The 240,577-nt window shown below is 38.8% G+C and overlaps 1 protein-coding gene across 1 annotated transcript; it reads left to right on the forward strand.

Annotated features, from left to right (window-relative positions):
• Window positions 1-8,094: 8,094 nt before the first annotated feature.
• LOC136879048 (proton-coupled amino acid transporter-like protein CG1139) lies at window positions 8,095-178,437 on the forward strand. Its single transcript, XM_067152786.2, has 10 exons — window positions 8,095-8,172; window positions 50,468-50,544; window positions 60,385-60,471; window positions 60,707-60,857; window positions 87,204-87,325; window positions 97,710-97,794; window positions 102,097-102,375; window positions 128,075-128,253; window positions 161,798-161,967; window positions 177,680-178,437. The coding sequence occupies exons 1-10, from the start codon at window positions 8,134-8,136 to the stop codon at window positions 177,925-177,927; spliced, it is 1,437 nt and encodes a 478-aa protein (XP_067008887.2). The 5' UTR covers window positions 8,095-8,133; the 3' UTR covers window positions 177,928-178,437.
• The last annotated feature ends 62,140 nt before the right edge of the window (window positions 178,438-240,577 follow it).

A 240,577-nucleotide genomic window follows, 5' to 3' on the forward strand; every position in this document is an offset into this window, starting at 1 on the left:
GCATCCCAACGAACGTCGACTTCAATGAATATCATATAGACCGACATACGAAAGTATATGCATGTTTACATATTGCAGACCTTCATTTACAGATTAACTACTGTTAAATGGTACGTTATATCCACAAACGGATTACACCATAAGACGCCCCTTTTAGCCGCCTAATGGTTGACCTTATGACATTTTCTCGTATCTCCAATGTTTATGGGTTAGATTGCGTTAGAAACCTTGAATAGGGAGAAATTCAAGTAAGGTTTCCACACACTGCATTGCATTTCGGATATTTACGTGGCAGCTAGATATATTGAAACTGGCTCACATATGGCTACTGGGAGGGCCAATGTTCGTGCCGAATTTGATGATTCTACAGTATCTTGACTATAAGTGTGTCAAACTATGAAGTATACGTATAAAAAGTACAAAATTGACGTAAATCGAGAAATACAGCCACATCTAACGTATAAGGGAGAGAGATACGACAAAAAGTCATAGGATCGAAGTTGTAGATCACTCCAAATTGAACTGAGATTGTGCCATCCGTTTTGTGAAATGATTTACCGTTTAGCCACGAAATACATCGAAACGAACGTCTACACCGTCATTAAAATTGCCTACATATTTCGATATTTTCCGGGAATAAGAAGTGAAAATTAAATCATCTTCGAACTTTCCGTCGGTTATAGGCTAAAACCTGTAATTTTTGCCAAATTTCAATATTCTAGCTCGTCTGGCAGATTGTGCCGCCATCTTGATTTGGGGTAGAGGGGTAAACATGAGGACTTTCAGGAAACGAAAGCTAAAATATATGCAGATGGTAATTATTACACCTGAAACGGATAACTGTACGAGAATTTCCCCAAAATAGTCAATGTACAGACACACGGTCGTTACGATTTTATTTATAGAGATAGGTAGGTAAGGGTTATTCTGCCCGAAGGCAGGTCCGAACCTCCGCAGAGGTGTTCCTGAGCCGGAGTTTACGTGCGGTAGGGTGGCCAGTTCCTTTCCGCTGCTCCATTCCTTTACCCCCCACCAACAGTGCGTGGCAACCCATCCAACTCCTTACCACGCCCAATGTTGCTTAACTTCTGAGATCTCACGGGATCCGGTGTTTCAACACGGCTACGGCCGTTGGCAATAGAGATAAGTATCATAATAAAAGTACTTCAATCCCTACATCACTTCTTTTCAAACCCCACTTAAGTGAATTTTCCAAAAAAAATATATACATGTTTCTTTATTTTTAATGACGATTCCAAATACCAATTTTCACGTCTATAGCATCTCCAGTTTTTGAGATATCAGTATCCCAATAAAAATAATTCAACCCCTTTCACAATCCTTAAGTGTATTTTCCGGAAACAAAAAATACGTGTTTCTTTATTTTTAAAAGTGATGAATAATACCAATTTTCACGTCTGTAATCTGTTAAGTATTTGAGATACCGGTATATTCTTCTCAATTATTAGCAGAAAACCCTGAGTGTTTTCGAAACCTCTTTACAGGAACACATACTGTAGGTCCTGCTCCTCCGATCATGCTACGAGATACTACAATGCTCCTCAAGTGGCGTGCTCAAATGTGCATAATTTCACGTCTATAGCATCTCCAGCTTTTGAGATATCAGTATCCCAATAAAAATAATTCAACCCCTTTCACAATCCTTTCACACTTTCATTCCATTAGTGAACTGATGCTCGAGTACCTTTATGCCATTATACCGTCACCTAATTCTGGTTAACCTACGGCCCTTTCCAGTCAATGTGAAAGTTTATTTTGGAAAATATTCCTTCGAAATTGTGAGAGATAAGCACTAATGCAGAAACGGTGTTGTTGTTGTTGCTAGTTGCTTTACGTCGCACCGACACAGATAGGTCTTATGGCGACGATGGGACAGGGAAGGGCTGGGAGTGGGAAGGAAGCGGCCGTGGCCTTAATTAAGTTACAGTCGCAGCATTTGCCTGGTGTGAAAATGGGAAACCACGGAAAACCATTTTCAGGGCTGCCGACAGTGGGGTTCGAACCTACTATCTCCCGAATACGGGATACTGGCCGCACTTAGGCGACTGCAGCTATCGATATCGGCAATGCAGAAACGAAACAAACCCATCTGACTTATGTTAGAGTTAATATAAGAACTTAGTCTTTTCATGCTGTATATTTTTTTGGCTAGTGGCTTTACGTCGCACCGACACAGATAGGTCTTATGACGACGGTGAGATAGGATAGGCCTAGGAGTTGGAAGGAAGCGGCCGTGGCCTTAATTAAGGTACAGTCCCAGAATTTGCCTGGTGTGAAAATGGGAAACCACGGAAAAACATCTTCAAGGCTGCCGACAGTGGGGTTCGAACCCACTATCTCCCGGATGCAAGCTCACAGCCGCGTGCCCCTAACTGCACAGCCAACTCGCCCGGTTTTCATTCTCTAATCGCGTTATAAGTTTCCAAATGGATTTTAGGTGAGTGTTCGATTTGGGACTCAAAGTACACAGCATGTTTGCGATCCCCAGTCGGAAGATAGACTTGTCGACTTAGGGTCACTGGGTACAGATTAAGCTGGAAGGGCGGTAATTAAAAAAATCTGCGGTCACAGATGACTGATACACGGAAGACGCACGATGTTATTGTCGCCACACTAATGCACCTCGTCAACATATTTGTGTTCTCCATTTCTTCTAAACGCCTGAATGTCGGAGACTAAGGAAGACTGACCTACGCCATAGCGATTCCTTCAAAATGTTCTGTTGAATGAGAATGCTGAGAACCCCGTGGACTGCCAGGAGAGCTAATGTCAATATTAAATCAGCTGAAGGTCAAAGTTGGACTGAGATCCACAGCAAAATTGTCAGATTCTTTGGTCACATCGTCAGAAGATGGGATTGAGGTTTAGAGAGGCTGCGGGAGAGATCCAACACGATATGTGGATCTCATTAAACAAACAACCGACGCACCTCAGTACCAGTGCGTGAGAATGACTGAAGATGGAAAATTGGTGGAACAAAATAACGGCTGCTGTTACAATTTAGTCCATAATTTTGCGATATCCGACTGGAATCATCAGCGAAGATTTTTAAGAATAAGAGCAACAACAAGAAGAAAGAAGCACTCGTTAGATATAAATAAAACATAAAATGAATGACGCGGGTAATTTAGATAACTGAAAATAAACTGAAAATGAAGACATAAGAGGTTGTGAGAGATAAAAGAATTTGCTAAAAATTGTAGCCGCCTGGAAGGAAAAGATAATAACGGATACACACTGCAATCATACGTTAAAGAGAGAAAGAGGAGGCGTTACATGTTTCTATTTTCAAGCAACCATCGTAAAAACGACAGGAATGCATTTTAATATCTATATAAATAAAGTTATATTTTTCCGTACACTTCAGATTTTAGCCTTTTATTTCGTCTTTGTCTCGAATTACGGGCACAAAAGTAGAAAGTGGGTTCAGTTCAGTTTTGTCTACCTGTCTGTCTCTCTGTCTGGATATTTGTGTGGATATCACGGGGAAACGAACTGGCATAATTTGTTGAAACACTGCATTTGAATTGAGAGATATGCGGAGAGTGCACTAGGCTGTATGTTAGTTTATTAACTGTGGCGTAGCAATATTAAGGTAACGAAAACTGGAATCTGCAAATATTTCCGGTAGTATTAGATGTAGCGAAAAACCGTGTGCAGTAGAAAAGTTGTATAAAATGTAATTTCTGATCGTTTTCGTCTTGGACACTTTTACCTTGCAAATAATGAAGGAATAATAGCGATTATTAATTTTTTAACAAATATCCAAACATATCCAGAAATAGTATTTCTAACTAAAAAGTGTACATAATGAGTATAGAAAATCGTTTTCCAATCTTTTACGTCTGATACATTTTTATATTAGGAGCTATATTAACTGAAATATTCGCAAATTTAGGTTTTTATTGCTAAGTAACCATCAACAGGCATATTTTGAGTTGCTGGGCTGAGTGGCTCAGACGGTAGAGGCACTGGCCTTCTAACCCCAACTTGGTAATTTTGATCCTGGCTCAGACCGATGGTTGAAGGTGCTCAAATATGTCAGCCTCGGTTCGGTAGATTCACTGGCGTGTAAAAGAACTCCTGCGGGACTAAAGTCCAGCACCTTGGCGTCTCTGAAAACCATAAAAGTAGTTAGTGGGTTGTAAAGCAAATAACATCACCATATTTTCAGTTACCATAAAAGTGGGTGTAGAACTTGAGCGTTTCATTATCACTGTGCTAGAAGAAAACAAATTGTGATGGCGTACGATGTCTTACGAGCACTAACTGGCTGATTTGTTAGCCGAGGTGTGCTCTGTCTCTTCTGATACCACTCCTTTTCGCTAGGTTTCATTACTGTTGCAATTGTACAAAAACTACTTGTTTAAAACAGAAATCTACAGTTCGGTAATCCCTTGGCCGTAATAACTGAGCTAAGGAATTCGCGGACTAGCTGAACACTACAACATAAACAATACACTGTGTACAGATCTTCCTCTTGTACATTTGGTTCACGCTTGCGACGGTTAGTAAATTGAGGAGAACCGTTATTTCACCCAGTAGTGCGGATTGAGAGAGTCGAGCTTTGCATTCGGGAGGCAAATGAGCAAGCCTCACCGTCGGCTGTCCTGAGAATGGATTTTTGTGGTTTCCCATTTTCATTCTTCAGGCAAATCCAGGACAGTTCTTTATTCAGGCCACAGCTGATACTTTCTCATCCTTCGTCGCATCGAAAATCACCGTCACACATCTCCTAGCCAGAGAGAGGGCGTTACCCTATAAAAGCCGTAATTTCACTGTCTCTTGCACTCTGCGTCCTCCTGACTGCTGAAGATTATGAGCAATGATATCCCTATTGCAGCAGTTGCGTATTTCGGAGATCAATGTTATCTGGGTACCTATAAAATATGGGTGGCCGAAAACTACAAAATATGGAGCAAGAATATTGCCCAGTATATGCCATAAAATGAAGATTATGAATTATGAGTAGAATGTTTCAAGTACAATAATAAAAAACACTTATTGAAGATTATTTCAATTTTCAATATTTATGTGACGATGAATAGAACACGGCTGAAGGAGAGCGGAGCGACGGAAGTTTGAACCTATCATTTTCACGATGGGTCCATTATGTCAATATAGCTACTTGTGCATTGCAGAAATTCTATACTGGTATACATCTTCAGCTAAACAGTCGAATAGCAGTCATTTGGTCGTAAGTGACCTTAAACGACAGGTATTAATGAAGGATTTTAAGTGAAATCCAAAAAAGGATCGTGCATCATTGTGCTTGTGAAAAATGCTACCATCTATAAGTTACTCTCGTAGAACTCTCCGAATCAGAGGACTTGAGACTCAACAAAGACATAGTCTAACAATGTGTGTATTGTGTTACTGACATTTTTCCAGAAGTATTTGCTACCTCACTCTGCACTGCACTACACCTAAACATTAAACCACACTTTAAAAGATTACTTTGAAAAATTAAACCCTTAAAAATATACTGTTTAGAACTAGTTGGTGTTAGTTTCTCAGACTCAAACAACGCACATGCATGCAAACTGATCAGTTACGGCAGACCTGCTTACGATCAAATGTTTTGCGGCTAGGACTCGCAAATAGCGCCATCATCTTCTGTAGTTTCATTGTTACTGTAACCAATTTCATAATGAGTAGATATGGGCTTAAATAAGCAACACATGATCATTATTAATATTTAACAATTATTTTTCATGCTCATTATTTGTACTCAGTACCATGTTCATATGAAGGTAATTTGTACATTTTCTGGCTTGACGAGGTATGTATTTCAACAGCAATCACTTTTCGGCGAAGGGGGGATGCAAAGTTTAAATTTACATCGTATCTAGCACCTTCATTTCATTTTGAGTCAGACATAAAAATAATATTCATTTGCTAAATATACGATTTGAATACCGAATAATCGATTATTATTATTATTTCCAACAGTATCAGGGATACATCATTTTGATCTCTTTCAAATGCAATATATTCTAATACTAGCCATTTTACCTTTGCAACTATCGTCAGAGTAAAAGGCACTGCGATGTATTTAATTAACACAAATACGGTAATCAATTATTCCTAATAATATATGGTGTAAATTCAAATCACCTTGATCTTCAAATAGTTAAAAGATTCATCTTCGTTTTCAGAGCGATTCTCATGTACAAGGAACCTCGATTTTAAACCTAAGTATCCACCATCGTTTCACATCATATTTCGATACATGCATAAACCGAGTTACTAATTACCCTTCTCCAGAACTCATTACATCAAGATAACCTTTGGGGGATGATATTCCTTTACACTAAATGAAGTGCTACATGCTAGTGGCTTTATGTCGCACCGACACAGATAAGTCTTATGGCCGTGTCGTCTCAAAACTCACGAGTCTCAAAACTCACGAGTCCCAAAACTCACGAATTCCAGGAAGAGGATTAGTAAGAACAGGTTTCTCTACCTGGGCCAGTTTCAAAACTCACGAGCAAGGCGAGTTCTTGTTTGAATGGATAAATGTCCACCTTATTAGTGATGGGATAATGGAATACTTTTAATAATCGAAAAACTTCCATCCAATTATTTAAATAATCGAGCGAATAATCAATTTAAATAATCGAATGAGTTTCAAATATCATTCAGTTATTCCGCGCAGAATAAACGGATGCATCGTGAATAATATTTTTTGGTTAAAGTGTGTTGGGTAGATGATCTATTGAAATAAGCGAATAGATGAACTCTTACGAAAAATAGAAATACGCTTTTTTTTTTCAAGTGAATCTCCAAGTATTGAAACTAAATGAGTGAATTAACTGTCTTGATCTTAAATATCTCTAAATGAAATTCCTTATTCAAGTAATTGCCGTCTTCTGGCCGCATAATGGAACTAAGTCGCAGTATTATCAACTGGCCGTTTCTTTTAACTTGCAGCGGGCAATACTGTATACCTACTTTAATTTTGTGTCGTCCGGCTGCATGCATAAATGGTTAGCATGCTGGCCTTTGGTCCATGGGGTCAAGGGGTTCCCGGGTTCGGTTTCTGGTCGGGTCATTTTAACTTTCATTAGTCAATTCCTATGGCTCGGGGACTGGGTGTTCGTGTCGCCTTCAGCGTTAGACTTTATTTTAGGTAGGGCCTCATCCTCACAGACGTGCAGGTCGCCTGTACGGCGTCAACTCTAAAGACCTGCACCAGACCTCCCGGTGAAAGGTAAAAATAATATCAGCTTTAAGACAACAGCAAAATATTTTAATAATAATAATAATAATAATAATAATAATAATAATAATAATAATAATAATAATAATAATAATAATACACATCGGTCTCTTTAATTCATCAGCCATTATTCTTCCCCTGTGGGTCGGAATGGCAGAATAACTTCCACAGTATCCCCTGCCTGTCGTAGGGGAAGCGTGTGTCACCGCGCACCCAGCCCTCCTGCGGTCATCGCAAGCATCTGCTGTCCGGAGTCGTGAATTTTGAGACTCATTAGAATGTTTACTTTAGCAACCAGTTTGTAGTCGTGAGTTTTGATACTATTTGTAACTAATTTTAGCCCGTGAGTTTTGAAACTCGTGAGTTTTGAGACATAACCCTTATGGCGACGATGGGGGAGGAAAGGCCTACGAGTTGGATGGAAGCGGCCATGGCCTTAATTAAGGTACAGCCTGGTGTGAAAATGGGAAACCAAGCAGAACCATCTTCAGGGCTGCCGACAGAGGGATTCGAACCCGCTATCTCCCGGATTCAAGCTCACAGCCACGCGCCCCTAACCACACGGCCAACTCGCCCGGTAGTACGTATATGGGCCGATGACCTGGATGTTAGGCCCTTTAAACAACAAGCATAATCATCAAGAATTGCGTATTAATTCAAAAGTTAGTATTTATACCTGAATGTATCGTAGTTTCTTTGACAATTTCAAATAGCACATGAGCTGTCAAGTTGTCTGACGGATGAGTCAGTTCTGACACAAGGACAAGTTGAAATAGGTGACGGGCAGCGCAGCAGGTGACAGATAAAAGGTTTGCTCGTCATAGGACCTTAACTTAGTCCACAAAGTTTTGTTAAGTTCACGACTGTGCAGCAAGAGTGAAACTTTCAACATGCGTGGAGAATCGACCACTGGCACATTCGCTTTATCGGTGAGTGTATTTTCATCTCTATATTCTCAGCATTTTCGGTTTATTCAGGTCATACCTGTGTGACAACAACTCGAATAATAATCCATCATAATACTTTCTTTACTTCTCTTTGTTTATTCTTTCCAACAGAGATAATGGAACGTGGGGTGTATGAAATTTTAAAGTGAAGTAGTTTGACATATTATACTCAAAATCTAATTTTGTTTTAACCCTAGGCATTTAATGATTGATCAGTGTAACCAAAGCATTTTAGGTCCACCTACCTCCAATAATCTTAAGAATTCGTAAATGAAATCAGGATGACGGCATTAATGCATACTCTCTTTTACATTACACATTTTTTAAAGTTCCAGCATTAAATTTGACTTTGTCTTCTCAATCATTTCAGACGAGGGGCTTACAACTACGTGTCATCACCATAATGTTTTAGCTCACCATTTTAGTTCCAGGATTTAGATTCCAGGCAGAATAAGATAATATTCTTCTTGACCTTTTGCCCAATTCTCGGGGTCAGCACATTGTGTAAATTTGGCCCTGTTTTACGGCCGGATGCCCTTCCCGCTGACAACCCTATATATTTACTCTTGTGTGTTTCTGTGGTGGTTGGTAGAGCGGTGCGTTGTATAGATGAAGATATGTATTAAGACGAACACAAATACCGAGTCCCCGAGCCAGAGGAATTAATCCTATGCATTTAAAATCACCGACGCAGTGGCAATCAAACCCGGACCTCTCACTGACCCACACGTAAAAATTGCAATAAGTTTCCAGAAAAGAACTTTTACGGTGAATGATCATTACCAAAAGCTGGCGTGTTACGTGATAGTATTAATAAATAGGTGAATCAGTTCCTTAGTAAGGACTAAAATGCATTCACTGAAATGAAAACCTACAACCTGTTATCCAGTCATTGACCGGGTAGGGATGTAATGAACGAATGAATGAATGAAGCATATATAGGCTATTAGTACGATGGGGTCGCCACTCCCAAACTGATTTAGTAATGACATACATGCGATGAAATGAGAATGGAGAGTGTTGCTGGAATGAAAGATGGCAGGGAAAACCTCAGTACCCGGAGTAAAAGCTCTCCCGCCTCCGCTTTGTGCAGCACAAATCTCACATGGAATAACCGGGATTTGAACCGCGGTATCCAACGGTGAGAGGCCGACGCGCTGCCGTCTGAGCCACTCAGTCTCTCGCATTCACTGATATATGATCACAAATTATTTCTTTCCTATAAATAAATTGAATATTTTTATTACGGTAAGTGTCGATAAGCGTATTCTCTTTAGAACCCAGACCAGACCCTTTTTGAACACATAATGGTGTATATAACTGCCCGCCTGGTGGCCATGATCGTTAAGGCGCTGAAGTCTAAAAACGGTCTAACACCGAGGTTAGCTGGTTCGAGTCCCGTTGGTCGAAAAAATTTTCACCATCAGAATGTTGGCCGGCAGGGTAGGGGAGGTGGTGGTATACAATTTCTAATCACTAGATTGCGTGCCAAAAGCCTGGATTAAATTCCAAACCTCTCCGCAGTGCTCATATGGAGTGAGGGCATATGACGCTGTTGATGGTGATTCGTCCGTCGGATGGGGACGTTAAGCCTTGAGCAGACCCCTTGGTGCTATTCGACAGGAGTAGGCTATGTGCCGGCACCGGGTTTCACCCGCTCCCTACTATCATATATCACGTCATTCATTTCATCTCTCATTAACTCCTCTGATGAGGTTGACGTCAGGAAGGGCATCCGGTCATAAAAAAACCGCCACGACAAATTCATCTCACCTCATACCCGACCCCGTAGGGAAACGGGACAAGGGTTGGACAAACAATGGTGTATATAACTCAGGTTGAGCATTAAAATGGTTATTCATTTCATGGGGCCATTGTTAACAAAGTGGCACATAAGAGTACCCAATACTCAACTTTGAATTAAAATATTTGTGGGTGTTCTATTGAATCATTTGCGTAATGAATGCAGCCGTTAAGGAAGAAAGTAAGAATACAAACATATTTGAAGTTCATAATAACCAAAAAACATAAAACTGTGAACACAAGCAGGGGCATATTTTGTCTGCCTGTTAATGTTACTGAATATTTCCTTCCAGCATCGTTTTGCTTTGGTGTGAATTGCCATTGCTTAAGATTTCATGAAAGGAGTTCACAGATGTATTCCTATAGTCACATTTCGTATAAAATAGGCATGTACTAAACAAATAATTAAGTAGAGCTCGTCTTTTCTGTACCAATGAAGCGAGAGGTTGTGGTTGTTACGTACCTTATACCATTTAATGAGTGCTGATTTTTATAGTTCCGGGCAATAACGATATTAAGTTTCAGTCAAGACTGTTGATGCTTTGCTGTATACTATATTTTTGGTATGCCCCTCGCCTACTGCCAACCAAAGGAATCACCCCAATGAATCACAAGATAATATTAATTTGCTAAATGTACGATTTGAATACCGAATAATCGACTATTATTGTTATTTCCAACAGTATCAGGGATGTATGTTTTTTGTCTCTTCTAAATGCAATATATACTAATACCAGCCATTTATCATGGCAACTAGCGCCAGAGTAAAAGACACGAATACGGTAAGAAATTTCTAAAATCAAATCCTTAGAATAAAAGCCATCCAAAAAAGGTATACCACGTAATGCAAGATTAGAAATGTTAAAACACACAGCCGTCAATGGTATTTGATTACAAATATTCCCCCATAAACCGAATGTTATATATATATACCTCCTCCATACCTCGAATATTTCCCTCAATAATTTCTCAGGGTTTGATATTAAAAATTAATTTTGATTTTCAGAAAACTGTTCAGATCTTGAAAATTAGAGTCCATCGCTTTGTAGAAAGTGTATTCCTTAGAGTGAAATATGTTCACGCTTGCGTATTTTGGCTGTTTTTCTTTTGATCCCTGCAGCTCAGGCTCCTCCGGGAGTCTTCAAAAATGTTCTATTTTTCTAGGGATTTTCTGGGTGTCAAGTTCTCTGGAGCCAACATTTAAGGCTGTGTAGTAGATTCTCGTTAATTCGTGTCTATTTTTCGTTTTGATAATCACGGTATCATCATACATCACTACAATCGATATCTAATTAGTACAGTATGGTTAAATACCAAAGTTAACCGACTCTATCTTATAGTGTGTATGTAAACGATACAACGAATGTAAATAAGAGCTCAAATCGGGATATAAGAGTATTGATCAAATATGGAAAGTAAAGTGGCACTTCCTTGTCTTCTACAGCAAGGGAACCCAAAACTGAGGTTGAATTAAACAGTGCGATTCGGTCGATTTGAGCGTTGCTCTTCGTCTCTATTTTGATGTGTATATTATAACTTGGCAGTGGGACTTTTACTGTATACTTTAAATAAGAATTGTAAAATACTTTGTGCTTAGTAACTTTCTTCCACTTTATGGTATAAAAGTGTGCGCTAAATATTGATTAGACAACGGAGCTGAGGTATACGAAGAGAGAAATAAGCAACAATCTTCGCTCTTTTGACAAACACTTTGAATTCGAATAAAGTCTACCATATTCTCAACAAAGAATCTTCTATTGGTTCATAATTCCCCGACTTTTCTCGAATATGTAAAAATAAATACTCTTAAAGCTAGAGTTTGTATATTACATACTTGAAGTAAGTGAAAAGGTTGTTGCTACACAACTGGCGGTCATTGAATTATATTTTATAAATCACTAGCAAATGTACCCGTGCTTCGCTACGGTACTCTACATTGGTTTTTTTTTGCTAGGGGCTTTACGTCGTACCGACACAGATAGGTCTTATGGCGACGACTCTACATTGTATACGGATATCGAAGTAAATTACTGCACATGAAGTGAATAGGATTTTAAAATTGGGTGCGTCTTAGCTTTATCCGAGAAACAGCATTGTGAAATCCACAGACGTTGTTTCCAATGAAAGTGTGACTTGCGGAATTGCGATGATACCGGCAAGTCCACTTGTCTACTGCAATTCACAAAGAAGTTGATAATTTTTATTTAACGCCAGGCCCCATTGCCTAGTGCGCAGCCAAAATCGATTTGGGGAGGTTTCATTACAATGGCAGACCCCATTTCCTACTTTCAGGTAGATTACAGTTGAGGAACTTTTATTATATTTGCACGGACCTTCATTACTGCCAGTCAAAAGTGAGTTGCGTTCTTATCATTATAATGGCAGACGCATTTTCTAATGGCAGTCAGCTTACTGCCAGTCACACCGAGTTGGTGAGTTTCTATTATAATAGCAGGCCACTATGCCTAACGTCAGTCACATTTTAGATGGGTAAATTTGTTTATAATGGAAGACACCCTTGCCTACTGACAAACAGGATCGGGTAAAAGAGTTTTGAAAAAAATGCACGCTCCCGTGTCTTCTACCAGTCGAATCGAGAAGGGAATTATCCATTAAAATAGTGCACAGGAGCTGGAGGACGACCCCATTCTTACTGCCTGTCAAAGTCGATGTGGGGAGGACTTAATACAATAGCAGATGCCCTCCTTCTGGCAGTCACTATCGATTGGAAAGGTATTTAACATCAATGGTAGACAAACTCTTTCTAGATCGCTACAAATCGACGCCAATGAAAGAATATAGTCGTCATACAGAAGTATATGGATGTTTACCTTCATTTACAGAATAACTGCTGCTAAACGGTACATCAAATCGAAAAACGGATTGTACGACAAGACGCACTTTCTGGCCACATTTAGCGATATAAATAGGTGGTCCGATGATATGTTCAAGTATCTCATTTATTTAAAGGTAAAATTGTTTTAGAAACGTTGAATAGGGTGAAATTGGTGTAAGCTTTCCACATATAGAATTACTTTTCAGATATGTAACAGCTTAAAACATACAAATTTGCACAAATACGGCCACTGGGTGGGCCAATATTCGTGTAGAATTAGATGATCCTATCTTTCCTATAAGTGTGTCAAACAATGAAATATACCTGTAAAAGTCACCAAATTTACGAACAATACAGAAGTACGGCCATGTCTAACGTATAAGGGAGAGAGATACGACAAAATCTCATAGGACCAAAGATGTAGATCACTCATAATTGATGGGAGATTGTGCCAACCGTTTTGTGATACGACTTACCGTTTAGCCAACAAATAGCTCAAAAGGAATGTCTGCACAGTCATTAAAATTGCCTACATATTTCGATATCTTTGGGGGTAAAAAGAGAAAAATTAGAACATCTTGGATTTTTTCCGTCGGTTAGGCACCAAAAGCTATAATTTCACCAAATTTCAATTTTCTACCTCGTCTGGCAGGTTGTGCCGCCATGGGGGAACGGGGGATAAAAATTAGGAAATTCCCGAAAATTTTTAAGCCCACGAAACCTATAGGTTGTCGTTTTGGATAAATTATACGACTGCGTTCTTATGCTGTGCCCAAAATTTGATGCCCCCAGCGTGCCCCCTCCAGGGAATTTTGAGAATTTTCGATTTTTCTAGGGATCCTGGGGTCATCAGCTTCTCCCGTACCAAGTTTCAAATTTCTGAGATTTCTGGAAATGCCTCATTAATTCACGTCTTTTTTCATTTTTAAATATTTATATATACATCGCTCCAGACCGACTTGCTTTTATATATATGGATTCAAACTGGCATAGGATTATTATTATTAACAAATGAACTACAGTTGGTGGCAATGTTTATGACAACATAAACAAGAAATTACATGAAAATAAATATTACAATAAATTATGTCATAGTGAAAAATAATAAATCTATATGAAAAATCAACAACACATGAAAACTAAAAATGAGTTACAAAATGGTGTTACATAATTATTATAATTAATGTAATTTAATTCCTGTCTACACTCGATTAAGAAGCGATAAGTCTGAAGCTGATGTAAATATGTACACTGAAGAAGACATACAAACAACTACCTCATTTTAGCTCTTACTAAGGAAACTAGAGAATTCTACGCTACAGTTCCCATTACTCCTTAAATACCTTCTTCCGTAAAATTGTCCTAAATGTAGCCGTTCCTCTAAATAACGAAATCCTTTAGGATTAGTGCATTAAAAACGAATTTGTGGTATCCTTCGTTCTTTGGAAGAATGGCTATGGGTGAATTAAGGCTGTATAGTAGATTTTCATCAATTCGTGTCTATTTTTCGTTTTGATAATCACGGTATCATTATACATCACTACAATCGATATCTAATTATTAGTACAGTATGGATAAATACCAAAGTTAACCGACTCTTTCTTATAGTGTGTATGTAAACGATACAACGAATGTAAATTCTTCGCTTACTTTTAACAAGAATCATGCTTACAACAATAAGTATTTCGAAACATATTATTTTAAAATATGGTATGAAATTAAATTTGTGTTTGTAAAATATTTTTCGAAGTACCCCGGAGCTTTTTCCATTTATTTCAAGTATTGAATTCTATTTGTGTTCATAAAATATTTATTGAATTGATGTGGAACCGCTTATTTCATTTATTTTACAGATGAAATAAAAGATAAGGACCATTTTTATGAATAATTTTGTCTTAGTTAATTTATATGTCAATGAACCTAAAGTATAAAACTAAACGTTTGTTCGGAATGATTGAACTCTATATACTTATCTATGTAAGAACCCATAAACTCTCCTGTCATATTTAATTGGAAATGAAAAGAAAGAAAACAATTAATTGGCGTCATTCTCTGTAACGTTGTTTTTACGTTTGTCGCTCATTCAATTTGTAACTGATATCGAGAAAAGCAAACTGTGACTTTCCTGTTATTTAAATTTAACATATGAGATAAACCTCTTAAACTGGAAAGATGTACTAGGTTGATATTATAATACTGTAAGTAAGATTGAATCAAGGTGCAGCAAAATTAAGGCATTGAGCTCGGAGTTGCGATCCGCTATATTGTTTTTTTTTAAAAGAAGTCAGCTCCCGGAGGAAACTATCTTTACATCGATCGGTTTTTCAGACCTAAGTTGCTGTACGGGAGTGAAATCTGTGTGGACTCTAGATATCTTATTACCGAGCTCGATAGCTGCAGTCACTTAAGTGCGGCCAGTATCCAGTATTCGGGAGATAGTGGGTTCAAACCCCACTGTCGGCAGGCCTGAAGATGGTTTTCCGTGGTTTCCCATTTTCACACCAAGCATCCTGGGGCTCTCTGGTCTTAGAGGAGCCATATTCGATTTCCGGTCTAGTCTGGGATTTTAACCGCGTCAGGCTAATTCATGTAAATCAAGCGTTGGTATATTTCTAAAAACACACATATTTACACACTCATAACTCACCACATTACCAATACATCCCTCTGCAAAGGGTTGGCGTCAGAAAGGGCATCCGGTCGTGAAACCGTGTCAAATCAATATGTGCGTCCCCATTAGACTGTGGAAAGAGCGGTGGGAGAAGAACATATACAAGCACACCAATGGAACAACTCTGAAGAGGATAGCTAGTACTAATGAATACAGATCGCAAAGGGGAAAGAAACCATAGGGGGTACGAGAAACCGAAGCTTCTGGACCGACACATTTCAAAGAACGACCTTTTTGTTTTTACAAAGAACACACATTCGATGTCGTATGGAACTAAGTTCATATCCTAGTACGAAGTTGTGTACTTTTCATATTTTAAATATTTTCGTATTTTTCAGTGAAAATTGTTCAAATCCTGGTTGACTAATTTACCGCAAAACTGCACCGAGAGCTTTTGTGGAATAGATTTTTTACTTGCTTTTATTTACGAAGGTTAATTAAAGTTACCTAAATAATTGAATTGTCCCACACAATAATCTTAAATTTTTATATCCACGTCACAAAATTTCTCATTTTCAAACACTGTCAGTTACGTCAGAAGTATCATAAAATAAAAACCAGTTCCTGGTTTCACATTCACGTGGTTAAAATGGAAATGCTGTGTCATTTGTGATAAGCGTTATCTTGAGGAAACTACAAAATACGAATATCGGAATTACCTTCATATTCTAAACATGTCAGTAGATATCCTAAGTCAGTTTTGGTATTATTACTACATTAATCCAAAATCAAAATTCTATGCTTACTTCAGTATTGACATCGTGATTACGCACACATCGATTTCAGCTATAGCTCACAGTGCTTTCTATATTCAATGCGTAAAGCCCCAAAGCCGCCATGAAGACCTTTCTCAAGCTTAAATGTCCATCCGAGGACACCAGCATTTCTATTTGACTATAACAACAACAACTCGAGTAGACCTTTGAATGACAACAACGAAACTAATAATAATAATAATAATAATAATAATAATAATAATAATAATAATATCAATAGCCTGATCATTAGATCTACAAAAATGGCAAAAGTGACATCTTATTCTAGGTCTCCAGAAACCAGCATAGTGCAGGATGATCATTTAAAACGCATGGTTCTCATCTTCGCTTACTTTTAACAAGAATCATGCTTACAACAATAAGTATTTCGAAACGTATTATTTTTAAATATGGTATGTAATTAAATTTGTGTTTGTAAAATATGTTCCGAAGTACCCTGGAGCACTTTCAATTTATTTCAAATATTACATTCTATTCGTGTTCATAAAATATTTATTGAATTGATGTGGAACCACTTGTTTCATTTCTTTTACGAATGAAATAAAAGATAAGAACCATTTTTATGAAGTTTAATTTTGTCTTAGTTAATTTATATATGCAATGAACCTAAAGTAAACTAAACGTTTGTTCGGAATGATTGAACTCTGTATAACTATCTACATAAGAACATCTCAACTCTCTTGTCATACGTTACTTAATTGGAAAGGAAAAGAGAGAAAACAATTAATAGGCGTCATTACTTTCTCTGTAACTTTATTTTTAAGTTTGTCACTAATTTTGGAGTCATAACATGCCTCTGTATAACATATGTTTGTAACTTAAAACTGTAATAGTCATATTTTCAGGGTTAAAGGAATAGATTCTCAATCAGTCTATCTATACTGATCTGCATTTAGGGCAGCCGCGCAGGTGGCAGATTCCCTATCTGTTGTTTTCCTAGCCTTTTCTTAAATGATTGTAAAGAAATTAGAATTTTATTGAACATCTCCCTTGGTAAGTTATTCCAATCCCTATCTCCCCTTCCTATAAACGAACATTTCCTCCAATTTGTCCTCTTGAATTCCAACTTTATCTTCATATTGTGATCTTTCCTACTTTTAAAGACACTATCCAAACTTATTCGTCTACTGATGTCGTCCCACGCCATCTCTCCACTGACAGCTCGGAACATACCACTTAGTCGAGCAGCTCGTCTCCTTTCTCCCAAGTCCTCCCAGCCCAAATTTTGCAACATTTTTGTAACGCTACTCTTTTGTCGGAAATCGCCCAGAAGAAATCGAGCTGCTTTTCTTTGGATTTTTTCCAGTTCCTGAATCAAGTAATTCTGGTAAGGGTCCATACATTGGAACCATACTCCAGCTGGGGTCTCACCAGAGACAAATATGCTCTCTCCTTTACATCCTTACTACAACCCCTATATATTCTCATAACCATGTGCAGAGATCTGTACCCTTATTTATAATTCCATTTATGTGATTGCCCCAATGAAGATCTTTCCTTATATTAATACCTAGGTATTTACAATGATCCCCAAAGGGAACTTTCACCCCATCAACGCAGTAATTAAAACTTAAAGTACTTTACATATTTGTGAAAATCAGAACCTGACTTTTATCCCCATTTATCATCATACCATTGCCTACTGTCCATCTCACAACATTATCGATGTCATGTTGCAGTTGTACACAATCTTGTAACTTATTTATTACTCTGTACAGAATAACATCATCTGCGAAAAGCCTTATCTCTGATACAACTTCTTTACACATATCATTGATATATATATATAAGAAAACATAAAGGTCCAATAATACTGCCTTGAGGAATTCCCCTCTTAATTTTTACAGGGACAGATAAAGCTTCACCTACTCTAATTCTCTGAGTTCTATTTTCAAGAAACAGAGCCGCCCGTTAAGTCACTCTTTTGTCTAGTCCAATTTCACTCATTTTTGCCAGTAGTCTCCCATGATCTACCCTATCAAATGCCTTAGAAGGTCAATCGCGATACAGTCCAATTGACCTCCTGAATCCAGGATATCTGCTATACCTTGCTGGAATCCTACAAGTTGGGCTTCAGCGGAATAACCTTTCCTAAACCGAAACTGCCTTATATCACACCAGTTATTAATTTTGCAAATATATCTAATATAATCAGAAAGAATGCTTTCCCAAAGCTTACATACAATGCATGTCAAACTGACTGGCCTGTAATTTTCAGCTTTATGTCTATCACCCTTTCCTTTATATACAGCGGTTACTATAGCAACTATCATTCATTTGGTAAAGTTCCTTCATGCAAACAATAATCAAATATATACTTTAGATATGGTACTATGTCCCAACCCATTGCCTTTAGTATATCCCCGAAACCGTATCAATTCCAGCTGCTTTTCTAGTTTTCAACTTTTGTATCTTACTGTAAATGTCATTGCTGTCATAGGTAAATTTTAATACTTCTATAATATTAGTCACCTCCTCTATCTAGACATTATCCTTGCAACCAACAATCTTTACATACTGCTGGCTGAATACTTCTGCCTTTTGAAGATCCTAGAATGTCCTTTTTGGAACCTGTTTCTGCCTTAAAGTACCTATACATACTCTTCCATTTTTCACTAAGATTAGTATGGCCACCAATTATGCCTGCCATCATGTTATCATTAGCTGACTTCTTTGCTAGATTCAATTTCCTAGTAAGTTCCTTCAATTTCTCCTTACTTCCACAGCCATTTCCTACTATATTTCTTTCCAACCTGCACCTCCTTCTTATTTTCTCTACTTCCCTGTTATAATGCAATGGACCTTTACCATTCCTCACCACCTTTAAAGGTACAAACCTATTTTCACTTTCCTCAGCAGTTGCTTTAAACCCATCCCAGAGTCTGTTGACATTTTTATTTACCGTTTTCCACCGATCATATTTACTTATTAAAAACTCCCTCATGCCTGTTTTATCAGCCATAGGGTACTGCCTAACAGTACTAATTTTAATCTCTTCCTTTCTTTCACATTTATTTTTAATTACCATAAAAACAGCTTCGTGATCACTAATACCGTCTATTACTTCGGTTTTTCTATAGAGCTCATCTGGTTTTACCAACACCACATCCAGAATATTCTTCCCTCTAGTTGGTTCCATCACTTTCTGAATCAGGTGCCCTTCCCATATTAACTTATTTGCCATTTGTTGGCCATGCTTACTGTCGTTCGCATTACCTTCCCAATTGACATTTGGAGAATTGAAATCACCCGCTACAATCACGTTCCTTTCCTTATCGTTTCCAACATAGCTCATTATCTCATCAAATAATTCTGAATCGGCATCTGCGCTACCATTTCCTGGTCTGTACACTCCAAAGACATCAAGTTGTCTATTATCTTTAGAGATAAGCCTTCTTGCAGACCACTCCCGAATTGTTTAACGCCCGTTGAATTGTTAACAGTCTTAGGAGACCTCGCGTTGTCGAAGGTTTGTGCTACAGAAATTCTTAAAAACACGGAATATCAACGATATGGAGCCGTCGCATTTAGGAAACTGGTGACTTTCGCGATAAAATTCACTGCTTTGGTAACAAAGGACTGACTGATCATGTCACTGAACTTGGTGAATTAATACTTCTATAAGTTACATGTATATACTGAGCACGTAAGGCCATACACTAAGGGTGCAACCTTACTCTTTCTCCCCCGTAATGTTAAGGTTGTGATTTATAGTTACTTTTGTTACTGTTGGTTTCCTTTCAGTCTCACTAACATGCAGTTTAGGGACCCTATTTGCCGATTCGACCTCTTACAGTTACCGTTAATCTGGTAAGACCCCAACTAGAGTATGGTTCCAGTGTATGGGACCCTCACCAGGATTACCTGATTCAAGAACTGGAAAAAATCCAAAGAAAAGCAGCTCGATTTGTTCTGGGTGATTTCCGACAAAAGAGTAGCGTTACAAAAATGTTGCAATGTTTGGGTTGGGAAGAATTGAGAGAAAGAAGAAGAGCTGCTAGACTAAGTGGTATGTTCCGAGCTGTCAGCGGAGAGATGGCGTGGAATGACATTAGTAGACGAATAGGTTTGAATGGCGTCTATAAAAGTAGGAAAGATCACAATATGAAGATAAAGTTGGAATTCAAGAGGACAAACTGGGGCAAATATTCATTTATAGGAAGGGGAGTTAGGGATTGGAATAACTTACCAAGGGAGATGTTCAATAAATTACCAATTTCTTTGAAATCATTTCGGATAAGGCTAGGAAAACAACAGATAGGGAATCTGCCACCTGGGCGACTGCCCTAAATGCAGATCAGTATTGACTGACTGATGATTCAGTTATGGTTGTTGCCTGAATTACGTATTGCCACTGCAGTACTGTTAAAGTCACTAGTGATACATTAGTGAGTACATTTAAAGCATATTTTCTTTTTCTGAAGGATTATAAATCTATTTGGCTAATACCAGGTAAGTATGGAATTGTCGCATGTTCGAATAATGCATTTTTTAATTTTTTTTTTTGCAATTTGCTTTACGTCGCACTGACACAGATAGGTCTTATGGCGGCGATGGGACAGGAAGGGGCTAGGAGTGGGAAGGAAGCGGCCGTGGCCTTAATTAAGGTACAGTCCCACAATTTTTATGGTGTGGAAATGGGAAACCACGGAAAATCATTTTCAGGACTGCCGTCAGTGGGGTTCGAACCCACTATCTCCCGAATACTTGATACTGGCCGCACTTAAGCGACTGCAGCTATCGAGCTCGGTAATAATGCGTTTAATAACAGTTTGTGTGAAATGATGAACACAGCCTTTTATTAATTACGGTCCTATTTCGTCCAATACTTACGTACAGAATTCGATTGGGATGTCTAAGAAGCAAGAAAATTCTGCAAGAACCCCTTCTAAAAGGAAAGCAGCATTACATCCTTTTCAAAAATCAGGTCAAGAAATGCTTATACTTTGCTACTAACAATTGAACATGAAGACGAGAAAGAAGTCGGACCTAATGACAAAGTTTCACAATTAACTGGGGTAAGTGTTTATTTTAATCTTGTTTTTATGATGTCTCTGACATTATGACAATCAGTTGAAATGGAGGAATATTTCACTACGAACCCAACCTAACCTAGTCATGTCTCGACTTTGATATGGTTTGCAGACTTACCACTTCAACGGGTTCTAGATGTGGGTCTTGATTTTGGCTTCTCCACTATTATTAAAAAGACCTGCAGGTATTCACTTTATGCCAACGATTAACTTTAGAGAGATATATCAATCAAAACTTCTCTAGAGTATTTTCATATAATATTACTGGATATTTGTATCAGTAAATTACTTGTGTTGTAGGCCTATTTATTAGGTTTGTTCTGTATTCGACAATCTCCACCTGGATCACTGCATGATAGCTAACTGTTCGACACCTTACACTTCCTATTACTTAGTGCCTGATAAAGGTTCAGAGTTCGCAGCAATTACATTTGTTCAAGGCATTAAAATTAGGCGTAGTTATTATAGTTATATCATTAATACAAGTGATCGTGGACTTGAAGTCTAGATATAGGCCTACCAATGGAAATACATTCAAGACAGATGTTAGGATAAAGTAGTGTAAGTAATTCATTGCGACATCTGGGAGGTAACTGCGGGTTATTGAGGTGGAGGATAGTGTTATGTGTGGTGTGCGAATTGCAGGGATTTTGGGGACAGCACAAACACCCAGCCCACGGGCTATTGGAATTAACCATTGAAGGTTAAGATCCCCGACCCGGCTGGGAATCGAACCCGGGCCCCTCTGAATCGAAGGCCAGTACGCTGAACAACCAACCAACGAGTCGGACTGTGCGTTTCACTTAAAATCAGACATCTTTTTCTATCATTCAACAGAAATCACAATGTTTGTCAATTAATATCCCTGAAGAGGGTGATCTCATATTTTTAGGCGATACTTTTTTACAAGAAATAACTTATTCTAAAACTTGAAATACTTACAGGTGCTGATTTCATATTCGCCACAAACTTGAAGAGAAATCAGGATTATCATGGTGCTATGAACAGTGAGAAATTTCAGATGTGGGTGGAAATACAATTAACCGTAGGATTAAGAAATATAGGACCCTGTGTTATTGTAATGGATAATCCAGTATATAACTGTGAGCTTGTAGAGCGTCAACCAACAACGGAATGGAGAAAGGAGTGGTAATTATACTACATTCCATATTTTCTTCCACTGAATGCTATTTAATGATGTTACAGAATTTAATTTTAATAAATGCATGCATTATCATTATAGACTGTTATGCCTTTCAACGTTCAGTCTGCAAGCCTCTGAGAATTTACTAAACGTCGCCACAATCCTCGATTTGCAACTAGTGTTGTGGCTTCACTTAATTCTATACCTCTTATCTTTAAATCGTTAGATACCGAGTCTAACCATCGTCGTCTTGGTCTCCCTCTACTTCTCTTACCCTCCACAACAAAGTCCATTATTCTCCTAGGTAACCTATCCTCCTCCATTCGCCTCACATCACCCCACCACCGAAGCCGGTTTATGCGTACAGCTTCATCCATCGAGTTCATTCCTAAATTAGCCTTTATCTCCTCTTTCCGAGTACCCTCCTGCCAATGTTCCCACCTGTTTGTACCAGCAATTATTCTTGCTACTTTCATGTCTGTTACTTCTAACTTATGAATAAGATATCCTGAGTCCACCCAGCTTTCGCTCCCGTAAAGCAAAATTGGTCCGAAAACAGACCGATGTAAAGATAGTTTCGTCTGGGAGCTGACTTCCTTCTTACAGAATACTACTGATCGCAACTGTGAGCTCACTGCATTAGCTTTACTACAACTTGATTCAATCTCACTTACTATATTACCATCCTGGGAGAACACACAACCTAAATACTTGGAATTATCGACCTGTTCTAGCTTTGTATCACCAATCCTACATTCAATTCTGTTGACTTTCTTACCTACTGACATCAATTTAGTCTTCGAGAGGCTAATTTTCATACCATACTCATTGCACCTATTTTCAAGTTCCAAGATATTAGACTGCAGGCCTTCGGCACAGTCTGCCATTAAGACCAAGTCGTCAGCATAGGCCAAACTGCTTACTACATTTCCACCCAAGTGAATCCCTCCCTGCCATTTTATAGCTTTCAGCAGATGATCCATGTAAACTACGAACAGCAAAGGTGAAAGATTACAGCCTTGTCTAACCCCTGTAAGTACCCTGAACCAAGAACTCATTCTACCATCAATTCTCACCGAACCCCAATTGTCAACATAAATGCCTTTGATTGATTTTAATAATCTACCTTTAACTCCATAGACCCCCAGTATAGTGAACATCTTTTCCCTCGGTACCCTGTCATATGCTTTCTCTAGATCTACGAAACATAAACACAACTGCCTATTCCTCTCGTAGCATTTTTCAATTACCTGGCGCATACTGAAAATCTGATCCTGACAGCCTCTCTGTGGTCTGAAAACACACTGGTTTTCATCCTACTTCCTCTCAACGACTGATCGCACCCTCCCTTCCAAGATGCCAGGGAATACTTGCCTGGTATACTAATCAATGAGATACCTCGATAGTTGTTGGAATCCTTCCTGTTCCCTTGCTTATAGATAGGTGCAATTACCGCTTTTGTCCAATCTGAAGGTACCTTACCAACACTCCACGTTAATTTTACTACTCTATGAAGCCATTTCATCTCTGCCTTTCCACTATACTTCACCAATTCAGGTCTAATTTCATCTATTATTGCTGCCTTATGACAACGGAGTTTATTTACCATCCTTTCCATTTCCTCAAGCATAATTTCACCAACATCATTTTCCTCCTCCCCATGAGCTTGGCTGTTTGCAACACCACCAGAATGATTTCCTTTTACATTCAGAAGATGTTCAAAATATTCCCTCCACCTCTCCATCACCTGAATTACTCAAAACACTGTTCATTTCCTTTTTCCCTTCCTTCCTAAGATTCTTTATTGCTCTCCAGAAAGGTTTCCCTGCTGCTTGACCTAGTCTTTCTAGGTTATTACCAAAATCTTCCCATGACTTCTTTTTGGATTCAACAACTATTTGCTTCGCTCTGTTTCTTTCATCTACGTATAAATTCCTGTCTGCCTCAGCCCTTGTTTGGAGCCATTTCGGATAAGCCTTCTTTTTACGTTTACAGGCTGCTCTCACTTCATCATTCCACCAAGATGTTCGCCTTTTCCCATCTTTACACAGAGTTGTTCCTAGGCATTCCCTTGCTGTTTCTACTACAGCATCCCTGTATGCCACCCATTCACTTTCTATATCCTGAACCTGCTCACTGTCTACTGTTCGAAACTTCTCACTAATCATATACATGTACTTCTGTCTAATTTCCTCGTCCTGGAGATTTTCTACCCTTATTCGTTTGGAGACAGATTTCACTTTCTCTACCCTAGGCCTAGAGATACTTAGTTCACTACTGTGATAGTACATATATCACACCCCAGAATTATATGTAGAAGTTAGAGATATTATGGTCAGTATTCGATTTTTTATTATTATTATTATTATTATTATTATTATTATTATTATTATTATTATTATTATTATCAGTATTTCATTTGTATATTTTGCCATTTATATTGGTAAGCTGGAAGATATCCACATATGTAGGTATGAGTAATTTGTTTTGCACGAGTGGGAAAACATTGCTTTAATAACCCTGGTAATTTGAATGAGTCATATGGCTACCCCAGTGTTTGTTGTGATGTACTTGTGTCGGGAAATTCATGAGTCATGTATATATTCCAGCCTGATGAGATGAGCTTGTTGTTGTATTAGGAAAATTCGGTGACTCATGGAATATACCCCAGAGTTTGTTATTGTCTTGGGAGGAAGAAGTAGTTCAGGGCTTGGGCTTGAGAAGAGGATCACTCATGATTGGCTGGCAAGCACCAATCCAGACGTATCATCTGAGAGGAGGGGGATGTTTATGTCTATAAAGGTTGATCATACGGCGGCAACCAGGAACATTGTAAGGGTGATTGTAGAGGTGATTGTAAAGGAACGAGAAGGAAGATAACTACAACTACAACTACAACTGACGCAATGTACGGGAAGGAAGTGGTGACACGGTACTGGTGTGACACGGCTGCAATGGACTGGACTTCAAACGTTCGTGGAGCGTAGTCTTGTTATGTTCGTGGAAAGTGGCTGATTGTGGAGAGTGCTTGCGCATTAAGTATTGTAGCACTTGTGGCGGCCTAGCATTATATGTTGGTGAAAGCTATCTCAGACTTTCCATAAATTTATGTTGAGGATCGACAGACGTGTGTGTATATATCTTTACAACAAGTGTTAAAATGTGTGAACACAGTAGTACAAGGTACAGTATCTGTGTGATGTGATAACTGCCGATTATGAGAGTCGAATTGATATAGAGACAGTGAAGGGTATTTATCTTCATACATGTACATTGTTCATCGGACTATCTACAAATGGTAGCTTAGTTCTCGCTTTCGTTTTCCCATGGTTTTCATTAATGTTGTTGTTGTAAATATGGAGTCTTCCAGCAATATTTTTTGTGTGTATTATATGTATAATGTTGTATGTTGATGAGGTGCTCATGCACGGAATTTGTTAAGAATATAGTTACCTATTTTAGAATCAGTGTTATTGATGAACCTAGGTGCAGTTCCTACCTAATTAGTCGTTTTCAGGAGGTTAGGTAAGGCCTTCAGCAGATGTACCAGTACGCAGCATTTTGTACACGCCCTGGGATATACAGTTTATCATGCTCTTATCTAAATTCGAGGGATCCATTCTGGTGAACTCTATCGCCCATACTACGGATATTTCGGTTAATTATGCTTATTAATTTCATTAAGATTTTTAGTAATTTTATTTATATATTTTTATTCATTATATTTATTTATTATTATCATCAAAAAGTTACACTACAGAACAGATAGTGGTCTGTATCACCGAAAAATCTGCGAAAATCTCGTACATTCCTAACCGATTTCCTGAATTCCAAGTCTGTTAAGATATAGTCTATTATGGATCTGGTACCCCTAGCCTCCCATGTGTAGCGGTGAATAGCCTCATGCTTGAAGAATGTATTCGTAACAGCTAAACCCATACTAGCACAGAAGTCCAGCAAACGCTTCCCATTCCCATTAGCTTCCATATCTTCCCCTCATTTATCAATCACCCTTTCGTATCCTTCAGTTCTATTCCCAACTCTCGCATTAAAATCGCCCATTAGCACTATTCTCTCCTTGCTGTTAACCCTGACCACGATGTCACTCAATGCTTCATAAAACTTGTCAACTTCATCCTCATCTGCACCCTCACATGGTGATTACACGGACACAGTTCTAGTGCTAATTCCTCCAAATGACAAATCTACCCACATCGTTCGGTTATTTACGTGCCTAACAGAAACGATGTTGCATGCAATGGTATTCCTGACAAAGAGCCCTACCCCAGACTCTGCCCTTCCTTTTCTAACACCCGTCAAGTACACTTTATAATCTCCTATCCCTTCCTCGTTATCTCCCCTTACCCTAATATCACTTACTCCTAGCACATCCAGATGCATTCTCTTTGCTGACTCAGCCTGTTCTACCTTCTTTCTTCCATAAGCCCCATTAATATTGATAGCTCCCCATCGAATTTCATTTCGTTCGCCAAGTTGTTTCCAAGGAGTCCCTCGCCTGTCAAAGGGGAGTGGGACCCCATTACTCCCATAGGTCCGAGGCTTGCTTAAAATGTTCTGAGCTCGGTAAATTCATGAAGCAGGATGCTACCCTACTTGCACATAGTCCAAGTGAGGATCTCTCCTCTAACGGGTTATGGACCACCGGTGAATTGTATAGTCCCGGTCGCCTGAGCACAAGGAGAGCCATGACTCAGAATATGTCCGAGATGCCCACTCCTATTCCATAGCAACTGGTATCCCGACTCTCAGGACCACTTACTAGGCCACTCAGCCGTTGCCTATGGTTCACGAACTAGGACGTGACTACAGTAACCCACAAACATGAACCATTTAATTTTTCCTTTAATTTATGGTGATGGTTGAGGCAGAATGGGGTGTCTCCAGCAGAAAATGCAACAAAAGTTGTGTCATATGAATAAAATATGAATAACAAAAGAGTGGCTTCAAGACATGGCCATCGATTGGACCGAGCTAGAGCTGTGTGGAAAGAATCTTTTGATCAGGTAGGCCAAGTGGAAATGTTATTTATTCGATATAGGCAAGTGGAGTTTATCATATACTTGTCAGGTTGTGATACTTCAATATATCCTACAGGTGACAGCAGAGACGTGGAGAAATGAATTGAAACACACTGAGAAGAAGATTGTTGAGTTCTACAATAATGAGGTGAGAGGTGTTCCTGAAGTGGAAGAACTAGTCCTTCATCATGGAAGCAATGAATCAGAGGAGGAAGAAGAAGAGAAACTGAGGAGTTAGCTATACCAATGTAAGAGCCATTCCTTGAGATTAAGGGTTTTCTAACATTGTTGGGAATGATACATTTCTAATTGCCCTGCCTTTTCTGTTATAACGAAGTAACATTTGGATATTGTAGGGAAATGCTACATTTTTTCTAAACATAGCTATTGTATGCTGGTACCACAGTCTATGTGTACTAACAAGGGACCATCTATCTATGTTAAGAAAACCTGAAACCAATTTACACACCATCTGAAAGAGCACACTGAAATACGTAAAACCATCGAATATTACATCCTATCTTGCATGTATTTACGAGTTATAGGGTGGTGTAGATGTGCGGGTGGGAGTCGTCAGTGTCCAATCGGAGTGAAGTTATTTTGAATTGCTGTGGCGCAATGTAAGGAGAAGCGGGCGAGGCAGAGAGAGAGAGAGAGAGAGAGAGAGAAGGAGACAGCATTGTGACGGCAATGCACGATGTAAACATTGTATGCCTGTTAAAGTACGTATGCATTTCTTTTAAATCATAACGCAGTAATCACAAAACTTGGAATTAATTTATACATGTTTCAAATACACTATTACATACTAACCTGCGGTTGTGTTGTTATCACATGAGGGATAAAAATATTCAAGGTAAAGATTTAAACACTGTATGTCTGAGTATGTACTGATTAAACAATTACATACTCACCAATGACGTGGCCGTCGTGTTTAATCCCCTTCAACATATTCAATTTCCTGTTAATTATAATGGGAATAAAGAAAAAATGTTTAAAAAACAATAGCTTCTTGCACCACCTACATTTGAGTAAAAAAGGCTGATAACAAATAATATTGTCATCCATAAGGAATTCGCAAGTACCAGTTCCTATCCTAATACAGTAGTCTTTGCTATTTCCAAAATTTCATTCTTGCTAATTAGGTCTGCTAATTTCCATTCATGCCTAGTGTATGTGACAAACGGAAGCGCAGTGAACATTCTTGATTGTAGATCAATGACATGCGTTTGATAATATTGTTACGCTGTTGCAAGCTCACATCGACATTATTTAACACAAAGAAATCACAGGTACGTCAGTCCATTGTTTTGAACGTTCGAAAAAATGCCTGTCTAACGGTTGTAAGTCAGAAGTTGTTTTGCTACAATGATTTGCACTTTTAACATTTCAGGTTCATAATTATCTAATGAGCCTCCGTGGCTCAGACGGCAGCGCGTCGGCCTCTCACCGCTGGATACCGTGGTTCAAATCCCGGTCACTCCATGTGAGATTTGTGCCGGACAAAGCGGAGGCGGGACAGGTTTTTCTCCCGGTACTCCGAATTCCCTGTCTTCTTTCATTCCAGCAACACTCTCCATTATCACTTCATAGCATTTATCAGTCATTAATAATCCCCTTGGGAATGGCGACCCCATTGTAATAATTGCCTATATATGGTTCATTCATTACATCCCTGACCCGGTCAAAGACTGGAAAACAGGTTGTAGGTTTTCAATTATCTAATGAAAGTACGAAGTACTTCATGCATTAAATTATCTTTGCGAGGCCCCCAGGAATCCAACAGTACACAGTTCTATGGACCAGGGTAAGGTAAATATGTCAACTCCAGAAACATACGGAAAAGTTCTTTTGTCATTTTTACAGATTTTGACCACTGAACAATGAAATTTGGGGCTTTAAGCAGACACTGCTGGTCAGCTTGACTTGGTGGCTTTGATTCCTGCAATACGATAAACAGACAGGGATGGAGACGTCCCATGCATATACAATTACCATCATTGTGATTGAATGTGTCTGTGCGTTTTATGATTGTGTAACACCACATACTACCTTCTTACCACAGCGATCAAGTGTTCTCCCGGAATGCGATTCGTTATTGATGCCTGATTGATCTGCATTATACACATTATCAGCACCATACTGCTCTTTAAGCAATATTGTCTCTTCTCTCCAGGAATGCAGTATGTTAATAGTAGTTTCATTTTCTTCTTTTAGTGTCACAAGCTGCATAATTTCTCATGATCCTATGTGTAAATGCTGCTTGAAATTTCATACCCATGGTGCACTTGCTGGCAAGGTAAATCAAGTGATTGGGCTTCTTCACGGGCCCAGTTTTGTAAGTCCATATCGTGCACTATCAAGTTGTTTTGCGCGAGCTTCCATAAATTTCGTAAACACTAACTCGTACAACTGCTTATATTTATCGGTGACTGTAAAACTACAATATAGCTTGCCAATAGAATCAGCTTTTGCAATATCTTCTTTAAAACGGTACAACTGCGTCTGGTGCTTCAATCGAGGATATCTGTTTCTCATAGAGTTCCGTGATAAGTGAGGAAATGTTTGCTTTGGCTTCCGCTTCTTTGCACTCAACCATGTGTTTATAATCTTTATTTTTTCTTTCAATGACCATTCTACTCTATGTTTTTCTGAGTTCTGTGGACCTTCTGATGTTTATTCCTGTTTTGATGAAGCTGAAGTTGATTCTTCTGATGGAGATTCGTAATCGTCGGGCACTAACAATGTTTCAGATACTGGTTCGTATTCATTAATATCTAAAGTCTGTGTACATTATTTCTGTATCAGACTCTAATATATCTACTAAATACTGTAACATTGTCTCATCTTCTTTGGTTAAAACGGAGAGCTGGAAATTATTTCCTTTAAAGTGATTATATAACGCGTTCACTACGTTAAGAGGGTTGATTTTTTGTAGGTAAAAGCTTACTTTGGAACGACCAATACACAACTCACGATGCCTCACTGCACTTCCAGTGCTGTCTCACCACTCTCTTGCTCGCTCGCTTCTCCTTACATCACTCCAGCAGTTCAAAATAACTTCACTCCTATTGGAAACTGACGATCCCCACCCGAACATCTTTACCGCCCTGTAACTCCTAGATGCATGCACGATAGGATGTAAAATTGGAGGATTTTACATATTTCAATATGCTCTTTCGGATGGTGTATAAATAGGTTTAACGTTTTCTTAACATTGATTGATGGTCCCTTGTAAATCTGGTTCTTATCAAGTGTTACGTTACTTCTAGGAGATTTCCACCGTTACAATACAAATTAACTTTATTCCTTTCAGAATAACATTAAATGTTTCGTCTTCATTGTAGAACATCTTCAGCCATCAAAGTTCATAAAAAGAAAAAGAGAACAAGGATATATATTTAAACTTTGAAAGACACTGGATATTCTTGGTATCTGGTCCTGTCTATGTGCTCTGATCAAAATTTGTCACATTAAATGTTATCACATTATTACTCATGCATCCGGTTTTTTTTTTTTTTTTGTACAAGTTGCTTTACGTCACACCGACACAGATAGGTCTTATGGTACGATGGAACAGGAAAGGGCTAGGAGTGGGAAGGAAGTAACCGTGGCCTTAATTTAAGGCCTGGTATGAAAGAGGTAAACCACGGAAAGCTAGCTTCAGGGCTGCCGACAGTGGGGTTCAACCCACTATCTCCCAAGTACTGTATAATGGCCGCACTTAAGCGACTGCAGCTATCGAGCTCGGTGCATCTAGAAATTAAAACATTAGGGTCTAGTAAAAAAAAAGATCACCATTATCAAAATATACAACGACTATAACAAACATTTTTCACGTATGAAAGTACATTGTGGTGTTAAATGAGATCAGTAATTTATGGACTATAGTTGAAAAATCTTAATGTTGTATGTAGTAACACATAAAATATAGGTTAGTGTTTGTTAAAATTTGAGGTGTTTTTATACAATTATCTGAAAACAAGTCTTTAAAAAAATAGGTTCAGTACTTTCAGTGTAGGCTGTGGTTTCTATTGGAATGGACTATTTTCGAGGGGGAACCTCTCTTAAACGTTTTGCAAGCTGAATGCCGGGGTTGGCTTCATAAAGACATTAAAAATGAAGAAGTATCCTCGCTGGTCTCGCATCAGCCTCGTCAGCCTGTGTGCCACCTTGAAATGAACTGCATGTTGAACAAAACATGCACCATGTGCGTGTACCATGATGTAATATTGTTCTAAAAGGAATAAATTTAATTAGTATTGTAAAACTGGAATTCTCTTAAAAGTACCATAACACTTCTTAAGGTCAGCAATACACGCTAACAATGAATTTCATTTCTTGTGAAGTCTCGTTCTTACCGGGAGGATCTCCGTTCAATTCCTACGCAGGTTTGCGATTTTAACCTGGATATCTGGATAGAGCTTTCGTGAGAAAAACACAACAGAGGAGCAATGAGGGAAAAAGCCAGAATGTGCCGGCACATCTACGATGTCACACTTGTAGGACCTGCCTGGGTAGTAGGGCTTTTAGATGGGGAGGAACTAAAATTAGTGAATAACCGATTTACTTTTCTTTTATCTCTTCTCTCTCATTCTCCTGCGTAGCCTTCAACTCATCTATCTTCTCTTATTTTGTCTTACATTTATATTTACACCATATATATTTGCACCTTACGCGAATTTAACTTACCGGTTATAAATTCCTGGCGGCGGGTCGACTTGAACCACCAATCTCGAAGTCCATAGTCTTTTTAGCGTTGTCAGCTAAAATGTCACATGAGAGGTCTTATGTATAAGGTGTACAGATACATAGTACATTACCAATGCCATCTCGATAGCTACGAGACGCACACTGCGTAGCGGTCTCGCTCTATAAATAAACCATATTATAGTGAAAAAATGTTTTCAAACAAAACATCTGACCTGCATGAAGGTCCAGAAGGAAATTACTTTCATGGGCATTCGTATTCATGTGTTCACCACCCTGGTAGGCTTAACATGAGGGACAGGGGTTTAACGTAATTTGGAAGGAATGTTTTGCGTATGATAGATGAGTACCAGGTTAACTCCTGGTGGGGGGGGGGGAAGACGGTAGTGCGTAGAGCTAACCACTCTCCCCCACCAAGTGCCAATATTATGGACAGTGGAAGCCTTTACCTTCCACCCTTCCAATGGGCTTCACGGTTTGTACGGAGATGACTTTCCTTTTTGCTTTTTTAAATACTAGTACTCATGTTTATTATGTTTGTTTATTCACACCCCTGCTTTGTAATTCAGTGACCATGGAATGGCTCTTGATGTTGTAAATTATATTTAATTACAATATATATTTTCTTTTCCCTTTTCTTCTTTTCTTTTTGCTAGTTACTTTACGTCGCACCGACACAGATAGGTCTTATGGCCACGATGGGACAGGAAAGGGCTATGGGTGGGAAGGAAGCGGCCGTGGCCTTAATTAAGGTACAGCCCCAGCATTTGCCAGGTACGAAAATGGGGAAACCACGGAAAACCATTTTCAGGGCTGCCGACAGTGGGATTCGAACCTACTATCTTCCGAATACTGGATACAGACCGCACTTAAGCAACTGCAGCTATCGAGGCTCGGTTTTCCTTTTCCTTATTGCATACTTTTGTTGTTATTATTATTACTACATATCCCTTAAAATGTAAAGAAACTAACATTTAATGTAATAAATTATGCTAATCTCTTTGGTTTAATTTATTTCATTGCATATTGTTATTGCTATGGCAACATGACTTATTTATGATGTAAATAAATAAAATAAAAGAGTTTCTTCCAAAATATATTTGTTATACCTGCACCAATCAGACAACCTTTTACGTGCCAGTAAATCTATGGACATGAGCTGATGTATTTGAGTACCTTCAAATACCACCGGACCTAGGCAGGATTGGACCTCCGAAGTTGAGGTCAGAAGGCCAGCGCCTCAGCCGTACATAACGTTCTTACATACATGTATACTTGAAGAACTGAAGATCCATATACAGGCAAGTGGGTCGCCCTATGGTAGAAATCCAAACTGTGTAATTTGGAAGAGAGCAAGCCCATGCGGTAGGCCTACTACGCGTCATAAGAAACTGAGTGAACTAGCTATGCAGTTCGATCACATTGCTGTGAGCTTGCTTTCAGGAGATGGTGGATTCGAACCCCACAGTCTGCAGGTTTGAAGTTCTATTTTTGTGGACTCCTCATTTTCATTTCAGGCTAATGCTGTGGCTGTACCTTTATAAAGGCCACGACCGCTTATCTTCATTTTAAGTCCTAGCCCTCTTTCCTATCCCATTCTTGCCTTACAACCTGTCTTCATGTGATTTAAGGCAATATATATATATATATAAATCTGGTAATGTTGTTTGACTTATTAGTGCCCCTGTACAATTTCTGGGTTTCCCTAATGTTGTAAGCTTGAGATAAACCAACTTGCAAGATAAAAATATTTTTAAAATGCCTCCCATCCCCTACTGCTTATTGAAGAAAGCAGAAGACAGCATCCAAGCAAAAGGAAGGACACCAGGCTGAGCAGCTCAGACGGCTGAGGCGCTGGCCTTCTGATCTCAACTTCGCAGGTTTGATCCTGGCTCAGTCCAGTGGTATTTGAAGGTACTCAAATACATCATCCTCATGTCCATAGATTTACTGGCAAGTAAAAAGAACTCCTGCAGGACAAAATTCCGGCACCGCGGAGTCTCAGAAAACCGAAAGTACTTAGTGGGATGTAAGGCTATTAGCATTATTATTAAATGGAAGGACAGATGTGTCCCATATGGTAAGTCCTTGAACTTATAGAAATTGCAATAAATTATACGATCTAGATTCTCCCTCTTCCTCCCCCTCCCTTTAAGAATACAGTTATAGTAATTCGTACATCAGAATAAAGGCAGGAAATGTTTAAAATTAATTTAATCGACTGAAGGAGAGAATGTATGACTAGCTCAGGTAGGTGGGTTCAATCCGGCGGTATTTGAAAATGCTCAAATACGCCAGTCTCATGTCTAGATCTATCGGTACATAAAGAAACTCTTGCGGCACGGAATTCTGGCACCTCGGCGTATATGAAAACCATAGAAGTAGTTAGTAGAACTAATAACATTACTATTCTCAATTCCGCAGTGGGCTTAAAAGCTGACCTCATTTCCGTTCACGTAGCTTGGCGCGTTAGTGCTCTTATATGTTTCCTGGATAAGCTTGAAGATATAACCAGCCTGCAAGCTGAAAATAAGCCCAATAATCTCTCTCCTTTACTGGTTATTGAAGAGAGAAGGAAACGTTCGCGCAAAAGAAAGGAAAGGCATTAAGTACTGTCTGAAACTTTCGAAAATCACACTGCAAAGACTTATTAAATAAATTACATCTTTTAAAACGTCCCTCTTTTCAAGAATATGGTCGTAGTACTGTATAGAAAAATAAAGGCAGAAATATGTAACATTAATTTGAATGAGTAAGTGGAAACCGACTTAATTATGAATATCTTGATTTACTTCATGTTAACTTTTATCATTTACTAGGGTAGGGGAACATTCATTATCGATGCTTATATTGAAGTTACTTTGTTATGGTTATGTCTGATGATTTTAATATGTAACTAGTAAGGTTGGCAGCAGTGATCAACCATTACAAAAAGAAGAAAAAAAGAGAATCGAGCGGCGATATTTACTTTCTAGTCTATGGCCTTACGTGGCAATAACTATACTGCAAGTGCAGAGTCATCCAATTACTTGATATCCGGGCAGTCACGCGAACTGCATCGCCTGATAAGTCTACGGTCATGGTCATCCGTGTTTTGCGGTAATCGGTGCTACCAACGATAGGGTATTCCTATGCCCTCCACAAGTTATGACATGCAAGAAGATTATTGAACTACTTGCATTTACTTTTCAATAACTTCGTAATTCTCTGTACAGAACAGAATGATATTCCTATTTACTGAAGAAGAAATCTAAAAGATTATTTGGGGGAATTTTCGATGCAATTCGTAATAACATTAAGATTTTTTCTGTATTTTTCTTCTGTTCCTATACTCAACACTTGTAGCAGCGCAAAATGTATTAACTATTTATGAATCGAATTAAAACGTGGAACACGAACACCTGAGAATTTCATTTCATAGTATCTCCTGACCGCTGAAGTGGACAATGTACGAACATACAAGTTGTAAATGAACACTCGCTAAAGGATAAACTATTTATTTACATATCATTTGTACTCTCAGAAGACTCAATTCTGTGATTAGACATATATAATTCAAACAACACTGAGTGAGTGGCATGAGTCTCAAACTCAAAGTAGTACTTACTGTAGATAGGCCAATCCCCTCGCTGGCGGCTAGCCTTGAGCGAAGTTCCCGCGGAGACCGAACATCAGGTAATTGGATAACCCTGTAATTAGTTAACACCTGTATCCATCTTTATTTACACGTTTGTAATATTGCTGTAATACGTCGCTCTGGGCAAAAAATATAAGACGTGAAAGACGAGGTTATGTGTTCAAGTAGAGGCATTGATGTGACCTGGAGGATGGTCTTAATGTAAGACCATGGATACATTGGCCATTGTATGAATTTGAGATATAAGAATTGGAATCAAAAGTAACCTTAGTGCTAGCCCTGCATTCATATTGCTGAAAAGACTTTCAGGCCACTTAGCCATCCTTTCACTCTGAATGCCAAAAGATATAACAGCGTATGAATGAATGAACGAATGAATGAATGAATGAATGAATGAATTAACCAACCAACCAACCAACCAACCAACCAACCAACCAACCAACCAACCAACCAACCAACCAACCAACCAACCAACCAACCAACCAACCAACCAACCAACCAACCAACCAACCAACCAACCAACCAACCAACCAACCAACCAACCAACCAACCAACCAACCAACCAACCAACCAACCAACCAACCAACCAACCAACCAACCAACCAACCAACCAACCAACCAACCAACCAACCAACCAACCAACCAACCAACCAACCAAAACCAACCAACCAACCAACCAACCAACCAACCAACCAACCAACCAACCAACCAAGCAAGCAAGCAAGCAAGCAAGCAAGCAACCAACCAACCAACCAACCAACCAACCAACCAACCAACCAACCGACCGACCGACCGACCGACCGACCGACCGACCGACCGACCGACCGACCGACCGACCGACCGACCGACCGACCGACCGACCGACCGACCGACCGACCGACCGACCGACCGACCGACCGACCGACCGACCGACCGACCGACCGACCGACCGACCGACCAACCAACCAACCAACCAACCAACCAACCAACCAACCAACCAACCAACCAACCAACCAACCAACATAGTTTCGCTTACTCTTCAAATGACGGAGAAAATTATTATTTTCTACGGGCTTCATGTTCTGCAACCAGTGACGGACACCCTCGCAGACGTACAGTTATTTGAAGAATCCATAACAGGAGAAAATTAGAGGATGCATGATATTTCTCTCGGCTTTAAAATTACCCGGACGTAATGTATCTGAACACCGAGGTAACGTGAGGTAAACACTTTTCCCTCTGGTGTCAGTGTGTGTGCGTGTCTGGTTACCTATCTGTTTGTATGTTCCTAAAAGTGGAAAACTGCTGGGCTTATCTACTCACTTACGATTGTGTTATCAGGTGCACATGATGTCACAGTATTCGCATGGAGTTTGTATTTGTAGGAAGATTATTTTCAAACATTTTTGTTAACATTAGGTCTTTCAAAATACTGTGTACAACGAACGTTTAAGAATATGTTATTTTCGTTCCTTTATGCCATGTACGTATTTATCGTACGACGAATAATACCGCAGATGATTACGAACAATTGGATTTTTACTCCAAGTTCCGTGTCCGAGTCCCAAGTGTCGTGCGTATCACTTCAAGATGAGCAAGGAGAAACGCTAAAGAGCCATTTTACTCTTTTCGATAGGGCAGATGTTAAGGGAGGAATCATGAAGGTCAGAGCGCCACACCAGTGATCAGAGATACAAAATGCAACCTGAGAAACATGGAGAATTTCGCACAATTTCGGACAAGGAACTGTACTGTACAAAAAATTTGGAAATTGTCATCATTGTCTCTCGACCTTGTTCACCTTCATATTTCACGTTACTGCCACGCGCATTCGTACGAACAGGTTAAGTAAACGGCCCGAAACACAAACTGAATGGAGGCGAACACTGCCTGAAGTATTAACACCTATAGGGCTCTCGGCCGATGAAACAGGGGCTATTCCCAAACTACTGAGGTGGGTCGCATGGAAATCACTTTAACACATTACAGGAAGAAAACCGTTAAAACAGGTCACATTTTAACATGTCGCATTAAACGTGTGAAATTAGCCGTGTTACTTCGTATAAATTTCTGAAGGTAACATGTAATCCACTGTAAATTCCAGTGCGAAAAACGGGTGCAAATGCCAGTAGACAATATATGTGCCGATCGAAACATTTGTGACATGTTGGTACTAATAATCCGTGACCACAACAGATCGATATTTACCACAGAGTGTTAAATTGTACAGGGTGCTCTCTGTTCAAGGTGGTAGAAGCTTGCTTGGTTTTCCCACGAGGACATGGTTTTGATTCACCGTCAGGAAGTCAAGAAACTTAGAAACGATCCTATAACTTCTGGAGAAGAATATCACCCCGCAATTTACTCAGCCTAAAACAGAAATGAGTATAATTTTCATTCCTGGGAACAAAAGCGGCCGGACATACAGATGATAACTCTGTTCGAGTTCTCAGGTAATAGATACCTCCCACTCTTCCAGGGCCTTCTCAAGCCACGTGGAGAAAACATTGTTTCCGACTTGCCTTCTTTTTACGTTGCCCGGACACTGATAGGTTTTATGGCGACGATGGCATAGCCTCAGCATTTGCCTGGTGTGAAAATGGAAAACCACGGAAATGATTTAATCGTTATTTGGTTGAGGCGCCGGCCTTCTGACCCCAACTTGGCAGGTTCGATCCTGGTGCAGTCCGGTGGTACTTGAATGTGCTCAAATACATCACCCTCGTGTCAGTAGATTTACTGGCACGTAAAAGAACTCGTGCGGGACAATACTCCGGGATCTCGGCGTCTCCGAAAACCGTAAGTGTAGTTAGTGAGATGTAAAGCAATTATTATTATTATTATTATTATTATTATTATTATTATTATTATTATTATTATTATTATTATTATTATTATTATTATTATTATTATTATTATTGATACGGGGTTACCCGTTGAATGCAGAGGTGAAAGAAGGCGCGGGCTGGAATGGGTCTAACTACAAAGCTGAGACATTAATTAAAATTGAATTAAAGGTTATATTTAGCAAAACTTAACAATTTTGACATAGAATTTGAACATACAACAAACAACAACAAGTTAACAAATCAGGTACAAGAGCAGGAAAGCCAAGATTTAGAGATACTTTAACGATCTGGGCTTCGAGCCACACTTTTTACAATTCCTGAGCTCTCAGCTCACAACTACATATTACCAAAGAGCAGAAATCCCCTTATTGCATGGAGCACTTGCTCCCACCTTTCAACCTCAAGCCTGCTAGAGGCACTTTCAAACACAAGAAAGAGCTGACCCGCTCTCAATTTTCCAAGCCTATTAAAGGCAAGACCAGAGTTTTACACTAAATTGCCATCAAGGCACTGCTTACATCAAATGAAACGGGGGTATCTCGTACCCAACCTACTGGGCCTCAGTGGAAAGGAACAGATTAAGTAAATGGCCCAAAATACCAAGATGAATGGAGGCGTTGCTTGCACTCCTACATGAGACCGTTTAAAACCTAAGGGGCACTAGGCCGAAGAAACAGGGGCTAATCCCAAACTATGGAGGTGACTCGTATGAGAAAACTTTAAGACATTACAGAAGGGAAGAAACAGTTACAAAACGTAGTCACCTCAAACCAAAAATGAAGGGGAGCTCAAGAGGCTAAAGCACTCTCTATCCCCGTTTTACAGTTAAAGATATGTGAAGTTTTACAAAAGCGACGGAAAATTACATGTTTCAAGATAGGTTACATAGTAAAGGTTTCGGACCTTCCCCGCGGTTTAGACTGCTGAGCTAGCGAGAAATAAAGATGTTAAGTAGCCATTACCTTGTTGAAGAGCTGCTGCCGGATGAAAGAGGCGCTTCCCGCCTCCTGCTACACTTCCTTACAATAGGCTAGATGTTGTTCGAGTGGCCGAGAGACAAGAAAATCAGCAGTTTTTATACTCTCGGGGAAGATTCGAGACCTTTCATGAGTAATTAAGACACACCCACAGTCGTTTATTGGCTGGCTAAAAGTTACACATCAAAATTGAAGAAGAAAGACACGATTGGTCAAAAATTAATTACAGAAATTCTGGATTGGCTAAGTTCAAAGCTGGCGGAAAGAAAAGATGTATATTGCCAACCCACAAATGAAAGAACGAAATTTAGTAAAGAACAAACTTATGAATACAAAATTTCTTCAAATAAAGTTCTTCCACTTCCCACCACGGTGCATGATTATAGTTTTTAGGCGGTGACATCTATGAGAGAATGACCACACTTCTTGATTAATGGAAAACAAAACAAGTTGAAATCCACACAGTATTTATAACTTTGTAATCACAAAATTTATGGTAATGACATCTTCTGAGAAACTAATGAGTTGATCCAGTTTTTAAAGTTCAGAGTTTCTCCTGTAGAGGAGTACTTATTGGCGGAAGATTCAAATGTGCGGCGTATAGGTGTACCAGCCGGTACAGCCCTCCCCCCCCCCCCAAATGTCCTTCCATGGGGTGACACGGAAGTTTTTTAACAAAATTTAATCATCAAAAGAAGAAAATTTCTGCTTCTTTGCAAATAGATGGTGGTAGTATATGGAGGAGACATTAAGAATTTCCAAAGTTTGTAGGAGATTTTTTAAAAACCATTTAAATCATCAAAACATTTTTTAAGTCTCCTTTGTTTTGAAGTAGATAGTTAGGAGTTGTTTGAACTCCGGCTTGAGAGTGTCTTTGTTGCCGCAGAATGCCAACCACACGATGACAATTTTGACGACAAGACCAGCCGCCGCTGCAGATGCCCAGCCGAGGTCCTCCGGACCCCTCAAGTACCCGGAGATACCTCTCTCCCGCACTATGAGAGGGGTAGTCGTGGTGAAAGACGCCGCAGATGCGAAGTTTGTTTATAGTCCCCAGATAAGCTTGCGGTAGGTGCGCCGCACTTCAGCCTGTGCCGGGAGATAGCCTCCGGCGCGCCGTACACAGAAGGTAATCACGGGAGTGGAGTGGGCCCTTACCGCACCACGGTGGCGGTAAGGCAACGAACGGCTGAGGGGCACTGAAACAGTAACATCTCGGCGGCAGAATTGTTGTTGACAACTGATTTAAGGGTACGATCTTTGTTGAAGAGGCAGAGGGGTCAGCGGCATGGAAAATTTTTCTTTTTGCCACTGATATGGTTTTGGCAGGAGACTGGAGCTTGGTAATGGCCGCGAGGAAAGGACAGCAGAATAACCAGAGAGGAAGATCGTACAATTAACACATAGGCACAAGGAAAATAATCCAAGGGCAGAAGGCCTTAAAATAAAACAAAAATGTAACCTTCACGGGTCTTACAAAATGTTCATGACTAAGTTATTAAGGATATTACACAGGTTTCACCTGAGACAGGTGAACCCTAAAGATCCTCTCGGTGGCTGGATTGCTCACTAATAAAGTTACTGGAGTTAGAAAATCTAAAATGATACACGGCCCATGAAATCTGGGGGCAAGATTGCCCGCGGGAACAAAGTTCTTGATCATTACTGGGTCGCCGACTTTAAATTGGTGGGCCTCCGTCCACGATCATATCTTTCCCTAACCTTTTGATGAGAAACTTTAAGATTGGCCTTAGCCTTCTTCCAAAAGTCTCTAATATTATTGTCTAAGGTAGAATATCACTAAGAGACCAAAGGTTAGAGAGCGGCGTGTTGGGTACAAACTTAAACATCAATGACGCTGGAGTGAATTTATGAGATTCATGAACCGCCGAATTCAAAGCGAAGGCCAACCAATGCAGGGATGTGTCCCACCTGAAGTGATCGTCATGATGATAGGCAATTAGAGCCGACCTCAGATTACAGTTGACCCGTTCAGCCAGAGAAGGTTGAGGATAGTACGCTGATGTGGTTACTGTTGTTACATGTGAGATGGATAGATCAAAACAGAATTTACGGAAGAGATTGGAGGTAAAGGCTTTAGCATTATCAGAAACAATATATTGACACGGACCAAAAGAAGCAAAGATGGAATTTAAACATAAATGGTGGACTGTGCGGTAGCGAGCTTAGTCGGAAACAACTAGGAAAACCTTATGAAACAATCTACACACACAAGGATGAATTTGTTGGCACTCCCCTTTGATTGGAGGAAGGGTCATACGTAGTCGATATAGAGGCGTTCCATCGGGCGCGACGCTTGATGAGAAGACAAGAGCCCTTGCTTAGTGGACATGGTAGGTTTACTAAGCCAACAAGATTTACTGGCTTTTACCAATTCAAGAATTTCGCCGTCCATACCTTTCCAAATGAACATTTCTCGGATCTTTTCCCGGGTTTTGTAGATGCCTAAATGCCCCCCTAATGAGGTCTCATGGTAGTACTTGAAGATCATAGGTACAAGAACGGCTGGAACCACTCATTTTATTATCATGCCGCCACGGGCAACATAAAACACCATTCCTCAATACATAAGGGACGACATGTTCCCCAGAAGAAAGGGTTTCCATAATAGGGGCCAGCGTCGGATCTTCACGTTGATATTTTTCAATATCCCTAAACAACATGGGGGCATCAGTTAGAATAGCATTTATGTCAGGAGGTATGGACTCGGGAAGTGAAGCACTATCTTCCCGTTCAGAGGTCTCTACATCATTAGAAAACATACGGTTTAGTCCGTCCGCTACAACATTTTCAGACCCTCTTATATGCCTAACATCAAACTGGAAGGCAGAAATCCTGTTGGCCCAGCGGGCTATACGACCAGTACGACGCGGCCTAGCTAAGACCCAACTTAAGGCTTGGATATCTGTCTTCAAGTCGAACTTGACGCGTTCCAGATAGAGGCGGAACTTCTCTAGCGCAAATAAGACAGCCAAACCCTCAAGTTCATAGATGGAATACTTAGCTTCTTGAGCCAATAGAGTCCTAGATGCATAGGCGATGGGTCGCTTCCCTAGTTCAGTCACCTGAAGAAGGACTGCAGCCACCGCCGACGACGACGCGTCAGTTTGGACGATGCATTTCTTCGAGAAATCAGGCATGGCAAGGACAGGGGCGTTACAAAGAGCTAATTTGATGTCTTCGAAAGCGGCTTGTTGAGAAGGCCCCGACTCGAATTTGACGCCTTTCCTACGGAGTAAGTTCAAGGGCGCCGCTCTGTTAGCGAAGTTAGGAATAATTTTCCTGAAGAAATTCACCATTCCAATGAATCTGGCAATACCTTTGATGTCCTTGGGAGGTTTAAAATCACGGATGGCCTGTGTTCTTGAATGATCCACTGCGACACCATCGGGCTACACAGTATGCCCTAGAATTGACATGCAAGGTTTAGCGAAAGCAACCTTGGACAACTTCACAGTTAACCCTGCCTTACGAAGGCGATTAAGGACCTCTTTGAGGTGATCTAGTTGTTCTTCAAAGGTCTCCGAAAATACGACGACATCATCGAGATAATGGTATAAGTACTCGAATTTGATGTCGGAGAAGACCCTATCTAGCAGTCGCGTAAGCACAGCTGCTCCCGTGGGGAGCCCGAAAGGCACGCGGTTGTACTCATACAAGTTCCAATCCGTTGCGAAAGCTGTAAGATGTTTGGATTCTTCTGCTAGATGAATCTGGTTATACGCCTGATTGAGGTCTAAAATCGTGAAAAAATTAGATTTCCGAAACCATGAGAAACAAGAGTGAAGGTCTGGAAGGGCACAGATTGTAACACCGCCTTTCGATTTAAAGCTCTATAGTCAATCACAGGCCTGAAGCCACCTTGGGGTTTCGGGACTAAGAAAATAGATGATGAGTATGCCGACTTAGAGGGCCGAATTTGACCGTCCTTCAGCATCTGATCTATGATCTCCTTCAGAGCCTTCATTTTAGGTGGAGATAACCTATAAGGTGGAAATCGGACTGGAATCGAATCCGTAACCTCGATCTTGTATTCGATAAGGTCAGTAACACCAAGAGTTTCAGAGAAAACATCTGGAAATGACTGACACAACTTACGAATACTCTCAGTCTGCTCCTCAGGTCTCATCCGGGGTAGGCGAAACAGATGAACATGATACAGAATTACATTTCAACAAAGGGATTTTGAAATTACTAGCAAATTTGAAACTCCACGACTTGCTCTGAATGTCGAGCACAAGACCGGTGTGAGACATGAAATCAGCTCCCAATATAATAGGGCAAGACAAATGCTTGGCCAAAACCAGTTTCACTTTCCAAGTGAACTTCGAAATGCGAATTTTGGCATGTAGGGAACCTAAAATTTTTAATGGAGAGGAGTTTGCCGAAACGCATTGAACCGAAGACGAACAATAACCAGGAAATTTACAGGCAGACTTTAATTTAGAGTACCATTCAGCCGACATAATTGAACAAATACTGCCTGAGTCTAATAGAGCAGTGACGAGTTCATTATTTAATTCAATTTTGAGAAATGGTACAGGTGCGGGGGAATCCGCCGCAATCCTAAGACATTCTTTTGGGGATTCAAAGGTGGGGTTGGAAGACCATGTTCCGAGCCTGAGATTTCGGCTGGTTTACTTGGGGCTGAGCCTTGGAAAGATGAGTTAACCGACTCAGCCGAAGCCACTAGTCACTTTTGATTATTGGTGGAAGTTGCACCAGAAGTTGAGCAGGAGGGGGTGCCATTAGTATTAGGGCAATTATTGACAATATGGGAAAAAGCACCGCATTTAAAACAGCCTCGAGATGACCCTGCTCCATTCTTTGCCCTGTTGGATTTGATCAAAGGGCACTTGTTCCGGAGATGATCTGCGGACCCACAAGCATAACATTTGTGGGCTGCGATGGTTCGACGAGGCCATTCTCCTTATAACCCTTCTCCATACCCATTCTTTCCTCTCTCCCCATCTCTCATACCCTATATCTCCTAACCCTAGTTTTCGTAATTTATTTTTGCACTTATTCACCCAATACTTCTCGTTCTCCATATTTTCCTGGAATCTATACGTCTCTTGTACTAAATCCCCTCACTTCCCTTCTTCCAATCTCATCCAATATTTCATCACCCTCTTAGCTATAGTAATGTCTATCGATTCTTTACATACTACTCTAGCCCCCACATTTGCAGTACAGTTTGGGACCCCCATAATAATCTTACTAAATTTATCCACCACCTGGTTTAGTTCTTTTCTACTTTCTTCCAATCCCCATATTTCTACCCCATATAACATTTTTCCTTTAACTATTGACTGGAACACCATTCTCCGGATTTTGTACTTTATAAAAGGGTAATTCCCAATTATGTTTCATAATATGTTAGTTATCCTTTTAGTGATTTATTTACTTATTTAATTTAATATATGTCTTGTAAAAACATTTAACTGCACGTTTCGTGGTTGTATTTTGCAAAAATATCAAAAATACATTTTTAAGTATTTCGATAATACCTAACATTACTTGTAAAAATATATAATAAGCTCCCATTGTAACACACCTCCTCATCAAATATTATTAGATATAACAATTAAAATGCTAATATTGCTAATGAACTTCGAGTGAAATATCGTTCTCACATTTAGTACCCATGTTATTTATATTAGGTTCATAGCTTCTTGTCTTCAGTAACACACAAGAAGCACATAGGTCTGAACCAAGACGGATTCTAACTGTTGACTTCACAACGTTCATTGTAGGGTGTTTAACGTTTCCTTTAAGAAACTGCACAAACCCATTACGAATACCCACCATACTTGAGGCTATTCTGTAAGTCATAGCCCATTTTAATACAAGTTCTTGCTTCACATCCTTCATTATATCCTTACCTATTGTCATATTTTGTAAACTTAACAATTTTACTAATTCCTCCCTCCCCTCATCATATTTTCACAAGGAAATGAGACATAACAGCAATGCTTTCTTGTAAGATGACATACGTGTTTTCATCAAGACATACTGAATACATCTGGGAGTTATCCGAATCAGCTTTCAAATGCTCCGAAACATCTTCACTCATTCTTATTATTCTACCCTTGACAGTATTTCGGCTGGCTGGCATTTCTTTAATTCATGTACGATGTCGGCATTTAAAAGATCTCTGGTGATACATTTGGTGTTTACCCGACAAAATTCATCAAATCTCAGCCATAGACGCCCAAGAGAGTTTTGGTTTACACGGTCTGCCATCTAGTGGGCCTGGAGTAAAACGGAACATCGAAATTGACGAGCAGACAGCCAGATGGCGTCAAATTGAAATGTCTGCACACGGTAGCTGAGGCCATACGATTATTATTATTTTTATTTTGTTAGGAAAGTCTTCAATTAATGTATCGGACGTCGATAAGAAAGTCTCTTTCAAGAACTCACCGTCAAAAATCGGCTTCCCATGCTCTAATATGCAGTGAGACAGATGGAAACATCCGCACTGATATTATTCTTTGGCCTGAAAGATGATGCAAAACAAATAGTTTGCTTTCTGTATTCTTCGATTTTCTGTGAAACGAGCTCTCTTCTTTCTTCATTTGACATGGAACGAATATTTAAATGATTCGTCCGGAAATGGTGCTTTTGGCCTACATTAAATGTGCGGGACACGACGGTTTTCAGTCACAGGCAACACAAAGGGTTATTGCTTATTTGTATCACTCTGAATTCCGTTGTCCACCGTCCTTGAAGAATCCGGTTACTACTTTTGTTAAATTTCTGTTTTTTCGGCACCGAAAACATGTTTGTGAGGTCCGTATACAAATGACATTCAATAAACAGTAACACACAACGAATAATTACGCGCTACTAGCTACCACACACTCGTCAAAATTCACTCACCGACTAACTGACGGCCAGGTTTTCGATATTTATTTCTTACACGTGAAACACTATGACTATACGAACCATGTGATATTGTATAGTCTGTAGCACAAGACGTATATAAAATATTTAATATGTTCATGTAGCGTGCCACCGAAATCCACACGCGTGGCATAGGTTCGCCATCCCTGGTTTAGCCTGTACTCTCTTAAGTTGATTTGTGGATTAATCACCTACTTCAAAAAATTAACTACGGATGCTAGCTCAGTAGTATTGTCAGTGATAGTGGAGAGGGCCTCATCAATATCTTTCTCTCCCAATGTTGGGATACAAATTGATAACTCTAATGACCCCTTCAGTTTGTTTGTGTCTACCGCAACCGTGCCTCCAGATTGAACATTTCTAATGGTTAATTCATAAATCAATTCCTCCTTGCGCAAATAGCCGGGATGGAGGACTTCGCGAGGGCCGGACATGATGACCAAAACTTGACAAATTTAGAAATTTGGAAAAGAAAATTCCAGCAACTGAGAAAATTGTTAGAGTTCAAATTAAATTTAATCTTTAGCCGTCAAAAAGGGCTAAATTGAGACCCATTCAACCATGCTCTGCTACCACTTGATACGGGGTTACCCGTGGAATGCAGAGGTGAAAGAAGGTGCGGGCTGGAATGGGTCTAACTACAAAGCTGAGACATTAATTAAAATTGAATTAAAGGTTATATTTAGCAAAACTTAACAATTTTGACATAGAATTTGAACATACAACAAACAACAACAAGTTAACAAATGAGGTACAAGAGCAGGAAAGCCAAGATTTAGAGATACTTTAACGATCTGGGCTTCGAGCTCCACTTTTTACAATTCTTGAGCTCTCAGCTCACAACCACATATTACCAAAGGGCAGAAATCCCCTTATTGCATGGAGCACTTGCTCCCACCTTTCAACCTCAAGCCTCCTAGAGGTACTTTTCAAACACAAGAAAGAGCTGACCCGCTCTCAATTTTTCAAGCCTATTAAAGGCAAGACCAGAGTTTTACACTAAATTGCCATCAAGGCACTGCTTACATCAAATGAAACGGGGGTATCTCGTACCCAACCTACTGGGCCTCAGTGGAAAGGAACAGATTAAGTAAATGGCCCAAAATACCAAGATGAATGGAGGCGTTGCTTGCACTTCTACATGAGACCGTTTAAAACCTAAGGGGCACTAGGCCGAAGAAACAGGGGCTAATCCCAAACTATGGAGGTGAGTCGTGTGAGAAAACTTTAAGACATTACAGAAGGAAAGAAACAGTTACAAAACGTAGTCACCTCAAACCAAAAATGAAGGGGAGCTCAAGAGGGTAAAGCACTCTCTATCCCCGTTTTACAGTTAAAGATATGTGAAGTTTTAGAAAAGCGACGGAAAATTACATGTTTCAAGATATGTTACATAGTAAAGGTTTCGGACCTTCCCCGCAGTTTAGACTGCTGAGCTAGTGAGAAATAAAGATGTTAAGTGGCCATTACCTTGTTGAAGAGCTGCTGCCGGATAAAAGAGGCGCTTCCCGCCTCCTGCTACACTTCCTTACAATAGGCTAGATGTTGTTCGAGTGGCCGAGAGACAAGAAAATCAGCAGTTTTTATACTCTCGGGGAAGATTCGAGACCTTTCATGAGTAATTAAGACACACCCACAGTCGTTTATTGGCTGGCAAAAAGTTACACATCAAAATTGAAGAAGAAAGACACGATTGGTCAAACATTAATTACAGAAATTCTGGATTGGCTAAGTTCAAAACTGGCGGAAAGAAAAGATTTATATTGCCAACCCACAAATGAAAGAACGAAATTTAGTAAAGAACAAACTTATGAATACAAAATTTCTTCAAATAAAGTTCTTCCACTTCGCACCACGGTGCATGATTATAGATTTTAGGCGGTGACATCTATGAGAGAATGACCACACTTCTTGATTAATGGAAAACAAAACAAGTTGAAATCCACATAGTATTTTTGACTTTGTAATCACAAAATTTATGGTAATGACATCTTCTGAGAAACTAATGAGTTGATCCAGTTTTTAAAGTTCAGGGTTTCTCCTGCAGAGGAGTACTTATTGGCGGTAGATTCAAATGTGCGGCGTTTAGGTGGACCAGCTGGTACTATTATTATTATTATTATTATTATTATTGTTATTATTATTATTATTATTATTATTATTATTATTATTATTATTATTATTATTATTATTATTATTACGGGGATAACCGTGGAACAGAAAGAGGTTAAAGAAGGTACCGGGGTGAATGGGTCTATCTACAATATCAAAGTTGAGTTATAACTTTTAAAAATTATATTTCTTTTCCAAAAACAATCTTAACAATATTTTTCACTGAGTGAACATAACAATACATCAGGTACAAAAGCTATCTTGAAACAAGGCTAAGAAAATCCAAGATTCAAAACTTTAACAATTTTGGGCTTCAAGCCCCTATTTTACAATGTCAGAGATACCTGATTCAGATTACCAAAACTTTTCAAACTAAGGAATCATTTTTCCAAGGGCAGAAATCCCCTTAATTCAAGAGCACTTGCTCCCTCAATTACAATGTCAAGACTTCCAGAGGCACCCTTCGCAATTACAGAACTTTGAAAAAGCAGGCTCTCAGCTTATTACGGCCCACTCAAGGCAATCATCAAACTTTTACACTCTCTATCCTTCCATGGCCCAACTATAATTTGAAACAGGCGTATCTAGTACCCAACATATAGGGCCTTTGTGAAAAAGAACAGGTTAAGTAAACGGCTCGAAACACAAACTGAATGAAGGCGAACACTGCGCTCCAGATAATGAAATATTAAAACCTATAGGGCTCTCGGCCCATGAAACAGGGTCTATTCCCAAACTACTGAGGTAGCTCGCATGGAAATCACTTTAACACATTACAGGAAGAAAACCGTTACAAAACGAAGTCACCTCAAACCAAGATGAATGGGAGCTCGAGAGGGTAACTCACTCTCTATCCTCGATTTACAATTAAAGATTTTATGTTCTTACATTAGTCGAGATAAAGGTTACATTTTAGAAAAGTAGATTCCCCTCGGAATAATTTGCGGCTACAGCAAGAAAGATGGAATTATGTGGCCATTACCTTGTAGATGTTCTAGTTGCCGACGAAAGAGGCCGACCGCCTCCTACTTAAACACACACACTCAGATAGACGACGATCAATTGTCCAGGAAACATGAAAAGCCGCTGTTTATAAACCCTCAGAGAAGGTTCGAGATCATTCACGATTAATCAGGACACACCCTCTTAAATTTTATTGGCTAACACAGAGTGAACAAGAAATGCGGAATTGGTTGAAAATTAATTACCAAAATTCCTGACTGGCTAGATTCAAAACTGGCGGAAAGAAGAGGAAGTATTGCCAGCCCAAAAATAAATTAACATAGATCAGTTACGAAAAACCTAGGAATACAAAACTTCTTTATATTATAAGTTCTTACACCTTGCACCAGGGTGCATGATCATAGTTTTTTGGTAGTGTCATCTGTGGAAGAATGTCCAAACTTCTTGATGAATGGCAAACAAAACAAGGAAAAATTCACTCAGTTTAGGAAACTTCACAACAAAACAATTACTTAGTTTTTCAGTGGTGACATCTTCTGATTAAAGTTCTAAGTTCCTGTTGTAGTAGTTTCCACTTTTGTTCGATAGAACAGAGACATTGCGCTTATTTTTAATGCGCGGCGTTGAGGTGTACGTCCCGGTACAATTATTATTATTATTATTATTATTATTATTATTATTATTATTATTATTATTATTTACTATTTTTATTAAATTGTTCATGAGGTTGCTGTTTTAAGGAACAAGTTTAATTACATTTCAATAAAGGAATTATTTTCACTGTTCCATATTGTCATGATGGTTTTTTTTGTTCACAGGAAAAAAATAGTATTCCAAACAACCTTCATGATTCATCTATTAGTATGGCTAGCGCTGATCTCTTCAAAACGCCCTCGTAAGTAATGCTTTTAATTTTAATCGTACAGTTTATCACTCTTGTCTCAGACTTGGCAAACCAGTTTTGCTACTCATTATTTTTCTTCATTTCCGGGGGGCTATATAGTTTTTACCTTGTAATCTTGTACCGTTCTAAAAACTAAATCGATAAAATATAATGAAGTTTGTTATAAGTATATAACATACAATATATAAATATAAATTGAAATACATCTTCGTTGTAGACTGTTATGCCTTTCAAACTAATTTGTGGTGATATAAGACTATTCCTTTATGAAATTGGATTACAAAAGGAATAACAAATACCCTCATGTCAGCCTTACAGTAGTGTAGGCAGAGTTGCATAAATAGTAGGGATTAAATTAGGCTTTCTCGCATGCAAATCTCATAGCAAGACCGCCGTGCGGGCATTGTAGCTACGAGAAACTGATTTGAAAAATTTCTTAGCGCATACAAGTTCATATACCGACCGATTTCATTACACGGTACCGACTGTGTAGTTGTAAGTTTGTTTGGGATACTGAATGCTTGAGATCTATTGTAGCAGGCCTGAAGTTTTTCTTGGTTTCCTATTTTCCATTTTTTTATTTTCATGTACAATAATTATTTTTGGACTTTTTATAAGGTGTATACAAGGGGCAAAATATTTTAAAATATTATGTTAGTAAGTCTTCAAATAAAGCAGCATTATTTAACGTTACATATATGCTACATCATGAGTAAACATACGGTTACCATTCAAACTAGTTATTACATAAAATATATATAAGTATGTGTTCTTTCTCTTTTATTTCAGTCACATTTGTCAATAAGACTTAGTTTTACATTCTCTCACTGATATGGTAAAATATATGGTATCACACCCTTCTTTCAGTCTACTTTCTTTCCCCCAATTTCTGTGTTTCCTTCCCTACAACAGCACTGTCCTGAAACACTTATGCTCAATTCAAACTACTGGCGGAAAGCCTTGTAGCAATCCCTGTCTTTGTTGAAACAAAGAAAAACATCACACTTTACGAACGTGAACCCGTTGCATCCAGGAAATTTGCAACAGTTTCGAGTGGTGATCCACTTGGGCCAGTGATCCGTGGCGTCTTGTCGCAGATCCTTTGATGGAACAACAGCTCTAGGACACTTCTTCTTTCTGGTTTCAAGCTGCTGCTGAATTTCATGGCTTGGTCTGCCCCTCTTTTGGCTACTTCTTCCCATAGAACAGAGACGTTGTGCTACCTCAGTTCTGAAGTACTTCTGATTCAGGATTTTCCTCCTAGGATCCTTCTTCAGCAGTATTTCCTTATATAAAATCCAGGCATTTATGACTGCCAGATCAAGTAAATGGTAAGACAGTCTGAAATACCACTTTTTAGATCTCAGTGTATGGCGGTCCAGGTGACTGTCCATCAAATCTACACCTCCCATGTGTCTGTTGTACACTATTACAATTTGAGGACAATTTACTTTTTTGTGAGTTTTTGAGCTTCGTTCATAGCGTTCCACTATTGTTTCTGGAAATTTCCCCGAGAATGTTGACAGAAATATCACACATTTATTGTCTTTCCAAATCAAAGATACCTCAACACCACTCACATTCGCTACAAACTCTACTGATGTACCTCTTGGAAGCTTATTTAGTTCTTGCTCCGTTGGTAATTTACAGTCAGGAATCCTGTTTCTGCGTGCTGTTTGCAATGATGGTATGCCCTGTTTGTGTGGATAGACCAGAAGAGGAACTGATGTATAATAGTTGTCGAAGTAAAGATTATGATTCACGTGTTTAGGAATACCTCGAGCTAACCTCACCACGACATTTGAACTTGCACCTAGATCTGGTTCTATAGGTAATCGAGAGGCAGGATCATTCTCTTGTCCACTGTAGATCTCGAATTGATAAGCAAATCCTGATGTAGAACAGAGAACGAATAGCCTATAACCCCAGTTATGTGGTTTGTTCTGGACGTATTGCCGCAGATGATGTCGAACTTTAGTAGGACACATTTGCTCATCTATTGACAAACATTCGTCCATACGAACTGATGAAAAAGTTCCCAGCAAAGAATCAATAACCGGCCTGAGTTTATGCAGTTTATCATGACCTGGCTCACCTCTGGGTATTTGTTTTTCATTGTCATTAAAATGGAGACTTGTTCGAGTTCTCTCAAACGTATTTACAGACATTGTATTCTTCACAAGATCAAGGCCAATTGTATCACTCCATAAATCACGTACACTGTCGTTATGGGTGACAGATGTTAGTAAACATATCCCAAGGTACTTTTGCACGTCACTTTTAGTTAATTGGAAGGCTTTAGCAGGGTCCTTTTGAGAGGCGTAAAGTATACTCTCATCTGCAATTCTCTGGATCAGTTCATCTGTGAAAAAATACTTGAAATATTGATATGGAGTCTACAAGTTCATAATTCTATCGGGGTAATCTAAATTTTCTTTGAATTTCTTCTCGTCATCACTGTTGGAAAGATTCTTCCTTTTTCCAGGTACAATGAAGGCGTTTTATTATTGATTTGACATTTTTAGTTTTGTGACTCTCCTGATGAGTTAGCTGAGCACCGTCAAATGGTTTTATTGTCATCATGCTCATTTTGTGGTATCACATGGCGAGTGGAATGTTCAGTATTATCCACCTGCGAGGTACTTGTAGTAGCAGGTCGTTCATCAGCTGATGTGTCACTCTCGGAACTCGTGAAGGCATATAATTCATTTGGATATAGTGTAGGATCATCATCACTGTCATCAAAGTCACTGAGATCATCGTCACTTCCAGAAGCTAATTCTAGAAGTTGTAGAACCTCTTCTCCACTGGCATTTTTCTTCAACAATCCACGACGATCAAATAGTCAATCCATAACTTGAAATTCAATGAAGAACAATAGAATTAGTCTAATTGATAAATATACCACCCAGTCAACACTATCTATTACCAATAATGTGAATAATATGGGATTATTTACTTCAGAAATCTAAATTACGCAACATAACCTAACAATTATGAAGTATCAATATTTACATGATGTTGCATATATGCAACAAGCACAAATTTCCGTATAACACCGGATATATTGTATGCATTGTGATATAATTCAGGAAATATGTCTATACGTACCTTATTTTGTTCATATGATTTTTATCTTCTTCAAAAAATACCTTTTAATAATGCAGATTCAATTTCATCCTTCAAGTCAAAGACAAAATGGTGTAGCTTCTCCCACCTCATAACATATGCTATTCTAAGCCCACAGTACAGGCAACCTATGGGTAACTAATGTCAAAGATAATCTATGAACATCTTGGAAAACATTTAGAACATGCATTGGTTCATGAAATGCTCACCAGAGGTGTGCAAATCAATTTGTTAATCTATGTTGCATATATGCTACACCATGCAATAAAGGGCTAGCCTTGACTTTTCCCTACGTCGCCGTAAACTTGTATGCTTTAGTGCGACGTTAAACCGTTAGTGCGTGTTCGAGCACATTTCGAACAAATATAATTAATCATCTACATTTTATAATTATTTCACTGAACTTCTTGAAATGAACAGTTGTTCATATAGAACTGTATGAATTCAGAAGAGAAACAAACATGAATAACTCTCTTTTGCGGCCCTCAAAGTGGCAGCCTTTAGGGAGGATATTGCTTCTTCGATATGAAATGTTCGGTTGAGAAATACATAGCGCAGTTTTCTACTTTACAATGCAACAATCATACACATTGTGCCCAATAAGATATCTCAAATACCTTCCAGTACATCAAGGAATACCTATTTCGTCAGATTTCCTTATGTCTGTCCGAAAGTATTTCGTGAATGGGTAAATGAAAGACTTTGATGAAGTCCAGGAATTTAGAGGATGGTAAGTGTTATTTTATCCGGTAAAGTCAAAGAGATGATCTATCCTCGTAGCATTAACTGAAGAAATAATCACTGTAAAACCCTTCCCTAAGATTGTTAAGAACATGAACCACAATCGGAGATACACTGATTTAAAGCCAGGAACCAGGAAACATAAAACAGCTAAAAGGCAATTTTCAAAAGCCAAATGCTTTGGTAATTTCAGTTAACGTTCAGGACCTGTCAAAAGAAAAGAAAATGTTGTCAGATGTGTGCAAGCAAATTACTAGATATGGAAGTCGTTCTAGGAACACATACGGGAGCAAATGATGAAATATATAAATTGGAGGCAATAAAATTGGTCATAGATAGACGCCATGAGCAGTACGACAGTGTGAATTTATCCCAACCAAGATGTTAGAGTGAAGTCTACAACAACTTTGAAATCTTGGCCGATCATTTAAGTCCTCTTATCACATCCAAATACCAACCACCAAATGAGAAACTCATGTTTCAGAGGCTTAATAATTTTAAAGCGCACAGAAAGAAGATTATTTTAGAGGAATCAGCTGCGTTTGCCACACTGCGGATAAGAGCAGTGAATAATTAAAAGTGTGGAGCTCAAATAGATCTGTGAATTAGAAGTAACCGACGTGAACGTGGCGGGAATGATTGCTGATAAAACCAGCTAGGAACAATGGCAGGAGGGTTATCGAAATGAGGAGATAAAGGTAGGAGTAAACTTCATGTATGATGATGTTCCTATTAAACGGCTTCGGTAGGGGGTCATGTGAGGTGAAGAGAGGAGGATAGGTTACTTAGAAGAATAATGGGCTCTGCTATAAAGGGTAAGATAATAGAAGTAGATGGTTAAAACTTACTGTTGTAATGTTAAAGGGTGCGGACTAAATGAGACCACGGAGTTAGTTGCAAACAGAGGGTTGTAGAAAGAACGTTGAAGGAATTCTGTAATGAGGAAGTATGTATGTATGTATGTATGTATGTATGTATGTATGTATGTATGTATGTATGTATGTATGTATGTATGTATGTATGTATGTATGTATGTATGTATGTATGTATGTATGTATGTATGTATGTATGTATTGCAGCCGCCCCCTCCCTAAATGGCACCGGCATAGAATCTACAGGGTCGCACACGGGTCAAGAAAAATTAAAATAAGTAGGCGCTGAATTAGAGTAATCTTAAAGGCGTACGGGGGAGGAGAAGCGGGGCATACTTAACTAAAATGAGAACACATCCAAATTAAGAATTTAACTCACAAACCGGTTTATTCAACCTTAATGATGATGGGAAATGGCGCATTAAAATACACTAATGAACGAGTAATATACATAAATGTTTGTTGTGAATTATTATATGGACATTTGTCCATTATGCTTGATAGAAATGAGTACGTTTATCGCAAAGCGATGTCTCGTGACATGAAGCGAATGAAAATTTTACCATAACACTGAGGCTATATTATCACTAACACATAAAACTAACATGCACCGACAACGTGTCTGAGCAATCTCTACTCTAATGAAAACCTAAATTTCCCAATGAAATGACGTAAAAGTAAAATGCACTCATATGAAACAACGCCTGGGTTCGAACCGACCCTCGCTAGTATACACATTGCCAGGCTGATGGACAGAACCACCACTGACCTTATTTACAACCACACATGACACAAAGAACATATAAAATCATACATGATATGCAGCAAAATGCGCAAGGCACTTTGATCTTCCTTCGGACGCCGTAAACCTCCAATGTCCACGTTGAGCATCGAACTGACAACCTCTTGCGATGAAGACGGGGTCCTGTAATGCCTATCTATATTATACTCGAACAATTAACAACTATTCACTAGCAAACATTAGCATTATCGGCCGGGCCACTTGTTAATAAATACAGTACTCTGGCGTGTTGATTGAATCACATATTCAGCCGTCAAACAGGCCTCTTTCTCACTTTAAAATCCCTTGCCTTTTCATTGGGAAACACACAAAAAAAACACGACCGGTGGCAGGGGCAGACGAAATGCTCCCTCCTCCACATGCGGTCAACAGCCCCGCCATTAACAGGCGTAACATTCCCTTTCATAAAGACACAAGACCACTCCACTCGGAAGTACGTCTACAATAAACTGAGGTCTCAAACACTCGCGCAAATCACCTCGAATTCAACACATATTTTCCCAACAGTATCACGTCACTTTCACAACGCGGCTCCGGTATTACAATGCTAATATTTGCCCGATCATTATTATTATTATTATTATTATTATTATTATTATTATTATTATTATTATTATTATTATTATTATTATTATTATTATTATTATTCCTGCCGTTCTGCATAACGTACCCGCTACATTAATCATACATGGTCATCGTGCGGAATCTATTCAGCAATTACAACACAATTGACGTGCTCGCACGGCAATTAACATCTGATTATTGACAGCTAATTAATCGATGATCAGCACTTGGTTACCTTACCGTCACACGGCAATACCTTAATTAATTAATTAATATTCACACGGATTGATATTTGACACTCGCACTGTGATCACATCCTGGTAAGCTTAATCACATAATCAGTTTAACTCATAACGCTCCCTATCTAAGTATTACAAAGGGGGTTTTTTGGCTGTCAGTTCGGCCGCTGGGCCTCGTAGTTACGTGCCTTACACACTATAGTACTTACCGTTTTTACTTGCCATGCACTTATCAAAATAATAATTACTCTAATTAATAACTATTCTCACTGCACTCTCCTAAACTGATTACTTCCGGTCTTCTGACGCAAATAATCAAACAAAATCTCCTAAGAAAAATAATTGAATAAATCTCTACCACATGCAAACTAAAGTATTATATTCCCTAAATTATTTACAATCAATTACTCAGACCTGTCGTCGGTTTCCTAAACTAGGAATTAACAACTACGCGCCCATTTCGGCGCTCTATTTCAACTGGACTACATCTTTAATCCTTTATAGCGTCAGCCTACGATAAACATTTCCCATCCCCTCTAGGCATGCCAGATATTAAAAATTAGTACTCATCTCTATCACATGATGACACCTTCGTCAGCTCAGGAGGTCCATCCTGGGCTTACTCCTGGTCCATGGGCACCGCGGTGATTACTTGCATTTCCATACCATCTTGAAGTTGAGGGTCCATGGTTCGTTGCTGGTGGAGCCGCTGGCAGTTAATCCTGTACACATAGAACGTCACTGTTTAATTTCACACTCCGGTTAACAGCGTTCAATATGAACGTCCGGTCACGATCTCGGATACGACTACGTAGTCCGCGGTTCAGTACCGAATCCCGTCTATCTCTCAGCCACTATTCAGTCTGCTGCTACGTAAGATTATTATGCTATAGTAATGATAATAATATTACTTTACACTTCACGGTTTTATAAAAAGTTAACACTGATGTCACGGAGACCAAACTATACATTATTTTTGCGAATTCTATTATTTCACTTGAAATGGAAGTTAACTTCACTTGAACAAAGAACTAACGAGGGCTTAACCAAGCATAGCTTCGCCGTCGATGAGCCGCGAGTCCCGAGTGACGCTTGTCCCTTAGTGCAGTGGTTTTTACAAGGGAGCGATACCCCTTCCACTAATTTGCGTATTGCCTATTCACGGCATACTCGAGGTGTAATAGTACGGCTAATTGGTGACCAATATTTAGTTGATGCGATTGAGACATAACCACTCAATGATCCTTCGGTGGATCTCCTTCAATTAATTAAAATCTGTCCGGCTTCCCCTACCACGCGGGGTGAAGTCCCTCCGTCGAGGACGTGTCATGAGAATAAACAGATGGCCCCAGTACTTTTACACGCGGAAACAACACAGTATTCTTTCTTCTTCTGAAAGTTATCAAGAAAGGGGACATTAGACACTCTAAATAAATGTCCCAGTGACATTTATCCCTTTTAAATCGGGAGACGACTCCATAATTCGAGTTTCATTAATTTTCTAGATCGTAGGTAATTAAGTTGGCTAGTCCGGATCCAAGATGGCTCCTATATTTCGTTTCGAAAAAGTTGGTTTCCCCTCATTCTGTGAGTCTTGAGGAGGGATGTCTTCTCTCGAGTGATGTCACGGGGAATCCCCATTCATAACCCCTCCCGGGTCTAAATGAGCTTGCGTTCCGCTGCGGGCCCCCGCTGCACAAAGGATAATATGGCGCAAACAAAGAAATCTCGTAAAATAACTTTCAAAGACTCAATTTATCTATCTTAATGATATGAATATTAATTAGTTTCGGTGTCACCTGTATTAATGTTATGAATATTAATCAATTTCAGCATTGTTTTCCTTAAATAGCATTGCGTGCGTAATTACGAAGATCAATATCAACCAAAGGTCCTTGGATCATGCCCCTGTCGGGTTCAGTATGTATGTATGTATGTATGTATGTATGTATGTATGTATGTATGTATGTATGTATGTATGTATGTATGTATGTATGTATGTATGTATGTATGTATGTATGTATGTATGTATGTATGTATGTATGTATGTATGTATGTATGTGCAATATGAATCGCCATAGTGTACCTCATCTGAATCTTAGATAACTCTGCAAAGAAAACCTTTCCTGACAGTTGATCGCGAACCAGGCATCCCATTAAACTAGGCGTGCTATTACGAAAAGAACATAATTTTAGCGCGGGGTTCATGATATTCGACGCAGGAAGCAGTACCAGAAGTAATGTTAGAGAATCGGGGAACGTTCAGTTGATGACCAAGCCTTTGTTCCTCTTGCAACATCCCGCGATTTGAGAACATGTATTGATTATTTGCAAAAATTAAAATGTTTCCCAAAAGGACTTTCAACCTTCTTAAGATGACTTGCTATTGGTCACCTTGTCGAGCTTCATACTTGAGTGGTCAGTGCCTTGGCCTTTGGGCCTCAGGTTCCTTGGTTTGAATCCCGATTGGGTCGTGAGAATTAGGTCGTTGATTAAGTTCATTGGTTCGGGCACATTCTTGCAAGTAACACATCACACATGAAACTTCTTTTTGCTACTGGATTTACGTCGCGCCGACACAGATAGGTCTTGTGGCGACGATGGGGTAGGAAAGGCCTAGGAGTTGGAAGGAAGCGGCCGTGGCCTTAATTAAGGTACAGCCCTAGCATTTTCCTGGTGTGAAAATGGGAAACTACGGAAAACCATCTTCAGAGCTGCCGAAAGTGGGATTCGAATCCACTGTCTCCCGGATGGAAGCTCACAGCCGCGCGTCTCTGATCTCACGGTCAACTCACCCGGTTCACACACAAAACTATCCTCTACCATACTAACACAGATTCCTCAATTCAGCAGACGCTGTCCATCCTCATCGGAGGGTCTTCCCAACATGGGTTGTAATAGCTACACGAAGTTATTTAATAATAACACCAGTGAATGATTGGTTACCACTTCTACCTCAAATTTTGGGTTCGATTTCTGTCCAGATCGGTGGATTATTAAAGTAGAAATGTGTGGTACGCCAATACCGTTCATATCGATGTTTTGAAAAACTTGTCGTATTAAATGCAGTTAACTACAATGACTTGACCTGTCTCTGAGAACGGAAAATATAAATGGACACACGAGTCACTCAGATTCTTATATTTAGAAGCCAACTAAGTGTTTTGAACAAACGTTTCAAGCAATTCATCCATTAAAGTAATTATAGCTCATTCGCTCATTCCCGGTATAGAAAGCCAAGAATAACGGCCGAGAGGATTCGTCGTGCTGACCACACGACACCTCGTAATCTGCAGGCCTTCGGGCTGAGCATCGGTCGCTTGGCAGGCCAAGGCCCTTCAGGGGTTGTAGTGCCATGGGGTTTGGTTTGGTTTCATTCGCTCATTAAAGGATCTGTATAAGGAAAACAAAACGTCTGAATAGCTTCCAGTCGTGTAATTGAAACTCTAAAACTCTTAAAATTATATGGTATCTTTTTCAACAGGTTGCAGCTCACAGACCCCCAGGCACAATCACAGTCTTCAGCCGAGTCGCATGTGCCTTTCGCCAATCGCAAGAATACATCTGTAACGTAAGTTTAATTCATATTTAACCATTCATTAGAAAACAAAGAATTTGTATACATATGCAACATTCAATTAAATAACATTATCCATTAGACATTTGCTATGATGAACATACCATGTCGCAAAACAATTTTACGTGACATCGTCTGTTGTTTATATTTATTTATTTATTTATTTATTTCATTTGTTTCACAATATACAATTGTTGATAATATTTTGTTCTAAAACTATTTGTTGTAGAGACGCCGGTGCTATGGCTCACCTGCTCAAAGGTTGTCTTGGGACAGGTATTCTGGCCATGCCAAACGCTTTTAAGAATGGCGGCTTGGCATTCGGCTTGGTGGGCACTCTGGTTCTGGGAACAATATGTGCTCACTGTATGAACATTCTGGTAAGAAAATAATAAGATTTCCACTTCATCTGCTCCAACTTAAATGAATGTACAAGTTGAGTTTATGTGCATATTATTGTGTGTAAAACATTTCACTAAAATATGACAATAGTTTGGACAATCTTTATACTGTCTTGATTTATTACGAATATACATATATTTATAAGCAGTGCAGTAGTAGAAATATTTGATTGATGAAAATCTTATGATCACGAACTCATTCTCTAATATTTTACTAGCCTTCCACTTTGATTTACTTTGAACTTGTTGTGTGTTTGTGTGCGTGTGTGTTTCTTCTACTGCTTCGTCGACCAGTGACTGAACAATCGGCTTGAGCCGTGGAATTGTCATTGACAATATCGCCGAAGAAGCAATGCAGTTGAAGGATGGGATACTATGTTCAACAGTTTGATGAAAAGACATCGTCGCTTCAAGGAGTCGGTATCGTGTTTGAAAAAAAGAAAAGGAAACTAAGCATCTGATGTTCATATAGCAAGGATAGATATGAATCTCGAAGGTTTGAAGATAATTGCATTTTAGATTAAAGACCCGAAAGCCTATGACGAAACTGAATACATCGAAAAAAGTTTGAGAAAAATGTATTACGTCACTAAAATGGACTGAAACCTGTGGCAACATTCTAACAAAGATATTGTAAATATTTTCATAATAAAATTTTTAAATAATCAAGATTGAACGTATATGACAAAGTAATAGACGCATTTAAAACGGGACTTGGTCTAACTTTGCGCTGGTTCATGGCATCCGTGCGTCTACTTACCCCTGTCGTATATGTTTGTTCAAGTTTATACGGCAGGCCCACCTAACCATCGAGGTACCACTTTTAGATGAGGGCACGCAGTCCGGCTGGGGATAACATTGAACCTTTTAGCGCCTTTTTTGTATTTCTTTGTGTTTATTATAATAATATTGTAACGGTGTTTAAAACAGTACCACGCTTGGAAATTCGGATATTTTGAGATTCATCGTCCAGGTAGCAAACTTATTAGTTAAACCGTTTTCCGGAATTCGGATATTTTGGAACTCAGATATTTTTAAACGACACCCGTACAACTCCTCACCCATTTCTACTCCTCGGGATTACCCCTCCCTCAGTCTCATTCCGCTTACCGAATATTTTACCCCGAATGATCCTATAACTTCTCACTCAGTCTCACTCCTCGGGATTACCCCTAGCTTAAGCCCATTCTGATTATCTCTAATTTTACCTCCTCCAATCATCCTATAACTCCTTAATCGGTCTCACTATTGGGGATTACCCCTAGCTCAGTATCATTCTGTTTAACTCTAATTTTACCTCGAATCGTCCTATAACTCCTCATCTGGTCTCACTCCTCGGGATTACCCCACACTCATTCTCATTCTGATTAAAACCCACTTTCCCCCGAATGGTCCCATAGCTGCTCACCCACTCTCACTTCTCGGGATTATCCCCCACTCATTCTCATTTTGCTTACCGCCCATTTTCTCTCGAATATTGCCGTCTCACCCAGTCTTACTGCTCGGGATTATCCCTCATTATGCCTTACTCATTCTGCTTATCGCCCATTTGCCCCCGAATGGTTCCATTTCTGCTCACTTGGTGTCATTCCTCGGTATTACCCCTCACTTATTCTCACTCTGCTTACCACCCATCCAGAGTTCCTAAACAGTGAATAGCCATTTAATGGCTAAACAAGACACTGCTCATAGACGATACAAACACTGCCTAACGGAAGTGAACCACCAGACTTATAGATACTTCGGCCAAAATACTTCATAGATTTCCACATCGTATCAGGGCGTACGTCAGGTCTAATCAAGTTTTGGGCGTAACGTAATCTAGCGTAATAAAACGACCTCTAAAATTCGAAGCGCTAGATTACGTTACGCCCAAAACTTGATTAGACCTGACGCACGCCCTGATACGATGTGGAAATCTATGAAATATTTTGGCATCAATAACCAGAAATATATCAAAGAAATACATGTAGATGAATTAAATGACCACTTCATCTCGCCAACGGGAATGAATCCGGTCGTGAAAGAGAAAACAATTAATACATATGATAATACACCATCTCCACACAGAGATAAATTTTACTTCAGTCACGTCACACCGCAAGAAGTGATTGACTCAATAAAATGCATCAAGACCAAGGCTAGGGGCGTAGATAATATAGGCCACGAAATGCTCATAAAAATTCTCCACCACATCATTTATCCATTGGTGAATATATTTAATTATTCACTGCAACAGTGGACTTAACCAGAAATATGGAAAGGGCCATAGATCGCCCGCTTCCAAAAATCAGACTGGCAAAGGACGTCAGTGACTATCGGCCGATTAGCATCTTATGCATATTGTTAAAAGCTTTAAAATTCATTGTTCACAAGCAGATTACCAACTATCTTACTAAAACAATCTCCTCGATATCCAGCAGTCCGGCTTTAGACCGAGACACAGCACATGCAGTGCATTAACACATGTGACTATTGACATAAAGCAAGCTATGGACAACAAAGAACTGACAGTTCTAGCGTTATTGGGCTTTAGAAAAGCTTTCGACACTGTTGACAGAGACATACTTATATCCAAATTATATAGTTTAAATTTCTCCGCGAGTGCACTCCAGTGGATCTGTTCCTATCTCACCGATCGTCGGCGGTGTGTACTTAATAACAACAATCAATATTCAAATTGGCGTTACGGTTGACGTAGGAATACAACAAGGATCTGTACTGCGCACCCTATTTTTCTCTTTGTATATAAATGGCATAGCTTCCGGATTAAAACACTGTAAATGCCACTAATACCCGAAAACCTACACTCAGAAACACTTCACCTGAATGAAGACTTGATGACCATAGATATATGGAACAAAAATCACGGATTAAAATTACTGTAAACCCATCAAAATCCCAGGCAATAATTATTAGTTACTTTAAAGTACTTTGCAAACTCAATCGAACAGCGTTACCACATTTGTCCTTAGGTGGTATTCCCATACAGTATAGCCAAAATGTAAGAAATCTTGGTGCGTAGCAGGGGGAGAGGTGATACTCCCACGTGGCGCGTCCCAGGTGGCGGATAGGAGGGTCCTAACCGGCTTGCCGGCGGACTTGAGGGAAATGCAACACCTCTCGGGGACCAAACACACACTCCCTCTGGGTGGGGGATGCAGACAAAGAAAATACACCCGGTATCTCCTGCCTGTCGTAATAGGCGAGTAAAAGGGGCGACCTAGGCGCGGATATGGATTGCGGTTTGGTATAATGCGTTGGACCTCCGGTGGATGGGAAGGGTTGAATACATTCACGGGTAATCCCTGCCTGTTGTAGAAGGCGACTTAAAGGGTCATGTGGCCATGGTCCCATCTTTATTTTTTATTATTTTTCCGAGGATCATTTGTAGACCATTTCAAAATTTTTGATGTGCTTGCTGCTCGGAGATGGGCCTCTTACGTCTGCGATCACGCCCAAAAGTCCGCAATTGAGCACCCAGGAATCTTGCGGGTGGGACCGCCATGTACCTTGGCAGTAGTATCCGCCTGACAACACAGGTCCCCGCACAGCCGAATGCCACAAGGACATATTATTTTTTTCTTTTTTCTCTATATTTAGTGTTCTGTACACGCTATGGGGTACATGCTATTGCGGGTGACTGGAGGAAGGGAGTCCTAGTGCTCATTGCCTCAGTCATCCCGTATTAGGTATCGTCCAACATCGGACCCCGGGCAGTACCTGCTACGACCAGGTGGGTATTGCCTTGGCTGCTTGGTTCGGCTACAGAGATCCCTGATCGGAGTGGGTGGCATTCGGGGAGGATGATTTCGGGCATGGCTTCGAAACGAAGTCGCCTCTCTCAAGGTGGTCCCCCAATGAAGTCTTTAACATTTGCTTCCCTCAGAGGTTCAACTCCCTGGGAACATGCGCAGCGTGAAGGAATGGGATCCAGCTTCCCTAGGTTTCGGGTCGCTATCAGAACCTATGGGCATGATTTTAAGCTGGTAAAGTCGATCCTTTTTAGTAGACACATTGAAGGCGTCTACGGCGAACTTGAGGACCTCAAGAAAATGCGCAACGGTAATTTGCTTTTGAAGACTCGTACAGCACTGCAAGCTGATCAGTTGCTTAAGTGCGACCACTTTGGCGAAATCCCCGTCAAAGTGGAGGAGCACAAGTCCTTGAATCTGGTTCGCTGAGTCATCTTTCACCGCGACCTTATTTTGAACACTGACGACGAGTTGATGGAAGATGGCGTGACACACGTCCGGCGCATTACGCGCAAGGTCAACGGTGAAGACGTTGCCACTGGTGCCTTCATTGTCTCTTTCAAGTTGTCAGTATTAGCAGAGAAAGTCAAGGTAACAACTTACCTTTGCGATGTGAGGCCGTACATCCGGCCTCCTCCTATGCGATGCTATCAATGCCAGCTCCTCCGAGCAACGTCGCAAAGAGTAAAAGTTTGAAGGGGAGACCACCCCACCTTCGACCAATCAGAAGTCTGTGGGAAAGCTAAGTCCCCCCCTAAGAGGTCGGCGAAAGCCGTGCCCCAGCCGGCGGAGGCGGCATCGTCGACCAGGGCTGGAAAACAATCTCCCAGCCCGTCTAAACCAGAAAAGAAGGCGGCGAAGAAGAGCGCCATTGCTGAGCGCTCTCGCACTTCCCCTGCGAGGGAGAAATTATGCCCCCATCTGGAGGGTATGAGTCTGCGCCAGGAGGTACTCCTGCTCCAAAACCTGCGCGCTCTCCTCGTAGGGGAACTGCCCGCCCCCGAAAAGCGTCGATGTTCTGGGCGGCATCCCCGCCGTCTGTTGATGACGGGATGGATGTCGCGCTGTCATCTACAACTACGGATGTAGATGTTAGTGTTTAAACTTGCGAACATTTTGTCGCTCATAAGCTAACACTCCTTTTATAGTCCACATTATGGCACTGTTACAGTGGAATTGTAACGGTTATGACAGGCATCTTGCTGAGTTACGTAAGCTCATTAGTGAGTACACAGCGAGTATAGTCTGTATTCAGGAGACCAACTTCAGACCTGGTCATCATACGGTTTGAGAAATTACAGACTATACTCGACAGAATTATATTATGCCCACCGGTTCCTGTAAGGACCCCACTGGAAGCAATTGCGCTAAGGGTACCTCTGCCTGTCATAGCAACATTGTGTAACGTTTATTTTCCACCAGGCCAGCCTCTGAACATAAATGATGTCACTGATCTTACAGATCACCTTCCACCTCCTTTCATCTTGTTGGCAGATTTTAACGCCCATCACCCCATACGGGGCTCTGAGACTCCTTGCCTCTGGAGACGAGAGCTGGAAAGATTAGTAACAGAGCTGGATTTACGTATTTTGAACACAGGGGAACCAACTCACTTTAGTGTACATTACGGCACATATTCTCGCATAGACGTAAGTCTATGCAGCCGAACGTTGGTTCCGCTGTTTCGGTGGAATACACACGATGATCTCTGTGACAATGACCATTTTCCCATCACCCTTACTTTGTTGAAACATAAATCCGTCGAGGCTCCTCCTCGATGGATTCTGAAACATTCTGATTGGCCAAAGTACACATCACTAGCTGTCTCTAATGACGATATCAGTCGGACCGTTGGCGAGGAAATAACTTGCATCACCCAAGTTATTCTTGCTGCTGTTGATGAGTCCACTGCGTCATTCTCGGGGACTCCTCGTTGAAAACTCGTTCCTTGGTGGAACGAAGCAATAGCAGCAGCTATCAAAGACCGCCGTCGAGCTCATAAATGTTACCGTAGACAGCCTATTGTGGCCAACCTGATAACATTTAAACAACTCCGCGCAAAGGCGCGAGTCCTTGTTTGCCAAAGTAAGAAAGCTTCGTGGGAGAGGTATGTGTCGTCTATGACGTCATAAACTCCATCATATCAAGCGTGGACTAAACTTCGACGTATTTCGGGTGTCCATGGATCATCTTCGGTACCGAGAATTTCCATTGCAGGCAATATCGTCACTGAACCACTCGCGATTGCTAACCATCTAGCTCGCCATTTCGCGGATGTGTCTGGCTCTGGGAATTACCACCGTGATTTCCTCACTCTGAAGCGGGAGGCAGAACGTCATCACCTCAGTTTTGCCACTCAGACTCCAGAGGACCATAACGTGCCCTTTACGGAGTGGGAACTACGCAGCGCATTAGCGCTTTGCAAGGATACGTCTCCTGGACCAGACAACATCCATAACCAGATGTTGAAACACCTTAGTGAGGACAGTCTTCTATATCTCCTTCGTGTGTTCAACCGAATCTGCATGGAGGGTGATTATCCGTCTCAGTGGCGAGAGGGCATCGTCATTCCTGTCCTCAAGACTGACAAAGATCCTAAATATGCAGGAGATTACAGACTTGTTTGTCTTACAAGCTGCCTGTGTAAGCTATTTGAGAGGATGGTAAATCGTCGACTTGTGTGGTGTCTGGAGAAACAAGGACTCTTGTCCGAGTATCAGTGTGGTTTTCGAGCTGCTCGATCCACCACTGACTACTTGGTACGCCTCTATCCAGGATGCGTTTTTCCGCAAACAGCATTTGGTAGCAGTTTTCTTTAACTTAGAGAAGGCCTACGACACCACATGGCGATATGGTATCCTTTCAGTCCTGCATCAGTGGAGATTCCGAGGTTACTTGCCAGTATTTATTGCGAAGTTTTTGTCCCTCCGTCTATTCCGTGTCCGAGTAGGGAGTACATATTCGCAATACCACGTTCAAGAAAATGGAGTCCCACAGGAATCGGCTCTTAGTGTCACTCTGTTCGCGATTGCCATAAACGGTATTGTCACTGCTGCAGGTTCATGTGTGGACGATTTTGCTCCGAACTATAGCTCGCGCAGTATGGCAGTCGCAGAGCGACAATTACAGCAAGTTATTAGGAGGGTGGAGCAGTGGACCTTAGAACATGGACTTCGGTTTTCTACCGCAAAGACCTCTGTTGTCCACAGACAAGGACCCTTCGGTTTATCGGAGGCTCTTCCTGTCCGTTGTTGGCCGATATCCAGGTTCAGTCGTTATCTACACGGATGGTTCAAGGACAGAAACGAAGGTGGGCTGTGCGTTCGTTGTCGGCTATGATAGGTTTATTTTTGCTCTCCTGGAAACCTGTAGTGTATACACAGCAGAGCTCTATGCTATCTGCGAAGCTCTGCGGTACGCACTGTCCAATGAGCGCCGACACTTTCTTCCGTGTACTGACTCCTTGAGTTCGGTCCAGTCTATTGATACTTGTTTCCCTCGGCACCCTCTGATTCAGCGGGTCCAGCTGAGACATCTGGTTATGTCCCATTGGGAGATGGAGTGGCAGGCCATTCCCCTTCCCAATAAGCTGAGAGCGATAAAAGGAACAACGAAGGTATGGAGGACTTCCCTTCGGACTTCGCGGAGGGAAGCCGTGGTATTATGTCGTCTTCGGATCGGCCATGGTATCCTGACTCACTCGCATCTTTTGAAAGAAGAATCCCCTCCGGTGTGTACCTGCGGCGACCATCTTACCGTGGTACACATCCTTACGGAGTGTATGGACCTGGTCGATCTTCACCGTAGTCTTAACCTCTCGGGTACTATCTCCCTTATCTTGCGAGATGACGATCAGTCAGCAGACCTCGTCATCCGCTTTATGAGGGATAGTGGACTGTTTAATCGCTTCTAATGATGTCCTCTCTCCTAGTGTATTTGTGTCAATGGCGCTTTTATCCCATTGACTTAATTTTAGTTTGTGTTGCGTATTTTAATGCGTTATTTCAACTTCTAATGTAAATTATGTATATATATCTGTACTACCAGGCAATGCCTTATTCCTTTTTCTCCTGTATTTTTCTTATTTTATTAGAAAATAAGGCATTGCGAATTAGATCCACTGATTGTTTTAATCTCATACTCATTTTCTCATCACCATTATTTAATTCTTGTCTTCTTCTTTTCTAGCCTATTTAAATTCACTGCTGGATATAGGCCTCTTCCGTATGCTTCCATCGTCTTCGGTCTTGAGCCACTTGGAACCAGCGTGTTCCAGCCAACCGCTTTATGTCATCAAGCCATCACTTCTGGGGTCTTCCAATGCCTCTCTTGTGTTCCCATGGTCTCCAGTGAACAATCCTAGAGGTCCACCTGTTGTAGTCTTGTCGAGCTACGTGTCCTACCCATTGCCATTTTAGTCTTGCTACTCTCTCTAGGATGCCTATTACATTCGTTCTTCTCCTGATGTCCTCTGAACGGATTTTATCCCTAAGGCTGATCCCTAGCATCTGTCGTTCCATGGCTCGTTGTGTTTGCTGAAGCTTGCGAGCACTTTCCTTCGTCAGAGTCATAGTTTCCAGACCGTAAATAGTAACTGGCAGCATGCACTTATTCAGGTTAATTGGAACATCCTTGTTGGTCAGGATGAATCTTACTTTTCGGAATGCTATCCAACTCATACCTATTCTGCGAGGAATTTCTGCACGTTGGTTGTCTTTTCCAAGTTTTATCTTGTGTCCAAGATAGATGTACTCATCGACAGCTTCTATATATTGGTTTCCCATTTTAAGTGGTTGACTGTCTAGGCTTAGTATTTACGTTTTATTAATGTTCATTTTCAAACCAATCTTAGCAGAGGCAGTTTTTAATTCTTGGATCATGCTTTCTAGCTCATCTAGATTTTCACTTATGAGCACAATGTCATCGGCAAAATGCAGGTGGTTCAAATATAACCCGTTGATTTTTATTCCTTTATTATCCCAATGAAGGGTTTTGAATACATCTTCCAAGGCAAGGGTAAACAGCTTTGGAGAGATTGTGTCACCTTGTCGAACTCCTTTGCCAACTGGGATTTTACTGGTGATGAGGTCTTCGTCCACTCTGACTACCATTGTTGCTTGATGATAAATGTTTTCCAGGAGCTTTATATAACTTGAGTTTGTCATGGCATTTTGAAGTGCCTTCATGATTGCCCAAATCTCTACTCTTGTCGTGGATACATTTTAAAATTTTAAATATCATATATCATGTCGTCCATCTCGTTCCATTAGGGGCCGATGACCTTCCATGTTAGGCCCCTTAAAACAACAAGCATCATGATCATCGGCAGCAAGAAATCTTGGTATAAGTATTTGACGAACGTCTGTCCTGGACTGCCCAAGCTATATCTGTGTGTAGAAAAATATCCGGAACGCTACACTGTCTCAGTAAATTCACATTCACTTTCCCTTTTAAGCTAAAGAAAATTCTTCTTGAATCACTGGCATTACTTCATTTTGATTATTGCGATAGAAATTACAACAACCTAGGAGTAGACTTGGGAAGGAAATTCCAGTGTGCTCAGAATGCTTGTGTAAGGTTTATCTCTGGACTTCGTTACGCTGACCATGTCACACCATCTTACACACGCCTCGGGTGGCTTCGCCTGCAAAAACGACGCACACTTCATACTCTTTGCTTTTTGCATAATATTCTTAAAACTTCTCAACCAGCCTATCTCCGTGATCGCATCAAGCTCCTCTCCACAGACGATCACAAAAATACCCGATCCTGCAGCACCATGTGTTTATCCCTTCCTGTACAGACGTGCACATTAATGGTGTCCCGACATAAACAATCAACACTGCCCCACTCCAGTACTGAAAAGAAGGGGAGAGAGTGAAGGGGTATTGTTGAAGGCCAATCCAGTACAAAACATTGGGGAAGGGAGTGAAGGGGTAGTGTCGAAGGCACAATGACTCACCTTCTCGCTTAACACATTGCTGCATGGACTGCATGCAGACAGCCCGCTACAAGACTTCGTTGTGATCGAAATGGGCACAGTGGCGGATGTATTGAAGTACAGCATTAGGTTACCTACTCGTCCGGCCCCGCGGTGTACGGGGCAACGCGTCCGGCCGCCCCGGGTTCGATTAATTGTAAATGATTATATCCCTGGCCTGGGGACTGCGTGTTTGTGTCGTCCTTAACGTTTCTCACATTCAACACTCAACACTTCCGCAATTCCAATTACATGCAAGTTCATATATTGTGCAAGTAGGGGCAAAATAACTCTATAGGTCGACGCCCCGAACAAATAGCATTTTAACATTAAAAAAATTAAAAGTAACCTACTCTGATAATTACAGTATTAAGAGGTAAAGGAGGTTTTTAACCGAAAAGTATTTTATACTAGTTAGGAATATTTTGTAGCTGCGTTATATCGGGTTTACCAATCCTTCTTCACCTTGTTCTTGCCATATTTCTTTCCATCTCCAAACTGTCTTTAAGACTCCATGGTATTGCTTGTACTATTGCTTGGGGGACCATGTGAGACTCCCACATGCCATAATACGTCCTCGATTCACCTGTGATAGGAAAGGAGCCATCTTATAACAGTGTTACAGTATAACGCCGGAATACACACACTGTGTATTCAGCACTACCTGTTCACTCCCTTCCCCTCCCTTTCAGTACTGGAGTGGCCTTCAACACTATCCCTTTACTCTCTCCCCTCCTTTTCAGTACTGGAGTGGGGGAGTGTTGATTGTTTATGTCGGGACACCATTAATGTGCGTGCGTGTACACAGAACAGCAATCTACACGAAATCATTCACCGTTACCGCAGCCCGACAATGGAATCTCTTACCAGTGGACGTCAGAAGCATGTCCAGCAGCTCAGCTTTTAAACATGCCTGCGTCGAAATGTATGAATCACAAAGTTTTGACCTGAAAACACCTCCTGCTACCTCCTCTTCATCATTTTTTACATCTTCCTTTCACAGATATTCTTATTCTTCTTACTAACCCTTCTCTCAATTGAAGGCGATATCTTGGTATACTGTAGAAATGTATACATTTTTTATACTTTCTCTTAAGTAGTAGTACTCATTACTCGTATATTTTTCATGTACTCTACATACGATGTGTATTATATAGATGATATGATTTGAATTTTTACGTGTGATTAATTATATTAATGCTGTTACTGTTATTGTTAATGTTATCATATTATTGTCATCAGTAGTTATTATGAACAGTTTTCTAGGTTGACTGGTTAAGTGTAATAAAGGGCGTACATCCCTAACTTTACCAGAATCAATAAAACATATTATTATTATTATTATTATTATTATTATTATTATTATTATTATTATTATTATTATTATTATTATTATTATTATTATTATTATTATTATTATTATTATTATTATTATTATTACTCCAAATGGTCCCTTAACCCACATCCACCCTTACTCCTCGAAAACACATTTGACCGCCAATCGACGCTTATACTAGCAAAGTTAACGTCTTAGCCCTTTCCTGGTACCCCACTACCTTATTTTAAATTAATACAATCAATAAATAAATAGCAAGTCTTCGCAATATAAAAAAAAATGATTTGTCAACAAGTGGTAGGAGGCGATGTGTAAAGTCGTGAGCTGTGTTACAGGGCACGCGTTCGCTCATTTGCGAGCTCTACGTGTTTATTAATTACGTGTGTTTAAAGTATAATTTATTGTCTTCAAATACCATATCCTTAAGCAGACGAATAACAGTTCTACTGGAGCTCTTAAAGAATTTAAACACAGATTTCCCGTTAGTGCGAGACGAGCAGGTCACTCTGCATTTGCTATTCATATTTTGTAAATGGTACGGTTTCACAGCTGACATATCAACAAGTGATGAAATTCAGACTCTATAGATCGTGATGGAGAAGCACCACGGTATATATTACTTAAGGAACTCCACGTGGTTTTCATTGACCCCGAGAAAGCCTTTGACCGTGTTCCTAGGCAGATCGTCTAGACGGTGTTGTGACATCCAAAACATCCCTGAGGGTTATGTAAGGCCGATTCTGGACATGCATGTCCATCCCTCTCCCAAACTGAAAGCCAGTTCTGGTATGTGAAAGCTTTCCTCTTGAAGTCGGTGTGCGTCGCAGTTCGGCACGTAGTCAAATTCTGTTCAACATAATCATGAACTACTTGAGAAAGCGGCTGATGTCAGAACTACAATTTTTTGTTATTTGCATTACGTCCCACTAACTACTATTTTTTTACAGCTTTCGGAGACGCCGAGGTACCGAAATTTAGTCCCGCCGGAGTTCTTTTACATGCCAGAACTACAATAAAAGCGTGATATCGCGTAATGCGAAAAAAACGTCATTACACGACAGGTTTTCTTTTTTTTGCCGGAAGCATTATACATCTCAGAAACTACATCTCTCGGAGGCCACTCTATAATTGGTGAAATTGGAAATTCACAGGAAAATATATGGTTCCACTCATGTGAATGGCATATGATTTAAAAGAAAAACTACGACCACATACACAGGAACAGATAGTTTATTCATGCCGTTCGTAGGAGACGTTTGAAATTCTATGGTAACATCAGTAAAATGGACAATAATAGATTGACTAAAAATCTATTTACTATAATCTATTCGAAGAAGGTAAAAATCAACTGGTTGGAAGAAATTAAGCAGGATTTACAAGAAATAAACGCTATAGATGATACGATAAAAAAATCGTAAAGCATTTGGAACTCTGGTTGAAAATTACACATTCGTAGAAAAATCTAAGAAGACCACCGGGAAAGAGTGGACAGAATAACGCAAAAAGCAACACAGCGAATCCATGAAGAGATTTTGGGAGGAGAAGAATAAGAACAAGAAGGGGAAGCCGCCAGACCAGACTAATAAGTTCAAATACGGTCTTTAATTTGGCATAACGAAGAAATAATAATAATAATAATAATAAAATAATAATAATAATATATTTATTTGTCAGGCTTCCTGGCTGAATGGTCAGCGTACTGAGTGGCCTTCCGTTTTGTTTATGTCATACCGACGCAGACAGATCTTATGGTGACGATGGGATAGGAAAGAGCTAGGAATGAGGAGGAAGTGACCATGAAAATGGAATACCACTGAAAACCATAGTCAATGGTGCCATTAATGGGGTTCGAACCCACTGTTTCCTGAATGCAAGCTGATATCTACGTGTTCCGAGCCATACAGCTATGTTACAGGTGTTTAAGTGATCATAATTAAGGCCACACCGCTTCCTCCCCACTCCCAGCCCTTTCCTATCTTATCGCCGCCGTAAGACCTGTGTCTATGCGACGAAAAAACAGCTCTCACACTGAAATACCCCACAAAGAACTTTGCAATAATTGTTTATATGTATGTTTTAGTTGGTCAGAGCACGTAACAAAATTTTGTCAACGTCTATTCGGTTCATTACACACAACATAAGAATAAGGGACTTGCTACTAGTCAGTACTAGGAAACGGCTCGTTCCAGGGCTAATAATACCAATATTTGACTATGGTGTTGTAGTCTACAATAACTTAAGTTGTTCTCTTAGTTCTAAACTTCAACGAGCACATAATGGCTGCATTTGATTCATTCTGAATGTTTTATTCCATTCCTACATCAACTCATTTCTCCATCAGCTATCTCAGTTAAGATTAGTTGACAGACGTAAATACCATGCCGTTTCGGTTTTTCATAAAATACTTCAAACAGGCAAACCATATTACCTCAGAGTAGATTAAATCTACCTCTCATGTTGAGGTAGAGCACCCTAAAGGTCATCATTACGATCCTTCCTGTCCATTTCCACTCATCGTAGCAGTACGTAAAACAACGCATTTGTATCGGGGACCATACGTTCGACGAATTCTATCCTCGCTGAAATTAGAGACATAATGTAAGTAACCTAAAGCTATTCAGGATAAAGTGCTGGAAGAAGTACCGCATTGATTATAATGAAACTACGATACATCTTCAAAAGTTAGATTATTATATAAATATTTAACCCTTGGGCCATAATGAAGGATACCTACCTTCCTTACCTATTAGCAATTTTCATGAGATCTGTACTTGGATAACCATATGCGGTACTCAATTAAACAAATTAGTAGTATCTAATAACCTACACGTTATTCCCGGATGAACATTTCAACTAGTTCACGCACGTTTAATGATCCATTCTAAAGAATACAACCTCATTTCAACACGTAACAGGCAGCACACTCCCGTTATTTCTGAGCGGCGACTCAATCAGCTGGCGGTATCGGAAACAAGCAACGCTCCTTGACAGCTCTTTGAAACCAAACGCCTGTCCTACTGTATGTTCACGCTCAGCTGGTCACAAGAATGAAATCTTCGACTTAGCAAATAGAATTAAAATACGATATTCCTGACCAAACAGATATGCAGATAGATGTACCGTACTTTTAAAATGTCATTCAATAATTTTACACGTCCCAAATTAACACTTACGTGGATTATCTCACACTTCCCCATCCCAAACACTATACAAATATCTTCATCGGGCTCACATAAAATCCCGGCATCATTACAGGCTTCCAATCACCTGACTGGCAAATCCTATTGCAACTCATACGACAAAATCTAACCTCTTGCCTTCAACTCGACGACTCTCATTGGCAAAAAAGAATGGAATAAAAATCCTTAGAATCTACGACGCATAAATTACGCACAATACTTTAATAATGAACAACTTCTCACAACATGAACACGTAATTTAAAAATTCGATTTTCACAAAAATGACTGACAAACTTTAAAGTTATTTATTTGCCAATCAAACACAGTTTAAACGGACGTAGAATAGCATTCCCCTTCGTGACAAATATTCACTGATCTACATTACTCAACACTACAGCGCGCTTCCACCCGACTGAAACTGGGTAACCACGGATGTCTTGCACCAATTCCATTTTATCAAACAGAAAATGTTTACGTCAAATAAAACATCTTAACTTTACATCACCAAAATATAGGCAATAAATTCACGGAAATGACGATCTACTTTGGACGTGATATCTCTTCGTAACCCTCATTAATAACTTTTTACAACAAGTTACACGGGACAAGGAATGCTTTAATTTTATCAAAGCATAAAATAAAAAAATGACCTCTCGCCATATTTCTGACATTTATGAAACATATGGGTGACAAACTGCGTCATAAATACCCATTACAAATACATATAACTGTGATATCATAAAACAGGTACAAAAAGGCGTTGAGATGGCATACCACCTAACTTAACTGCACGTCAGCACCCATTTTTGGGTTCACCAGCAACCCTGAGATTTTTATTTAGCCATTTTAGTACTTCTGGCTTCACATTTGGTTTTATTCATGTTTTCCTGGAACATAAAGCATTAAAAAATGCTCTTCACTCGGTGTCTTCGCTGATCGCACTCAACTGATTGTATTTGTTACCCACACACGAATTACTTTTTTTACAACACAATATTTACAACTTCACAAATACTACTTCGGTATTCTGACCGTTTTTTATCAGATTACTTCTCCACTTGGAGTCAAGACTCCGGCCACGTCGGCCAAAATCTATGTTTGCTGGACTTAGTCTACTTCTTGACGATCGATTTACTGAACAGTTCAACCCCCTCTCTCGAGCTTCAATAATACAAATGCAGCGGCTTTCAAGATGGCGTCCCCTCTTATTTTATAGATTGTATTCCGTCTCTCAGGCATTTTTCCTTGCCGCCAAGAAAATTTGCGTAATTTTTTCGACTTATTGGAACTGTATTTAAAAGAGTTTTTGCTGTAACCAAGTATTTGCTAACTTGCTATCGACAGTGTTCACGAACATTTATAATTATTCCTTACCAAATTAACTGGTTAAATGACCTTATTTTATAGGCACTATTTTCTGACGACTCGGCGTGTGTAAAATAGACACGCGCGTCCTTCCTGACATATCCACGGAAATGGCTTAACACTCCCAAATCTGTCTTACTAAAGACCAGTTGTCTTACTTATAATTACAGGACCCTCATTATACTGCGTTCACTGCTAATTCTTTTATTTAAATATACTTATTCAACCAAAATTTTCTTCTGTATCCATCCACCTTTGACACGTGCGGATGACGTCACAACTCATAGCGTGAGAAACACAGTAGCCACCTTCTCACCTCGTGTCGCCTCTGCGATATAAATATATATTCAAACTTCTCATTACGACTGACATGGGTCCTCATGTGGTAACTTTAAGATTTAAAATTCTTAGGGCACAAAGGTCATGGGTTCAATATTATATAAATGTAAGATTAGTATCATTACAGTTTAAATATATCAGAATTTAGTTTGTAATCATAGCAAATAATTCATATAATAATTTTAAAACGAGATTTAGCGTTAATCTGAATTGCAATTAAACTATATTTTATGTTAATTTTAAGTGATATTAGAATTACGTTTAATTTTAAATAGTTATAACGTACAATATATTTAGTTTATGCACGTGTATTATTATACGGTTGTCCGACTCGTTGGCTGAATAGTCAGCGTACTGGCCTTCGGTTCAGAGGGTCCCGGGTTCGATTCCTGGCCGGGTTGGGAATTTTAATCTTCATTGGTTAATTCCAGTGGTCTGAGGGCTGGGTGTTTGTGTTGTCCCCAACATTCCTGCAACTCACACACCACACATAATACTATCCTTCACCACAATAACAACCAATTACCTACAAATGGCAGATACCGCCCACCCTCCTCGGAGGGTCTGACTTACAAGGGCTGCACTCGGCTAGAAATAGCCACACGAAATTATTATTATTATTATTATTATTATTATTATTATTATTATTATTATTATTATTATTATTATTATTATTATTATTATTATTATTATTATTATTATTATTATTATTATTATTATTATTATTATTATTATTATTATTATTATTATTATATGGTTTGGCATAATAGCAGGCTTCATTGCCTGAGCCCCGCCATGTACAGAAATGTATAAATAAATAAATACAACCACTACAGCAACACCCAATAGTGAATACACTCCGCCACATAGAGTTGGCGTCAGGAAGGGCATTCGTCGTAAAATCCACATGAAGTGCTGACCTCAATAAATTAGTAAAAAGCTCAGGATTACGGTAGAAAAAGTCACTTTTGGTACTGTGAATTTTTTTACTGTACAACATATGATCATATCCAAATATAGACCCCATAATGAGTTACCACAAACTTTGTGTACAGGACGACGCGCGCTGGTGCGTAAAGACGTCTATGGTATGTCCCGTAATATGAACGAACTTCAAACTTATACCAACTAAAGAGCAACACATATATGTATAGAGAATAACGTATATGTTATAACTTAATAGATGTTCCCTATCCCTAATACATATTTCTTCCATGACTGTGGCGGGGCTCTGTACTCATCGCAACAATATTTCTGTTTCTCGAGACGCGCAAACGCATTTACGTCTAGATGATACTCTTTATAGCCCATGAAACGAAAACATTTGATGTTTCGCGAAGACTGTTCGAATAACGCCAGAAGGTTATTAAATTTCACCATCGTTCTATTGATGAAAATATATCTTAATCGGTCGTCATTACAGAAGTGTGGTGTTACCTCAGCAGTAAACTAGGCAATACGAGTTGAAAATAATTGGACAAATGAAATAATGGTTTACTGTTGAATTCATGTCCTTACAAGCCAAGAATGCCCTCGTACATGTAGACGATAGAGGCTTCCATTTACAGTAACCTCTATAGCGGGCCGTCTTTATCGCGAGGAATTAACCTGGTCCTCATTTCTGATGTAGCGTAAATGAACCTCAAGGTCATGTTTCTTTCCAGTAGTGAAGGTATAATTTCTAAATTGTTCGTCTTACATACTGACGGGAATCGAATCTACGCCCTTGCGGGTGAACTGAGCAAGTCTTTCTTGCCAGTTCGCCAATTCGAATCAGACCAATGCAGGGAGAGACGATTTCATGAAAAATAAAATTAAGACGAGTGAAATACAGACGAATAAAAATAATTATATCGAGGATGGAATGAAAAAACAAGAAAATAAGGCAGAGAAAGGAGGGGACGCAGAGTTAATAAGGAAAAAAAAAGAAACAGAGCGTTTGTGCAATAAAGCTTATCGAACTGCTGCTTATTTCAATGTAATAATACACACAGACACACTGAGTCAGTCATACAGACCGAGCAAGTTGGCTACGCGGTACGAGTCGTATAGCTGTAAACTTGCATTCGCGAGATACTAGGATCGAATCCCAACGTCGCCAGTTCTCAAATGGCTTCCTGTAGTTTCCGATTTCCGCAACAGGCAAATGTCATTGCTGTACCATTAAAGAACAAATTATTTTACTAATGTGTTTCACTTTGGTGAAAACGTACCATTATCGTTAAAAATACGAAAATATGAACAATTTTATGTAACAATGTGCTTAATTCGATTGATGTAGGTTGTACCCTAAATAGAACGCTAGAACATTAGAGGACAAATATATATATAATTCGCTGGGGCCATCAAGGACCACGTTAAGTCTTGTTGCATTTGACACTGAACTTGGCCTTCTTTAGAGCCCAAATTTCCCTCATTCTTTGTGAGTGGGCCTGCTTACGCTCCTCTGTCCAAGGGGCACCGTGTCTTCTCTTCGGTTGCCCGTCTCGGTTTAGCCCGTTCGTCAATATTTTCTTGCGGAAGAGATCTCTGTTAAGGGCGTCTTCAGCTGAGATATGTAGTATTTGCAAGTCTTCTTTGGTATTTCTAAACCAGGGAATTGTGGTTTTGGGGTTTGAATCAAAAAGTGAAAGATTTCTTTAGTTAAATTTCTTCCGTCCATTCTTTTCAGATGACCGTAAAATCGTGCCCGTCTTTTTCTGATTGTGTCGGTAATTTTCTCTATTTTGCTGTAGACTTCCTTGTTGGATCTCTTTTGATGGATTCCATTTCTGTACTTTGCTCCCAAGATTCCTCTCACAATTTTGCGTTCTCTTTTATCCAGTTCTTCAAGGAGTCCTTTGATGGCATTTAGAGACAGGGTTTCGGCTGCATATAGAACTACTGGCTTCAGAACTGTTTCATAGTGACGTATCTTGGTGTTTTGGGAAAGGCATTTTTTGTTGTAGATTGTGCGGTATGTTTGGTAGGCTATTTCAAGTTTGCGTACTCGCTCCTGAAGTGCTTCTTTGTCCAGTCAATTTTTCATTATGATCTCACCCAGGTATTTGAATTTGTCTACTCGGGAGATTTCCCCGTATTTTGTATGGAGTTTTGGTGGAGCCTCTTCGATGTTAGTCATTACTTCTGTTTTCTCAAACAATATCTGCAAACCAGTTTGTTCGGCAATTTCCTTTAAAATTTCAACTTGAGCTATGTCGTTTGAGAGAACAGCAATATCATCGGCAAATGCTAAGCAGTCTGTTGCGATCCCCTTGGATTTGGTTCCTATTCTCAATGGACTGTAGTTGGTTTCCTGCAATCTCACCCGCCAGGTTCTGATGATCTTTTCAAGAACACTGTTGAAGAGTATCGGGGATAGCCCATCACCTTGTCGGACTCCTGTTTTGATGTCAAAGGAATGCGAGAGACATCCGTGGTACTTCACCTTGGATTTTGTATCGGTCAGGGTGGCTCTAATTAGTGCCAGCAGTTTCAAATCAACTCCAAATTTATTTAAGATGTTTAGCAGGACTTCCCGGTCAATAGAGTCGTACGCTTTCTTAAAGTCCACAAAGACAGACACATACTGCTTGGACCTTAGTGTACAATATCTGATGATCGTTTTGAGATTTTGGATCTGTTCAGCTGTTGAGCGACCTTTTCTGAACCCTCCTTGGTATTCACCTATTTGATGTTCGACTTGTACTTACAAACGCTCCAGGATGGCAAGTGATAGAATTCTGTAAGTCTCGGGTAGCAAAGATATTTCTCTGTAGTTGTTGATGTTCTTCATGCTGCCTTTTTTGTGTAATGGATGGATCAAAGCTATTTTCCAATCTTCGGGTAGGGTCTCCTTGTTGGAAATTTCTTCTATTTGCTTTTGCAAGATATCAAGTGATTCCTCTGGGGCATATTTCCATAGTTCTGCTACTACTGAGTCTTCCCCCGGCGCTTTGTTATTTTTGAGACGGACAATGTGGCGCTTGATTTCATCTCTCTCGGGTGGTCTGGAATCTGGGTACCTGAGTAAGGGTTCCTTGGTCTGAATGGCGCTTTGCGGTTTAGAGCAATTAAGTAGATTCTTGAAGTAATCTGCCAGAATGCTGCAATTTTCTTCATTTGACGTCGCCAGTGTGCCGTCCTTTCGCTCAAAGCATAGAGATGGTGGTTTATAGCCAGTGAGTTTGCATTTGAAGGCTCTGTAGTACTCTCTGCTTTCATTCTTCCTAAAGTTTTGTTCTATCTTTTCAATGAGAGATTTTTCGTATTTACGTTTCTCAGTTCTGAACACCCTAGCTGCTTGGGCACGTTAGGTTTTGTAGGTTTCCCAATCATTTTCTGATTTCGTAGAGTATTATTGTTTCCATGCATTGAGTCTTTCTTGGAGGACTGAATCGCAGGTACCATTCCACCAGGCTTGCTTTTTGCTTCTCTTGATTTCTGCAACGTCTTTGGCGGCCTCAACAAGGAGACTTTTGGCGTTCTTAAAGTCACAGTCATTTGGTCTAGCCTTCTTCTGGAACTCCTCGACCCTTTGCCGAAGTTTATCATTGTCGAAGCGTGTGATGTGTTTGGCTGTCTTCCTTGTGTTTGCGGGAATTGGTATGAATTTGATAAGAGACATATAATGATCTGAGGCCACATTGATGCCTTTCTTTACCTTGACATTCATAATCTCAGGGCTGTTTCTCCTGAAGATTGCAACATGATCAATTTGGATCTCTCCGAGAGCTTGGACGGGAGAACGCCAAGTCATTTGCTTTCTAGGTAGATGGCGAAAGTGGGTCGACATGACCTGCAGGTTGTGATTTTCGCAAATGGACACCAGTCTTTTGCCGTTGGGATTGGTTCTTTTGTGAGCATGGTAATTTCCTATAACTTTCTTGTACTCCTGTTCACGACCTAGTTGGGCATTGAAGTCACCCAAAAGAAGCTTGACATGGTGTTTGGGGATTTTGTTTAATTTTTCGTCCAGTAGGTCCCAGAAATTATCAACTTCGTCTGGATCAGACTTGTTCTTATCGTTTGTAGGAGCATGTGCATTAACTAGGGCGTAGGTTTTGTTCGCGCATTTAATTGTGAGTATAGACAATCTGTCATTCACAGGTTCGAAATTTGCAACCGATTTAAGGATCTTGGTTCTAACAGCAAACGCAGTTCCAAGCATCACAGCTCCATTGAGGATTCCTCTTCGCGCTTTGCTCTTGAAAAATCGGTAGCCTTCGGATTCAAAAATCTCTTCATCTGGGTACCTTGTTTCCTGTAGGGCCATTATGGATATCTGTTTGTCGTGAAGAGCTTTGGTGAGGGTTTTCAGCTTGCCAGTTTGTGTAAGTGAATTTATGTTGAAAGTTGCTAGAAAGGTTTTAGATTTTGGCCTGAGTTTTTGACTCTTCGGGGTACACCGAGACGCTCCGACTCGTCTCTTGCATGATGTCGAGTCTCCCCCAGAATCCGAACGGGACTCGTGCGCCGTGGCGTTCACGACGAGGGATTTATCCGAAGATTTACCCCCTGGGGTATGTTTCTTGAAATGTTGTGCCATCATGCTTTTTGACTTGACTTTGCTTCGGACGGGTACCCATCCTTTTACAACTAGGGTTGTTAGCCCTAGAGGTTGCCTCAAGATGTTTTCTGGCTTCTGATCATTTACCAGTCTTCGCCGTAACCCTGGCAAGGGACCAGTTTTTTTTCGCGGTGGTATTATATTTCCCTACTACCCTCTGACTCTGCTGGCGGCAGAGCCAGCGAGCTTCCCCAATTTCAATGGGATGCGCCCGATGGAGGTAGCCGGTAAATCCCCACACGGGCAAATATATATTTTAATTAATATAGAAATCTTTAACAATGTATTATCATAATATATATATTTTGAGAACACTACTATTATCGATGTAGGAGGCACAAGTCCGTTTTGTGATGAAAAAAGTTGACACGGTACTTTGAAGGATAAACAATAAAATATACCTGAACACAACGACTCAATTTGCTCTGTTAAGTATGTGGAAGAATGGAGTGGATAGTAGAGTATAATAAACTGGGCGAGTTGGCCGTGCGCGTAGAGGCGCGCGGCTGTGAGCTTGCATCCGGGTGATAGTAGGTTCGAATCCCACTGTCGGTAGCCCTGAATATGGTTTTCCGTGGTTTCCCATTTTCACACCAGGCAAATGCTGGGGCTGTACCTTAATTAAGACCACGGCCGCTTCCTTCCAACTCCTAGGCCTTTCCTATCCCATCGTCGCCATAAGACCTATCTGTGTCGGTATGACGTAAAGCCCCTAGCAAAAAAAAGAAAAGTGTATAATAATACTGAAAGCTCTTCGTGAATTGACGAACTATTTACGCATACTGCTCATGTTATTTACAAATGAACACCTTCAGCACTACAAACAGTACCTACTAGAAATCTCACTTTATATAGCTCAGTAATAATTTCATTAGCCAAGACTTTGAAAATATTTTTAAAATATAATTAAAACGTAGTACACTCGGCCTCGATTACGTCCTACCCAGTCCCAGCGCTTTCCTATGACATCATCGCCGAAAATCTGTCAGAGTTCGCCCGACGTTAAACCACTACAAAACAAAAACAGAAGAGCGACAGAACACCTATGGACTGAAAGTTTCGGAGTTTAAAATTTGGAAAAGAAAGGGGACCGATTCCAGTATTTCTTTCTCGTTTCACACGCCATAGAGCCTAAAGATTAACGTGTTTACTGTTCTGGGATGAGATAGCATAATACTGACATCATGAATCAAATCATATTTTTAATATTTTCCCGTACTCTACTTGTTCACAGTACACTCTTGTACTATTCCCGTGTGAAGCGTTTCCCAGTAAACGTCATTTATTTTTTATACATAACTTATATTATCTTTATTACTGACTATTTCAAGGTCATATTTTTACGAGTTGCCTCTTGCCACGTGCAACACATCGCTATTTGCACGTAATAAAAAAAAAGAGACTGGCTGTCTAGATCCTCACACCACTGCTTGATGTTATGATCCATGCGTGTTTAATCTGTAGATGAGCAACTGCCATCAAAATTCTCTTTTACATTAGAAATCCGTCGTATCAGTAGTCACTCCCTGATACGCTGTCTTATGGTGAACAAACAATTATTTCTCTATATTATCCAGCACATTTAGACCATAATTCATTTAGGGCAGCGCACCATTTCACCCCATAATCTGCATTTTAATGCTCGCAAGAGGTGGCTCCAGGGTCGCGTAGCTGTTATCTTGCATTCGGGAGGTGGTGGGTGCGAATCCCACTGTCGGTAACCTTGAAGATGGTTTCGTGTGGTTTCCTATTTGAAACCAGGCTGTATCCGAAATAAGGTCGTTTCTCTCCCACTCCTAACCATTTTCTATCCTGTCGTCACCATAAGAACTTCCTGCGTCAGTGCGACGAAGAAAGAAGGAAATTGGCTAGAACCGGCATTTATCTACTCGAAGGTGCACCACCTCCACATGTTGAGGTGTTATTCCTCTTTCGTTCTGGCCTTGTCATGTGTTTCTCCTCTCCCATTATCGCCTTCACTGACCTTGTAGATTACATCTTCCCATCGTCCATTGTTCCTGCATACACTATTCAGACAGATCGTCTCTTTTAACTTCAGTGGAGTCCAAGATCGATATCAGTTTTCATCATCCATTATACGGCTTTGGACCACGAATTCAAATCCATTTCTAAATTGAAACGTAGCCCCTTCGTTTCAATCTTATTGAAAACTACACTCGGGATATATTTTACTTTCATTCGCATCTTCCCTCTAACTTAACCAAATCTGCATACATCAGCTCCTAACGTCCCTCTGCTTGCCTACATTGAGTTCTTCGACACAAATCGGATTTCTACAAGTTCATTTACGTCATCCGCACGAAAAAAGTTTCTGATTTCCTGGCTGTTCAAATTCCCCTATTATTTTAATCGGCATAACCATTCTTCTAAAAACCAAATAAACCCAATGGCGCTACAGCCCTAATGAGTCTTGGCTTACCAAGTGACCGCCGCTCGTCCTGACGGCCTGAAGATTACGAGTGCGAGTGCGACGTATCCTCTCGGCCGTTATTCTTGGCTATCTAGACCAGGGTCGCCATCTCACTGCCAGGTAGCTCCTCATTTGTAATCACTTAGCCTAAATGGAACTGGAACCACCCCTCAGGTCCAGGAAATAAATCCTTCACCCGGATGGAAATCGAAGCCGGAGCTTCCGGATAAGAGGAAGGCATACTACACTTAAACCGCGAGCCAGCTAACTTTTCTGAATTTTTCTCATCGCATTTCTATATCTTCATTTGAGATCATTCATAGTTTTACGTTGACTCTGTCTTCTATTGTTTTTACATTGTGACGAATCATTTCCTTCATTTACTCAGCCTGTCCAGCTCCTTACAGTTTCCTACCAACCTTTTGGCCTTACTTGGTCAACACATATATCTTCAATAACAAGTAATATTTCGACCACTACTGCCGTCATCACGACAACCTGTAACCCAAACTGCACTTGCATTGCAAACACACACACTTCGCGGAGCTGTACCATTGACTAATAGGTGGAGTCCTGCGCGGAAATACGAAATAATATCCGCATCCGCAAAATGGTTATCCGCGGATATTGTAAATATTTAACTACAATATATTACACCAAAGATATTGAAACGGATAAATCTGTTAACATAATACAACAAACGTGACAACTGGCATCAGAACCCCTACAGTCACAGGTTCATGAGGGACTTCCTCTTGCGAAAACTACCGACGTATTGACCTTTGTTCCCTTTTTAAAATGATATTTGTTCGTGGCGTCGACCCCTGTGGATCTTTTGCCACTACTTGCACCATATGATATGAACCTGCGCGTAATTGGAATTGCGGAAGTGTAGAGTGTTTTATATGAGGAAAAGAGCATTAAGGACGACACAATCACCCAGTCTCCAGGCCAGGGGTATTAAACATTTACAATTAAAAGCCCCTGACCCAGCCGGGAATCGAACCTGGGCCCGCCAGGTGACAGGCAGACGCGTTGCCCCCTACACCGCGTGGCCGGACACCTTTGTTCCTTACTTCCATTAAATGAGGACAGGAGTCAGCTAGACTTAAGTCAGATTTATGGTCTCAAGGCTCTTTAAATGGGCCTATCACTATTCTCTCATACCTGTGTCAAGGGTCGCCTAACCACAAGCAAAAATAAGAGTAAATCTGAGTCAAAATCAATAAACGTCATTATTAAGAAATTATCGTCCGCCTCTGTGGTGTAGTGGTTAGTGTGATTAGCTGCCACCCCAGAGGCCCGGGTTCGATTCCCGGCTCTGTCACGAAATTTGAAAAAAAATGTGGTACGAGGGCTGGAACGGGGTCCACTCAGCCTCGGGAGGTCAACTGAGTGGAGGTGGGTTCGATTCCCACCTCAGCCATGCTGGAAGTGGTTTTCTGTGGTTTCCCACTTCTCCTCCAGGCAAATTACGGGATGGTACCTAACTTCAGGCCACGGCCGCTTCCTTCCCTCTTCCTTGCCTATCCTTTCCAATCTTCCCATCCCCCACCAACGCCCCTGTTCAGCTTAGCAGGTGAGGCCGCCTGGGCGAGGTACTGGTCATTCTTCCCAGTTGTATCCCCCGACCCAATGTCTCACGCTCCAGGACACTGCCCTTGAGGCTGAGTCCGAGGGAAAAGCCAACCCTGGAGGGTAAGCAGATTAAGAAAGAAAGATTAAGAAATTATCAACAAGATTATTCGCACTGCCATACAGTTTGTATCGGCCAAGACATTAACTTCGCGGATATCCGTGCAGGGCTCAGCCGCATGTAGTTGCTGCACGCACTATTCAGACAGATCATTTCTCTTAACTTCACTGGAGTCCAAGATCGACGTCATCATCCATTATACAGCTTTGAACCTTGAATTTCAATTCATTTCAAAATGGAATTGTAGCACTCGGGACATAACCCCTATCTCTTCTTCTTTTTTGTTTTTCTGTCATTTTTTCCACACCTGTGGGGTCGCGGGTGCGAACTGTGCCACACATGGGGATTTTTCTCTGTTTTACGGGCTGGATGTCCTTCCTGACGCCAACCCTCCAATCATTTTTGCGTGTTTCTGTGGTGGTTGGAAGTGTCATGTGTTGTCTGAATATGAAGAGGAAAGTGTTGAAACAAACACAAACGCCCAGTCCCGAGCCAGAAGAATTAATAAGAGGCGATGAAAGTCCCCGACCTGGCCAGGAATCGAACCCGAGACCCTCTGAACCGAAGGCCTCAACGCTGACCATTCAGCCAACGAGTAGGACAAATGACCCCTTCGTTTATAACTCAATATTCATTAATATTTTATCATTCTTCCACGAAATTTGGTCTTAAGTATCTATGGTTTTCTGTTTCAGGTGAGCAGTTCACAGTTCCTTTGTCGACGCACTAAAACTCCCGCGCTTGACTACTCTAATACAGCTCTTGTGGCATTCGAAACGGGGCCCAAAGCTGTGCAACCTTATTCAAGCTTTGCAAAGTAAGTACTGTCTCATGTTTTGTCTAAGAATAGATTATTTATGGCGCAGACATCAGTATTCAATCGATTTTTGATCCAGAGACTTAAAAAATATACACGAGAACATTTTAGAACTCACAGCTTTGGGTCTATGGTCGTGAACGTCTATTATTTACCTTTGCTCAAGTTGTTAGACTGAAGAATAAAATACTCACGTGGTATGGACAAGCAGGTGTTAATAGAATACGCAAGAATCTGGAAGATCGAAGAACAAGAAGAGGGACAGGTTTCTTTTTTAAGGCGTGTTGCCTCCGAAGAGGCCTGGTGCAGGTCTTGCGAGCTGTAGCCTATAGGCAACCTGCACGTATATGAGAATGGGGTCCTACCTGTGATAAATTCTAATGCTGATGACGGCACATCGGAATTAACCAATGAAGTTTAAAATCCCCGACCCGGCCGGAAATCGTATCCGGGACCGTCTGGACCAAAGGCCAGTATGCTAACCATTTAGCTATGGAGACGGGCAGAGGGGCAGGTGTAAGCCATAGGGACAAAGTAAGAGCCAGCAACCTAGAGAACTAAATAATAGAAGTACAAAGACAGAACTTAATAGAAATACTTCATCTGCCGATTCACTGAAGGAACGACATCGGGTAAGTATTGTATGCACGAAAACAATTCTTGCTCTCGGAATGTTCCGACATTTTATAATAACGCATAACAAGGAAAGCTATTAGCTTGCATTCGGGAGATAGTGGGTTCGAACCCCCCTGTCGGCAGCCCTGAAAATGATTTTCCGTGGTTTCCCATTTTCAAGCCAGTCAAATGCTGGGGCTGTACCTTAAAAATTAACGTCACGGTCATTTCCTTCCCACTCCTAGCCTTTTCCTAACACATCGTCACGATAAGACCTATCTCTATCGGTGTGACGTAAAGCGACTGTAAAAAGAAATGCAATCTCCACACAGGCCATGAAGGATCCTAGACAACACTAGGTTAGTCGTATACTAATTTTCACTTTAGGAAGAGTGAATCACAGGTGGATGTGCCTCTTCAACAGTACAAGTGGCGTTTCTGAATATCTCGAATCTCTAACGGGCAAGGGAACCCATGCCCTTCCAGATAAACCGTGCACTCTCCTTTACCCCCTCAGCTAGGCAGCTTCTAAAACCTATATATATACTGTAATGTAACTTGTCTTGACTGACTGACTGACTGACTGACTGACTGACTGACTGACTGACTGACTGACTGACTGATTGACTGACTGATTCATCATCGCCGAACTAAAACTACTGGACATAAAGAAATGAAATTTTGAGGATACATTTATATTACAATGTAGGTGCTCGCTAAGGGAGGATTTTCGGATATACCGTCGCTAAAGGGGTGAACAGGGGGGGGGGGGTGAATTTTTGAAATGAGTGTATCTATATCTCAAAACTTTAAAAGTTTACAGATATAAAAATTGGTTTTTAGAATCCTCTTTAAAAATAAGGAAACACGTACTTTTTTGTTTTCAGAACGCAATAAGAGGGGTGAAAAAGTGGTTGAATGCCTTTAATCAGGAAACCGGTACTTATATCTCAGAAACTGAATATATTACAGACCTGAAAATTGGTACTTTTAATCTCTTTTAAAAATATAGAAACACGTATTTTTTGTTTTTTGAAAATCCAATTAACGGGAGGGTGAAAAGGGGGGTGAATTTTTAAAATGAGTGTATCTACATCTTAAAACTTTAAAAGTTTACAGATGTAAAAATTGGTATTTAGAATCTCCTTTTAAAATAAAGAAACACGTATTTTTTGTTTTCGGAAAATCCCAATAGGAGGGGTGAAAAAGGGGTTGAAGGCCTTTAATGAGGATACTTCTATCTCAGAAACTGAAGATATTACAGAACTGAAAATTTGTATATGGGATCTCCTTTAAAAATAAAGAAACACGTATCTTTTTGTTTTTGGAAAATCCAATTAATGGCGGTTAAACAGGAGTGACAATTTGCGGTGAAGTTTTTGAAAGACTATATCTACAGAATATCTGAGAAACGTAAAATGTTACTGACGTAAAGAGTGGTATTTAGAATCTCCTGTAAATGTAAAGAAACATAGGTGATTTGTTTTTGGAAACTCCACTTAAGGCGAACTAAAAAGGGGGTGACATTTTAAAATGAGAATTTCTACAGTATATCTCAAAAAACTTAACAAGTTACAGAAGTGAAAAAGGGTATTTTTTATCTCTGTTAAAAATAAAGAAACATGAATTTTTAGTTTTTGGAAATACCATAGTGTTGAATTATTTTAATTAGACTACTGATATCTCACAAATGAAGACGTTACAGACGTGAAATTTGATATTTGTAATCTGCTTTAAAAGTAAAGAAACACGTATTCTCGGAAAATCCAATGAAGAGGGGGTGAAAAATAAATTGACTTAATTGTATGAAAATACTTACATCTTATAAAAACTAAAGTCGTTACAGACATGAAAATTGGTATTTGGACCTCCTTTAAAAACAAATAAAAACGCGTTTTGGGGGGAAATCATCTTGGGGATGGGAGTGAAAAGGAGTTGAATTCCTTCATGAGGACACATAAATCAACAACTGAAGAAGTTAGAGTCGTGATAATTGGTATTTAGAAGATCCTTTACTATTAAAGAAACAAGTACTTTTTTGCCGGAAAATTCACTTAGGATTGGGAGAGGAGTGTGAAAGAAGTGAAAAAAATGTGAATTATTTTTATGGGGATACTTGTATCTCAAAACTGAAGGTAATAGACGTGAACATTGGTGTTTGGAATCTCCTTTAAACATAAAGAAACATGCCTTCTTTTAATTTTTTTTGGGAGGTCGTAAATAAACTTAACGGCGGTGGGGTGTAAAAGGAGGTGAGACCAATTGATTTTACTGGTCAAAATGTACTTATAAGGAGCCTCCGTTGCTCAGGCGGCATCACGCCGGCCTCTCACAGCTGGGTTCCGTGATTCAAGTCCCGGTCACTCCATGTGACATTCGTGCTGGACAAAACGGAGGCGGGACAGGTTTTTCTCCGGATACTCCGGTTTTCCCTGTCATCATTCATTCCAGCAAGACTGTCCAATATCATTTCACTTCATTTGTCATTCATTAATCATTGCCCAAGAGGAATGCGACAGACTTCGGCAGCGGGCACAATTCCTAATGTCGCCGCTAGATGGGGGCTTTATTCATTCCATTGCTGACCCTGTCGAATGACAGGGTTCGTTTTCAAGAGCCATCTTTTCCTTCGGAGAACGTTCTTAGATTACAGTAGATTCTCCTGGCATATAAATAAAAATTAAGCATATTTGAAATAAACGGTAGGAATGAGATTGACTGTCCAATTGTTCACCTTTATAATAAGGTCAATAATGCACGGAATTATTCATTTGTATCGCCAGAAATTCCGCACACTTGCCTACGCGCGACAATGGTGCTGGTCCCATTACGAACAATGACAATGGCAGCAGATGTAATTTACCGCCAAGTAGCGGTCTTGCATCTTGCTGTGGGGTCCAGAACATCTATAATAATAATAATAATAATAATAATAATAATAATAATAATAATAATAATGGCCTTCATGGTACATAAAAGTATTGTAGACTCAATAAAAGAAGTTACTCCCATAGGTAACCGGCTCATGACAATGCGAATCCAATGTGCTAACAAGAAATATACAATAGTGAATGTGCATGCACCCACTAACGCGGACAATAAAAAAGAACCGCAAAAAACTGATGCATTCTGGGCTAAACTTGAGAAAATCATGGCGAAGATTCCAAAAGAGGATACAAAAATTTTGCTGGGCGACTTTAACGCACAAATTGGTAAAGAAAAAGAACATCAGAAAACTGTTGGCAAATTCCCTGCTCACAAATTCACTAACAAAAACGGGTTGAGACTCGTTGAACTGTGTCAACAAAACAATCTTAAAATCATGTCAACTTCTCTGAGCAAATCTCCACGGAAACAGAAGACCTGGAGGTCTCCCGTTCCAGGGATCGGTGAATTTCAAATCGATCACATTGCCATCTCTCATTCCATGCAGAGAGGGGTACACGATGTACAGGTACGCCGAGGAGCAAACGTCGATTCCGATCACTACCTAGTGAGAATAAAAGTAAAATTCACCCCGAAGAAAATTCATCATAAGAGGTCACAAATACCGAAGTTTGATACGACACAGATTGGAAATACTAATCTGCAAGAAGTGTGGGAAAGGGAACATGCAGGCACCTGGGAGAAATTCCGCAACAAAATCATCCAGAAAGCTCGAGAGCAAATTCCCCTGAAAAAGAATACTAAACACCCTTGGTGGAATTCTGAATGTGAACGTGCCTTGAAGGAACGAAAAGAAGCATTCCAGAAATACAACAGCAAGAAATCACCAGAAAACCAAACATATTTCAATGAAACTAGAAAACGAGTAGCCAAAATCATCAGGCAGGTCAAGAGAAAACACTTGAAGCAACAACTGGACTCGATTGAAGACAACTTTCGTAACTACAATGTACGAGATTTCTACAGGGAATTCGGAGGACAAGTCCGTGGGTATGCTCCTCAAAACCTGGCTTTCAAAAGATCAGATGGAAAACTTGCATTCAGTAATCAAGATAATTGTCAGGAATTAGCACTTTACTTCGCTGATCTCCTCAACTGTCCAGAGCCCCTCACAAGATTCCCTCAAGAACCCCCAAGTCACACTTTCCCAGAATCTCCACCACCGACAGAGGAAGAAATCCGCGGCCACATCCTCAAACTTAAAAACAATAGGACCTCCGGAGAAGATGGCATCATTGCGGAACTTCTGAAAAATCTTGGACCTAACTCCCTCAAGGAGCTCACTCAAATCATCACAGATATCTGGCAATCGGAAGAATTACCTCAGGACTGGAAATGCGCCCTCATCCACCCATTACACAAAAAGGGAGATAAGACCGACGTAAACAATTACAGGGGCATTTCTCTTCTCCAAGTGACTTACAAAATTCTTTCAGCTTGCCTTTTGAAGAGAACGCAAGAACAACTTGAACAAAGTATTGGCGAATATCAAGCAGGCTTCCGCCCTGGTCGCTCGTGTGCAGAACAAATATTCAACTTGAAGGCAACACTTAAATACAAAGCACTGAGGAACAAACCGGTCATCTGCATTTTTGTTGACTTCAGGAAAGCGTATGACTCGGTTGATCGACAGTCTCTCTTCGTTATTCTTGAGGAACTGGGGCTTGATTCCAAGACCCTCAACCTCATCAAGGCAACACTCACTGACACTATCTCCAAAGTTAAATTCATGGGGGAGATCTCTGAACCATTCCCGATTAAAACTGGCGTCCGACAAGGTGACGGCTTATCTCCGCTTCTTTTCAACCTCGTCCTAGACAAAGTCATCCGCGAGTGGGAAAAGGTATTGAAAGACATGGGATACTGGCGCCCCATACGACTAGGACGACCCAAAGACGGTATTGAGATATCATGCCTCGCTTTTGCAGATGACCTGGCCATACTTACAGATGATGTATTCACAGCCGTTAAACAAATTGAAACCCTTAGCGAATGTGCTGGAAAGGTTGGCCTACAAATTTCCTTTGAAAAGACCAAGTTCTTCTGCTCAAAATTTGACATCCAAAATTTGAACACGACACATGGGCAGATCAACCGAGTACCACACTTCAAGTACTTGGGAGAAATACTTGAACCAACGGGAGGCGAGAAGGCTGCCCAGAAAATTCGCCTACAAAAATTTCGGAAAGCCTACGGTAGGGTTCACAACATATACAATAAAAAGTGCTTGTCCCGCCATGCAAAGATCAGACACTATAATACAGTAATAAAGCCCGAAGTCTTATATGCCAGCGAGACCCTTACACTAAACGGGAAAGGTGACCTAGAAAACATTTTAAAAGAAGAAAGGAGAATCCTGAGGAAAATTCTCGGTCCCCGAAAAACAGAAGATGGATATAGACTGAGGTTACGCAGAGAGACAGAAGAGCATTCCAACATTGCAGCAGACATCCGCAAAAGACGTCTGAAATTCTATGGGCACGTCCACAGATTGCCGGCAAGTAGACTGACACACAAGATTCTCACCTACATAGAACATCTAAAAAATATTCCATGGGTACTAGAAGTGAAGAAGGATCTGGAAAAAGCCCAGATAAACCCAAATGACACCGCGGACAGAAACCTTTATAGGAAAAAAATTAATGGATGGAAAGTGCAACCAGAGAACGAAGTGAAAAAGAAGACTGGAGCAAAGTGGACAGAAGAACGAAAAAGGATCCACGGAGAAAGGATGAGAGCTGTTTGGCAACTCAGAAAACAGAATCGTTAGAGCTTTGCGTGATCCATTGGGTCCATACGCACATAATAATAATAATAATAATAATAATAATAATAATAATAATAATAATAATTTAACATGATGAGTCCTCCTGTATGTCTTAGATTCTCAATAAAACGTGCTCTCAAAATAATACACCCGTAAGAGTTTTAGACTGACGTGGGTGCTGACAAAAAATAATTAATTTATCTCCAACCGTTTGATATATGGACTTGATATATCACATGATGGTTGTCCTATATGTCTTAGATTTTGAGTAAGAAGTGTTCTTAAACAATACACCCCTAGGAGGCGGGGGGGGGGTAGGGTTACTACGGGGTGAGGTCTTGACATAAATATTCATTTCTCTCAAATCATTTGGCATACGAGTTTGAAATTTCACATAACGGTTGCTACAATATACCTTGGATTTTAAACAAAAAGTGGTCTTAAAATAATACACCCCTATGGGGATTTTCAACCGTGAGGGTGAGGCCTAAACTCACAAATATTCATATCTCTGGAATCGACTGACATATGAGGCTAAAATTTCACATGATGTTTTCCCCTTTAAGTAATAGATTTTAAATAAGAATTTGTATTAAATCAGTACATCCTTAAGGGTGTTTGACTGGGGGTAGTGTGTAGCTGACGACATAAATATTCATTTCTCTCAAACTGTTTGACATACGAGCTTGATATTTCACATGATGATTGTCCTATATATCTTAGATTTTAAATAAAATGTGGTCTTAAAGTAATACGCATCTAAAGTGTTTTGACCGGGAGGGAAAGGTCTGAAAAAATAAATATTCGCATCTTTGAAACTGTTCGACTTACTGAAGATGTTGAAAATTCACATGATGGTCGCTCCTACATGTAATAGATTTTTTTTTAAAAAGTGGTCTTGAAGCAATACACCCGTGGGAGGTGTTGACTGGGGGTGATGTCCGATGAGAAACATGTTCATTTCTCTGAAACTTTTTGACATACTAGGTTGAAATTTTATATGATTGTTGCTCCTATATATCTTAGATTTTAAATGAGAAGTGAACTTGAATAAATATATTCCTAAGGGGTTTTGACTGGAGTTTGGTGCCCGATGACAAACACATTCATTTCTCTAAAACCATATGACATACGAGGTGGAAACTTCACATAATGATTGCTCCTATATGCATTACCGTACATTTTAAGTAAGAAGTGGTCTTAAACAAACACTTCTTTAAGGAGTTTTGACTGGGAGTGAGTTCTTATGACATAATATTCATTTCTCTGAAAGCGTCTGGCATACAAGGTTAAAATATCACATGATGCTTGCTCCTTCATGTTTTAGATTTTAAGTAAGGAAAGGTATTAAAACAATACAGCTCCAAGTGGTTTTGGCTGGAGAGTGACTTACGACAAAATTATTCATCCCACCAAACCGTTTGACGTATGAATTTGAAATCTTACAAGAACTGTGGATGTCGTAGCTGACAAGTATGATATAATTAGAAGTATTTCAAGTATACGGATTGGGATTATGTTGAAGTTGTTGAAGTTGTAAAATTAAGACTCCACGACAGCCAAGGTACTGGACCGAATTTCCGACTCCTTTCCTTCATTGCCAAAAAAAGTTACTTGTAAAACTCAGGGTTTTAACTGAAATAATCTTGAATTTGATACACAATCGAAGGAACATTTTTTGAGATTGTTATACCAATTGTGGTACCTACGAATTCTTGCGGAGGTTGAATGTCTAATATTTAAATATTTAAACCTCTCAAATTACAAATCACTTTCCACAAGCTTAATACACATTAATAGGCTCTGCCACGAAATTTGAAAAGTGGTACGAGGGCTGGAACGGGGTCCAATCCGCCTCGGGAGGTCTACTGAGTAGAGGTGGGTTCGATTCCCACCTCAGCCATCCTGGAAGTGTTTTTCCGTAGTTTCCCACTTCTCCTCCAGGCGAATGGCGGGATGGTACCTAACTTAAGGCCACGGCCGCTTCCTTCCCTCTTCCTTGCCTATCCCTTCCAATCTTCCCATCCCTCCACAAGGCCCCTGTTCAGCATAGCAGGTGAGGCCGCCTGGGCGAGGTACTGGTCATACTCCCCAGTTGTATCCCCAGACCAAGAGTCTGAAGCTCCAGGACACTGCCCTTGCGGCGGTAGAGGTGGGATCCCTCACTAAGTCCGAGGGAAAAACCGAACCTGGAGGGTAAACAGATGATGATGATGATGATGATGATGATGATGATGATGATTAGTGAAGATAGGTTCATCTCGATTTTTATCAGAGATCGGTGCTGCGCTTTACACACAATAAAATCTGTCTTCGATTTTATTTAAAAGTGGTCTTAATAATAATAATGTTATTGGCTTTACGTCCCACTAACTACTTTGACGGTTTTTGGAGACGTCGAGGTGACTGAATTTAGTCCCGCATGAGTTACTTTACATGCCAGTAAATATACCGACACAAGGCTGACGTATTTGAGCACCTTCAAATACCACCGGACTGAGCCAGGATCGAACCTGCCAAGTTGGGGTCAGAAGGCCAGCGTCTCAACCGTCTGAGCCACTCAGCCTGGCCAGAAAGTGGTCTTCAAACAGTACGCCCCTAAGGGGTTTTGACCTGGGAAGGGGGAGGGGGTGAGAAATGATAACAGAAATATTCACTTCTATGAATTACGAGGTGAACATTTCAAATCGTATCCTAGGTATTAAATAACAGAAAGTTTGAAACAAATTTAACCCCTCAGAGAGTTGAATGGGGGTTAGACCCGAAAACAGATAGGTCTACATTCATTCCTTCCTCCGAAATCGTTTAACGTACGAAGACAAAATTCCAAATATGTATTTTACAAGTTGCATTACGTCGCATCGACGCAGATAGGTCTTACGGCGACGATGGGACAGGAAAGAGCTAGGAGTGGGAAGAAAGCGTCCGTGGCCTTAATTAAGGTGCAGCCCCAGCATTTTCCTGGTATGAAAATGGGAAACCACGGAAAACCATCTTCAGGGCTGCCGACAGTGGGGTTCGAACCCACTATCTCCCGAATACTGGATACTGGCCGTACTTAAGCGACTGCAGCTATCGAGCTCGGTGGTATATATTTTAAATCGTAGGTGTGTAGGCCTATTAGGAAATATTTTTAAACATTCCACCCCTAAGGTGTTCAATGGGGGTTATCTCCGCAAAACGAAGTTATTAATCCGTCCAAAACCGTTTGACGTACAAATTTGTCATTTTACGAGAAGGTTCTTCGTTTATGTCCCAGATGTAAAATATCATATACTTCAAAATATTTTCCCCTAAGGGATTTAGATTTAGATGGTGATTGACTCTCAAAAAACAATATCCATTCTTCCGAAACTGTTTCAGGCACTTTACATGACCGGGCGAGTTGGCCGTGCGGTTAGGAGCGCGGTTGTAAGCTTGCATCCGGGAGATAGTGGGTTCGAATCCCACTGTCGGTAGCCCTGAAGATGGTTTTCCGTGGTTTCCCATTTTCACACCAGGCAAATGCTGGGGCTGTACTTTAATTAAGACCACGGCCTCTTCCTTTCAACTCCTAGGCCTTTCCTATTCCATCGTCGCCATAAGACCTATCTGTGTCGGTGCGGCGTAAAGCCACTAGCAAAAAAAAAAAAAAAAAAAGAAAAAAAGAACTGTACATGAAGGGAGATCTTCTATGTCCTAAGTGTTAAGAAATATTTGTTGTAAAATATTCCCCACCTAAAGAACATTCAATTATCCATTACTGTTCGACGTACATCTAAATTTCAAAGGCTGATCGCTTTTACATCCTAGATGTTGAATATGATAGGATTTAAAATCATTCTAGTTCTTCTAAACAGGGTTCAGATGCGTAGTAGAAAAGAAAATTAATAATCATTGCTCCAAAACAGTTTAACGTACGAACTGAGGGTGTATTCTACGGGCTCATTCGACAGTAGACTAAATATGCTAAAATATCATTGAGGACATTTTCTAGGGTTCCATTTGTCCCCCAGCTTCGCAGAAGGCAAAACAAATGATGAAAAATAGTCAGTGATATAAATTATCTTCTTGCAGGTGGTTTGTGAACGCTGCTCTATGTACCACATTGTACAGTACGGGTGCAGTGTACATTGTGTTCATCGCACAGTCAGTGAAGCAGGTAAGACACTTCTGAGTACTTGTTTATAGCAGACAGCTAGACAACATTTTAAATTTTTTTCTTTGAATTAGAAGTCATAGTGCTCGTTCTTGCCCCACAGCTTCATACAGGGCGTAACAATTAGGTAGGCCGAACTTTTAGCACACATTCCTCACACGTAGGACAAGAACATATGTTATATGGACCTATCTTGTTTCCATGCTAGAGCACATTTTCTACAACTCTGCACAGTACGTTAACCATGGGAAACACACGGGAACAAAAAGTACCAGAATCATTGTAGTCTATTTTGTACCTGCAGTAGCTGTAAAAATATCATTCAAATTACATGGGTACTTTCCGAGTTTACCATTCCGACAGCTTGGAGTGAATTTGTAGCCTTAAAAACCATTGCAAGGAATAAACTGTCAAAAAAATTAACCATGAAGTATAGCCAGTAAGTATTAAAATAATAATCTACAATATTCATTCATTGTACATGACAATTTTTGTCCACCTGAAATACGTATTTCTGTCCAAACTATGATGGCAAAAATAGTGATTATCTACCACTTTACTGTGGTCTTCACAGACATGTGCCCTTAATAGCATGCACAGTGTTCAGTTTCTAACCTTGCTATAGGCGCCGCTGAAAGTGATGTCTTTCTGCAGTGACACATTCCTGGCATCTATAGATGAAAATATCACTCGCACGCATGAGTTTTTCTTCGGCAATGTTCCTCATTTCTGCAGTAATATTTCCTGTAGTTACTCTAGAGTGTGAGAATTATTCCTTCAAACTTTAGTTTTTAGAGTTCCCGACAAAAAGAGATACGTGGTAAGATCGCGGGACTGAAGGAGCCATAATATTTTAGAAATAACCCTGCCATTAAAAGTATGTTTATGTCGTCCAAGGAATCATTGACGGTATGGACAGTAGCAGAAACTTTTAAAACCCGCTGATCTCTTATCATCTGACAACATTTGAAAAAAGCGGTACGAGTATGTTTGTACATTCTCTGTGTCCATTTCCTGTATCATTGAAGAAGATGGTCCCCATTACTCGCCTTGCAATACAGTACACCATACGCCTACATTTTTGTCATATAACGCTGCTTCTTTGCCCACCAATAATTAGTGTTATGTCAAGCTACGTGACCGTTAAAAGGAAACTTTGCCTCATTAAAAACAAAAACAAAAAATAACAATAAAGCTGTCAACAATGTTTTGTACCAGGCGAGTTGGCCGTGCGGTTAGGGGCGCGCAGCTGTGAGCTTGCATCCGGGATATAGTGGGTTCGAATCCCACTGTCGGCAGCCCTGAGGATGGTTTTCCATGGTTTCCCATTTTCACACCTTAACTAATGCCACGGTCACTTCCTTCCCATTCCTAGGCCTTTCCTGTCCCATCGTCGCCATAAGACCTATCTGTGTCGGTGCGACGTAAAACAAATAGCAAAATAGTAGCAAAAAACAATGTTTTGTAAAATCTAATTGAAGGTATAGTTTCCAAAACTAAGTCATTTTTGTATTACATTGAGAAATCCGTTTATATCTTGTTCGTAATGTGTAGACATATCTACCGTATGTCGATAATATTTTACTTCAGCATTGACGTAAAGTGTGGGGTAGGAAATCGTATATATTTCCAAAATAATAATAATAATATTTCTATTGCAGCCAAATGGCCAGAAAAAAGAGGTAAATTATATGCAGATATAAATTATTCAAGTAATATTAAGTTTGCGCTCTGGAGCCTTGGTTTGCATAGTTAATTGATTTAGTTCTTTTCCTGCACAGTTCTATGTGGTAACGTCACATGTTTTTCCGCATAGGTTGCACTCACACGTCTCAGATGGCTGATGGTATGATGTGTTCATACAGATGAGATGATGAAAACTGTGTACCGGTAGTCTAGTAAATACGTGCCTCATCTCAAAATTCGATGTTGTCCATGTCCAATCTGTCATGGCCCGCGAGTCAGGTGTGATGATTTCCAAACTCCAAACTAGAGTATGTATGGTTCCTGTGTATGGGCCCCTCAACAGGATTACTTGATTCGAGAGGTGGAAAAAATACAAAGAAAAGCAACTCGATTTGTTTAGAGTGATTTCTGGCAATGTTGCAAAGTTGGGCTGTGGAAGACTTGGGTGAAAGGAGACGAGCTGCTCGACTAAGTGGTATGTTCTGAGCTGTCAGTGGAGAGGTGGCGTGGAATGACATTTGTAGACGTATAAATTTGAGTGGTGTTTTTAAAAGTGGGAAAGATCATATTATGAAGATAAAGTCGGAATTCAAGGGGACAAATTGAGGCAAATATTCATTTATCCATGAAGTCTTGGCTGTTAAATTTGGACGTCTGAAATCAAGATCTCCTTCCGTTCAAACTGCCAGAGAGCTCATCAGTAGGTCCTATAATGGATTTCGTGAGTCACAACTGGAGTGGAAAAAACACAGCTCCAATTGAGTGTCTGGCCTTATATTGTGTTAAGCATCCGCCAGCTCTCTATAATCTCCCAAGAAAAACCTAGGTTGCCCTCAATAGAGTTCGCAGCAACCATGGACGGCGTGGCTAATTTTTACATAAGTGGAGTATGAGATCCACCCTTGAGTGCGACTGCGGTGAATCAAGAACAGATCATCCGGCATATCGCCACCGAATGCCCAAAGAGGTCATACTTGGGGCCACTGGAAGATTTTATGTGCGATAAAAATGAGACTATTCAATAATGACAATTTAGATTTAAATTTACGAACTCTCCATTAGTTTGGTTGATTGTTTAGCGGCTTTTTTTCAATTCTTGAATATTTCGTTTATTGTGTGTAACTTATAACACTGTGTACTAGCCATAGGCTAAATAAATAACCACTAAGTAGCTCAGTTGTTTGCCCATTGTGGGGGCTATAACAAGTTTGTTACTTTCATCAGCCTGCCTCAGACTCATCTCTGAGTTTAATTTGAAAGTAATAGACGTATGAGCGATTGCAATAACTTATTATTATTTTAACATACATTAAAGTATACCAAGTGGGTTAGCTGCGTGGTTCGGATCTCGTAGCTGTAAGCTTACATTCGGGAGATGGTAGGTTGGAACCCTATTGTCGGTAGCTCTAAAGATGGTTTTCCATGGTTTCCCATTTTCACAATTGCAAATCCTGGGGTTGTACTTTAATTGAAGACACGGTCACTGCCTTCTCAGTCTCAGATCTATCTTCTCGTCATCATAAGATCTATGTGAGTCGGTGGAAGTAAAACAAGCAGCATCGAAATAATTTACATACACATTTGCAATATTTACAGCTATAGCAACAAAATATGGTTAGGCTGAGATGACGTCGCAGGACTTAATCAGAACAACCATCCCGTACGATGCTTCATAGAGACCGCATAGTCTTCCAGGGAATCATCTTTTAGGACACTCCTCCAAGACATAGCACATTGTCTGGACTACGCCACAATCGCATAGTTTTTGGTTGTTTCGCAAACAGCACTTGGTGTGCTATAATTGTACACGCCGTGTCTAGTATGGAAGCGATTTAGCTGAACCCTCACCCAGCTAGGTTGATTAAAGCGTGGCACTTTCAAGGACGGGTTGCAAACAATTTCGTTGTTCCTAGAATTTGATTTACGCCGTACACGCTTTCATTCTTTCTCCTCGTCTTACTCACTGGTTAGTAGTCGAGTAGCGTCCTGATATGAAACTTAAAAGGTGTTGAAATTCTGAAATAATTTTAAATATCTCTTTTAAACCTATTAATAACTGTCTACCCCACACCTCCACCCCGATTTTGCAGGACAAATGATGTGAATCATCCTTCTGTTTTACTTTTAGGCGCTGTCTTTCTTTCCAAAGGAGCATTATATTAAGGGATGATCTAGGTGTTCCTTTTACAGTCACTCCAAGTTGCCTAATAATATTTCGTACTAGAAATTATACTCCTTGTATAGAAGAATAAAATGAAACTAAGAAGGACCAGATTGATTCAAGATGATCGTTGTGAAATGTTGAATAGGAAATTAAATTAATTCAGCGTCAGGAAACGTTATACGAAATGAAAAGAAAGCACATCCATGATCTACTAGCAGAACTTATTTTTTTAAAAATTGTTATTTTAGTTTCTACACAGTATTACATATGTGACAGATATAGAGAATTATGAACCTTCTGGCATTAATATACGAGTTCTAGAATATTAATGAACAGTTTAGAGTCATTAAGTTAAATAATTCTTATCATTAAAACATAGCATATATGTTTTAGAACAATTGGTGCGTTACATACTATCAAGAACTAATGGATGTTTTTTTTTTTTTCACTTCCAGGTTGGCGATTTCCATTTCGAAGAAATGAAGATTGATGTTCGGATATATATGCTTATATTCGCAATCCCTCTCTGCCTGATGTGCCTAATTCGCAACCTTAAGTACCTTGTGCCATTCTCCATGCTCTCCAATGCCTTCATCTTGATAAGCTTCGCTATAACGCTGTCTTACATATTCAAAGACCTTCCAGCGCTTTCAGAGAGAAGAAACCTCGCTGATCCCGGCCAGATCCCTCTATTCCTCAGCACCGTAACCTTCGCCTTAGAAGGTATCGGTGTGGTATGTAGTCTGCCTTGATGGATATTTTATTATATTATTATTATTATTATTATTGTTGTTTTTGTTGTTGTTGTTGTTGTATTAGCAATAGTTTACAACGAGACGAGAGCAACCTTAGTGAATAGCATGGAACAGCGAAAATACTCTTCTCTATGAATAGTCGCTCAAAAGTAAAGAAGAATGAGTGCATGGTATTGTATGTTCCTTGGATTTAATGTTTTATCGCAATTAAATTATTATCAACATATGATTCACCTCCCATTTAGAAAAAACCCTGTGGACACCCACAATAAACACTACAACTATAGGTCTGAGGAAAGTGTACCTGGGAGGAAGTTACACAATAACATGCGTTCATTCTTTCTTTTCTTCTTTTTTTTTCTTTTGAGTAACGTACAACTAATGCCATGAAGGAGTCACAACTAACATAGTCACATTACTGCTAACACATCCTGCATTGAACTTATGCTACATTAGAACTACAGGCAAAGGTCCATAGTCAGTCTTATGGTTCAGTGGGTGCGGCATTGGGTAAACTATTTTTCAGAAGGAACATCAACATATCCACCTGGTCCCACTTGATGACAAAGTCGTATACAGTTCGAACATTAACATATCTGTATTTTTCAGAATGACTAGTTTCTTGCAATCAAAATTAAAATACTTATTCTTTTTGTGTGTTTAAAATGGATACCATTAAATAAAGGTAATTATGTTTATTATGGATGCACGTTTCTATAATTGAACCAGTCAGTAGATGGTTCAGTTGGAAGTTAGAGGATATATAAAAGAATGGCATTATGCAATAAAAGATATAAGGCTTCGCTGGTTTATCATTCGAGAAGAGCATTATTTCAAGTAAGAAAAAATCAAAACTAAGGAGGTGAGGATACTCGCGATGGCAGCGTAAAAGAGAAGCGAAAGGGAGAGGGGATGATAGGAAAAGTAAGGAGACTCACAATGAGCCCTTCGTAATTTTGTATAAAGCTATAATTACATGCAAACACACAGTATGTTCCCATACCCACGTTATTATATTTTAATATTTAGCTAATTGCATTTGAGTTCGATAAGGTCAAAATAAGACCTGTAATACAGCTGTTCTGGCTCCGCCCTGCCTACGGGCCTGTCATACTGTAACTGTAGGATATCTCAGTGCAGTATAGACTTTACCTTCAAGTGGGTCCACGTTTGAACGGATACAAGTTTTCATTTTCTAGAAAGACAGGTGAAAACAACGAAAAAGTACCTTGTTCAATAAAATCTCTGCATGTCGGTACATAAAACTTAATATATGTTATGTATGTATGTATGTATGTATTTATGTATGTATGTATGTATGTATGCATGTATGTATATATGTATTTACTGAACCCTTTTGGTCCATACTGAAGGATACCTACCTTCCTTACCTATCAGCAAAAGTTCATGAGATCTGTCTCTTGGGTCGTATTGGGTTCCTCGTCACTTCCTGAGGTAAAGGTAGGGTTGAGTAATTCTAATCTATCTACTCAAATGAAAGGTTTGTTTTAAAAACATGTTCCTATTTATTCAAGTAATTCCTGAAGCATTTATGATTATTAACGGTATCATTGAACTCAATCGTGTCCACTGGACACCACAATCATTTTTACATAGAAGGTCAGATTACTGGTGTGAGCCTTTGACGTAACTGCCTGAGATGGGCATCCTTACTAGAAACTACTGTCTCAATTATTAATTAAAGAAAGGAAAGTCTGGAAATCCTTAAATTCGGCTTCCCTGTGAGACTACATGTACCATCATAGTGATTCTTTATGGTCCAGCCCTCGTAACACGAACTCTGGACTCTGGGTATAATTAAGGCAGTCCAATCGGTGTGTGCCACACAGTAGTTATACAGCATGGACCCTTAATTGAATCGATGTGACCTGCGACTATGTCATGGACCGACATCTAAACTTCTAAGTTACTTTAAAGTCATTGTGGATGATGACCGCAAGGAAAATGATGCTACAGTGGCATATGGCCCTAATCTAAGTCACTGAGGTTGATGACCCCATAACCATCCAAGTTTCTAAGCTGAAGGCTAAACACAATTAAGTTACATCGGTTGGTGACCAAAGTTTCCACTTTACTATCCCCAGCACATTCACTGCTCAATCAGTCAAAGTCAAATAATGCAACAACAACAAGGCTCACGACACTTTGTGGCAGTAAAATCCATTACCTTCGGATATGTCCCCTTAATCGTTACGTTAACATTTAAATATACCCCAGAAAATAAACTACGATTTCCAGAATGCATCTTCAAGTTATTCGCTTGATTTATAAAGTTATTTCAAAGGTTTTCACTTTTTAATGATTAAATAAATTTAAATGATTTAATGAAATCTTAAAGGACAATAAATTATATTTCCACGGACGAATGGTTTCTTCACAAGTCCCTACACAATTCTCGATGTACTTCATTTTAATCATGTTTGATGTTTATCTGTTGATTCCTGTATCTGGAAAAGAACTATTACATCATTCATGTCCAGTTTATATCTTGTTTCATGACCTCACACTTTAAATCCAATCTAACTCTAGCCATTATTAACACTTGGATAACCCTAATAATTAAGTACAAACCAAAAGTAATTCGCCGTATAATGTAAGCCAATTACGATGTCATATCTCGTCATAACATTTCAAAAAGTTTGCGCACCCCTCACAGACAAAACAATCAACACTACCACCGCTCTATATTTTGAACAACCCTGAATTTGGCTAACCTTACTCATTATACTCTAAGCTCGTGTTCTCAAATGTTCATTACGATCTCAATTTAAAAAATTCCCAGTATCCAACAACTCGCACGTTATCCCCGAATGGAAATTTCAACTAGATTCCGTAATTATTTATCTCCGTTACCAAGAATGCAATCTCCATCCTACACCCAAACCACTACACGTTCCGTTATAAAACTATCCCCCCTCGATCAGCTGGCGGTCTCGATACAAACGACCTTTCTCTGTCTGTCAGTCTCGATATGAAACATCTGTTCATCTTGCCTGACTGACCTCAAAGAGTAAAACATTTAACTTCGCAAAAAGACTAATTACAAAATACGATATATTCTGACCAACCAAATATGCACATAGATTTACTTTTAAAAGTCTCACAATAATTGTACCCGTCGCAAATTAATACCGGCGCGGTTTCTCTTATTCTTCTTTCCATTCCCAACATTATAAAATCTTCCTCGGGCTCCCACAAGTCCCGGCTTCATTGACAGTTTTCCAAACACCTGATTCACAAATCCTATCTCGACTCACACTACAAAACTAACCCCTGTTTCCCAAACTCAACGACTATCACTGACAAAGAACTGGAATAAAAATCCGTTCTAGAATCCACGACGTCTAATAACGTACAGTGCTTTAATAATGAATAAGTTCGCATAAAATGATATCGTATTTTAATAACTGGATTTTCACGAAAATGATTTACAAATTTCCTGATATTATTGTCACTCAGACAAGGTTTAAACGGACATAGAATACATTACACTCATGACAAATTCACCGACATGCGTTACTACGTACAGGGCTTCCATCCGATTGAAAATGGGTAACCACGGATCCCTTTTGCACCAACTCCATCTAAATTCCAACTGAAAATTTTACGTCAAATGAACAACTTAATTTGACATCACAAAATATAGGCAATAAACACACGGAAATGACGATCGACATTGGACGTGATATCACTTCGAAACCCTATTTAATAACTTTTTACATCATACGGCACTCGCAATACTTCAAAAATTTATCCAAGTGAAAAATAAAACAAATGACCCTTTTTCGTCGTATTCTGACATTTACAAAAACCACATAGGGGCGGCAAACTGCGTCGTATATACCCTCTTCAAATACGTATAAGTTAAACATCATGAAAGAAGATATAGTAGGTGGTAAAATGGTAAGTCACATACCTTAAATCAGCCAGCATTCATCTTAGGGCTCACCTGCGACCCTGGCATTTTTATTTAGCCATTTCTAGCTGTACAGATCATTTTATTTTCCGGTTTTCTGGAAATAAAGCATATAAAAAAAGAAAATTCCCTTCACTTGTCGTTCTTGTTGATCGCACACGACGGACTGCAATTATTTCCCGCACACGAATTACTTTCTTTACCACACACAATTTATACAAATTTCTTCGATACCTTGACCGTCCTTTTTGTAAAATTATTTCCACTCAAGAAAAACTGTCTCCACATGGAGTCAAGACCCCAGCCGCATCGGCTAAAATTTGTTGGTTGGACTTAGTCTACTTTTGCCGTTCGATTTTACAGAGCAGTTCAACCCTCTGTCTTCAGCCTGGTGATACAAAATGCAGGGGCTTCATCATGGCGTCCCTTCTTATTTATAAAAACTACCCTCTCTCTCCAGGCATTTTTCTTTGCCGTCAAGAAAATTTCCGTTACTTTTCTGACTTAACTGAACTGTAATTAAAAGAGTTTTGAAGGTAATCACATACTTGCTACATTGCTGGCGGTAGTGTTCATGGACATTTAAAATTTATACATATTCAATTACCTGGATAAATGACCTTATTTGATAGGCACTATATTTTTGTCGACTTGGCGTGGGTACGCCATACACAAGCGCTCTTTTGAAAAAACACACCAAAATGGCTTAGCAGTCTCAAACTTTCTTCGGTATCCTTCCTCTACGACACGTGTGGATGACGTTACGTATCCCAGAGCGTGGGACGGAAAGTAGCTATCCCCTCGCCACGCGTCAACTCCGTGCTATCAAGAAATCGAACTTCTTATTCCAATTGACAATTTAATACATAATATTTTTAGGGCACAAATGTCATGGGTTCAGTATGTATGTATTTATGTCCGATTATAACTCGAGGACCACTGGACGTATTCTTATGCGGTTTTCAATGTTATCTAGAACATATCCAGAGGAAGGTTTTAGTGCATATGACATTGAATTGTGATGAAATAAATCCGATCAGTATCGATTTTAGTATAACAACTCAAAGAAAAGTGTGCTGGACGACTGTATCGACTTACACTGCTTAAACCCTTGAATACATTCACAAACTACATGCGTACGATTTTTAGAGAATAAGAAGTACTCCAAGAAATTCCGCAGGCCATATATCTAATCTTTAAAAGTTTGGTTAAAAAAGCCGTTTTTAAGATTCTTACCAGAAGAAATTCTGCGTTTGGTGTGGGGAATAGTATTTCATAACTAGAGAACCGCTGAACAGATCTTTATGCGACTTTCGCTGATGCATAGAGAATCTGGTGGGGAAGGTGTCTATGTATTAAAGATTGAAACCAAGCATTAATGGTTTCTGAAGAACAATTGGAAAGATGTACCACGCGGTAGAGTTTCTAGGCGTATGCTTTTTAACCCGTTAAAGATATCCACAGACTACATGCGTAAGAACTAAGACCATAAAAATATCTGAAAAAGTCTCGGAGACCACGTATGTATCTTTACAATGTCACCCACAATGAGAGTCTTTTAATTAGTAGAAACCCCGTGGTAGGTACGGAAAGATCATTCATGTGAGTCGACTTAACGATACGTGAACACCTCAAGAACCACTGGATTTGAATTTTACTGTTACCTAGGGGATCTTCCGACGAAGTTTTCGTGTGCTAAATATTAAACTTAGGTGAGAGGCAACCGAGTAACAATGGTTTTTGCGAAACAACTCGAAGAAAGTGACGGTACATTAACACCTTGGCTTACGTTGCGTAAACCATTAGAGGTCACAAATTATGTGCGTAAGTACTGTTTGTGGTTGAACAGAGCACCACTGAATTGGCGCTGCCCCACTTCCTGGGGTAGCCTGTCTCGGGAGTGGTCGGGCACCTTCGCGTGCAATCGTGTGAGCGAGTCAGTTAAAAACAAGCACCATAGCTGCCTGAAAGGAACTGTGGTGAAGTGTGTTGCGCTGATAAACTCTGTGAATATCGAATTCATCTCGTGAGCGACATGTTAATACGAGTAAACTAGTATATGTGTAATTAAACACCTTTCGTATTTTTGTATGTATGAAACAGCATGTGGTTCCTAGCACCACGTGTTCTCAGGGACCTGTCCGAACGACGTCGGAACAAGCACTGTAGAGCATAAACTGTTTCTACAAAAAGTCCCTGGAACCACAAATATATCTTTGAAAGTTCGACCACAATTACAGATTGTTTGTTAGCAGTAGAAATCCTGCACTATAATAATTTCGTATTGCTATTTCTAGCCGAGTGCAGCCCTTGTAAGGCAGACCTTCCGATGAGGGTGGGTGGCATCTGCCATGTGTAGGTAACTGCGTGTTATTGTGGTGGAGGGTAGTGTTATGTGTAGTGTGTTAGTTGCAGGGATGTTGGGGACAGCACAAACACCCATCCCCCGACATTGGAATTAGCCAATGAAGGTTAAAATCCCCTATCCGGCCGGGAATCGAACCCTGGATCCTCTGAACTGAAGGCCAGTACGCTGACCATTCAGCCAAAGGGTCGGACAATCCTGCACTAAGCACAGGCAAAGCATTCTATAACTTGAGAACCGCTTGAGGGTTTTTACTATTGTCTAGGGGATTTCCAAAGGAAGATTATAGTATATATAATACTGGACTATGATGAAAGTAAACCAACGCAGAATCCGTGGGATCAATTCAAAATGCCTCGTAAATAATTTCTCTGTTTACGTTGCGAAATCTGTCGAAAATATCCATAAAGAGTATGGATAAGAATTGTAAAGCATAAAGAGTTATTCACAAACATTCCAGGGACCACTGTTTTTTCATTAAAATATCGCCCACTATAACCTCTTTTATGTTTGTCAGCTTTATTTATTTATTCATTGAGTCTTTACAGAGTTTCCTCCCTTTTGATTCTAAATTATAAGGAGTGAACGAAAAAAACAGGTAAAAAGTAAATAATTGGCGAAGTTGCCAAATGAAACGAAACATTTCATTTAGATTATGTAACGAAATAACCTAGAATAGGGCAATAATTGGCAAAGTCGGCAAAATAAGGCAATCTACATTTGCAAGCACACACCTAGCTTTGATCCACATCCTCACTGCATAAGTCGGCTAGTGTGGTATTACGATATACCACTCCCAACCGACTCTGACAACACAATGCATTCTGCTGAGTGCGCTGTCCCTCCTACTGCTGGTTCTAAGCTGTCCTCATTGCCATTTAAACATCTGTCCTCTTGTGCACTTACACAACCACTTCTTACCTCTACACCACATGCTAATCTCGCTTTCCTTTACATATTTTTCACAGCACTTAAGAATATATTCAAATTACTACCGTTGTTCCATTCTTAAAAGATCTGCACAATAATTTTATGATAATCACTGATTCTACACATTTATTGCTGCTAGTCACTTACGAACTTTTTCCTCAACTTTTCCGTTTCCACACAAGCACCTACCAAATGTAAGTCATCCGTCTTTACTCCGCATAAAATACATAATGTGTTATCTTTTCTCCTGATCCAACCCTTATTTTTGTATATCCCAAGAGCCACCAAATTAATCCCCTCTCGGCTTTCTACCCCAAACCTTATGTTAATATTGGAGACTTGGACAACCTCATAAAATAAACTAAGAGAAGCTCTTTTCCTACGTTCTTCTACCATTCCTTGCCTTTGTATATCCTTAATTCTAGCTGTCAGAGCTGTCCGCCTACTACTTCCTTTCCCCTTCCATGTCTCAGACCAAATATGACCCATTTCTACACTCTCAACATAGTTTTTAATTTTATACAACAAACCTTCTGTGTACATAGCATTTACTTGCTGTTTGTACGCTTCCTGCATTACTGGGCCACCCTCCCCTCGTTTCAGCCGCATCCAGTAGTTCAGAACCCTTCTGACACAATCTACTTATATATATTCTCCGCATAATAATAACGCCCCCACATTCGCTGTACACTGAGGCAATCTCATAATTATATTATTCAATTTATATATTATTTGGTTTAATGTATCCCATTTCTTTTCAAGTCCCCGCAGTTCTGCCCCATATAATGCTCTGCTTAGCACTAACGTTTGTAATACTAATCTCAAAATCTTATAATTAATCCTCGGAAATTTTGTCACTAAAATGTTAACCACCGACAGTGCTGCCACCCCTCTCCACTTTACCCTTTTAATGTGATCTTCCCGTCCTCTTCTTATATTTAACAGCACTCATAATTACTCTATCTTATCTACTTCTTCTATGCTCTCTCCCTGTAATGCCCAATTCCTTTCCTTTTTCCTCCTCCTATTCTTTCGCACAACTAGCACCTTCCATTTATTACTATTAATTTTAATGCCCACTTCCTTGCAAACTCCGACAACTCCTTTAAACCCCCTTTTAATCCCCCTCCTGTTAAGGCCATTAGGATGATATCATCTGCGAAAATCAGTCCTGGAATCTCTAACTTTTGTACTAACGGCACTGCCCATTTTCCACCCCGTGTCCTTCCAGAATATCATTAATGAATAGCAGGAATAACAACGGCGAGAGTTCACATCCTTGTTTTAACCCGAATTTACAATCAATACGCTCACTAATTAAATTATCTTCTACCTAAATGCAACAATATGCCTTATGGTATATCGCCTCGATCGCCCGTACCATCTTCCTTGAGACTCCCAACCTGCTTAATTTTTCTATCAGTGATATTCTATTCACCGTGTCAAACGCTCTTTCAAAGTCTATGGCTGCTAGGTACAAACAGCCTCGTTCCCTACTTAAGTATTTATCTATTATCATTTTAACTGTCGTAATGTTATCTATTATCCACTTTCCTTTTCGAAATACTCCCTGCAGCATTGATATTATTGAATACTCTTCTGTCAAAATCGTTAACCTATTTGCCAAAACTCCTGTATAAATCTGGTGGCGTTATTTCTCGATAGTTACCCGGCAAATTTTTATTCCCTTTCATTTTGTATATCGACAAATGATCCCACATTCCCACTCTTTATGTATTTTACCACTATTGAAGATCCCGTTGAATTAGTTCGTTATTCCCTCTCTCATCTGTCTACATTTACATATTTCTTTCCAAAAAATTATTTATGCCATTCCTTCTTCCCGCCGATCTACTCTTCAGTTTGCCTAACACATCCTGTACTTCCTCTATAGAGATAACTATGTCAAGTTCATAGATACTAACTTCCATATTTCTCCAAGAACCCCTTATCCCATCCCCCAACTTCCAATTGTCCTTGCCCCCTAATAAACCGCTGAAATATATCACCCACTGGTCATAATCAACCCAAGCTTTATCGACCCTTTTCCCTCGTTTATTAATTCTGTTTATTCTCTCCCATACCCTCTCCGCTTGATTTAACCTGCATTCTCTATTAATTAACTCCGTTTGTTTCATAGTCCATAGCTTCTTCCTCACGACGATTTTCTTTTTGTACTCCGTCCTTAATCTACAGAAAGTTTCTCTTTCTTCATTACCTCCACTTAATGTATATTTATTCAGAGCCTTCATAGCTGAGCACCTTAATACTTCGCATTCATTACTGTACCATCCAACCCCTCTCCTCTTCCTTCTTTTCTGTCCTTGCTCTGCCCGTGTAACTCTCCTTATAGGATATTCAATTAGGTCTAAGGCTCTATCGACTTTTTTTCTTTCAAGGCTACTTCCCATCCGCATCTGATTAACTCTATTTCATTCTTCATGAGGTCATCTAGTTCTCTTCATGAATTCTCATCCCATTCATATTTAGAGTAGCTCTTACCCCTCTCTACCACCCTCTTTTTGAACCCTTCCCTTCCTTCCCCTCCACGATTTTCTAACCACATCCCTACAGGCGCAAGGTGTCATTCGACCCAATCTTCATTCTCTATCCTTAAGATTTTCCCTAGCATATCTACCGAACACATCACCAAGTCAATCACACTTCCCCCCTGTGCTGTAATATACCTTCTCGATTCCCCTCCCAGAAGCCATTTAGAATATAGAATTTACTTGCCTCACAAAAATACATTAGCCTTCCATCGTAGCTGTTTTTATCCTTGTCTTTACTTCTTCTTTCTACCCTGAGGTCTGTCCCTTCTCCTTTACTGAACATTGGAATTTTTTCCCCAATCCTAGCATTCCAGTCACCAAGTAGTAATATTCCGTCCTCTTCATACTTCCCCCTAATAACGCTGGTTTCTAAAAGTAACTACTCAAAAACTTATCATTAGCATAAAGAGATCCCTTGGGGCGACAGTGAACACATGCCACACATACATTTCTTTCTCGTCTCATCTCCCCTCCTATGTCCAATCTTAACCAAACTATTTCATCCAAATCGTTCTCAATTTCCTCTAATTCACTGATCTCTTCTTCAATTAACACTACTACTCCCCCTGGCGTTCGCCACTTACTGCTCTTCTTATTTATTAACTTGCATTTAACAGTAAACCCATCCCAAGTTATCTCCTTCTCTGGTGATATCCAAGTCTCCAACAGTGCAACAATATCGAAACTTTCGATCACCTTTATCACCTCCTAATTACTTATTTTACAAAGTAAGCCTTCAATATTCACAAATCCTATCATCAGATCTAGTTATAACTTGCCTTTTCTTCCTTCTCCATTACCTTCTTTATTTTCACTTCTCGTCACCATCGATCGCACTCTCCCCTTCTATCTCCATCCCTTCATATTTTGACAATTTCTGACTTCTTTCCTGCCTTTCTCCTCTGTACCCTTATTTTTCTTTCCCCACAGATCTTTTTTAGACTACTGCCTCTCTCCTTCAACATAGTGAGTTTTCCATTCTTATCATTCCTCGACCCACTTCCTCCTTTATTATACCCCTATCCTCTGGACTCTGCATTAGGTTTTCCTTGGGCATCACACACCACCTCCACCTTCTGAACCCTTGAGCTTAGCCCCACACTACCTTGCTCACTTGTCTCTTCATTCGTTTCAGTTCTTACCTCGGCCTCTTGTTCCTCTTGATCTGCAGCCTGCCTTCTATCTTTTCCTTGAACCCAGGTCCTCTTCATTCTTGAGCTTCTCTTCCATAACATTCAGATCTTTTACTCTCCAAAAACACCTCCATTTTCTGTTGGAAACAAACAGCTGTTGCCCACTTAAATGCACCTTCAGCCCCTGAGATCTTGCTCTCCCTTGATGTCTCTTCAGTATCTTCAGATTCTCGCTACCTTCTTTACCCATCTCTCTCTTAACCCAACTTTTTTCCTTGTAGGTTGCTCGAATTTATTATGTCTGTCATTAGGGTAGATATCAGTTGGACTTTTATTGGTCATTGACCCTTCACTTTAGCTACTCTTACCACGTCGTTAATGTCCACCTCACTAAAATTAATTTTCATTTTATTTTGTACAACGTCCACGACGATGTATACAATATTAATATCAACCTTCATCTCTGGACCTTCTTCCTGCACCCCATATATGAAAAAACATTTCTTCATCCTATCCTGGCTGATAGCTACTGCCTTTCTCTTCAATATAACCACGTTTTCTTCTAGACCTTTAACTTTCTCTAACACCTGAACCTCTTCCTCGTGACTTTCTATCTTTGACTCCATCGTAAACTTTTTCATCCAATCTCTCAGTTCCTCTTGGCGCTTGCTCACAATCTCCAACTTCCCTAATACCCTATCAGAAGGGCATTGTACCTTAGTCACGTCTTTCAGCACATCCAGAATATTCTCCATATCTTCCTAACTCATGTTTCCGCAGGTGTTCGGGCCGGGGTTCAATTCCAACCCCCGATCACCAGCAGCACATCTTTCACCGCCACCACCAATAACACCTCGCCAATCTTCATCGTAAAATTAATCTTTATCTTCGTCGCTCTTCTCTTCAGTTGGAGCATGTGCACAGATACGACTGCAATTGAAGTACTTCCCTCCAATTCTAAGTCTGAACAATCTATGCAATTTGGCCCGAAAATCCATCTGCTTATTGACAATAAAACCAGTGCCAAGCATGTGATCCTTCGTGTGGCAACTATAGAATACTATGTGTTTTTTGTCTCTTTATCACTCCTTCACCAATCCAACTCACTTCTTGAATAGCAGTAATATTTAGTTGATACTCATCCAACTGATCAAGCAACTTTCTAAGGTTCCCAGCTTGGTAAAGAGTTCAAACCTGCCACGAACCAATTCTCAAGTCCTTTACACGTTTGCGAGGTCGTCGTAAAAAGGTCAGGCCGGCTATTCCTTCTTCAGATTTTGTAACGAGAGTTTTTTTTTTTACAGATTGGGTTGTCAGCCCAACGCCAACCCCCAGCAATCCTGGAGGGACAATGTTTTGTTTCTTGGTTGTCTCCCATAGCTGTTGGCTCCCCATTTTGAAGCGTCGGGAACTCGCTTTTTCGCCCTTACATGACTTAGCCGTGTACACGCAGTGCATCCGTTGCCCAGAGGCCATGGCGTGGAAGTGCATGTATCGGACTTGGTAGGAATAAATGGCATTTCCTGTGCTTTATTAGTACACTTCCACCAGCAAGAAGTGAACCCACAGGACCACATACTACCCCTTCGACCCCCAACTTCTGCTATATGGTGCCTAGAAAATAGTGTGACACAGAAGTTGTAAGAATTTTTTCATTCATATATGAGGTATGATTGAGGCGTTTGGATACCTTGCAGAGATGTATCTAGAAAACAATCGAAGATTTCATGGCTATGTACTTATTAATTACAGACATTTATTCCAATATATTAAGTCTAACGTTAGAAATAGCTTCGATCTTATATGATGACTTCTCTAATTTGACATGGCAGTAAGCAAGTCTTCGCCAATTCTTATTTCATTAAATAACTTACTTTTAACTGTCAATATTTCCCTGCTGCCTTTATTCATTTAACACGTCCATCTTCATGAGACCTGAGTAATCTCTTTTTTTTTAAATTACGAACACAAATACCAGTGTATTCCATGCACTGACTGACTCCTTATGTAGCCTAGTTCAGTCCATCGCTACAGAATTTGTACTAAATCCTTGTATACAGTTCATAGAATACGCACATTCTGAATTATTAAAACTAGGACACTAACCATTTCATAGAACAAGGCTGACAATAAGCTCCATCGTCAAAACACCCTTTCCTAATTGAAGGTTAATCTTTTGACATGACAACGTCTCACTTGGCAGGCCTGCATGCACGAAATTTTCGCGTTACGAAAATCAGTCTGTTTACCACAGGCTGTTTCTGGCAAACTATAAGTACTATATTCAATATTCCGATACCGGTAGGTAAACCAAAGCCTCAGCTAAATGTCACAATCATAAATTTAGCACGATGATGGTTCGGATGCTTCGTGTTCTGAACGCTCGACTACGCGCACTCAGTTCACATTAGAGCGCCGTAGCGAGTGAACGTAGAGACTCCATCACCCGGGCGACAGCCTTAAATGCACAAATGAAATTAATTGAAATACATCGAGTGATTTAAAATATCGTGGTCTCATTTTGTTCCCAAATAGACAAATTAACAAATACAAGGGACATTATAGCGAATAAAAGTACAGTTTGTGAACAAGCGACTGTGAACTTTGAAAATTTGCAACAAAGTTTATTTTCTCGAATTCTATGTCGGTAACGATTCTAAAATCGCCAATAAAATGATTTGCTGTGAAGAGACCTTGGCGAGCCAAACATAGTGGTTGACGAATCGCGAAGATATTTCCATTCGATCAAAAGTCAGGAGACGATTTAGTAGTGGTTCGCCGGTATGTCAATCCGACGACATCGCGGCGTCATCTTCGCTTTGAAGGCCGCGGGAGAGGGCCTCTGATGTATACTATCTAACGTGCAAGGAGGATGTAGAATATAGATGACGTTTTTTATGTACAATATTTGCCTCGAAGGGTGCTAAACATGTGTAACTGTAAGGTTCTTCAGTCTACCGAAATTAATTTAGAAAATGCCTGAAAAGAAAATATTTCATTCAAAACAAAATGACACGTTTCATTCTTGAGTGAACATCATCAGATTATATCATAATAGAATACTTCCATACCCTATTTCCGGATCACGTGAAACTAGGGGGAGAGAGTATTTATGCTTTGTTTTTTTTTTTTTGATACATGCATTTGCTTTTAAATTCTGTCTGTTGCATTACACTTAAACCCAATAGCGTTCATACTCATTTTACAAATGATTATTTTTCATTTTTTGTCCTAGACGATATACAAGGTTATATATTCTTGGACAAACAAGTAACCTAACATTCACTGGCTAAGTTAATGCTTATTTTATTTTATCTTATTTTCTTATGTTATTAATTTTAAGTTTAGCGGTTCTTCGCGGTGCAATCTACTCTTCATTTAATAATTTGTACTGCTGTATGTAATTATTCATCGCTTTCTACTTTTTCTTTATATTCACTACCCAATCAGTCCTCTGATGAGGTTGACATAAAGAGGAGCATCCGGTCGTAAAACTCGCTACGAAGACTCATCTCACTTCATACCCGAAGAAATGGGACAAAGTTTGAGCAAACAAACATTCTCTACCCAATCCGATTCTATCAAATCACACTTTTCATTATTTTTTAAAATTGTTATAGTGAACTGATGATATTCTTGAGAAAAATAACAATATTTATTTTAAATCATGTAAAGCGTATTGTCTTGTTGTCTCTCCGATTGCATTGTAAATCTAGTTTCATTTTTTTGTCGCGGTCACGCCCCTATAGGGGCAAAAGATCTTTCTAGGTCGACGCCCCGAACCGAACAAATAGCATTTTTTTAAAGGGACCTATGGCCGTGTAGATGACACATCCTACCTAATTTTTTCCATATATTTCACTGAATTGGGGTATCCTCACGTAGTCAAACAACCGTTATACGGTATTAATTTAATGTGGCTATCGCTAGCCGAGTGCAGCCCTTGTAAGGCAGACCCTCCGATGAGGGTGGGCGGCATCTACCATGTGTAGGTAACTGCGTGTTATTGTGGTGGAGGGTAGTGTTAGTTATACACTATACGTATTGCACACGAGATCTCCGGAAGACTTTTTCTTTCAGAGCGAGTACGACATATGAGTCGCAGGGTGAAAACTATACTCTTCTTACTCATCTGTTTCCGCGACGTGCCGATGCGTTGGAATATCTCCATCACGTACACTGGCGCGGAAAAAGCGATCTGTCATGAAGAAGAAAAAATATTCCTCACGGCAGGAAAGAACCCCCATCTTTGCTACTCTAATAAAAATCTAATCATGAGTTTGGAGTGAATTTAGTAAAGAAGAATTTAGAGGGGGTGGAAAGCTTCCCTTCTTAACAAACAGGCCTTTTCAGGGGCATTAATCTGGATTCTTACTAATTCAGATTATTACATCAAATTAGGCCGAAATATGGGGAGGTAACCTGTTAAAACAGGTCGTAAGTTAGCCAAGTGTCGCGATGTTTGAAACGGGTGTTCGGCTTCTTAGTCCTTACTACCAGTTTTAAGAGTAGGATGCCAGGGTCGGTTGAATGCTTAAGGAGAATTCTAGACTTGGCCATCTTGACTATTTTATTTACCTCAGATCTAATAAGCGGAAAAGTAGTTCGGTTCGTATCCTTGTATTAGATCTCAGAATTGGAGCTTTAGTCATTCGTCGGAGGGTTTTGTTTTGGAAAGTCTGTAGTTTTAGCATGTGAGTTTTCGGAATATAGCACCAGGCCCCACTGCCGCACAGCTAGATGGACCTGACATATGCTAAACATAGGTTTCTCTTTATACTATTAGAGATGTACCTATTATAAAGCAGAGGTATCAGGGCTGCCACCCGTGCCGCGACTCCCTGTAAGGCCTGTTCCATATATTCTGTTTCCATGTTAAATCACGGTCCATAGTAAGACCTAGATATTTAACTTTATTAGACCAGGACAACAGGACATGTTAATAGTCAGATGACCAAGTTTCGGCCGGCGCTTGGTGAAAACAATTGCCCGTGTTTTAGCAGGGTTTATTTTCAACTTGTTCCGGACGCACCACTTCCAGAAAAGTGATATCCATTTTTGCAGCGCTCTGACGGCATAGTCATTTCTCCTGTGAGAGGTATAAATGGCTATGCCATCAGCGTACTGTTGGACTTCTACACCTTGGTAGGCGGGAAGATCGTTCACATGTAGGCCATATAAAACCGGGGAGAGAACTCCCCCTTGGGGTACTCCGGCTCGGGGGCCCTTGGGGTCGATTTCTCTCCCTCACAGGAGACATAAAGCCTCCTATTGGTTAAATATTATTGGATAATTTTGACTAAATAGGCTGGAATTTAATATGTTTCCAGTAGTTTGACAATTACATTTTCTTGCCAGACAGTGTCAAAGGCTTCTTCTACGTCGAAAAATACTGGTGGCACGTTACGGCGTATATTGAGCGATCTTGTGATACATTGGACCAGGCAAGGCCAAACTGTTCCGGTCGTAAAATTCTGTGCGGGCCCAGGTAGCCGTTGAGGGGTATCAGAAGAAGTCTCCCGAATATTTTAGAAATGTGCGATAACAAGGTGATCGAGCGATAATTTTTTGGGAAAAGTCTGGCCTTCCCTGGTTGCTGAATGACGACCATTTTTCCCGTCTTCCAAGCACCAGGGAAGTATCCCATTTTCAAACAGGCCGAAAAAAATAGTTGCTAAAAAACTATTGTATTGCCTTATGAGACAGTAATTTCATTTTTTAATTGTATACCTTGCCATTGCCGGGAAAATTCTTCTCACGTAAGTCCTTTATGACCCTTGGGACCTCTGCAGGCTTTATGTCTTGTATGTCTTTGTCAGGTCCCCATTGTCGTTTGAAATTTGACGCTTTCCTGTGTATCTCACACGTCAGTCGTTCGTTCGTTTTCGTCGTCGTCATCGTCAGAGATATCATGAGTTACACATTGACTCTCAATTGAGTCTGCGAGTAATCCGCAAAAATTTGCGATCTGATTCAGTTTCTGAGAGGTTACGGCAAAGTTCCTTCCGTTTTTCATTCTTTCCAGCAATCGGTTGCGTACTTCAGCTGGGTCCCGAAATATTTGCCATATTTTCCTAAAAGTATTTGTAATATAGATCAAATCCATATCTGCTGTATTTAGCGGAACCTTTGGGGGTAAATAGGCCACAAAAAGTCGACAGTGATATTGTTGGTGTCTAAGCTCGATACTGAGAGACTTAATAACGCCAAGAAGAAGGGATCAATGACGTGATGAGTAAGCTTTGACTTAGTCAGGAAAGCCACACCCCGCCCTCTTTATCGGCTCTATCTAAAGTTCTAAATTTTGAAGGACTTATGTGGTTTAAGCCACTTCTCTCCCAGCATCAGGTTGTCGAATTTATAGCCAGAAATAAACGACTCAAGTTCGTATTTATGACTAGAAAGTCCCTGACAATTCGAAACACAAATTGTAAGGTCCATTGTCAGGACGTAGAAAACAGATTACGGTTCTGTAAAGTACTGCATAGCAGCATTTAGCAGAATACCAAATTTATCTATCGTGCTCTGACACTTTTTAAGCTGAATAGCGGTCTCATTTAAAACAGGCAAGAGCTTGGATAAATTGATTTACCCTAAGAGGTCCAAGATGTCTCCCATGCCCGAGAGAGCGGATATAGGAGATGTCGTACCCACCGGCTCAGGGTTCGATTGGGAGAGGGGCGCGGGGGCACCTCCTATCGCTTGTGCGTAGGAGAAGTTGAGGTCCACTTCCCTGGGGGCGGGAGAGTCCTCTTTTCCTGCGTTTTAAGGTACTCGTTTACCATCTTAGCCTCCATGATGTTGGGTAACGTATCACATGCGCGCCAGGAGGCTGGATGTGTGCCCTTACAGTTAACACACTTGGTCGGTGCTGTCGGCTCTAATGGTCAGGCAGCAGCCGCGTGGTTCTCCCCGCACTTTACGCACCTTAATGGCATGGCACAGTAGTTAGCCGTGTGATCCCACCTCTGGCATTGGGTGGGGCCTCACGACCACTATAGGCCTCTATTGTCACTCTGGATCCGCACAGATATTTTACATCGTAGATTGTTTTTGAAAGATCACTGTTCGGCAGGGTGAAACTCATGACGCTCAGGGGGATGAGCTTTTTGGACTGCTGTCCCGTCTGGTGAATTGGAAGACGTCCTGTGACGCATACCCCAGAGCCATGAGCTCCTCCTTTACCCAGTCCACATCAACAGTGGAAACAATATTTCGAATGATAACCTTCAAGAGTCTCTGACTCGGCGTCTGGTGAGCGTAGAATCTCTTTCCGGACTCTTGGAAATATTGCCTCAACAGCAGGTAGTCCTGTTCGTTGCTGGTGTGGAACTTAAGGGCATACCTGTTGTTGATGGCCCTTATGTCGCCAGTGCACTTTGATCTCAAGTATTTGTAGTGCCGCTGATACTCCGATTTATCAGCGACAACAATCGGTGGGATGGAGATTTTCTTTGCGAGATTCGTGTCCATGGCCTCGCTCAACCCCCTCTCGGGGGCGGGACCACTCTCTGCTGGTTTCTGAGTAGCCTCAAAGGTAGCACGTGTAGGCTGAGGAGCCTAAGTGACGGTAGCAGTGGTGCCCCCAGGAGTCCGAACCTCGGTCTCTTTACTGATTTCCGACCGGGCAGGAACTGAAACAAACGCAGTTGGGTACGTTGACCCGGAAGTAGGCAAGGAGGAGAGTATCTCATACCAGCTCTTAACCAGAACAGATTTTTCCGTGGATTTTACCTGTTTCCTCTTAAGCACCATCTTAGTTATAACTTTCCTCTTTGCCTTGATCGGGTGCCACGGGGGGTACTGAGCTACTAATTTAGCAGGGACTTGTCCATGACTCAGCATCAAGGCCAACGTATCAGCGTTAAATTCAGGAGTAACGGTGTTTTACTCCGGCTAGAAGTTAAAACGCGATTTTGGTAGCGCAGAAGAAACCTCCGAGGAGCTGGACGAAGCACAAGAGGAGGTTAGATCCCCGCCCCCTGGCAGCGGGGTGCTTGCTTTCGCAATCAACAACCAGCACTTAAACTATATAGACACAACTTTACCAGCCCTGACGAGTAATAACTAATAATAGTTACTGCTCTCATGCCGACTGCCAACCAATCGCCAGAATTTCGGAGACCAACTGCACAGAACAAGCATCAATTTGTGGATGTCCCGAAGACACCCGCAGCTTGAAAGTCTTTAGTTGCTTGCTGCTCAGTAGCTTACACGGCTGCCAATCACCTCCGACTGTTGATCAAATGCATCTGAGTGCTCTTCACGCAGACATTCCGTTGGTCTAAATCATCAGGGATGACACTGCCTGGTGATTGGATGGGGCGCGGCCTGCTTGTACGCAACATCGTTGTAACAAAAGCCTAGACCACGTCATTTGTCGCAGTTATTATTATTATTATTATTATTATTATTATTATTATTATTATTATTATTATTATTATTATTATTATTATTATTATTATTGGCCTTTTCCCAACTTTTGAGGTAGGCACTTAGTGTGGATTTGGCCCAGTTTTACGACCGGATGCGTTTTCTGACTTCTGACGCCAATGCTATGAGGATGGATGCACTCACTATTGCGTGTTTTTTTGTTACCGTATGTTTGATTGTGTTGTAGGTAGGTGAAGTTATTGTACCCCTTTCGTGGTATCAGTACATCATTAGGTTAAGATAGTCCTGTAACATGACATTAGAATGGAGTACCTTGGATGAGACCTTCAATAAAGCCCGGCATCGAAGTTCCATCTCCTCTACTAGAATAATACGGCACTAGCTAAGTCGATAGAGCACACGGGTTCGTGATTTGACCTTATGGGGCAATAATCTAATAATCTCCGTAGTAGGGGAATCTTCAATAATGAAAGGAATACTAACAAGCTAAACAATAAGGAAAATAATTTAATTTTTTCAAATTACAATTTAATTACTAATAGAACACTTGATTTAATCTCTGCATAGATATGCCACAACATTAAACACATGAATAATATACACTATACTTTTCTTGATGCATTAATGTATGTATAGTCTTATTTTGCTCAGAAATATGCAAGAATTGAGAAGGCGTCCCTTCTCGGACCAACTAATCATTTAAACACTTATCACTTCACACGCATCCCTATACACACAAATAATTAGATGAAGGCATATCTTGCGTATTCTTATGTGGTTCAAACTATTAATTTCCATAATCAAATAACAAAACGTGTCGTTACGCTCTCAAGTTAACTGAGGTTTATGACAAATTAATTTATGAGCACATTTTAAAGTATATGAAAGTCGCGTCGTCTTATTCATTTAAAAACTCTATCTAACCATCTTATGAATGAATAAATATTTACATAACGCATATTCCATTGGAATGTCACCTAAACACTGCTGTACAATCGGACATTCAAACAACGTCGTTCCCGAACAACGATACATTATAGTGAACCAAGGACCCTTGCAATACATGAGAAATATCACTGCTGAGAAATAAATGACAAGAATATATTACACTTCACATTCGTATAACAGATGACAGACAGTATAATCCATCCACAATAGGTAACAGCGGGTATAGCTTCCACTGATATTGCCTGGTAAAGAACCCAGGTTACCTTTGACAGAATGGGCGTGTGACGTTCCAACTGAAACCCCTGAATGGTATACTTTACGTGAAAGAATGGTGGGAATTCTCTCATCTATAATAACTGCAAATCTACCCAACGATCTTACTCTATGAATGATTGCAAGTAAAAGCTGTTATCAGAGAGAGAAAAGCGAGCCTTGGAGATGAGCCCTTTAAATGCAGTAGCAAACATTGCCTTGCATTGCCTTCCTTAGGCGCCCCGGCCTCGTTATGAATAGCTTTCGCAGGCCAGCTGAGAGTTTGGCCAAACCACTCTCGCTTTCAGGCTAACGTAACACACTGTCCGGTTTGCTATCAATATCTTCGCTGCTTCATTCATCCCCATTTATTGTCCAATATACCATTAGCATAATTAACGAGAATCGGCCATTATCCAGCCCTATTCATATTCACTGCGCGGAATTTGTCCATCGCGAATATTATTAAAACCACTGGGGGAAAAATCACACCTTCGTAAATCACGTACTTATTTCGGTCATCTACTCAAAGCTCCGCCGCAAGTTAAAGAAGAAGGTATTGTATCAATTGGGGCAAAATACGCATCGACGCTCGCGGTCTAAATAAAACACATTTACAGTCACACTCCGCTGCCATCTCGTCCTCTTCTTGTTTCAGCAACCTTAATTTACATAGGAGGGATATCTGACACTGATGTGAAGCGAAAATTAAAATCTTAGAAATTTCCTGAAGACTCATACTGGATATAACTGATAGTAAACTGGAGTGAGTCTGCTTGAATCATGAATACCTTTTTTACAATTGCCCTGTTTCACATTCAATTTAATTAAGGGGTCTTTAACATAGCATGCAATCTATCCCAAAAAATGAAAATTGTAACTATTTGTGACTACCAATAAATAAAATCATGAATAAAAATATGTAAATAATTAACATTACTCAAAAACATAAAATACTTGAAATAAATTAATAAAAATATTTAATCTAAATGTCCGTAGTATGGGCGCCAGAGTTCACCAGAATGGATCCCTCGAATTTAGATAAAGCATGATAATTCTTTATATCCCATGGCGTGTACATAATGCTGCGTACTGGTACATCTGCTTCAGGCCTTACCTAACCTTCTGAAAACGACTAAATAGGTAGGAACTGACCTAGGTTCATCAATAACTCCACTGATTCTAAAATATCTAACTATATTATCAATCAAATCCGTTCATGAGCACCTCATCAACACACCAAAATACACTTATAATACACAAACAAAAGACTGCTGGAAGACTCCATATTTACAACAAAGAAAACAGTGGGAAAACGAAAGCGAGAACTATGCCACCATTTGCAGTTAGTCCGTTGAACTATGCACATATATGTAGATAAATACCCGTCACTGTCTCTGTATCAACACGACTTGCCGATTCTCATAATCGGCACTTATAATATCACATAGATACTGTACCTCAGAATACTGTGTTCACTGATCTTAACACTTGTTGTAAAGATATATACATTTGACCAACACACGCTTGTCGATCCTGAACATAAATTATGGAAAGTCTGAGATAGCTTTCGCCAAACATATAATACCAGGCCGCCACAAGTGCTACAATACCTAATGCGTAAGCACTCCACAATTTGTCGATCAGCCACTTTCCACGAACATAACAAGACTACGTTCCACGAACGTTTTAAGTCCAGTCCAGTATAGTGCAGCAGTCTCACTCCAGTACCGTGTATCAGCACCACTTCATATCCGTACCGTGTCTCCGCACTACTTCCTTCTCGTACAGTGTCAGCACTCCTTCTTGTCTGTACCGAGTGTCCGCGTTTCCCGCCGTTTGATGAACCTTTATAAACATCAGCATTCCCCTTCCTCTCACATGATACGTCGAGATCGATCCTTTCCAGCCAATCATGAGTGATCCTCTTGTCAAGACCATGCCCTGAACTACTCCTTGGTCCCAAGACATAAACAAACTCTCCGGGGTGCTTCACATGAGTCATAGAACTTTCCTAGTATAACATCAACAAGCTCATGTGATTCGGGCTATTCACATGATTCATCGAACTTACCTACAACAACAAGTACATCACATAAGACACTGGGATGTCCACATGAGTCATACAAATTACCAGAGTCCAATATAGCAATGTTTTCCACTCGTTGTTCAAAATAAATTACTCATGCAACATATATGGAGATCTCCCAGCTTACAAATAGAAATGACAAAATATACAAATAAAATACTGATAATAATAATAATAATAATAATAATCGAATACTGACAATAACATCTCTCACTTCTACATATAGTGCGAGGGTGTGATATATGTACTATCACAAAATAAAATACGGCCATACAACCGTGAAGAAAATCAATGTAAAATCCTAATAGGTAACTATTTCATCCCTTTGAAACTGAAAAAATCCTACTCTACATTCTACATCAGTTGCGTGCAATTTATTATATTTTAATGGAAACTGCGCCCTTCAAATACTTTAAAATGGGTACTCATCACATGTCTTGTTCACGCCAACGGCTTTCCCCGGCAGGCACTACATGGGGTCCTTAGTTGAATATCACGGCAGCGTCAACAGCGTAGTGTCCGGGGTTCGCTCGTAGATGCGCTGCTCGCACGATGGATGGAATCACGTTCATGTTGAAAGGATATTTGCAGATCTGCTGCACGTCGGTCTTCTCCCAAGGGACGATGACGTCGCTGGTACACAAACAAATGAGGGGATTTAACCTAGTATAACTGTGTTAATTTGCGACACATTATACTACTTTCCGAGCAGGAAACAAACTCAAATGCTCGAGTTTCCTGACCAAGCAATGGTATTGTTCCTGCAGCCAAAGTAACAAATAATCGAGATTTCACTGTCACTGGCTACTTGATAATGTCACAAGTATAATTTCAGCTCGGCCTATTTTAAAACTAGTCTCCATGGGATACAGAATTAATTACTGCAATGGGGTTATTTAGCTGATACTGTCCTTTCTAAATTCACTATCAGCGAGCCGCTTGTTCGTCTCCCAATTTATCATTCGAACTTACACAGTTAATGCAGCTCCTATACGATTTAATTGATCTTACTAATTTCACATATTGAATTTTACGAAGGCGTATCCTACTACCCTTTGAGTCACTTTTAAATCACTCCCGTGTAGTTTAATATATGGTTTCACATGTTACCTGAATATTCATTCATCGTCACAGCTTTATTCCGTCGTCTGAGAGTATGACTAATTCCACACATTTATGTACAGTAATTTCACTGTCAATATTATTATTATGAGATTCGTATACACTGACGAATAGTTACTGAATCATCAATCATTTCACAACATTGGAACAAAGACTACTGTTGAAGAGTCACTCACAAAATATACATCACACTGCAACTGAAAATATCGAAGTACTGTGGCTTGTTCTGAGTCACACTTCTTAAATAGGGAAACCGTGTTAGACCTGGTGGAGAGGGCTAACTCCTCCCCTTTATGAAAATTCGCTCCACTAATCGTCGGCTCCCAATATTGGCTGAGGTATCAATTTGAAGCTCGTTCACTCCAGTTTTCACTGATCGATTCTCATTACCATCGCGTCGTACGTTTTGACGTAATCTCCATAGAGTTCTTTGGTAACTCCGTGAGGGAGGGTTTTAAGCTCGGGGAACGTCTGACTTCGCTCCCGCTATCTGCTTTCACCATCTGGTCCGCACCTGGCTGGGTGTATTTTTGCTGCGTACTTGGTTACATTTCAGGTATATACAACACTTCTTAGCGTGATAAATCTGCATAAAGTTAGTCGATTCTTATGAGCCTTGAGTCACGAAAATCTATCACATATTACGCGATTTTTGTAATTAATCTTTCTGAAACAGTTAAAGTCTTTGAATTGGTACTGGTGCTTTTGTGGGAAAAAGAGCGATGAAATAATGTTTTCCAGGGTAGAATGCATTATCTGTGACCTACTTCGCTCTCTCAACTTCGCGTGGGTATGCTCTTTTCTGCCACACAAAAGTGAGAACGCTTTTACTTGCAGGCGAAAGTATGACTCTTTTACAGTGAGTACGCGTAACTAGAGGGAAGCCCACTGGACTAGTGGCGCACAACTCACATCCCGGGAAGGGTAAATGTGGGCTAACTTGGCCGCTGATTAATCTAGAATAGCGCGGAAAACGGCATATTTGAACTGTAGAATGCCATAATATACTCCTGATGATGTGATGAACGGTCACAATATGTGCATTAAGAGGAACACAAACACCTAGGCCCCGAACCAAAGAAATCAACTATACGTAAGTAAAACCCCTGGTCTGGCCGACAATCGAACATAGGGCCCTCTGAACCTAAGGGCGTGACGCTGACTATTTAGTCAAGGAGCCGGACGATTATCAATCATTCCTACCTGTTTTGAATTCTGGGAGTGCTGCGATTCCATTATGAATGTCATCCAATGATAGTGACGGTTGACACCGATGGAATCACATCACACATATTTTATTATACTTTGTTATATGTAAATTTACCTTTGTTGGCACTTCGGTGGATCCCTAGCCTTGGCAATAAGTACATCGCTCGACATCAAGTAATATGAGGTCATATTAATATCATTTGCTTGTCAAAATTACATTATGTATAGTCCAGTGTTGCACAGTTTCCCCTTATACAACAACATACACTAACGTAGAGCATCGAAAATTATTATGATTTTTATGATTATTATTATTATTATTATTATTATTATTATTATTATTATTATTATTATTATTATTACAAGTCACCGCATGTATATTATGCTTCACAGAACGAAAAATCGCAAACACGTTGCTGTACTCTGCAGCCACATAAGAAGAGAGGGCACTAGATAAATAGCAGTGATCTTGAAATCACAATCAGTATTGCACACATCAAGTATTAACGTTACTAGTCACCGGTGAGGATCAATTGAACCTCTCCACGGTAATCTAAACTGCTGAAATGGTGTGCACCCTTTAAAAATAAACCAAATTTATCATTTTAATATTTTTCTCACCATCTAGCCGCGACAGTAATTTTGACCCTTAAAATTTCAGGTATGTATTGAAAACCCAAAAATGAGGAGTTGGTCTAGTTGTATGATACGTGTACAGTAACAATACGTTTTGCTCTATGTATGCAGGTTATGCCCATAGAGAACAGTATGAAGAATCCTGGACACTTCCTTGGCTGCCCTGGAGTCCTTAACATTTCCATGGGGATTGTAGTGGTACTTTACGCCGTCATGGGATTCTTTGGTTACTTGAAGTATGGAGAATCTGCACTAGGCAGTGTCACCATAAACTTGCCTACAGGAGAAATGTAAGCGCTATTTCGCTGTTGGCTTGTAACAGGTGGTGGATAAGAAACACTCGAATTGAATTGATCTCCACTTTTTTTAAAATATTTAAATATTTTTAAATATTGGTAATGAATGTTTGGCTGTTATTCCTGTGTATAACGTATAGATAGTGTTTATTTTCTGTATTCTGTTTAAGCAAAGCCACTAATTCAAAGGCAAGGTAATTATACAGGGAGCATCGAACTGGAAACAGGCAGAAATAAATTATGCAGAAAGCATATCAAATTTGGTTTCATCAAGCTGCATCCAACCATTGTGTGCTTTTTTATTGGTTGTTATTGTCATTTTTCCAACAATGCCATTATTAAGCATGTCACTAACAGTAGACGTCACATTATTAGTGACAAAAACAACACAGAATTCAGGTGGGGGCGGTAGAACACATCCACTGTGTACCCTGCCTGTGTCTGATAGGGAAACCGTAAGGGAGTGTGTATTGGTGACCACAGGGCCATAGCTGATTCCGCAATATTATTTTCACTTGTAGTAGTCTCCTCACTTCCATCTTTCCTGTCCGACCCTCCTTGATGAACCTTTCTCCCTTGCGACCTCGAAGGTACAAGGTTGGAGAGGCCTATGGTGGTGTCTTTCAAGTTCGCACCCTAAGTTGCCCTTGATGTACTCGTATGTCTCAAGTAGAAACTGAGAAATATAGGCCTGATCTCATCAACACGGTACGGAATTTCTGTCCGTAGATTACCTTTACCAAACTCTTTCATCATATTAACAATTGTTCGCCATGATTCTAAGAACTTGGAACCCAATTTATTCTTTCTTAGTCAGAGCATAAAGTGGAGAGGTAGTTAATTGGTGCATGAAACAAAAGGCAATAGGTGTGCGAAATACAACTGTCAGCCCTGGGGACAAGAAACATGGAAGCCTGATTGCAACTCTATCGTTGCTACCAGTCTCTTCAGGCTTAATTTCGGATTAGTCAAGGAACTGATCGATATTACGATCACACAATACTCTCGGCTTTAGCCATCTCGTCAATTATCAAAAGTCTGCGATAGAACAATTGTGTCAAATGTAATCGGTGATATGTATAGCATTTTCGACGCTGATTACGGAATTTTCTTTTAATCCATCACATACAGTTTGGTCACAAACCACACACCTATATACATTTAATTCATTTGACAGCACGTTGGTTTGTCATATTCCAACACACGTTTTTCGACGGATTTTCCGTTCATAGGACCCCAACGAACCATTCGCTGTCGCTAGGCAACGCACATAAGATAAATAATAAAAGACAAGGACCCATTTTAAGTCCAATGCATAGAAGGCCATTTTTTGTCCCCGGCACGAGGAGCCATATTCAGTCTGTGATATCCGGAAGTCTGTGCGACGCCCAGTCAATACCACCGCAATTAAAGATCTGAAATTTTTAACATAAGCGTATTCTTAGATGATTTTTTTATGCCGGATATCGGTAAAGACATGCTTTCATTATTTGTTGATTTATTATGCTTTTGTAGGTGGCCTTCTCTTACAATTAACCACTGTAATGATACATCAATGAGAGTAGAGCTTAGATTATATAATAAATAATCTACACAATAATATAACACACTTTTAAAAATCACAACCATTCACTCATCCAGTTATTCAAATTAGCTGCATTCATCTGCCGGCCTCGGCAACTGGTATTAAATTCAGGTGAAGAAATTGTATCTCTGACACGGACAGGCAGCGAATTCCGAAGTCTGGAACCCGTCACAACAATAGAATTCTCATACACAGAAGATCGGTGAACAGGAACAGAAAGCACGAGAACAAAGCGGTTATCACTCTTGTGAAAGGAGGACTATAGGTTTTAATTATATTATTTATTTATTTATTTATTTATTTATTTATTTATTTATTTATTTATTTATGTATGTATTTATTTATTTATTTATTTATTTAATTAAAGAGTTTAGGAACGCTAGGATTTCTTTATACCAGCAATGAAACGTGAACCATATTTTCATTCAACTAACTGTCTTATATTTTACTAGCAAATGCCCACATGCTTCGCTACGGCAGTAGTAAGAGCAAGGGGGATTCTGGATACTGGTTTCAGCATTTTCTTGCTGAGTCAATGCGGGGTCAATGACCTCATGACGTCATGACCGCGTGACCGCGACGTCACATTGTTTGTTAAGAAAGCCACGTGCTTGGTCACGTGCTTTTTGACAGCTCTCAACTTGACAGCTGTCATCTTGACGGACGTTAACTTCACTTTTTCGGACAAGTGAGCATCGCTAACCTCAGTGCTGTCATCTTAACATACCCTAACCTCATTGTTGCCAACTTATGCACGTGGTGGCGCGCAATTTAAAAATCCACGTGCTTTTGACAGCTGCCAAAACCACATGAGCGTGGATTTTGAACAAGTGAACGTGGCTAACCTCAGTGTTACCACCTTAACATGGCGAAACCTCATTGATGCCACCTTATGTATGTAGAGGCGCGGAATTCAAAATCGACGTGCTTTTGACAGCTATCAAGATGACAGGTCCAAACCACGTGGGCGCGGAATTTAAACAGGTTAACTTGGCTAACTTCAGTGCTGCCATCTTAACAGGGCCTAACGTTACTTTTGACATCCTAACCAGGTGGATGGCGTGGAATTTAAAATCCACGTGCTTTTAGACAGCTGACAGTTTCTAACCACGTGCACTTGGTTTGAACGTGGCTAACCTCACTGCTGTCATCTTGACAGGATCTGTCCTTACTTCAACTACCTAGGAGCGCAAAATTTAAATTTATCTTGACGGGAGTTAGCCACGCCGCGAAATCGCTTGAACGAAGACATAGCCAGGGGGCCTAACCATACTGGATTAATGCAAGCTGCCCTTCTCGACTTATTCCTGCCCGACATAGATTTAATGCAAGCTGCCCTTCTCGACAAGACCCTTCCTGACATGACCATTCCCGTTATAGTTTTAAAGCAAGCTGCCTTCTCGACAAGACCCTTCACGACGTAGTTTTTATGCAAGCTGCCCTCCTCGACAAGACACTACCCGACATAGTTTTTATGGAAGCTGCCTTTCTCGACATGGTCCTTTCCCGACACCATTTTGGAGAGAGGATTATAGTTTAAAAGCAAGCTGCCCTTCTCGACATGGTTCCTTCCCCGACAATATTTTAGAGGGAGAAGTGAACGATCCCTACAACCTGACTGCTATTATCTTAACAGGACTTAGCCACGTGCAAGCATGGAACTTTTAAAAAAGGAAACCACAGTGGATTAAGGCTAGCTGCCCTTCTCGACATTACACTATCTTGCTAGAAATCATAATGTTGTTATTAAAGAGCTGACTGATGTTGATCTCGCAGTCTAGTTTGCAAAGAGAGTATTAGACGAATATTACCTTTTACCAGATATACTTACGTTATTAAACTGGAAAGCATGGTGTAGCGATGTCCTCTTGTTCTTTTTACTTCGTCGCGTAAGTTTTTACTTACCCCTTTTTACTCTGTTCGATTGAGGAGGGGTTTTCTGCTATTGGTTTTACGTCGCACCGACACAGATAGGTCTTATGGCGGTGATGGGATCGGAAAGTGCTGGAAGGGGAAAGGAAGTGGCCATGGCTTTAAGTAAGGTACAGCCCCTGCAATTGCCTGGTGTGAAAATGGGAAACCACGGAAAACCATCTGTAGGGCTGCCGACAGCGGGGCTCGAACCCACTATTTCCCGGGTGCAAGCTAACAGCTGCTCGCCCAAAACAGCACGGCGGGAGGGAGTGGTAGGACGAGTGACAAGCAAATGCTGTATGTCTCCATCCGACAACACAAAACATGTTGACAAGTTCAGTCCTGTTACAAAGGACAGTTGTTAACTTACATTAAAGATTAGGATTCGAACTCTGTTCCTTTCTATTAGAAAAAATCACTTAATGGGATTATGGGATTTGAACACTATCTTTGTTTAAAATAGGATGCACTTCTTTAAGTTATATATATACGCAATCAGCGCATGCGCAAATATATAGATTTGATTGTAGGACAAGCAAATGCTCTATGTCTAAATCCGACAAGAAAACATGAAGACGGGTTCAATCCTGCTACAGAGGGCAGTTGTAATCTTACAGTAAAGATTTGAATAGACGTTATTCATTTCCTATCGTGTTCTGAACAGAAAAACTTACCTCGATTATAACGAAAACATAATAGTTATTGTAACAATGACAATACAATGAGATTCGAATTATATTCCCTTTCTATTAGAAAAATCTCTAATACATGCATTATGGGATTCGAACACTAATTTCTCTGTTGAAAACAGGATACACTTCTTTGAGTTATATATGCAATCAGCGCACACACACAAAATATGGAATTGATTGTAGGACATGAAAATTCTGTATGTCTCCATCCGATGTACAGTTGTACTTCCTCTTAAATCAATAATCACTATTACTGTGCATATAAAATGATTTTACGTCAGCTGTGAGAGGAGGAGAGAGATCGGAAAAGTATTGTTAACTTACCTTCTTTACAAAATGATTTTATTTACTACTTACGTCAGGCAAGGTGATACTACAATCTAATCAAGCTATAAAAAGAACATAGTTACAAAAAAATATCTGTGACTCTGAATAGCTCGGACGGCTACTCAGGCGACACCCTTTTTAGTCGACACCTACAACAGATGTTTTGTGTTTAGAACACTGAATTTTTGATTGTAACATTTTAATCTTATAGAATTAAACACTAGAAACATTTAATTGTCTACTGTAATGTTGACATTACCTGATGAAAAATAGGAAACCACGTAAATCAATTATCATAGCTGTCGAACCACATAAACCTGTTATCTTGGCTGACGACATAGGTGATTATAAAGGTTCTTCCCCCTCTCTTACTTTCAACGAAGCAGCTTTCGCATGCCCTAACCGCGTAGCCAATTCGCTCGGTATAGTTGTGTTGCAATGGCATTAACACGTAATGCTACTTTACTGTATAAAAATATGATTAGCAGCTACGCTAAGGTACAGCCCCCAGCATTTACCTGGTGTGAAAATGAGAAACCACAGAAACCCATACCCTGTTATCCCTGAATGCATGCTGATAATTATGTGACCCAACCCGCGAAGTAGAAGCGACCGTGGTCTTAATTAAGGCACAGCCTGATGTGAAAATTAGAAACCATGGAAACCCATCTTCAGGGTTGTCAACAGTGGGGTTCGAGCACGCTATCCCCGAATGCATGCTAATAGCTACGTGTCCAAAACCGCCCCTCCCCAGCATTTGCCTGATGTAAAAATGAGAAACCAACTAGACCCATCTTTATGACTGCTGACGGTGGGGTTCGACCCCGCTCTCTCCGAATGCATGCTGATAGCTACGTGATCCAAACCGTGCAGTAGAAGCGACCGTGATCTTAATTAAGGTACAGCGGCAGTATTTGCCTGATGTGTAAATAATAAACCACGGAAACCTATCTACAGGTCTGTCTATAGTGGGGTTCGACCCCGCTATCGCCGAATGCATGCTAATAGCTACGTGACTCAATCCGCGCTGCTAACGACCGCATCATCGCACGCACAGGTGTTTAGAACACAGAATGTTTGATTGTAAAATCTGCAACACACATACATAGCTTTCTGCGGTTTTACATTCTTAAAATCAGTAATCACTACCACTAATATCCTGATTAGTATTTAAATGAACGTTGTAGAAATAAACTGTATGTTAAATGGCATGGTTGGAGGGCTGTGTTGCTAGGAATTGTACCTGGTCCTTCTCGCACACGCACATCTTTTATGGACAGAGATATTGTAATCACACACATACATACACATTTATTGGCTTCCCTGAGATTATCAATACTTTATGTGACCCAAACTGTGCAGCTAGCGACCGCATTATCACACGCACAGGTGTTTAGAAAACAGAATGTTTGACTGTAAAGTCTGCAGCACACATACAATGGCTTTCTGCGGTTTTATATTCTTAAAATCAATAATCGCTACCTACCACTAATATCCTGATTACTATTTAAACGAGCGTTGTAGAAATACACTGTATGTTAAATGGCTTAGTTGGAGAGCTGTGTGGCTAGGAATCGAACCCGGCCCTTCCTCGCACACGCACAATTATTATGCACATAGCTATAAAAACAATAATCGCTACCACTAATATCCTGATTACTATTTAAATGAACGTTGTGGAAATAAACTGTATGTTAAATCGGTTGGTTGTAGGGCTGTGTGGCTAGGAATCGAACCCGGCCCTTCCTCGCGCACACACACATATTTATGCACATAGATATTGTAATTACACACACATACACATTTATTAGCTTACATGAGATTATCAATACTTAAATAGAAAGGGAAATTGAATTGCATTTACTGTATAAAGGAGAGAGCTTTGTGTGATGGAGTAGTCTGCTGAAAGAGCAAAGTCTGCTTTCTGCAGCAGGAACTTGGTTGTTGACTCAGCGTCCTTGGGTGTTCTCTGCTACATGTATCCCAAGCCTTGCATCTTGTTAAAGTGAGTTCCACTGCACTGTTTACCGTAGAACACATTTATTTATTTATTAGAAAGAGGATTTAATAAATAATGTTCTAACGGTGTTGGGATTATCTGGAGGTGCTGCAGGACAAAACCACAACGTTATCTGTCTACAACTCGATCCTGGCGTATTCAAAATGTATTTTTCTACTTTGACTGCCTAGGGAGTAATGCGCAACATGGCAGCCCATCGGAACCGGCAAATGCTGGCGCTGTACCCTAATCAAGGCCACGGCCGCTTCCTTCCTAGCCCTTTCCTGTCCTATCGTCGCTATAAGACCTATCTGTTTCGGATTGAATCTGCTGAGTTGTAGATAACGTCGCGGTAACGGAATTTTGTCCCTGAAGGAGTTCTTTAACATAATAGTGGTAGCAGTAGAGGGCTACGTTCGATTTCCCCTGGCTCTGTACGAGCGGTAACGCGGATTTTGCCTACCAAGTGTCTGCTGCTCTGCCCCTCTAAAGACCTGCAGATTACGAGGTAATGTGTGTGGTCAGCATAATAAATCCTCCTCATCCAAGAGATAGTGGGTTTAAATTTCGTGGTTTCCTTATCACACCAGGAAAATGCAGTGAAGAAGCTTAACTGTGGCTACTGCCATTACCTTCATAGTCTAAGCCCTTTCCCAACCTTGCATCGCTGAAACGTTTTAAGGCTAGCGTCTAAGCTACACAGCCTAGCAGGGCAAATGCTAGGGGCTATATATTATTTGTAAATCTCTTAGCTCGGAGACTGGTTATTTTTTAACTCATCTTGAAGGTAGTTTAGGTAGTTTCCCAGCAAATGCTTCGCTGTATCTTAAATATGGCCATGGCTACTACCTTCCTAGTATAAGCCCTTTCCCATCCTTGCACCGCTGAAAACTTTAAGGCCAGCGTCTAATCCACGCTGGGGGCTATATCTCACTTGAATCATATTTTTATACATACCGTATACTTACATATCCATGTTTTAAATGTAATCTCTAATGCGTAAGTGATGGTCTGTATTCAGTAAAAGAATGGAATATTTTTGCTACACTGCATAGTAACTGCTTCTTATGCTAGCGACGTGTACACAGAATCTTGCAGTGTAGTAAAATGCTGACAGATATTGAACTTTGATTGATACTCCGGTATGTAAGCAGACAAGCAATTCTTCCTCCTCTCTTACTTTCAACGAAGCAACTTTCGCTACAAGGTAAGCATGCATGTGTACTATTTGTAAAAATAAAATGTATTTAAACAGTATAATAATGTATATACTTAAGATTTTTCTCTTTTTAGAAATCGTCATTAACAGTGATTTTGTCCTATCCACAACGCAGGAAGGAATAGGGAGGTGGTTTGCTGCTACATATCAGAGGGAGCTGATATCTGTTGTCTACTCTATTATCGGTGATTGTTATCTGCTAAAAATCTTGCGACTTGATTTTCAACATTAATCTGAAAAAGTTTGATTTCTTTTTTTTAAATTATTATTATTATTTGATTTTATCTTTCTTTTTACATATTATCTTCAGCCATATCGACAACACACAGAAAGGACTAGGGAGGTGGTTTGCTATTATACCTCAGAGGGAGTAATTATTTGGTGTTTTGAGAAAGGACTTGGACATTCAACGCATACATTATTTAAAGGTATGTATTTATCTTTTATTAATGAATTATGTAAATGTTTAAAACATTCTAAAAATAGTATTTTAATATTTTTGTAGAAAAAATGGAAAGGATTAACCAACTAGGACACTTTACGGGGCCAATTACAAGACGACTAAGTGATCTTCCAGTTACAATTTAAAGTAATTTCACTTCGGAAAATAACTGCAAGATTTGGCGTTAGAATATTGTGCGTCTGTGAGGAACTCAAGTTATTTTTACCCAGTAGATTGAATGTGTTCTCATATTCAGAATTAGATAATATAAATCAACTATCATTTGCCTTAATGTACCATGGAATAGCAAACAAAACCTGTATTATTACTTTCGTTGATATTTAATTTTTAATGTCATGGCATCTAATTGGGAGACTATTCATACATGTTTTTCATCACGTACACTATGTGGTATTATAAGAAATTCATTGATTATTTTAGATCCAAATTCTTTTTTTTATTTTGCTATAATGTATTTGAAAAAGTAATTTCAAGGCTAACTACGCATACTGCGGTTAAGCTAAATGCCTCACTTGCTTGTTCATTTATTCTTTTCAAAGATAATGATGAAACTCATGAAACATTTTACATATCTTCGAAAATGACAAAACTGTTATGTTCAGATAATATTTCAGAATGGCTTCGTGAACACATTGTTGACGAATTGGTTGTCAAATTTCAAAAGTTTGAAGAGGGTGCAAGCAATAAAGCACTCAAAAGTATTTCTCATCTTCAGATTAATGTCTATAAATTTGATCCATTAAATTCAGGTAGACAATATATTGAACTTACGCAAGCCATTACAGATTAAAAAAACTGTTCACAATATTCAAAATAAGGATGACTGTTGCTTTCTATGGTGTATCGCAATGACGTTAAAACCAGCAACATATAATCGTACAAAAACTTCACAGTATAAAGATATGTTTACTAAGTTGCAACAGACGTTAAATTTTGATAATGTTACTTTTCCAATGGACTTAACAAACATTTCGAAATTTGAGAAAAACAAAGCTAATTTTTCATTTTTTGTGTACGATGTAAATGGAAAGAGTATTGTTAAACCACTTTATACAGCTTCTTCATGAAAACAACACCATATTCATCATTTGTATGTTTGCGATGAAAACACAAGCCACTACTCTCCTATAATCAATCATTCACGATTGTTAAGCTCTCAACTTTCATCGTACAGAGAAAAGAAGTGTAAATGTGACAGATGCTTGCAATACTTTTCAACAGAAAGCATGTTAGCTACACACATAGTTGATTGCACAACACACCCATCCGTAAAACTTGTTCTTCCAAATAGCAAACATGCCGAAATGAAATTTAGAATTATTATCGTCAGGAACCTGTTCCGTTTACTGTTTATGCAGATTTCGAATATTTTACAGTACCTTTTCTTCCTTGCCAACCACACGACTGAACCTTTACTGATTATATACAGAAGCATACACCGTTTTCCGTACCATACAAAGTTGTTTGTTGATACGACTCGTCATTATCATTTTTAAGATGTATCGCAGAGAAAACTGTATTGAATGGCTGTTAAATGAATTAAAAGAGTTAGCACATCGTGTTCATTTTCTTATATCACATCCAGTTCCAATTCAAATTACATCGGATGATATGATTATGCATGATGAAACTGATAAATGTCACATCTGTAAACAGACAATGACATTACCAGAGATTAAAGTTAGAGATCAGTGGAAAATATCGTGGACCTGAAACCTTTTATATCGTGTTCCTAAATTTATTCGTTGCTTTTATCATAAGTTGTCAGGCTATGACAGCCACTTCATTGTTCGTGAGTTTGCAAGATTAAATTGCACATGGTTCGCTGTAATTGCACAAAATCTTAAACGCTTTATTTCATTCAGTCAGTAAGCGATATTAACATGCGCTTTCTAGATTCCTATAAATTTATGAACATTTCTCTTGATACGGTTGAAAATGGACTTTCAAGCGACGACTTGAAATACATTCATGAGTATTATCCAGATCCTGAGCTATTTCAACTTTGTGTAAGGAAAGGTATTCTGCCATATGACTATATTCAAAGCTTTGAAACATTACAAGAAACAAAATTACCTCCTCAGTCTGCGTTTACTAGTGTATTAAGTGAATGTAGTACACCGTCATTAAGCTCGTCCTCATACGATAAGCATACAGTATCGATTTCAGATTAAGACTATTTGCTTGCATGTACAGTAATGTATGGTCAACATTTCATGTACAGACATTAGCTGAATATGCAGACTTATATTTAAAGGTAGAGATACTTTCACCCTGGGACGTGTTTGAAAAGTTCCGTAAAATGTGTTTATTTATGGATTAGACCCTTGCTATTACTCCCGGTCTGTCGTGGGATGCCATGTTTAAGTATACATGTGTTAAACTTGATCTTCAACTGATGTCAATATGCTTTTGTTCCTTGAACGCGGAATTCGCCGTGGACTTGTGGACTTGTTTCGCTTGTTAACAGGCATGCCATTGCAAATAATCCTTATATCAAGAATTACGATTCAAAGAAAGAAGATTCTTATCTTATGTATTTCGATGTTAATAATCTGTATGGGTGGGCAATGTCACAGCCATTACCATGTAAAGATTTTGTATGCCTGACAGAAACTGAAATTGAACACTTGGATACTTTTCAAGCTGCTAAAGATCCTAATCGCGGTTTTGTGTTTGAGGTTACATTTGCATAACCTCCTAATCTACATAATTCACATTCTGACCTTCCTTTTTGTGTTGAAAAATTATTCCTACTGATAATACATCAAAGCATAGTAAACTGCTAGCTACTCTTTTTACGAAAAAGCGGCATGTTATTCATATAAAATATCTTCTTCAATGTCTCGAATACGGTTTACAATTAGAGTGTATTTACCGTATTATCGCGTTTACGCAGGAAGCATGGCTTAAACCGTATATGGATTTAAATATAGAGCATCGACAACGTACTACAACAACAACATTTGAGAGTACGTTTTTCAACCTCATGAATAACTATCTATGGAAAATATACGCAAACATCGCGACATTCATTTAATTAATGAATGGGATGGACGGTATGGGGCACGCAAGTACATCTCGAACCCGAAATTTAAACTCTATCATGCCATTGATCGTGACCATGAAAAACAGATCGTTTATGCGAAGCCAATTTATTTAGGAATGGCCATATTAGATTTTTCAAAACAAAAAATGGATAATTTTCATTGTGGATTTGCAAAGCGGAAGTTTTCAGTTCTTACATTTTGTATATGGATGCAGATAGTTTTATTTATCATATTCAGAATACAGACGTCTACGATGTCATGCGAAATCATTCTGAATACTTTGACACTTCTTCCTTTTCACCTTGTAATCAATTTCACATTAAGCCACTTAACAAAAAATCATAGGGCTTATGAAAGATGAATATCATAAAATATTTTATTGGTTTAGCACCAAAAATGTATGCCTATGGAACTGAATCACAATCTGTAAAAAAAGCAAAAGGCGTACGTTCAAGCCTAGTTAGCCATTTACATGTTCAACACTATCATAATGTGCTATTATCTAAAAATGCCGCTCTTGTACGCAGAAAAGAATACAATCACGCAGACATCATGTTTGTTTTTAAATTGAGCAGAAAAATTCCTCATTAATTCCATTTGATGATAAACGTGTGTGGAATAGTGATGCCCTTACGAATTTACCATGGGGGTACAACATGTTATAACTGTGTTTGTTATGCCACGTGTAAATAATGTATGTATAATAATTATGTGTAAGAAGGGGAAATTTCTATTTTTCTATATTCAAAATGTAAAATATCAATCAAAAATTATAAATATGTAATCCATTTTCAACAATGTACAAAATCACTAATAATACAAGAATGGTATAATAGATTAACTTGAAAATATTCAAAAAATCAGTAATAATAATGTCAATAATAATGATGATGATAATAATAAATATTACAGAAATGGTATATTGTTTTATTTTACTAAAGTAGATTATCGTAACACATCTCTTCCTCTTCCTTTGTCCATATACCTTAATTTTTAGAACAACAAAAACCTGTAATTCAAAAGGGTAAAAAAGGATTACCTTCTCCTTAGCGCATCCTCCTCCTTACCGCTCCCTCCTCTTCTTTTCAATCGAAAAGGAAAAATATGAAAATTTAAAGGGGTAAAAAAATTGTCATAGCTCATGTCCTGAAGTACAGCTTGCTTTACAACTATAATCCTCTCTGTAAAATAGTGTCGGGGAAGGGTTATGATAAGAAGGGCAGCCTGCTTTAAAACTAAAATCCGGTCTCCAAAATGGTGCCGGGAAGGAACCATGTCCAGAAGGGCACCTTGATTTAAAACTTTTACCCTCTCTCCAAAATAGTGTCGCGGGAAAGGTCTTATCGAGAAGAGCACCTTCCTTTAGACTATATTCCTTCGGCCCCTCCAAGATGGTAACGGGAAGGGGCATGTCGAGAAGGGCAGCTTGCCTTAATCCACTATGGTCAGGCGTGGCTAAGTCCCGTCAAGATAAATTTAAATTCCGTGATCGTAGGTAGCAGCACGGAGGATAGTCCTATCAAGATGGGATCAGGGAAGTCAGCCACGTTCAAAACAAATGCACGTGGTTAGAACCTCTCAGCTGTCAAAAAGCACGTGGATTTTAAATTCCGCAAACATCCACGTAGTTAAGATGGCAACAGTAAGGTTAGGCCGTGTTAAGATGGTAGCACTGAGGTTAGGCACGTTCACTTGTTCAAAATCCGCGCCCACGTGGTTTAGACGTGCCATCTTGATAGCTGTCAAAAGCACCTGGATTTGAAATTCCGCGCCACAACGTGCATAAGGTGGCATCAATGAGGAATAGCCCTGTTAAGATTGTAGCACTGAGGTTAGTCACGTTCACTTGTTCAAAATCCATGCCCACGTGGTTTTGGCAGCTGTCAAAAGCACGTGGATTTATAAATTGCGCGTCACCACGTGCATAAGGTGGCAACAATGAGTTTAGGGTCTGTTAATATGACAGCACTGTGGTTAGCGATGCTCACTTGTCCGTAAAAGTAAGGTTAGCGTCCGTCAAGATGACATCTAGCAAGTTGAGAGCTGTCAAAAAGTACGTGGCCAAGCACGTGGCTTTGTTTATAAACAATGTGACGTCACGGTCAAGTGGTCATGACGTCATGGGATCAATGGTCTCGGGTGCTGACTTAGCAGAAAAAATGCTGACGCCAGTATCCAGATTTCCCCTTGCTCTTACTACTTACGGTATTCTACATTGTATACGGATATCGAAGTAAATACTGTACGTGCAGTAAATAAGATTGTTTTAAAATTCATGTCTCTTAGCGTTATCCGAAAAATAGCATGGGGAGGTCCCCATACGTTGTTTCCAATGTAAAGTGTAGGTTGCGGAGTTGTGATAACAGCAGGCTCACTTGCCTACTGCCATTCACAATGGAATTGGAAAGTTTACATTATAATTGCAGTCCCCATTGCCTACTGCGCTGTCACAATCGATCTGGGGAGTTTTCGTTACAATGGCAGGCCCCCTTTCCTACTTACAGACAGATTACAGTTGAGGAGTTTTATTACAATGGCAGGCAACTTCCCTACTACCAGTCAACATTGAGTTGTGCAGTTTTCTTTAAAATGGCAGGCCCCTTTTCCTGCTGCCAGCCAGCTTACTGCCAGTCACACAGAGGTGGTGAGTTTCCATTAAAATAGCAGGCACTATGCCTAATGCTAGTCACATTTTAGATTGAAACATTTGTTTATAATGACAGGCACGCTAGCCTACAGCCAAACACAATCGGGTAGGTGATTTTGAACAAAATTGCATGCTCCCTTGCCTTCTGCAAGTCAAATCGAGAAGTGAATTATTCATTACAATGGTAGGCCCTCCTTAATAATGCCAGTTACACAAGAGTTGGAGAAGGACCCCATTCCTACTGCCAGTCAAAGTCGGTGTGGGGAGTACTGATTACAATAGCAGACGAACCCCTTCTCGATCGCTACAAATCGACATCAATGAATATAATATATAGATTGACATATGCGTGTTTACAATATTTCAGACTTTCATTTACAGATTAACTGCTGCTAAACGGTACGTCATATAGACAAAGGATTGTACCATAAGACGCTGTATTTAGCGGCCTAAATGGCTGGTCGTATGATATTTTCTCGCATTTCATCTATTCATGGGTCAGATTGATTTAGAAACATTGAATAGGGTGAAATTTGTGTAAGATTATCTTACATTGCATTACTTTTACGGAAAATTATGTGACATAGCATTTGACTCACATATGGGCACTGAGTGGGCCCATGTTCGTATAGAGTTTGATGATTCTATCTTTCCCGTAAGTGATTGAAAGTATGAATTTTATGCAGGTAAAAAGTCCAAATTTACTTAAAATCGGGAAATAGAGACGAATCTATCGTATAAGGGATACAGATACGACAAAAAGTCATAAGACCAAGGTTGAAGATCACTCCAAATTGAACGGAGATTATGCCATCCGTTATGTGATAGGACTTCCCGTTTATCCCACGAACACCTCGAAAGGGAGGTCTGCACCATAATTAAAACTGCCTCCACATTTCGATATTCTTCCGCGATAAAAAGTGAAAAATTGAAAGATCTTGGAAGTTTTCCGTCCGTTACAGGCTAAGATGAATTTTGCCAAATTTCAATTTTCTTACTTGTCTGTCAGATTATGCCGCATTCTGGATTTTGGATGAGGGGAGTTAAAATGAGGACTTTCAGGAAACTACACCAGCAAGTGTGCAGATGGTCATTAACCCCTCAAACGGGTACCTGTACGAACATTTCACCAAAATAGTCAATGTACAGACACGCACAGTCGTTACGATTTTATTTCTGTAGATACATAAAGAATCTGCTCCACGTACAACACATTTTGGTCTATGCCCACTGGTCTTAGCCTAAGAAACCGACCTTTCAGGATATATCTATTATTAATTCTCCTGTCGTAAAAATGCACATGAGAAAAGAAACAGAAATGGATTTCCGTCAAGTTTGGTCGATTTCCAGTCAGGTTCGTCTTGTACTGTATGTATTTTTTTTTTTGCTATTTGCTTTACGTCGCACTGACACAGATAGGTCTTATGGCGACGATGGGATAGAAAAGGCCTAGGAGTTGGAAGGAAGCGGCCGTGGCCTTAATTATGGTACAGCCCCGGCATTTGCCTGGTGTGAAAATGGGAAACCACGGAAAACCATCTTCAAGGCTGTCGACAGTGGGACTCGAACCCACTATCTCCCGATTACTAGATACTGGCCGCACTTAAGCGAGAGTAAAATCACCATTTCGGTTCCCTATAAAACCCCAGTCCATTCCGGGAATTGGAAATGGTATTGACCTTAAAATCTACCCTTGGACAGGTGGATGCTAAATACAACACCTTTTGGGCTATGTCCGCTGGACTTAACCTGAATAACCTCCCGTTCATGATATCTCACTTATTAAGTCTCCTGTCGATAAATGCACATGAGAAAAAAATTTGAAATGGATTTCCATTACGGATTGAATATTTCCATTAATTTCGGTTGTGCATATTTTGAGGGGGTGCAAAATCATGGTTTCGGTTTCGGATAAACCCCCAGTAAATTTAGGTATTCAGAAATAACACTGCCCCTGAAACCTACTCAAGGATAGGTGAATTCTAAATATCAAGTTTGGTAGAAATATATCCAGTAGTTTTCAAGTTATAAGAACTCATACAATCAAACAAACAGACGGACACCAAAGATAATAAATATGCAGATGGTCATTATTACACCTTAAATTGATAACTGTACGGAAATTCCGCCAAAATAGTCAATGCAAAGACACACAGTCGTTACGAATATACTTTATATAGATGACAGATAAGCATGGGCACGTTTGTAAGTGCAAACCTTCATTTCGAGATTTACTGCTCCTAAACGGTAAATCATATCAACAAACGGTTTGCACCCTTAGTCGTCATTTTTATCGCTCTACATGTTTGGTCTTAAAATAATGTCCCATATTTATGGGTTTGATTGAGTTATGATATTTGAATGGGGTGAAATTTGGGTACATTTTTAACATTTTACATTATTTTTCACATAATTACGTGGAAGCTATAATCATGAAATTTGGTTCGCATATAGCCATTGGTCGTGTCAATGTGCGTGCCAAATTCGAAGACTCTGTCATTCCTATAAGTGTATCAAACTATGTAACATTCGTGTAAAAACCACAAACTTTACGAACAATCTAAATATACACCCAAATCTACCCTATAAGCGAGAGAAAGACGTCAGAAAGTCACAGAGCCAAAGTTGTAGATCACTCCAAATTGAAACGAGATTGTGCCATCCGTTTTGTGATAGGACTTACCGTTTATCCGCGAAATACCTTGAAACGAAGGTCGGCACCGTCATTAAATTGCCTCCATATTTCGATTTTTTCGGCATGAAGAGTGAAAATTTAAAGATCTTGGTAGTTTTCTGTAGGTTACCGGCTAAAACGTAAAATTTTGCTTAATTTCAATTCTCCAGCTCGTGTGGCAGATTTTGAGGCAATCTTCATTTTGGGCGAGGGGGGTAAAATTTAGCACTTTGAGGAAACTATAGCTAAAAATATGCAGATGGTCATTATTAGCCCTTGAACGTAAAGCTGCACGAAAATTTCGCCAAAATAGTCAATGCACAGACACACGGTCGTTACGATTTTATATATATATATATATATATAGATAGATAGATAGATAGATAGATAGATAGATAAGTAATCTGCTCCACGCACAACACATTTTGGGCTATGTCCACTGGACTTAACCTGAGAAACCGACCTTTCATAATATATCCCTTTTTAATCCTCCTGTCGAAAAATGCACATGTGAAAAAAATGGATTTCCATCAAGTTTGGTCGATTTCCAATCAGGTTGGTCTTGTACTGTATATATTGTGGGAGAGTAAAATCACCATTTCGATTCCCTATAAAACCCCAGTCCGCTCCGGGAATTTGAAATGGTATTGACCTTAAAACCTACCCTTGGACAGGTGGATGCTAAATATAAAGTTTGGTTCAAATATCTTCAGTAGTTTTCAAGTTGTAAGAAATACGCTTTACACGCACCCGCTCTTGCGTTAAGCCCGGCGGGATTTGTACCGAAAAACGGTCCGTTGATGATATCCCCCTTATTAATCCTGGTATCGAAATGATGCACATGTGAAAAAGGTTTAGCAATTAATTTCCATTAAGGCAAGTAGATTTCCATTAAGTTTGGTTGTGTATATATTGAGGGAGTACAAAAATCACGGTTTCGGTTTCGTATAAACCCCCAGTCAGTTCAGGGATTTAGAAACAATATTTACCCTATAACCTACCGAAGGATAGGTGGATTCTAAATATGAAGTTTGGTGGAAATATATCCAATAGTTTTCAAGTTACAGAAAGACAGACAGACAAACAGACACCAAATCTAAAAATTATGCAGATGGTCATTATTATGCCTGAAACGGTTAACTGTACAGATATTTCGCCAAAATAATCAATGTACAGACACACGGTCGTTACGATTTTATTTATATTGTGACCTTTCTCGCATCTCTAAATTCTGGGTTCTCGTTAAAAAATGTTATGCCTCGGCTGGTATCATGCGGAAATGCAAAAGATTTCACTCTAGGGACGTGAAAGTTCATCGAGTTGGGTCACAGAATCGTATCGTTGGCTCTACATTGATCTGACTGATATATGAGGACGTTTATTAATCAATATCTTGACTTAAAGCATCGCGATATACCTTACTATATTAAATAAGACGACCGAAGATATTACTTTTCATGGAAGGATATTCCGTTTAATGACTAACATTCAAGATGACAACTGCAATATTAATAACATAAACGCAACACAAATGGATGTTAGGAGTGACTGAATATAACATTAATCAAAAGAAAAGAATATTAATCTTTGACTCTTGTTAAAAGTTCGTTTCACATCATCGTTATCTTATCATTATAGGTTTGTCACCACATCAAACAATAAACTTTAAAATTAATCTCTAAACTCAAAAGGAAAACCAACCTCGCATTGCTGAAGGCTTTATTTATAATAAGTCCATCATTTGTCATACCTGTCTTTTAACTGATGGTTGAAATTATAAATCTTGTCGACTTGACACACCTATTCTGTGATCTCCAATATGTCTTAACATCCCGTTATTATTTTTAAATCATCGCTTAAGTCATCAAGAATCTATCTAAACAACTTGAACGCACCGATAACCTATGCATATTACTACCGTTCATGTCACATAATGATAAAAAAACACAGGGCAACTTTTATAACCTTTCAAAAATTAACATTGAACAAATGAAATGAAATTGATATCTTCTGAGCTCCTCCGGCATCTGCACCTAAGCAACAATATCTGAAAATGCAATCATCATCAACTACAATGATTCAAGATATACGATGGCTCTGCAGCTCTGGTGTCCGTCGTGAAATAAATCTAAAATACTACTTCAGCTCTAAGCGTCAATTCAATGATCTATAAGAAGAAATTCAGCTAGCAAGAACATCAATCTACACACTACACATCAGTGAAGGTTACATATTCCATTTATGACACGGTTCTCGACTATATAGTGTCATTAACTAATGAAGACAGATGATCTTATGTAATGCGCAATTACCTATACTGTATTTAATTAAGATATCTTTGACGATCATCCTACAGGTGTCATCGATACGCATCAAAAACATCGTCGCAAATATCGCATCTACGCCCACGTTATCACCATTCATACGCATGACGAAATCAATCTTCACCACAATAAGTATCACCAGGACCTCTACATCGCATTATTCCATTAAATGCTTAATCCCAATGAAACATTCTTCGACGATCCATATAACATTAATCAGCCACATTATTCAACGACCCTATCACAATAAACCTTTCACCATTACTTTATACACTTGTCATGCTTAACGAATTTTCTTTCCATTTATAATATATTCACGCACTTTATATTACGAAGACTTTTCATCTTAACACAATTATCAATACAATATCATCGCGACAATATCACAATCACACTCGCGAATATTACGCCTAACATAAAATACGATCGAAGATGACTCTAAATCACGAACATATTACTTCCCAATTCCTTCAAAACACATATCTGAACCATAAATTAACTTAAGATTCCTTATAATGACACTATCTCATCACATGCGTTATCCATGCCTAAATGTTACCTGTGTAACACTTACTAGCGATCGCTTAGATTCACATAATTCATAGTACCATCTATCGTAATTTTCAGGATTATTCACATTTTCACATTGCTACCCATCGTAAAGTATGATTGACGATTAAACGGTTACCTTCAAGTTGAATAACTGAACATGTCATATTTTTGACATTGTAAAATATGCTACTCTCTTTTAAGCATCTACATAGCGGGATAGTAAAACATTGATTTTGAGAACTTATCGGTCGTTGGCTTCAAGACAAAGACTCCTCTCACCCTCTGGCATTGGTATTTTATCCGTCGGTATTCATCCCAGTACTCCCAAAACTATTAAGACCGCATCATAACTTAGCAAATCATGCTGGGGTTTACGAACATCTTGTAAATATCTCCATTGGTACTTGACTTCACGTTACACATGAATATTTTTTTACAATATTTTCATACCACACATGCCTTAATATTTTAGAGAACCAGATACGTATCTCGCCTCTTTACAAAAGCTGTTCTTATTTAAAGTGATTATATCGTAATACAATTCAACTTTATATCTGATTTCTTTCTGAACTGTCTGCAACCCTTTCTAGAGCTTTAGAATCTTTCAACAAACTATAATCTTCTCTTATTATGAAAACAATAATAAAAGTCGGTTTGCTTTCACAGACTTTTCCATGTTCTGTAGCTCCCATATGTTTTTGACGTTAAACACCTGACTTCTTGATACAGAGTACTCCTACATAATCATTAACACTGGCAAAGGAATTCATGTAACAATCCGTCACATATTTTGGTTTACCAATCGACTATTTCATTATCAGTTTCCATTCTCGAACTATATCGGACTAGATAGGCAAGGTATGGCCATCATATATAAATTAAACTTGGCCCATTTAATCCAACTCATTCCATGGCCTCCGATACATTCTGTCATTGATATTTCTCGACATTTATTTACACTTATTAATATTTTCTTGAAGGAACTGGGATATTTATTTAATTCTGCATTTCGTTCTACGACGTACTATTATCAATCGTAATTTTACGAGATACCACGGGGTTCTGAACTTATCATTCTTGCCGGTACCTACAATCCGTTGCCTGTTATTCATGTAGTTGAGCGAGTTATCTGAGCTTCCGACATGCTCGGACGTGTAATAACTGGACGTACGATTTCATTAATCTTCATCTTACCATAAATTTCCAATGTCTCCACCGACACTAACCGACATGCATTGGAAGGTTATAATATAGATTTACAGGAAGAGTATAGCACATAAGATAGATAATAATAAACAAGGGATTGCAATACGTACATTAGCCAAGGTTCCATTTTAAGTCCATGGCATAGGAAGTCGTTTTAGGTCCTCGACACTGGGAGTCTTATTCAGTTCGTGGTATCCGGAGGGGTTTTGTCTGTGTGTGTGCTCCGCCAAGTCTACGGCACGCAGAGATTTGAAACTTTTAACATATATTGGCACAGCATTTCACCGATCATGTATGGCTGTGTCAAACATCAATTGTTGCTCCAACAAATGAAGTAATCAACTGTACGTGGAAAGGCAAACACACTACACAACATACCTCAAAATGAAAGGATCTTTAATATAGTAATAAATTTCATCCGAAGGCTCTATAAGTAGGTATAAAGTCCGGGTTCTGGACCAAGCCAGATCATACCCCTCCACGCCGGCCTGGACCAGCATCAACTTCCATTCACACATAATTTTGCGTATTTTTTCTCAGGATTTCATATTTTTTGCCTAAAAATCACCCATTTCAGGGCAAAATATCGAAATTAATATTTCCATAAAATACAAAATCATCAATAATTTTGTAAAAACCATAATACGTTACCTATTTTAATAAAAAATCACAAATGTTAATATTTCTATCAAATAAAAAAAATATAAATCAGTTTTCCCAAAGGTAGTTGAAACCTTGGTATTTGATAGCATAGCAAGGTGCTTTTCGTACCTATGTGACTCATTTATACACATAAAAATTCTATTCAATTTATTTTATTTTATAATGGCCCCAAGGTAATGAACCAATTCCGTTTTCACATATATATCTTTTATCATCATCAGGGCTTACAATTATTGTATTACATTCAACAGAATATAATTCGTGTTTATAAGATCTAATTAAATTCATTGTTCTATGTTGTTTTATTTTTTCGTTTAAACATTTTTTATAATCATCAAAAGTAATTTCATTTTAAACTACTGATTTTAACACATTTTTAATGTTTATATTCTTTGTCTTCTACTACTGATTTTAACTCCTTTTTAATTTTTATATTCTTTGTCTTCTACTCTATAAGCGTACATCTTTTATTACAAACTAACGTGTTCTGCCATTATTTTCCCACAATTTTCATCTTGAAATTTTCCCAATAATATTTTATTTACTTGTGGTATTCCAAGTTTATTATCATTTCAATATTTGGTTGTTTCTAATTCATTTAACATTGTTTTAATACCGCTATAAAAATCATCAGTTCTTATATCATACTGTATATAAATGTATCGGTATACATATAACAAAAATCAATATTTTTTCCATACTTTGGTTTCATTATATTATAGTGAATATCATACATTTTTGTCTTTGTTGAAATATCTAAAATATTCATTCCTATATAAATTCGTTTATAAAATTTCATTTTTATTTTTTCATATGAACAGCAACTAAATTTTCAGAACATATTGTTGTGTGATTATAATTTGGTTTTGAAACATATTTTATATACTTTTCTGGATCAGTTATTATTTTAATATTGTGTCTATTTCTAATGTTTTCCATTGTTTCACCGAAGACGGAATTATTCATTAATTTATAGAAATCTTTTTCAAAATCCTTAGTTGCCTTCGTTCTTATTTCTGAGTTCAAGTCTATATACTTTTATAACCAATTTTATTGTTTAAAGGCTAAAACTCTATGAATTTTTGTTACTTTTTATCCGAGATTTAGATACTGTTTTAAATTCCTATAAAGTAAAACATACTTTTCTTTATTATTTAAAATTTTTAATAGTTTGTTTCCTCCTTCTGGTCCTAACCTTTATGCAAATCATGTAATTTTTCAGGATATTCTATTCCAACTTCAAATATAAAACCATATCAGGTATTTCACATATGTTTTTACTATTAAATAAAACGATTCTATCCATTCAAAACCGCCATAGGGTAAATATTGTAACATAGCCCAAACATAAATTATTATCATCTAAATAGGCTAAATAATTTGATTCTTCTTTGGATTATAATTTTCTAAATATTTATTATTAGCTTTTGCATATCGTTGTATACTTTACGATATACCGCTTCTAATTCATTTTTCAACCATTAATACCATATCATAATCGTTTAATAAATCTAGTTCGACTTTAGCACCCCAAGCTATACCAAGAGCAGTAAAATACCAAGCAGGATCTAATGTATGTGCTTTAATACAAGTATCTCTAAAATTTTCAAATATATCTGCTTATATTAATACATCAGATTTATTATATAATCTCGTATATTACTCCATGTTTCTAATATTAAATTTCTTCCAAAATAGTTTTGCATGTTTTTCTTCAGTATTTATCTGAGATTTATAAAGTTTGGAATAAAAACATTATTTGTTAGGCAATTCTGTTTTTTCTTCACCATTCATATAATCATAAGGATAAACACATTTTTTAATCATTAAGTCTAATTCTTCACCTTTAAAGTATTTTCCTGTTTCTCTAAATAGTTCCTTTGTTAGATTAGATGATAATTTATCTAGACTAGAAGCCATAAATTTAAATGTATGTAAGAATCGTAATGTTAATCCAATTTCTACTTTTTCACCAAATGATATATATTCTCCTTCATTATTTGGTAATGCATCAATATTATTTTTATCAATTTCCAATTCTTTTATGAATAAATGAACATCATGATTGGCTAAGTTATGTAAATAAACAGGTAGAAAAATGGATTTTTATAATTAATATTACAACTTTCATGGGCCGCTCCTCTAAATTTTACTGTTAAATCATCATGGTCTCTTACTTTCTTTTCTCAACTTCGAATTTTTCTTCGTAGATAAAACAAGTGATAGAATTTTTAAAATTCATTTCATCCTCTTTTGTCATTATTATTGGTTTATTTTGTTTATATAATTTACAAATGTCTTTTGATTCTCTTATAAGCATTTCTACAAATTTTTAGGAGCATATTTACCAACATATTCAGTTGGGGGTTTATAATCACCAGTAGCATATTTGTATAATAACTAAAAAAATAGGCTTATGTTCTTGATATTTATTAGTATACGATTTTTGAGGATTTGGTTGACAAATATTAATATCTCTTTTAATAAACACTCAAAATCAGCACTAATTACAAATGGTACGCTAAGCGAGTGATTAACATTTTTAAAACTTATTTTTTCATCTTTCTTAGGCATATCTATTTTTTTACTTCTTGTTGTTCTTTGCAATCGTTTTCATGTTCATCTAGTCTTTCTTGCGAATAATAAAATCTTAAACATCTATCTCAAGTATAAATTTTAGATTTATATTTATTTGTTTGATTTGAAAGTAATCCAGATAAATCTTTGATCCAACAATAATGTGAGTTGTTTTCACTTTTAATCAAAAGCAAATTAACATGTTTTTCTTCTTTATTTTTAGTATAATAAAGCGTTATATACAACATATTTACCATTTACATTGATTGATATTTTGATTGATAGATTTCTTCACAATGTTTTCTATATTTGTTATTTCTACAGGAAACTCAACTTTTCTTTTTCAAAAATTGCATCTAATTCTGGAAATTTATTTATATAATTACTATGTCTATCTACATGATCTTTTGGTTGATATAGATATGATTTTATTGCTAGTAGAAAATATTTTTGATCATTATTGTTAACATTAATAATATTTTTATTATCCTTAATTTGTGTAGGTAAATCAATATATGAAGAACCATAATTGGGTTATGTTTATTAATACATAATACTAAATCTTTTATAGAATGTAAAGCCCATCCAGATTGTCTTCCTTGAAATTCTTGCATATCCATTAATAATGTATCCGCAGATCTATGATAATATTCTTCTAAATCAGTTGACCGTAATATAACTTTGTTTCCTGTTTCAAACTTAAAATCTTGTATTTCTTCATGACTTATAAAACTATAATGAAGTCTAAGGTTAACTTTTACTAATCTTTCTGATATTAACAAATTTTTAATTTTATTAATAACAATATCTTAATTTGATTTAAAAATTATCCTGGTTCTACAATATTATAGACATTATTAATTGCAAATGTTTGTTTTCTTGATTCGAATGCTGTTGCTTTTCTATTAATTTTTGTATTCCTATTACTGAAATCATAATCCTCAAAATTTTTAAGAAATCTATCTTGTTATTTATTAGCTTTTAAATTATGCTGTTCATTATTAATTTTCAAAAATGAAGGTTTTCTTTCAATTTTATCTAAAATGTATTCGATCAAATCAGCTTTCGTAAATGTAAGTTATCCTTTTATATTTTTTTCATGATTTTTTAAGATTTGGTTGACAAGTACTAATATCTTTTAATAAACACTAATTTTCAGCACTAAATGGTACTCTAAGCGAGTGATTAACATTTTTAAATATTATTTTTTCATCTTCCTTAGGCACATCTATTTTACTTCTTTTTGTTCCTTGCAATCGTTTTCAGGTTCATCTAGTTTCTTTTGCGAATGATAAAAATCTTAAACATTTAACACACGTATAAATTTTAGATTTATTTATTTGTTTGATTTGAAACTAATCTAGATAAATCTTTGATCTAACAACAATGTGAGTTTTATCATTTTCAAAAATGATTTTAATCAAACCTACTTTCCTAAGTTTAGAGTACATTTACGCCGACTTGGAGGGTCGAATGATACCATCCCTCAGCATTTGGTCTATACGTTTCTTGAGGGCCTTCATTTTAGGTGGAGATAGCCTATAAGGAGGAAATTTTACGGGAACCGAATCCGTAACCTCGATCTTGCATTCAGTTAAGTCAGTCACATCAAGGTTTTCCAAAAACACGTTGGAAAATGACTGGCATAATTTACGAATGCTATTAGCCTGATCCTCAGGTAGATGACTAAGGTCTAAGGAGATCTCACTCTGGGTAGACGAAATCATAGAAGACGATACAGAATTACATTTTAAGAGAGGCACATGGAAATTACTCTTAAATTTTAATGTGCAGGATTTGATTTGAAGATCGAGCACGATACTGGAATGTGACATGAAATCTACCCCTAATATCACAGGGCATGGCAAATGTTTAGCAACAAATAACTTAAACTTTGATGTATATTTTGGCCTAGATAAATCCTAAAATTTATAGGGGAGAAGAATTAGCCGAAACACATTTTACGAAAGAAGAAACATATTCAGAAAATGTATAACAAAACTTTAATTTGGAGTGCCATTCTTCTGAAATAATAGATACAATACTTCCTGAATCTAAAAGGGCCGTGTTCTGTTCGTTACTTATTTCAATTTTGAGAAAGGGCACGAGTACTGGAGTATCGGAAGCAATTTTTAGGCATTACTTAGGACCTTCAAAATATGTTTTGGAGGGTCTTCCCTCCTCAGAAAATGCAATGCTGTAGTTAAACTGGGTTTAGCCTTGAGAAGCAGATAGTGACGAGGACTCAGCCGGGCACCCTAGTCATTTCAGATTGCTTTGGTTAGCAGAGGTAGAACCAGAAGTAGAGCAAGAAGTTGTACTATTTAATGAGTTACAGTTCTTAGCGAGGTGTGTGAATGACCTGCTCTTGAAACATCCCTAAGAAGACGACGCACCCTTTTTAGATCCGTTAGTTTTAATAGAGGACACTCATTTCTTAGATGATCCGCCGAAACACACGCATAACATTTCCGGGGATAGAAGGTTCGGCAAGGTGGTGGCCGAGAAATATTATAAGAAGGTGGTGGTTTCCGAGCGACTCGCAGCGTATCTGCATATCTTACTCCTTCCGCGGACACGGACATGGCCTCAAGTTCAGCAAACGTTTGCGGGCGGGAAGCAAAGCATCAATATGATCCTTAAGATGGCGAAATCCCTTCAATGATTGTACAATTTGACATTAGGAATAATCCAAGGCAAAAACTCTAACGTAAATATTAATGACCTGTACAAAGTCTGCTAGATTTTCGTCTATCCTTTGGAATCGGAAGCAATATTTCTGAATCAGAGTTGACAAGCCTCTTGCAGGGATAAAATTTGCCAACAAGTGGGCTTGGAATGTTTCGACGGAACTCCTTTCCGATATCTCCTTAAAAGTTGTATCTGATAGACTCCAACAATGTAAGGGTAAATGATCTGTAAGATTTGTGAATGTGAGAGGGAAAACACCAAGGCATAGTCTTGAAATTCTACTAGAAATCGTAGGAAGGTTATGACCTCGTTTGTTGAATTCAAAGAAAATTTCGGAATCCCCTGAAGCAACGTGACTAAAGAATGGGGTAAGCTGCTAAAGCCCAGTGATGTGACCGAAGGGGGCGTCGGAGGTTGTGGAAGTTTGAAAGCGGCATTACTAAGAAAAAAGGAGGAAGATGTTGTGGATTACCAATGGGGTTCAAAACTTGTTCGGATGGTGCAGAAGCTTGTTGTTGCACAAACGATTCTCCACTATTAGAGCCCTCTTCTGTATGGACATTTAATGGGGCAGCATAGTTAATCTTCCCAATCGCAGCTCCGGGAAACAACTGATTAACTTTATTAGATAGTTCGGAAATATGCTCAGCCAGGTCTTTGTCCATACTAGAAAGTCCATCACTGAGTTTCGGAGACATTAGCTACCCCACTCTATTGTAAAAGTGAAATAACCTAGCTTGAATACATTTATGTTGGTTACCGGAGGGTTCACCTCCTTCAAGAAAACTCAGAACAGAAGCGAGGTCAGCAATGTTAGTGGTGATCGTGATTAAAGCGTCACCAACTTCCTTCTCCACTCACACAGGAATACTAATAGGCAACTCCAAAGAATCTTTAGTCTAGATGCATCTGTTGCAACCGTGCCACCAGACTGGACCTTTATAATAGCTAGTTCATAAATGAGAACATCCTTGCGCAAATACCAAGGGGCAAAAACCCATCTAGGACTAGACATAATGAACGAAAATTTTCCCAACATTTTGAAATATCAGAAAACAGAAAAATTTCAAGTGTTCAATTTCAAATATTAAGGACAGCCGTCAAAAGGGGGCTTTGTTGAGGCACATTCAATCACTTTCTGCTACCACTTGTTCCGGGAATATCGTGGAATGCAGAGGTATAAGAAGGAGCCGCGGTGAATAGACGGACAAGGAAATAACCAGAACATAAGTTAAAGTACTAAATTTTGAAATTTTATTTCTTTCCTTCTTTTTTATTTTAACTTGACAGCTAGAAGATTTGGAACAAAATAACAGTTAAATAGCTCGTCAGCTCTGACAAAAACAGCGGACTATAAGTCCAAAAATCAGGTACAAGAACTAGAGAGATTATCAACACGACAATATACAAAGGATGAGCGATATAGCTCAGAACAAGTACACTAATTTACAAGAGCGTTTTTGCTCCACTTACATCGTCTAGAAGTCTAGCCTCCCAAAGGCACAAGTTTCCTACAAGGCAATGCCTGACAAACTTTACAGTCACTTCTGCTCAACAGTTTATTACACATTGGTCTATAAATAATTACAATTGAAAATGGGGCAATGAGTGCCCATTCTAAATGGCCTTAATCTTATAAATAAAGTTGTAGGGAATCCGCTGTCCGTAATTCCTTTTGTTTTGCCAAAATTTCAAATATTTATCTGTTTTAGGTCAACTCAAGACCGAATCGGTGGTTTTTACTTTTCGTGTCTGTTTGTCTGTTTGTCTGTTTGTCTATCTGTTTGTTTGTCTGTTTGTCTGTTCCACCATCACGTCGAAACGGCTGGATAGATCTCAACCAAGCTTCATATTTAGAGTATACTCATCCCGGGGAAGGTTTCGATATGCATATCATTTTAAAATCTTTGAAAAGACGGGGGTTTTATAGGAAAACCACAACGGTTTTCCTCCATTTTCTCTTATACTATTGATTTTCTGTAAACTCTGTGGACCTTATGTGAAAGGTCTCTTCATTATAAACGACTTTCGTTATGTTAATAATTTACCTTACTCTTCAAATGACGGAGAAATTTACTACTTTCTGCCGATACCATGCTCTGCATTGAGTGACCCACAAACCGACAACGAATATATGGGTTACCATGGCAACGTCTCTGACTGCTTCCCAGCAGGGAAGTAACGTATTGCCATTTTCGTCATCATTCCTTTAAATTCGTGGTTGTTCCTTGGGTAGAAAGCAAGAGAGTCGTCAATCGGCCATTCTGCGGGTTATTGGCGGAATATCATTGGAGGTTATAACCGTCCTCGAATAGCTTAAGTAATAACACAAATATTCATCTTCTTATCTGATTACCTAAGAATCCCTGCGCCTAAATTTCTCTCCGATTACCGCTTTCTTATATCCATAACTCACACCGGCATAATTTATTGAGGAGCATTTGATTTTCCAATACATTCACTTGGTATTTACATATTTGTCGTCATCCGGATGTCCTCAGTTATAATCCATTTTCTATTAATTTCAACTTACTAAACTGTATTATTTTCTTCATTAATTACCACGTATGTATGCGAGTGCTAATCCCTAATGCTGGACACTCTTTTCTTTGAGGAAATATTATAAGCTATGCAAATGTATAACTTTTAGCCCAGGAAAATTCCGAAATATGGATGCAATTTTAACGACGGTGCAGACCTTATTTTCGGGGTAATTGGTGGCTAATCAGTAAGTGGTATCACAAGTCAGAAAGCAAATGGTGTTTCATTTTGGAGAGATCTACAACATTTGTCCTATGACTTTTCGTCGTATTTCTATCACTAATACGTTAAATACAGCTGTATTTCCCGATTTCAAGTTGATTATGTACTTTTACACGTATATGTTATCATTTGGCAAACTTATAGGCAAGGTAGAATCATGACATTCGGCACGCACATTGACATGACAATTGGCCATGTTATAGCCAAATTTTGTCATTCTAGCTGTCACATGAGTTTCAAAAATAAAAAGTAGTATGTGAAAACTGTACAAAATTTCACCTTATTCAATGATTCTAACTCAATCTAACCCATAAATATAGGAGATACGAGAAGATGTCATAGGACAAACCATGTAGAGCACTGAAAGGTGCGTCTGATGATGAAGTCCGTTTGTAGATACGTCGTACAGTTTCAAAGCAGTAACTATCGAAATAAAGGTCTGCACTTCTAGAGTGTGTCTGTACATTGAAAATTTTGGCGAAATTTCCGTACAATTATCCGTTTCAGGTGTAATAATGACCACCTGGATATATTTAGTTTTGGTGTCTGTCTGTCTGTCTGTTTGTTTGTCTGTTTGTCTACAACTTAAAAACTACTGGATATATTTCCACCAAACTTGATATTTAGAATCCACCTGTCCTTTGTAGGTTTTAGGGCAAATATTGTTTCTAAATCCCTGAACTGACTGGGGGATTATACGAAACCGAAACCGTGATTTTGGATTCCCTACAAAATATACACAACCAAACTTAATGTAAATTTACCTGCCTTAATGGAAATTAATTTCTAAGCCTTTTTCCTCATGTGCATCATTTCAATACGAGGATTAATAAGGGAGATATCATTAACGGACCGTTTACCGGTACAAGTCCCACCGGACTTAACTCAAGAGCGGGTGCGTGTAAAGCGTATTTTTTACAACTTGTAAACTACTGATGATATTTGAGTCAAACCTTACATTAACATCTACATGTCCAACGGTAGGTGTTAATCGTCAATAACATTTCCTGCTCCTGGAATGGACTGGCGGTTTATAGGGAACCGAAATGGTGATTTTACTCTTACACAATATATCCAGTACAAGACCAACCTGACTGGATATCGACCAAACTTGATGGAATTCCACGTCTAAAACTTTTTTTTCATGTGCATTTTTTCGACAGGAGGATTAATACGGGAGATATCACAAACGGTCCGTTTTTCAGGTTAAGTCCAGCGGATACAGCTCAAAAGGTGTTGTACGTGGAGCAGCTTCCTTATCTATCTATGTAAATAAAATCGTAACGCCTGTGTGCCTGTACATTGACTATTTTGGCGAAATTTTCGTACAGCAACACGTTTAAGGGGTAATAATGACCATCTGCATATTTTTTGGTTTAGTTTCTTGAATGTCCTAATTTTTACACTCCTCGCCGAAAACCCAGATTGCAGCATAATCTGCCAGTCGAAGTAGGATATTGAAATTTGGCAAAATTATACGTTTTAACCTGTAATGGACGGAAAACTTCCAAGATCTTTAAATTTTCCCTTCTTATCCCGAAGAATATCGAAATATGGAGGCAATTTTAATGACGGTTCAGACCTTCGGGAAGTATTATCACATAACGGATGGCACAATCCCCGTTCAATTTGGAGTGATCTACAACCTTGGTCTTACGACTTTTTGACGTATTTCTATCCCTTTTACGTTTGATTTTTCTCTATTTCTCGATGTTAAGTAAATTTGGACTTTTCATATACATAATTCATACCTTCCATCACTTATAGGAAAGATAGAATCATCAAACTCTACACGAAAATTGGTCCACCCAGCAGCCATATGTGAGCCAAATGCTATGTATGTAGCTGCCACTTAATTATCCGAAAAGCAATGCAATGTGAGATAATCTTACACAAATTTTACCCTATTCCACGTTTGTAACTCAATCTGACCCATGAATAGATGAGATATCATAAGACCAGCAATTTAGGCCGCTAAATCCGGTGTCTTATGGTACAATCCTTTCTCGATACGATGTACCGTTTAGCAGCAGTTAATCTGTAAATGAAGGTCTGCAATATTGTAAACAAGCACATACTTTCGTATGTCCAACTATATATATTCACTGATGTCGATTTATAGCGATCTAGAAAGTGTGTGTCTGCTATTGTAATCAGTACTCTCCACACCGACTTTGACTGGCAGTAGGAATGGGGTCCTTCTCCAATTCCTGTGTAACTGGCATTAATAAGGCAGGCCTACCATTGTAATGAATGATTCACTTCTCGATTTGACTTGCAGCAGGCAAGGGAGCGTGCAGTTTTGTTCAAAACTCCCCTTACCCGATTGTGTTTGGCTGTAGGCAAGCGTTCCCGCAGTTATAAACAGATGTACCCATCTAAAATATGACTGACATTAGGCATACTGGCCTGCTATTTTGATGGAAACTCACCAACTTGGTGTGACTGGCAGTAAGCTGGCTGGCAGTAGGAAAAGGGGCCTGTCATTATAATGATAACTGCACAACTCAAATTTGACTGGTTGTAGGGTAGTTTCCTGCCATTATAATAAATAATATAATATTATAATAAAAACTCATCAATTTGTAATATGTCTGGAAGTAGGAAAGGAGGGCTGCCATTGTAACGGAAACTCCCCAAATCGATTGTGACCCCGCAGTAGGCAATGGGGCCTGCAATTATAATGTAAACTTCCCAACTCGATTGTGAATGGCAGTAGGCAGGTGAGCCTGCCGTTATCATCACAAACCCGTAACAAGCACTTTACATTGGAAACAACGTATGGGGACCTCTCCATGCTGTTTCTCGGATAACGGTATGAGACATGCTATTTTAAAACAATCTTATTTACTGCATGTACAGTGTTTACTTCAATATTCGTATACAATGCAGAATACCGTAGCGAAGCACGGGTACATTCGCTAGTATTTTTAAAAAAAGGGGGTTTAACATGATCGGCCATGAACAAAAGGCTAGGAGGCGAAACTCTTGTACTCCTTTCAGAAAATCTCTTAAAACTCTAAGTGGGCTTATGGCTCGAAGTTGCAGAGGCTAAGCCTATTTTACAGAGGGGAGAATAAATGAGAAATATTAAATGCCAAAACTGTGTTAAGAATTTAGAAGTTTCAAAAATTGTAGTCACCCCATACCAAGTTGAATGAGAATCAACAGAGGGTAATCACACTTTGTTCCCTTAGTTTACATGTTTCTCAGCCAGGATTTCAACACAGTCCTCAGACTTGCCGAAAATCTACATTTAGAACGTGCAATAAAATTAAAGGGGTTTGAAACCTTCCTCTCAAGTTATCTGCCGGAGCTATCACAAGCTTAAGAAAATTATGCCATTACCTTGTGTCGCTGGGCCTTCCGAACGCCGACCTGCGCCCCCTGCCTCCGAATAACACGCCGCACTCAAAGAACTGGAGCGATGAAGATGACAATACGGCCTTAAAGCGCCCAGTTATTATAGCATTTCGAGGGAAATTTCCAGAACTCTTTACAGATAGGTTGGATGCCTGTATACACCTCCAAATCTAATTGGCTAGAGACAATATTCACAAAATTTCATGATTGGTTGGTAGTTACGGGAGTTTGAATAATAATAATGTTATTTGTTTTACGTCCCACTAACTACTCTTTTACGGTATTCGTAGACGCCGAGGTGCCGGAATTTAGTCCCGCAGGAGTTCTTTTACGTGCCAGTAAATCTACCGACACGAGGCTGACGTATTTGAGCACCTTCAAATACCACCGGACTGAGCCAGGATCGAACCTGCCAAGTTGGGGTCAGAAGGCCAGCGCCTTAACCGTCTGAGCCACTCAGCCCGGCACGGGAGTTTGAGGGGGTCAGAAGTGATGATAACCTTGACGTAATAACAAGACAATCTTCACAAACTAAGGTTAACCAACATTGAAAATTGAAATTTCCTTAAGAATTAACTGTCCTTAATCCCACTTAGGCCGATGGTACAGACATAACATTTGCAAACTCGAATATTCTGCGTTACATTAGTTCAAATTCCATAATACAAATGGCCTATAGTAAGCGCGCAGTTTAATAGGACGGAGTATGTGTACCCGCGGTAAAATTATTATTATTATTATTATTATTATTATTATTATTATTATTATTATTATTATTATTATTATTATTATTATTATTATTATTATTACAGTATCTTTATTTTTTCAGACTGTGTCAAGTGGTGAAGATTCTGATTGCAGCAGCCGTTCTCTTCACATATGCTCTGCAAATGTACGTGCCTAATAAGATAGTGTGGGAGGGTCTAGAATGTTATGTGAAGAAAGGATGGCAGAATACAGCCCAGAATACATACAGAATAGGAGTCGTCATAATCGCAAGTAGGTATATTAATGTACTTAGGTTTGTATGCAGTGCCCTCATTTGTAAGTCCTAGTGTTTACAATGCACTATATATTCTAGTATAGGCTAGAACAAATCTCTTAGGCTCTTTGATCTGTGTCAATCTAAACCTTGGATTTGACAACATGGAAGTGACTGGTGTGAGCGACGCTAGTGATGCCATTCCTTATGCAGCTACTCACTGTTATGAATGATCGATAAATAAATAAATAAATAAATAAATAAATAAATAAATAAATAAATAAATAAATAAATAAATAAATAAATAAATAATCTGAATTTAAGGTTATTGGCCAGGTGGCAAATTCTTTATCCTTTCCTTAAACGTTTTCAAAGAACTTGGAAATTTGGAAATTGTTAAATTATCATCATCATCATCATCATCATCATCATCATCATCTGTTTACCCTCCAGGTTCGGTTTTTCCCTCGGACACAGCGAGGGATCCCACCTCTACCGCATCAAGGGCAGTGTCCTGGAGCTTCAGACTCTTGGTCGGGGGATACAACTGGGGAGAATGAGCAGTACCTCGCCCAGGCGGCCTCACCTGCTAAGCTGAACAGGGGCCTTGTGGAGGGATGGGAAGATTGGAAGGGATAGGCAAGGAGGAGGGAAGGAAGCGGCCGTGGCCTTAAGTTAGATACCATCCCGGCATTCGCCTGGAGGAGAAGTGGGAAACCACGGAAAACCACTTCCAGGATGGCTGAGGTGGGAATCGAACCCACCTCTACTCAGTTGACCTCACGAGGCTGAGTGGACCCCGTTCCAGCCCTCGTACCACTTTTCAAATTTCGTGGCAGAGCCGGGAATCGAACCCGGACCTCCGGGGGTGGCAACTAATCACGCGAACCACTACACCACAGAGGCGGACAATTGTTAAATTATTCTAATCCAATACTCCTCATCCTATAAATGAACATTTGTTCCCAATTTGTACCCTTGAATTTAAACTTTATTTTCGTATGATGATATTCCCTGCTTTTAAAAACTCCAACTCATGTTTATTCGTCCGCTAATATCATTCCACGCCATCTCTCAACTGACGGCTCGGAATACATCACATTTTTTAAAATAAAAAGTGGTATTTGTTTGGGGCGTTGACCAATAGAGATCTTTTGCCCCTACTTGTACCATGTGATACGAACCTGCGTGTAATTGGAATGGAGGAGGTGTAGTGTGTTTAATATGACGAAAGGAACGTTAAGGACGACACAAACGCCCAGTCCCCAGGCCAGGGATAATAATAATATACCATTAAAAAACCCTGACCCAGCCGGGAATCGATCCCGGGGCCGCCGAGTAACAGGCGGACGCGTTTCCCCCTACAGCGCGAGGCCGGACACAGACAGCGGATGCCATGGATGCGATTCTACCACCCCCATCCAGAAGGTGCATGAAACATAATACATTATGCATTCCTGTTACGGTTGATTTTAAACGAAACTAGATCATGGCAACATTTATTTATAATTTTAATTCCATAATACTTCAGATTGTCCGCCTCTGTGGTGTAGTGGTTAGCGTGATTAGCTGCCACCCCCGGAGGTCCGGGTTCGATTCCCGGCTCTGCCAAGAAATTTGAAAAGTGGTGCGAGGGCTGGAACGGGGTCCACTCAGCCTCGGGAGGTCAACTGAGTAGAGGTGGGTTCGATTCCCACCTCAGCCATCCTCGAAGTGGTTTTCCGTGGTTTTCCACTTCACCTCCAGGCGAATGCCGGGATGGTACCTAACTTAAGGCCACGGCCGCTTCCTTCCCTCATCCTTGCCTATCCCTTCCAATCTTCCCATCCCCCTACAAGGCCCCTGTTCACCATAGCAGGTGAGGCCGCCTGGGCGAGGTACTGGTCATACTCCCCAGTTGTATCCCCCGACCACGAGTCTGAAGCTCCAGGACACTGGCCTTGAGGCGGTAGAGGTGGGATCCCTCGCTGCGTCCGAGGGAAAAGCCGAACCTGGAGGGTAAACAGATGATGATGAATACTTCAGATTACTAAACTCTATGGGGAGAGTGTTTAAAACGACACGAAACCTTTGCAGATAAGTTTTACGCGATTTAACATCTCCAAAATTATTTATTTCCTGACAAAGAGTTAAGCACCCGGAAGGAGTGGTTGAAAGTGAATGAAACTAAATATGCTGAAAGACCATGCGCCTTTATTGGACTGATTACAATATGGGATGAAAGAGACAAGGGCGTTGGCAGTTGCAGGTGGAATGTTGGCGACAGGTCAGTACGGTGTCGCACCCCCGCTGGCCTTAATGCGATTCGTATCCCCTCCTGAGGCAAGTTCGTCCACATTTATTGCAGCTGCCGCAGGTTGTTACTGGGACGGAGTCCCCTTCCAATGTCATCCCACACGTGTTCAATGATGGAGAGGTCAGGGGATCTTGCTGGCCACGAGAGGATCTCAACATGCTCTAGGCAGTCCATAGACACACGTGCTGTGTGTCGACGTGCATTATTTTGGTGGAACACTGTCCCAGGGTGATGTGCCATAAGGGTCTGTGACGTATCGCTGTGCCGTCAAAGTCTGCCGAAACACTATTCAAGGTGACCAGAACGCATAGCCTACGGTTCCCCATACGATGATGCCAGGGATTACGTCTAGGTGTCTTTCCACAATATGGACAGGATCTGCCCTCTGCCCTCGATGTCGCCAAACCGGCACATGATGGTCATCGGAAGTTATGGAGAAGCGGGACTCATCACTGAACATGATGCGACGCCAGTCGTCCTCTTCGCATGCCTACTAGGCAAGGCACCACACCAAACGCAGGCGTTGGTGTTCTGGTGTCAATGGCAGCCAACCCATGGAGCGGTAGGACCCCAATACGGCGGGTACGAGTCGTCGAGATACTGTGAGGGAACTCACAGAATGTTTTAAAGCCTCCAGTACATGTTCACGGATGGCGGGTGCCGAAGTTACGGGATCCCACAATGCTTGGCGCACCATACCACGGTCCTGCCTCGGGGTGGTGTTTCTTGGTCGACCCGAACACTCACGACATGATTGGGTGCGATCACGTACCCATTGAGTCGAACATCTGGCCACATCTGAATGGGCCACATGCCTGGCAATTGCACGATACGACCAACCAACCTCAAGCAGTCCCACAATGCGGCCTCTGACAAATGCTGTCAGTTGGTGGATAGGATGTCTAACGTGTCTGCAAGGCATCGCGGGTGCTTGGTACTGTACGTAGTCCTCTCTGCACGTCTTGTTTAACTGTCTGACTCACAACAGTTGTCTGGTAACAACTTATCAACAACAGGACGGTGCCATCACGAATGCACTCTGGTGGGCGTTCTTGCACATAACAGATCCTTGTCAATCTAATCATTTACTCACACATCAATGGTATGCATGTCTACGGAAATAGTATAATAATGGACCACTCCTGTGTGCTTAACCTTGTTGTCATGCAGTGTATATTATCATATCACTAGCTGATGTACCCGTGCTTCGCTACGGAATGCTACATTGTATACAGAATTGTAGGTTAAGTAGTGTACACGTTGTGAGTAAGATTGTATTAAATTGCATAGCACTTACCGTTGTCCCAGAAACGCGATAGAGAAGTCACCAACGTCTTTTCTCATGTAAAGACTGGGTTAGGGAATTTTCATTATAAAGGCAGACACTCACTCTTCACTTGCCATTTTACATCCTCAGAAAGACTGTCTTGATGGTTTTCCCAACTGAAATCAACATAGGTCATTACAATGACGTCAGTAGGAATGTCACGCTTAGAAGCAATTCTATCATATGGAATACTCGATCAAATGAAAAACCACACATTTTCTCACTTTTAACGAACACTACTACGCTGACGATCTAACAGTCCAAAGTTCCAGAGCTGGAATGATCTGGCCGCAGAGAGCTGTGAACACTCCTAGTATCGGTACTCAATGTTTTCATTCCTTCCATGAAGTGGGAGGCTCTCCCTTATTTGCATACTGCTCATTCAAATGAGCGCGTCAGAGTAGGAATCGAATTGCTGGAATACTATAATGAACCAGTGCGTTACGTACCAGTTGTATCAGAAAATTTATGAATCAGAGGAAGGGCATGGTAAGGAAGGAAGTTATCTAACTCCCCGGCTATTTCCCATCAATATTCAGGCAGGCTGTTATATTCGATGCGCAGCAGTAATCCAATCTATCGGAGATGGCGGGCAGCAGAAGAGACAAAGAACATCACAACAAACAATGGTCAATGTAATGTCATTGTTGATCAATTTCATGAGCTTTCGATATTGTAGGCCTCCACATTTAGTTTTCTTCCGGCTCTGAAATACCACTCTTACCATAGTCGGTACGGTAAAACTGAATAAAACATAAATGATCGGAAATTACATTCTCTATAATTTTGTTGTATAGTACTTTTCGATAGGACCAATAACATAGGTACTTAAAAATAGATTTTAGGCACCTTCACATAAGCTACCATTTCATCCAGGATGAATAAAATTATTTGTAGCCTAGACTGTAGTTTCTTATTCCCCGTCTCTGCATACCGAGTTTCATTAAATACTGTTTACCCATTTGCTCATGAATCGGCGTTAATATGGACTTAGCAACAAAAATCCAAATTCATGAATATCTCTATCATAGCCGATACGGTAAAAGTGTATGATACATAAATAATCGGAAATGTAATTCTATATAACTTCAGTTATGTAATATTTATCGATAGGACCACTAATAACGTAAATACCGGGCGAGTTGGCCGTGCGCGTAGAGGCGCGCGGCTGTGAGCTTGCATCCGGGAGATAGTAGGTTCGAATCCCACTATCGGCAGCCCTGAAGATGGTTTTCCGTGGTTTCCCATTTTCACACCAGGCAAATGCTGGGGCTGTACCTTAATTAAGGCCACGGCCGCTTCCTTCCAACTCCTAGGCCTTTCCTATCCCATCGTCGCCATAAGACCTATCTGTGTCGGTGCGATGTAAAGCCCCTAGCAAAAAAAAAATAACGTAAATATTTGAGAATTACATTTTAGACCTTCCCCTAAACCACCATTTCACTCAGCGTGAATAAAATTATTTATATCCTAGATTATAGTGGCTCATTCCCTGACTTTAGATACCGAATTTCGTGAAATTCTCTTCAGCCGTTTTCACGTGATGTGCATACATACATACATATATACATACATACATACATACATACATACATGCATACATACATACATACAGACAGACAGATAGACAGGCAGACAGACAGACAGAAATTACGGAAAATTAAAAAGTGCATTTCCTTTTTACTGTGGAGACGTCCATTACAAAAATGTCATTCTTTTTAAATCCTGAGCATTATACTTTATTCACTGGACAATGTCATCAATAATTTCGATAATTGATATGTATCAATCTATCTATCTATATACCTATCTATGTAGACAAGAGAATGTCCAGCTCCTTGGCTGAACGTAAAATGAAATGGAGTTTGGCTTTTATGCCGGGAGTGTCCGAGGACAAGTTCGTCTCGCCAGATGCAGGTCTTTTGATTTGACGCCCGAAGGCGCCCTGCACGTTGTGATGAGAATGAAATGGTGATGAAAACGACATACACACCAGCCTCCGTGCCAGTGAAATTAACCAATTAAGGTTAAAATTCCCGACCCTGCCGGGAATCGAACCCGGGACCCCTGTGACCAAAGGCCAGCACGCTAACCATTTAGATATGGAGCCGGACGGGCTGAACGTAACGTAGTGGCCTTCGTTTCACAGGGTCCGTGAGTCGATTCCCGGCCGCGTCGGGATGGTTAATACCTCTGGCTCAGGGCGTCAGTATTCGTCTTCGTCTTAATACACATTTGTTCATTAACATACATCACATCACACTTCCAACTACGTCATACACACGCAATTGTGAACACATCCCTCGTAGGATTGGCGTTAGGAATGTCTGGCTGTAAAACTGAGCCAAATCCACATGAAGTGCCAATACTCTGGGACGTAATCCAGAAAAAGAAAAAGAAGACGCAAACGTTTCATTGGCAAGGGACCTCGTATAGTTACACCAGGCCAATTGAAGTGAAACTTCGTATTCTCATACAATCAGTTATGGTGAATCTAGTGGTTATGCTCATTTTGTCATCAAGTAAATGGAAGTGACTACAGTTAACTATTCTTTTTTTTTTCGCCTAATACCGAGGTTATTGATTCCGTATTATCCGCTCTCCCAGAGACTTCCTTGGACTATAACAAACTTATATTTCTTATTATACGAAACTGTAAAATTAATTTTATTTATGTAACTACAAGTTTGTTTATACAACATAAAGCAGTTGCATGTGTGAAGATGCCAAGACATGAATCGATTTTCTCTCGTGGGGCTGAAATCGGCCTGGGGTCGCAGCACATGGAACAAGGCGTGGACATTACGTCGATGCTCAAAGGGGCACAGCCTCCATTTGCAAGTTGAGACAGAAGGTTATCGTTCATACTGTTCGGATTGTAAAATTCAAGCATTAAAAGTTCTTAGCAATTCATGCATGATAAGTTGTTTCTAGTCTGAAGTATTAAGAGTTTTAATCGAAATATTTGTTTGTCAACAGGAATTATGTCTGGCTTCCTGGATAAATCGTTAGCACGCTAGCCTTTGGTCCGAAGGGTCCTGGGTTCGACTCCCGACCGGGTCGGGATTTTTAACCTTAACTGGCTAATTCTTCCGGCTTGGGGGATGGATGTCTGTGCCTCTTTACCATTGAAATTGATCGTAGGCAGAGCCCGGTCGTCATAAACGTACAGATCGTCCATAGAGCATCAATTCAAAAGACTTCCACCAGGCCTCTGCGGAGGCCAAGTGCATTATTACGAACAGGAATGATGAATTTCTTGGTGAAATGCGCGTAAATAAAGGGCGTAATAACGATTCTTAAGTTGGCTATAATGCCGCTATATTGCAGCGTAGTACATTTGTACTGTGGGAATGTTGGATTTGCACCTTAACTGAGAGCTCCGGGTACTTGCTTAGTATATACTCTGAATGACCTGAGACAACCTGAGGCATAGAAATTACTAAAATGCTTCACCAGAAATGTTAACAAAAATTAACCATTCTATGTTACTGAGATTGAATCACACACAACAGAGAAAGATGTTCAAACCTTTCATTGTGTCATAATTTAAGTCCGACAAGATAGCTGACATTTTAAAAATAGTGAAATGTAATTATTGTATTTACCAAACTTCCCTAAGATGAAAGTTGCCACAATGGACAAAGCATAACGAAATAATGAAATTATAATTTTGGTTTACAATAATTTTGTTGATTAAATTATTCTCATAATGTCTTTAAACTACACGAGTAATAACTCGTAGCAATGAGTTTTCAGTAATGATGGCAGAAAAAATATGGTTAAAAGAAAGCATTACAGTAACCTAACTAGAAATGGGATAGGAGTACAACTGTCAATTCATGTTTCTTGTTCTTGTTATTTTTTTTTTTTGAAGAAAATATATTGTTATTATAATAAAAGAAAGATTGAACACAGGCAGATGAAAGAAGTTGGCGGCACGGATAGATATCATTAATTGAAGAAAACAAATCTATAAAAAGTAATACTGGTCCTCTACTGGGTCAGAATAGAGGAAGATAAAGTACATAACCCACAAAGTAAGAGTTAAATTTTCGGAAAGTTCATTAAATACAGCAAATTGAATATGTTATCTACGATTGCCCAAATTATTAATGTTACGGGGATACCCGTGGAGCAGAAAGAGGTTAAAGAAGGTGCGGGCTTGAATGGGTCTAACTACTTTAACTAATTTAAAACTTTAAGAAAGGTTATATTTCTTTAGAATTTCAAAAATCAACAAATAACAATATAACAGGTACAGTTAGCAATTTTGGAACAAGTCAAGGAAAATACAATATTAGTGAATTCGATAGGTTCTGGGCTTCAAGCCCCTCCCTTTATAATGCTTGAGCTCCCAGCTCAAATTTACAATTCAAAAAAGGACAACTTTAGTAAAGGGCAGAAATCCCCTAATTCAAAGAGCATTTGCTCTTAAATTTGCAATATTATCCTCCCAGAAGCACACTTTACAATTACAAAATTTGAGAAAGAGCTAACCGGTTCTCCGTTTCCTTTTAGCCTCCTCGAGGCAATATCAAAATTCGTACACTATCTGGCTTTCCATGGCCCAACTTACAATTTGAAACAGGGGTATCTTGTACCCAACCTACAGGGCCTTTGCCTGAAAAGAACAGGTTAAGTAAATGGCCCGAAACACAAACTGAATGGAGGCGTATACTTGCACTCCTAGATATGAACACTAAAACAACCTAAGGGGCTCTAGGTCGATGAAACAGGGGCTATTCCCAAACTACGGAGGTGACTCGTACAGAAATTACTTTACCATATTACAGAATGAAAAACAGTTATAAAAACGTAGTCACCTCAAACCAAGATGAAGGGGAGCTCGAGAGGGTAATTCACTCTCTATCCCCGATTTACAGTTAAAGACTTTATGAAGTTTTTACACTAGCCGGAAGACGTTACATTTTAGAAAAGCTGGTTACCTAACTAAAGAGTCGGACCTGTCCCTCGGGTTAAAGAGCGGATGGTAGCAAGAAAGAAAGAAGTTAAGTGGCCATTACCCTGTAGATATTCTGTTGACTGATTAAGAAGGCCTCCTGCTTTGACACACACACACTCAGTAAGATGACAATCAATTAGCCAAGAGACGTGAAAATCCGCAGTTTATAAACCCTCAGGGAAGGTTCGACATCATTCAAGATTAAACTAGCCACACCCTCTCGATTTTATTGGATAAATTCAAAAGTTACACTTAGAATCGAACAAGAAGCCTGTAATAGTTTGAAAATTAAATACAGAAATTAGGGATTGGCTAGATTCAAAACTGGCAGAAAGAAACAGGAAATATTGCCAACCCAAAAATAAATGAACATCATTCAGTTACAAAAACCTAGAAATACAAAACTTCTTTAAATTATAAGTTATTTCCCTTTGCACCAGGGTTCATGATCATATTTTTTTAGTGGTGTCATCTGTGGAAAAATGTCCAAACTTCTTGATGAATGGCAAACAAAACAAGGATAAATTCACTCAGTTTAGGCAACTGCACAATAACAAAATTATATCATATTTCTGTGGTGAAATCTTCTGTGTAAAGTTCTAAGTTGGTGTAGTTTCAGTTTCACTGTTTTACCAATAGAGGAGTTCATTTAGGCGCTGAATTTGAATGCGCGGCTTTGGGGTGTACCTCCCTGTACAATTAATATTGTTTTTCTAAGTTTCAAGAAACAGATTTATGAACTTCTCTAATGGATACTTGCATGTGACCAAACAACATAAGGAAGATCATGGAAGAGTAAAACGGATAGAGTTTTAAGGCCATGGATATGTAATCCTCATCTGATGTCATAAAAGGACTCCATCCTATGTCGGATGAGTGGAATCTGTAATACTTTTCTTTTGTTTATATTGTTGTAATGTAGTTTCCTTATGCTAGCTTAGATGATTTAAAATGATGTACATCAACACCTCCTAGGTAATAAGGCCTCACAACAGCGGGAGACGTCACGCTAAGGAGGCGACCCAATGCAAGGAAGTGCGGAGAATTGTCAAACAAAAGTATTACTTTAATTTTTTGCCTATCGAACAATTTATTTACCAAGAAATAACGGTTACATTTTATAGGGCATTGAATTATATTGTCGTTATTACTTATTATTATTTGAGTTACTCTGTCGTTAAAAATAAACAGCACACGGTTTTATATCACGACAGTATTTTACAATGTTAACTTTATGCCGAATTGCTAACAAACACAATAGAAATTCTTAAGTGTATTTCAGCTTAAAGATTGGTAATGTTGTCTACATATTATTAGAAAATGTATACTGTAATAAAACCCCTTTAGAATAAACTTTTGAGGTCATGTCCTCTTCAGTGATTGCATATGCTATGCAGTGTGGTTGTTTTGATGCGTCCATGTACAGAAAATTATTTGCGTTTCTTTCGTCACAGTGCACCAAACATCAGGTAACATCAACATGTTTATTTTAATTTTAAGTTGTATAACATTGTGGACTGAAATTTTGTCTGTGTGCGAAGCATGGCTGTTGAAACTATCTTAAATTGCTCCGTTTATTGTTTCTCTCTCTAATCTACTTTTTTGCCTGGCTTTTGCCAGAATTTGACGATGAACATAAGGGGTAATTGGGAGAAATACAGGACACTGCATTATCTAACAGTCGTGGTCTTGGAAGAGGAGCAGTTATAGTTCTTCTTGTCCTTGAATCAGTACAATTTACTTCCTATAAAATATCACCGACTTTGGAATGTCTGTGGCGTACCTATAAAATAATATACCACAGTGAGCCAGTTTCATGCATTTGCAGAGTAAATAGGCCTACATAGCAACAGCTGTTGCATGTGGTTTAATGCGTATAATACGTTTAATAATAATAATAATAATAATAATAATAATAATAATAATAATAATAATAATAATAATAATAATACTAATAATAATAATAATAATAATAATAATAATAATAATAATAATAATAATAATAATAATTCTTTCGTTCGTTCTTTCTTTCTTTCTTCCTTCCTTTCTTCCTTTTTTCTTTCTTGCGAACCGGCCAAACTTAGGACCACGCAATAACCACTTCTTGTCCTTGAATCAGTACAATTTACTTCCTATAAAATATCACTGACTTTGAAATGTCTGTGGCGTACCTTATCATCCTTTCTTCCTTCCTCTTTCTCTACAGTGCCTTCATTCTTTCAGAATGTTGCACTCTTCTCTCTTCAGTTCATCTTCTCTCTCTGCGCTCTTTCTTTTCTTCCACAACAACTTGTATGTTGGAAAGTCTTTTCCTGAATTGGTCTCTATCATGGCATTCTTCATCTGCAATTCCTAACCTCCTGAGTTCTTCCTTCATCTGCTTGGTATATCCCCCCCTGGCAAGTAGTATGTTTTATTAAAAATTTGTTTATTTCACCTTGCTGGATCCATTCTGACTATGTGTCCATAGAATCGCAGCCGTCTTTTTCTTATTGTTGTTTCAAGGTCTTCTGTTCTTCCGTATATCTCCTTATTTGATCGTAATCTGTAATTTCCCTCTACCACCCTTGACTCGTAAATCCTTCTTAATATTCTCCTTTCAATCTTTAGTAGTTTTTCCAGGTTCGTTAGTGTTACTTGCTTGCTAGTTGCTAGTGTAGATTCTTTTTGTTGTAAATGTCTTTGGTGGTAGTGTTTAGCCTTTCCAACTTAAGTCTCCTATTTTCCATGGCCTCTTTATCCGTCCCGTTGCTGCTGATAATCTCTCCCAGGTATTTAAACTGCTTTGTGACCTTCACTTCCCATATTTCGTCTTCATTGTTCCTTTCACATAATTCCTGTCCGTGCTCATCATCTCTGTTTTTGTGAAGGAGATTTTTAAATCTGTTTTCTCGGCTATCTCCTGTAGTTCATTTATCTGTGTTATTGCTTCCTGTTCTGTCTCAGTGAAGAGTGTCAAATCTACAGCAAAGGCCAAACACTTGGGTTTGACGTGTTTATTTTTACTACCTATTATAGCACCTGAGTCATTATGTTTCCATAGTGTTTTCATGACCTTGTCTAGAACCACGTTGAACAGTGTTGGTGATTAGCTGTCACCCTGTCTCAGACCTGTTTTTATCTGGAAGGGTTTGCCGATCTCTCCTCGAAATTTCACTTTGGATGTGGTGTTTGTTAGTGTTAACCTAAGTAAGTTGAGTGTTTTTTGATCGATGCCATATTATCTCAAAATGTCCATCAATGTGTCTCTATCTATTGAATCGTATGTTTTTTGAAAGTCAACTAAAGATATGCAGATGTTCTTTGGTCGCGCATTGTAATATTTGATTATCATTTTTAGACTCAAGATTTGATCCTGGTAAGAGCGCCCTCTTCTGAAGCCACCCTGATACTCTCCCAACTTGTGGTCAATTTGCGGTGTCAGTCTGTTCAATAGGAGTTTAGAAAAAATTATTTTACGTAACAGATAAAAGTGATATTCCTCGGTAGTTGTTGACGTCTGTTTTCGGACTCTTTTTATGTAGCGGGTGTATTAATGCCAATAGCCAGTCTTCTGGTATTTTTTCATCTCTCCAAATATTCCGAAACAGTTCTGTCGCTTCAGTGGTAAAGGCGTCATTGGCTATCTTCCACAGTCCTGCTATTACTCCATCTTCACCAGATGCTTTGTTGTTCTTTAAGGAGTTTGTTACTTCTCGTACTTCTTCTTCGTCTGGTGGTTTGGAATCTCGGTTCTGGATTGTGTCCTTCTCAATCTCCAATAATTCCCGTAGCGATTCACAGTTAAGGAGGTCTTCAAAGTTCTTTGCAAGGATCTCACAGTTATCTTTATTGTTCAGGGCAAAAGTTCCATCTGTTTTCTTGAAATGCAGGCTCCGTGAATAATAATAATAATAATAATAATAATAATAATAATAATAATAATAATAATAATAATAATAATAATAATAATAATAATAATAATAATAATAATAATAATAATAATAATAATAACTGATTTATTTCACACGAATGTGTATAAACAAGTTCTCTCGAAAAGTCAACACAAAATTATGTTATGGATTCAACTCGTACTTTCCATGTAAATATATGATCTTTCACAAATTGATCGCACCTTTTACATCTACAGTCCGTACTTGGCTCGTGAAAGTTCACCATTTGACACAAACGATGGTGGAAACCATGAACCGCAAGTCTTATCAAAACGTGCCTCACCTCATCTCCCCCTTTAGGTTAATCACTGCATCGCATACGTAAAAACTTTCCCACATATTATCCATTTTGTACTGATGCTCATGTAGAAGTTATTTATATGCTGGAGTTGCTGGAAGTAGTAGGTTCAACAGCAACTCTTTTATGAAAAGTAGTTTGCTATACAGATTATATAATAGTTACTCACCACTGAGTAATTGGCAACTCGGTAGACTTGTCGTGGAATCGCACGTAAACATCTTTGCTGCATAAACTCTTATTTCGGAAATTTAAATACATGCACTTTGTTATCAACGTCGTAATTCTCCTTACAATTTCGTGCACAAAACTTCAGTACCATTTTACATAATGGTATTAACAGTTGGCACCATTAAACGAATTAAAACACTTCTAATTACACCGTCACATGGCAAAAATCATTGCTTTCTTATTACTAAGAAACATCAAGCTTGCCCCCCGGTGCTGACGACACGGTACATTTCCGGAACGGTTGTGAGGCCTTATATCTAGGAGGTGTTGCGTACATCCAACTTGAGAAAAGATATTAGCGAGTATTTATAATGTGATAGATCATTTCTTGAAATCATGACCGAATTTGATATTCGGTACATTGATGTTTGACCTTATGAGGTTAGTTATCATTTTACTAAAATAGTTTATAGTAATATGTAATTGTTCAGTGACGTTTAGTAAACAATGTTGTCAGGCAATATTAGTATTAAAGTCATCTAATTGAATTTATAAAGGAGTATTTGGCAGAATGTTAGTGTCTTCAGAATGTCCATTGTACTGTATTTCTAAGTTAATAGTGGGAGTAAACGTGATCTTTAATTAGTTTAGGATTGTAACGATGACCTCAGTAGGATTATTAGGTGGATGATCAAAGGTTATAGAAGGAATAGGAATATCGTGAAATTACATGTTAGGTGCCTTCATAATGATTTAATGAGATCACTTATTGTGATAATAATGAGAGAAATGAACACTGTCTTCGTAATGAATTAGGTGATTAGATAAATTTAAGAAGATTGTTATTTAGTATATTGTAATCATGGTGAGAATTGCGAAAATAATATTCTACCCTAACCTTAAGATTTAGGGCATTCTTACGTTATCATGTATGAATTCATTGGCGATTATATATTAACGGAAGTGTCTTCTACATCAGAACGGGGATTAAGACATCGGTAATAAAAACGGACGGGTAGACATATTACAGTATATGTTTATATTAAATTTAGTCATATGCGGAATTCTGATCGTGATGTTACGAGAGAGTAATGAATATTAAATCAGCATCCTTGTTGACAATATTGGACCCAAATTTGGATATTTAATGACGCAGATTTTATTTATTTGATAGTTTAGTTAGACTTCATTTTATTCGAGCTATGAACTGATTGTTTGAAGTAGTGAGTTATGTTAGATATGGTAGAAAATTGTTGTTGTTGCTGGTTCAATATATTCATGTTGTAAATGTGATTTCATTATTTTTGTTGTTGTTGCTTTCTAAGTTCATAATTTTATAATACGTGGATATTCACTAATCTCTTTCCTCAAGTAATGGAGACCGATTTAGTTTTTTTTAATTTACATTAAATTAATACAATTATTCATGTTTTTACATATTTTTAGTATAATGATGAATGATACAAACAAAAGAGATTCCAGTTACCTGAAATAGGTTGACGTCACCGAATTGAGATCATATTACTTTATGAAGTCTTCAATTGAATGTTAATGTTTTATGTTATTAGGCATTGATTATTTATTTCGGTATTTCGGATATTGATTATTTAATAACTTATCGCGACACTTTCATGGCACCAAATCAGAAAATGTTAGCGATCAAAATGATTAAATCGTAATCTGAGAATGATTTATGCATCCCAACAAGAGTTAGTTTTCTTTCGCCAACAAACGGCAGCTATTATTCGGTGAACCTACTTGAGATTGAATGTTAATCAATAATTTAACTTCGAAATTTATGCTTAATCATTAAAAAGATTTCTTTCCCATGTATATGCACTTGTTAGTATTTTAATTTCAGTAATTAGAATTAAATTAATCCCTAGTAAGAGTTCAAAACCAGTTCGAAATTAAGAGGCATATCCGACAATCGACATAAAACATCATAATCCTGAGATGATTTTTTTTTCTAGGGACTTTACGTCGCACCGATACAAATAGGTCTTATGGAGATGATGGGATGGGAAAGGCCTAGAAGTTGGAAGGAAGCGGCCGTGGCCTTAATTAAGGTACATCCCCAGCATTTGCCTGGTGTGAAAATGGGAAAACCGAGCTCGATAGCTGCAGTCGCTTAAGTGCGGCCAGTATCCAGTATTCGGGAGATAGTAGGTTCGAACCCCACTGTCGCAGCCCTGAAAATGGTTTTCCGTGGTTTCCCATTTTCAGACCAGGCAAATGCTGGAGCTGTACCTTAATTAAGGCCACGGCCGCTTCCTTCCCACTCCCAGCCCTTCCCTGTCCCATCGTCGCCATAAGACCTATCTGTGTCGGTGCGACGTAAAGCATCTAGCAGCGAAAATGGGAAACCACGGAAAACCATCTTCAGGGCTGCCGACAGTGCGATTCGAACCCACGATCTCCCGGATGCCAGCCCATAGCCGCGCGCCTCTACGCGCACGGCCAACTCGCGCGGTGAGATGAATTTCTTTGCGACTTACCTTCTGGAGTAGCGTGGGAAGGGAATGCAAGTAGTTAGGATATGAATGCGATGGGGTACAATTTCTTACTTTATTGTTTACTTTACTTGTATTTCTTTTCTTTTGGTAAGAGTTTTTATTTCGTTTATTTATTTAACAGTATACATTCGAAAGCATTTTATTCCTTGTCTATTCAGTTTGTGATTCCCAGTGTCTACTGGACTAGCCTTTGTTGTTCTACAGTGTTTACAATTTATTTCAGCGTGTGTCGCAGCCGCAGTCCCTGAGTTGGATGCCATCATTTCTCTGGTGGGGGCGGTGTTCTTATCCACCTTGGGTCTTCTTTGCCCTGCCGTCATTGAAACAGTGACTTTCTGGGACGAGTTGGGGCCTGGGCGCTGGAAACTGTGGAAGAACGTGATCGTTGTTGTTCTAGCATTGGTCGTCCTTGTGTCTGGCGCTTACTCCAGTATAGCGAGGATCGTCGAAACATACTCGATGCAACAATGACGTTCACATCACCCTGAGAATTAGAGAGAAGAGGGAAACGGAATCCTAACGTAAAAGAAAGACATCATACTAGCTGCTGTACCCGTCTTTGACGGGTTAGTTTGGTACAATTGCAGCGGTGCTGTCATCTTCTAACGGAGATGAGTGGCAGTAGTAGAGACAGAACACGCCTCATTTAACAGTTAGTCAGTGTTTTGTTATCGTTAATTACTTAGGAGGCTCTGGAACGAAAATGCGTGATGTCATGGAGAACTATTAGAGTTATAAAGAGATAACCTTTCTTGTAGAAAACTTAATTTTAAGTACATATGTTGGCCGTTGTTTCGTGATAGGAATGACTATTTGCCAATTGCTTTGGTTTAAAGCGGACGAAAACACATCTACATAATAATGACCATCACTTAGAAACGGATAAACATTGAAACATTAAAATAGACCTAAGTTGTAACTTAATCTGAGATATATTCATACCAAATTTTCGTTTTGGCGTGATTGAATGAGAAATAAATATGCACCATTAATTTTAAGCTATTCTTTATTTCTTAATCCCTTTAACCTCCGGGGTTCCCTTCTCCCTCGGACTCAGCGAGGGATCCCACCTTTACCGCCTCAAGGACAGTGTCCAGGACGTGAGACTTTGGGTCGGGGATACAACTGGGAAGGATGATCAGTACCTCGCCCAGGCGGCCTCATCTGCTATGCTGAACAGGGGCCTTGAGGGATGATGGGAAAATCGAAAGGGTTAGACAAGGAAGAGAGAAGGAAGCGGCTGTAGCCTTAAGTTAGGTAGCATCCCGGCATTTGCCTGGAAACTACGGAAAACCACTTCGAGGATGGCTGAGGTGGGAATGGAACCCCACCTCTACTCAGTTGACCTTCCGAGGATGAGTGGACCCCGTTCCAGCCCTCCAGGAATCGAACCCAGGCCTCCGGGCGTGGCAGCTAACCACTACACCACAGAGTCACTTAAAGGTATTACGTGATATTTTACAAATAATTTCGCTAATAATGTATTTTCAGGTCAGTACACTGAAAAAGAACTTAGTTGTTCACGTGATAGAACCTATGGGAAGGAATGTGCAAATTTTTATGAAAGTCCACACAGCGGTTTTGATGTGATGTTTCATAAGATAGCCAGACAAATGTCATTTCATTTATATATATCATATTTAAATGAGTCTCACCTGCATGGCAAAACGCAGGTTGACTGGGGTGATGATAAGGAGGATACTAAGCCAAGAAGTATGGCCCACTTAACAACTACTGCTGTTTGTTAATACAGTTTATCAAAGTTGGTTGTGGCCGTACGAAGTTCAGTGTGAGTGATTAAGCTTCTATTCGCTCCAAAGGTCCAAACCAAAAAACATGTTACAACATATTATAAAAAGCGTCAGTTGGGTATTATTATTATTATTATTATTATTATTATTATATTAGTAGTAGTGGTGGTAGTAGTAGTAGTAGTAGTAGTAGGACAATGCATGTTATAAAACAATGGGTGCTGCATCAGCAATTGCCCACGATTCTGGCGGGAAATTTGAGTTTTATCTGAGTCAGCAACTTTTTGGTGCGGTCATTCAGCCCTAGTCAATGACGTCAGACTAATGACGTCCTTATGATGTCAAACCTCAGGCTTAACCTCACATAGTAAGGTTATGACTTCATAATGACGTCTTATCCTAAGTCGTAACCACGGACACTAACCTAACCTCATTGGGTTAGGTCGGGGACCGAGGTTTTTTTTTTTTTCAGTGGGTGGAGAGTGTCCTCTCCTCCCTCCCTGGGGCCACCTTCCAGCTCCTACCCAAAAAAGGGGGATGGGTGAGTGAAAGATTGCTATCTCTCTCTGTCTCTCTCTCTCCCTAGAGGTTCACCACATTGGTGGTCCTCTGCCAAAAATATTGCCCGGCGAAGAAGCCAGGCACGGGCACCTTACTTGCGAGAGAGTGGTAAAGAATTCGCGGCGGTGGCGGAGAAGTTTCCATCCCCCTCCCGGCGGGCCCCCTAGAGAGTTACACTCTCTCTCGGGCCGGGAGAAGTGAAGAGAATAGTGTGGTGTTGTAGATGAGAAAGATGGGTAATAAGAGATTAATTTTGATGGAGGAGAAATTATAGGGGCCTCTTGGCGATGGTGTTAGGAATAATAGGGGATTTGTGAGGGAGATGTGATGGAGGGAGGATGCGTAGAAAATGAGTGGGGTTATACGAGAGTGCCAGGGTGCAGTTGATTGGGAAGGAGTGTGGGAGCGATCTGTCTTAACGAAGTGGTGAAGAGTCTGAGAAGGGCAGCTTGCAAATGCGGTGAGAAGAAGGCAGAAATGGAGAGAGGAGGTGGGCGAACGGAATATCTAGACTGAAGACGAGGGGCTGGCCGGGTGTGACGTCGTGTGGGTCTAGGAGATGTTCGAGGAGGGGAGCGTAAGGTTTCAACTCGATGTCAATGCCTGAAGAGACATACTCCGTTGATGAGAAGATGGCGGACGTCTGCTTCTGTAGGTGAAGTCGAACCAAGAATGTGAGTCCAGTGGGGTTCTTAATACAAAACGCTCCGCGTGCCGGGGTGCGTGCAGCGTGGAGTTCTCGTAGTATGGCAGATACAGAGATGGAAGCGTCGATACCTCGGATGAGGCAGCTATACATGCCTGGGTGAAACGGAGTTGGCGCTGGTGTTGATGGTAGAGTTGCGTCGGCAGTCGTAACTGCATCTTGAAGCGACTGACGTTGAAGATGACTGTGTGTCGAAGGTAGAAATGCATCGGCAGTCGTAACTGGTGGGTTGGCAAGTTCGTCGTGAAGCGGTTGAAGATGACTGGGGCGGTCCGGTTGCGTTAGGAGAAAGGAGGACATGATCAGAGAAGGATGAGAAGACGTAGACGAGGTAAGAGAAAAAAAGAACAGATGCGGACGGAGGTTGTGGTGGTGATCATTTTGGCAGGAAAAGAAAAGATCGTACATGGGGAGGCCAATTGCCAGTGTGGAGTCAGCCTATATGCTTGCTTGAAGTCGGCGGGAGCTGTAGTTAAAGATGATTAGCTACCCGGCCGAGCATAAATATATATATATTTGCTACTTGCTTTTACGTCGCACCGACACAGAAAGGTCTTATGGCGACGATGGAACAGGAAAGGCCTAGGAATGGGAAGAAAACGGCCGTGGCCTTAATTAAGGTACAGCCCCAGCATTTGCCTGGTGTGGAAATGGGAAACCACGGAAAACCATCTTCAGGGCTGCCAACAGTGGGTTTCGAACCCACTATCTCCCGGATGCGAGCTCACAGCTGCGCGCTCCTCACCGCATGGCCAACTCGCCCGGTCGAGCAAAAATAACAGGAGAAGTTGCAGAGATTGGAGATGTCCAATAAGAGCAAGGTCGATGAAAGACCAAGAAGAATTCCCAAGGGTTACTGTTTGGACACCCCCGAGGGGTGCCAAGTGTGGTATCAGTACCGGTGCGCTATTGCGCTCCTCGCCTGGTCTGTTCAGAAAAATAAGTATAAGAACAATAAGTTTAATATGGTGATAATAATAATAATAATAATAATAAATAGTCCTCAACAGAAAGAAGTTCAGAACTCGAGTAGATGACCACAAATTTCATGAAGAGCAGCGGAAGAACAGGCCCAAATTTGTAATATCTGAGGAGCAGAGAAAAATAAGGAGTGAACGAATGAAGACGTTCTGGGAAGTGAAAAGAAGAAGACTGGCCAGAAAGCATTAATTTTCATGCAGTCCACAGTTGGCCAAGTTCGGAAGCAAGAAGAATAATAAATAGTAGGAGCGATGTCTGTAACGTGTTATACCGTAATATGAAAATTGGTCCGAGTTAACCTTCGCGTGCGTTTGACCATGGCTAGGTGTTAAATAATATTTGTAAATTGTTTTGTGCCAGCGACAAGGGCAAGGTACGGATGGTCACCCATCCAAACCTTAACCACGCCCGGTGTTGCTTTACTATAACCGGGCCATGTCGCTGAATTGTTTACTAGAATATGATTATATTCATGTGTATCGGTTGTTAGTGACAATTTAAATTTAGAAATAACAGCATTTGTAATTGCAGCTTTTGTGAAATTCCCGTCTCGGCTTCCGAATTGTTTCCAGTCCTTCGTTGAAGGTGGTGGTAATTTCTGGTTTGTGAGGTTGTACTTATTTTCGTTGAAGGTTTTGGCTGTATTACGATGTAGGTTTACTGTTGATACGTCGGACCATATCTTAGGAAGTGAGAGTTCTCATGGTTCTTAGTCTGGACTTGGTGGGGTTGGTTCTGAGGGGATGGATATTGGATGCATTGGTCTGAGTTGTGTCAAGAGTAGGTTCAATAATAATTGAAGTGGGGTGTTTGTGTCTGAGGTTGGTGGGGAGGATGGGATAGTGACTGTCGTGGGTTTAGATGCGGACGGGCTGGAAGTGGAAGACTGAGTAGTGGGGGTGGTGCTGGATTAGCGTGTAAGTGGCCTGACTGTTTGTAATGTGCCTTAATTGCTTCTTTGATAAAGGGGCAGCCAGAAAACGAAGCGGCATGGCTGCCATGGCAGTTGGCGCACCTCTCCTGGTCCCGCGGACCTTGCAATCTGCGTGGCGGTGGGAGCCGCCACATCTATTACAGCGGGCGCTGTCAGAGCAAGAAGCTGCTGTGTGATTTAATTTTAAGCGATTAAAGCACTGTGTGATGAGGGGTGTGCGTGTGAGTGTCTGGGTTCGATTCTGAGGTAGTGTTTTGTGTGTTCGTGGCCCCGGAGCAGGTTTTTGAAGCCTGTTCCCCGCCTGTGTGTGGGTGTCAGTGTGGGTTGGCGGTGGGTTGGTCTGGGACTGGGTGGATTGCGTGGGTGGTGGTGATAGTGGTGGGGTCGGTGGGGGTGATAGAGAGGTGGTTTGGACTTCAGATGTGATGGTAGGTGGTACCGGGTTGTTGTTTTTTTTTGCTAGGGTCTTTACGTCGCACCGACACAGATAGGTCTTATGGCGACGATGGGATAGGAAAGGCCTAGGAGTTGGAAGGAAGCGACCGTGGCCTTAATTAAGGTACAGCCCCAGCATTTGCCTGGTGTGAAAATGGGAAACCACGGAAAACCATCTTCAGGGCTGCCGATAGTGGGATTCGAACCTACTATCTCCCGGATGCAAGCTCACAGCCGCGCGCCTCTACGCGCACGGCCAACTCGCCCGGTCCGGGTTGGTTTGGGAGCTGGCGTGATTTGTTTCTGGGAAGATTTCGGTAGTGAAATTTGGAGTTGATTGATAGCGGACTGGGTTAATCATAATAGGTGTGGGTAAGCCGGCGGCTTGGATGGTTTCTAGGATGGTTGGTACTAACAACGTAAGAAAAGCAGATATAAGTACTCAACCGCACCATATCATTTTATGGTACGTTTGCCTTTTCTGATGTCTTCACGTTCTTAGCGAACTCTTTTATCTATGAACTATTACTCTTTCCCATCATGTGTTGTTTCCACTGTGTAATCTTTCCTTATTCCGGTAGATGGCATCTCTTACGTTAGCATAGGTCAAAGCATTTCTTTTCTACCCCGTCTTGTTGGGTTATATTTCTGGGTGGGTAGTGTAGAGTTTTTGACTTGAGAAGATGGAAGGATTGGATTTCCAAGTCGCCTTTATGGCATATAAAAGATATTTTAATAGATTCAAGATGTCTTTGTACATATCTCGGCCTTTCGAGAATGTGAATTGCTTATATAATTGAGGTATTTCGTTTTCTTTAATCTTCTCTTGGTTTTGTTGCTTCGTTTTGTGCCCACCATGGTTGGGTTAGAAAGGTTTCCCTCATTACGTGTTTTTCTAATTTATTCGTGTGTTAACTTTGATTCTCCTTTACCGATTCACTATGTTTGTTTTGAGAACTGAAGGTGACACGGATTCATGTGTGAGTGTATGAGATTCTTTGCTGTGTGCCAGCCGATACCTTTCACTCATGTCGCTTCATTAACATACCGCTTGAGCTCATATTGTATTATTTTATCGCGCGTTCTGTATATTTCATGTCCACCAAATATAGGTGTTGTATGAATACAAGCTAACTACGCGACCTGCCTGCTTCTGTGTGCTTTGGTGTTGGATACACTCCGTCTCTTTAAGATGGACCACTTTCTAGTTCATACTGTCTGAGCTAGAGAGCGGTTGTTTATTTTGTTGCGTGCTGTGTGTTGACGTTCTTATATGTCCCTTTATTTGGTGACCTAACCTCTTGGTCTATGTGTGAGCGTGGGTGGTTCTGACGTTTGAGTCCGTGAAAGCTTTTGTGTCTAATTTATTTATTGTTCGTTTCACATTGCCGTCATTGGCTTTCTTTACCTATTTTCTTGCTTTATATTTTTGTTGTTTTTGGTAACTTCCCCTTTTCTCTCTGCATTTATTTTATGAGTATAAATGAGCTAGGTGCACCCTTCCCTCTTCTCCCGTTTTAAGCTCTTTTACTTAATGATATTGTATTCTCGGGGGACGTGATTTTTTACTGTTGAGTTTTGTCTTAACTGGGGAATTAAAAGGGAGAATGTTATGATTAGGTGCTGTTACTCCCTAAACTTATGACTGTTTAGACCAAATGTGCTACAAAGAAATGTTTTGTACCCACCTGAATTCATATTCTTCAATTAATTAATATAGATGCCAAGTCCTTATTCCAAACTTTTCGTCACGTCTTTTATGAAGGTAAGCGTGTGTGAAGGTGCTGTAATCAATGAGTCTGGTGTATGTTGATTATGGGCCACATGTTATTAATATTAGCTATTTGAATTTTGGCCCCCTTGTTTTACCTATGCAACCTTTTTTTCTGATTTCCTCTCCATAATAAATGTAAGTTCTTGCCCTTATTACTGGTATATTTTTATTTCTTTGCGTCTCTTATATGTTTGTTGTCTGTAAGAGGCCCGGGTCCAGTTCCTGGCAATTTTTTTTCTAGTTTTGACCAAATCCACCGCACTGGGTCTTCGTCGTGTTCCTAGTGTCAGTTCAGTACCAACATAGTTGGGGATGTGTGGGACCTGATAAATGCAGCACGGGTGAAGTTTAAGAAAGCGGAGATTGTTATCAGTGGAATACTGTGTAGGAGGGATACTGACTGGAAGGTGATTGGGGATTTAAATGAGACTATGGAGTGGGTATGTGGGAAACTGGGAGTGAGATTTCTAGATCCTAATGGGTGGGTAGGAGTTAGGGATCTGCGCTCAGATGGCCTTCACTTGAACCGCAGTGGTACATATAAGTTAGGAAATTTGTTTAGAAGGGTTATAGAGAGGTACATTCAGAAGAACAGGTTGGCCTAGGGAACGACGGTAAGGGAACAGGGAACTGGAAATCAAAGAGGGATGACATAAAACTGTTAGTGTTCATCTGTAGAAGTATTGTAAAGAAAGGATAGAATTAAGTAATTTAATATGTATATACTTACCAGATAATGTAATAGGAGTTGAATCATGGCTGAGAAATATTATAATGGATGCAGAAATTTTCTCACGGAACTGGAGGGTGTATCGCAGAGATAGGATAGGAATGGTAGGAGGGGGAGTATTCATTCTGGTGAAAGAAGAATTTGTAAGCTATGAAAAAGTTAAAGACGACAAACACGAATTTCTAGGGGTAAGGCTCATCTCTTAAGATAATAGGCAACTTGATGTCAATGGAGTTTACAGACCAGGAAAGGGTAGAGCAGATGCTGATTCAGAATTATTTGATAAGATAATCAGCTATGTGGGAAATGATAAGGAAATGAACGTGATTGTAGCGGGTGATCTCAATTTACCAAACGTCAGTTGGGAAGGTAATGCGAACGACAGGAAGACCAACAAATGGCAAATAAGTTAATATGGGAAGGGCACCTTGTTCAGAAAGTGATGGAACCAAATAAAAAGAAGAATATCCTGGATGTGGTGGCGGTAAAACCAGATGAGATCTATAGAGAAACCGAAGTAATAGATGGTATTAGTGATCACGAAGCTGGTTTTGAGGTAATTAAATATAAATGTGAAAGAAAGGAAGAGATTAAAATTAGGACTATTAGGCAGTATCATGTGGCTGATAAAACAGGCATGAGGGAATTTTTAATAAGTAACTATGATCGCTGAAAAACGGTAAATAAAAATGTAAACAGACTCTGGGATGGGTTTAAAGCAATTTTTGAGGAATATGAAAATAGGTGGCAAGGAATGGTAGAGATCCACTATATTATAACAGGGAAGTAAAGAGACCAAAAAGTATGTGCAGGTTGGAAAGAAATAGAGTTAGAAATGGCTGTGGAAGTAAGGAGAAATTGAAGGAACTTACTAGGAAATTAAATCAAGCAAAGAAGTCAGCTAAGGATAACATGATGGCAAGCAAAATTGTCGGCCATACAAATTTTAGTGAAAAATGGAAGAGTATGTATAGGTACTTTAAGGCAGAAACCGGTACCAAGAAGGACATTCCAGGAATCATTAATGAACAATGCGAGGATCTTCAAAAGGCAGAAGTATTCAGTCAGCAATATGTAAAGATTGTTGGTTACAAGGATAATGTCCAGATAGAGGAGGTGACTAATACTAAAGAAGTATTAAAATTTACCTATGACAGCAATGATATTTACAGTAAGACACAAAAGTTGAAAACTAGAAAAGCAGCTGGAATTGATAAGGTTTCAGGTGATGTACTAAAGACAGTGGGATGGGATATAGTACCATATCTGAAGTACTTGTTTGATTATTGTTTGTATGTAGGAACTTTACCAAATGATTGGAGAGTTGCTATAGTAGCCCCTGTATATACAGGAAAGGGTGATAGACATAAAGCTGAAAATGACAGGCCCGTCAGTTTGACATGCATTACATGTAAGTTTTGGGAAAGCATTCTTTCCGATTATATAAGACATGTTTGCGAAATTAATAACTGGTTTGACAGAAGGCAGTTTGGGTTTAGGAAAGGTTATTCCACTGACGCCCAACTTTTCGGATTCCAGCAAGATATAGCAGATATTCTGGATTCAGGTGGTCAATTGGACTGTATCGCGCTTGACTTGTCTAAGGCATTTGATAGGGTAGATCATGGGAGACTACTGGCAAAAATGAGTGCAATTGGACTTGACAAAAGAGTGACTGAATGGGTTGCTCTGTTTGTAGAAAATGTAACTCAGAGAATTGGAGTAGGTGAAGCTTTATCTGTCCCTGTAATAATTAAGAGGGGAATTCCTCAAGGCAGTATTATTGTATCTTTATGTTTTCTTATATATATCAATGATATGTGTAAAAGTGGAATCAGAGGTAAGGCTTTTCGCAGATGATGTTATTCTGTACAGAGTAATAAATAAGTTACAAGGTTGTGAGCAACTGCAAAATGACCTCGATAATGTTGTGAGATGGACAGTAGGCAATGGTATGATGATAAACGGGGATGAAAGTCAGGTTGTGAGTTTCACAAATAGGAAAAGTCCTCTCAGTTTTAATTACTGCGTTGATGGGGTGAAAGTTCCCTTTGGGGATCATTGTAAATACGTAGATATTAATATAAGGAATTCTTATAAATATGGTTATGAGGGTATTTAGGTGTTGTGGTAAGGATGTAAAGGAGAGAGCATATTTGTCTCTGGTGAGACCGCAACTAGAGTATGGTTCCAGTGTATGGGACCCTAATCAGGATTACTTGATTCAGGAACTGGAAAAAACCAAAGAAAAGCAGCTCGTTTCCTTCTGGGCGATTTCCGACAAAAGAGTAGCGTTACAAAAATGTTGCAAAGTTTGAGCTGGGAAGACTTGGGAGAAAGGAGGCAAGCTGCTCGATTAAATGGTATGTTCCGAGCTGTTACTGGAAAGATGGCGTGGGAGGACATCAGGAGACGAATAATTTTGAGTGGTGCCTTTAAAAGTAGTAAAGATTACAATATGAAGATAAAGTTGGAATTCAAGGGGACAAATTGGGGCAAATATTCGTTTATAGGAAGGTGAGTTAGGGATTGGAATAACTTACCAAGGGAGGTGTTCAATAAATTTCCAATTTCTTTGCATTCATTTAAGAAAAGGCTAGGAAAACAACAAATAGGGAATCTGCCACCTGGGCGATTGATTGATTGATTGATTGATTGATTGATTGATTGATTGATTGATTGATTGATTGATTGATTGATTGATTGATTGATTGATTGATTGATTGATTGATTGATTGATTGATTGATTGATTGATTGATTGATTGATTGATTGATTGATTGATTGGTTGATTGGTTGATTGATTGATTGATTGATTGATTGATTGATTGATTGATTGATTGATTGATTGATTGATTGATTGATTGATTGATTGATTGATTGATTGATTGATTGATTGATTGATTGATTGATTGATTGATTGATTGATTGATTGATTGATTGATTGATTGATTGATTGATTGACACATACCGCCCACAACAATACACAACACACGTATCAATCACCAGCGGAGCAAAATAGTGTGTTCTTTTCTTACAAACCAATCAGATTTTAATTTTTTTTTCTTTTGCTGTAGTTGAGTAAAGGAGGGCCCCAAGGCGAAATCTATGCCCTCTTACTCATCTTTTTCGAAGAATGACTGATGAATCGGAAAGTCGCTATTCATTTACACTAGTTGGGGAGAAGCGGTCTGACAGTTGAGCCCCTCACCACACACACACACGCCTACTAACACAAATACTTACCTCGTGGACTGGTCGGAACAGGCTAAAACAGCCCGGAGCTGGACTCGTACTTCATCAATCAACGATAGGGAGCAGAAAGGTGATAACCCACACCACCAGATAAAAGTATGGGTTCAAAAACATAAATTTACTAACACAAGTAGGAATTCAAATAAAAACGTAAAGTGAACAAAAATTAAGAGGGGATACAGAAAATATATTACTTAGGTATCATAGACTAAGGGGTTAAAACGTGCAGTTGTGTTTCCCATAATAAGTGCCGTCTGGGAGATATTAACAAAATTGTAAGGAAATGTTGTAAACTGCAATTACAACAGAATTAGAACATACCTCGTTCTTGTCGAAGTAATTAATTATTTGGAACGAAACATCTATTTCCCCAAAGCGAGAAGTTGGACACGCACAATGAAAGCAAACATTTACTTTCTTAAATTACACAAACGAGCATTCGGTAATACCAGACACGAGTTCAAATCGTATCTTATTTTAAAAGACGCGGATTACAACAATCACTTCTAAGGATCCACATCCCCAGACTATAAACCAAAGAACACCGGGAAGATGGCCCGGCAAGAAACAATAAAAAGACAATATATGAAAGATGAGTGCTTGCCATAGTTACGAGATCGTTAAATGTATCCAGCAATGAAAATGGTAAAATGGAGCGACCCCATGAACATTTGGCGCCCTTGGATATAACGTTTCAGTTTAGACGCCTGCAGTTCCTCGTTTGTTTGAATTTCTCTACGTGGATCAACAAGACGCTTTTGAGATTGTGAACGACCCGCTGATCGGATACACTTAGATCAATATAAAACAGGTGTCAGGAGCTATAACTTGATTACTATCACGTCGCTGAAAAATTACGTTTACCGGAGCCGAATCTCGATTGGGGGCGCGGTTTACCACCTCTCCGGCCACTCAGCCCAGATACTATAAGTAAAACCCGGACCTAGACGCAGGATCCCGTCAACCACATCATCACTACATCACATATCCTTCAGACTTATAAACTCAGATCCCTCTATGACCAACCCTTGTACCACGCCAATCATCCTCTCATAAATACAACACATTCGTTCCAAAATAATTGATCCAACAATGAATTAAACTCTTAGCCACCATCACTCCCATCACATCATCTTCATATGACACTACCTCTCTTTTCTTCCATCTCTCTCACCTGAACATATTGTTAGAAACCAGATTGACTATATCGTGGTAAACCAAAGATACAGGTCGTCAGATCAGTCCTCGACCAGGGCAATTGTATTCCACAATGGTAAGATGAAGGAGATGTGCCTCACGTGATTCTTGTATATAATGTGTGACTATTTATGATGCTTTGTGTAACACGAGGTGTATGTAATTAGCGTCGGCGGTGGCTAAATCCCATCGGCACGGCGAACTATGTATTTCAGTGAGGGTTCGGTTCGAACCCGGGTGTTCGATCCATGTCAGTATAATTTATCTTGTGGTATTCCGTTCTGGAATAATTTTGTGCCTTAGAATAGGCATCACTTTTATAAATACACGCGCCATGGTCCATCTCACAAGTCCTCCCACTTCCTTCCTCACGTTGCCAGATCATAGCACTCGGCTTCAGTCTGCGCACCACTATATCACATGCGTCATTACCGATCCACTAATAAAATATTGCGTTTATATTGTACCCGCCCCCTACCCTAAGAGGCTCCGGCGAGAATTCTACAAGGCGATACTGGGTAAAAGCAAATAGGCGCACATCTTAAATTACACTGACTGACAGAGCAAATGTAACACCAAGAAGGAGTGGTCAGAACTTTATGCCAATTGCAGGGTAGACTGACGTCACTGAGGTATGCTCATGATGTGAAATGCGGCGCTGTGCTGCGCACGTAGCGAACGATAAATGGGACACGGCGTTGGCGAATGGCCCACTTCGTACCGTGATTTCTCAGCCGACAGTCATTGTAGAACGTGTTGTCGTGTGCCACAGGACACGTGTATAGCTAAGAATGCCAGGCCGCCGTCAACGGAGGCATTTCCAGCAGACAGACGACTTTACGAGGGGTATGGTGATCGGGCTGAGAAGGGCAGGTTGGTCGCTTCGTCAAATCGCAGCCGATACCCATAGGGATGTGTCCACGGTGCAGCGCCTGTGGCGATGATGGTTGGCGCAGGGACATGTGGCACGTGCGAGGGGTCCAGGCGCAGCCCGAGTGACGTCAGCACGCGAGGATCGGCGCATCCGCCGCCAAGCGGTGGCAGCCCCGCACGCCACGTCAACCGCCATTCTTCAGCATGTGCAAGACACCCTGGCTGTTCCAATATCGACCAGAACAATTTCCCGTCGATTGGTTGAAGGAGGCCTGCACTCCCGACGTTCGCTCAGAAGACTACCATTGACTCCACAGCATAGACGTGCACGCCTGGCATGGTGCCGGGCTAGAGCGACTTGGATGAGGGAATGGTGGAACGTCGTGTTCTCCGATGAGTCACGCTTCTGTTCTGTCAGTGATAGTCACCACAGACGAGTGTGGCGTCGGCGTGGAGAAAGGTCAAATCCGGCAGTAACTGTGGAGCGCCCTACCGCTAGACAACGCGGCATCATGGTTTGGGGCGCTATTGCGTATGATTCCACGTCACCTCTAGTGCGTATTCAAGGCACGTTAAATGCCCACCACTACGTGCAGCATGTGCTGCGGCCGGTGGCACTCCCGTACCTTCAGGGGCTGCCCAATGCTCTGTTTCAGCAGGATAATGCCCGCCCACACACTGCTCGCATCTCCCAACATGCTCTACGAGCTGTACAGATGCTTCCGTGGCCAGCGTACTCTCCGGATCTCTCACCAATCGAACACGTGTGGGATCTCATTGGACGCCGTTTGCAAACTCTGCCCCAGCCTCGTACGGACAACCAACTGTGGCAAATGGTTGACAGAGAATGGAGAACCATCCCTCAGGACACCATCCGCACTCTTATTGACTCTGTACCTCGACGTGTTTCTGCGTGCATCGCCGCTCGCGGTGGTCCTACATCCTACTGAGTCGATGCCGTGCGCATTGTGTAACCTGCATATCGGTTTGAAATAAACATCAATTATTCGTCCGTGCCGTCTCTGTTTTTTTCCCAACTTTCATCCCTTTCGAACCACTCCTTCTTGGTGTTGCATTTGCTCTGTCAGTCAGTGTATCTTAGCGGCATACAGGGTTGGAGAAACGGGCCATACCTAACTATAATGAGAACACATTCCTATAAAGTTCAAATTAATGCAACCGGTTTATTAAATCCAGGTAATTGTGGGAATGACGCATATACACACAAATGAAGTACATAATTGATTTTACATCTGTTGTGAATTATTCATTGACTCTTAGCCTTGTGTGATAGATCCGTCTATCGCGATGCGGGATGCCATGACGCAACGTGAACGGATCCCATTGTAATTTGTGCAGCCGCAATACTTACGTGTCAGTAATGAACTATGGATATCAGTGTGTGGAGTGTTGTGTCGAGGAGAAATATAATAGCGCGGTGTAAATATCGCGAAATAAGCCGTGTGGTACGAGATAATTTTCAGTGGTGATTAATAGAGGTATTTCAACATTTAATCCTTTAAATATCGGCGATTTCAGTGACGGCTTATGATGCAATCATCAGAGAACGGGCAAACGCATCAGGTTGTTTAGAAGTAGTGAGACAGCCGTTTACATTCAGTTATTAATAATGGACGATCTAAAAGCATTGAAACAGTGAGTGACGCTCAATAAATTAAAAGAACGGTGTTCGTGATAGGAAGAACCTTTGCATACTCCATGGACACTCGTGGTAACAATTAGTCAGACTGTGTGATTAAAGGGGAAATGAATAGTGATTTATACAAACTTACCGGTATTTGGGTTAGTCCATTTGAATTTATAAATGGATCTAATCACCAGTAGGAAACATTTATCATAAACACTGAAGTTATCTCATATTATTAGACAAATGAAATTGACACTCATACAACAAGTTGTAGGACTCCATCTTCGAAAACGATGCTTCTTCCATTCTCAGCTGTACATGAGTTGTTCAAGAGTTCGAAAGGCAAACACACTAAACATAAAATAGTTTATCCGGAAGCTCTATAACGAAAAAATAGTTTGGTTCTGAAGGTGACTTCATAGGCCCATATGGACTTGGTGAAAGAATTGCAAGAGGGGAACAGCTTAATACTTTTGCTGAAGAACATGGATTTGTGATAACAAATACATCATTTACCCTTCCACCCAGAGGTCTGTACACCTGGAAGTCTCCGAGAGATTCACTCACTCTCTCTTTCCTTGCAACCTTCACTTGCTAACTCTCAGCGATCATTATCTCTTTTATCAGCGCTAATATCCTGCATATCATACGTTTAAACAATTAAGACACCACTCCGATTCAATAATATTTGGCGTCAGTTTCTTGACTGAGAGTCGTGTTCCGTTCCAGAGGGAAAGAGAATTCATATTCCTGAGAAGAATAATCAGTGCCACAATCGTCCGCTTCAAAGTGTTCGAGGGTAATTCAAGTTGTTCAAATGCTCTGCCGTGTAGTTAACAGCCTCATCTGTATTGCATCTCGTGTGGATAGACTTGTAACTCTGTAAAACAACCGGTAATTCTAGTAAATGTTGCTTGTTGATGACATTGAGATCGTAAGTTCTTCGAGCAACAATTGCTATTTGACGCAACCATGCGTGATCTATGAAATGTTGTACTCGCCTATGACAAAAAAAAAATTCAGAACTTCGCATGCCGTAGATTTGGCTTGGCTCCGCACACGTACACACAGATCTGGATATCACGGACTGGACGTGAACAGCACCCTACCAAACGGGCGTTAAGTGGCGCCTTGACTGATATATGAATTACTGAAAATGAAAACCTACAACCTGTTTTCCAGTCATTGACCGGGTCTGGGATGGAATGAATGAAGCAGATATAGGCTGTTAGTACGATGGGGCCGCCACTCCCAAAGTGATTTTTTTTAAATTAATGAATGATAAATGCTATGAAATGAGAATGGAGAGTGTTGCTGGAATGAAAGATGACAGGGAAAACCGGAGTACCCGGAGAAAACCTGTCCCGCCTCCGCCTTGTCCAGCACAAATCTCACATGGAGTGCCCGGGATTTGAACCATGGTATCCAGCGGTGAGAGGCCGACGCGCTGCCATCTGAGCCACGGAGGCTTTATATGAATTCCTATTCCTTGTTAATTATTATCTAGCCGGGCTCAGTGGCTCAGACGGTTGAGGCGCTGGCCTTCTGACCCCAACGTGGCAGGTTCGATCCTGGCTCAGTCCGGTGGCATTTGAAGGTGCTCAAATACTTCAGCCTCGTGTCGGTAGATTTACTGGCACGTAAAAGAACTCCCGCGGGACTAAATTCCGGCACCTCGGCGTCTCCGAAAACCGAAAAGTAGTTAATGGGACGTAAAGCAAATAACATTATTATTAATTATTATCTATATGTACTGTATGTTTACTCTAAATGTATATCCAAACCCTTGTCTCGCGTCTCTACGGGGTCGCGTATGATGTGAGATGTAACTTCGTAGCGCGTTTCTACGACCGAATGCCCCTTCCTGACGTCAACCTCATTAGAGGGGTTAATGAGATGAAATGAATGATGTGATATAATAGTTGGAATGGAGAAGCAGAAACCCGCTGCCGGTGCAGAGCCTACTCCTCTCGAATAGCATCAAGGGTTCTGCTCAAGGCTTTACTTCTCCTTCCGACGGACGAATCGCCATCAACAGCGACATATGTCCTCACTCCATACGAGCACTGTGGAGAAGTTCGGAATTGAAACCTGGCTTTTGGCACGCAATCCAGTGATTAGAAATTGTATACCACCGCCTTCCTACCATGCCGGCCAACATTCTGATAGTGAAAGTTTTTTTTCGACGAACGGAACTCGAACAAGCTAACCACGGTGTCAGACCATGCAGACTTCACGCCTTAATAATCATGACCACCAGGCAGGCATTATATGTTTCCCCTAAATAAAATATAATATAGAGTTAGTTGAAAGAAAATACCGTTCACCTTTTATTGCCGTCTAGCTGATGTACCCGTGCTTCGCTACGGAATACCACACTGTATACAGAATTCTAGGTTAGCTCTTAACTTTACCCTTGAAACGCGATGGGGGAGTCACCAAACATCTTTTTATGTGAAGACTGGGTTAGGGAATTTTCATTGTAATGGTGGGCCCTCTTTCCTACCATCAGTCACAATCAAGCTGGAGAATTGTTCGTTATAATGGCAGACTCTTATTCTCCACCTGCCCTTTTACATTAAATTTTAGGCCTTCCCCTAAACTACCATTTCCCTCAGCGTGAATAAAATTATGGCCTAGATTATAGTGGCTCATTCCCCGACTTTACATACCGATTTTCATTAAATTCCCTTCAATTGTTTTTCCCCATTTGAAATCAACATAGGTCAGTAGGAATGCCGTGATTAAAAGCAATGCTTGCATATGAAATACTCGATCAAATGAAATACCACACATCTTCTCACTTTTAACGAACAGTACTACGCTACCGATCTAACAGTCCAAAGTTCCAGAGCTGGAATGACCAGGCCTCAGACAACAGTGAACACTGTTCTGCCATTATTCCGTTAAATGTGCACACTGCTCATTCCGATCAGTCCCTCAGAATAGGGATTCAATAGCTGGAATGCCATGATGAACCTGTGTGTTACGTACCAGCAGTATCAGCAAATGTATGAATCAGAGGATTCGTATGCTAGAGAAGAAAGTTATCGAACTCCCCTGCTATCATCCCTCCCCAATATTCTGGCAGGCTGTTATACTCCGTACGCAGCAGCAATCCCATCTGTCGGAGATGAGTGGCAGCATAAGAAACAAAGAACATCATAACAAACAATGGTCAACGTATTTTTATTGTTGATCAATTTTATGAGATTTCGATATTGTAGGCCTTCACGTTTAGTTTTCTTCCGACTCTGAAATACCTCTCTTATCAGGGTCAGTGCGACAAAACTGAATAAAACATAAAGGATCGGAAATTGTATTCTCTATAAAGTCTGTTATGTAGTACTCTTGATAGGACCAATAACATACAGTAGGTACTGTATTTAAACATTCAATTTAAGGCACCTTCGCCTAAACTAAAATTTCATCCAGAGTGAATAAAATTGTTTACAGCTTATACTATAATTTGTTATTCCCCGACTCAATATAACGATTTTCATTAAATTATGTTTACCCACTTTCTCGTGGCTCGGCGTCGATATGGACTTAGCACAAAAATACAAATTCTTGAATATCTCTGTTATCATAGCCGGTACGCTAAAAATGCATAAGATATAAATGATCGGAAATGTAATTCTATATATCTTTAGTTATGCAGTATTTATCGACAAGGCCACTAATATAAATATTTAAGAAGTAAACTTTAGTCCTTCCCCTAAACTACCATTTCGCTCAGCGTGAATAAACTGATTTATAGTCCAGATTGTAGTAGATCATTTCTCGACTATACATACCAATTTTCATTAAATTCTCTTCAGGCATTTTCTCATGATGCGTGTACATATGTACATACATAAAGACAGACAGAAATTGCGAAAAAGTAAAAAGTGCTTTTCCTTATTGCTGTGGACACGACCGATGCAGAAATACCATTATTTTTTAATTCTGAGCAATGTACAGGCAAAACTCTTATTTTATATATACGGTATATATAGAAATATAGCGAAATCCTCGTATTCCCTAACATTTTAAGTGAATGAAATAAATATCGGATAAACATGAAATAAATAAATAAATAAATAAATAAATAAATAAATAAATAAATAAATAAATAAAACGATCAAAAGCAAAAATAATGAAAGCGGGTCTTTACCTGTTTAAAGATGCATCTAAAAATACGCCTACGTTAAAAATTTCGGATTTGGCCGGACATCGCACACATACACACGGACAATATGAATATGGCTCCTTATGTCGGCGACGGAAAACGGCTTCCTATGCCGTGGACTTAAAATGCCTCCTTGACTTGTATCTGATGTACGTTGCGTAGCGATAGTGAATCCTTGTGACAGCACGTTGGATTATCACATCCCAACACACGTTTTCCGCTGGTTATTAAAGCATAGCGGTACCACAGCAAATGCGCCATCTGATGACTGGTCTATTTCGATTCTTCCCCCTCTCTCGAAAGTTCTTGAACGAGTTGTACACGAGCAGGTAGTAGAATTCTTAACCAGACAATCAAAGATCCCAATGGGCAGTAAAATCTTCCCGTGTCCCTCAAGAGTTTGTTCTAGGGTCCTTACTGTTGCACCCGCTCTTGCAACGGTCAGTGCAAGATTATCCCGGTAGCTCATTAATTCTTCTCAGGGTATCCTTTTTCCGCCCATAAAATCTGAGATTTTATATGTAATTATTTAACGTGGTTTCGGAAGAGAAATTAGCCGCTGGGGTACTCGTGATGGGAGTATCAATATCCACGAGAATGACGACCGATATCTAGAAATCATCTCGCATTTCGTTTGTAAGAACTTGTCGATTGCTTACATCTAGAAAACTTAACAACTAACTTAACTCTAAACGTTACCAGAACAGAAATCATAACTCAGTCACATACTAAAGAAAATATATAAGATTATTTATTGACAGAAAATTAATGTTCGAGATATAGTGAAATCTGAGTAGTATTAATTCCGTGTCATCTCATCATTTGAAAATAAGTTAGAGTCAGCGCTGGCTCATTTAAGATAAAATAGTGGAACTTAAAAAAATGCTAACATACTCTCATTTATAAGTTCAAATTCCAATAAATACACATGTGAACCTTCGTAGCCATGTTCCGAAAGTATTACATTTTTTTAAAATAATATTTGCGATCATTGAGCATTCAAGGAATCAAATAAAATTTTCATATTGTAAATACTGCTCTGTTAATTATTAAAGTTATCCTCACAACATATGAGACATGTTTCCCAAGTATACACTTTCGCGTGTATTAAATTGTGGCAGTGTTCACCGATCTTCCATTCATAAGTTAAAGTCTTTCATAGGTTTGAACTTCGTGTGTTAGGCAATATCTTTCTAGTGTGAACAAGTAACGACTTACGAGCTAAAGCAATACCACCCTCGTGCCTACGATATCTGGCTCCTAGCTAACCATTGTAATATTCTTCATTTTTATATACTGAGTAAAAATCATATTTATCTGAGTAGAAATAAAAAAAAAATCTAACTAACTCTTCAAATAGTTTCTAATCTACACACTCATCTATTAGTGGCTCAATGTACTCTTATGATCTGCACTGTCTCAATATTTCATTTATATACGTGCTACTGAACGTGTATGGATAGTATAGAATGCAGGTATTTCATATCAACCTGTAAGATCACCGCTCCACGAAATACTAGATATATAATCAATCATGAGTCTATTGCATCATATATAAGAACACTCTCTCTTACGCAGTACCTGTTATTCACCCAAGTCAAACACAATATCACTGTCACGATACACAATTCTACATAATTCATGTTTACCTTACCTTGAAATGGTCATCTGCGCGGAATTCTCATCTTGACGTATATTTTCAAACATGGCATAGAAACTCACCTTATTACTAATAAATCATTAACACGTCAAATTGCAATTCTTACACTTCCCGTAGAACATAACTAAATCTCTTCACTTGAACCATTCATCAATATATAATCACATTTCAATACACTACCGTCGATACTTTAACATCCTATCGGCTTCCATTTAGCCGCATGCATATAGCCATAACTCCGAAACCATATGCTAAATATTCAAGAATTGCTTAGCAAAAATACGCAGTCAATAACCTCTATTTTTAATAACAGTAATATGAATTCATATGCCCACTTTCTCTGACGAAAGGAATACTTAATTTGTCAATGATCATCGTATTGCGCAGGTAATTCGTGACGTAAACTATACTCAGGTAAAACGAGATTAATCGAACCTTTACTAGTAACTTAGACTCATTGATTCTAGCTCTACTCAAATAACATACCTTTCTCTTATCGGATATTATTTCCACTGTCGATGTGCTAGTGCAGTATCTAGTATATGTCATATTGTCATTCTAATTCATCACTTCCATCTAATTTTAAAATCTTAAGTATTTCACACATTACTTATATTACACACGCATTCTTAATTACTTCATAAATCACCAAACTCTCAGCACATGCCAAAATAGATTGAGGGTGCAGATTGCAAGAAACTACTCTACTATAGAAAAGTATGGACTTAGCTCGTCAGTTGCTACATCTGGTCTGGTGGTTGCTCCGTCCTTCACTTGCTGCTAGACCCTCAGATTGGAACTGGATCTCTGTCTGAACTGGACATTCACGGTCATCTGCTGGTTACATAGCTCGTCTGACCACTTCGTATCATCCGGTCTTTCGGCTGGCCGATGCTCATCCAACGTCATCATCTCCACTGGTTGGTCTGCCCAATAATCTCCGCCTGGTCATCTGATTCGACGGTACATATCCCCAGTTCGGTCCATCTTGATGAATTAGCAGACAGTCATCATCATGTATCTGTTGACAATGAAAAGAATTCCCTGTGCGCAGTAATTAGTCGTGATATTCTGCATTTTCTGTTATTTAAAATAATCGTTAAAATTTTTCTTTCTGTAATAAGTTTTCTCCGTAAATAATTACTATTTTTTTTACTGCTACAGTAGTTATACTCTTCTCGTGTGTAGATATTAAATATTTCACAATGGTGAATTCCGATTCTTTCGATCGTTACGTTGCTACTTGATATTCCAAATCCGTCGTATATCACCAAAATGTATATATTTATATTTTTTTCTCGGCTCATCTACTGGCATACAGCGATGAATACTTTAATTATATGCTTTCGCGAAAATATATAATTAATATTCTTCTTCAGTAGGCAAATCTATTCTTGGAATATGTGGATCTGCTCGCATCTGCGTCTTGTCTACATGAAAGTAATTTTTTAGAGTCTCGTTAAACAATTCACCCGCTGCTATATTTTTTGAAAACAATTCAAATGAGCCTCTACTGTTCTCCAGTGTCTTCGAAACCTATCCTTTCCGTGACGTACATAGCCTCCTATACATTGCATTGATACGAAGTTCATTGCCTTAGTAGATCGCATGGGCCATACCTTCCTACGCCGCCATTTTGTTATTGGTCTACGAGATGCGAACGGGCACATTTAATCCCCCTGGCATGAAGAAAATATATTGGTCACGATATATTTTCTCATTGTTAACTTGAATCTCAAATGTGACTTTGCATCTCGTATATTCTCTGCCATTGCGATATTATCTATTCGATTATCGAATATCAGCAGATTGATATCGATTACGTCCTAGTTGCATTAATTTGTTTACATGTCCCGTAACCATGTATTTGGCAACTGCTTTTTCTTCATTCTAGTGGTCGTAATAAAGATATTTATTCCTTCCTCTTTGCGCATTTCACAATGGTAGGTCATTTAATGGCTTTAGACTTTCTTATCTCTTAAGTTCTTATTACATTTGCTGATTCTCTTGGAAGTACAACTTGATATTGCATGCATTATGTACGTTACGATATTTGCCATTTAAACTTGCTATTTCGTACGCATTATTCCCAAGTACGCGTTCGATTCTGTAGGGACCATTGTATAACGGCAGAAATTTAGCACATATTTTTGCTGGTGCATTTGATATTGGTGCAGTCTTAACCAGAACTAGATCTCCTTGTTTGAAATGTGGATGGAACTTCTTATTCCGTAGCCTTCTTAACCGTTTTTGAGACTGATCCTTGAGTCTCTGTTGGATCTTTAGATTTATTTCTTGAGGATCTGGCTTTTTCTCTAGCTGCATAGTGAAAATGCTGTCCCATGTTCTCTGTGGGTGAACATTTTTATGGGCTACGCTAGGAATTTGGGCTATTGATTGATTAACCGTGTTGTTTAAACTTTCAGCTATGATATCTAGCATATCTATCCATTTCCAATGTTGTTGACTACAATATATTCTCCCGAATTTAGCGATCTCCTTCATATATCTCTCTACGGGATTAGCTGCTGGATGACGAACTGAGCATAACGTATGCTTGATGCCCTCATTTCTTATTCGTTCGCGGAACATAACTGAAGTAAATTGTGTTCCTCTATCAGTAAGGATCCTCTCAGGTTTTCCCATTTCAGGAAATGTCTTATTAATGAGGCCGTGTAAAACTTGTTTAGTATTGGCTCTCTGTATGGCTTGCAATGAAATATATTTAGAGAATATGTCGATAACCACTAGTATATATTTCTTTCCCTTCCTAGCAGTGGGCAACTTTCCAAAAATATCTATTGCATAAATTTCCTGAGCTCTAGATGGTATAATTGGGATCGGTTTATGTCCGCATGTGTAATTGTTATGCTTTACTCTCTGACACACATCGCATGTTTTCGCTATGTTTCTTACTGATCTTCGTAATCCATTCCACGTGAATTTCTCCATTATCGTCCCTATAACCTTGTCTATACCAGCATGTCCTGTCATCTTATGAGTATGCGAGATTAATTCTCTTTGTAGCTCTTCCGGTATTACAATTCTTTTGCTGTTACTGATCTTGTCCACTACTTTCAATAGTATTCCGTCTACGATTTCATATTTCTTTGTGAGTTCTGGCGTTGATTCCCTGTTAACCAAATTATCGATGATGATCTTTAATTTCTGGTCAGATTCTTGAAATTCTCTCAGATTCTCTAACTTTCTTAGTAGTTGTTCGTCTTGAGTATCCAGTTCGATTGCTAGCACATGTTCTTCACCTTCATGTGGATTTCTACTTAACGCATCAGCTAAGATGTTTTCCTTTCCACTGCAATGTTCAATCTTTAGGTCAAACTGTTGCGTGAATAACATCCATCGCGTTATCCTTTCGCTGATCATGACGGCTTTTAACCCAAAAGTCAACGCCTTGTGGTCTGTCCGTATTGTAACTGGGTAGCCATAAATTATACGTCTCCAATGTTGTAATGCATGCACTATTGCGAGTAGTTCAAACTCAGTAGTAGTATAATGTTGCTCATGTTTTCTAAGTTTCCTACTGGTAAATGCCAAATAAGTTCGTCTTTTGGTTTCATTATCTTCTTGATATAGGCATGCTCCTACACCAACGTGTGATGCATCAGCTTGAATTATGAATCTCTGTTGATAATCAGGATATCCCAGTTTGATACTTTTCTTCATCAGCTCTTTCATGTTGATGAATGCTTCTTCTGCCTCATCATTCCACTTCCATTTATTGTTGACCTTTAGCAAGTTCTGTAACGGTGCAGCCGTATCTGTGTAACCTTCACAATGGTCTGAGAAGAATCCAGTCAATCCAAGAAATTGCCTTATATGCTTTACTTTAGTCGGCCTTGGGAAATCGCATATTGCCTTTATTTTTACGGGATTTGGTCTTATCCCTTCTCCATCGATCACGTGACCTACAAAAAGTACTTGGCTTTGGCAAAATTTAGATTTTGATAAATTTATTTTGAAGCCAGTTCTCTGTAAATTACTTAATAGCTTTTCCAATTTGACACAGTGTTCTTCGAAGGTAGTGCTCGCAAAGACTAGATCATCAACATAACAATTTACAAAGTCCTTTACTTCACTCGTTAGGCTTCTGTCTAGTGCCCTTATCAATACTGCCGAACTGACCTTTAATCCGAAAGGCAACCGACAATAGGCATATGTTTGGTTATTAAACACAAAACCTGTTAATAACCGTGACTTTTCTTCAAGTACAATATGGTGAAATGAAGCTGTGCAGTCCATACTCGTAAAATATTTCTGACCTCGAAATCTCTTCACAATGTCCTTAATTTTAGGGGCCTGACTATACTCTGGAATCAGTCTGGAATTTAGGACTCGCGCATCGAGGCACAAACGCAGTTTTCCGTTGTTTTTCTTTACAATTACTATAGGGTTCAGAAATGGAGTGGTAGTCTTCACGATCAATCCATCAACTAACATTTCCTCGATGATTTGTTTAACTTCAGTGAAATACTTCTCTGGCACATCATATATTTTTCCCTTGTATGGCGTCCAGTCAGTAACTATCAGTTTGTACTTGTAGTTAGGAATCTGCCCAGGTTTATCACTAAAAACTTCAATATATTTGTTTATGATGTTGTACAATATTCGTTTTTCTTCTGCAGATACCGCAGCTTGAGTAATAGCCTCCCAAATTTCGGGTTTTTCATAGCTCTCCTCTTCGATTGCAACGATTTCCTCAATTCTCATGATTAATTCCGGCTCTATTTCTGTGTTAAGATCTTTTTCTTCTTGTTCTTGGCTCTCTCCGTCCAATAGATCCACTTCTTTTCCCTCGATCTTCAACCATTCGTTTTCTTCAAGTGTGCTACTAATTTGAACTCTTTCTACAGTTCTATTTCCATTATTTTCTACCACTGGAAATCGAATTTCACCCTTATCCATATCAATTGTCATCCTAGAGCTTATCATGAAGTCTATTCCAAAAATGACGTTGTATTTTATTTTCTTCATAACCATGAATGGATGCTCAAATTCATATTTTCCGATCTTTATACTTAAGTAGGCTTGTATCTTGCATTCAACAGACTTGTCTGGAATTATGCCTCGGATTTTTACACCAGATACAGGTATGATTGGTATCTGTATTTTCTGATTTAGCTCTTGGAATAAGGTATATGACATTACACTTATGCTAGCTCCAGAGTCCACTAAACAGTACAATCGGGTGTTGAACACTCTCACAACTATTACTGGTAACTTGAATTTAGGTTGAGTTTCGTGACAAGTATCTTTTTTAATTAAATCTTCAGGTTGAATGTCCCAATGATCTATTTGTGCTACTACCCAACTGCGAATTTTGACAATATTCACTAACGGTTTAATATTTACAATTTCGTGTTTAACTATTTCATCATCGGCGGTTTTTTTTCGCTCAGATGTTTGGGAAATTTCTGTGTTCCCATGATTTTCATGCTCCTTCCAACCTTCTTCCTGTCTTCTTCGTTTATAATTCTGAAGTTCGAGACTTTCTGCGCCTTCGAGGTCGCCGTTTATATCCTTATTTTTGATGGCTTCCTCCCATCGGCTCCTATTTTGTCTCTCTTCTCTTAGCTCTTGAAGATATCGCCTATTCTCTTCATTTTGATTATATTGTGCAGGTCTTCTCCTCTCATCGTATCGCCTTCTGTTCCTCTGATATGGTCGACTTCTATTGTTCCCATATCGAATGTTACTCCTATACTGGAAACTATTTCTATTTCCAATTTGCCCACATCTTCCGTGCTGTTGACCACTATACTGACAATAACATTTTCTTGGTTCTTTGTTTTGGGCTCTAACACAATCTTCTGTCCTAATTTCATGTCCCTTATCTAGTCCTTGGTTAGTGATTTCGGAGCTGAGCGTATTGACTGCTTCTATTTGTCTTATATTTCTGGGGTTCCTCTCTATTAACCAGGATGACGTTAGGTCGATCTGTCTTAATCGTCTCTCCATGTCAATAGCAGTTTGTATATCAGAGGCTGCTAATAATCTTTGTATTTCGAGTGGTAATTGCCTCTGAATAGTTTTAATTGCCTCCAGTTCGCTAGGTGGAGAATCTAAGTCCTGAAAACGATGAAATTGTAGGGAGAAAAAATCACTAAAGCGAGTTTGGCCTGCAGTCGAAAATTTCCTTGAGTACAGCTCTAATCTTAGCTGTTGCTGGATCTCAGGATCCCAGAACTTCTTCAGGAAAGCTACCTTAAACTCGTCATAGTTATGGAATGTGTACTTGAAAGCCTGGAACCAAATATTTGGGTTCCCGTCCAGATGTTTTTCGATAATTCTCAATTTCTTTTCCTCCTGAATTTTTCTTCCCTAAAATATTCCTCTATGTCCCTAAGGAATTGTTTCGGCGAGGTCTTAGCCGAACCATCGAAATGTTTCGGGCGGTCGTCGTAATTTTTAATAATATTAATTATCGTGCTTCCTTCACTCTGATTACTACCGTTTAATATTTCTATATCTCTTCTACTTGGGTCGCTTATCCCTGAAGGTGTGTTCTCTCTCTCATTAATCTGTACCTCCTCTGCCTATCACTAGAGCTTAAGGCCATAGATTTCGCCGTGTGTGATTCCACCTTCATCGCCTGTATTTCCCTTCTGATCTGATTCACCACTTCTTCCGTCTTTTCGATTTTTCGTTCCGATTCCACCTTGTTATCTTCTATTTTCTGCTTCAATTCATCAATTTTCTGTGCTGCTTTGCTCGCAGCTTGGTCATATTTCTCATCTAAGTCTTGCTGTCTTAGATTTAATCCTTGCATACCAGCTGTTATATCATTTATTTTCTCTTCTTCCAATTTTCGGGTCGTTTCCTGGCTCTCTGTTACCATCTCATTTATTTTATTTATTTCCTCGTGTATTTCCCTGTTTCTATTTTCCATGGTTTCAGTCAACCTCGTCTGCATGTTTTGGATTTCGTTCTTAACTTCATATACTTCCGACCGTGTTTTCGCTGTTTCTTCAGTCGCTTCTTCTTGTTTCTTGCGTAGCTCATCGATCATCCCTTTATGTTCATCTTCTATTTTCCTAACGAATTCTTCTAAAGATTCTTTCTGTTTCTGTTGCCATTCTTCTTGTTTCTTGTGCAATTCTTGCATCAACACATAATGTTCTTTCTTTCTTTCTTTCTTCGCGTTGTTCTTGTTGCCATTCTTCTTGTTTCTTTTCTTGTTCCTTTTGAAATTCTCTAAACAATTCTTGTTGTTTTCGTTCCTTTTCTATCCGTCTTCTTTCTTTCTCTTCTTCCAGCTTCCTCTCTTTCTCTTCACGCTCCTGTTTCTCCTTCTGTTTTTCTTCTTCCAGTTTCCTCTCTTTTTCTTCACGCTCCTGCTTTTCTCTCTGTCTTTCTTCTTGTTGTTGTTTCAAATATTCGAGAAACCATAATGGAGCTCCTTCTTGTTTCTCTTGAGCTCTTCTCATCTCCTCTTCTTGTTCTCTTCTTGTCTGAACTCTACCCTGTGTTGCCATTTTATGTCGTTTTCTATATATTCGTTATAATATCTCAAAGTTTATATTAACCTCTCTATTTTGTTAAAAATCACTTATTTGCCTAACAGTTCTCTAAGTTCACAAAATATTAAATATTATATCACACACACCACAATAACTTAGTCTACAAAGTTTAAAAATAGTTCAAGGTTTGCACTATATGCACTAGTTTGAAGTTTTCTCTTCAGTAAATAATAATATTGATGGACCTTCCTGGAGATCGGCACCATCTCACCAGATAGACCAACAACAACCAGACCAAGAGTTCAAATCTATGATTTCGTTCACATTTCGGAACATGTTACGAAATAAATAAATTAAAATTCCGTTATGCTGCATTCCATATTTATATGTATGGCCATCAGCCTATACCATAATTAAAATTAACTAAGTTTCATTTCATATTGACTTAAAATCACCTTAGACTAGATTATTATTATTAAAAAGAAGCATTCATCTAATAAATACAATAATTCCTTATTAATATATCTTCACAGGTTCAACCATGTGGTAATAATTAATAAATTACTCAATACATTAGTGACATGTTTTCTATACCCGATACCTACATTTCGAGCTTCGTCACATGATTGCCTATTAAGTAATATAAATTATCAGACTATTTTCATACACTCCCGCGATGTGTTTCTCTTCAGGCACCAACCATTAATGCGACATTTAATTTATTTCAAAGTGAAGACCGTTTCCAATACTTTTTTACTTTATTTGGCGTTCCAACGGTGTATTTCTCTTCACTCGCTCCACTGTTGCGGCATTTTATTCTTTGGCAACCAACAGTTCCCACGGCATCTTTCTCCATTTTAAATCACGTTATGATGTCAAAAATTACCTCTGGCAACCAATATTCAATGATCCCGCGGTGTCTTTCTCTTCAAATCGTCACACATTGCGGCGTCATTTTAATAACTTTCCCACGGTGTGTTTCTCTTCAATTGCCCCACAGTTGGGCAGCCATTTTAAATACTTGCACCCGCTCTTGCAACGGTCAGTGCAAGATTATCCCGGTAGCTCATTAATTCTTCTCAGGGTATCCTTTTTCCGCCCATAAAATCTGAGATTTTATATGTAATTATTTAACGTGGTTTCGGAAGAGAAATTAGCCGCTGGGGTACTCGTGATGGGAGTATCAATATCCACGAGAATGACGACCGATATCTAGAAATCATCTCGCATTTCGTTTGTAAGAACTTGTCGATTGCTTACATCTAGAAAACTTAACAACTAACTTAACTCTAAACGTTACCAGAACAGAAATCATAACTCAGTCACATACTAAAGAAAATATATAAGATTATTTATTGACAGAAAATTAATGTTCGAGATATAGTGAAATCTGGGTAGTATTAATTCCGTGTCATCTCATCATTTGAAAATAAGTTAGAGTCAGCGCTGGCTCATTTAAGATAAAATAGTGGAACTTAAAAAAATGCTAACATACTCTCATTTATAAGTTCAAATTCCAATAAATACACATGTGAACCTTCGTAGCCATGTTCCGAAAGTATTACATTTTTTAAAATAATATTTGCGATCATTGAGCATTCAAGGAATCAAATAAAATTTTCATATTGTAAATACTGCTCTGTTAATTATTAAAGTTATCCTCTCAACATATGAGACATGTTTCCCAAGTATACACTTTCGCGTGTATTAAATTGTGGCAGTGTTCACCGATCTTCCATTCATAAGTTAAAGTCTTTCATAGGTTTGAACTCCGTGTGTTAGGTAATATCTTTCTAGTGTGAACAAGTAACGACTTACGAGCTAAAGCAATACCACCCTCGTGCCTACGATATCTGGCTCCTAGCTAACCATTGTAATATTCTTCATTTTTATATACTGAGTAAAAATCATATTTATCTGAGTAGAAATAAAAAAATCTAACTAACTCTTCAAATAGTTTCTAATCTACACACTCATCTATTAGTGGCTCAATGTACTCTTATGATCTGCACTGTCTCAATATTTCATTTATATACGTGCTACTGAACGTGTATGGATAGTATAGAATGCAGGTATTTCATATCAACCTGTAAGATCACCGCTCCACGAAATACTAGATATATAATCAATCATGAGTCTATTGCATCATATATAAGAACACTCTCTCTTACGCAGTACCTGTTATTCACCCAAGTCAAACACAATATCACTGTCACGATACACAATTCTACATAATTCATGTTTACCTTACCTTGAAATGGTCATCTGCGCGGAATTCTCATCTTGACGTATATTTTCAAACATGGCATAGAAACTCACCTTATTACTAATAAATCATTAACACGTCAAATTGCAATTCTTACACTTCCCGTAGAACATAACTAAATCTCTTCACTTGAACCATTCATCAATATATAATCACATTTCAATACAATACCGTCGATACTTTAACATCCTATCGGCTTCCATTTAGCCGCATGCATATAGCCATAACTCCGAAACCATATGCTAAATATTCAAGAATTGCTTAGCAAAAATACGCAGTCAATAACCTCTATTTTTAATAACAGTAATATGAATTCATATGCCCACTTTCTCTGACGAAAGGAATACTTAATTTGTCAATGATCATCGTATTGCGCAGGTAATTCGTGACGTAAACTATACTCAGGTAAAACGAGATTAATCGAACCTTTACTAGTAACTTAGACTCATTGATTCTAGCTCTACTCAAGTAACATACCTTTCTCTTATCGGATATTATTTCCACTGTCGATGTGCTAGTGCAGTATCTAGTATATGTCATATTGTCATTCTAATTCATCACTTCCATCTAATTTTAAAATCTTAAGTATTTCACACATTACTTATATTACACACGCATTCTTAATTACTTCATAAATCACCAAACTCTCAGCACATGCCAAAATAGATTGAGGGTGCAGATTGCAAGAAACTACTCTACTATAGAAAAGTATGGACTTAGCTCGTCAGTTGCTACATCTGGTCTGGTGGTTGCTCCGTCCTTCACTTGCTGCTAGACCCTCAGATTGGAACTGGATCTCTGTCTGAACTGGACATTCACGGTCATCTGCTGGTTACATAGCTCGTCTGACCACTTCGTATCATCCGGTCTTTCGGCTGGCCGATGCTCATCCAACGTCATCATCTCCACTGGTTGGTCTGCCCAATAATCTCCGCCTGGTCATCTGATTCGACGGTACATATCCCCAGTTCGGTCCATCTTGATGAATTAGCAGACAGTCATCATCATGTATCTGTTGACAATGAAAAGAATTCCCTGTGCGCAGTAATTAGTCGTGATATTCTGCATTTTCTGTTATTTAAAATAATCGTTAAAATTTTTCTTTCTGTAATAAGTTTTCTCCGTAAATAATTACTATTTTTTTTACTGCTACAGTAGTTATACTCTTCTCGTGTGTAGATATTAAATATTTCACAATGGTGAATTCCGATTCTTTCGATCGTTACGTTGCTACTTGATATTCCAAATCCGTCGTATATCACCAAAATTTATATATTTATATTTTTTTCTCGGCTCATCTACTGGCATACAGCGATGAATACTTTAATTATATGCTTTCGCGAAAATATATAATTAATATTCTTCTTCAGTAGGCAAATCTATTCTTGGAATATGTGGATCTGCTCGCATCTGCGTCTTGTCTACATGAAAGTAATTTTTTAGAGTCTCGTTAAACAATTCACCCGCTGCTATATTTTTTGAAAACAATTCAAATGAGCCTCTACTGTTCTCCAGTGTCTTCGAAACCTATCCTTTCCGTGACGTACATAGCCTCCTATACATTGCATTGATACGAAGTTCATTGCCTTAGTAGATCGCATGGGCCATACCTTCCTACGCCGCCATTTTGTTGTTGGTCTACGAGATGCGAACGGGCACACTGTTCTTCTGGCATATTAATGACATATCTTCTACACTTCAGTATTGCAACTACTACTTATATCCTGATGATATGCAGATATACAAACACACCACTACAAACAATTTACATGAAACAGTTCAGCATATTAATTCGGATATTGAAAGGCTTACCGCCTATGCTAAAAACAACCACTTACTCCTAAATCCTCGCAAAACACAAAGTATTATCATAGAAAACTCTAAATTATTACATGTAATAAGCAATATCAATCCTCCTCCAAACATAATCAATGACATTGCTGTACCGTACCTTAAAAATGTAACTAATCTTGGAATCTGCATCAATGAGAATCTGACCTGGAATGAACACGTAACAAATGTATGTAGAAAGGTTCATGCAGCTCTATATCCCCTGAAACGTTACAAGAATCCTTTTCCTCAAAAACTTAAATTAAAATTAATCCAAGCACTACTATTCCCAGTTTTAGACTACTGTGATACAATACTAGTCAATCCAAATGCTCAACAAGCTTTGAGACTTCAGTGAGCACAAAACTCATTCATACGATATGCCTTGCAACTGCGACATGACACTCATGTCACACCATATTTCAGAACATTGGGGTGGCTACGCATAAATGAACGAAGGAATTTTCACCTAATGACACTTGTTTACCAAGTGCTCTGGGCGAACACTCTTACTTACCTCTCTTCTAATTTTCCTTTCTTTTCCTCATTCCATGAAATTAGTACCCGTTTTGGTTCCCTACTTGAAATTCCACTAAGTCGAACGAATTCCTACAATCATTCCTTTTTAGTTACTGCATCGAGACTCTGGAATACACTCCCAATGGACATTCGGCACCTTACTTCGTCAAAATAAATTCAAATCTGCCTGCCGAAAGTTTTTCCTGGGAACATAAAACTGAGTTGTGTGAGTCATTGTGTGTATGTTGTGTGAATGGGTTTTCTTCATTTTTATTATTATTATTATTATTATTATTATTATTATTATTATTATTATTATTAGTAGTAGTAGTAGTAGTAGTAGTAGTAGTAGTAGTCGTAGTCGTATTTTCACACTAATTGCTGTAGGCCTAACTTAGTTTTAGAATTATCTGTTCGTAGTATAATTTTTTCTTAGAATTTCTATGTTTTACTTTTATTTTTACATTCTGAAATGTTATTGTTTATAGTGGTTATGTGTAAGAGAGGGCCGTGAGCCCTAACTTCGCCACAAATGTAAGTCAGAAATAAATAAATAAATAAATAAATAAATAAATAAATAAATAAATAAATAAATAAATAAATAAATAAATAAATAAATAAATAAATAAATAAATAAATAAATAAATAAACTCACCATAGAACGTGAACATTGAAAATCCGGCTTCGAGGTGCATTTGGAACGCCTTCCATCTACTTATGTTAAAAATTTCAGACCTCTACGTGCCGTAGATTTGGTTGGGTATCACGCGCGCGCGCGCACACACACACCCCCACACACTTCCTTTTATTGTTAGGCTATAGATTATGCAGATTATGATCTTTCCTACTTTCAAAAACGCTGCTAAAATTATTCGTCTACTAATGCCATTTTACACCAAAACTACTGGACAGAATGAAATGAAATTTTGTAGATATACCGTGTGAGTCCGCTGCGCCTGACGTTTCTGCTTTTAGACATCCCAACGAACGTCAGTGGGGTGATGGTCGATTTTCCTTTGCTACAGTCACTTTTAAAGCACTTACTGCGTCATCACTGCACGACTTTTGCAAAAACATGTATACGACAGGAATTTACTGCACCAAACGGGGGTACATCATTCGTATTGTGCCTTTTCCCTAACTGCCTCATATGCTCCGGCTAATAATATAATAAAATGTGTTGGATGGACAAATAAATATAATCATTTCCTAAAATTTCCAGGACGTCACGCAGATAGGAATGAAATTACATCAACTTAGGTCTGCGACCAAATAATATTACAATTATCTATGTTTGAAAAAATCGTTTGTATATTTCATCCCATCCGACATACGCATTCATTTGTCTGCATCGATACTGGCTTATTTCGGTGAATAGCACATGAGAATCGTATTTTGTTGTCAAACCATATATTCATTCGCTGCACAATACCTTTCAGGGATACACATTTCAATTAACTTTCCTTTTTAACGTGGACTCAACTGAGAAATGCACAGACTCTTCCCCAAGTCCGTCCGCAAAACCACTTCCGATTAATTGTAGCCAATAATAAAATAGATCTTAGAATTTATCCATTGATTATTTATAAGTACTCCATCTAATATCTCTTCCGATAATGAAATGAATAAATAGCAAGAATTCCGGTTAAAATCCTTATCTCCTATTTTATTTGAAGTCCATTGTACTTAGAATGAAGTATGATTACATTTACATGTTCAGTTACATTCTTAGGAATTACAATTCCAAAATGAAATACAATTGATATTTTCTTAACATATTATAAAAAATATCGTCATTGAAATATTATTGAAATCTTGTTAAAATATCCCCTAAACATTGTCGAGATGTCGTTGAAATGGTTTACATATCTTTGAATATCATTGTAATAACGTTGAATTATTCTTTAAAATTCATTGAAACGTCATTGAAATGACTAAAATACCTCGGAATATCCTTGAAATAGTGATGAAATATCAAGAACATTATTTAAGTATCACTCAAATATTAATTAAACATTATTGAAGTATCATGTAAATTTCATTGAATATCCCTACGAAATTCATATGTATTATCTTTGATTTCTTTGTTTTCTCAAGTCTTCATCGTGTTATAACGATAACAATATAAGTAAGTTCCATAAATATGGTTCAAAAATTACCATTCAGATATATATCGACCCAAATAAAACCGAAAATAAAATATTATTTATAATAGGTAAACTAATTTAGTCATATAGCTTCCAAAATATATATATATAAGTAGGAATAGCCTACCATAACACACATGTGCAAACAAGCCAGTCAAACATCTAGGAATACCATACTTCCCTTCATAAACAATCATCTTTCCGCGAAATTAAGACGGAAAATGGTATCGGAAATTTATCTGTTTACGGGCAGTGGTCATTTAAGTCATGAAGACGTTTCCTCCCTCCAAACATGCGCTTGACAGGAAATCAACTTGGGCATTGCTTATTATGTGAGATTCTTCAAAAAAAATGTTAATTTTCAATCGTAAATGCCTTGTTTTAGGATATAATTTTCGATGACCGTACACCACAAGTAACCTGTAAGTTCATTAATCTCTTACAATTGTACGCATATGCCACATAACCCGATCTCGTATACCGCTACTTAATTCATATGACGAAAACACCAACTATAACCTAACATTAGCGTTCTGTTGCTTAAATATTATCGACTGCTCAAATGTAGTCGTATTTCACCAAATACGCATTCTATCTATAACAATTCCTCATTACTTATACACTTCCGTATATCCATTATTATAGCCTATAATCTCTTAAAATCATCGATCATAACAACGATTCCCTATAACAAAATCATTCGTTGCTTTACATATGGCGCAGTATACGTGTATTCCATTGACATAATCTCATCACACATCATGGGTTTGCAGTATTCCGTAACACAAGCAATCACATATCCCAGAAAAGAACGCATGTGTTAATATTTCAGGTTCTACTTACTTACTTTTTGTGTCAAGTTATCGTAAAATTAAGTTATATTAATCTAGAAGACGGTCTTATACCATTCTGCATTGCACTGGAGTTGAATTACACAATGAAAGGCATAAATCTTCAGAATCACATTGATAACGTCGGTTTTCAAAGCTTCACATAAAATAAACAAGAATTCCTACTCATTGAGTGTAGATTTGAGATGTCAAAGACTACCTAACTCCATATTCTAAAGAAGTTATACGGATTCCTTTTTAATGACACTATTCATGGAACTTTTATCTTGAAGAATTAAGCATTATCCATACTACAATCATATATTAAAGTAATCATTTACTATCGTTCATCCAAATATAAGTAATTTAACTACGAAAAATAAATGAATGGAACTTGACTTATCTTGCTTTCGCTATTCGACTGGGATGGTCTTCATTCTGGATCTCCTTTGGCTCCCGATTCGAGTTGCGGTTCACGTCATCGTTGGTTACTGGTGACTGGCCTCGGGTGTGGATGATGACGGCTGGCCAGGGCTCTCACCGGATTGTGACCCCATTCTTCTGGTTTATTCAGCCATAATATCTCCGTCGATTACATGCGATGAAAACATAATGAAGGATAGCATTAGATGCACTCTCCAGGCAAGGAAAAAACAATTTTGAATATATTTTATCTCTCTAGTAAAATACTCGTCCAGATGCAATATTTAGTGCAGTACTTTACGTATTTCTTGCTTGTCGCTAGCGTGAACAATAACCTGCCGATCTCTAATTTTTTTTTAAGATTTCAGCTATGAGTTCCTATTGGCAACTATTACGGGGCGATGTCTTCCTCTTTCCTTTCACTTCTTTCACGCCCGATGCTTCGTATTTATGGTTTATATACCGCCGTAATTATACTACTATCAGTTCTCTTCTCCGATTTCAACCTCTTCTTTTCTTGAATACCAATTCTAGCTTACAGTTTCGTTCCGATGATCAATACGATTTTTTTAAAGTGTCGTGTATTTTTATTTTTACTCGGGACAACAATCTGATTCTTTTACTCACGGCCATTTGGATTCCTTAGGTCCGATCGTCGCTATATTAACTCATGGTCTACTTGACTGGTTATATCTGCATTTTCTCTCTAGAATATACTCTTTCATTATATAACCTCCGTCATTTTTATCGCGATGCATGGCAAGTATTAGGGATGTAACTCCCGCTCATGACGCAAATCGGGCAATGAAATGGTACATTTTACTTCCCCGTCAAAAGGTAAATTACTGCTCGCAGTATATTTATTTCGTTCCTACTTCTGTATAAAATGGAGCTTTCATTGACCCATTTGTTTCAGAACGTCCAGCATAACCTTAATAACGCGTTTTCTTTAATATATAGATTCTATTCCTGGTCTTCTTCATAATACAATTTTAAACTAGATGCGTTATATATATTTCTGTATGTTCCAGTTAAGTTCTCGACTACATATGCGTTGTTGCCTAACGCTTTCCTTATTACGTATGGACCATCATACAAATGAACAAATTTAGCGAATAGTCGTTCTGATACATTGGAATTAGGTGCTTTTCGAATCAATACGTTGTCATTACTCTTAAAAGGTAGATGGAACTTTTTATTCTGGACCCTTTTTAAACGTTTATTTGCTTGCTCTACGAGTTTGGCTGTCACCATCTGGTTGATCTTGACGCTCCTGGGTTTGGGTTCATCGTTTTCCCCTATAACTTTATCCCAAGGTCTTTCCGGTTTTTCATTCAAGTGTATCATACGGGGTATCTGATTAGTTGATTCATGGATCGTATTATTCATGCATTCCTCGATTACATTTATAACATTGATCCATTTCCAATGGCTTTCTAAACAATATATTCTACAATATTTTGCTATTTCCCGCAGACATCACTCTACGGGGTTCGCTGACGGGTGTCTAACCGAACAGAGTAGATGTTTAATCTCCAGGTTCTGCATCATCTCTTCAAACTCTACTGACGTAAATTGGGTTCCAGTGTCAGTTAATATTTTTTCGGCTTTCCCATTCGAGGTATTATGTTTCTACTTATTGCTTTAAGCACCTGCTTAGATGTTGCTCTTTGGATTGGTTGTAATACTATGAATTTTGAAAATACGTCCATGGTTTTTAATTTTTTAATTTCGTGTGGCTATTTCTAGCCGAGTGCAGCCCTTGTAAGGCAGACCCTCCGATGAGGGTGGGCGGCATCTGCCACGTGTAGGGAACTGCGTGTTATTGTGGTGGAGGATAGTGTTGTGTGTGGTGTGTGAGTTGCAGGGATGTTGGGGACAGCACAAACACCCAGCCCCCGGGCCATTAGAATTAACCAATGAAGGTTAAAATCCCCGACCCGGCCGGGAATCGAATCCGGGACCCTCTGAACCGAAGGCCATGGTAACGATTATATATTTATGTCCTCTAACAGCTGTTGGCAACTTTCCAAATATGTCCATTGCGAAAATTTCTCTCGGTGCTGTTGGTATTATAGCGATCGGTTCATGCTTGGTTAAGAATGAATTGTATTTTGTTCTTTGACAGATATCACATGTTTTCATCACGTCCCTGATGGTTTTCCTTATTCCTTTCCATGTGAACCTCTCCAGTATTGTTTTCGTTACCTTTTCAATTCCCCCATGTCCGATTATTCTGTGAGTATGCCAAATGAGTCCTTTTTTTAATGATGTTGGTACTACTACTCTCAATTTATTGAAATCCTTGTTAATACGTTTCATTAGCATTCCGTTTTTAATACATATGGATTGCTTTCATCTTGTAAATACCCGTTTTCTGAGTTATCATGCTCAATCCTCATAATTTCCAATATTAAGATTTCGTCTGCTCTTTGCAGTAATGCGATATCCCCTAGTTTTTCCAGAAATTCCTCATCCTGTTGTACCAATTCAATATGCTGAACAACTTCTTCTTTCTCTACCGGGTTTCTACTAAGTGCGCCCGCAAGAATGTTGTCTTTTCCACTACAATGTTCGATTTTAATGTTAAACTGTTGCGTAAACAACATCCATCGTGTAATTCTTTCACTCAACATGGCTGCTTTTAACCCAAACTGCAAGGCTTTGTGATCTGTTTTACTGGGAAAACGTATACTATCTTCTTCCACTGCTGCAGGGCATATATAATAACCAGTAATTCCTGTTCAGTCGTCGTGTAATTGATTTCGTGGTTACGTAATTTTCTACTAGCAAATGCTAAATAGGTTCGACTCTTTGGGTCCTCTGTCATTTCCTGATATAAGTAAGCACCAATTCCTATACTGGAAGCATCAGTCTGTTTTATAAATTCCTTAGTGTAATCAGGATATCCCAGCTTTATGCTATTAGCTAATAATTTCTTCATTGCAAGGAACGCTTCTTCGGTCTTTTCATTCCACTTCCACTTGTTGTTTGCCTTTAACAACTCTTGCAATGGTGCTGCCGTTTCCGTATACCTTTTGCAATGGTTAGCAAAAAATTGTGTCATTCCCAAGAATTGCCTGACTTGTTTGATCCGCATTGGGCGTGGGAATTCGCATATCGCCTGAATTTTTATTGGGTTCGGTTTTACCCCATCTCCATCGATAACATGTCCAACGAATAAAATTTGTTCCTGACAAAATTTTGATTTTTCCAAATTGATTTTAAACCCTGTGTTTTCCAAATTCTCTAATAATCGATCGAGTTTGTTACAATGATCATCGAATGTTTCACTTGCCAACACCAGATCATCTACGTAACACGTCACGTATTCTTTTACCTCAGGTAACAAATTTCTATCCAGGGCTCTTATCAACACGGCGCAGCTATTTTTCAGTCCAAAAGGCAATCTGCAGTACGCGTAAGTTTGATTGTTGAACATAAAACCGGTTAATAGTCTCGACTTCTCTACTAACAATAAATGATGAAATGACGAAGTAAAATCTAGGCTTGTGAAGTATTTCATATTTCTAAATCTTCTTATTATTTCCTTGATCTTCGGGACTTGATCGTATTCTGGGATTAGTTTTTCATTTAATCTCCTGAATCTAGGCACATTCTTAGCTTTCCATTACTTTTAACAATAACGATCGGGTTCAGGTATGGTGTTGTTGTTTTAACGATTATTCCGTCATCCATCATCTCTTGAATAATTTTCTTTACTTCTTGAAAATACTTTTCGGGAACATCGTATAATTTTCCTTTGAACGGTGTCCAATCATTGACAACTATTTTATATTTGAAATTCGGTATCTGACCAGGTTTGTTTTTAAATACCTCGGAATGCTTCTCTATGATTGCATAATATAATTTCAGCTTTTCTTTGGCCTCTAATTTGGTTTCAGCAATTCTTTTCCATAGACTTGGTTCTTCTTTTTCTACGTCAACCGCTAAAATCTTTTCCAAACTTTGTATTATTTCTTCTCCGTTCTCAGCTTCAGTCAGTCTCCCGCTTGATTCGTATTCATCCATTAGCCCCTGCACTTCCAATCCTTCGAATTTCATATGTTCTATGTCTTGAATCTCTTTTCTCAATTTAATTCTCTCTTTAGTTATCTTTCCATCATCCTCGGTAATAGGAAACCTCATTTCTTGCTTTCTTAGGTCTATAGTCATTTCTGTAGTTGTCATAAAGTCTATCCCAAGGATCACATTGTATCTTGTTTTACTCATCACTATGAATGGTTGTTCGAATACTAGTTCGCCGATCCTGATTTTCAAATGTTTGTACTTTGCATTCAATTGTTTTATCGGGTATTATTCCGAGTATCTTTGTCTGGACAATTGGTATTATGGGAACCTTCTCCTTTCGACTGATCTCGTCGAATAATGCTTTCGATATGACGCTAATACTTGCCCCGGAGTCGATTAAGCAGTGTGTCTTCAATCCATTCACTCGTATCACAATAATAGGCAAACGTGCTTTATTTTCTTTACTCCTTTCCAACGGTTCATCTAATAACTCGTCCGGGTCTACATCCCAGGATTCTATTTGTAATATCTACCAACTTCCAATTTTGTTATATGCTTCATTCCAAGTACGACTTATTTCCTTTCCTAATTCAAAATCGGCGTTTTTTACTCCCGACATCCAATTCGTATGTTTGGGCATCTGGGTTTAGTTTATGTTCATCTCTCCTTTTCCTTTTAAATTCTTGGAACTCCAAGCTTTCGGCTCCTTCTAAATCCCCATTAATGTTTTGATTGTTAATTGCTTCTTCCCATTTCTTCTTTTCCTGGGTTGATCTCCTTGAGTTTTGATTATATTTCCTGTTTCTGTTTTCTCTATTGTAGTGATTATTTATTTGTGTTCCTCGATAGGTTGGTTTTCGTATAAAACTGCCTCGATTTCTGCCGTCTCTGTACTGATTGGATGTTCGATGATAAGGCACAAATTTTTCATGTATTTGCCTTTCACTCTCATGACCATTCTGTTTGCACTTACATCGGCTTTGCTATCTTACTCTCCTTTCGTCATCACTATATTCCGTTTTCTTGGGATTCTTATCGGTATCTCTTCGCTCGAGAAACGACTTTTTTATTATTTTCCCAGTCCAACACATTTATCTCCTCCTAGCTATTTGTATTCCTATTTATTCTTCGCGCTGTGTGACTTGATGTCATATCGAGTTGCCTCAATACATTCTCCATCTCCACTGCTGATTTTACGTTTGCTGCCGCCAGCAATCTCTGAGTTTCCGGAGGGAATTGTTTTTGAATAGTTCTTATCGCCTCCAACTCACTGGGCGCCGAATCTAGGTCTTGGAACCTATGGAATTGGTACGAGAAATAATCGCTGTACCTAGTCTGCCCTATTGATGAATATTTTCTAGAATACAGTTCCAGCTTAAGGTTCTGTTGGATTTCTGTGTTCCAGAATCCTTTTAAGAAAGCAATCTTAAATTCCTCATAATCGTGAAATGTGTATTTAAACGCTTGATACCATATATTCGGATTGGCATCCAAATGTTTCTCAATCACTCTGAGCTTCTTTTCGTCGGGAATTCTATTCTCCCGGAAGTGCTCTTCCATTTCTCTTAAAAATCTCTTCGGAGACATTGCTGCAGAGTTATTAAAATGCTTAGGTTTGTCATCGTAAGTTTTGATGATATTGATTATCGCTGGGCTTCCATTCCCATTATTTCCAATCATCATGTCCTTGCTACTTCGTTCTGTTTCTCCACTTATCGTGGGTGTCCCTTCTCTTTCGTTGATCTGTATATCCACCACCCTTTGCTCGTTTAATTGTTTTGATACCTCTGCTTTTGTTATCTGTATTTCCCCTCTGATGTTCTGAATTTCTTTCTTCATTTCGTCTATTCCTTGCTCTGTTCTAAGCATTCTCTCTTCTGCTTCGTTTTTATTCTTTTTCATTTCATCATTTATCATCTCCATTTTGTTTCCAATCTGGTCGCGTGCTAGAGTGAATTTATCCTCCATAGTTTTGTTTGTCGACATTACATTTTCATTAATCTTCTTTAACTATTGACCCCATTTTCCCAGTGAATCTATACTTATCGATTCCATATTCTCGGTCAATTTCTTGATCTCGTCTTCTTTCAATCCTTGTATACAATTCTTACTTTCCGTTAGCTCGCTTCTAATTTTATTTATTTCACCGTAGATCTCTTTGTTCTTGTCTTCCATTTTCTCCATCATTTCCGTTTGCAGATCATCTAATCTGCTTTTCATCTTGGAAACTTCTTCTTCAGTTTTGCCAATTCCTGTTTTTATCATTTCCGCTTGTCTCTTCTCCATTTTTCTCATCTCTTCCATCTGGTTTCGATGCCTTTCTTCTTGTTTCTGCTGATGTTCTTCTTGTTTCTGCTGACGTCTTCCTAATATCTCTTCTAACTGCTTCTTCTCTCTTTCTTCTGGTCTCTCCTCTTGTTTCATCATCATTTCTCGTAACATTTCTATCATTCCTTTTTGTTCTTCTTTCGTCTTCTCTAGATCCTCGGTTATCTTATTTATCTCCTCCTTTTCTTTCAATCTCTCCTTCTGTTCCTCTTTAGCTTTTTCTTCGAACTCCTCGATTATTCTGTTTATCTCCTCATCCTTTTCCTTTTGGTATTCCTCGACTTGTGACCTCAATTGATTAATAGTCGCCATTTTATGTCTATTATTGCTCAGCTTCGCTAAAGATTCTATTTTGCTAATTATTTATAGTTTACAACCAAAAAAATATATCAGTATTTCAATTCAGTATGGGATCAACAATCCGGTCCTCCCCACATAACCAACCATTCCATCACCCCACTTATTTATGAAACATGAGAAAACAAAGAAATCATTCTTGATATTTCGGAACTTATTAAATTATTTGCTATCTCTACCTTAACAGAAAACAAAAATCATATTGTGATCTAACTTAACATTATTAACCATCTTAACTAACTATTTATCTGAAATATTCCTGCTATTTTATTCATTGTCATTAACATCCGCTTCTTCTTCAACTCCCTTTCTCGATCATACGACTCCTTGCCTAATTCTCAATTCCTTCTTCTCTTGGTTTCCTTCATAATTATCGACTCTCAACCATTTGCTTCCCATCAGTTCTGCTTCATATTTGGGTAAAGCTTTCTCACGTCCAACATTTTCTATATATCTCTTCATGTTACATCTCCTCAGTTTTATTGCGTTTCTGGGTGTCAATTATTGCAATTATTCTTCTCTAACGACGAGCGTTAATTAATGTCGCAGCTGCATTCCAGAAACTGCTCCGCGTTGTCAAATACTGTGCTAACAGTTATCTGATAGTTTGTTTTGGCATCCACAGCCTTGCTTTAAAAATGAGTGCCAATTAATGCTCATTAATCATCTTATCATCGGACTGGGTGTCCTCAATTTACTTCCATGTCAATGTTAATTTAATGCTGTGCCCCTGGGTATCCTCAGTTTTGCCTCACTGATGTGCGCCAATTATTGTTATGCGCCCAATATTTATATCTTCAACTACCCTGGGTATCCTCAGTCTTTGCTCCACGAATGGGCGCCAATTTATGCACCGAACGGGGGTACATCATTCGTATTGTGCCTTTTCCCTAACTGCCTCATATGCTCCGGTTAATAATCTAATAAAATATGTTGGATGGACAAATAAATATAATCATCTCTTAAAATTTCCAGGACGTCACGCAGATAGGAATGAAAATAATTACATCAACTTAGGTCTGCGACCAAATAATATTACTATTATCTATGTTTGCAAAAATCGCTTGTATATTTCATCCCATCCGACATACGAATTCATTTGTCTGCATCGATACTGGCTTATTTCGGTGAATAGCACATGAGAATCGTATACTGTTGTCAAACAATATATTCATTCGCTGCACAATACCTTCAGGGATACACATTTCAATTAACTTTCCTTTTTAACATGGACTTCCGATAATGAAATAAATAAATAAATAGCAAGAATTCCGGTTAAAATCCTTATCTCCTATTTTATTTGAAGTCCATTGTACTCTGACTGACAGAGCAAATGCAACACCAAGGAGGAGTGGTTCGAAAGGGATGAAAGTTGGGGAAAAAACAGAGACGGCACGGAAACCGATATGCAGGTTACACAATGCGCACGGCATCGACTCAGTAGGATGTAGGACCACCGCGAGCGGCGATGCACGCAGAAACACGTCGAGGTACAGAGTCAATAAGAGTGCGGATGGTGTCCTGAGGGATGGTTCTCCATTCTCTGTCAACCATTTGCCACAGTTGGTCGTCCGTACGAGGCTGGGGCAGAGTTTGCAAACGGCGTCCAATGAGATCCCACACGTGTTCGATTGGTGAGAGAACCGGAGAGTACGCTGACCACGGAAGCATCTGTACACCTCGTAGAGCCTGTTGGGAGATGCGAGCAGTGTGTGGGCGGGCATTATCCTGCTGAAACAGAGCATTGGGCAGCCCCTGAAGGTACGGGAGTGCCACCGGCCGCAGCACATGCTGCACGTAGCGGTGGGCATTTAACGTGCCTTGAATACGCACTAGAGGTGACGTGGAATCACACGCAATAGCGCCCCAAACCATGATGCCGCGTTGTCTAGCGGTAGGGCGCTCCACAGTTACTGCCGGATTTGACCTTTCTCCACGCCGACGCCACACTCGTCTGCGGTGACTATCATTGACAGAACAGAAGCGTAACTCATCGGAGAACACGACGTTCCGCCATTCCCTCATCCAAGTCGCTCTAGCCCGGCACCATGCCAGGCGTGCACGTCTATGCTGTGGAGTCAATGGTAGTCTTCTGAGCGGACACCGGGAGTGCAGGACTCCTTCAACCAATCGACGGGAAATTGTTCTGGTCGATATTGGAACAGCCAGGGTGTCTTGCACATGCTGAAGAATGGCGGTTGACGTGGCGTGCGGGGCTGCCACCGCTTGGCGGCGGATGCGCCGATCCTCGCGTGCTGACGTCACTCGGGCTGCGCCTGGACCCCTCGCACGTGCCACATGTCCCTGCGCCAACCATTTCGCCACAGGCGCTGCACCGTGGACACATCATTATGGGTATCGGCTGCGACTTGTCGAAGCGACCAACCTGCCCTTCTCAGCCCGATCACCATACCCCTCGTAAAGTCGTCTGTCTGCTGGAAATGCCTCCGTTGACGGCGGCCTGGCATTCTTAGCTATACACGTGTCCTGTGGCACACGACAACACGTTCTACAATGACTGTCGGCTGAGAAATCACGGTACGAAGTGGGCCATTCGCCAACGCCGTGTCCCATTTATCGTTCGCTACGTGCGCAGCACAGCGGCGCATTTCACATCATGAGCATACCTCAGTGACGTCAGTCTACCCTGAAATTGGCATAAAGTTCTGACTACTCCTTCTTGGTGTTGCATTTGCTCTGTCAGTCAGTGTACTTGGAATGAAGTATGATTACATTTACATGTTCAGTTACATTCTAAGGAATTCCAATTCCAAAATGAACTACAATTGATATTTTCTCAAAATATTATAAAAATATCGTCGAAAATAACATTTAAATATAGTTTCAATATTTTTGAAATATCATTAATTCATTGAAATATTATTAAAATCCTGTTAAAATATCCCCTAAACATTGTCGAGATGTCGTTGAAATGGTTTACATATCTTTGAATATCATTGTAATAACGTTGAATTTTTCCTTAAAATTCATTGAAAGGTCATTGTAACGACTAAAATACCATGGAATATCCTTGAAATAGTGATGAAGTATTCTTTAAAACTCATTGCAACGTCATTGTAACGACTAAAATACCTTGGAATATCCTTAAAATAGTGATGAAATATTCCTTAAAATTCATTGAAACGTCATTGTCATGACTAAAATATTTTGGAATATCCATGAGATAGTGATGAAATATTCTTAAAAATTCATTGAAACGTCATTGTAATGACTAAAATACCTTGGAATGTCCTTGAAATAGTGATGAAATATTCTTAAATATTCTTTAAAATTCATTGAATCGTCATTGAAATGACTAAAATACCTTGGAATATCCTTGAAATAGTGATGAAATATTCTTTAAAATTCATTGAAACGTCACTGTAATGACAAAAATACCTTGGAATATCCTTGAAATAGTGATGAAATATTCTTAAATATTCTTTAAAATTCATTGAAACGTCATTGAAATGACTAAAATTCCTTGGTATATCCTTGAAAATGTGATGAAATATTCTTTAAAATTCATTGAAACGTCATTGTAATGACTAAAATACCTTGCAATATCCTTGAAATGGTGATGAAATATCCTTCAATATTCTCTAAAATTCATTGAAACGTCATTGAAATGACTAAAATACCTTGGAATATCCTTGTAATAGTGATGAAATATTCTTTAAAATTCATTGAAACGTCATTGAAGTGACTAAAATACCTTGGAATATCTTAAAAATTGTGATGAAATATTCTTAAATATTCTTTAAAATTCATTGAAACGTCTTTGAAATAACTAAAATACCTTGGAATATCCTTGAAATAGTGATGTTAAAATTCATTGAAACGTCATTGAAATAACTAAAATACCTTGGAATATCATTTAATAGTTATGAAATATTCTTAAATATTCTTTAAAATTCATTGAAACATCATTGAAATGACTAAAATACCTTGGAATATCCTTGAAATAGTGATGAAATATTCTCTAAAATTCATTGAAACGTCATTGTAATGACAAATATACCTTGGAATATCCTTCAAATATTGATGAAATATTCTTAAATATTCTTTAAAATTCATTGAAACGTCATTGAAATGACTAATATACCTTGGAATATCCTTGAACTAGTGATGAAATGTTCTTAAATATTCTTTAAAATTCATTGAAACGTCATTGTAACGACTAAAATACCTTGGAATATCCTTAAAATAGTGATGAAATATTCTTTAAAATTCATTGAAACGTCATTGTAACGACTAAAATAACTTGGAATATCCTTGAAATAGTGATGAAATATTCAATAAAATTCATTGAAACGTCATTGTAAAGACCAAAATACCTTGGAATATCCTTAAAATAGTGATGAAGTATTCCTTAAAATTCACTGAAACGTCATTGTAATGACTAAAATACCTTGGAATATCCTTGAAATAGTGATGAAATATTCTTTAAAATTCATTAAACGTCATTGTTAAGACTAAAATACCTTGGAATATCCTTGAAATAGTGATGAAATATTCTTAAATATTCTTTAAAATTCATTAAAACGTCATTGAAATGACTAAAATACCTTGGAATATCCTTGAAATAGTGATGAAATATTCTTTAAAATTCATTGAAACGTCATTGTAATGACTAAATTACCTTGGAATATCATTGAAATAGTGATGAAATATTTTTAATATTCTTTAAAATTCATTGAAACGTCATTGAAATGACTAAAATACCTTGGAATACCCTTGAAATAGTGATGAAATATTCCTTAAAATTCATTGAAACGTCATTGTAATGACTTAAATACCTTGGAATATCCTCGAAATAGTGATGAAATATTCTTAAATATTCTTTAAAATTCATTGAAACATCACTGAAATGACTAAAATACCTTGGAATATCCTTGAAATAGTAATAAAATATTCTTAAATATTCTTTAAAATTCATTGAAACGTCATTGAAATGACTAAAATACGTTGGAATATCCTTGAAATAGTGATGAAATATTCTACAATCTTCTTTAAAATTCATTGAAACGTCATTGAAATGACTAAAATACCTTGGAATATCCTTTTATAGTGATGAAATATTCTTTAAAATTCATTGAAACATCATTGAAATGACTAAAATACCTTGGAATAACCTTGAAAGAGTGTGAAATATTCTTAAATATTCTTTAAAATTCATTGAAACATCATTGAAACGACTAAAATACCTTGCAATATCCTTGAATTAGTGATGAAATATTCTTAAATATTCTTTAAAATTCATTGAAACGTCATTGAAATGACTAAAATACCTTGGAATACCCTTGAAATAGTGATGAAATATTCCTTAAAATTCATTGAAACGTCATTGTAATGACAAAAATACCTTGGAATATCCTTGAACTAGTGATGAAATGTTCTTAAATATTCTTTAAAATTCATTGAAACGTCATTGTAACGACTAAAATACCTTGGAATATCCTTAAAATAGTGATGAAATATTCTTTAAAATTCATTGAAACGTCGTTGTAACGACTAAAATAACTTGGAATATCCTTGAAATAGTGATGAAATATTCAATAAAATTCATTGAAACGTCATTGTAAAGACCAAAATACCTTGGAATATCCTTAAAATAGTGATGAAGTATTCCTTAAAATTCACTGAAACGTCATTGTAATGACTAAAATACCTTGGAATATCCTTGAAATAGTGATGAAATATTCTTTAAAATTCATTGAAACGTCATTGTAATGACTAAATTACCTTGGAATATCATTGAAATAGTGATGAAATATTTTTAATATTCTTTAAAATTCATTGAAACGTCATTGAAATGACTAAAATACCTTGGAATACCCTTGAAATAGTGATGAAATATTCCTTAAAATTCATTGAAACGTCATTGTAATGACTAAAATACCTTGGAATATCCTCGAAATAGTGATGAAATATTCTTAAATATTCTTTAAAATTCATTGAAACATCACTGAAATGACTAAAATACCTTGGAATATCCTTAAAATAGTGATGAAATATTCTTAAATATTCTTTAAAATTCATTGAAACGTCATTGAAGTGACTAAAATACCTTGGAATATCCTTGATATAGTGATGAAGTATTCTTAAATATTCTTTAAAATTCATTGAAACGTCATTGAAATGACTAAAATATATTGGAATATCCTTGATATAGTGATGAAATATCCTTCAATATTCTTTAAAATTAATTGAAATGTCATTGAAATGACTAAAATACCTTGGAATATCCTTGATATAGTGATAAAATATTCTTTAAAATTCATTGAAACGTCATTGTAACGACTAAAATACCTTGGAATATCCTTAAAATAGTGATGAAATATTCCTTAAAATTCATTGAAACGTCATTGCAATGACTTACATACCTTGGAATATCCTTGAAATAGTGATGAAATATTCTTTAAAATTCATCGAAACGTCATTGTAAAGACTAAAATACCTTGGAATATCCTTGAAATAGTGATGAAATATTCTTAAATATTCTTTAAAATTCATTGAAACGTCATTGAAGTGACTAAAATACCTTGGAATATCCTCGAAATAGTGATAAAATATTCTTAAATATTCTTTAAAATTCATTGAAACGTCATTGAAATGACTAAAATACGTTGGAATATCCTTGAAATAGTGATGAAATATTCTACAATCTTCTTTAAAATTCATTGAAACGTCATTAAAATGACTAAAATACCTTGGAATATCCTTTTATAGTGATGAAATATTCTTTAAAATTCATTGAAACATCATTGAAATGACTAAAATACCTTGGAATAACCTTGAAAGAGATTGAAATATTCTTAAATATTCCTTAAAAATTCATTGAAACATCATTGAAACGACTAAAATACCTTGCAATATCCTTGAATTAGTGATGAAATATTCTTAAATATTCTTTAAAATTCATTGAAACGTCATTGAAATGACTAAAATACCTTGGAATACCCTTGAAATAGTGATGAAATATTCCTTAAAATTCATTGAAACGTCATTGTAATGACAAAAATACCTTGGAATATCCTTGAAATAGTGATGAAATATTCTTTAAAATTCATTGAAACGTCATTGTAATGACTAAAATACCTTGGAATGTCCTTGAAATAGTGATGAAATATTCTTAAATATTCTTTAAAATTCATTGAATCGTCATTGAAATGACTAAAATACCTTGGAATATCCTTGAAATAATGATGAAATATTCTTTAAAATTCATTGAAACGTCATTGTAATGACTAAAATACCTTGGAATATCCTTGAAATGGTGATGAAATATTCTTAAATATTCTCAAAAATTCATTGAAACGTCATGGAAATGACTAAAATACCTTGGAATATCCTTGAAATAGTGATGAAGTATTCTTTAAAATTCATTAAACGTCATTGTTAAGACTAAAATACCTTGGAATATCTTAAAAATACTGATGATATATTCTTAAATATTCTTTAAAATTCATTAAAACGTCATTGAAATGACTAAAATACCTTGGAATATCCTTGAAATAGTGATGAAATATTCTTTAAAATTCATTGAAACGTCATTGTAATGACTAAAATACCTTGGAATATCCTTGAAATAGTGATGAAATATTTTTAATATTCTTTAAAATTCATTGAAACGTCATTGAAATCACTACAATACCTTGGAATACCCTTGAAATAGTGATGAAATATTCCTTAAAATTCATTGAAACGTCATTGTAATGACTAAAATACCTTGGAATATCCTCGAAATGGTGATGAAATATTCTCAATTATTCTTTAAAATTCATTGAAACATCACTGAAATGACTAAAATACCTTGGAATATCCTTAAAATAGTGATGAAATATTCTTGAATATTCTTTAAAATTCATTGAAACGTCATTGAAGTGACTAAAATACCTTGGAATATCCTTGAAATAGTGATGAAATATTCTTAAATATTCTTTAAAATTCATTGAAACGTCATTGAAGTGACTAAAATATATTGGAAAATCCTTGAAATAGTGATGAAATATCCTTCAATATTCTTTAAAATTAATTGAAATGTCATTGAAATGACTAAAATACCTTCGAATATCCTTGATATAGTGATAAAATATTCTTTAAAATTCATTGAAACGTCATTGTAACGACTAAAATACCTTGGAATATCCTTAAAATAGTGATGAAATATTCCTTAAAATTCATTGAAACGTCATTGTAATGACTAAAATACCTTGGAATATCCTTGAAATAGTGATGAAATATTCTTTAAAATTCATCGAAACGTCATTGTAAAGACTAAAATACCTTGGAATATCCTTGAAATAGTGATGAAATATTCTTAAATATTCTTTAAAATTCATTGAAACGTCATTGAAGTGACTAAAATACCTTGGAATATCCTTGAAATAGTGATAAAATATTCTTAAATATTCTTTAAAATTCATTGAAACGTCATTGAAATGACTAAAATACGTTGGAATATCCTTGAAATAGTGATGAAATATTCTACAATATTCTTTAAAATTCATTGAAACGTCATTGAAATGTCTAAAATACCTTGGAATATCCTTTTATAGTGATGAAATATTCTTTAAAATTCATTGAAACATCATTGAAATGACTAAAATACCTTGGAATAACCTTGAAAGAGTGTGAAATATTCTTAAATATTCTTTAAAATTCATTGAAACGTCATTGTAATGACAAAAATACCTTGGAATATCCTTGAAATAGTGATGAAATATTCTTAAATATTCTTTAAAATTCAATGAAACGTAATTGAAATGACTAAAATACCTTGGAATATCCTTGAAATAGTGATGAAATATTCTTTAAAATTCATTGAAACGTCATTGTAATGACTAAAATACCTTGGAATGTCCTTGAAATAGTGATGAAATATTCTTAAATATTCTTTAAAATTCATTGAATCGCCATTGAAATGACTAAAATACCTTGGAAAATCCTTGAAATAGTGATATAATATTCTTTAAAATTCATTGAAACGTCACTGTAATGACAAAAATAAATTGGAATATCCTTGAAATAGTGACGAAATATTCTTAAATATTCTTTAAAATTCATTGAAACGTCATTGAAATGACTAAAATACCTTGGAATATCCTTGAAATAGTGATGAAATATTCTTTAAAATTCATTGAAACGTCATTGTAATGACTAAAGTACCTTGGAATATCCTTGAAATGGTGATGAAATATTCTTAAATATTCTCAAAAATTCATTGAAACGTCATTGAAATGACTAAAATACCTTGGAATATCCTTGAAATAGTGATGAAATATTCTTTAAAATTCATTGAAACGTCATTGAAGTGACTAAAATACCTTGGAATATCTTAAAAATAGTGATGAAATATTCTTAAATATTCTTTAAAATTCATTGAAACGTCTTTGAATTAATAAAATACCTTGGAATATCCTTGAAATAGTGATGTTAAAATTCATTGAAACGTCATTGAAATAACTAAAATACCTTGGAATATCATTTAATAGTTATGAAATATTCTTAAATATTCTTTAAAATTCATTGAAACATCATTGAAATGACTAAAATACCTTGGAATATCCTTGAAATAGTGATGAAATATTCTCTAAAATTCATTGAAACGTCATTGTAATGACTAATATACCTTGGAATATATTTCAAATATTGATGAAATATTCTTAAATATTCTTTAAAATTCATTGAAACGTCATTGAAATGACTAATATACCTTGGAATATCCTTGAACTGTTGATGAAATGTTCTTAAATACTCTTTAAAATTCATTGAAACGTCATTGTAACGACTAAAATACCTTGGAATATCCTTAAAATAGTGATGAAATATTCTTTAAAATTCATTGAAACGTCATTGTAACGACTAAAATACCTTGGAATATCCTTGAAATAGTGATAAAATATTCTTTAAAATTCATTGAAACGTCATTGTAACGACTAAAATACCTTGGAATATCCTTAAAATAGTGATGAAGTATTCCTTAAAATTCATTGAAACGTCATTGTAATGACTAAAATATCTTGGAATATCCTTGAAATAGTGATGAAATATTCTTTAAAATTCATTGAAACGTCATTGTAAAGACTAAAATACCTTGGAATATCCTTGAAATACTGATGAAATATTCTTAAATATTCTTTAAAATTCATTAAAACGTCATTGAATGACTAAAATACCATGGAATATCCTTGAAATAGTGATGCAATATTCTTTAAAATTCATTGAAACGTCATTGTAATGATTAAAATACCTTGGAATATCCTTGAAATAGTCATGAAATATTTTAAATATTCTTTAAAATTCATTGAAACGTCACTGAAATGACTAAAATACCTTGGAATACCCTTGAAATAGTGATGAAATATTCCTTAAAATTAATTGAAACGTCATTGTAATTACTAAAATACCTTGGAATATCCTTGAAATAGTGATGAAATATTCTTAAATATTCTTTAAAATTCAATGAAACGTAATTGAAATGACTAAAATACCTTGGAATATCCTTGAAATAGTGATGAAATATTCTTTAAAATTCATTGAAACGTCATTGTAATGACTAAAATACCTTGGAATATCCTTGAAATAATGATGAAATATTCCTTAAAATTCACTGAAACGTCATTGAAATTACTAAAATACCTTGGAATATCCTTGAAATAGTGATGAATTATTCTTAATTATTCTTTAAAATTCATTGAAACGTCACTGAAATGACTAAAATACCTTGGAATATCCTTGAAATAGTGATGAAATATTCTTAAATATTCTTTAAAATTCATTGAAACGTCATTGAAGTGACTAAAATACCTTGGAATATCCTTGAAATAGTGATGAAATATTCTTAAATATTCTTTAAAATTCATTGAAACGTCATTGAAATGACTAAAATATCTTGGAATATCCTTGAAATAGTGATGAAATATTCTTCAATATTCTTTAAAATTAAATGAAACGTCATTGAAATGACTAAAATACCTTGGAATATCCTTGATATAGTGATGAAATATTCTTTATAATTCATTGAAACGTCATTGTAACGACTAAAATACCTTGGAATATCCTTAAAATAGTGATGAAATATTCATTAAAATTCATTGAAACGTCATTGTAATGACTAAAATACCTTGGAATATCCTTGAAATAGTGATGAAATATTCTTTAAAATTCATTGAAACGTCATTGTAAAGACTAAAATACCTTGGAATATCCTTGAAATAGTGATGAAATATTCTTAAATATTCTTTAAAATTCATTGAAACGTCATTGAAGTGACTAAAATACCTTGGAATATCCTTGAAATAGTGATAAAATATTCTTAAATATTCTTAAAAATTCATTGAAACGTCATTGAAATGACTAAAATACGTTGGAATATCCTTGAAATAGTGATGAAATATTCTTCAATATTCTTTAAAATTCATTGAAACGTCATTGAAATGACTGAAATACCTTGGAATATCCTTGATATAGAGATGAAATATTCTTTAAAATTCATTGAAACATCATTGAAATGACTAAAATACCTTGGAATATCCTTGAAAGTGTGTGAAATATTCTTAAATATTCTTTAAAATTCATTGAAACGTCATTGAAACGACTAAAATACCTTCAATATCCTTGAAATAGTGAAATATTCTTAAGTATTCTTTAAAATTCATTGAAACGTCATTGAAATGACTAAAATACCTTGGAATACCCTTGAAATAGTGATGAAATATTCCTTAAAATTCATTGAAACGTCATTGTAATAACTAAAATACCTTGGAATATCCTTGAAATAGTGATGAAATATTCTTAAATATTCTTTAAAATTCAATGAAACGTAATTGAAATGACTAAAATACCTTGGAATATCCTTGAAATAGTGATTAAATATTCTTTAAAATTCATTGAAACGTCATTGTAATGACTAAAATACTTTGGAATATACTTGAAATAGTGATGAAATATTCTTAAATATTCTTTAAAATTCACTGAAACGTCATTGAAATTACTAAAATACCTTGGAATATCCTTGAAATAGTGAAGAAACATTCTTAAATATTCTTTAAAATTCATTGAAACGTCATTGAAATGACTAAAATACCTTGGAATATCCTTGAAATAGTGATGAAATATCAAGAACATTATTTAAGTATCACTCAAATATCAATTAAACATTATTGAAGTATCATGTAAATTTCATTGAATATCGCTACGAAATTCATATGTATTAATTTTGCTTTCTTTGTTTTCTCAAGTGTTCATCGTGTTATAACGATAACAATATAAGTAAGTTCCATAAATATGGTTCAAAAATTACCATTCAGCTATATACCGACTCAAATAAAACCGAAAATAAAATATTATTTATACTAGGTAAACTAATTTAGTCATATAGCTTCCTAAAAAATATATATATATATATAAGTACGAATAGCCTACCATAACACACATTTGCAAACAAGCCCGTCAAATATCTAGGAATGCCATACTTCCCTTCATAAACCGTCATCTTTCCGCGAAATTAAGACGGAAAATGGTATCGGAAATTTATCTGTTTACGGGCAGTGGTCATTTAAGTCATGAAGACGTTTCCTCCCTCCAAACATGCTCTTGACAGGAAATCAACTTGGGCATTGCTTATTATGTGAGATTCTTCAAAAAAAATTGTTAATTTTCAATCGTAAATGCCTTGTTTTAGGATATAATTTTCGATGACCGTACACCACAAGTAATCTGTAAGTTCATTAATCTCTTACAATTGTATGCATGTGCCACATAACCCGATCTTGTATACCGCTACTTAATTCACATGACGAAAGCACCAACTATAACCTAACATTAGCGTTCTGTTGCTTAAATATTACCGACTGCTCAAATGTAGTCGTATTTCACCAAATACGCATTCAATATAACAATTCCTCATTACTTATACACTTCCGTATATCCATTATTATAGCCTATAATCTCTTAAAATCATCGATCATAACAACGATTCCCTATAAACAAATCATTCGTTGCTTTACATATGGCGCAGTATACGTGTATTCCATTCACATAATCTCATCACACATCATGGGTTTGCAGTATTCCGTAACACAAGTAATCACATATCCCAGCAAAAAAACGCATGTGTTAATATATCAGGTTCTACTTACTTACTTTTGGTGTCAAGTTATCGTAAAATTAAGTTATATTAATCTAGAAGACGGTCTTATACCATTCTGCATTGCACTGGAGTTGAATTACACAATGAAAGGCATAAATCTTCAGAATCACATTGATAACGTCGGTTTTCAAAGCTTCACATAAAACAAACAAGCATTCCTACTCATTGAGTGTAGATTTGAGATGTCAAAGACTACCTAACTCCATATTCTAAAGAAGTTATACGGATTCCTTTTTAATGACACTATTCATGGAACTTTTATCTTGAAGAATTAAGCATTATCCATACTACAATCATATATTAAAGTAATCATTTACTATCGTTCATCCAAATATAAGTAATGTAACTACGAAAAATAAATGAATGAGTCCGCCTCTGTGGTGTAGTGGTTAGCGTGATTAGCTGCCACCCCCGGAGGCCCGGGTTCGATTCCCGGCTCTTCCCATCCCTCCACAAGGCCCCTGTTCAGCATAGCAGGTGAGGCCGCCTGGGCGAGGTACTGGTCATACTCCCCAGTTGTATCCCCGACCAAGAGTCTGAAGCTCCAGGACACTGCCCTTGAGGCGGTAGAGGTGGGATCGCTCGCTGAGTCCGAGGGAAAAACCGAACCTGGAGGGTAAACCGATGATGATGATGATGAAAATAAATGAATGGAACTTGACTTATCTTGCTTTCGCTATTCGACTGGGATGGTCTTCATTCTGGATCTCCTTTGGCTCCCGATTCGAGTTGCGGTTCACGTCATCGTTGGTTACTGGTGACTGGCCTCGGGTGTGGATGATGACGGCTGGCAAGGGCTCCCACCGGATTGTGACCCCATTCATCTGGTTTATTCAGCCATAATATCTCCGTCGATTACATGCGATGGAAACATAATGAAGGATAGCATTAGATGCACTCTTCAGGCAAGAAAAAAATAATTTTGAATATCTTTTATCTCTGTAGTAAAATACTCGTCCAGATGCAATATTTAGTGCAGTACTTTACGTATTTCTTGCTTGTCGCTAGCGTGAACAATAACCTGCCGATCTCTATTTTTTTTTCTTTTTTTTTTTTTAGATTTCAGCTATGAGTTCGTATTGGCAACTATTATGGGGCGATGTCTTCCTCTTTCCTTTCACTTCTTTCACGCCCGATGCTTCGTATTTATGGTTTATATACTGCCGTAATTATACTACTATCAGTTCTCTTCTCCGATTTCAACCTCTTCTTTTCTTGAATACCAATTCTAGCTTACAGTTTCGTTCCGGTGATCAATACGATTTTTTTAAAGTGTCGTCTTTTTTATTTTTACTCGGGACAACAATCTGATTCTTTTACTCACGGCCATTTGAATTCCTTAGGTCCGATCGTCGCAATATTAACTCATGGCCTACTTGACTGGTTATATCTGCATTTTCTCTCTAGAATATACTCTTTCATTATATAACCTCCGTCATTTTTATCGCGATGCATGGCAAGTATTAGGGATGTAACTCCCGCTCATGACGCAAATCGGGCAATGAAATGGTACATTACACAATACATGAAAATGTCATAAGGTTATGTAAAATGTACGTGCCAATTATAAGCTTTCGAGTGGTTATAAATGGCATAGTGATAGAAAACATGTGTTTTTTGTGAAGCGGGACGTAGTATTTCGCCAAGTAAGCTTTCTTATGCAGTGCTGGCAATAGTCACCGTGGTGTAGTAGACTAACCACAGACGTGTTGACGCATGTTTGTTTGGTTGGTGGATTCGAATCACACGAGCGGTAAGCATTTTTATTCATATATTAAACTTTGGGGATCAAATAAGTGGCCATTCGTGCCACATTCGAACAATAGCATGCATATTGAATGAGTAGTGACATGACACTTGGTGTAGCCTGGCAGTCCTGTTCATTTCTTCGCTACGTATTCAAAAGATGAGTATATTGTCATGCTCCTCATCTACGGTGAAGCAAGACAGAACGCACAGGAAGCACAGCGCCTGTATCAGGTAAGATTTCCACACATACAACAACCAAACGCAAATACGTTCAGGAGGGTGGAGCGACGTTTGCGTATAACTTCGTCACTTTCCCGAACAGGTCCTGTTAGAGAGGCACCACTCACGTCCGGTGGAACTGCTGAGATGGTTCGGAACATTTTCAGGGAGAATCCTTACACGAGTACCAGGGCAATAGCACAACTGACCAACATCAGCCAGTCGTCTGTTGTAAGGGTATTGCATTCCGGTTTTTTCATCCGTATCACCTGCAACTACATCAAGAACTCCACGGAAGAGATTTCGAAACTCGTGTTGACTTCTGTGCGTGGATACTGTCGTAAATGGCAAATGATTCAGCGTTTGTACCTCACAGATTATTTTCGGACGAGTCACGATTTCACGGCTCTGTGAATCGTCATAATATGCACTACTGGAGTGTTGAAAATTCCCACTCGGTAAGGCAGGCAGCATTTCAGGACGATGGTGAGTAAATGTCTGGTGTGGTATATTGAGTGAACATCTAATTGGCCCATATTTCTTTGAGGATCATTTGACAGGAGCCCGGTACCTACAGTTTCTTCAAGAACAACTACCATTGCTGCTAGAGGATGTGCTCCTGGGTGAGCGCGTAACCACGTGGTATCAACACGACTTAGCTCCCCCTCACATGTCAGCAGATGTTCGCAACTACCTGAACGTTACACATCCCGGTCGATGGATAGGAAGGGGAGGACTTGTCACTTGGCCTGCTAGATCGCCCGATTTCACGCCACTGGACTTCGTCCTATGGGGCTATTTGAAGGATGTAGTGTACGCTCAGCAGCCTAAAAATCATGAAAGGCTACGAAACCTTATTATGGAAGCCTGTGAATCCGTAACACCTACAATGCTACAAAGAGCCCGAATGGCAGTTCAACGGCGTGCTGAAACGTGCATTACTGCAGAAGGTCATCTATTCGAACACTTACTGTGCTAACAGGCTGTTGCTCAGTCAAGCGGATCAAACCCCCTACCATACTATCCTCGTCCAGCCCTGCTCATAAAACATCCACAAAAGCAGCCCTAATGGCCTCGAACAGTGCCAAAATAAATTAATTAATTAATTAATTAATCTCAACCTGTTTACCCTCCAGGGTTGGTTTTTCCCTCGGACTCAACGAGAGATCCCACCTCTACCGCCTCAAGGGCAGTGTCCTGGAGTGTGAGACATTGGGTCGGGGATACAACTGGGAAGAATGATCAGTACCTCGCCCAGGCGGTCGCACTTGCTATGCTGAACAGGGGCCATGTGGGGGGATGGGAAGATTGGAAGGGACAGACAAGGAAGAGAGAAGGAAGTGGCCGTGGCCTTAAGTCAGGTACCATCCCGGCATTTGCCAGGAGGAGAAGTGGGAAACCACGGAAAACCACTTTCAGGATGGCTGAAATTGGAATCGAACCCACCTCTACTCAGTTGACCACCCGAGGCTGAGTGGACCCCGTGCCAGCCCTAATACCATTTTTCCAATTTCGTGGCAGAGCCGGGAATCGAACCCGGGCCTCCGGGGTTGTCCCAAATCACACCAACCACTACACCACAGAGGCGGACGCGGCTGACTCACCCGGTATTTATTTTAGAGTGTAGGTTCTCACTAAGGGAGGATTTTTGAACATTCCGTTGCTAAGCGGGTGAAAATGGGGGGGGGGGAATTGTTTAAATGAGCATATCTATATCTCAAAAACTTAAAAGTTTACAGACAAAAAAATTGATTTATAGAATCTCCTTTAAAAATAAAGAAACATGTATTTTATTGTTTTGGGAAAATCCCCTTAAGGGGAGTGAAAAGGGGGAAAAACGTGCTTGAATACCTTTTATGAGGATAATTATATTTAAAAAACTGAAGATGTTACAGGCATGAACATTGGTATTTGGAATCCCTTTAAAAATAAAGAAGCACGAATGTTTTTGTTTTAGGAAAATCCAATTAATGGGGGGGTGAACAGGAGTGAAAAAGGGGATGAATTTTTAAAAAGATTCATCTACAGTATATCTCAGAAACGTAAATTGTTACAACACGATAATTGGTATTTGGAATCTTCTGTAAAAGTAAAGAAATAGAGAAAATTTATTTTCGGGAAATTCACTTAAGGGGAACTGAAAACAGGGTGAATTCTTAAAATGAGAATATCTACAGACCATCTCATAAGCTTAACATGTTTCAGACGTAAAATTGGTAATTTTAATCTTTTAAAAATAAAGAAACATGCATTTTTTGTTTCCGAAAACACTTGTGGGGGACGGGGGTAAAGGACTGAAAATTGGATTGAATTCTTTTTGTTAGGATAGTGGTATCTCAAAAACTGAAGATGTTGCACATGTGAAAATTGGTATTTGGAGTTTCCTTTAAATGTAAGGACATGCGCATTTTTTGTTTTCGGAAAATCCACTTAAGGGGGTGAAGGAATTGAAAAATTGGTTTAATTATTTGTATGAGGACACTTATATCTCAAAAACTAAAGATGTTGCAGACATGAAAATTGATATTTGGAAGCTCCTTTATAAATAAAGAAACACATTATTTTGTTTTCGGAAAATTCACTTAAGGAGGAGGGCGAAAGAAAGTGAATGAAATTGAATTTTTTATGATGATACTTATATCTCTAAAACTGAGTGTTACAGGCGTGAAAATTGGTATTTAGAATCTACTTTAATAATAATGAAACACACTATTTGGTGGGGGGGGGGAGGGCGAGCGGGAATAAACTTAATGGAGCGTGGGAGGTGAAAAAGGAGTTGAATAATTTTTATGACGATACCTGTATCTCAAAAACTGAAGATGTTACAGACACAAACATTTGTATTTGTAATCTTCTTTCAAAGTAAAGAAACATCTATTCTTTTGTTTTCGGAAAATCTTCTCGGGGTGTTGAATGAATTTAAAAGTTACTTGTTTTGTTTGTATATCTCAAAAACTAAAGATGTTACTGACATGAAAATTGTTATTTGGAATTTCCTTTAAAATAAAGAAACGCGTATTCTTTTGTTTTCTAAAAATTACTTAAGGGGGTGGAAGATGTTAATAATTAGTTGAATTATTTTTATGAGGATACCTATATCCAAAAAACTAAAGATTTTACACACGTGAAATTGGTATTTCGAATCTTCTTTACAAATAAAGAAACACGTACTTTTGTTTCCTGTTTTCGGAAAATCGACTTAAGGGGGAGAGGGTGAAAATAAGTAAAGGAATTACATTCTGTATGTGTGGATACTTAAACTGAAGATGTTACAGACGAGAAAGTTAGCATTTTGTATCTCCTTTAAAAATAAAGAACGCGTATTTATTGTTTTCGGAAAGTCCACTTAAGGGGGAGAGGGGTGGAAAGAAGTGAAGAAGAAGTTGAATTATTACTATGAGGATACTTATATATCAAAACTGAAGATGTTACAGACGTAAAAATAGTTTTGGAATCTGCTTTAAGAATAAAGAATCAAGTATTTTATTGTTTTTCGAAAATCCACTTAAGCGGGTGAAAAGAATTGAAAAAGCGGGTGAATTTGTAAAATGAGTACCGGTATATGTATGTTTTTGTTTTCGTAAAATCCACTTAGGTGGGATGGGGTTGGGGAAGGACAGGTAAAGAAGTCAACTGTATTGCCATTACTGATTTGAGGAACAAAGGAGAGATTAATAATGACTGAGATACGACTTTCCACCGTGGCTGTCAATCTGGAATAGCGAATATGAATTCTCAGCATGTCGTAACAGAATATAAAACTACATAGTTCACTAACATAGCTTTAATCAACAACAGTATACAACAGAAGTAGCCTGATAAAGTACACATAGAACACAGTATCACAGTTGCAGTCATAGCATAGAACAATAATATCACCATCTGCAAGGCAACACCTTTAATATCTGCTCTAGAATGTTTAGACATGGTTTTAAAAATACGCTGAGGCACAACTCCAGAAATATTTGGAATAACTATATTTACAATTCACAGTCATATAAAAAATACATCAAAAAAGATAGTTCTCAAATTATTTTCATGTTTTTCAGTATATATTAAAATATGGTATCTGATTGCACGAAATATACCTATTTTCCTTTATTTACAACTTTAGTCGAGAGATCGTGTTTTATATGAGGATTCTGTACAAATAATACTAACTTCACTTATAATTACAATGGACGGAAGAAGGAAATTTTCCTTTTTGTACTAATGTCGCACTTTTGCAATATTAACTAACGAAGGCAAGGAGGATGAAGATTATTTCAAAAACAATGAAGCATACATGAGTATGACGGACATAGTAATTTAGAATATTGAAGGCTATATAACATCCTTCGTTCTTTAATAGTTGTACAAATTAAATTTTAATTTGTATAAGGTACTTCCATTTTATCTGCCAGCACAGGAATATAATTATTATGAATACAAAACATATAAATATATTGAGAAATACGAACAAAATCACTTTAAAGTTCTGGTTTCTCCAACAAGATGGAAACGTGTGATATTTTTGTTAAACATATTAATACTAGTGAAACGTTTAACTTGCTCACATGTCAAAGATAAGTGGAACTTGATCTGCTCATAAGCCTTCCATTATTTGAAGTTGTTGCGAGGTCTCACGTAACCTGTTGGGAGAGTTTCTGTTCCTTCCATTATTATAACATGGAGAAATAATTGAAGAAATAATTAGTTAATTGAACAATAATTAGCAATAAATCGATCAAATGTAAGAGGAAATTCGTTAAAAAGTTCTGATGAATAATACATGTACTGAAGTGCTGCTCAATTTTATCTTTCGTTTTACTGCACTCAGGGTATGCGCAAATACATTGAAATTCTCTTACACTTGTTGGAAATTATCTTCCCACAATGCCTTCCTGCCTTTGTATTAATCATAAATGATCTCAATATGTAGTCACTTTAAAAACTGTAAAGTTCCTGTTTGCCTCCAGTACGCAAGGTGATACCACAGTAAACAATTCCCCGTCAAGGACCAACGATGTCTGCTAGTCTTATAATTCGTATTCATTAATTTCCCCTGGAAAACAGTTTTAATCCGGTAGTAGGCTATGGTACCGGTCAAAACTTTAAGACCACATCTTATTA

This window comes from Anabrus simplex, chromosome 1, assembly GCF_040414725.1.
Source record: "Anabrus simplex isolate iqAnaSimp1 chromosome 1, ASM4041472v1, whole genome shotgun sequence".
In the NCBI taxonomy this organism is placed as follows: domain Eukaryota; kingdom Metazoa; phylum Arthropoda; class Insecta; order Orthoptera; family Tettigoniidae; genus Anabrus; species Anabrus simplex.

What these genes read in the sequence shown, in the direction of transcription:
- LOC136879048 (XM_067152786.2), top strand. Translation starts at nt 8,134, where the DNA reads ATGCGTGGAGAATCGACCACTGGCACATTCGCTTTATCG. An exon ending in CTCACTGTATGAACATTCTG is followed by an intron (nt 60,858 to 87,203) that starts GTAAGAAAATAA and finishes TTTCTGTTTCAG; the next exon opens with GTGAGCAGTTCACAGTTCCT. An exon ending in TCGCACAGTCAGTGAAGCAG is followed by an intron (nt 97,795 to 102,096) that starts GTAAGACACTTC and finishes TTTCACTTCCAG; the next exon opens with GTTGGCGATTTCCATTTCGA.